Source organism: Dipodomys merriami, unplaced genomic scaffold (assembly GCF_024711535.1).
Source record: "Dipodomys merriami isolate MVZ:Mamm:240054 unplaced genomic scaffold, mDipMer1.0.p SCAF_60, whole genome shotgun sequence".
NCBI lineage: Eukaryota > Metazoa > Chordata > Mammalia > Rodentia > Heteromyidae > Dipodomys > Dipodomys merriami.
In genome coordinates, this window is record NW_027206180.1 from 2532936 (window position 1) to 2783257 (window position 250322).

Sequence of the window (250322 nt, forward strand, 5' to 3'; positions counted from 1 at the left end):
TTGGGAGGCAGCAGCAGGGGCAGAGCTGCTGGGGTGCAGTGGCTGCTGGGAGCCGGCGGCCTGGGGCCAGGTGGGGTCCCTGCTGGTGAGGGCAGCGCAGGGGTGGGGGTACCATTGCGGAGGGCAGCGCCACGGCCCGCGTGAGCTGCCCCCCATGTCACACCAGCCGGAGCGGCTGTGCTCCCGCCGAAGCCTGCCCTGCTGGGAGTGGGCCTCCACATGGCTGGCCTCAGTTTCTCCCGGGCTGTTGTACATCAGTGTGCAGTGCGGCTCGTTGGCTGAGCTGGGGTCCTGCGGCTGGGGAGCAGAGTCCAATCGGCTCCAGCAGAGGTCGGCGAGACCACAGCCAGAGCCACGCCCCTTGACCTTGCTGGGCCAGGCGCCCCTGGCGCCCGCTGGGTGGCCCTGTGGGACCAAAGGCTGTGGGGCCTCTCACCACTCCCAGGACTTTGATCAGGCAGAGGCTCGGGGTAGAGGCTGGCGCCGTGACTCCAACCGGTACTGGGGGCAGGGGGTGGGTAGAAAGGGGGGACGGCTCTCTGCCTGGCATGTCCTTGGATGCTGAGTGGACAGGATGGAACGTGGCGGGGTGGAGAGGAGGGAATTGGGGCCCTTGGGTGCCGCAGGGCACCGGACGTGGCCAGCCTGAGCCGTCGGACCTGCCTGTGGCCTGGCTGGGCGGGAGAGGCAGCGTCTAGACTTGACAGGTTGAGCCAGGCACCAGGGGCTCAGCCGTCATCTTAGCTACTCCGGAGGCTGAGAATGGGAAGATCCTGATTTGAGGCCAGCCTGAGCAGACAGCTTCTCCAGACTCCATCTGAACCCACAGCAGCGGCGCACTCGCCTTCATCCTCACAGTGAGGGAAGTCTGGACCGGCGAGGATGGTCAGGTCGGGGGAGGGCAGCTGCTTGTGAGGCGCAGCAGCAGCCGCCGCCGCCGCCTGCCGGGGCACGCGAGGCCCTGCGCTCACACCCAGTGCCACCAAATTCCCAGTGCTGAGTGTTGTGTCAGCAGCGGAGGGCGGGCGCCAGTTCCCAGCCGGGGAAGCCGGGCGTCGCTGCAGACGGGGCAGGTCGGATGCTCATTAAGCTGGACAGGAAGGGACACGGGTTGGAGGCACCCGCGTAGGGGACTCTGCGCTCACCTGCCTCTGACGTCACGATCTGACGCGTGCGGGTAGGCTGAGGATGTGTCCCCGTCTCCATCTTTTCTTCCTAATGGGGTTATGGGAAGTTGGAGCGCTTTAGGGGTGTGGGTGGCTGGTGGGGGCCCCGGGGTGGAGGTGTGGGACAAGAGGGCGTCTGAGGGGCACGGATGGGGTCAGTCGTGGAGGCTGGGCAGCTCGAGGTGCCCTGGGGACATTTCCCGCTGGGCGGGGGACAGCTGGGCTGGCAGGGAGGAGGTGCCCAGTCTTGGGGTGTCATGGCAGAGGGTGAGGCTGGGATGCCCTGCCACCACAGACGAGGAGGGGGGACGCCAGCCAGGCCGGGCAATGGCAGGGAGCCGGCCCGCCACAGGCCAGCCTGTGAGGAGGGCGGGGCAGAGGCCCCAGGGCGGGCATGCGCCGGCCGCTGCTCTCCGATCCTGTGGATTTCCCACCGCAGTCCCACTGGGTGGTTGGGTTAAAAAGAAGAAAAGTCTTGAGGTTTGAACTCGGGGCCTTGTACTTAGTAGGCAGGTGCTCTACCACTGAGTCATGTAGCCAGCTCCAGCCTTTTTTTGTTTGTTTTTCAGATAGGTGTTGAGTGTGTTTCTTTTTGCTAGGCCAGCCTGGATCACAGTCGGCCTAGATACATCTCCTGTGGAGGTGACCACCACACCTGACATATTGGTTAAGATGAGGTCTCACTTTTTTGTCTGGGCTGGCCTTGAGCCTGACGTATCTCTGCCTCCAGAGTTGCTGGGATTTCAGAAGTCAGCTACCACACCTGACCTTTCTTAACTCCATGAGTACAGACCTGGCATGAAGTTTATTTGGTTTTGTTTTATTCCCTGTAGGGAATTTTGATTCCACACTTCCAAACTAGGCAAATCTGCCTGATAAATATAGCTACAAATGGGACTTTGTCCCATTTCATTCACACAAATTGCTATTAGTCGAACTAAATCCTACCACCCTGGGTATCATGGGAAATAATGAGTGAACCTTCTGGAAGCTTGCCATACCTGGAAAGAACTGAGACAAAGAAACAGACCACGCAGGCCAGTGCTGTATAAAACGTGGTGCTTTATGTCCTCTCTGGGAAGAGGTTAGTCTCAGCCAGACTGTAACAAAATCCCCGCAGCTTATTCCAAAAGAAAGCTTTAATACAAGAGAGTTTAGAAAATTAAATGTATTTGTTAAAAATTCTAGTGTGTAAACCTTAACACGGGGCAGCTGGGTGCCAAGCGCACCGTGGGCGGCAGGCCCGGCGGCCTGGTGCTGCCCGCCTGCTCCCCGCACCCCTCAGCCTTTGTGGGGTCCCTTAGAGATGCCAAAGGCTAGGGAGCCCCATTCTTCTGGGGACCCCACGCTCCAGGACTTAGCAACTCTGGTGGCAACTGTGAGGGGCCGGGTGGCCCCAGTGGAGGGGGGCGGGCCATGGGGTACAAGCAGGACAGAGAGACACAGGACCAGCCAGGCCTGGCATCAGAACTTGGTGGTTCCAGACCCTTCTACAGTGGTGCCACTCAATCTTTTCTAGTGTGCCTTCTACTTCTCACAAAGCCTCTGGGTACCTGGGAGCCCGCTGCAGTCGGGGGTGGGCGGAGGGACCCGAGGGCTGCCGCAGACAGCGGCCTGACTGGGGCGCTGGGCCAGGGTGAAGCAGGGTCTGGTTGCCTCCGGGCCGGAGCCGCCACCGAGGCCTGTGGTGAGGAAGCAGGGACGTGGACTTCGTGGCACGGAACTGGAAGATCAGATACACAGCGCTAGAGCTGTGCAGACTGGCGCGGCGCCCACCCAGCTGCTTCCTGGGGCTGGCGGGGGGCCGGGAGAGGTGTGGAGGCCTTGTTCAGGGGTGGCGCCTGCTCCCCTCTGCCTCCACGCGGAGGCCCGCGCTGCAGGGATGGAGCAGGTCTGGCCCTGGGCGCGGGGCCGCTGTGACTGGGGGACAGTGGCAGGTGCCGGGAGGGGGATGACGTGGCAGAGCTGGCCCCACGGCCGGCGCACAGATCGTGCAGGTAGAGGTGAGCGGCTGCACGGGGCCGGGGCCGCACAGCGGTTCTGTGCCTGCTGTCGGCTCGGAAGGGTTCAGAGACCCACGTGTATGGGCCTGGGAGGGGTGGGGAGGGCGGGGCAGCCAGGTGACCCCAAGCAGACGTCAGGAGCTCTGGGCACTCTCGGCTGGCCTCGGTCTTGGCTGTGCATGCTCGTGTCAGTGAGGGTTCGGCAGGGGAGGCAGCCATGGCCCTCTGCGTGGACCACGGCCAGGGCAGGCACCGCACCACCGCGGTCCAGATGGCTGCACGGCCACCAGTGCCCGCGGGGAGCAGCCATGGCTGTCAGGAGGGCTGTGGTGGTTCTCTGAGGGGGTTCTCTGTTCCCCAACAAGTCTCTAGTCAGTTCTTGTTCTCTGGTCCCCAAAGCAGTTGTACCCCAATTGTGTGCAGTCCTTTTAACAAACTCCTATCTGCTGGGCTCCTGGCGGGGCCCGTGGGGTTGGGGACCCGTGCAGCTCGGGCTGCGTCGCGGGCAGCCTGTCCTGGGGGAGGGGAGGGGTGTGGAGCGTGGCTGCCACGCGGGATCCTCGTCCTGCCCTGAGCAGGGAGCAAGGCTCGGGGGACACAGGGCTCAGGGTGGACAGGACCAATCAAGTCTTGAGGGGCCATCGTGATCTCCACAGGAGCTAGAACCTTCCACAGAGGTCCCCACAGCGCCGACCCTGGGGCATCCTGAAGCCAGCCGGGACGAGGCACGGCTCTCCGGGACCAGCTGAGCAGCGCCGCCGGCTCCGGCAGGGGACGGGGAGGAGCGTGGGGAGGAGCCACCGGCCGCGGTGCAGCCCTGCCTCCACGTGAGAACAAGCGCAGAGGCCCGTGGCCACGCTGGCTCCCATGCGAGTCCCCCTGTGCCAGCAAACCCCGGGGTTGTGCATCTCGCCCACGGACTCCGAGTCCGGCCCAGTGCCCACCCTGCTGCCAGCCTGGCTGGAGAGCAGGCCCCGTGCCCGTGTGCAAGGACGGGCCTGGCAGCCGAGGGACGGTTTAATCAGTGGCACGTGGCGGCGGGGGAGGTGTGCTTGCGGTGCCAAGGCACTGGGCCACGGCCACGGTGCGTGGGATGCAGTGGCCAGGTCTGGATTCCTTGAGGTCAGAGGTCGCCGCTCTGGGGCTCCACGTTGCGCAGCTCCCGGGGGGACCCTCGGGACAGCCGGGAGAAGCGGGAGGCCGCTTTGGGGCGGCTGCTCTTGCTCAGCGGCTCTCCGGGAGGGGCGACGTCCCTGCAAGACAGCGAGAGACGTGGGTGAGGCGGGCGCTCAGCCTTCCCAGACACAGGCAGATGTCTGAGCTGGCTTGGGGGCCACAGGCCAGGGCCCGATTTAAGGCGTTGAAGGCCTTGGGTCTAGACTCAAGTAGGTCCCAAGTTCAAGCCCCAACACAACCACACCAAGAGCATAATGACGGGTGGCACTGGGGCTTGAACTCAGGGCCTCACTTGCTGGGGGGGGGGGGTCTACGCTGCACCAGGCCTCCAGCCACAACCATGGCCTCAGGTCTGTTCCTCCTTGATGCAGAGTCGCACATGCCCGGGCTTCTCACGACATCTGTCCTGGGGTTGCCAGCCTCTGGTGGCCAGGACAGTCCCCGCCCTGGTGGCTGGGGGTGAGGGATGGGGGCCACGTCTACCCCACGGGGCCTGCTCCGCTGACCTGCACGCTTGCTCCGGGAAACCCCGCAGTGCGCAGGGGCAGGCGCTCTCCTCGGTACTGCAGAGGAGGAGCCGTGGTCGCTACAGGGCTTAGCGGCAGAGGGCAGGATGACCAGCCTGACCAGGACTGGGCAGCCAAGCGGCAGAGGCTGTCCAGGAGGCCTGGGGGCAGCAGAGCGGATTCACAGGCCTAGGGAACTTGGAGAGTAGAGTGTTTAGACCAGCGCCTGGCGTGGTGCAGCAGGAGGCTGAGGCAGGAGGAGGACTCTCCCAGCCCCAGAGGGAGGAGTTAGAGCCAAAGCACAAGGTCTCCTGCCTCGATGGCTCCCCGAAGTTTCTTTCCAATTCAGTGGAACAGTGCGGAGCTTCCCAGGCCGTTATGTGAAGATCACTCGGCTAGAAAAGGATCCTTCTAGAACCCAGCCCCAGCTTCCTTAGAAAGGAGATGGTGAGACACCCCTTTCCCCTCCAGCCACTCGAGCTTCTGGAGTAGGGCAGCAAAGGCAAGCGCATGAATCGCGCGTCTGCACAGCCCCCGCCGGCAATGGCGCGGGCGAAGGCGTCTGCTGCCGTGCGGCCGCTGTGCTGTGCGTGCACCCGGCACTCGCTCACTGCGGATGCTAAAGATGGGGCCTTCCTCTCCGAGACTGAAAGCGGGGGGGGGGGGGGGGGGGGAGGGGGGCTGTGTGTAGCTCAGCCCTGGCACCTTGGCACAGGCTGGCACCCTTACAGCGCTGTCTGCGAGCCTCCTCCGCTCTGGGAGGGGCGAGGAGAAGGGGGAGCCGGGGCGCCCGGCCCCCGTGTGGAGCCACTGGGGAGACCCAGTGCCCTGGCAGCGCAGGGCGAGGGCGCCGGGTTCCCACGGGATCCCGCGGACAGAGCCGCCTGCCTGCTGCTCGCGCCAGCACCTGCAGTGGCTCCCGAGGACGAGGCCGGAAGCAGCCCCCAGAGCCCGTGTCCTGTGATCCACCAACGGGTGCAGAAACAAAGGAATCTGTGCGCCTGAGGCACGGGCACCCACGCCAGCTAAACGCAGAGCAAACGGACACCTGACACCAGCCGTGAGAACTGAGTCGCCCACAGAAAACTGAAAAAGGCCCGCGGCCGGCCTGTTACACAGCACAGGGAGTCCCTGCCAGCAGCTGAGCCCCGCGCCCAGTGCGATCATGGACAGCCTGGCTCTCGGTCCGCCCCTGCTTGCCACAGTCCTGCCACTCCCGGGGACGACCCACAGATGACTGTACGCTTTTGTCTGGTGACAGGGTGCCGCCCCTCTGGCACCCGCCTCGTCACCCCCCCCCCGAGAGCGCATATGTTGGCCTTGGACAGGGCCTGCGACGGCTTGTCTCTCCATGCCTGGGTGGGGCAGGGGTCGGGGTGTGGACCCTGCCCCGGAAGGGAGCCTGGCCGTGGCCACCATGCCAAGCATGGGCGGCCCTGGCATCGCGTCCCATCCAGCACCACAGCCCTGTCCACTGCATGGCACTGAGCCGGGGAGAGCCAGCCAGGCCAGCGCCACTACAGCCGCGGCCGCCCTACCCATCGCTGAAGGACGCGGGAAACCCAGAGCCCCGGCACCGGCCAACCCGCGGCGGGAGCGGCGGGGCAGCGCTTTTCGGGGGCAGCGGCGCCGCTTCCTAGGGCTTTATTGGTGTTTTTTTGGTGTGTGTTTTTTAAACTAACCTCAAATGGTGCAGGCTATTGTGCTCAAAATAACCTCATGTTTCCCTGTCTCCAAACTGGATTTTCAGATGCTCCAGCGTTTAAAAATACAAGCCAGGAAGTAGGGCAAGCTGCCGGGGCCGGGCGTGGCTAGAGCAGTGAAATGGGGCTGTGGCCAGCGCAGGTGCCCGTGCCCCCGCCAGGCCAGTGCTGCCACCACCCCATTGCACAGCTGGGCCACGGACTCACTCCAAAAAGAGGGGACCGGGCCCCTTGCCGCTGGCTATGGACCCAGCGAGGCTGGCCCAGGGTGCCAGACACGTGGGACAAGATCAAAGTGGCCTGCCTGCAGGCCGGGGGTGGCCACGCCAGGAGCCACGAGGACGCAGTGTGTCCCGTGGATGCGTGCTGCGGGCGCCTCTCCTGCCGTCTCGCAGCACCGCCCGCAGCCCCGTCAAGCGCCCAACCCAAGGCCACCAAGATGGCACACAGGGTCTCACCTGCACCTGCAGGGGGCTGAGCCCTCCTTCCCCCCTCTCCCCCCCAAACATCCAGGCATCTGAGGACAGGAAGGGGCTGTGGGAAGCTGCGGAGGGGGCAGCAGCCTCCGTCCTCCCAGCCCATTTCCCAGTGCTCGCTGCCTCTGGCCTGGGGAGTGACCCAGCAGGGGGGGACGAGGACCCCCACAGCCACTCACCGCCCCTGACAGCTCCGGCTGGGAGGGGCCGCTGTGTAGACAGTGCGGGGACCGCAACCCGCACTCCGCTGAAAATGCAGAGCTGGGAAATGGTGGCAAGGAGCCTGGCGCCACCTCCAGATGAGAAGGACCAACCTCCGAGGGGTGACGGGACAGGGACAGAGGTGAACAACACGGGGGGCTGGTCAGGGTAAGTGGACCCGTCTGCTGGACCACGCAGCTGGTCTCACATCAGGCACGCGGCCCCGGCCGACAGCTGCAGGACGCCGGGCTGGGGAGGCGCTGCCGGCGTGGGGCGCACCAGTGCGCAGAAGCGGCCCAGATGACACTGGTGGCGTGCTCCCGCCGAAGCAGTGACAGATGCCACCTGCTGCACGGGCGACAGCTGCTGGGGGAGGCCCCACCTCACCTGCCCCTCCACCCATGACACGGATTCCCCGTGTCTCCAGCTCCCGCCCTCCGCTTCCTCGGGGCAGGGCGCCTTCCCCACACGTGATCTGCACACATCTGCGCGGGCACAGGGAGCAAGCGTCCTGAAGGACAGGCCTCGGGATTCCCGGGGCTGCTCGGGGACTACCAGCTTGCTTCGCTCGCTATTCTAGAAACCCCAGAGCACTGTGTCACAGGAAACGCGAGGCTCGGGGGATGTGGAGCAGCGCAGCCTGGTGTGAAGGTCCTCGCCGCGCTGCCGGACGGACAGCAGCGCTCATCGCATTCTCCAGTCTGGCTGAAGCCAGGGGGCCATGGACCCCACGCTCCTCCTGACCCCTGCCCTCCACCCGCACTTCCTGCTGCGTCCTGCACCAGGGACCTGGACCGCTGCCCCTTAGCTTACTCCTTCTGGAAACAAGATCTCACCATAGCCAAGCTGGCTTTCAATTCTTGACCTTCCTGCAGCATCCTCTCAAGTGCTAGGACTACAGGCATGCGCCACTATTCCTAGCGCTTTCTAACTGCTGTGAAATTAAAATGTTTCCCCCACTTTGAGTGCTTTTTCTTGAGGTTTGCGATTGAGAGAACTGTAAGCTTTGAAGAGACAAGCAGACCACAAAGCCCCTGTCCCCACCAGCCCAGAGGCGTGTATGCCTCCCACCCCGGCACCAGGTCCACACAAGTTTCCCGTGTCTCATCCTCACCTCCCCGATCCGTGTCCTGTCCCTCCACCCTCGGACACAGCCCCTCGCCTCGGCTGGTCTTCGTTACCCCCACGGGCTGCCCATTCTCGTCCCCAGGTGGAGACACTGGGGCTGGGGTGCTGCAGTGTCTCAGGGGTCCGTCCAGACACTTCCATGTCAGTGGGCCTCTAAGAGTGAGTTTGTGCTGGGCCCACCACCCACTGGAGAAACCCCTGGCTGAGCGGGAAATTGAGCTTTCCTTTGATCTACTAAAGGAGCCGGGTATGGTGGTGCATGCCTATAATCCCAGGCCTCCTACCTGAGGTCTGGGACTGAAGCTGGCTGGGGCTCCACAGTCTCAAACGTCAAAGAGACAAAATCCAGAGAGATGTCAGGGCTCGGGGCCCGGGGCTGACAGCAGCCCGCGGCCGCAGGCGCCTGGCACGCACAGCGCTGTGGGGGGTGCCGAGGGCTGCGCGGGGCTCCCACACCGCGGTACTCACACGAAGAAGGGCATCAGCTGCACGAGCGTCTCTTTCTTGGGGCTGGCGGCGAACTCGGGCACCATCTGGATGACCTTGTTCATGACACTGCGCAGGTAACTCTGCAGCTGCTTCCGCCGCTCCTCCACGAACTTGGCGTCCTGAGAGCACAGAGACAAGCATGCGCTGGGTTTGTCTCCCTCGCCTGCTCAGGAGCCATGCCCCCCCCCGACCTTGAACGTATGTGTGTGTGTGTGTATATATGCGTGCGTGCGTGTGTGTGTTTGCCTCCCTCTCCTCTCCTGCTCAGGAGTGACCATGTGGGCTCATCTCACTCAGCTCCCCCCAGAGCCCATAACCCATGCGCTGCTCCCCCCCACCTCCTCCGTCTGCATTCCAGGTCTGCTCACAGGACTGTCTATGGAGGGCGCGCGCGCGCGGCCCTGCGGGTCTCCCGCTGTGGCACACAATGCCTGGGGCACGTGCTAGGGACCGCAGTGGGCACAGGGGCCACTTCTGAGGCTCTCGTGGGCTTCACAGGCCAGGACCGGGACAGGTGCACAGGCCTGGTGACCGCCTGGGTGAAGACAGAATTCTCCATTCTGCCTGGACAGTGTTTTGAAATGCAAACCCATTTTCCTTGCTTCTCTTAAACGGCACACACAGGCTCACAGGCTCACAGGCTCACAGGGCGGAGTGGGAGCTCCCCCTGAGGCCCCTCTGGGCGGGGCTGGGAGAGACCCTGCCTGACTTCGGAGCCCCAGCTGCTGGTGCCTCCACCTCCCCCCTGGTGCCCAGAGGAGACTTGCCAGAGGGGCGCAGGGCGCAGGTAACTGTGCCAGCCCTGCGTGGACACTCTGCTGTGCGTGTCTGCTGCTGATGAGCTCCCACTTGACCTGACCCAGAAAAATGTTCCAGGCACAGCGCAGTGAGAGGTTAGAGGGGCGGGGCGGGGCTACGGAGCTCCAGGAAGGTGACCCCACCTCCAGCAGAGGCCAAAGGCTTTCCCCCAGTCTACCTCCCCCCATCCAGTCCCCAGTGACCTCTTGTTGCCCCGGCAACAGCAAGTTGGTGGTCGGGGCCTCACCTGGAGGCATCCCACGTCCTTTCCACACACCCATTTCTCACAAGAGCCGGCCCCGAAGCCCAGGCCTGGGCCTGGTCCAGGAGAATCCTACAGGCAAGCCAGCCGCCGGTGGCCCACGCCTGGAACCCTAGCTGCTCAGAGGCTGAGGGCTGAGCGTCGCAGTTGGAAGCCGGCCTGGGTAGGAAAGTCCGTAAGATTACCTCTGAATAAACAGCCAGCCACTCAGGTCTCCAAGCAGCCGGACAATTCCAGCTGCCCCCAAGACACCCGACAACCTGCAGCCTACACGACAGACCTCCAGGCTTCCTCTCAGCAGCAGAACAGCGGGGTTCAGGCTGCATGACTCCACATGGGCGCGAGCGGAAGCCATCTTCTATGGGACAGAGGCCGGAGGAACTGGCTGACCTCTGACCTTAGCCCCTAGACGGGACCCTTCCAACACTGAGGCTCCGGGGCATGAAGACCACCCATTCTTCTCTGTGACTGGATGTTTTTATTTTGCGGTGTAAAAACTTAAATACATCAAAAGACAGAGCATTCTAATGAGCCCCCCATCCTTTTCTAATAGTTCTAACCTTGCCTGCACTGGTTCATCATTCTGACCATTTTGTTAAGTTGTTTTAAAGTAAATTAGCACCAGCATGACATTTCACTCTTAAATACAACAGTGTGTATTTTTAAGAGATTAGGAACATTTTCTTATTTAACCGAATGCCATTATCACTGCTAACAAAATTTATGCTAATTCCCTGGTGCAACCTAGTAGCTAGTGCGTATTTGTAAATGCATTTTCAAGTGAGTTTCTGCTTCTGGATTTTTTTTTAAGATGGGGCGTCTCTAATAGTCTATACTAGTCTTAAACTGCCCATCTTCCCGCCTTGGCCTTGGAAACGCTGGGATTACAGGAGCCACCACGCCTGTCCACTCTGGCATTTTCAGGGGTGTGGTACACCCCTCAAAGGAATGAGCAGGTCCATTCAACATGGCTCAGAACCGACTCCCCCCGGGGGTTGGAGGGTTCCAGACTGGTAAAGATGGATCCTCGCTTTCACAAGCCCTGTGGGGGTTCATGGACAAAACATGCCCCATGGCTATGTTGTGTACGGACGGAGCCGTGTGTCAAACGATCAAACCCGGAGACCTCTGACAAACACCCGAATCCTGACTTCCCTTGAAAGATGAGCCCGAGCACCCAGACACACCCCCAGCTGAGGCCCTGCCCCTGCCCCAGACAGCTCCCCTTCCCTCCTCCTCCTCCTCCACCACCACCACCACCACCACATGCCGTCCCAGGGCTGCTATCAGCGGCTCTGCGGGCTGGGGCTACCCATGACTGCGTTACCCCTCTATGCTACGCACCAGGTGGCTGGCCCAGGGAGAACTTTCTTGTCTACGCCTGGTAACTGTGGGCCTCTGTCGGTGGTGCCTAGAGACCCAAGCAGGATTCTGGGCTCCAGCGAATTCAGCCCAGAAATAGTTTCCAGGTCCCCAACAGCAGAGACAGGCAGGGCAGTCCATGTGCCCCTGAGGGCTACGGGCCACTCCCCTCCCCTCCCCAGCCCTCCAGGTTGCACAGCCTTGGATCCCAGTGTCAGCCAGGCTGACAGGTGGCGCACACACGCCATCCTGTGCCAGTGTCACCAGGAACAGCGGTGCCCTCACAGCGCCTCGCATCGCTTCACACCGATGCCAGTCACACAGGGTCTAGCTTGAAGATGCTCAGAGGTACTGCTGATAGTGGTGGCATCTTGTGGGACCCTTCTAACTGCCCCCACAGTCCTGTGAACTCCACACTGGGGGGTTACAGGCAAGCAGCACTGCGGGCTGAGCACAGCACCGGCCAGGCACGCTGAGCGCCAAGAACTGCTCGTTGATACTTGTGCATGCCTCCAACCCTCCACACCGCATCCGCGAGGCTCCAAGAAGTTAAGTGTGGGACCAGAACCAAGTCACAGCTGAGGCGTGGAAGAGGACCATCTTCCTTCACTCAGCCTCATGGCCCGGAGGCCGACCCAACGCCACCGCAGGGGCGGGAGGAGCGACCACTGGGCGGCGGAGAGGGCGACAGCTATGTGGGTGAAGGACTGCAATGCTGGACAGGCACCGTGGCGGGGGGCCAGCCCCGCATGCTCTGTCTTTGCTAGGCAGAGCCATTAGCTAAAAATCTCTCGGCTCTCACATCAGTCCACAGCTAATTCAAATGCCTGATCGCATGGCGCAGACCAAACAAAATTTACCGTCAGGCCTTCTAGAAGCAACAGAAGAAATCGAAGGTCATCACAACAGAGCCCTGTAGGCGGGCTCCGCCCTCGCCTCACAGCTCATGCCGCCAGCCAGCCTCGGCAGCCAGCGCCTGCTCCGAAGACCAAGTGCAAATACGCAGACGCAGCCGGGGAAGGCAGGCAGGGCTGCCCAGCTGCCCTCCAGGGCGAGGCTGGGCATGTGCAGGTTCCTTGGACTCCTGGCATGACTGGAAGAGCTGCAGACAACACACACTATACCCACAGGAGCCACCCAGCGGAGCACCGTCAATGGTCAGGGGCCAGTGGCGGGGAGCGCTACTTACAGTCCGGGATGTAACTTGTCTTGTGTCCAGGCTAGAACTGGAATCTAGTGTGAGAAAAACCTTTTCTATCTAAGTAGTTTGCTTCCTTTCTGTTAATCTGGAGACTTTTCTGAAGGGTTCCAGCTTTGACCAGGTGGCCTGGCCCTTGTTCACCACATTTTGGTTGCATACATCCTTTTCCTGAGCACTTTAATCAGGACATCCTGTTAGAAGCTCCTTGACTTTTAATTGCATCATGTTCATTGAGCCACAGCCTTTTGCAGATTGTGAACCTGAGCTCAGCCAATGGGAGCAGAGGGGCGGGGCCTGCTGGGTTAAGGATAAAAGGGGGGCAGCCGGCCTGTTCTGTGCTTGCTTGCCAGATTCGTGGCCGATGGCACCCCTTCTGCAGAAGTAATCTTTGCCTTGCTGAGTTCCCTTTGAGTTGGTGTCCGTATTCCTAGGTGACACCCCAACATTCCGAGCTATTTCTTTTGTTTTTTTGTTTTTTGGGGTTTTTTAATCGGTTGTGGGGCCTGAACTTTGGGCCTGGGCGCTGTCCCTCAGCTCTTCAACTGAGCGTCAGCCCCACTTCCGGCTTTTTCTGCTCATGTGGTGCTGAGGAATTGAACCCAGGGCCTCAGGCATGCAAGGCAAGCGCTTTACCACTGAGCCACCTTCCCAGCCCCCCGAGCTATTTCTAACACAGGGTCTACTCAACTGCCAGGTACAGTTGGTCTACCACCCTATGGGCCCTCTACATGCAGAGAAGCTTACAAAACATACATTCGTTTCTAGAACCTTGGCTAGCCGCCACCACATGCCGGCTGCAGCCTGAGCTGGGACGATGGGAGAGGCTGAGGAAGAAGCCTGACTTCCAGGACATGGAGCTTAACCCAAGCCAAATGGACCTGGCGGAGCAGGGGGGCGAGGGGTTATGTTCAAGTTCTACCTGAGCGTGTCATCTACTCTGGACAGTCACAGGCATGTCCCGGGGAAGGAAGGTAGAAATGAAGTCAGAATCCGGGAAGGACTGGCCCCTGGCTGCCATCGGGGCGTGCCCTGACTTCTTTATGTGTCCAATGAGACGAGAGCTGCCGCCGCCCGCCCATCCATTCACCCACTGAGCAGAGCTGGGCGTGGGACATGGGGGTAAGCGCGGCGGCAGGGGAGAGCTGGGCTCGCCTCCATTTCCCTCTGCCACATGCCTCGAGCCGCTGGAGCAGATCTAGGCTCTGGCGGAGGACCCAGCTCTGGCAGGGAGGGCGGAGAGGCTCGCGGCGGGGGCACAGTGGCCACGGAGGATCTGACTCCCCCTCTCTATTTGCCTCAGTGCCCCTAGCAGGTGCCGCTTCTCCTCCCCTTGGCCTCTACTGTTCTATGGCTGGCTGGACAGGGACTGGTGATCTCCACAGCACAGGCCTGCCTGGCGGCCCGTGATCGCACTGCAGGAGGTAAGATCGCTAACAAGGGCAGGAATGAGACAGAATGGAAGTCCGTCATCTAGGCCAGCACTGGGCTGGCCGGCCGGGCGCTCGTTCACCAGCACATCCGCCTTGCATCCTCCGTCCCACTGCAGAGCAGCACGGGGCTGCGAGTGGGTGAGCCGGGGTGGTTCCCCGGAAGCAGAAGCATGGGGGCCTGACTCCCAGCACCTGCTTCACGTGCAGCCTCAAGCACGTGACTCCCAGGGGCCCCCCAGTCCCTGCCTGCCCAACCTTCTGTCAACACTACCCCGCGCTGACACAGGAACACAGGGGACATCCGTCAGGGCGAGGGCACCGTCCAGTCACTGATGCAGACCCAAAGTCAGAGGGGAAATGGGGAGCGAGGAAGCTGGGTGGCGCTGTCCTCGACGCTAGCCAGTGGCCACAATGTCACCCAAACTGGGCAAGGATCCTGCGGAAGAGCGGGCGGCAGCCCTGAGAATTCAGAAAAGATACCGCCGCCTCCCGCCCCGCTCAGATGCCGCCCTGAGAACACGGAGCGGGGCCCCGACGCCCAACCCGCTAGGAAGGGAACGCTGTTCCGTTTGCTCACTTCCGGAATACAAACCGTCCCCAGAGCAAAGACTGGGGGCGCTGACACCGTCCCACCTCCCACCGGAAACCCCAGACGGCAGGGATCACTGCTCCCCCAGGCTCCCGGCAGAGGCGCCAGCGAGCACAGCTCGTGCTGGGGCTGGGGGACGCGTGGAGGGCCAAGGAGAAGCGAGGCGGGATGCCAGCTCAGCCTTCCAGGGGCCCCGAGGAAGTATGCTCCTGTCCAGCAGGAAGGGCGGGCACTGCCCGCGTGCACAGACTCTGTGCTGGGAGAAGGTCACGGCAGGAAGACAGGCCCTGCCAGCCCGAAGCGCCCGCCGCCCCGTGAGCTGTGCTTCGGGAGGAGCTTTGGAACTCCACTCTAGTGGAAAAAAAAAATGTCGCCAAGCTACCAAATATACAATCAGGTAAGAGGAATTCATCACGGTGTCCCCTGGCCTTGTAGGATAACCATATAGTCTTTAATAGTCTATGACGTCTTTCCAAATAATTGGAAAAGAGAATCTGCAGGTTTCCAGCACATGGAAATGATTCATAATGAAGATATGAAAACACTACTTGCCCTGGTTTGATGATTACGCATTGTCTGCCTGTATCACATTGTCATACTGTGCCACATAAACATGTACAAATATTATGTATCAATTAAAATATTTTTAATTTAAAAAATGTAGCCCAGGAGATTCTATGCTATGTGATTCTAATTCAAACTTCCTCTAAACAGGCAGGGCCCAGGGCAGCATTAATGGGCACACAAGTGGGGAGGGGTACCCAGGAAGATGCCCAGGGAAACACTAACCAAACAGGGACCCTGCAGCCCAGTGTCCGCCCGAGAGGGAGGGAAGACAGGCACTGAGCAGTCATGCGGAGACTATCAGAGAGTTGATGAAGCAGAATGCCAAGAGGCCGAGTGAATAAATCTCAGAAAACCTAATAGTGCAAGGAATACAAGTTTGGAAAGGATGCATAAAGAATGGTACCATTTATAGGCAGCCATAAAAAGAAAACTCTCTCATAACCCTTGTAATAAAAGCACAGAGCCATGACAGGAAGGAAACAGAACAACTTTCCAGGGGGTCCCTCTGGGCTGAGGGACAAGGAGAATTCAGTTTTATTTATGATGCCTAATTTCTAAACAATAACATTTATTAAATCTGATGTGATGGGCGCTTGTTTGCCTCATTTCTCTGTGTAGCACACTGAGAACATTTCCTGTGTTTTTCAGAGTTCAGAGGCAAGTGTGATGCCATGAACAGCTGTGATGGTGGGGCACAGTATCGGCTCTGGTTCTGAGGGACAGCTGGGGGCATTCAGAGCAGGGCCTGCAGAACCAGAACACACACGTGGTGCCCCTTCGGCAACCCTGCCCACAGATCTGCAGAAGTCACGGCTGCGGCTTGCAGCAGACTCATACGAGCATGCTCAAACAGCACAGCCACCCCTGCACCATCCCCTGACATGCAGAGAGTCAACTGTATCCTCACACGGTGGACTATTACACAGCAATGACCAGCAATGGCCTTGCCGCAGCACGGGCAAATCTCCCAACGTAATGTGGATAAATGGAGCCAGGACGCAGGAGCCATGGGATTCCCTTTTGCATAAGGTCTAGAATATGCAGAACTGTTGCATGGTGTCAGGGACAGGACAGGGCCCTGGGGGAGGGACAGGAAGAGGCTCCAGTGCTCTCTGCATGGGTGTGTCAGTTGTATAAGATTCCATGGATCTTGCCTTAAGACTGGAAGAACGCAACATCTCAATTTCAAACATAACAACCCAGCCCACTCCCCAACACATCGCAAGGTGAGAAATGAATAGACACAGGGCCAGGGGAGAAGGGAAGAAACAAGACCCAGGTATGCCCTATCACCAACAAATGGATCAAGAATATGTGGTACAGGCAGACAGTCGAGAACTAACCAGCAACACAGAATGACATCATGTCATTTGCAGGCAAACGGATGATGGAGAACATCAGACTAAGTGAAGTGAGCCAGGCACAGAAGGGCTCCTATGTGGACGCTAGACATAAAACACGAACATAGAAACATACACACGTGGTCGACCTGATTAAAACACACAGTGGGACGAAAGAACATTAGAAAGTTGAAGCGTGTCTGGACGGAGGTACGGGCCCTGGTAGAACAGAGCAGCCAAACTGAGAGGAGGAAGGAGGGTGAATGTGTACAAAGAGAAGGGGGAAACTCCTGAAACCAGCTTGGGGAAGGAGGGGGAGATGGTGGAGGGGTAACTCTGCTCAGGATGCACTGTCTACATGAATGGATGTGTACAAAGTAGTCAATACGAACTTTACAAAGAAAACACACACAAAGCAATCAAACATTTGTAAGTGTGAGTTACCATGAATTACCAAACACTGGAAGCCAAACTGGCGAGGTTGCCCGCAGCCCCATCTTCCATGCCTGGCACACGGAGGCTTGAGACACGGCAGGTGAGTATCACCCAGGCAAGCTGACTTCTCCAGGTCATGCCATCAGGGTGTGCCAGGCCAGCGGGATTGCACAGCCCAAGCTCTTAGCCAGTGGGTCACGTGGCTCAAAAGCTGCCCACGGCTTCTGGGGAAGCTAAAGAGCTCTGAACCCCAGAAAGGTGGGATCGGGGAAATTGCTACAATGCCACACGGGAGACTGAATGTATTTGTTCCAGTGTGCTAAAGATGAATGCGGACGGCAATGTATCGTCCTCGGATGTTAACGGGACACTGGAGGGGAAGGCAGCAATTATTTTTGAATACTCAAGAAAAGAGCAAGAGTTGAGAAGGACCTTCCACACTGCAATTTCCATCAGCTATCCAGAACCGAGCGGAAACGCAGCAGACAGAACACAGGCTAAGCACATTCAAAAGGCGGTGATTGCTGGAGGGGGAGATTAATAATAATGAGATACAAACACCCAGGCAGCCCCAAAGATGTCGTGGGCAACCTTCAGTGCGCGCAGCAGAGACTCAAATGTAATTCATGCCAACAACAAAACCAGAGGGCTCGGCACCGATGTGGGCTCTCAAGCCTAGCTTGACTGAGCCAAATGGAAGAACAGGCAACTGTGCTTGGTTAATTGGGTAAGTTGGGGCCTAGATGCATCAAAGGATTCCTCTCTGTCACCAGGCATGACTGAAGACCCTCTAAGTTCCACCAGGTCTTGGGGGAGAGGACCGGGAGGGTGCGGCGGAAGCAGGGGAGGGAGGCTGCCCAGAGGCGGCGTGAGGCCTCACCCACAGTGGGACCTGTCAAGTCTATGACAGAAAATAAGCAGGGTCTCGTGAGCGCCATGTCATGTGCACAGGTACAAAGCACGGGAACAGAGCGGGGAACAGAGCGGCAATACCTTTCTAGTTGCGTCAGAAATGTCTATGGCTTTCGTCGGATTTTAATTTGAAATTATAGAAATGTCTTCCCCAGAAACCCACTTACTAAATGCATCCACACCCACCCACGCCTCGTCTGCGCTCGTCCCTGTCTCTTCCTGGGGTTTCCTGCGAGACGAGCTGAGCAGACATCTAGAAGATGTCTGTGCGGCTTCCACGGCGTGAACAGGAAGCGCCCTGTGCGGCGGGGGCGAGCAGCTCCCTTTCTTCGTCTTGTGGTACATTAAGCGCCAGGACGCCGGACACAGGGCGTGGCAGCGTGCCAAGCAAAGCCGAGCGTGGGTTTAATGGCTTCACTGATGGCACTCTTCTCCCTTCATTCTCTCTGGACATCTTGCTGCTTGTGGGAGGGGAGTTCTCTGCTTCTAGTCACAGTGCCTCCCTGTTTAGGGGCGCTGTCTCCCCAGGAGGAGGGAGGCCCAGACTGCAAGCGGCTGCCGTTGCATACAAGCCCGCTGTCAGTGACTGAACTTCCGGTTCCCATGTCTGGGGAGCACCGCTGAGTCTTGCCTGCCGCGCGTGCGCAGGCTGTGGCTGTGGCTTTGGCAGAGTTTGACCGATTCCTGGCTGCACATACAAGCTCCCTGGCCTTGGTGGGTGCTTACTACTCTTGAGCCTGGGTTTCCTCACTGGGTAATGTCACCAGAGCTGCATGATGAGATGTGAGCATTAAGCCCCCCCCCCCCCCCCGCCGGCCCTGTGTGCCTGGCAAGCCTGGCATGGGCTGGGAGGGACCTCTGCCCCCTTGTGCCCTGCACGGGCCCAGAGTCCCGGCATCATCAGGGATGAGCACATGCAGGCCTATTTCCCGCCCCGCCCCAGCCCTGCGCGGCAACACTTCCATTAACAAACGCAAAGGCGGCACTTACCATGCGCCGGACACCACGGAAAAGATCTTACAAATGTCACCACAAAAACAACACTACAAATGCCCAAACCACTCCTGCAGCGTAGAGAGGTCAAGTTAGTGCCCAAGGCCACACACAGCAAAGCCATAGGAATCTTTCTCACTCCCCACCCCCATCCCTTTCCTTCTTTCTCTCTTTTCAGCTTCCTTGCTCTCTTCCTTCCTTCCCTCCTTCCTCTTTGGCTCTTAGAGCCTCCTACCTACAGGGCTGGCAAAGTCCTCTGAATGAACACGTGTCTGTCTGTCTTCCCTGCTTGGCATTACTGGGAAGGGTTCTGGAAGTCTAGAGCAAACTCCAAGGACAGCGTGTCTGGCTTCATGAATGGCGCCCAAGCGCACGGGGTGCTGAGCAGGGTGAGGCGCTGCTGCCCCGAGCCCCACAGTACTGCAGCCACAGAGATGTCCCCGCTGAGCAAGGCTGCTCATCCGCGCCTGGTTCCAGAGGTCCAGAGCTGGGCTGGACTTGTAGAGACTGAGGGCTTGGGCCTCAGACTGGCTGCCTGGGCCAGACAACACCTTGACCCTGATGGCCTGACCCCATGCCTGTTTCCCCATTGTCAAGAGGGGCAGTAGGAAGAGCCCTGCCCTGGTTAGGCATGTAGCAGGTCAGAGTGATGCTTCCCCAAAACATGTCGGGGCCCCCCTGCTGGGCACCTAGAGTCTCCTACCCTTGCCTGGTAAAGGGACTCTTGCTAAGGTGATTCAATTAAGGGCCCTAAGAAAAGGGAGGCCACCCTGAGTTAGTTGACCACACGCCCTGCTGCGACCGCAGAGGAAGGCTACAGAGAGGTGGGACCTCATGCCAAAGCACATGGGAGCTGACTCCCAGCCCCCTACCCCGAGCCTGTGGGACAAGCGGGTGCTGCCAGTGCTATGATCTGAGCAGCTGAGCTCCACAGGGAACAAGAGTGAAGGATGCCATTGTGAGCGGCAGGCATGTGGTCATTTGCTTTGGCAGCTGTCGTCATCTGGGGGGAAGGGATTTGCTGCTATGCCCACTTGCCCCTCCCCCCTTGTACCATGCCTTCCGCACCAGTCACCAGGAGCCAAGCCGGGCCTGGCCAGCCCTGAATTCCATGCCTTCCTCTCCTGGGCCTCCTTCGGCTGCCACCTGCTATGCTGCATTTCAAGGCATCTACCTCCCAAGGAGCACAGAGGAACTTTCCACAGCTCAGTGAGCACCAGTTGGTTCCGGCACCACACACGGGTGGATGTGTTTTTAATGAGGATTTTAATGCATAATTTCTCCAACAAGTTGAATTATCTGCAGCTCTGGGAAAGCGATTTGCCTTGCCTTAATGCCAAATGAACTTTCCCAGAGTGAATCTATTATTGCAGGAACGAATGACAGTCTCTCGGTTCTCATTTGCTCACTGAGCAATCATGGAGGCTTTCAGTAACACCATCAAAAATGTGTCTTTACCGAAGCCCTCATGCCTGCAGAGACTTCTTAGACAGGGAGCCTGCAAGTCAGCTCTGCAGACCATCCGAGGTCACCTTTCTGTCACCAGAGCTTGCTTGGGCTCTTGCCCAGCCTGCAAAAGGCCGCCAGAGTAGAGGGAGCGATGCATCCCCAGTCACCAGAAGTCATTCTGCTCAGCATGTTGTGTCCCTCCCAGGAGCTAGGGCAAGGAGCGCGCAGAGCAGGTTCACAGCATTTCCTGCCCCTGATGCTGCTACACAGCAGAGACAAATCACATTGGAAAATACAAAGTCATCATTTCAGCCTAGGCTTTCTGCTGGGAAGAAACGGAAGGAGGAGGTCTGGGCAGGAGGGTCACTGAAGGGACAACAGGGCTCGGGAGAGGACAGAAAGCCGGAGCCAAGTCCTGACACTGGAGGATCTGGGATGCAGATCCAGGCAAGGGAAAGGCAGGCACGCAAGCCCCGCGGTGACACACTGTGGAGGCTGGAGAGCAGCCGCGTGGCTCGGGGAGGGGTTGGGGTAAGGCAAGAGATGAGGTGGTGGGCAGAAATCGAGGACAGTTCACAGGACACCATGCCGTGGGTGTCACCGGAGTAGTCCCCAGAGACACTATCTGGTTGAAGGAGTGCAAGGCCTGCTCTGGTGTCAGCCGCGTGGCCTGCTTTGGAACTGTCATGTGTCACTTCCAGGAGCAGCCTGGGAAGCCATCGTCAGAGGGGCCCTGATTGTCACCACCATGGCAGCACATGGAGACGAAGCATCAGCAGCCTGGTCACCATCGTGACAGGCAGCGCTTCCGTCAGCAACACCCCCCGCCCCCCGCCAAGTGCGGAGATGACCCCGAAGCACATCTTTTTGGCTTTGGTCTCCTGAGACTGGAGCCACTCACTCCCCAGCCCCTCCATGTGTCCTGAGTGACCAAGTCCATGCCTGTGATGCGTCAGCGTCCTTGAGTAACCTTGGCATACCGGGTGTGTACCGGGGTCTGCTCTAGCCTGGACGCGTGTGTGTGTACGTGTGTGTGCGTGTGTGCATGCGTGTGTGTGTGTGTGCGTGCGTGCATAGGGCATGAAGCAGGCTGTGGATGGCCAGCTGCAGCTGGCAGGGCTGAGAATGCGTATGTTCAGCTGGGGGCTGCAGCTCTGTGGCAGAACGCTTGCTTAGCACTCAGAGCTCTGGATGGTGTCCTGTTACCACAGAGCACACACAGATAGAAAGCTGCGTGGCAGTGGCTCACACCTAGAATCCTAGCCACTCAGGAGGCTGAGATTTGGAGGATTTGGATCAACTTTGGGGCAGAAAAGCCCCCAAGATCTCACCTAAAAATTAAAAGCGGCCTGGGGATGTGGCTCCATTGGTAGAGCCTAGCCTCACAAACAGTCCTGAGATCGAACTCCAGGACTGAAAATCAAAACAACAGAGTGTGTGTGCACCAAGCGTCAGGTGAGGTGGAGGCTGCTGCCGGTGGCACATTCAGCCAGCACGGGGCAGTGGGCCTCCTCCACACCGCCCCAACTGCTCCCGTCCCGAGAAAGGTCAGGACTCTGCCTCATCCCACTGGAGGCCCTGCCAACAGGCTGCTTAATGCTCTCAAACTGTTGGTGTGCCTTTCCCCTTCTTGACGCTGAGTTGGGCTCTATAGCTTACGGTGCTCTCGAATCATCTAGAAAGCGCAGAACCTCTCTTTGCACAGGCCTCTCCTCCACAGCCACTAAAGACAAGCAGAGTATGGCTCACTGTTTTTTAAAGCCCCTAGAGTGGTGGGGGGTGGGTGCAGCAGGGGTGGGGGAGTGGGAGGGTGGAGAACTGTTCCACACACAGCCAGGGGTGAAGAATGCCAGCCAACTGAAAGTGCAGACTACTGAATGTGCCCACACCAGGCTTAGAGCTGCATCTGACCCAGCCCCTTCAGCCCTGGCCCAGCCCCTTCAGTCCTGGCCTAGCCCCTTGCAACCAATGCCTGCCAGACCAAAGAATAGTAGCCAACCAGACAGGGTGCGGAACACCAGCACCCTGTTCCTCATTCCTTGGGGTACCTGAATAAACACTGAGGGACATGATATCCACCATGATGTGAGTGGCCCTATGACAGGAGAAAGTTTTCTAAGCAAGTTCTGTGCACAGCTGCGCACACTCACGGAAATCATACGGTGAGAGCTGCACACGAGGGGGCTGGCAGCCAGCTAGTGAGTGCGCCTGCGTCAGGGCCTCCACGCGAGAAGGGCGGGTGCGCTGAGAGGAGTCTGCGGCCCAAACGCTACACCCCTACCCGGGAGAGGCTTGCGGGCCACACACACGAGAGCAGGCGAGGGGCACGGGGGCTGGGTCTCCCACGGCTGCTCTCTATTTCGATCTTTTCTTACGTCCACCCACTTTTCTGAAAAGATCGCAACTCTCTGAGCAAGTGACAGGAAGAAGTGACGAGCTGCGGAGCGGAGTGCGGCGGGGGCGCGGGCTGGGGGCCCGGCGGAGGCCGTACCTTATTCCCGATGGCCTTCTTGGGTGGGAAGGTGTAGGCCCGCACCTGGGGGAACGTGCTCTGCAGCCTGTGGTGCAAGCTCCGGAATTCCGTGTACCGCCGGTAGACATTCCACTCGTCGTCCTTGATCCGAATGTACACCTGCCAGAGAAGGGAGAGGGTAAGATGATGTGAGCTCCTCACGGCCCTCTCCCAAAGGGGCGGGGGGCCGGGTGGGGGGCCTTCCCGTGGAAAGCAGGGCTGCATCTGTCTCATGCTCCATGGAAGGCCATGCCCCTGGCACAGACTCAGTAGAACTGACCGAAAGGTGACCAGACAAGTGACAGGTACTGCCGGCTGGACATCACCAGCTGTCCCAGCAGCAGCAGCAGCAGGGGTGTGTTTTCATGCCCATCTATTTGCTTCCAACATGTACAACAGAGCACCAGCGCCTCCCTCCACGTGTCACAGGCAGAGTTCAGGGGCGTCAGGCAGGCCTGGGGTCACAGACCACTACGCCAATGAGGGGGAGTTCAATCTGGGACAGGAAGGAAGGTGCCAGGTTGAGATCTGTCCTGGGGACAGGATGCCACATCCAGACGGGGGAGGCGCAGTGGGGGCATAAAACATCTTTATTGTAGTCATGCTTTGACTCTCATTTGTATTTTTGAGGGTACAAAATGCAAGAGTAAGTTCACCAGGCTTCCTGTCACCCTGGCACACGGAGCAGTGACATCCCCAGGAAAACTGGGCGTGGGAGAGAGCGAGGACAGCCCAGGGGTGACATCCACAGTGACGCATGGCTGTCACACTTTCTAAGCAGGAGTCATCAACACGCACTTAAAGATCTTCCTAACCACGAAGCCAGATGCCTCTAACGTTCATGCCAAGTTCTGTGAAAACCACCCATTCAGCACACAAGTTTAAGCCCTTACATTCTTACATTGAAAAGGCAAGCTTAACAAAATGCAGGGTGGGGGGGAGGCGGTCACCAAAAAAGCCTGTTTAATCTTAGTACTCATTACAAGGTCTTTGTGGTAACTTCTAGAATAAAGTTGTTGCAAGTGCTGTTTTATTCTGAGCTGACCTGACCAGGAAGCTTACTTTGAATGTCACCTGCTAAAAGATGGGCAGACATGTTCAGAGAGGCCCAGGTTAGCTGGACTCTGCCATAGCCCAGCGGCCATCTGGAGTCTGGTGGACGATGGCAGAGAAGACAAACCAAGCCTTGAGTACTTGACTCCATCTGGAGCAGGGCATGGAGAGCCATGGGGATCAGGACACTGGGCCGCCACAGGCCCTGCTAGGCAGGCACAGGCCTGCTCAATGACAGCAGGTGACAGTCACCCACTTAGTGTCCACATCCTCAGTATTGCTGGGTGACAATGTGCTCACCAAAAACAAAACAAGACAAAAAGTGATTTCTGGGACAGTCTTGCTAGCACAGGAAGTCAAGAAGCTCTATGAAACACAGCAGGGGGAGGAAGGAGCGCCCAGGGCTCACAGAAGTGAACAACAAAATGTCAATTCAAGGGCCAGGGGCTGGTAGCTCACGCCTGTCATCCTAGCTACGAAGTAGGCTGAGATTTGAGGATCACAGTTCAAAGCCAGCCTGGGCAGGAAAGTCTGTGAGACTTTTTTTTTTTTAAGTGGTCATGGTGCTTGAACTCTGGGCCTGGGCACTGTCCATCAGCTCTTCAGCTCCAGGCTAGTTCTCTACTTCTTGAGCCACTGCACTACTTCTGGTTTTCTGGTGATTAATTGGAGAAAAGAGTCTTATGGGACTTTCTTGCCTGGGCTGGCTTTGAACTGCAATCCTCAGATCTCAGCCTCCTGCGTAGCTAGGATTACAGGCGTGAGCCACCGGGCCAGTGAGACTCTTATCTCTAATTAACCACCAGAAAACTGGAAATGTGGCTCTGTGGCTAAAGTGGTAGAATACTTGCCTTGAGCTGAAGAGCTGAGGGACAGCGCCAAGGCCCAGAGTTCAAGCCTCATGACCAAAATAAAACAAAACAACAAAAAAAAAAACCCCAGAAATGTCCTCAACATTTTCAACAGTAGCCACTACTAAAGCGCCTACTATGCACAGCGCATTCAGCCAAGCTCTCCAAGCGCTCTCGTCATCATGGTGACTCTGGCAGCAGGCAGCAGCGAAGGCTCCCAGAGGCCTTGTCCTTTGCTCCACAGGTCATGTGACAGCAGAGCGGCCTGCTTGCTACCAAGCCCCTCAGTTTCATTACCTGGGAACTAATCTTAATGGAGTGCCCTTGAAATCACAGGGCTCAGGACCAGGTGATCCTCAAGCACAAAACTTTCAGCAGCCCACATGGAGAAAACTGCACTGTGGTTTACATCAGCCTGACCACACCACAGATTTATTTCACTGAAGAATTAAAAGGGCTCATGCTTATAACTGCGGGGGTTGTTTGTTTATCTGAAGAACTCCTCCTTCCAAATTATGTTTGATTAGACCCAATTCCCTCCACTTGGGCTATAAAGATAATAATTCCTCAGAGGGATAAAGAGAATCAACCTCTTGGGCACAACTGAGCTCCCTTTTAAATCGAGCAATAAAAAGTGACTTCAAGTCTAATCTTGATTCAGCAGAAGGGAAGTACAATAGGAGAATAGGAGAGTATTATCCTCAAGCAGGGGTCAGATGGAGCCAGCGTTCCTTCTAAGAGGAAGTTCACATCTGGAGATTTCCTTCCTATTGGGAAGAACTGCCTAGTACTGCTGGTAATGACAGGAGGCAGAGAGGGAACGGGAAGGAGGCAAAAACCTCAGTTCAGGGGTCAGGGGTGTGGCTCAGGTGGTAGAATGCCTGCCAAGGAGCATAAAGTGTCAGATAGCCAAGTCCAAATCCTGGCTTCAGACTGGAAAAAAAAAAAAGAAAGCAGTCCGTCAATGAGGGGCCTGGCCTCGCTGGGCCTTGAAGAGAACCCCTGGAGCATTCCCACGGGCGCTCTGCGCCTCCCATCCGCAGGGTTCCTCTGCTGTGCTGCACACACATTTCTCAACTTGATCTAGACACACGTACCACGTAGGTGGAGCCGCTTTTTCTGGCGCCTTCCTCAAAGCTGTGTTTGTGAGGTGTATCTTGTCACCTGTGCCTTGTCGCAGCTGCATGTGCCTGCTCTGCCAGGCAGGACACTGAGGATGGTTCCAAAGCCACACGCGTGGCGTCTGCACTCATTCCTTTTCAGATCACAGACTTAAATGTGGAAGGTACAATCACTAGGCTACCAAGGAGGCAGCGGCAGGGTGTCTTTGTGACTTTGCGGGACGGGGGGGGGGGGGGGGAGTCCTGCCTGGGACCCAGAAGAAAAGGAAGGAACCTTCTGGGTACGAGGATGCCCTGCACCTCCATCTGAGCACGGTCACAGGAGTGTAGACACAAGTAGAGATTAGCTGCACTTAAGAGGCAAGTACCCATGGCAGTTATGCTCGTCCTGAATTTAAAAGTCAATTTCCCTGTCCTCGGGGGTTACAGAGTGAGAGGGAGCTGGGCGGGAGAGGATGAAGACTCACACGCCTGTTTTCAGGTAGGAGGTAAAGGTCTGCAAACACACCATCAGGTTTGTTTTTTTCTTTTTCTTTTTGTCTGTTGTGGGGCTTGAACTCTGGGCCTGGGCACTGTCCCCACGCTCTTCAGCTCAAGGCGAGCACTCTATCACTTGAGCTACAGCACCACTTCCGGTTTTCTAGTGGTTCATTGGAGATAAAAGTTTCACAGACGTTCCTGCCCGAGCTGGCTTTGAACCATGATCCTCAGATCTCAGCCTCCTGAGTAGCTAGGATGACAGGCGTGAGCCACAGGTGCCCGGCAGGTTTGTTTTTCTTTAACCTCGAAGTCATGGGATCCTAAGAACCCAGTGGTAGAGCAACAGGGCAAGGTCTGTGCACTGCTGGCTTGCACCCCGGCTCTCCCCAGTTGTTTGACCCTGGGTCACCCCACCACCACCTTGAGACTACAGAATGAGGGCGGGCCGGTCTCACTGGCCCAGGTCTGGCTCAATAAGCAATGGCAGCTGTTGATACTGCAACCCTATCACCCCCGTCATCCACTGCCTTTGTGTACATGAACCTCCCTATTACAGAATTAGGGCTAATTATAGGATGTGCAATCACGAAATTAAAGCAGGTAATTACCATGCCTAATTAATTGTCAAACGCAAGGCGGGTGAGGGAATGCAAACATGGAGGCAAGTGTGGGGACCGGTGGAATGGGCAGCTCGGCACCCCTCCCCTGGCACAAAACCCAACCCAACCCGAGCAGCACAGTCCGGCTCCCCCCTCTCTCGGGAGGGCTTCTGAGCACAAAGACAGAATATGGAGGGTGTGAGCTGGGTACCCCTCAGTGCCGGCTGAAAGCCACCGGGGCATTTATACAGCCCTGTCACACGAACACCCAGCGTCCTGGACCAGAGAGCTATTTTAGGAGGAATTGGTAGGAGATACTTGATGGCCGCCATAAACCTCTGCTAGGATTAGACCTCACAGAGAGGCTGCCCTCAGACATGGGACTCACAAATAAACACGCATGGCAGGTTTAGAACCAAAACATCAGGATGCCCCAGCAATAGAGCATGCGCCAAGCCCTTCCCCTTCCATTTCCAGCGTCGCGGAGCCCCTCGGAGCTGCACGCCTTGTTCTGCATGCTTTAGTAGTTAGGAGGGAACACAAGTATGGCCATCAATTTCTGGGACTTATGGACAGTGAGATACTAATCTAGTAATGTATTTTGTGTGCTGAGCTTTTACCTAAAATTGTCCCCAAAGCCCTGTAATTTTATAGGCCTTAAAAAAAGAGTCACAGAACTAGAAAGAGACGGTGTGGAAACCAGCGGAGACCCAGAACTGGCCTGCCCAAAGCTCCATTCTTCCCTTCCTCCTCTGCCTCCTCTTCCTCTCCATCCAGTGAAAAACAGCCTTCCAAACTCACCCCCTTGTGAGGACGCTCAGGTTGCACACCCTCTTGTGAGGTCTGCTAAGTGCAAAGAACAAAGATTCTCATAAAAAAATTGCTTCGGGTTCCTGATTCATTTTGCTCCCTTAATAGCCAGAGACTGAAATGATTTGTGTTTTGGTTCGTGGCCTGTGTTAATGTAACCCAGCTAAACTTTTCTTTTAATGAAATGGCTTCATGTGTTATTAACTATAAGTGTCCTCAGAGCTTGAACAAAATGTCCAAGTTACTGCATGCCTGTGCTGATGGAGAGATATTACTGTGGCCAAATCCCAAGAAAAAGATGAACAACTTAGCCAAAGAAAAACGACTTCTTGGTTCACTGGGTTATGTAAAATGAGGCAGAGGAAACACCATTTACTAAGAATTGCCACATAAACCATGGGCCTTTTAAAGAAAGGATGCAGAATAAGAGGCTGGAAGTAGAACAGGGCAGGCAGCAAGACCACACTCAACCGCATGGCAGATGAGCACATGCTTTATCTCAGCAAGAGAACTGCAGCGCACAGCTCTGCCCACTCAGCTCAGGCCAGAGCGCTGTTGGACATTCAATCTCCAGATTCACAAAGCAGCGTAGTCAGTGATCCCCAACCCCAACCCCCAACCACCAGACTGCTCATATTTGGTCATCATGAGAGGCAGACACTAGATTCAGGAACTCCTCCAGACTCAAGTCAGCCCACTCTCCTCTAGCAGAACCAGGTGCTACCTCTTTGGGGTCACCTCTAGTGGCCTCTTCTGAACCAAGCTCAGGCTGGCCCTGGGGAGAGCTTGGAGAACACAACCAAGGGTAGTCCCTTCTCTCCTGGGAGCTCGGTCGGCCAGGAAGACTCTGGGCTAGATGCAAATCACCTCACAATTTCAAATGGAGAAAGGCTCAGAGCACCTCCTCTAGGGGAGGTCTGTGAGGCAGGAGGTTGGCTGAGCACGGATGTTTGATCTGGAATAAAAAGAAAATGAAAGCAAGAAATAGACTGGCATATGCCAGGCTGGGAATGTGTCGTAAGTGGTAGAACACCTGCAAGACCACCGGTTCAAACCCCAGCATCACAAAAATAAATAATAAATACAAAGGCAAGCAATAAGAGAATAGCTGTCATTTAGAACAAAGAGACAATGTCCAAGAGTAAACTAAACAGTGGAATGCTCGCAGGGAGTGGAGCCCGCGCCTGGGCCCTGGAGGTGTGCAGTAACGATTTCATGCCTGCCTGAGCTTTTTCAACTTGTAAAAAAAAAAAAAAAAAAAAAAAGGAACAGAACCCCTCCTGGAAGGTCTGGTGCTGCAAGTCATTTTTAGCTCCTGTGACAGATGGGAGGTGACTGTCCCCTGCAGCCCAGAGCCAACAAAGCCTGGATATAGTTGCTGGGGCACCAGGCGAGTTTCTGAATGCTGCAGAAAGAGACAAGGAGTGGGGGCTGTGGGGAGAGCTCACTGCCTAACTGCCTATCACTGAGGCAGGCAGACAGACAGACAGACAAAAATAAGTCCATTGGAGCTGAGTGTTCAGCTCAAGTGAAGCACAAAGCCAGTGCTGGGAAGGGTGCTGTGAAATGTAGTGGGAGGCCCATGATGAGGGGTTCCAGAGGAGATGACATCTGACACAGGCCTTGAAGGATGAAGAGGAGCTGGCCAGGGGCAGGAGGGGACCTTAGGGCAAGCCAGGCTGGAGCTTCAGGAGTGGCCGCCTCCTGGATTACACTGAGTCCTTTCCAAAGGTTCCACGCAGCATGGCGATAGCAGAATTTGGTGTGTGAGCAAGCAATGCCCTCATCTCCAAAGATGCCAAAGAAACAGCTGCCCCTGGAAACCAGGCTGAGGCCCTGTTAGATCGTGAAGAGCTTTGGTCCCACGGAACTGCAGTGTGGTCCCGGGCCTCCGAGATGTAGGTTGAGTAATGGAGTGTCATACTGCCAAGCACTCTGTGTGAGCCCATGGGCCAGGAAACGGGTTACGGACCACACTCTGCCTCTCACTGCTGCGGCCTGTCCTTCAAGGAATTCTAGCTCCACTCACCATGTAGAATTGGCCACACCAGGCTCTGCTCTGCCTCACCACATCTATCTGGGGATCTGAATCAACAGGGAGCCACAAGCTTCTCTCGGGGACAGAAGCTATCCACCAGCCCAGCACATGGGCTCAGACTCTGACCACCGCCAGGTCCCTGAGGCTCTGGATCACAGGGAAACTTACTCAAGGATTCAAAGGCATCTTAGGACCAAGTTCCGGAAGTGTCGCTGGCCTCTTGAAGGGCTACATAGGAACCAGAGGCCACCTAGAGTCAGGCAGCTCTGCTTCCTTCCCCTGGGCCCGCTCGTTCTCTTTGCTGCAGGCTGGCATTCACCTTTAGAACTCACAGGGCAACACTACACCCCTGCGCCACAGTGCCTGGCTGATTCATGCAGCCACCTGGTCCCCGCTGGCCTGATACCACACAAAGCCACCCGTGGACACAGATTCTGCCCAGCCTCCGTCTCTGCGCATCTGCTGGTCCCACCCCAGCTCTGAACAGAGTTCAAGACCCAGCCAATGGGAGCCAATGTGGGTAATGAGTACAAGATGGAATTGGAGCTGATGAATCATCAGGTAAGGGCCATTCCCAAGCAGTCCAGCTGCAAGATGCCTCTGGCAGCCTGGCGGGAGTCAGGATCAGTCATGCTTCTTGTGTGCAGTCATGCCTGGTCTCTTTGCAGGACCTAGGCATTCCTAACTTGACCCAACAGAGACCTGTCCCCACCAAAGTACACGGGGACGTTTGAGTTAAATAATACAAACCTATTATTTTTAAGTCAGCTTTGGTCCATCTAGGATTGGTGTGCATGCAGAGGGGCTGGTGGTCTCTGAATGTGCCATGGGGAGCCCAGGGCTGGCGGCACACATGGTACCACTTGGCCTGGAGCAAAGCAGATGTACCTTCCTCTCCCACAGCTGTGAGACTGACATCTACTCTTTCATCTTCCTGCGTGAAGAGCACCACTTAAGGATTTTCAGTAATTTTTTCAGAGTAATGAAAAACAAACAGAACAATAGACCCTCAGACACATTGCATTCATCCCCAGCCCTCTCTGATGCATGTTTAAAACAGGTGTATTAGTCACTGCCAAGCTTTCCCTTTCATCTCTCTACACAGCTGAATTTCACCAGTGTGCATGGGACAATCATCAGGACATAGCCCAGGATCAGCTTATACCATGGCATCAGGACACAGCCCAGGCCCAGCACACACCACAGCATCAGGACACAGCCCAGGCCCAGCACACACCACAGCATCAGGACACAGCCCAGGCCCAGCACACACCACAGCAGCAGGACACAGCCCAGGCCCAGCACACACCACAGCAGCAGGACACAGCCCAGGCCCAGCACACACCACAGCATCAGGACACAGCCCAGGCCCAGCACACACCACAGCATCAGGACACAGCCCAGGCCCAGCACACACCACAGCATCAGGACACAGCCCAGGGCCAACACACACCACAGCATCAGGACACAGCCCAGGCCCAGCACACACCACAGCATCAGGACACAGCCCAGGGCCAGGACACACCACAGCATCAGGACACAGCCCAGGCCCAGCACACACCACAGCATCAGGACACAGCCCAGGGCCAGCACACATCAAAGCTTCAGGACATAGCCCAGGGCCAGTGCATACTGGTCCTTGATCAAGATATTCTCTCTCTCTCTCTCTCTCTCTCTCTCTCTCTCTCTCTCTCTCTCTCTCTCTCTGCCTCAGTTTTAACAATGGGGATACAGCTAGCACTGATCTAGTCAGGTGGCTGCAAGGTGACTATAGGAAGGTAAGACCACTTGACAAGGACAAGGCAGTGGGGAAAGGCCTGTGTGATACACAGTCAGTGCCCACAGAGAAGGAGGCACAAGCACAAGGCCTCCAGTGTCACAGCCAACTCTGGCAGCTGGATCCCAGCACACTCACAAGGCTGAGACTCAGGCCACTTGTCCTGTAGACTGCTGGCAGGTGAGGGCCCAGGGCCCACTGGCCTAGGTGATCTTGAGTGGAAACACCAGCTAAAACAATATCTCTAGAGCACCAGTTCTTCCTTCAACTCAAAACTGCAGTAAGCTTGTTATTGACATGCCTGTAATCCCAGCACAGAGGCAAGAGGGTCATGAATTTGAGGCATCTGGACTACCTAGACCTGTGTCAAAAAGTAAAAAAAATAAAATAAAATAATAAGAATGACAATAGAACTAGAGTTCTGAAAACCAAAAGGCTTTGGACTAAAAGCTTTATACAGAGTCATTTGTCAAAAGAACTCGTTGAACTGCAAGGAGGGCGTCAATGAACATGACTCACTTTGCTTGGTGTCAGTGTTCTTGTTTCTCTGAGAGACACTGAAGTGTGACTGTGGGTGGTTGCCCTGCGCTTCTGCATCCCTGCTTGCTCCTTTTTCACACTTAACAAGAAAACAAAAACATCCATCTTGAATAAAGTTGACCTTGAAGGAAGGAGAAACTTTGTTCTTTTCAGCCCAGGGTCACAATTACCTTCCTCCCCCAAAAAATGCCTCTTAAGGATCCTCAAAAGACTAAACATAGAGCTTCCCCATGACCCAGAAACTCCACTCCTGGGAATTTATCCAATTGACCACAAACCAGTCCACACTAAAGCCACCAGCACAACCATGTTCATCACAGCATTATTTATCATAGCCAAGATATGGAATCAATGCAGATGCCCCTCAGTGGACAAATGGATCAAGAACATGTGGTATATACACACAATGGAATTTGATGCTTCCATCAGAAAGAATGATATTATTCCATTCATAAGGAAATTGAAAGGCTTGGAAAAAATTAAATTAAGCGAAGCAAGCCATACCCCCCCAAAAAAATAGGTTGGGTAGGCTCCCTCATTCATAGTAATTAGAATGTACTATACAAGTAAACACAGTGGATGGTAAAAGACAAAAAATTACACTTGAACATGATAAAGCAAACATTCACACAGTGGGACTAAAAGAGGACATTCTTAGGATAGGATCAAAAAGGCTTAATAGCTTTGTGCACATAATCATATCAAATGATGCTATGGAAATGGACTCTAAGAAGTAGAAACGAGGTTTTTTTTGTTATTTAACTTTTTGTGTTTTTCCCCCACTTTGTCACTACTTTTTACTTCTGTACTTTTTGTCTTGCATATAAATTTATCTGTTTGGGGGAGGGTAAAGGGGAGCATAGAAAAGGTTGAAAATGAACTATACCACTTGTGGGGGAGGGGTCTTGAGGGGAAAAACTGGGAGGAAATAAGGGAAGAAGTGACACTGTTAAAAAAGAAATGTGCACATTACCTGGCTTATGTAACTGTAATCCCTCTACACACCACCTTTACAATAATTTTTTAGGGAGAAATACATTAGATCCCTTCTCTGTCCCCCTCTTCCTGTTTCCTTCCCCAGCCTGCTGGAATATTGGATTGCCAGCACAATTGTCATAGACTTGGTAATTCCTTATCAGAGGCAGAGTTTGACTTTAAACTTGGCCACATAACTTGCTTTGACCAACAGGCTACTACTAGTCAGTATCCATTGAGCAGAGGTTTAGAGAGTACTTGTACATGGGGCTGGGAAGGTGGCTCAGTGATAGAGTGCTTGCCTTGCATGCATGAGGCCCTGGGGTCAATTCCTCAGTGCCATATAAGCAGAAAAAGCCAGAAGCGGTGCTGTGGCTCAAGTGATAGAGCACTAGCCTTGAGCTGAAGAGCTCAGGAACAAAGCCAAGGCCCAGAATGCAGGCCCCACAACCAAGAAAAAAAAAAGTACTTGTACCTTAAGAGCTGGTTTGGAGATTCTAGCAGGGCAGCATAGCTACTCGTATATTTGACTCAAGACTGGATCGTGCAGCTTTGGGAGGGACACACATAGAGCAGGGAGGGAAGAAGGGGACAGCTGCCTAGCCAGCCAGATCAGCTAAATCAAACCTGGCAATCAATGGGGTGACAGATGTGGCAGCCAGACTGCCCTTACCTCCAATCATAGTCCTCATAGTCAGCACAGCAATACTCACACAAGACACTGTGATGGAAATGAACTTTACAACTTGCAGGGGAGGAGAGTCGACGGGAAGGAAAGTGGGGGAAAAATGAGGGTGGGGTAGCAATGTTTGTTTGACAAGAAATGACTCATTAACTTATGGAACTGTAACCCCTCTGATAGCACCCTTACAATATTTTTTTTTTTTTAAAGAAAGTACTTGTACCTCTGCTGTCACCTAGAGGACAATCCCTAGTCAGTCTGTTGGTATATGAAGAATAAAGACAGGACTAGACCTCCACTAACTGGCCTGTCACCAACACCTGCACAAGAACAGGCTTAAACCATGAGATTTGGTTGGTGATTGCACCACATTACCATGGCAACAGACTGGTACACTGGCTGGCCTAGGTGAACCTGCATAGCTGCATCTGTGACATGATTCTGTTGCGCGTTTACGATGAGCTCATTGTTTTCACTGTCCCACTGCCCACGCAACCCCACAAGGATTACTGTCTGTCCTGACAAGGGGGTCTTGCAGCAAGCAATGGACGGTGCCTTGCACAGTCAAGACCAAGGTGTACTTATGTAAGCTTCTGTGGGACCGCTCCCCTGGCCTTCTGCACAGATAAAAGACTTTAAAGAATCTAGTAGATGCAGAGAGCCGAATGTGGACAGTCAGAAAAAGGTGATCATGTGTGACAGAGGAGGTGCCCAAATCCAGACCCGAGGGATGAAGGGACAAAGAGCACGGAGAAGACAGAAGACATCATCCTCTGCTAGCTCTGAAACATCCTATAAGAGCAGGTAGATATCTGCTTGGCCTTCCTGCTGTCACCAATATCCAAAGTGTGTGGCCCAAATTTGCTCGATCTGTGCTGTAAGGACCCCATGTGGAAGCTGCCTTGCCCTGCCTAGATCAAACGGTCCCTGGAGTGGCTGGGCGGGTCACAGCCTTGGTGCGGAAGCCTGCAGGGTTGGAGCGAGTGGTAACAGCCTGTGGGGCCAGGACGATGCTGCTGTGTGGTACACCGCAGAGTAAGAACAGGGTCAGCCAAGAGGCCATGATGCTGCCTATAACTGCATCCCTGAGGAAAGGCTCACTGCCACAGCTGCCCCGACCTCTGGAAGGTGGCTGTGTACTGCTTGCCACAGGGAACAGTGTGCAGGTAACAAGTAGGGGCCCTAGGGAGAGGGGATCCCCTCAGGTCATGTCAAAGGCTGCTGTCATACTACCTGGTTAGCAAGAAGCACACCAAGGGCCGGCAGCAGTGAACATATGACAGGCCTGCTCCTACCAAGGGCAGGAGGGAGATTCGGGCACCTGCCATGTGCTGGGTGCTCCTGGCCACTCTCAGGCTGTGACTGGGGCATGGAGAGAGCACTAGGAAAGGCATGGGATCAGCCCAGCTTGGGACTTGATGTCCCTACTGCCAGCCCTGTCCAGTGCCTCACTTGGTCTGTCCAGGCCAGACAGCCAGCCAAGACTCAGCTCAGGTGACAGCTGCTCCCCACAAGGGCCCTCATGCCTGGCACAGGCGCCCCTCTGTACACTCTGCTCCTGCCATACCCAACCCCCCACTTTGCAGTGGCCTACACCCCAGTTCTCTCCCCAAGAGACATAGGTAAGAGTGCGGGGCCGGGGTCATCACCCATCCCAGCCCTGCCTACTGCACAGGCCCCTCGGGGGCTCGCCAGAGACAGTGAGGGCAAAGGAAGAGAAAGGAAAAAGAGCACAAAAGACAAACAGGAACACGAGCAAGGAGAAAGAAAAACGTCACCTGCATTCTGGCTAAGATGAAACAAGAAAGGATTTCAGTAGCATGAGAAAGAGAGGAGAGGAGAGGAAAAAGACAGAGGGAGGGAGGGAGAAAATGAGGGAGAGGGAGGGAGAGAAAGAGATGAGAGAAAGGGGGGTGGGGAGTTTGAGGACCTGCTGCCAGCCCGGCTTGCACTCTGAGCTAGAACACTCAGCGTCTTTCAGGATCTCAGGTCTGACACCTTCCTTTTACATACTCTGAGATGCCAGGCCTGGATTGGGCCACTGAAAGTACTCCAGCTTTAGCCCTCAAGTTCACAGGTAGGGGACACAAGTCCCAGAGGAGGGAAGGGACACAACAAAGGCTGCCTGGCAGGGCCCGGCCGCACCCCTGCAGGTCAGGGCCAAGGACCCTCGAGAGTCCTTCCAAGCATTTGTCATCCTACATCGGGAGCCAGGCAGGCACGTGAGCAGCCAAGACAGCCACTGCCTATCTGAGCAACAGGGGCGACTTCCTGAAATGGCACCTGGCAGGGAGGAAAGCAGCCAGGTGCCTGTGCCCCACTTCATCAGGCAGCCACACACCTTGCATCCGGAAATGTCACACGTCACGCTTATCCCAAGCTGTCACCTTCTCCCTGTACTAAAAATGGTACCTCGTTCCTGCCTCCATTCCTTCCCTTCTCTCTGAATAGAAACAGTCATCTGTGCGCACCTTCACCCACCGCCTCATGGGGCCCCGGGGAGGGGGCAGCCCTCACCCGTACTCTGAGTGACACCTGCATCATCAAGACAAAACTCCCTGGTCCATGAGAAGGCCTGATGGGATGCAACAGAGCCCTGTCTCCTATAAACCCAGCCCCTGAACAAGGTGAGTCTAAGAGCCACCCCACCTCAATGCTGTGGCTTTTGAGCCACAGCACCACTTCCGGCTTTTTCTGTATACGTGGTACTGAGGAATCGAACCCAGGACTCCACGCATGTGAGGCAAGCGCTCTACCTCCAAGCCACATTCCCAGCCCTGAAGGGAAGGGTTTCTATGCAATCAAGTCTGCCTTTGCCCAACTCAGGCAGAAAACTTGCGCTTTACGTAACATGGATGGACCCACCCTTTCTGAAACTTTTTGCCAAAGGTCAACCATGTCTTCCTGAAGAAATGAGTCTAGTTCACTTTTTTTTTTCTTTTATGGGTTCCATCAAAGTTACATTTTTTTTCATTATACCAGGGAGCTGGGAGCATCACCCACACACTGCGAATCAATAACCTCACACAAAACAAAACAAAACAAACCCACCCAGAGGAAATAGCGTGAAGAACTCATCATCTAATGCTGCGCTCTCCTCCCCACGGAGCCCCCAGCCCTGGGAACGGGCGCTGTCCCCAGGACCATGCCTCCACAGCCCCTCTGCGCTGGCTGGCATTGTTCCCGGGGGCCCTCAGCCTCAGTTTCCCTCACTGCCCCTCTAGCCTAGAGCGGGCACCACTACCCCCTGGGAGGTTGGCTAATAGGTGGCCACGTCCACAGACAGGCAAGGCATTCTGCTTCCCCACACTTCCGCACCTCACTTGGCACTGGTGGAAATCACCACGGTCATGGCCACAATGACCGTGTATGGGATCTACGGCAGGCACCACAGAGAATGGTTCACTTTGGTCAGCTCTGGTCCATCCTCAGAACCTCCAGTTCACAGGAGATCAGGTCGAGGCCCAGAAGTGCTGCCTTGCCTGAGGTCGCAGCTCTCAGAGCAGAGATCGGGGTGGCTGGGGAGTGTCTGACTGAGGGAGGGCTGCTGCTGAGCCATCAGGTCCTGTTCCGTACAGCAGAGGCTAAGCCTTTGGAGCCCCATGTCCCCTGATGGAGCCTAGGCCTTCACAATCGCTATCTTAAACTTCGAGTGAGAGACACTGCTCCCACACTGCAGATGGAGAAAGCGGGGTGCATGCAGTTCATTGAATACGGATGGACACAGGGCGAGAGAGCACCAGGGTCAGGATTCAAAGCATCCACTGCAGAGCCTGTGCCCTTTCCAAGATATCACACTGCCACAAATCTATCTACAAAGATACTAAATACTAAAAATATGTAGAAAAATACTAACATACACAGCAGGCCAAAAACAACATGGCTAAAAATTAAGTGGGAGGGAATAGGGAGAATAATCTAAATGCTGGCTACAAAGAACAACCAGCTGGGCACTTAATAGCCACCAGCCTGTAAGCCTCGATACTTGGGAAGTGGAGAGTGGGAGAATCACAGTTCTTTGCTGGAGCAAAGAGATCACACAATTCCAACTCAACCAAAAGCTGGACATGGTGACACACACCTGTCATACCAGCTACCAGGGAGACTGAGAGAGAGAGGACCACAGTTCCAGGCTAGCTTAGGCATTTAAAAATTAAAACAAGGGGCTGGGAAGGTGGCTCAGTGGTAGAGCACGTGCCTTGCATGCATGAGGCCCTGGGTTCGATTCCTCAGCACCACATAAGCAAAAAGAAAAAAGCCAGAAGTGGTGCTGTGGCTCAAGTGGTAGAGCGCTAGCCTTGAGCTGAAGAGCTGAAGGACAGCACCCAGGCCTGGAGTTCAGGCCCCACGACTGGACCCCCCCCAAAAAATAAAAATAATAAATAATAAAAAAATAAAAATTAAAACAACAAAAAAAGCCCCTTCATGAGACCCTATCTCAACCAGAAAAGCTGGGTATGGTGTGGCACACTTGTCATCCAGCTATGACAAGCAGCATAAATAGGAGGATCATACACCCAGCAAAGAGCAAGACTTTATTTCAAAAATAACCAGAGTGATAAAGGGTTCAAAAAGTAGAGCAAACAAACAGCTTGGTTCAAACCCCACTATTGCATAAATGGTAAATAAATCTAAAGAATCTGGACGGAGTCACTATGGTAGAATGCTATACACACACTTCAAGGAGGGTAACCTGTCACAAGTTTATTTTAAAGTAAGGAAAGAACATAAAAGCTCATAGATGGGAGATACTGTCTAGAGAGAAAACGGCAATGGGAAAAACAGTCACCTGCCTGCCTTCTTTCTGAGTTGCCTTTATTTTCCATATTTTTCTGGAAAATTTTCCAGATTTCTGGACCACCTGGTGGTCCGTGCCTGTCATCCCAGCTCTGAGGGAGGAGTGAAGGGAGGACTGTGGACCAGGCCAGGCCAGATGAGACCTTGGCCCCAAAATGACTAAAGAGTTGGAGGCGAGGCTCAAGGGGTAGAGCGTCTGCCTGCTGAGCCTGGGACCCTCAGTTCAGCCCCCAATTATACACACACCACTAATGTCTAATTTCTTTTTAAAATACTATAGAAAGTAAACTGGCTGCTCTCAGCCAGCACTGAGTCTGCCTATTTCCATTCTGGAATGGACCCCTATGCTGAGTTCTGATTAAGGGTGAATTTAAACCTTTCAAATATCCAACTGATTTTTGAGGCAAATAATTGCATTTTATACTAAATTTATTTGCAGCTCAAATGCGCTCCAAACCTTGTTTTGATTACTTGTTTAGGGAAAGAGTAACATTAGAAATGCCTAAGAACTACATTTGCATGATGGATGATGAGATAGGAATTACAGTGGGGGAAAATAAAAAGAAATGCAGAAACCAAACATCTCTGAATATCTAAAGGCACTGCTGAATCTCAAGCCCATTCCCGCACTTACACCCAGTGAGCCCTGCTCCCCATTCCTCGCGCCCCCTCCCCCTCGCCCGCATCCTCACCTGGAGAATGCCCATGTGGCCAGGGAGGGTGCAGCGTGAAGGGGCTGCAGCAACTGAGCAGGCGGGGTCGCACTAGGCACGGCTGCCGGCCTGCAGTCCGCCTGTCTCATCTGATTTTACTGAGCAGCTGGTTTGGAACTTGCCCTCCCAGGGTCCTGTCTCCTGCTGTGTCAGCAGGCTTCTTCCAGGGTCTCCCCAGTAATGGAACCCTCCCTCTTCAAGGACACACACTGGGCCTCTGTGCCAACAGCGGCCAGCATGGAGAAGCCTGGTGTTGAAAATCAGCCAAGACATCCAAGACTACTCCAATCTCTGCCCGCTGTGATTTTTCTCTCCAGGCAGCCTGTCCTGATATTGGGCACTGCTTGGTCCCCTGAAATGGAATCATTCTCTGTAGACATCTACATTTGGTCTAGTCTAGATCTTTCTATTTCCTATGCTAATATATTTAATTATTTTAAGTGGGCCCAAACTATACATTCTCATCAGTTATTATCTGGGTTTCTTTCCACTTCGTTGCACATGCTACACAAGCTGACATACAAGGCCTGCAGTATCCTCTTCAACGGCTGCCTCACTCTTCCCCACCTTTGTGGTTTTTCTGTAGCAGGTGAGCACTGCCTGTGGGGGTACATTCCGGTTCATTCCACCAGGTAGCTCAGATGCTGCCTGCAGGGTCCCTCCGGTGGGCACATCCCCGCTTCCGGCTCCTTACCACCAGGGAGGCTGTGTTTCTCTTGGGGTGATGCTTGCCACCCCATGGCTTCTAAGCAGCTTTCAGTACCACAGCACGGCCTGCTCTGTCCCTCCCCCACAAGCACAGCATGCCCAGCTAACGACAACCTCTTCCTCCCAGAGTCCGGTGAGACCATGTGGAATACAGCCACAGCTAACCCAGGAAGGGGAAATAGACAGGCAATAAACCTATTGTTGTTAAGCTGTGAGGATTGTGTGTTAAGCAACAAACTAGCATTTAAGAGACCCGCCCACACTGCTGCATAGTTATAGATTTCCAGGCTCCTCGCTGTCTGGGACCCCCTCATGCATAAGTGGACGCCAGTGTATCTGTCCTGTTCCCTGTGGACAGGGGTGCATGGCTGCTATTTTGCACTTTTGCTATTTTGTCGCTGATCAATATTAGCGTTCCTTCACTGACTAACTCCATGGAGACAAGAATCTAGCTGCTCTTATGGAGCCATTAACATCATCATCACCATCACCACAACCAATCATCACCATCACTAACCATCATGGCCACCATCATCACCAGCACCAATCATTATGGTCACCCTCATCATCACCAATCCTCACTATCACCAACACAAATCATCATGGCCACCATCATCACCATCACAAATCACCATCACCAGACATCTTGGTCGTCGTCATCATCGTCATCATCGTCATCATCATCGTCATCATCATCATCACCACCACAACCACCAGTCATCATGGTCACCATCATCATCAATCATCACCATCACCACCATCACCAATTATCCTAGTTACCATCATCACCAATCATCACCATCCCTATTGTCATCATCACCATCAGCACCATCACCACCAATCATCATCAGTAATCAAATATTGCCACCAGCATCACTTCCAGTCTCCCTTCATAGGCACCCAGTTAAGAAAGAGGTGACATTTTGCTGGAGGTCTGCAGCTCTGCTCCGCTGTCAAGAGCTGCATTATCTAGGGCAGAGTAATACACCTGTCTTGCCTCGTCTTACCCACCTGTCAACAGAATGAAAAATACTTTCCCTTATGAGGTGCTGGTGAAGAATCCAAGCTGTGTGTCTGAAGACTCAATAAATACCCCAGGCCTATACATCTGTCTCCCTTTATCACAAGGGGATCAATGCAACTGGTGGGGAAGGAAGGGAAGGCAGGCTTGGTGCCAACTTAATGCAACAGTTCACTGTGCAACTTCCTTTAGCTAACGCCCGTGCTTATTTCCCCAAATCCTCCCCAGAAGCCCTGCTCTGCACCTGCCTCCTGTCATCTTGGCCCTGTTAGAGCCCTAGCACCCCAACACTAGAACTGAGGCCTTGTCTCCCATCTCCACATCTTGAGCGCTAACACTCACACTAGTCCCTAGACCCCAATGGGTAATACACCCTTCACTCTCTCAGCCCCTGAAAAGCAGCCTCAACACAGCTGCCAACTCGAGCTGCTTCTTTGAACTCCAGACAGCCGAGCAGTCTGGCAGAATCTCGCTCTGCCGGGAAACCTGGCACAGAGCTGGGATTCACAGCTTCTCGAGACAAGGCTGCCAGCAAAGCAACACGAAGGAGATAACCTTTCAAGGTGGGCTGGAAATGCTTTGCTGTGTGTGGAAGAGGTAGAGAAGGACTTGGAAGCTTAAAGCAACAGCACCACCATGTCTGCCTCATTAGGAGACCCTGGCTCTTCCAAGCCTTGCTCTGAAGACAGGAATCAAAGGGTCCCAGGCTTCCTGGTGTCACGTGGCAGTGGTCCAAAGATCAACCAGAAGAAAATTCAGCTAAGCCAAGGTAGGTATTCAGTCATTCCCCCCGCCTCCCCAAGGCCTGTTTCTTTAAACCCAGAAATAAAATAGTTATTATCCCCAGGCTGCGGCCCTGGGAAAGCATTTGTCATATAAACATAAGCCGCAGGAGCCAACATCTGAGCAGCTACTGCCGGCCTACAAACAGCTCCTGCAGACGGGCTGCCTCCCTCAACCCCGGGTCAGCACAGCGGAGCAGCGGCAGCCCCACCAGCTCAAGTCTTTCAGTTCCAGTGAAACTAACAACAAGGAAGTTAGTGAGTCCCTGCTGCAAGGGACAGGGTCAAATGTGGCCCGCGGTGGGCTTCTAACATCTATGAGAAGGGGTCTCCTTGGTAAGACCACCATGCCTTTGAGACACTATCCACATGCAACCTTCCTTATATAAAGCAGTCAATGACCAAGATTGAGCTCTGTGGTTTCTGACTATCTCCAACCACCAGGGGGCTAGATGGCTGCTTAAACAGAGAGATGAATAGGTCGATAGACAAATGAGTCACCACTTGTTTCATCTACCTTCCACTTACTGGTTTCTATTCTGCCCTGTGGGCCCTGGGACATCAGGTAGGGGAGTAAGAGATGCTGCTGCTTTAGTGCTGTGTGGCCATGAGCAAGTCATTTACTACGCATTCTGAACATCTCTGTGTCCATCTATCCAAAGGAAAGCATGGCTACAGAATCTTGGAGCCCTTGTGATAGAGAAACAAAATAATACACAATACGTAAGCAGGGCAAACACAAGGTTCTTTTCTTCCTAAAATTTTGGAGATCAGGAAGCAAAAGAACACATTTGAAAAACAACTCATAAACCAAGTGAAAAGATCAGTGATGTCTGAAACCTCTAGGACAGAGGGTGAGTATCAGAGGATCCTAGGAGGGATATGGAAGCAAGTGACACAGCAGAACAGAAAAGGATGTTACAGGCAGTTCACAAAATAAAAGTCAAAACAGCAAAGTAAAGCACAGGTATATGCTCAACCTCGGGCACAAGAAGGGAAACGTGCATTCACAAATCAAGGAAATGTATTTTTTTCCCTGTCAAGTCGGTAAGATTTCGATGATTGATTCTAACCCATGTTGGCAAGAATACAAGGATAGACGTGTTCTTTCACTTTGTGGTGTGACTAGAAACTTTGTTCTGCCCTTGGGCCTATGAAATAAAAAAAAAATGGAAATGCTCTTTACCATGGCAAACTCACTTCTGTTTATCCCAGAGAAATACTTACAGTAAGTACAAACAGACCCACACCAGGACAAGTCTGGCAGTTTTGTTTTTAGGAAACGAAGTATCCCATACCCAGGACACTTGCACAAGCAGCAATCCCTCCAAACTAGGAAACAGTAGGCAGACACTAAGGAGAGGACTGTGTTCAGAAGAGGAAGGCAGGTGTCCCGTGATCGGATCCACAAGGATGGAGCAAAACAAAGCCCGAACATCCTTCAGCGGGGCCACATGGAGTAGAGCAATTTTCAACACAGCAGTTTTGCTTTCCCAGGAAGATTCAGTAAAACTCCGGGGCCATCCTGATTTATTGCAATTAGGCACCAGGAGGTACTCTCATTTCCCTGTGTGGATCAATGACTCTGTCCTTCTGTGCTTACCTCCCTTCTCTTCCCTTTTCCTACCCCTCTGTCCTGCACAGCTCTACACACTGCTTACGGAAAAGTACAGAGCCTAGGGTAACGGACCCCTGGAGCCTTCAGAAGCCATCACAGGGAAGAGGATGAAAGAAAAGTTGAGAAGCGCAAAGCCTCAAGTGGAAAACACCTCCTCTTCTATAGCACCTGAAGGCCGCGCCGCCTGTGATCCATTATTGATAGGAAGAATGGATTTCTCTGTTCTCTCTCTCTCTCACACACACACACACATGCTCAGCCAGGCTAAACCTTTAAAATAACTTTTGGGTAGCAGGGTCTCTGTCCCCTTTTGTGGGTGCTCGCTAAGCTAGTCTTCTGGGGAACTACCTTTCCTACCAGCCAGTGGGGGGCAAGAAGCTATTCCACAAGAAAGGCTTGGCTGAAACAAAGAGGACCTCACTCTCTGCAAATGGAAACTGTCCCAGAGACCGTGCCAGATGGCTCAGTCCCACACAGACAGTAACTTCGGCTGCGCTTTCACCACAGGAGGGAAAGAGAGACTTAAGGGCTGATGTACTATTCTATGCCAACTGAGTGGCTGAAATCATTGCTCAAGAAACAGACAGGTGGATTGTTTTAAGGTCTAACTGGATTGGATATCAATACCAAACAAGATCTCAAACTTGGCGGGAAGGTGGGCCATTGGGGAGAGTCAGATCAAACACTTGCAAAGACATAAACTTAACATTTCTTGATTAACATAAATGCCAAACGGTTAGAAAATCCTACTGTGTCCATGAAAAGGCTGGAGAGTGTAAGCAAGACTAGGAGAAGCAGACAGCATTCCCTTTTGTTCCTATCCCATTGGTTGCTGCTTCCTGCTCCTGTGTGGCAAGCTCCTGCTGGCAGCCAAGCATGGTAGCCCAGCAGCTAAGAAGTACTCACAGATGAGAACTTCTCTGGATGCCAGTTATTTCCATTCTGAAAACTGCTGCCACCTCTGACTTGCGGTGGTGGGTGGAGCCTGCCTCAAATTCCTCAGGACACGGGCATGCAAGCCTTTCTGTGTGTGTGTGTATATACGCGCGCGCGCAGGTACTAGGGCTTGATCTCAGAAACTGAGAGTGGACCCTTAGCATTTTCGCCCAAGCCTAGTACTCTACCACTTGAGCCACAGCTCCAGTTCCAATTTTTTTGGAAGTTCATCAATGAAAAAGAGTCTCAGACTTTCCTGCCTGGTCTAGTTTGAACCTCAACCCTCCAATCTCAGCCTCTTGAGTAACTAGGATTACAGGTGTGAGCCACTGGTGCCCAGCAAGCCTTCTTTTTAAGTAGGTTACGTGCAGCCTTGTCAACAGACAGCCTTCTTACTAGAATTCTCTTTGCCTACAGCAATTCAGAGCTCTTCCCACAGCACAAGTGCTGAGAGTTGTGCTGCAGGAGAATCAGCTCCGTTTCTTGGGGCTGGGGAGTATAGTTCCTACGCCATCCTTCAAGGCAGGTTTTCAGGACCACTGACATTGCTCAAACAGTCTCTCCTAAGGGAGTGGCCCTGGAGCCCTCCCAGGGCCTCACCGATGGAAACCAGTGCCTGCTCTCACCATTTCCCAAAGCAAAACCACCTCAGACCTGGCTCTGTGGTTTGGTGGGCTTCACATTAATGTGGTGAGCACTGCAGAGGATCTGCCAGTAAAACAGAAAATGTCAGTCTTGGCTGCAGGTTTGCCTGCCACCTGCCATCCCAGGGGTGTGAGGGGGTGTCCATGCAAGGAAGGAGACCTCTATTAGGAGGACACTGGCCCCAGATGGATGCTACTAGAGAAGCTCAAGCTTATCCCCAGGCAGTAAGCAGGAGGGGTCTCCAAACAAGTTGGAATTGCTCTTTGGGCTGAAGTTGTGACAGAGTACAACATGCGTGCCCTTGTTGCCTCACCTACAAAACTGGGGGGCAGAAGAGAGTCTCCCCTCCCAGCACTGTGCCAGGGCCAATACAGCTCATGTTCACAACACACACGAACCAGCAACCGGACACTGCAGCTTGTTTCTTACCATCACTATTAATTTTTAATCTATCCATCTTTTCCACAGAGCACCACCCTTCCCTCGGAGCCGTTTTCACTAGTATCTCGTGTTTTGCTTCACGCTGACTCATTTGCTTTTTACTTAAAAGAATTCTTTCTGAAGGCAACTGTCTGTCACCACGTAGAATGGAAAAATAGAATTGTGCCGTAAAACTGCAAGGCCAGTGCAGAAATAAACACAACGACGACGACAACGTAAAACCAACCCTGATGAGGGCCCCCTGCATCTCCAAAGAGGAAATATAGGAGCTCAAGAAGCCTCACACATTTTAGTCCTCCAGGCAACACCTCCCAGCTCTCCCACGCTTGAATAAGACCATTGGTGTTGTCACTGTTCTAGGGGTTTGGGATAAAAAGGGAAACCCAGAGAAGAGGCGATGTGGAAATTTGTCACTGCTCATTCTTCTAAGCCACAGCCAAGAGCATCGTGGACATGTGGACTTGCCAGCCACTTGTTAACGCGTTCTGGGTTGAACACATCCATCCACAAAAGGGCCAGACTCCTGCTCCTCTGGCCATTAGGTTTAAGTAACCTTCACAAATGTGCTTCTGTCTGAGGCTGAGCAGAGTGATCGCTGGGGAGGCAGGACATGCACATGGATATCCGCTGAGGGCTATATACGTCTAATCTCCCAACAAGTTTACAAGGATTATCACTTGAATTTTACAGATGTAGGAACTGGGTTTACCTGAGGCCACAGATTTAAACCGTGAGTCCTTTCTCACCACTCTGTTCTCTGGGGAGAAGATCTTGACAGCTGAGGATATTTCTCCATGGAGTCTCTCCCACTAAGGAAAATGCCAACAAACCCTGGCTTTTCACAGAGCCTGGGGGACCCAGGACAAAATCGCATGAAAATTATTGTAATTCAAAAGGACGGGTAAGGTGGCTCATGCCTATAAGCCTAGCCATGAAGGAAGTAGAGAGCGAGAAGACTGCAGTTTAAGGTCAGCCCCAGGTAAAACTAGGTGAGACTCCATTTCAACAAATAAACTAGGTATGGTGGTGTGAATCTGTAATCTTGGCTATGTTGGAGCTACAGGTAAGAGGACCAGGGCCTAAGGCTGGCCAAAATAAAAGTAGGAAACCCTACCTGAAATATAGCATGTGCGTACGCATGCGCATGAGTGTACATACACACACGAAGCAAGAAAGCAGACCAGAGTCTGCTAAAACTAGCAGTTCCAGAATGCATGGGTGCAACAAGCAATCGACCACAGTAAGAAAGAGAAAGACCACAGTAGAAGTAGGCAGCAGGGAAAGAGACAGCAGAAAGTCAAAGAGAAGAAAAGCTGGGCTTCCCCTAGGGGTGTCGACAGCCTCTGCTTGTCAAGCTGCTGTTGCCCCTTCTTTTAACAAGTGGAGCCTGGCTTAGCATGCTGTTACACACCCGAAGTCCCAGCACCAGAGGCAGAAGCAGGAAGATCCCAAGTATTAGGCTAGCCTGAGCTACACGGTGAGACCTTACCTCAAAATTCCCCTGAAAGGAAGCACAGCCTGGATCTCATTTGGGGTACCACCTCCCTCCACTGTCAAGCACGTGGCCCCAATCCCAGCTCCAGTGAGGGTCACATGAGCCAGACAGAGAAGCCCATAGCCCAGCTCTAAGGCTCAGGGAGGGACTTGAGACCCATGAGAGAATAGCCAGCCTGGTCTTCACTGGAGCCATCTCAGCAGGCTGGCTGCTGGGGGACCATCCATCAGCCCACAGATAGGAAGTCAAGAACAAAAACACATGTCAGCCACAGCTTCCGGATCTGACCGGACCTGACTACAGAGCCAGCATGATCCACCCCTGGCTTTTCACTGAAAATCCCCACTTTTGCTCTAGCAGCCCAAGCTGAGCTTCTACAAGGGGCACACAAGGAAGTCCTGCCCGATTCCGCCAGCATAACTGACTGACGGCTACCCACAGCTTCCTCTCCAGTGCTGGACAGCTCCCGCCCCTGAGAGGTAGAGCTCCAGGGCCTAGCAGACAAATAGATGTGCCCAGGCCAGTGAAGACGTGTTCCTGAAGAGTAGGCACTCACCTGATACACGTGGAATGCGTTAGCTGCTTTGCCACGGAGAAATACAGATGGGATCCAGACATTGATCAGCGCCCGGTTAGATCTGCGTGGGAGTAGAGAGCAGGGTTGACTACTTCTACTCACAGGAAAGGACATGGGCAGGACCCAAGTCTGTCCCTAGAGGCATTCTGCCCAGCGATCTAGACAGCACACAGTCAGATAGGGACAAGCTTAAGTCTTACCACTCAGACTCCTGAGCCTACACTGAGGGCCACTTGGATAGCTTCCCCTCTGTTCTATCCAACCAGTGACCTTGGCCTATGACACATGTGCTCAAGGACACGGGAGGCAATACACGGTGACCCCTCAGTTTCTGGAGCAGTCCATGGAGTGCACTGCCCCTCACTGCACTGACCTCACCCCCAGAGTCCTGCTTTCACACTAGGAGAGTGGCAATGGCTTGGGGTGGAGGGACATGTCAGGCACAAATGCCCTCTTTTGACTTTTCCCCAAAAACTATACAAACCAAGAGTTAAATTCAACTATGCAGGTACAGTGGTTGCCGACTATGTGCAAGCCCTGGATTCGATCCCAGTACCACACACAGAGAACGACATTCTGAGTACCTGCAGTATGTGTCCTGGTGCTCTTGCCTGCACTAGCTGATTTGCTCCCCACAGGGCCTGAGTAGGGCACAGTCAAGGGTTTTCATGGTGGTGTTGTCGTATGGGAAGCCTGGAAACCTGTCAAGTCACCAAGCATACACATGCCCTCGCGGGCACATTTCTACCTTCCTAGACCCAAACCACACACAGCCTAAAGACAGTGCTGTACCTCTTGGCTCCTGCCTTTGCCTCTGCCGACCACCCTTTCCCAGGCTCGATGTGCTGCTCAGTAAGGCTCAAGAGCAGTGGGTCTGACCATGGATGGAAACCTATGAAACCAAATAGACCTTTTCTCTAAAGATGATTGCCTGGAATACTGTTACAGTAACAGAAAGCTGACTGACACAGGGTGTATTCTGTGGTTATGGGGTGCAGTGCTTTGTAAATAAATCTGCTGTGCCTGACTGGTTGACAGTCTTGTTTTCCTAGTGATCTTCCATCTAGTTCCTCTACAACCACATGGCCTTGGGCTGATATCATCGTGGCCTCTGCTTCCCACCCCAGGGTCACAGGGCCAGCAACACAGTCCTAGTCCTAAAGAACCCCTCATGAGTACACGCACAGACTTACATTTCAAAATCTGACAAACTCTGGTCTTCGGATGTTTGGCTCAGATCTCCGGGTACCTATCATTGGGAGAGAGAGGAGAGAAAACACTCAGTGGCTGCCATGGTTTGCATAATGACAGAAGATATACGCTTCTCATGACCCCCAAATGGTCCCCATTCAGAAAGAGGTGAACAGCAGTTGCTGGAGAACAATGGGAGACTGGGAGGGGGTGGCTGGAGACTCTGTGGCAGTAAGAAAAAGATGTGCCGTGTGCGATCTCAATTATCCTCCCGGAGAAGGGCTGGTAATCCTATTGAGATAATCATAGCCATAGAAGCTTGTGATTTCAGAGCTCTAAAGAACTAATTGGGATCTCAGATGCAAGATATCAGATGTGGGATGGAAAGAGTATCCATTGTCATCATAATGGGCAACACACACAGACACACCTACTAGTGAGCACAAAAGCCAATGTCTCCCCAAATGACCCCATACACCTCCCCCTCCCGGGGTGTGTGAGGCAGAGCATGTTGCTCCTGATTTAGGAGGGTCATTGGGTAAGAAGCAAAGTAGGGTCACTCTGGTCCCCCTCCAGTGCTGCCTGGGAGTCCTGACCATGCCCCTTGGAGGTTGAGTGTGAAGGCATTGGAAAGCAATGCATGACCTCCAGGAATCCCCATCCCCCAACCTCGGCTCCCCTGAGAGGAGACCAGGGCTGTGAAAGAATTTGCAATCACAATGTAAAATGCCCAGTGCTGGCAGATACCCAATAAAGGGCGATGTGATTCTACCCAGGGAATGAGCTTTCTTTTTGATGTGATCAGATCTGAATTGGAGCTGGGAGACTCATGCCTGTAATCCCAGCTACTCAGCAGGCTGAGATCTGAGAATCCCAGTTGGAAACTAGAGCAGGCAGGGAAGAATGTAAGACTCTTTTATCTCCAATTAACCACCAAAAAGCCAGACGTGGAGCTGAAGAGTAGTAGAACACCAGCCCTGAGGAAAAAAAAAAAAAGCTAAGAGACAGTACCTAAGCCCTGAGTTCAAACCCTAGTTCCAGGGGGGGAAAAATCACTTCTCTATCTCTCTTATCCCAACTACTTACAGAACTAAAAGATTATAAACAACCTAAAGTTCTAACTACAGACAAATGGTTCAAGTAATTGAGACATGTCTCTGTAACACAATCAAGTTAAAATTTTCAGTGGATTTTTTTTTTTTTTTTTTTTTTTGGTCCGGTTGTGGGGCCTGAACTCTGGGCCTGGGCGCTGTCCCTCAGCTCTTTAGCTCAAGGCTAGCGCTCTACCACTTGAGCCACAGCGCCACTTCAGGCTTTTTTCTTTTTGCTTATATGGTGCTGAGGAATCGAACCCAGGGCCTCAGGCTTGCAAGGCAAGCACTCTACCACTGAGCCACCTTCCCAGCCCCAAACTTTTTGAGGATTTTTTTTTTTTTTTTTTGTCGGTCATGGGGCTTGAACTCTGGGCCTGGGCACTGTCCCTCAGCTCTTCAGCTCAAGGCGAGCACTCTACCACTTGAGCTACAGCACCACTTCCAGTGAATATTTTCTTTTTCTTTTTTTTTTTTTTTTTTTGGTCCAGTCGTGGGGCCTGAACTCTGGGCCTGGGCGCTGTCCCTCAGCTCTTCAGCTCAAGGCTAGCGTTCTACCACTTGAGCCACAGCGCCACTTCTGGCTTTTTTCTTTTTGCTTATGTGGTGCTGAGGAATCGAACCCAGGGCCTGAGGCATGCAAGGCAAGCGCTGTACCACTGAGCCACCTTCCCAGCCCAATTTTCAGTGGATTTTACAGGTACGCATGTGTGCGTGCATTTGTACATGTGTGTGTACACATTCTCAAGGGTGTGGGCCTAACACTAATCTTGGAAGGAAATGTAGTTAAGTAGTAAAGGTGGCTATCACAAATAACAGATGGGGAGAGTGGGAAAAGGCGCATTTTCATTTCCTATTTTTCTGTACGATAAAAACATGATCTTCTGAATTGCTTTGAAAACTGCAAAGGTGCTGTTGAAGAGCAAGCTGGCTTTCTCAGTGCTGTTTTGACACAATCTCTCAGACAGATCAGCAGTGTAAGTGCAGGGTGTGTGCTACCGCGCTGCTGGGGTGCCAGCACAGAGAGCTGAGACCCTGTCATGTGTGTTATGCGTCACAAGGCCACAGCGGTGAACCCCAAGGTTTAGATCCAAGAGCCCAGGGGGTGCAGGCCGGCCCTGGACCCTGGCACCCTGCCACGGGGATGAGGCCACCCATTAAAATTTTTTTAAAAAATACTAGATCCCCCAGAGTACGCTGGGTAAAAGGTCTATTTTCTTTAATAAAAATGACTGCAAATGTCCAGTGTGGTCCCTGACAGTAACATACAGCCGCTAGTGTCACGTGGCTAGAATGAACAGAGGAAGAGGACCATGGACTGGTACTCAGAGAAAACTCACAGGAGTTTGACTTAACCCCTTGCACGTCTCTGCACTGAGTAACAACAAACAGATACAACTCTGCGCTGACCTGAGTATGTACCATATTATGAGGTAAAGCAAGTTCTCCTACATCACCTTTCCAACCTGTGCGCCGCCCTAAGACACAGAAACCCAGAGAGACCTTGCTTCAAGCTTACAGAGACACGAAGCGGGAAGAGGATGAGGCTGGGCTCTGGAGCCACGCACACGCCCCAACACCCCACTCTTCCCATGTGTGTGCACACTGAGTCCACAGCACACAGTCAGGACTCAGGCTCCCTCTCACAGGGGAGGAAGGCAGCCCCTCTGCTCCTCTCCTCTGAGTGGAAACTCCACGCCTGGTTTAGAGATGGTTCTCATGGACGCAGTGTGAGGACCAAGGGCCCGGTCAGGGGCTGTCAGGACAGCACGCCACTTCCTCTACGTCAGCCTCCCTCCTGGCAGGAAGTGAAAAGAGCTTTCCCCAGGGAGCTGCCCTCTGAATCTGCTCTGACCTCATGTACCCCAAAGGGCACAGGTGAGAGCAGGGAAGAAGAGTGAAGGAAGACAGGCAGGCTTTATAAGGACAACATCGCCAGGAGCAAACCGCTTCTGCAATGAGCCCCCACTTTCCTGATGGAGAAGCTCCCTTCAGGACTGTGGGGTCACCTGGCTGGTGAATGTAAGTACCTGGGAGCCATTAGGTCCCAGTGGCTCAAAGACGAGAACCAGGCTGGTCATCAGGCCAGCCCACCGCAGCTGTGTGCTGACCTCCGAACTGAGGGTACGATACACAGTAACAGAACACACAAAGGGAGCCTAAGGCCATGTGGTTAGTGAGTAACACAGGCCCAGAGTCCAGAGATGTTCCTTCTCAATGCAGAGTCCTGTGTTCGCCCCGGGGAGGCCCAGACAATGGGGTAACCCAAGCTCATATCTACAATCTTAGGTGGTGGAGCATCTCTGAAGGGGGAGCACTTTCCGGAGGACACTCAACTCTAGGAGGCACCTTCCCTGGCCACGCAGCTAAATAGACCCCCTGCCTGCCGTACCACCCTCCACAGACACGTCCTGGTCTGAAACCATACCACACTGCGTGTCTGTGATGGGCCCCCTATCTGCAGGCCTGGGGAACGGCAGTGCCTCTCCCCATTCACATGGCACTCAGCAGCCGGGTCTAGCACTTGCCACCTTGTAAGTACTGATTAAATGAATGAATCATAATGTAAGCTATCTTTCCACACCGAACTGTCCATCAATTTTTAAACTGCTTTGTAGCAAATTCAAAATCCTCAGGCGTGGCGAGATTAGGTTGGAGATAAAAAGAACCAAAGAAACCCAATCTTTATTTTCTCTCATCTAATTATAGGGCTCCCAGATTCACTGCGCAAAGGAAAAAAAAAAAAGGCAGAAAGGAGACAGGACGGGGGCAGCAAACTTGGTCCCAGTCCTGGCACAGCTCCCAGGCCTGCATTTGCCAGAGTTACTCTCATCCATTTCCAAACAGCCTTCCTCAAGCACTCGGTGTTCACTGCCCAACATGACCACATTCTCCACCTCACTAACGACTCGGCCATTCTGTTCTTCCTCTTTATTTTGACAGTGCTGGGGACTGAACTCAGGCTTTCTAGGCAGGTACTTTCCCATTTGAGCCATGCCCCCAAGTTCCTTTTAGAGTTGCACCATTGCACCACGCCATTCATTGAGACTTCCTGACCTTTTCTGCCTAGGCTGGCCTGGAACCTTCTCGGTCCCCAGATCTCTACCTCTCAAGTGGCTAGGACTACAGATGAGAGCCACTGTGTCCAGCTGCCCTCATTTTTTATTGAGAAGCAAGGTGTGAAGGGACACAGATCTTTCTCCCACCCAGCTGGGATGGCTAAGCAAAAGGAGGGACCGGAGTCCCTGCTGATCTGATCGAGATGTCGGCCTGCACTGTCCTCACCACAGGGGGGCACCAGACAGGGTCTGGACCACATCCAGGGTTCCGTGCTTGTCACTGTTAATTTGTTTGCTTTACAAATATCCAATTAGATGCTCCAGATCCAAGTGGTTTTAAAAACAATCAAGGTCAAGGACTCATTGCTGAGAGTAAACAATTGGCAGATAAGAGCTTTAAAGAGTTCCACGTTACCCAGAGTGCAGCCAAAATCTGGGACAATTATCAGACTTCTGTATTTTCCCCAAAGACTGTGAGGACCTCAGGGGCAGTATTTTCAGAGCACACAACAAGATTAGGCACACCTGATTGCTCAGCAATGCTCCCAGAGGATGGATGGATGAACAGACATCCAAACAAGAGAAATGGATGAATATCCAGGCTAAAGAAAGTAAGGCAAGGGAATGAGGAATGTAAGAAAATGACCTCATTTAGTAAGAATGGATGCTTGCTTTCTTTCCAAGCAATGCAGTTACTTGGATAACATATGTACAAAGAATAATCCACAGGGCCATTTGTTGCAGCACCAGTTTCTGAAGTGCAAGCTAGATACATACAAGTGAGAATAGTTACATAAAACAGGCAGGCAGAGCCAGGCTGTTTGGCCTCTCTGCCCACAGGGAATGTCCAAAGCAAGACAGAAAACAATATGGTAGAGAAGCTAGTGTTTTCAGGAAAAACTCAGGAGACACTTTATGTATGGGTTTAGGCAGAATATATGTGTCCATGTGGATGGACCATTTTTAGAAACTGAGACCAGACAAGGTAAGCAGAAGACCAGGGACTGCTAAACACCCAAGAGCAACTGCCAGTCTCTCTGCCCATCCCCTCTCAGTGGGCATATTTTAAGTCTTACTTATAAGAAAATTACCAGTGAAAGATGGGAGGATTTTTTTAATGCCTGTGTGGACACCAAGATCTGTAATACCACCATAACGAGTACACTGCTATCCTCAGAGAAAGATCTAGAAGGCTAAGCACTAGAGATCCTTGAAGAGATGGGGAATGGAAGGAAGGGTAGGTAAGTGGTGGCCAGAGGCTCCTATTGGGAATGCATTTCTGTATGAATTATATCTTTGACTTGTTTTAATAGCAGCAGCTATGGTGGGGTGAAGTGGATGGCACCCCCCACCAGGGTGTGTCCTCGGAACTTACCAGTGGGACCCTGTGTGGAAAGGCAGATAGCAGCAACCCAGGGGGAAACTGGCCTGATTTTTAACTGCTTTTTATCAGTAAGTAATAAGTGACTAAGTTCTGCTCAATAAAGATGTCAGGCGTCGCTGGGCACAGGTGGCTTCGTGCCTATAACCCTAGGTACTAGGAAATATTTGCAGCTTATGGAGGCGCTGGGGAGAGCGGCTAGCTGGGAACTATGCTCTCTCAGGGCGGGGAGGTCACATCTGCTGAGGACACACACATACACACAGAGGCTGGCAAAGACACTTCTGGTTGCCAGAATTTTTTTAAAAGGCCACTTTACTTAGAATAAAGCTCATCTCAGTTTATCAACATTCCACGTCACTAAATGCTTGGCCGAGTCAGATCTCAAATGCCAGACTGGCAACATCATTTACCTCTTAAACCATGGTCACTTGCCTTGGTGCAGACTTGCTCCCAGCTTTTGAGAATCCTTGGAGAAGACCACCCAAATAATGTTTAACTAAATCACCTCCCACAGAAACCAGGGCAGCAGCTCTGCAGAGCTCATGGGCAAGATGGCTATGGCTCACTAACACTTGAAGGTGGGCAAAGCCAAGATGTCACCTATCTCCAAAGGAACTCGTCAAGACCAACCAAGAGTTTGGCTTTTTACAATTAAGTTAGAGATTCCTTTTCTGAACTCTGGCCTGAACTCTGGGCCTGGGCGCTGTCCCTCAGCTCTTCAGCTCAAGGCTAGCACTCTATCACTTGAGCCACAGAGCCACTTCTGGCTTTTTTCTTTTTGCTTATGTGGTGCTGAGGAATCGAACCCTGGGCCTCATGCATGCAAGGCAAGCGCTCTATCGCTGAGCCACCTTCCCAGCCCCTAGAGATCCCTTTTCTAAGACACGTCTGTGTAAGACATCTAGGCATAATGCCCTTGGCAGTCCAGAGAATCAAACACCATGGAACACACAGCAAAATCTGCACTGGGCTTTGCTAGAAGGTTATGTAAGTTCACTTCAAGGAGATGAGGGAGCCTCCCAGAGTAGGCTGTTAGGAGTCTGGGAAGCTGCTCAAACTGCCACTTTCAGCACAGAAGACCCAGTTTAATGAAGGTTTGGGAGAGAAGGAAATCAAGATAAGCTTTTATTCTTCAGGAAAAAAAAACTCAATAGGAAGTAATCTTTTTCAAAGATGTACAAAGTCAAATACAATTACGGTAGGGAAAGTATGACTAATCAGAAGAGAACTCTATTAACATGGAAAGAAGAAATTCCTTATTAAATTAGAGAATAAGTGAGTATAATATATTTAGTTAGCGAGTTTGTACAAGTCTAATCGTGTAGCTATTATGTGCCCTTGGAATATTGTATGTCATTTGGCAAAAACAGAAAACATTAAAGGAAAAGTGAGATGAACACGTCTCAGCCAGCAGGCAATGCTTGAGAAGAATGGAAGAAGTTAAGGAGACCCCATGTTTTAAGATGAAGAATGGACCAGTCAAGGACACTGCTGTAGTCTGACCACCTTGGAAGGGAGAGCAGCCCAGACTGGATCCAACAGGAGTCCTGAATGCTTGCCCCAGTCACAGGATCCTGATCCACAGCAATGACCCCACACTGAGAAACCAGTCTGCCAATCGTACACCCTAGTCAAAAACAAAGCAACCCAGGGTCTTGTAATCACTGCAGTTGCTAACTGGGGGAGAAGGCACACTACTTACACACCACGCCACACTACTTACATATTTGCTCATCAAATCCTTGGGGTAGCATTCATTACAAGTAAGTTTCATAGATGTGGTATAACAACATGGAGGCGCAGTTCAGGTGGCCCCAAAGTCAGTTGGCAAGGGTGTAGATCTGAGTTCAAGTACAAGTAGCCTGAACCTGAAGCTCAGGCTCTTTTCATGCTACTAGCAACAAGATAAACAATGCACTCCACAAAAGATCCTACTTCTAGGTCTGGAAGCAGTGTCCATGGGAGATAAGGGGTAAAATCTGAGTGCACTTACTAAATCAATGGAAGCAGGACTTACTGGCACCAACACAAGTAAGTGTCATGAGCTCAGGATTCTGAGTAATCCAGTCTGTGCACCTGGGTCAGATGGAGCCTGAAGGACAGACAATGAGCTCATGTGGGACAGGACTTGGGTGATAATAAAAGGAGAATAGGGCCTAGGAGTGCTAAGAGCACCTTGGCTGTGGCTGCCTGCCACTCCTGCTGCAGGAAGGTGATGAGCAGCTAAGAGACAAAATGTAAAATGCAGGTGTCACAGTGGCCTCATGATCCTGGCTCATCTTCCCAAGAATCAAACTGGCCTAGCTTGGTGTGTCTCTACATCAAACCAAAATGCAGTCAAACCTTGGGGGTGGATGGCACATATCCTGGATTCAGACCCTTCTCTCCACTCTCAGGAAAGTCATATGTACCAGAGAGTTTGGAAATTTAATCATCTTGGACTTGGCCCATGCTTCGTACTTGCATCAAGGCAGGACAAGCTTTGAAGCGAAGCTTGCGCACACTGTATTTGCTAAGAAACACAAAATCCTCATCTCAATGGAAATATACTTTTTTTTTAACACTACACATCAGACTCCATCTATCCAAACCTGGTACTAGCCTGTGAGAGGTCCCAGTGGAAGTCAGCTGCCCAAGTTGAGGAGTAAAACTCAGGGGCGGTGGGCGGGGGGGGGGGGGGGAGCGCGCATGAAATCCAGTAATTCCTACATCGCAGAAGCATTAGCTTTGACCTCCAAGATCACATGACCTCTTGGCACTTGCCTATGCTCAGAAAGACATGGCTAGGATTGGGATGGGGCGTTGTGTTGTTCCTGGGCACAGGGAGGTTTCAAGTGGGCTATGCAAGCATCTTTTCAGATGATTTTTGTGTCAAGAACTAATGTTTCTGAGTTAAGCCTCTATGTGAGATATATTTTTAGTAGCCTCTTTTAAATGGCACTTTTCAGAATAATCGGCTTCAAGACGGTAGACGGTTAAAACACGAGTGTCCAAGTGCAGAATGAAAACGGTGTCTTAGAATTTGGAATGCGGTATTCAGAGTGCTGTGGGACTGCAGAGAACTTGGCACTTGATCGTCAGATATCCAGCAAGTGCCACGCAGCTGAAAAATACAATTCTTATTAAGCTCCTCTACTTAAATAGTGCCAGCCCCAAAATGAGATCAGTCCCTCTAAAGACTTCAAAATACCGAGAAAGTCCAAAGAGCATTTTATTTGAAGTGTGCCTTATTATAAAACTTCACAGTGGATTTTCCCTGTCTCCCGCATCCCCAGCTTGAGCCCGGCAGTGGAAAGAAGGCATCCCGTGAAAGGCACGGGCTGCTCACCGCGGGGATTAGCACGTCCCTGCCATCCAGCAGGGCAGGAGGGCATTTTCCTGCACAATCGAACGTCCTGGTGAGTGGAGTGTTGCCATGGACACACAGGTAAGTGACATACTCCAGACTCTAAGAAGAGGGACGGGAAGACACAGTCCCCGCGGCAGGGAAGCTCGCAGTCCCCAGGCAAGCACGGAAAGTGATGAGGCAGAGTGACACACAGATGAAGACTAGCCCACTGCGTGGCAAGGGGCAGGCGAGAGTCCACGAGGGGCTGGGTGGAAGCTGGTTCTGCTGTACCCTACTTCACTAGAACCTCGCGCTGAACACTAGATGGAAAACTGCTTCCATCCTGAAGGTAGATACCACCGGGTTCTTAAAAGGCCCCACCAGAGCACTGTGCTGGGGGCTTGACAAACACTGAATTGTGCTAGAATCACAGCAGGGGAGAGTGTGGGGATAAGGTCAGGGAGCCTGTGTTTGCATTCAGCACTCTTAAGCCTCAGGTGAAGCACAAGTCTTTCTGTACCTCAACTTGCTCCACAGAGAAATGAATCTAATAGGTCCATCATGCAGGACTGTCTAGAGGATGAAGGAGTCACATGCACACCAGACCAAGCCTTCAGCAAAGGGCTGCCAAAGGGTGATGTCCTGAGCACACAGATAGGGGAGGGGACAAGGCAGGGGGTCACCCCAGCAACACCTCAGACCTCAAATCATGCCAAACAGGCTGTCATTCCTGCTTAAGGTGAAGTGACCAAAAATAGGACTTGGGACAGAGAAACAGACCCCACTAAAGAGACAAAAAGAGAAGCCCACCTTGTATCACATATAGTGTAGACACATCTGTACCCAAGGGGAACAGACCTGAGGTTCACCACTTGCCTTGCTGTTGGCTTTCAACGTCATTGCTTTCAGTGCACTGTGAGAGTAACTCACCTCCACCTGCTGCCCTGTGAGTTCTGTTTCCCCGCCTCTATTTATTATTCAAACCAGGTGCTGCTCTCCCAGAGAATAATCAAATCGTGCACAAAGATTTTAAAAAAAAAAAAACAACTCTGCATTCATTCACATCTTATACCAGAGGGAGAAACATAATGAGAAGAGAGCCCTAAAAATACCTGTATTAGAAAAGAAAGAAAAGGGAAAAAATTCAACCCTTAATCCCAAATTCCTTCTCCTTTATAAAATAAGTAACCTAGCTTACAGTATGTAAGCTATTGAGAGAAATCTGTGTGTCTGCTCCCGTCTTACTCCTTTTTTAAATTCCTTTTTGATAAATATTGTTTTATATGATCAGAGGCTTGGCGACATTGCATCTTTGTGTTCCTCCCCTAGGAGTATCCTCCTCTGTCCTATCTGTCCTGTCTTTTTTCTTAATTATCATTTGGTCTATGCAGTCATCCTCTACTCTATAAAAATGAAGTCACCACAAGCAATCACTTATTGAGCCTCTAATACATATACAGAGTTTAGCAAAGACGAACAGAGCTGAAGGCGGCATGGCCCTCACCATGTGCCCAGCCCCAAGAGCCTAGATTCAACGGCACCTCCCACAGGCAGATGCCATATTTATTCCCTCTAGACAGGGAGGGGGCTGAGGTTTCTGGAGAGAGTACACAGTCCTGGCCCCCTCAGTCACTGAAACACTCTCGACAGGCTGGAAGTTCACTTCCGTTTCCTTTGTCTGAAAGTCAGGCCAACTGGAAATGAAGGCAAAAGAGGCCAATGGAAGATGCCTCTGGCTATGAAGAGGAAGAGAAGGCTCCAGAATTCACACTGAGTTAGAAACAGCCTCCTTCCTTCTAACCTTGGCTGTCAGGCCCTGAGATGCCTGGGACCTGAGGCAAAAGTGACAAGGTCAAGAGAGTCCCCTGAGGGCCACCACCCCAAAACTCTAACAGCCTAAAGGTCCTTAATGAGTGTGTTCCCTGTCCTACCCTTCTGCACATCACAACCTGCCAGAAAGAATGCAGGACAAGTGCACCTGCCTAGCAGCAGACATCATGGCCCTGGAGGGCATCGGGGCTGAAGCTGAAGGGGCACAGCACAGGGAGACGGTGCGCTCACGTCATGACCCCAAGGGAAACCCGATGCCACCACAGAGATCCATCCTAGGAGCCAACCCACCTTCATGCTGCATCTATCACGTGAATCACCAGGATTCAAAGGAAGCAGAAAGAAGCAGGGAACTGGTCTGGTAGAATGAGATGGCTGCCAGTGATGACATGATGGAACTTACATCGAGATAGGGAAAGAGAGAGATGTAAAGGAATGTGCTATGTGGAAAGTCTGGCCTTAGGATCAGGAAGGCTTCCTGAGGAAGGGATGAGGAGATTCGGGGTTGGGCTTGGGGTTGGGGCCCTCAGTGGCATTCCATGAGGAAAAAAAAAAAAAAGAAAGAAGCAGGTAGTGCGGCAGCTTTCTCAGTCATCATTCCTTTGGAAAGATCACCCCAAGACCGGCAGCACTTCCTGCCTCTGGATAGGAAAACTAAGGGGCGTTGGGGAGGAGGAGATTTATGATTTATTTTTCACCAACTTCTCACTGAATACCTTTTTTTAACTGCTTGACTCTTCAGCATGAGTGAAATAAGGTTTATCAAGAACCCCTCAAATTTGGTACTTTAAAAAAAAACAGTCTCTGAAGTCAGATCCAGATCCTGTCACTTCTCACTGTGGGATGCTGATTGAGTTGTTTAGTTTCTAAGCCTCAGTTTCCTCTTCTGTACCATGAGGACCACAGTGGTAACTACAGTTAAGGTACATAGGAAGTGCTCGTGCTTGAAGGTACTCTGTCAGCTTGTGGCAGATAGTAGTCACTCATGGAACAGCAGCTATTAGTATCAGCAGTTAGGATGGTATTAGCTGGCTGGCTGCCTTCGTCACAATGAGCAAGAGCAGCCACAGTGAGAGCCAACAGCAACCAGTCAGTCAGCATAAAGGGCACAGGAGGACACCTGCTGGTCCAAGCACCCGAAGCTAGGGAGTGAACTCCTGCTCCACCCCTGCCTGTCACAGCACAGCCCGTGGCGGAGTGGGCTGGCATTCCTTGGGTGGGACAGGGACATGGGAGAGTCTCACGAGGACCCCTCAGCCCCACTGTCCTGTCTCAGCTACACAGCCACAGAAGAAACACTAACCTGTCATGGACCTGGGAAGTGACAATACAAAAAGAGAGACAGCAGACTGTCTGTGACTCCTGATGGCAAACACACCCCAACAACAGTTGGGGTGTCTAAATTAAACCGGAGTCTGGATCCAGATGCAAATGTGAATTTAAGGAACTCTGGGAAAGAGAGGAGCATGCCAAACAGCACTTCAGAGATGCAAATGACCTAGTGTCTTCCATGGGCATGCAAGAGATAAAAATGAGAAGGACACGGGAGAACCCTATGAACAGAAAGAATCCACAGACACAAAAAGCAGAATGGCGGGTGCCCAGGGCTGGGGAGGGAGAGAAAGGGACTAAAGATGGCAGGGGGACAGAGACTCGGTTCAAGAAGGAAAGGTATACTAACACTACTGCCCTGCACCCTCAAAATGGTTAAGATGACACATTTTATCCTCTGTGTATCTATTATCATTTTTTTAAATATAGAAGAAAAAATAACCAAAGAGACATCAACCAATTACAATATGTGAGCCGCACATGGATCGTGAGCGCAACACTGAGCAGCCTGGGCATTTGAACAGTGGTATTTGCTGACATAAAGGAAGTGGTGATAGGGCTAATTACGGTAGAGAATTTACATTTCCACATTTTCACACATCCGTGGCAAGGGGACTATGGATTAAATAATGCCCAGTGTCCAGTTAAGTATCGTGGAGGGCAGAGGGCAGGAGTACTGGCCAGCACTGGCCAGCTGGGCGGTGGCTATGCCTGCCTACGTGGGGCACTGGGTCTTTCACATAGTGAACTAGATTTAAAATGAAGCGCAAGAGGCCTGGTGTGAGCATGCCGACAGCATGTTTATAATGGCAGATACTGGAAAGAACTTAAACACAGATGGACACAACATGGTGTGGCATTTCATCAAATGGAGAAGGGCAGAGTCGGAAAAGGAATGAGCTGGGTCAGAGGTTCACAACCAAGGGAGTTCTGCCTTCGGGGGACAAGTGCTAAAGTCTGCCTCCATCTGTGGTTGTCACCTGGGGGGGGGGGGTGATTACTGGCCTCCAGGGAGGGAAACCAGGGATCTCACAGCACTGAGGGCAGACCGCTCCCCTCTCCTCTCCCCCCCCCACTGAAGAATTAAATGACGCTAAATGTCAACAGTGCTGTGGTTAAAATTCTAATCCCAGAACCACAAGAATAATTTCAAACAAACCAAGTGGCCAGCCAGTATGTGTGTCCATAGAAGAGCACGCAGTGAGGAGCCCAAGTGGAACACGGAGCGAGGCTGTGCTCATGGAGATGAAGCTGTGTGACGTGGAGGAACACGGAGGGAGGGGCTAGGCCAGTTCTGGAGCAGGTGACTGCAAGGGAACTTGCCCCACCCCATGTCCTTTATCCTTGGGCCACAGCAAGCAAAACGCAAGAGAGCTCAACGTGGGCCAGGGCTGGGTGAATTACATGGATGTGCAATCTTTCACTTCCTCCGCTTTTCTACCCTCTTGATGCCCCATGAACAAACTGACAGAGGGGGCTGGCAGTCGGCAGGGCCCAGCCCTGTGGGCAGGGAGCACTCACCGGTCCCCGGAGGTCGATGAGCTCTTGTCTCATCTGGGACACGAGGGCTTCCTTGGCCACCAGGGCCCTGTGCAGACGCTCATTGAACTCGATCAGCTCCCCGTGCATCTCCGCCACCTGGAACAGACAACCACCGAGCTGTCAGGCTCAGAGGCAGGGTGTCCACCCCTGCTCTCCCGCCCTCTCCTTCCTGCCAGGTTTCAGCAAGGCATGGATTGGAGATGGTGGCAGGCTCACCTGCAAGTATGAGAGCCTGCACCGGTGTTCATTTTGGAGCTCAGTTCACAGTTTGGAGCCCACAGTTCAGTCAGACTACAACAGGCTCAGACCACTTCTGGACCACTGGCTCTGGTTCTTAACTAACGCATACTTTGAGCAAACAAAGGCTGTTGTGCCAACCTGAACAGTGGTTGCCAAGAATGCCCCTGTAGTGACGCAATGAGAGAGGCCGCAGCCACTCTGTTCATCAGGTCTTTGATTTTGAAAAGCCAAAGACACAACAGAGCCAGAGCCTTGTCTAGGATGGTGTTGATGATGGCGACAAACTACTGGGCCACCGTGACCTGAGGCCCTGGAGCTACGTGAGTCCCTGCTCACTCTGTCAGGATAAATCCTTCTCATGGCCTCCGCTAGCGCTGGGAGGTAGCTACCATTACCCCCACCTTATGGAAAAAGCCACCGTAGCTGTGGAGCGCAAGCTTTCTCTCAAGGTCACAGCCAGCAGAGGACCGACATGCAGTCATTCTGGCCTGCAGTGAGCCACGGATGCTTTCCAAAACTGAGTGCGTCGAGCTGTTGGCCGATCCAGAGTAAATAGAAATGCAAGTGGATATCACGTAGCCTCCGATCAGTGTGTACACTACTCAACTGTGATTTATGTAAACATTTACAGAACATCAGGCACCGTCCAGCTATGCTGTCCCACAACCCCACACGAAGATCCCTGAAAGCACCTTAGGAGAAACTTTCAGGGTGCAAGGTCAAGAAGACATTCATTCCAGCCCTGCCTTCCCACCCACCTGCCACATCCCAGACTCACCCCACATTCACTGCACCATGTGCGGTATGTAATTTTGTCAGGCCGTTTGTAGCAAGCACTTCACAGGAGCTGCGATAGTGTCAGGATAGGAATGGGGTACAGACAGAAGCTTTGGGGGGAAAGGAGGTCACTAGCCTGGGTCTCATCTCACGGGGATCAAGAGGGAGCCCTCCTTTGGGGGGGGGGGTAGACTTTGTTTTTTATAAGTGGAAAAAGGGCACAGAAGGGGCATTTTTTTCTATTGCTTTTGCTTCTCCTTTTGAATGGAGACTCATTTATCAGTGAGAGAAAGAATGGAGTTCATTCTAGAAGCAAGCGTTTCAGAGAGTTCAAACCCCACACCTGAATCAACCAACATGAAGCTTGCTCAGTGCCTGTCTGTCATCTGCACGCTTCCCACGGCCTGCTCGGACAGCTCCCCTCAATCCGAGGGCACTGCTCTGTCCCTGCGGTGCCCCACCTCTTCCAACTGGCGGGGAGCGCGAAGGCAGATGTCAGCAAAGACTAACTAAGGGAGCTAACAAAGGGAGAAGCAGGCACCTGGCCTCTTCTCCAGCTTTTTCACATTATGCAGAACAAAAATTAATATTCCCACTGCCGTATTGTTTCTTATCCCTTTGGTTCAAAAGCTTACGGTGATCTTCTCTTGGCCTTTCTCTCTCTCTCTCTCTCACACACACACACACACACTCACACTCACTCACTAATAATCCGAGTCCTCCACATGGAAATTCCATAAACCCCATGCCAGCTTCCTCGGGGCAGAGGGGATCCATCTACCTCCCAGCAAGCTGGAGGTACACAGCTGCAGGACTCCCCTAAACACCTGCTAATGCACCCTGAGAAATGCTAACCTTCAATACACAGCACCATCATTTCCAGACTGAGCCAGAGTTTGGGGGTTCTGTTTCTGTTTTGTTTTGCAATGAGAGCCAGAGAGCTACAACAGTTTTCCATAAATACATAAAACATTGGCGTATCCCAGCCTCAAGTGCTGTTTATCATGGGCTGTCAAAACCCTGGTTCTCTTTTGCAGGCAGAACAGGGACTTGACCACATCAGACAAAGCTTGCATTTTCACTGGGGAATGGGGGAGAAAAATCTCACTGAACAGAGGAGACAGAAATTGATGAAATAATTAACCATTAAGCTGCAGTGTTCACTGTTACCAAGCTAGCCCCTGAAACTCAGCATTTTTACAATCATCTGCCTCCGCCCTGCCACTGGTATAAACAGCTTTCATCTTACATAAGCCCAGGAGCTTGATAACGATATCCAAACCCCAGCACAACGAGAAACACATCCAGGACTCTGAGGCCTCAGAAGAGGAATATGAGATCACTAATAGTTCCCCCGGGCCACAAGGCCACAGGCTCTGGAATTTTCTATCTCCTCTGACCACCTTATTCTCAACAACCAGCAGGAAGTGCAGGGCCAGGGTCAGAGTGTGTGGAGCCCTCTGCAGCAGACCTTCCTTCACGCAGGTGCAGTGGTCTGCCTGAAGTCACCTCTCACGCTGGCGCCTGGGTCACACCCCCAGTGTCCCAATGCCCGGAGGTACAACCCAAAGGCAAGCTCTCCCCAGCCCATCTCTCCCTCCAGTGTCTCATACACGTCTCACAGCCCCCAGGCCTCTGCTCCATAGCCAGGCTGAGCTCTGGACGGTCGACCTCCAGACAAAGCGTCCAGTCTTGTGGGCACCTGCAGGGGCAAAGCACCTGAAGCTGCAGTGAGGTAGTTAGAAGGGTTAAGGTCAGGCTTTGACGCAAGGCAGGCCCGAGCCAGGTCAGCTATGCACCTGACGCCCCATCATCTTGCCCTCTCCCAGATCTGCCCCAAACCCAAACTCGCACACTCCATCCCTTCTTTGCTTCACGAGCAAGGACGCATGCAACTTGTTTCAGGACAGTCGAGGGTGGGAAGCAGCACTGGGTTGGTGGGTGCTGGAGCTGAGTAGGACTGAGTATTGGGCACACACTGGGTTGACAGTCTGCTCTACCTATCTACACACAAATCTCTGCATTACCCAGGTCTTTCTTGTTCTTGTCCCTGGACTGGTGTAGTGACGGGGGGGGGGGGGGGGGGAGGAACAGGTGACAGAGGAGGGAAGGGAACATGCCAGGGCAAGTTCTGACAATGTACCCATGCCCTGCCCCCTCCATGTGTACCTCAAGTCCCGTCCACTCTTCGGAGCACCCCCTCTCCTCCCAGCCACACTTCCATCTTCTCCACAAGTCACCCTCGGTGGTAACAGCAACAGTTGCTATCTTTTGTGCAAATAAGAAAGCCATGTACCTTATGAATGGTCTCAACCCTGGGGCTTGGGTTCAAAACCATCAATATTGGGGAGGGGGGAGGCTGGGAAGGGATGTGAAGGGTAAACCAAAGGAGGAGGCTGCAATGCTTGGTAAGAAATGTATGCATTATCCTGCCCATGTAATTGTAACCCCTCTGTACAGTATGTTCACAAATAAAATTAAATTAAAAAAAAAAGACCATCAATATTACCCTAAGCACTAGTGCTGCTCCTACTTGACAAGGGGGAAACTGAGGCCTACAGGGGCTAGAACATTTGGCCAAGGTCACACAGATGGATGCAATCATTCCACGGTGCGCATCCAGCACAGGGCTGCATTCTATATGTTCACAGCCCTGGCATGGCGTGACGAGCCCGCCTGGCTTCACAAGTCTGACCTGGATTGCCACCTATGGCCCCCAAAACTGGGCCAACTGTAGGAGGGTGGGTGGAGGAGAAGCGAGTACAGAGCACATAATGGGTTTACCTGGCATCACACAGTGGCTGTAATTATAACCCATTACAAGCACAAAGCACTGTGTTAGGCTAGGCCTCTATAAATGGGTCAAGAATTACTTGAAAAGGCTTTGCTGGCCTCTGCTTAACAAAGCCCTGCGGTTGCAGGCTTGCTCACAAAGGATAACTATTGATTTCCCAGGACCCCAGGCCCATGGCAGCTCAGTGGGGGCCTCCTCTCCTCCCTGGTACCGAAAGCCTTTTCCAGCCTCCAGGAGCCAGGAGCTAAGGAGGAGGAAGAGGAAAAGTAGAAAGAAGAGGAAATGGTAAAGCCATCAGTAAAACAATCACTCCGATCCAGTGCCACGCAGCGTCCTTGACTCCACTCGGCCACACGCCACCCTTGGGCCCATCTGTGGTAGAGTTCCTCCCTCAGGGAAACTCCAACATCTGAAAAGTCTCAGACACCAGCACTTGTGTACTGAGCCTCTACCACCTGTGTCAAGCACCTGATTTAGGGCCACTCTCATGGGATTCACGCTCTTGATCTGCACACTGACAGGGTATGGGACACAGGCTGCTAGAGGCTGGGTCCAGTCTCAGCTAGTAATGAGGGGACCAACCATAGCCTCCCCTCACAAGCCCCGTCCTTGGGGGGCCCGCTATGCTGTGCTGTCCATTCTGCAGTCATTGATCTATCTGTTATTATTCTGGCATCCATTTGAACATCTTCACTCATCCGATGAGCATTGTGGGCTAGGGATGGTGATGGGGGCTCGGTTCCAGAAGCAACCTGACTTGTGGGAATCTAAATCATCAACAGCACCACAGGAAGCCTGAGGTCCCTGGGAGCCTGGAGGAGCGATGCCCGTCCAGCCTGGACAACACAGTGAGGCTCCAGGGTAGGACAAGGACATCAGCATGAGGCAAGTGACCAGGTCTAACCCGGCCACCTCCCAGCCAGCCCCCACCTGCTCCACCCTGCAGAGCAGGCCTTTAAATCAGGTAGGCGCTGACTGCCGAACCCGCCAGTCTGCAGAGCACAGGGGTTCACCACGGGGCAGCTGATTATAATTCTGGAGGATCAGTTGGCAGACCCTGTAGGTTATATAACACTGCGAATCTAACCCTCGCTCCCCAGCTCAGTGGCTTCTCTGAAAAACACTTCACCCTCAAAGTCTTGTGCTTCCAATCACTTTTCAGGGCACTGGAAAAAGCACAGACTTTCACAAAAGATGTAAATTCTGAAATTGTGTGGCTTTGTCATGCCCTAATGTCTTCTAGAAATCAGGGGAGGCTGGTGTACATCTTTAATCATATTCCTTTGGAAGGAATACACAGAGACCTCCTGAATACTTCAACCACAGCTCGATAAATTATGTCCAAGTTTCAAAAGAAAGACAGCAAATGAAAAACATTAAATTTTATGAGCACCAAAACTGTTCTTCTCCCTTGAGAGCCCTCTTCTCATACCAAACAGCACACATAGCCAAGCAGTCGTGATGTCTCACTCCTGCTTGGAAGGAACCCAGGGTGGCCTATTTGTGCAAGTGGGAACTGGTATGTGGACACCCACACACATGGGCTGGGTACACATGGTGCTAGGTAGACACAAGCAGTGTGGGTCAGCGGTGAATGTGGAGCTGGAGGACACCATGTGCTAGTGACTTGCTGGGCCAGTCACCTTGCATCTTTCAACCTCTCTGAGCCTCAGTTTTAGCATCGATGGTTCCCAGAGAAACACTTGTTATAAGGATTAAAGGGGGCTTAACTAGGGACCCATAAACCACAGCACAATTCTGACCCATTCAGCTTTGATTACTGCAAGGAAATGTGTGCATACACCCCATGAAGTTCACAGGTGGCAGCTGGATTTGAATCTGGGCTCATGCTTGCTCCTCCAGCAATATGCAGTTCTTCTGCCCTCTGCTAGCACCAGCCGTGGGGTGAGAGTAGGAAACCAACATGATTTCTTGTAACCCTGCTTTCTAATAGGGGAACAAATGATTCACCATTTGCCATGCATTTAGAATACACAAAGAAGCACTTATGTCACCAGTTTAAATTCAAACCCAGAAAGCATGGTACTCCAATTCTTTTTTTCCTTGAAATTATTAAGTTTAAGGTATTAAAAGTCCTGACAACACAAGGAGCAGCCAGTGAACCATGCCAGAAGGCCCCTGCCAGCCCAAACCTCTTGGTAATGGATATAGGGCAGTGCCAACAGTTTTACATCACCTGCTTCAAGGTATGTTAAAAAATAAAAATAAAGAAGCCAGATGCTGGTGGCTCATACCTGTAATCCTAGCTACTCAGGATGCTGAGTCCTGAGGATCACAGTTCAAAGCCAGCCTGGGCAGGAAAGTCCATGAGATTCTTATTTCCAATTAACCACCAGAAAACTGGAAGTGGCGCTGGGGCTCAAGCAGTAGAGCGCTTACCTTGAGCTGAAGAGCTCAGGGACAGCGCCCAGGCCCAGAGTTCAAGCCCTGTGACCAACCAAAAATAAATTTAAAAATTAAAAATAAAGAAAACCCACCACATTCCTAACAAAGAAGTGCTCCATAGTCAACTTTATTTCTGGCCACCATTGTCTCTGACTTCGCCCCTGCTTTAATGTTTCCCAAGCCAAAACTTTCTCCCTGAATGCTGGAAAACCCAAACTATGAGGCAACTTCAACCTTCGGATAATGACAACAGTGTCCACTGTCTTCCAGGGCATTCTCGAAGGTTTAATGACTCACGTGTGCACAACCCTGCTCACAGGTATGTAGCCTGCCTGGGAGCTATTCTTTTTTGTTGCTGTTGTTGTTGTTGGTCATGGGGCTTGAACTCTGGGCCTGGGCACTGTCCCTCAGCTCTTCAGTTCAAGGCTAGCGCTCCACCACTTGAGCCAAAGCACTACTTCCGGCTTCTTCTGCTTGAGGAACCGAACCCAGGGCCTCATGCATGCGAGGCAAGCACTCTACCACTGAGCCACCTTCCCAGCCCCCGGGAGCTACTTTTGTCTGCGAACATCAGCCCCTATCAAAGGTGAGGCAGTGAAAGCTCGGGAGGTCATTACTACTCTAGACCACCAGGGGGCCCCATGTGCCGAGCCACCTCTGTGCCAGGCAGCAGGTAGACTTCTTTCATGCCAACCTCCAAAGACCCCGGCAGTAACAAGAGTGACTGACAAGTAGGGGGCAAAATCATGAGTTCTTAAGACAACACCCTGCAACAGATTAGAGGGGCTTCCACCCTGCCCCAAAGGCTGAGCACCCCTCCAAAGCTGGGAAACTCCCAGTTGTCTTGTCAACTAAGGAAGCCTCATGGGGCTGTTAGTTCATCCAGGCTGAACAACAGATTGAGATCCCGAGCCAGAGGGGCTGTTTAGTGGCCTGTGGAGGAGGGAGAGCTTGACTTACAGGACATCAAGGGTCCCAGGATGGGGGACCTTTTTAGCTCCCATAGTCACCTGCCAGTTTTCCTCAAACTAGTCCAGAGTTCCATCAGACAAAATGTCCCCTCTCCATTAATGCAGTAACATGTCTTTGACCTTGGCCCACAGTTAACACACTCAGACACACACTCAGACACACACACACACACACACACACACACACAGTGCTCCAAACAAAGTTAGGTCGTCCATCCCCACACACCACACATACCACATCACCACCCTGCTATCACATGACCACAGGCTACCAGGAGACCATCCTATAGACAACCCTGGGAGGGACCTAAATTCAAACCCAGCCTCCCAAACGTACATCCCATACAGGGGATGGCAAATGACAGCTCGTGGACTAAATCAGTCCTGCCACCTGTTTTGTTGTTGTTGTTGTTGTATTTTTTTTTCCAGTCATGGGGCTTGAACTCTGGGCCTGGGCGCTGTCCCTCTCTCCTCAGCTCAAGATTAGCGCTCTACCACTTGAGCCACAGCACCACTTCTGGTTTTCTGGTGGTTAACTGGAGATGAGTCTCTCATGGACTTTCCTGTCCAGGCTGGCTTTAAACCACAATCCTCAGATCTCAGCTAGGATTACAGGTGTAAGCCACTGGCACCCAGCTTGCTGCCTGGTTTTATAAATAAAGTTTTATTAGAACACACTCATTCATTTAAGTATTGGTCTGTGACTGTGTCTGAACCACAACCACCAGCCAAGCAGTCACCATGGAGCCATGGGCCCATGAAATAAAATGAATTTGTTGTGTGGTCCTTAGGAGATTGTCAGTCTCACTCAACATCCTTGCCCCATACCAGAGTCATCTGGCCCAACCTTTCCAGGGCTCACGCTCACATACATACATACATACATATGTACACACACACACACACACACACACACACACACACACACACACACAAGGCTCATGCACTCATACGCATGCACACACACACCACACATCACCCAGACTGCCCTTCAGACCCAGACAGAAAAGTCATGAAAATTACATTTGGATATAATCCCAGTGATAAAATGAAGAGCAAATCTAATTCCCTGCATATTCTTTTGTTCTCTGAAATTGCCAAGATGTCAACTTCACACAAGATAATAAATAAGAAGAACTGGCAAAGTGCTTCCCAAATATTTAATTAATGTATTTTATCTGCTTCACCACCTGGGAACAATGGGCCACAGGTTGGAAGATCAAGTCTAAATGTTCACGTTGAATTCTTGGTTTTGTACAGTGCTTGTCACAATCTTAATATTACTTAAATGCAGGTTTTTCCTGTTATTATTAATTAGGTGTTCTCTAACAGTCAATATCAAACTTAACCTTCAAAGAAGAGCTGCCAGAATGCATTTAACTAATTTTTGCAAAGCAAACTTTGTCACATCATTTTGCATTGGCTTTCTAATCCTTCCTCTTAGGCAGTTTCCCTGTCAAATAAAAATCTCTTATAATTTCTTGCAAATACTCATTTTGTTTTTGCCAGTCCTGAGGCTTGAACTCAGGGCCTGGGCACTGTCCCTGAGCTTCTTTTGCTCAAGGCTAGTGTTCTACCACTTGAGCCACAGTGCCACTTCTGGCCTTTTTCTGTGATGTGGCTATGTGGTACTGAGGAATCGAACCCAGGGCTTTATGCATGCTAGCACTCTACCACTGAGCCACATTCCCAGCCCACAAATACATGCCTTTTGTCACTGCATCCTAACAATGCTGCTCATTTCTTGATGTGTGTGTTGGGGTTTTTTCCCCCTGACACAACCTGACTCCAAGGGACACTTCTTCCACATTTCCATTTACTCACACAGAAGTTCTTCTCACTCAAGTAAACAGAACCTGTCACAAACAGCCCTTACTCCCACCAGGGCCCAAACCCAAGGCCAAGCCTTGGCCATCTTGTTACTGTCATCGCAAGTCAACCTCCTCTGGGATCCACACTACATCAGCCCTGGCTCAGCAGAAGGAACCCAGTGACAAACAAGCCCTAAATAAATGTATTATGCCAGGAGCAAGATGGGGGCTGGGATGGGCTTTTGTTCACTTAGCTGAAGTATAAACGAATGGCTAGCAGGATCACTTTAAGCATGTAAGGCTTACTATGTGTCAGTTATACATTACTGAAGTTGTTTAGAGGAGGAAAGGAGCTGGGTGCCCAGGGGATCGAGGCATCTTAGCACCATCTTAGCACCGCACAGCAGAGGAGACATCTGAAATCATCTGTTCAAGGTAACTCACTGGGGGCTGGAGGAGGCCCGTGGCCTGTAGGGAAAGTTGGTTCTTTCAAAAAGACATGATAGGTAATGAGATGAGACTCCAGGGAGGCGATAACCTAGTTACAAGTCTGTAGTAAATGTAAGGAAGTAGGGCTTCCCTTGGAAAGAAAGTTCTAAGCCAGAGTGGTTGTTCAGAACCAGGACTGTGGATGCTCAGGGCAGGACCCTGTGCTTGTTTTATGGCTTGGTCATGTCTTTGGGTCTCGACATTCTCCCCCACTCATTCTCCTGGAGAGCAGGACACAGGACTCAGCTCGGGGACAACAGCACTAGAACCACACCCAAAGGAAACAGTCTCCTCCGATCTGTGTGTGCACAGCAATCACAGCAGGCCCTAGACACACACGCGCGCGATGGCACAACAAGCACACTACGCAGGTCACCCTATCCTAGCTCCTGTCCCAGCCAGTCGTGCAGAAAGAGATCTTCCTCCCACCCCTCTCTAGGGCAGGGCTCTGTTAACTGCCCCATTACCTCAGCCAGCCATGACCTGGCTTGCCCTCCTTTCTACCTGTCTTTAACTATTTTGACTTGACAGATGACTTAGTAACCTCACCTACTAGCACCACTCCTAACTGGCGTTCTGGCTGTTTTCACTTACTGGACAAGCAAAGCCTTACATGTTCAAGACTCCCCAGCTGAGAAACCAGGGCCTCACCTTGCATTTGCACCATCTAGAAGCTGTACCTGTGTGCAAGCAGCAGTGTGGCTATTCCACAGCGCTGAAGCAGTGGACACCGGCAGTGGACAGGCTACTTCCTGGCACAGGGACCACCTCTCAGCCCTCTTCAGGACCAGGACAAGAGCATTCTGTGCTACTAAAGCATTGCACACTCTTTAAAGATGTATTTATTTACCTTTTTAAAAAAATTATTTATTTATGTGGTACCGAGGAATCCAACCCAGCGCCTCATGCATGCTAGGAGAGCACTCTACTGTTACGCCACAATCCCATGCCACTGCATGTAACCTCTAAAACAATAATAAAGTAAATTAGAATATATATGTATTTACATTTCTGTTTCATATTCAACCAAAAGACCACACACACACACACACACACACACACACACACAGCCAGTACTCTGGGCATGGTAGTGTTTGGAGAACTGAATTATTTCTACTACAATCAATCTGCCTTTTTTTCTTTTTGTGGTCTGAGACTGGCACTCAAACTTGGTGCTTGAGGCTTTCACTCACTGGCTAGTATACTACCTGAGCCACAACTCCAGTCCCTGCCTCTCACTTTTAACACTCAGCAGCCATGAAGTCATATTTGAGCTATTTATGTGGGGCTCAAAAGACACACACACACACACACACACACACATACACACACACACACACTGCATACACATTGCACACACACATGCTCACACACACACCGAGGCTATACATTCCATTTCCCAAAGATTTCACATAATCAGAAAGCTGACGTAGCCAGACTTTTTATAGTGTCACACTAGATAACTGATGTTCATAATTACGGCCCTGAGGCACGGCAAGTGCCTTAACTGCCTTCTAAATTATCGAAGATCAAATTATGTTCACTTGCATTTTAGCATTAAGTGTATTTTAATTATATTCTCATTCGTGGAAAATTAGTAACTCATACGGCTGAAATAGATGATCTATACAGCTCTGGGAATAAAACATTCTGGATAAAGCTCAGATTTTCAGAATGTCTCACAGAACTATATTCTGATGTCATTCTAAGTAAATGAGAGTTTAAAACTTTATCTTTTTCCAAAAAGAATATGGCCATTTATATAAATAAGTGAATTATAGAGTAAACTTTTTTAGGTAAGAAGAGCTACATGGGGCAAGAACATAAATGAAACGAAAGGGTGGAACCAAAAACACATACTATAGGATTCCAAGAAGCCAAGCGCAGAAGAAAATGTGACTGCCCACAGCATCCCCAAATGCCCAGTTCTCCAGAATCCTTCCTCATACACATCAGCTACCACAGGAACAATTAGCCACAGCCCACAAACAGTCACCCAGAAAACAAAATAATCATTTAGGAGGTACAGGCAGAAGGATCAAAGTTCAGGTCGGCTCAGATTATATACTGAGATCCTATCTCAACACAACCAAGAGCTGGGGATATAGTTCAGTGGAACAGTGTTGCCCAGCATGTTCAACACTGGAGCTCCATTCTTAGCACTGCCAAGAAGAATGGGAATTGGGGAGGGGACAGAGAACAAGTAGTGGGGAGGGAAGGGGAGAGCAGGGAAAAAGGGGGAGAAAAAAGGAAGGGGGAAGAATAACTCCCTATTTGCCAGCAAAACCCACATGGCCTGGCTACCTTATTGCTGCCAGCCTACAGCCTATCAGAGTCTGGCAATGTCCTAGGGAAACATCAAAAAACAAACTTTACAACTTTGGTGGGGTGGGGGGATGAGGGGGTGGGGGAGTGGAGAGGGGAAGGGATGGGAAGGGGAAACAAAGGAGGAGGCAACAATGCTTGATAAGAAATGTACTCACTATCTAGCCCATGTAATTGTAACCCCTCTGTATGGTATTTTCACAATTAAAAAAAAAAAAAAGAATCATTCTACAGGCCACATTTGCTTCTGCCTGGTAGCTGCCCAATTGAAGAACAAGAGGTTCTCTGCCTGTCCTGGTCACCCCAGTCACCCCTGGGCACACTCCTGGACTGGCTACTACCAGGATGTACTGCAATTGCTCTTGCTTTCCAGAGATGTCAATGAGACCAGCGAACAGGAAGCTTGCCCACAGTGGATCACTCAGCAGGCATCATGGATCCAGGACTGGAAGTTGGGCAGACACATCCCAGGGCTCACACCTCCCCTCCAGCTCTACAGACACCCCATGACAAAATCTGTACAATCAGATGTGTGATGTGATGATATGGTGTATATAGGTGCCAAGCAACGATTACCACAATCAAGTTAATTAGCACATCCGTCAACCCCTAGTCACAGCTTTGCATGAGAAAGAGAAAGCCAAATTCACTTAGATCTACTCTCCTGGCATGCCCAGGCCAGCAATACAGTGGTGGTAACCACAGTCACCAAGTTAAGCTTCTTAGAACCAAACATCTCTACCCTTTGGCCAACATCTCCCCACCCACCCCACTCCCAGCCCCTGGCAGCTACCTTCTGCCTTCCTCTGCTCCCAGATATCAGCCCCATCTGAAGGGAGGCTGTTTGCAGGTGCAGATGTGGCTGAGGAGCAGAGGATGAGGAAGCCAGAGGATGAGGAGAGCAGAGAAAGAGCTTATGCTTGGGAGCGAGCCACTATTTCCCTCTGGGAAAGTGAAACAAACATATAAAATCAAATACAAAGACAAAGCACAAAGCCTCTTTCCAGTCTGGATTCTGACACTTAGAAGTGGCACATCCCCCCAAAGAGTGCTTCTCAATGGCTGCAGGGAGGAGAGGTGCAATCTGTCTCGCAGGGCACATTTGGCTATATTTACACTTTTGTTTGTCAGAGCTTGGGAGAAGGTATGACCTGCATCCAGTATGTGGATCCAGGCATGCCAGAAACACCCTACACTGCACAGTATGACCCCCACAACAAAGGACCCTGATATGCAGCAAGTCCCTAGACCAGGAGGGAAGGGGAGAGGAAGAGTGAGAAAAGGTCAGGGAGAAGAAAGGTGAGAAAAGAGGGAAAAAGGGAGTGAAAGAAGGGAAGGGGAAAAAGAGAAAATGAGAGGGAGGGAGGAAGAAGAGAACGACAAAGGGGAGAGAAAAGGGAAGAATATAAGAAGGAAAGGGGAAAAAGAGAACCCAAAAGTGTTCTCTGGCCTAGAAATTATCAAGAAACTGTAAAATGCTATTGAAATGAAAATGGTTATAATTCTGATGTGTCAGAAAAATTATAGGAAATTTACATTTCTTTCTCCCATAAATAAGCGTCTCTAGCACAAAGTTTCAGATGTAAAATGGTATTCTAACTGCTGAAAGCCAATTTTATACACTTGATTTTATCACTTTTCATGGAAATTGACCAGCACTTTGCTATAAATTCAGGCCATCTGAGCAGCTTCAGCCCAGAACACCAGGAGGGCTGATGTTTTTTTTCTTTTTTTTTTCTGGAGAAACAGATAGTCCCTCTCTCCCGCAGTGCCACAGCAGAGGGAAAACCTTCCTATTCCTTAAAACCAGGAACAACTGCCCAGAAGACAAAAAGGTAATATTTTTGCATTTAAATCCAGCTTTCTGTAGAAGGAGAGATTAATTCTGCATATTGCATAGTAGGAACGGGGCCATTTCAACCAAAAATGGACTACATTTAGGAGAGAACTGAGCTCAAAGGCTCATTTTTGAGCTCCTTCCGCTCACGCTCCTGGAGAGGAAAGGACAGGTACATGGAAGTTGATCTTTGTTAAAGTTTTGAAAGTTTTGTAAAGCTGGTCTCTCTCTCTCTTTTCCATCTCTAAAGTGGCTACTTTTTTTTTTTTAATCACCTGAGGGGTGTGGGAGAACCTCAATTCCAATCTGTGCTAAAGAAACAGCATTCTTTGCCCAAAGCTGGGCACAGAGCTGTCTGCATGAGCCACAGAAGCAGGTGGATGGGGCATTTTAATGGTTCCAAGGAAGGGAAAGAAACTTAACAAGCACGTGCCGTGGCAGAAGCACGGCTGACAGTTTGCCCTGGCAAGGCTGAGCTCTCAGTACTGAAAATGGAACCCGTGAGTCATGCCAAGGAGACAGGGTATATTCGGCGCCTGCCTTCACTGGTTCTGGAGGTAAAATTTACCTTTGTCAACGGAAACTGCAGCAAAAGCAGGATGCTGATGGAGAAAAAAAAATTAGCCATAAAGGAAGTTGTGAAAGAGTTGTTTTTTGAGAAACAAAGTTAAGAAAGCTGTGGGCAATTTGGCAAGCTGGAGTTCTTAGGCAGGTGGGAAGGAGAGGAATATTCAGGAACACTGGCGATCTACCTGAAAAATAGAGGCTCACCGAGGGTGCCAATAAAGCAGGAAGTGACCTCACAGTCACGGTCCCCTCTGGGGGCTGGGTCTCCCAAAAAGGAATCAGGAGTCATGATTATGGTGGGGAACCAAGGATTCGGGAGGGAGCACACTCTCTCCCTGGGACTCAGCCGTGGGAGGCCTGGCTCCCAAAGAAGTCCTGAGCAGGGTGATGGAGAGGAGGGCTGTCAGCCAGGCTGGAGACACAGGCAGGCCTAGAAGGGCCCAACTCTATCCTAAGAGGAAACATGCCACAGGACTGTGCCCCGGGTAAGGGCAGGTCTGCAGGAGGACAGACTGGGGAGTTGTTCCTGGCCTTGGGGGAGAAGCAGTGAGTCCTCAGAAAATAGAGAGCTCGCTATCCAGGAAAGCCAATCAGAGACAAGAAGACAAGTCCACGAGAAGAGGAGATAGGGGGCTGTTCTGTGCCTGACAAGGCTCAGGGCTCAAGGTGACCTTGTGTCCCCCAGAAGGTCACAAGAGGGGTCCCCACAGCAGCACATGCCCACCCCAGGAGAAAAAGCAGCAGATGTGGCAGCCATTTTTCATTGGCGCCACATCTAAGTGCTGCATTGCAACGACTGTCCCCAGGCTGAGGACAGCTGAGGCTCTTGGGCCGAGGTGACAGCACTCTGGTGCCCATCCTCACTTTCTGAATAATACGGGGATCGCCCACCTCTCACAATTTGGATTTACAGGTGTTTTTCAGCCGAGTTTCAAGTCTGGAATTTGATCGGCAGTTCTCCCATCAATCCCCATGTAAGGTGAAACACTGGTGAGCTCACCAGGCCTCAGTTTCCCTCCCTGTGAGGGTAGGTGTTAAGACCCCCACAGCAACTGAGGAAGGATGAGATAAACAAGGGTTTAGAAATGAGCCCACACAGTGGATACTGAGATACACATCAGGTGGCTAGCCTGGCAAAGATCTCTGCAGTCTCTCAAGATACTTGCAGCTCCCCAGAACAACACATCAGCTCAGGATTAATAGACAAAAAGGATTTTTGTTTTTATTTTTAATCTCTTCAAACATGCCCCCAAAGTGAATTAAGAAAAAAAAGTTCAATTTGTTCGTTCTACAGAGCTGTTGGATCAAAGCAAGTTATTAGCTGAGCTACATAATTCATTTGATTAATTTGTCCTGTAATGAACTGAGAGATGCTATATTTTTTTAAAAATCCTCAAAGTCACTCCCAGTTCAATTTTGAATCTCTGTTAAGGTTTAAGAAAGCCTTCAGCTGTAATATAGCCACGAAATAACTCAGGAAATGTGTGGCAAGCCTCACCCCTCCCAGTGAACCTCGGTGAACAATGAGGTAACAGAATCAGGGCCACTGGTCAGTGAAACTGGGTCAAAACATTGGCTGGGTGGCCTGAGGTATTCTACTCAACCATCCTGAGCCACAGTGTAGTCAGCCTAAGGCTATTTAAATAGCAGGACAGATGTGACACACCCAGCTTAGTCCCTTACCTGTGGCAACAGTGTGTTAGTGTTGATTATATTTCTTCGTATTAGGTTACAGTTACATGAGTATGGTAATGAGTACATTTCTTGTCGAGCATTGTTACCCTCTCCTTTGAAGTTCCTTCCAGCAGGCCCGGGTGGCTCATGCCCACCTGTAAACCCTAGGAGGCTGAGACTAAGAATCGAGGTTCAAAGTTCAAAGGCAGCCTAGGCAAACAAGTCTCAAGAATCTTATCGCCAATTAACCACAGAAAAGCTGAAAGTGGAGAGGTGGCTCGAGTGGTAGAGCATTAGCTTTGAGCAAAAAAAAGTGAGAGTGCAAGGCTCTGAGTTCAAGTCTCAGACTGGCACATGTACACACGTACACACGCACGTACACACACACGTACACACACACACACACGTACACACACACGTACACACACACACGTACACACACACACACACACGTACACACACACACGTACACACACACACACACACACACACACACACACACACACACACACACACACACACACACACACACACACACACACACACACACACACACACACACACACACACACACACACACACACACACACACACACACACACACACACACACACACCCTTCCATTGTAGGTGAGTGAACACCTGGTAAAAATTCCCAAGTATCCCAGGTTAACATTCCCTGGGTGTGGCTGTGAGCAGCAGCCACATGCAACACGGACAGGTTAGCCCACCCCTGGTCTTTGTGCACCTAACACCAGTGGGCCACTGGGCCTTCCTCGGGCTTGCCTCGTGGCAGAAGAGAACAGAACAGAAGGCTTCAGGCCCTTCCAGTGAAACAAACAAGAGCATGGTGCTATCCAGCCAGATCTAGCATCCCACCACACATCAAGGGCCATTTCCAACGTGACAGGGAACCCTCAGGCAACACATTTTATCAGGCATTTCCCCAGCCAAACAGCCACACACTGTGCAAGCTCCAGCCCTCCAGCCCGGACCCTCAGGATCAAAACAAGATGAACATCTTTAAGAAACATGTCTCAGCACCGCTAGTGTGCCTGACAAAACTCACTCTTCCAAAATGGGTCAGAAACAGCTGGCTGGATTAGGAAGGGGATTTCTATCGAAGGGTGGAGGTGCAGTCCATGCGTGCCTCTGTCAGAGAGCAGCAGGCCCAGAGAAAAGCAAAGCAAAGGGCGAGCTTCCCTACTGTACTACCTGAAGACTTGCTAGCTGAAAGACTAACAGTGCTGGTGATGAGAAACCGAGGGTGCTGGGTGTCTTTGGGCTGTCTACCCATCAGCTGCCTAGAGATACTGCTGACCTTGGCAACTGCTGCTCCTGCAGCCTGGCCTGCCCTTCCCACCTTCCCTTGCTGGCAAAGTCCCTTCTGCAGTCAACACCAAGCTCAGCTCGGTGCTGAGTTCACTAGACATTTCAGGATGTCTCTTCTGCTTCTGGCTCTCAGGCTCTGTCTACAGCTTCTTTCCGTGGCTCAACAGATCACTAGCTGCCACAAATCACTTGCTGATGATGCTCACTCCCCTCACGGGAAGGAGGCCACCAAAGGAGGGACCCCGTGGGAGTGTGTTGCTGTAGCTCCACACCACGAGGGACGGGGCTTCACAGCCTTGGCGCTGCCAGCAGGCTCGGCTCATCCAGTAGGCACACCTGCCTCCACCAGGCACACCCAGCACTACCAGGCCATCTTGTGAGCCCTCCCAGCAAGACCAGAGACTCCTGTTGGGGTGGAGGGGCCAGAAGTACCTTCCAGAAGCCACTTCCCGCCTGAACGAGGAAAGCTAATATAAAATGGGCCCAAAATAGTGTGGGGCTGAAAAGCTGAAAAACAGCCACTATAATTACAAGTATTTTTATCTGTTGCCCAAAAAAGGAGCATTGGATCATTTTCTGAGTGTTTCTGTAGGGGAGTTCGTGTGTTAGTTCTCAAACACTTCATGCTCCCAGATCAGAGGACGGTGCCAGAAACCAGGCTTCAGCAGAAGTGAGAGCACACAAATAAACAGCAGAGCTTTGGCCCTAGCGTCCACTGAGGGCCGCGGTGTCCACTGTGTGCTCCAGCATCTTCTGAGGGCCTCGTAGGAAGCAGGAAATCAAATGCCTGAAGTTCTATCAGAAAAATGGGGTGGGAAGATGACAGTGGCCAGCACTGGGAGCAGGAGCACCACTGGTGATATTCTGGAGATATTGCTAGCTTTCAGGTGGGACAATAATGCCATAGGAACTTTTTTTTCTTGCACTATTAAGTGTGAACCCTGATATTTTATCAGCAGTATAGTGCTAGGGGTGGAACTGATGTGCTTTGGATGAGCAGCTGGGGCCCCAGGCGAGTGGGGTGAAGAGGGACTGGCCCTGAACTGATATCTAGAAGTCAGTGGTGGGGACACAGCCGTCCTGAAGACTCTTCTGGAGACTCTTCCCTATATCCCAGGCATTCACAATAAAAAAAAAATTAAACAAATTACTGGTGGAGTGTTGTGTGTGCAACACACCTGCCTCCTCCACTGCCAGAGACCTGGACACCTAAACGCTGGGGAAAAGCTGTCTACTGTGTGGTCATACCTCCACCTCTCCCAGTCACTCCATTCCCAGGGATCAGCATAGCTGCCTACTGCTATGACTCTGCGAGATGTTAGCTAGATGGATGTGAGAGGCAGGGCCAGCAGAACTGCAGAAATGGCCATCTCACATGCATGACAGGAAGCTGGGGAGGGAACAGTGAGTAAGGGCTCCCTGAACAGGCCCAAAGTTCTCCCTGATATCCAATCTGAGTCACTAGGACCAGCACAGGCCTCTGTGGTGAGACTTTTAGGTATGATAAAGTACTTCAGTTGTTGTGGGACTTTTTGTTTTTATAACTCTCATGTTTCAAACATACATCGCTGTAATACTTAGGAATATATCCATGTGGAATCTAGGTTTACCTTCAGAGTGCTGAGAGAGACTGGGGTGAGACAGGCTAAAGATGAGGAGTGGCCAAGACTTATGAGTAGCTGAAGCCAGCTGATGGGTACAGAGAGGCGCATCTGAAGAGTTCCTCAGAGGTTTGGCTGTGGTAGTCAGTCATTCATACTTTAGAGAAAAACATGACCACCCCAATGGAAAGGAGACCCCCTCACATAGAAGAAGCCGTTCAACACTCAGCTTTGCCCGTGAGCCACCCTTTCCTGCTCGCACAGGGTGAGAAGCTGGTCTCAATCTACTCTGCAACTTATTAAAACAAAAACAAAACAACCTCTCAACACTATGCTTTTCATCTTGAACATCAACTTAATGTGGAGCTCAGCTCTGAGTCTTTCTACAGAGTCCCATATTTTATTTAAAAGCCCACTTCTCTTGTTCGAGAATGACTCCTGGATACATCAAAAGTGTCAGGATGCGTCGATGCCAATTTGTGGAACAAGCACCCAAGGTCCAGCTGCCTTGGGAACTTGTGCGTTTTATCAGAATGATGATCACATCCACAGTTATCTCCAGCATGTGATGATGGATGTGTTTCTTTTTTACCAGCTTGATGCTTAAGCTTACTTTTCCATTAATAGTAACTCTGCCATTATAATGAGAATAAACGTCGCTAATACACCATTTATTTCACCCATGAGCCAAAATTCAGGGACTAACGACACTCATACAGTAAATGATAAGTACCCTGTAATTTGACAAATCAGTCACCAGCTAGCTGAGCCTCGCTGCGGGGAAGGGAGTGGAGTTCTGCTGGCAGCGGGTGGACCGAGGCATACACACAGGGAGCAGGCAGCCAGGTGCCGGCTGCACAGCAGGCTGGGCAGGCAGAGGCAGTGTAACGGAGCTGGGCTCTTGTGGGCAGAGAGCAGAAGTGGAAATGAAAGGAAATAGCAACTACCAATCTTAAATGTACAGACATTTCCTACAAGTCAGGGTATTCAAGCAAGAAAAACAGACTTCTGTGTTAATTTAGGGGTTTATAGGGGGAGCATGGTCTTTGAATCTTTGAGATAGGGTCTCCCTGTGTAACACAGGCAGGCCTCGAACATGAGATTCCCCTGCTTAAACCTTCTGAGTGCTGGGATTACAAGCATTCACCACTACACTCAGCTGAGAAACAGATTCTAACCTCACCTGAAAGAACATTTACTATTAAGAGTTAATGACGTGGAGAAGCTGGCTCAGAAAAGATACTAGAAACAGCACAGCTCTGGCAAGTTCGCCTAGGAGGTAATGGCAGAGTCTCGCAGAGACTCCCAGAGCAATGTTACCAAAGCTCACTGTTGAACTAGTGGGCTCCCACGCATGACACATTCCTGAGTGACTGGGAAATTAAAGCCCAGCCCTTGTGGTGGGTCAAATGCCCAGCCAGGAGTCCACTCTGTCCAAAGGAGACCAAGTGCTTGGGATTATTCCCACCAAAATGGCAGGCAACAGTACAGAAGCACATCCTCCAAAGGAAATCAGACAAGAGGAGAAACAGAGACACAGTGACATTCCATGGGCTCCAGGCTCTGGCCTCTGCTCTCCTGCTTAGTTCCCACAGCAACCCAGTAGTAGATTTTATCAGCTGTATTCCACTGACAGAGACAATGCGGATGAGAGAGGCTATGTGGCCTGCCCGGGGCAACACAGCAGAAACATGGCAAACCTGAAATAAGTTGAAGTGGATCCTACGTACCCTTCCAAGCCATCAGTGGCAGCGAAGAGATACAGGATCAAAGTCCAAATACTGTGGTTATTTTACACTTTTCTTGAAGCCAACTACTAGAATAGAATGGGAAAATCTCTCGAGATGAGGCTAAACCAAAGAAATTATACTTAAAAGAGGCAAAAAAGCAAGTCTTAGATGTATCTTGGATGTGTCCAATATCTTTGATCTTCCAAACCCTTGGAGAGACAAATCCATCTCTTCTGATGTCTCAGATCTTCACGAGGGGTGAAAAGTTTACAGAAGAAATCTGAGCATCATCACTACCACCTTAGTGAAGGAGAAAGAAGCAATCTAAGGAAGCTGTGTTTAGGGGCTGCCCCTAGAAGAACCGCCTTGGAGGCTGCAGCTGCAGGCCTCTGGGCACAGCCTCAGCCCTCTTTCCTGGTTGAGGCCTGCCTCACCCAAGTGGAAGCCAGCTCCTTACAGGCACTCCCTTATTGCTCTGTAACCCAGGCTCAGGCCCAAGGTAGTAGAGGCCTGGCACTGTCCTCGAACAAATCATCAATGAAAGAAAGGAAACTCAAATTAGGGACATCTCCACCTCAGCCTTACATCTTCTTGGCTCATCTCCAAGAACTGACAATGCCATTGCTTTCAGGGCAGGGAAAGCCACAAGACATGGAGAGGCAATCAGAGGACATTGCACATGCTCAGTGAATATCCATCTGCTTGCTGTCCAGTGTCCTCTCCAGATTGTCTAAGCTCTGTTCCCCCTCAAACTGAGCCATAGGAGAAGGCATGCCTCCACAGAGAACCCGAGTCTCCTCCTACTAGATCCCTAATTCATTCTGTAACACTGAGCCGTTTGGGACTGGGGTAGGGGCTAGCCTTCTAACTCACTCCAAACCCAGGGTGGGCTTAGGAGCTGTCCCCCCAGGCAGGCAGGGAAAGGCACTGTCCACATTCCCCTGGCAGCTCTGCCTGCTCCACTCCACAACCCCTCAGAAGCAGGTAACACCAGGTGCAGGCTGGGAATTCCTGTTCCTTCTCTTGGAGGAGGGGTAAGCAAGGCCTTCCTCCTAGCACTGCCTCAAGGCTGACATTGCCATGGGCTCTTTCTTCCTCAGCTGTGCGATTTCCCTTGTCCCTCCATTCATTTTCTCCAACATTATAATGGCTGCTCTCTAGCTTCTGTAACACTAAACTGTTTTATCCTTCCATGAGCTCAGCCTTCTCACCACAAAGGCTTGAGATCTGTGCTCAACTGCTGGGGTGATTTGAACGGAGCTATTCCCCACTGGGCAATTTCCCAAATTTTTCCCAGCAGCATCTGGGAGCTGCAAGAGCAACAGTGTCTTCTTCCTTAAGCAGCTCATCAACTACAGCTCACACATGACCTGCCCACCTGCTGCTAAGACTGCAGATCTTACAGGGCCGCCAAGACACTCATGTTCACCTGCCCACCCACCACAGTTCTCCGTTCCTTCTTGTTTTCCAAAGTTCAAGTTTGTTTGTGGATTGATGGAGTAGAATTCAGGACCTTGCACATGCTGGACAAGCACTCTGCCGCTGGGCCTCATTCCCACCTGGGGACGCAGGCACATGAGCAGAATCCAGCCTAAGGAAGGTGGCAAGGCTTACCTCAATGAGCTTTCTTTCATAGGAGCTCGCCAGCTCTTCGGCCACTTCTCCGGGCTTCTGTTCTGGGACAGGAACTTCTCCATCCACATTCCAAAGATTTGGCACAACTTTAAGAAAAGAGACATTCTATCAGTATTTTAACACTCATCAGAAATTACCCTTTCAAAATTCTTCTGGCTTCTCCAGAAAGAAGATTTTCTTTTTTTTAAATCGCCATAAGGCCTGAACTCTGGGCCTGGGCACTGTTCCTCAGCTCTTCAACTCAAGGCGAGCACTCAACCACTTGCGCCACAGCGCCACTTCCAGCTTTTTCTGCTTATGTGGTGCTGAGGAATCAAACCCAGGGCCTCATGCATACAAGGCAAGCGCTCTACCACTGAGCCACCTTCCCAGCCCAAAGAAGACTCTTTATAAGGTAGCAACTACTTAGTGCAAAGAAAAAAAGACATTAATCATTTAGTGCAACTTCCCCACACTAGTATAATAAGGTGCTGGCGAGCTGTTTTAGATCCAAAAGAGCCACCAGGATATCTACCAGACAATCTATAGGGAATGGGCTGGGGCTCAACTTCTAGATACACACATACACACATACATACACAAAGGTTTACTTCCAATTAAAAACGATAATAAAATATGCATTCTAAGTTACAGAGACTCTAACACAAACACGAGTCAGAGAATTATTCAAAACAGTAGAAACAACCCAAATGACCATTATCTGTGTGGTCTAATCACACAGCTGAAGTATTAGTCATCCACAAAAAGCAATGGAGGTTTTATACAGCCATTAGAGAATCATATTACATCACTGAAGGGAAATGGATGGACCTAGAACAAATCACATTAAGTGAGGTAAGCCAAGCTCAGATAAATAAATGGCACGTTTTCACTCATATGCAAAAGCTACATCTAAAATACATGATAAATTATACAGGATGCTAGGCATTCACACACAGTGAGACCAAAGGAGGATACTCTTAAGAACACAAAGGGGCAATGCGTATATGCATCTGATCATATAAAATAATATTTATCAGAATGGACTCCAAGAAATAGAAACAAGAGGTATTTTCTTTGTTGCTGTTTTTGTTTTCTTTTCTTTTCTTGTATGCTCATTTATATGTCTTTGGGAGTGTAAGGGAAGGCACAGAAATGGAGGGACAAAGGGTGAACAAAGTGAAAACTCACTAGACACTATGTTAAAAATGAACTATACAACTTGTGGGTGGGATTGGGAGGAAAAAACTGGGAAAGAGCAAGGGAAACGATGACATTGTCCAAAAAGAAATGTACTCTTTACCTGAATATGTGTGTGTGTATACACATATGTATATAAAACTGCATATAACTATTACTGTAACTCCTCTGTATAAAACCTTTATAATAACAATTTAAAAAAGGAATGGAGGCTGGTTCATGCTACAACACAGACAAATCTTGAAAGCATGTGGTAGGTAGAAGAGGTTACAGGGGCTGGGAAGGTGGCTCAGTGGTAGAGCGCTTGCCTTGCATGCCTGAGGCCCTGGGTTTGATTCCTCAGCACCACATAAGCAAAAAGAAAAAAGCCGGAAGTGGTGCTATGGCTCAAGTGGTAGAGCGCTAGCCTTGAGCTGAAAAGCTGAGGGACAGTGCCCAGGCCCAGAGTTCAGGCCCCACAACCAGACCCCCCCCCCCAAAAAAAGAGGTTACATACACAAGGACACATGTTGTATGAAATATCTACATACAATGTCCAGTACATTGGGAAAGGAGAGATGAAGAGTGACTTCTAGTGGATATACAGTTTCATCTGGAAGGGTAGTAAGAATGTTCTGGACTTATTGGTGTTATACAGTCTGGTAAGTATATTAAAAGTATATGAAAGGTTAATTGTATAGCATATGAACTGCATCCCAAAACTGAGAACTGGGAAAAGGGGGGCAGGCCTGTAATTCTAGCACTTGAGAGGCTACCAGATAGGAGGATTGTGACTCTAATGCCAGTTTTGGCTATCTAGCTGCTGTTTTGTGAGCTGTCTTATGGCATGAACAGAGGTATCCAGCTCACAGCCTGGAACCTCACCAGCCATGAGCAGCCAGTGGGTCCTTCCCCATGAGCTGAGGATGAGCCCTGAGAGACCTGGATCAAGCCCTGCTGTCAAACCACAGAAACTGAGGTAGTAAATGTTCCTTGGTCTAAGCTACTAAATTCTGGTATGCTTCATTACAAAGCAGTAGACAACTAATACAGCATCTTACACCATCTTACCAGGTGCTTCTGGACAAACTACTTCAAAGCACAGACTTTCAGAGATGGCAGAGGGCTCTGTCCACAAAATAGAGATCACTAAACAGCTGACTTGCCCAGTGTGTCCCTGTGGTACAAGGATTCCTATCCATAGTGGGGAACCAATTTATTAAGTTAGATGCCTCTCTCCTCTCTGCTGCCAATGCCAAGTATGTGGCCAGGCAAGGCTAAGCGTATATAGGTACACTATCGGATCTGTTTATTTTCAAGTCAAGATGACTTTATTGGCTTTGTGAGTACATGAACGTTTTAGTATTCGAAGAAGCTCAAAGCCTGGTGGTGGTGGCTCACACCTATAATCCTAGCTACTCAGGAGGCTGAGATCTGAAGATCGTGGTTCAAAGCCAGCCCAGACAGGAAAGTCCATGAGACTCTTACTTCCAATTAACCACCAGAAAATCAGAAGTGGTGCTGTGGCTCAAGTGGCAGAGCGCTCTCCTTGGGCTGAAGAGCTGAGGGACAGGGCCCAGGTCCAGAGTTCAAGCCCCACAAACAACCAAAGACAAAAAAAAGAAAAAGCTCAAGTCATGGCAAGACATGAGAGGAGCCAAAAAGAACTGCACGTGACACCAATCTGTTCTCCACACATCACCACTAACCGGTCAGCAGGGAGGATCAACTGAACACCAAATCTCAATAGTCAACATGTGTGGCTGATCAAACAAAGCCTTTTTCAGTTGCATCTTTCCTGAAGATGAGAGGCTAGTTTGGAAATAGAGAGAATAGTCATTTTATATCCCAGGAGAAGACCATGCTTCTCTATTTATGTTAATAATAGCTCGAGCTGCACTCAAGAACACGGGCTTTCCAACACTGCATTTCAGAGCCAGGCAACCTGAAACCTAAAATTTACTCATTAACAACTCCATTGCATAATTGGAATGACTTCACCAGTTTCCACAAGTTGCCATTTGGCCCTGGTGAAGGACTGAAAAACAAAGGGAGAGCTGTTAGGATCCAACAGGACAAACAAGACAATCGGCATCTCTGTGACTGCTATCTCCACTTTTCAAAAGAAACTTTCATGGTATTATACAAAGATAAGTCAAGTGCAAAGGTAAATATGGGCTGTATTTAATGTACTTCCTGGAATTAGGAATCTATCTTCATATCCAATGGGTTCTCAGAAAAATAAAAAATACTACTTGTGGGTGGAGATGGGAGGGAATAACTGGGAGAAAATGAGGGGAGGGGTGACATGGTTAAAAAAAGAAATGTACTATCTGACTTATGTAACCGTAACCCCTCTGTATATCACCTTTACAATAACAATTTAAACAAAAGGACAATATTGCTGCATTTCAAAGAATCTGGCACCTCTACAGGACCTGGTGGCCATCTTAATCTTACAATAAATATGCGTACATGATCTGTGTGGCACAGTATGACCCAACCTACCTAGTTAGCGTCCACATTATTCACTAGCCTATCCTCTCATTAGTCAGAAATTTTCTCCTGTATTTCCATGATGGCGTAATTATAAAGTCAGATTACAAATGAAGGGGAGAAAAGTGATGTGGCGAAAGCAGGAAGCCTCCTCTTTTTAAATTCAAATAGTCAGACGCGAACACTGCTGGTAGAAGCACAAAGAGATAGATTTTGGATGAGAAAAGCTGTAGGTTACCTCGCACCATTAGCAGGTCATTCAAACTTGGAGAACATTACAGTTTGCACCCCGCTGCAGCCTGCCGAATCTGTTTGGGGGCATCTGTGATAAGTCATCTGAATTAAATAGACCCTATGCTGGTCTCACTCACAGGCACAGAGAACACATGGGGTTTGTGCCTAAAGTATTTTAAGCAAAACTTGGAATGCCATAGAGAGCAGCCTAGAAGCACTGCACCGAGGTTAGCTTTGCTTTCCTTCTGTCTGAACACACTGATGTGACCCCTGACTCAGCGTGAGAGCTGGTGGTGAGTGGATTAGGAATCATTTTACACAGAGAAGATTTTCAGAACGCACTACCACAGAGGAGGTGCTGGAAGGCCCTCTGTGCTGGGGACACAAAGGAGCCCAGAGGAGAAAGTAGGGCTCTCTTGCGGGAGGGGAATGAGCCGAGGGTATAGGTCCTGTAGTTGATCCAGCCAGGTCAGCAGGGAAGTGACCCTGTGACATCCACGCCATGCCACATGAGATCCACACTCTCCCCTCACACCTCAGTCCACTGAGCGCCCGAAGAGCCCAAAGCTAAGGAGAACGTGGCAAAGCCAGGAAGGTGGGAGCTCATCCTTGCCCCAGGGTCTCAAGACAGACAAGAAGATGCCCAAAGAGGTTACCAGCGTCCTGCTCCGCTCCAGATGCACAACTCCAGTACACAACTGAGCACAAGTGAATATGTGAAGAAAGTGTTTGCACACCTCCACAGAAAGCATGCACACCTGCACACATCACTTCCTTGTGAGCCTTGGTTTCCTCATCTGTCCAACAGCGGAAGGGACCTCTTGTGAGAATTAAAATAGTAGGAACTACTTTATGCTCTTGCTCCAAGCATTACAGAGAGGTTGACTTTTGAAAGATAAATTGCAAAGTTGGAGCCCGGCTTCTTGCTCCATCTGAAGTGTCCACCTCTGGCCAGCCTTTCCTGAGGAGGCTGCCTTCCTGTGTAGACAGGGCATCTCCTCCTGGCATAACAGCTGCTGCCGCGTCCAGCCCTCACCGTCCCATCTTCACAAGCCTGATGGCTCTGACAGAAGTATTGACATGTTTCCCCTGAGTGAAAAGCACTCATACGGCCTGCAGACTGGTGTGCCAGACGAAGCCATTTCTTGCCTTCGTCCAGGCCATGCAAATGTGTCTGCTAGACACAGCTCTGCACCTGGATCATGACTCTAGCTCTTCACTTGGCTGTTTTTGAGAAAAAGTCTTGATTTTTGCTCAAGCTGGCCTGGACTCTGATCCTCCTGTTTACACTTCCCATCATACCTGGCATGACAGGACCATCAACCCAGCTGACCACCCTTAGCTTTTTCCATTGAGATGATATTTCAGAGGCATGGCTCCAACGGTAGAGCTCCTACCTAATAAGCACAAAGCCCTGAGTTCAAACCCCAGTACTGCCACAGGGGGAAGGGGGAAGAGGGAAGAGAGAAGGAGAAGGAAAGAGAAGAGGAAGAGAAATGATTCCTAGGATTTCAAAAGCCCATGAGGAGGATTTCTGGGATTGGAGCATGGCTCAGCCAATGTGCAAAAGTGTCAGATACCAAGTTCAAGTCCTGGTCTCGGATAAATTTAAAAAATAGGATTTCTCTGACTGTTTCAATGCTAGGACTCTATTCCTATCATGGCCAGTTCGATATGGTGTAGCTAAAAGATGACACCTGTTAACAGAATGGGATGAACACAACAGTATAAAAAGCACAGAGACTGGCGCTAGAAAGACCTGGGTTCAAATACCAGGTGGATCACATTCTGCAAGTTGTTTGGCTTCCCTGGGCCCAGCCTCCAGCCTATCGGGCAGGTAATGGTAGAGAACCAAATGGGAAATGGATGAGGTAGCTAACAGAGAGCCTGGTGCAGAGGCCCACTGTGAATGCAGGATGTGGTAGGAATTATTGGATCATCCTACAGTGGTGGCCCGGAACAGTGGACCTTGAACTGAAATCACAAAATTGCCACCATCCAATGAGGTACAAATAAGAGTCTCAACACTTTCTGATTCAATTACTGAGCCTGAGTATATCAACTTAACAAAAAAAAAAAAAAAAAAAAACTGATCAACAGAGACATCAGCCACTCTTTTGTTGTTGTTGGTGGTGGTGGTGGTGGTGGTGGTCATGGGGCTTGAACTCTGGGCTTAAGCACTATCCCTGAGCTCTTCAGCTCAAGGCGAGCGTGCTCTACCGCTTGAGACACAGCACTACTTCTGGTTTTCTAGTGGTTTATTGGAGATAAGAGTCTCACGGACTTTTCTGCCCGGGCTGGCTTTGAACCTGTAATCCTAGCTACTCAGGAGGCTGAGATATGAGGATCACATCTGCCACTCTTATTGGGAGTGCCACCCAACTAAACAAAGTATGTGTCACATGGTATGCTCCTAGGCAACTAGAACCTCCCTACTCTGCCTATATTTCCTTAAATGTTTATTTTCCCAGCTGGACAGGGTAGTGCACACCTGTAACTTGAGCACTTGGGGCTGAGGTGGGTAGATCACAAGTCCAGCTGGTCTCATAAACTAATTTAAGTTTGTTTTCTCCAATTATATTAGTAACATGATTCATGCAGGGGAAAATTCTATTTTTACATTTTTAGAACCTAGCTGTACACTTGTCAGGTGCCAGTAAACATGGGAATAGGTCCAGGTATAAGGCTTAACCTAGCCCACATGATTTTTTTCTTTTTTTGGGTCTGGTCATGGGGCCTGAACTCTGGTCTCTCAGCTCTTCAGCTCAAGGCTAGCGCTCTACCACTTGAGCCACAGCGCCACCTCCGGCTTTTTTCTTTTTGCTTATGTGGTGCTGAGGAATCGAACCCAGGGCCTCAGGCATGCAAGGTGAGCACTCTACCACTGAGCCATCTTCCCAGCCCCGCCCACATGATTTCTATGTCATGGAATCCATTTTCCTAAGGCGCTTACATTCCCTCCATGTGCAGTGTCACTTGTCCTGCAGTTAGGAGGTAGGCAGCTGTGACAAGCAAGGCCTTGGTATTCACAGCATGAGGGGCTACTGGATGCTGGCCCTGTGCAGGCCACTTTCTAAGCACTCAAATGTACTCACACCCGTCACCCTTGCTACCAGTTACCATTCTTGTACTTGCACTAAAGGAGCCAATCCCTGTCTCTGATGACATAAAGAAACTCGAAGTTGTTTGAGTTGCCACAGGCTGGGGGCCTGGAAGGGGTGGGGTGGGGTGGTTGTGAAAGGGTACAGCATCCACCAACATCGCCTGGTGCTATACACTGATGGTGGCTGCAGCTGTGGTGACACTAAACACCAAGCCACTGAACTGTATGCTCTTAGAACACGTGTGAGTCACGTATGCAGTTTACAAACCCAAGCCCTAATATCAGGTGAGCCCGCGTGGGGCCTGCAGGTCACACTTCACCTCAGCTTGGACTCCCAGGTCCCCGCAGCCTCACTAAGTCTCATCACCCGAGCCACGTCTCGGCACATGTAGTTACATGTACAATGCGTTCACATTTGTGTGCTCTGGCTGGTTTTATTGTGACTCATAGGGCACAGAACATTGTGTAGCTGGCTACAGCAGGTACACTGCGGAGTGAGCCAGTCCAGTCTTCCTTGGTCACAATCTACGCCTCCATCTTTCACTGATCTCAGCTCAAACAGTGCCACGATCCCCGGGCTTGTACTTGTCTATGCCCGTGTGTACATATGTCTGTGTGGTCAAAGGGGACACACAGATCAAATCTTGGTAACCTCCAAGTAACCTGCATTCTGTGACCCCAGCCAGCAACCCCACCTCTGAGGCTTCAGCCACCCCCCTTCTGCCAGAAGCCTCTCCAAGTTCATTTCAGTTCACTCTTTAAACAACATCCGAACAGGCACCACAGCAAAGGCTGGAACCTGAGCTCAGAGCACACACTGCTGCCACCCAGGGAGCCCTGCGGAGACAAGCCAGCAGAGGAAAAAGATCCTTAGCAGGCTGAAACATTCAAGGAAACCACAAGACCCCCAAGCTGCCTGGGGACCAGACAGCTGAGGGGTGACCACACAGACACCCCCACCCCTCCGGTGAAAGAAATGCGATGCTGGAAGTGGGACACTGGCACCCACACGGGCTGTGCTTCACAGCACCAGGCTGGCTACACCAGTAAGGACCTTGAGCGGCATGGAAGGAAGCCCGGCGCTCGAGACACAGAGCCAGTGCCAGTCCACACAAGATTAAGAACAAGAAAGATTATTTTTTGTTAAAAGGCAAAAAAAAAAAAAAAAAGTCATGCAATTAACGCTAACAGTTTGAAATGTGTCCCAGTTCAGAGACTTTCAAGAGAACAGAGTCAAGACTGGAACAAGGGTGCCTACGGCACGGGCAGGGAAAAGGAAAATTACCATCCCTGAAGCTCAAGGTCGTGGCAAAGTCTAATATTTCAAGGGGAAAAAAGATAGGCTTAGAAATCATGTTGAAAGCTCACTTCCTTTATGAATTCTCAGGAACGCCGCAGAGTCGGGTCACAGTGGAAAGAGGAAAGGCGTCACAGAGAAACACAAGAAGCCTAGGTGTGGCTGCCGCCTCCAAGGGAACAGAACAGAAGCGCGCGGGAAGATGGCTGACAGCGATGAGCGGAGGCCTGAGCGGCTGTGGTCACATTCACAGGCAGACCAAGCCACAAATGGAGCTGCGGCTCAAAGAGGCAGAGCACCCCCTGTTTTCACTGTATTTGATGTTGTTATAATTTGTGGAGGGGAAGGGAAAAAACAAATTGTTTAAATAGGGATACAGGTAGATCCATTGCAACAATGAAACGTACAAGTCGTTATGTCGAAAATGAACTTTACAACTTTGTGGGGAGGAGGGTTGAATGGGAGGTGTGGGAAGGATGGGATGGGAAGGGGAAACAAAGGAGGAGGCTACAATGCTTGATAAGAAATGTACTCATTATCTTGCCCGTGTAATTGTAACCCCTCTGTACAGTATTTTCACAATTAAAAAAAAAAAGTGGCAGAGCACTAGTCTTGAGCACAAACAGTCCGGGACAGCACCCAGGCCCCGAGTTCTAGCCTTAGCACAAACTTGCACACATACACACAAAATAATAGTAACAACAACTAAAGCAAAAACAGGCAAGGGCATAGTTCAAGTGGCTGAACAAGTTTGAGGCCTTGAGTTTGAACTCCAGTATCATGCTCCCCGCCCCACAAAAAAAAAAAAAAAAAAAAAAAATTGCTGGTAGGAACTTCATAGCAGCCAGTATCACTAGGGCTGGCTCCAGCTGGAGAAAAGCAGAAAGGAGAACTCTGTCCTGGCCAGCAGAGCCAACACTGGCAGACAGATCAGGTGGCCAGCCACAGACACCTGGAAGCTGAGTGCTTTTCCCATGTGTGTGAGAGAGAAAGAGCCCTTGACATATTTAGAACAATATGATAATAAATGACAAACCAGAGGCTATTTTTAAATGCCCACAGAAATGTTCTACAGCCCTGACAATACGCCCCCCTCTGCCCCAATCCTAATTACATGAAGGAAGTCAGAGCGAGGAAGCTCTTGAGGAAGTATAGGTCAGCAGCAAGAAGAGGGGACCCCCAGGGATGGAAATACAGCAGGCCTGAAGGCTGCCCCTGCCTGCCTGTCTGCTGGTGGATACACCAGAGGAGAGAGAATATTCTGGCAAAGGGAATGGGAAGTTCTTCCTCCCCATAGACCTTTGAGGCTCCTTGGCCAGCAGTATGGCTAAAACAGGTCAAGAAGAAGAAATATAAATAGCTAAGAATGAGCCAAGCACCTGTGGCTCACACCTGTTATCCTAACTATTCAGGAGGCTGAGATCTGAGGATTGTGGTTCAAAGCCAGCCCGGTAGGAAAGTCTGTGAGACTCTTATCTCCAATTAACCACAGGAAAACCAGAAGTGGCGCTGTGGCTCAAGTGGTAGAGTGCTTGCCTTGAGCTGAACAGCTGAGGGACAGAACCCAGGCCCAGAGTTCAAGCCCCATGACCAACAAAAAAATAAAAATAAAAACAAATAAATAGCTAAGAAAAACATGAAGAAATGTTCACATCTTTAGCCATAAAGGAAATGCAAGTTAAAACTATACTAAGAGCCAGGCGCTGGTGGCTCATGCCTGTAATCCTAGCTACTCAGGAGGCTGAGATCTGAGGATCATGGTTCAAAGCCAGCCCGGGCAGGACCTGAGACTCTTATCTCGAATAAACCACTAGAAAACAGGAAGTGGCGCTGTGGCTCAAGTGGTAGAGTGCTTGCCTTGAGCTGAAGAGCTGAGGGATAGCGCCCAAGCCGAGTTCAAGCCCCACGACCAACCAAAAAACAAAAATAAAAAACTATACTAAGATTCCATCTCCAGTTAGAATGGCCATCATCAAGAAAACAAACAACAGCTAGCACTGGTGGTTCATGCATGGAATCCTAAATACTCAGGAAGCTGAGATCTAAGGTTCAAAGCCAGGCCAGGCAGGAAAGTCCATGAGACTCTGATCTCCAATAAACTATTCAGAAAAAGCTGGAAGTGATGCTGTGGCTCAAGTGGTAGAGCACTAGCCTTGAGCACAGAAAGGCTCAAGGATAGAACCCAGGCGCTTAGTTCAAGCCATAGAACCCATTAAAAAAGAAAAGAAAAGAAAAGAAAAGAAAAGAAAAGAAAAGAAAACAACAACAAATGTGGGAAAAGGAACTTTCAAACACTGTTAGTGGGAATGGAAACTAGTGCAACCACTATGGAAATCAGTATGGAAGTTCCTTAAAAAACTGAAGACAGACAGACCTATCTTATGATCCAGCCATACCATTCTTAGGCATATATCTGAGAGTAAATCAATATACACAAAATGTCTGCCCGCTCATGATTATTGCAGCCCTGTTCACAACAGCCCAACGGTGGAATGAACCAAGGTGCTCAACAACTAATGAATGTTAAAGAAAATACGATATACAGTGTATAGGTGCGACACAGACACACACACACACATACACACACATACACACACACACACACACACACACAGATAGCACACTGAAACCTCAAAATAAAAATAAAATGGTAGTTGCTTCAACCACTCATTTCCCAAGTGGTCTATAAAAGAGAAACCCTTCATATAAACACTCAGCTATATTAAGAAGCAGCCTGGCACCTTCCAAGTCCTTCCTCGTTCACTGAACACGCCCATCATGACTGTGTGCTCATCTCCGTGCCAGACACTAAGATTTGGCAGTGTGTAAGAGAACATCCACTTCCATCAAGAGCTTGGATTCCAGTGGAGAGCCAGACACATGGACAAGCAAACGCCTTTTTACATGAACTCATGCTGTACACCACAGAGGAAACCACAGCAGTGTCCCAAGCATGGAGGGAAATGCCACCCAGAGGCCTGGGGTGATTTCTGTCTTCAGGGGAGACTCACGGGAGCGTGAGGGCAGCGAGACGGCTGCTGCACCATCCCACACACGAGGCGGCTAGCTGTGGGGAAGCCCGGGACACCTTGTGCCCAGGTATGCACACGTGGCTTCTCGGCCTTCCCCTGGGATGGAATTGGATTTCCCATCACTTTGCACCACTGCAAGGCTTGAAAAAGCAGCACACATGCTGCCACCACACACGGCTGCCATCACAGCTGCTTTTCTTTTTTAAGGTACTCCCAGCACACCTCCTCAGCATGCTGTATAAGGAGCCCAATCTAGAGGACAAACAGGTCTGGAAACCACTTAGACGGGGATTCTGTAAGCCACAGCTGAGGCTGAAAATAAAGGAAACACGATTGTGAGCTCCACGGGGTGCTGTACTACAACTCATGGGCCCACTGTGCGTGTGTAAATGAGCCGGTAGTCCAGTGCCCCCTCCCCACGCAGGAAGGAGAGCCACACCGGTGGTGTCCTCTGGGAGAGAAGCTAGGCAAAGATGGACAGTATTTCTCTTTCCCACTGACTGTTTCATGGGACAGCACCAGCAAACAGACTGTAGGTCACCGGGAAACAGTAAAGGCAGAAAGTCCACAGAATGTACATTGATAAAGAAACGCAAGGCAAAGATGCCCTGTCTTGTCCACTTTATGCCCCATATCCTTTGAACTGTTTTAATTCCCATCCACTCACCTCTCATGCCAGCCACTGTGCTTGGCTAGAAGGACTGTGGTAGTGGCTGGGTGATCTTTCCTCCTGACTCCTCTTTCATGGTGTAGCTTGGGGGCTGTCACCATGGTTCAAGACTCTGCAGAGCTTTGCATGTGTCTGACCATAAAGATCAAACCCTTTCTAGGACCCATGAGCCCTGCGAGTTCTGGGTGTACCCATCCTTAGGCTGAGCTCTGGCCGTACAGGCCTCTCTTCAGCTCCTCCAAGGCCCTGTTTGTGTTCCTTCCCTAGACCTTCTCCACACCAAATGCAAGGCAACACCATTCTCGTTGCCCTAGTCTCAACACCTCCAGCTCAGATGAGCACGCTGGGCCGCACCCCCTGCCAGCCCTGGTCTGAGAAAGACGTGGGAAGCTGCAGACATTGATCTGCCTGCTGTGGGCTTAGGACCTTTTTTTCTCAGAAAACCACAAACCTTTGGTGCCAGACACAGTCATCGAACACCACCAAGCGCTCTGACTTCCAAACCCATCCGTGGAGTGAGAAACCCCACCATGGGCTGCACGGTGCCCCTCACACACACGGGGGGGGGGGGGGGGCGGGGGAGAAAATGAACTGTTAGCTGCCTGCCCTTGCTTTTGCAGCCACCTGGAGTCCTAAGCCAATACTCTGCCCTCGGCATGCCCCGACTGTCATCTCTGTGGCTGTGAACGTCGGGCGTTTTGTCACAGTTACAGGAAGCTTAGAAAATATGACATACAGCATGCTCACGAGAGCATTCTAGCAGCCCCAGGAAGGAGCTGCTCACCACTACAGGATTTACTGTTAAGAATGGCAAATTCCTCCAGCCCGGGCAAGTCCTCACACACCCATGATGGATCCCACAAGAAGAGGAAACTTCCTGATTTTTGTGATTTTTCAATTAAGTTTACTGTTTGGGAAGAAATTCTGTAGGGGGAAAAAAAACCCCTCAATATCCCCATCACTGTAAGAAAAACACAGCCTCTCAAACACACGGGCAAAGCTTGGCTCCTACCTGAGGCCTCAGCCAACAAGCATGATCGTTAGACCCACTAATAAACAGCCACAACAAGTCTGGAAGGAGCAACGTGACTGTGCTTTTGAAACACACAACTGTCATTTCCAATTAAGTAACAGTAACAAATGAGGAGAAATGTGACTCCAGAGTGGCACACATCTGTGTCGAAACGCTACCGGGAAGCGTCCATCCTGTTAACACAGGGCCCCACCCTCCCCTAGGACAGTGCTGGGCAGGTGCAGGGATGTTGGGCAGGTGCAGGAATGCTACACTACACCTTGGGGGAGGCTGGGGGCCACCTCCATCAGGTCATACCAGGGTCCACAGCAGAACTGAAAAGACAAGACACCTTCCATTTTCTGCACATGTGACTTATGTGTGATTACATCAAGGAAAAAAGAGCCAGAGAATCACATACTCCATCCTCAGAACTCCAGCCTCCACCGGGCCACCACTAGCTAAGTGTATCCACGGCCTCACATCATGGTCCTTCAGCCTTACACACTCTTGTTATCCACTCGGCCTAGGGCTCACTAGTGTATCTGTCACAGAGGCAGACCTTCCCAGGGCAAAAGGTGACTTCAGGTAAGGAAGAGGTAGAAAGCAGTAGCAGAGAAGCAGTGTGGGCTGAGTCCAGCGGGGCCCAGCAGGAAGCCTGCCAGTGCTCAGCAAGCAAGCTGCTCAAGGTTAGACCTTGCTCATATGGGTGTATAAAACCCAGGAGTGGGCACACTAGCTAGTGTCAAATGGCACAAGAAGCTTAAATAGAAGGATCGAGGTCTGGACCAGCTGGGGCAAAAAGATCTTGTTCCAAAATTAATAAAATAAGCAAAAATAGCTGGAAGCATGCCTGAAGTGGTAGAGTACCAGCCTAACAAGAGCAAGGCCCCAAGATCAAGTACTATCAAAAAAAAAAAAAAAGTTGACAATAGATTCTTTACTCCAAACCCCAAAAAGAAAAAGTCAATATACTGGGAAATATTCACAGCCTGCAAAAATACAGATTGAAACTTGCAATCAAATTGCTGGAGCTAGAAATACACCAGCTAGGACTGGCAAGGTGCACCGTGGTTGCACATGGGTGCATGGCCATGCCAACGCCCTTCTCTCTGGAGACACGCTGATGATGGTGGCATGAACATAGTCACGGTGGGCAGCCCTAGCCACACCCATCACAGGTGGATGGACGGACGTTGAGGACACACACTGGCCCTCCACAGATCACCCTCTCAGCCCTCTGCCCCGTGTATAGAACAGGCCTTGCATCATGAACCCAACACCACCGCTGGCTTCCCCCTTCCTCCAATCCAACACCCACACGCGTTAACCGTGGGAGCACAGCCAATGCATATTTACTTCCTGAGATTTGTGTCAGGTTGATGTGGAGAGAGCTGAAATAAAAGCAAAGCACACAATCCTGGGAAATAAATATAAAAAAGCAGTCCTGGGGCATCTGTGCAACCAGAGCAACATATATTAAAAAGAAAGAGTGAGATGGTGCTCTGAATCACTCATGGGTCCCCTCTGGGCAAAAGCAAGTCCTACATGAACCGAAAACTGCACTTTTCCAATCACCTAAATTGATATTTATTTCTAAACCCGTGCTTGTTACTATTCAGCCCCCTAAGAGAAGTGTGATTTTCTAAGTCAGAGTCTGTACTCCAAACATGCATGCATCTACCCAGGCCAAACCTATAACCTATGTTTTCTTCTACTCTGTACTGGTTTCGAGGTTCTATTTAAAAACATTGGAGAGTGAGAGTCCTTCCCCAGAGGTCTTTCTGCTGCTTCCCTCTGTTATTTGAAGTCCTGCCACTGGGTGAGAAAGCCCTTTAGAGCACCTGGAGACTGGGGAGGTGGAACCATCAACACAGGAGCGGGGGCCTGGAAGGACGGCAGGGCAGGGGTCTCCATGGTAACGCCCTGACAACCTCCTGCAGTGGTGCCCAGGAAGATCTGTCTGCCCTGCTCCCAGCACAGGCTAAAACTGTGCTTGATGCCAAATGTGAAAACGCAGCTTCCTAACCAAGTTTCGAATTAAGTACTGCAGACTTTGGGGACAGACTGGTACACAGCAAGCAGGGAACTCAGTGCCAGCTAGTCTACTGGGGGGTTTCTGCCAACTCTGGGCCAAGTCAGCGAAGAGGAACTCAACAGTTGGTGACTATCTTTCCTGGACAGTCGGAGAGAAGGAGGGGAGGTCCAGCCCTAACCAGGCCATCACTGAAACAGACGTGCCTTGCAATCCTGCCACTGAGCTCACCAAGCTGTCTTTTCCCAGCACTGCTGGAGGGCGCACAGATGGGTTTCTAATGAGACAACCTGACTGTTTATTTGAAAAATAAAAGCTATTTTTGCAGCAGGTAAATCACTGCTTGACTCTGTGCCTAAACAGAAAGCCATAAATATAAGTGTTTCTCAGGTTTTAAGAACCAGCTCCACAGTCCAAAGACCAGCTTCAAAAGCCACCTTTCAAGTGACTTGGCGAACACATGGGACAAGTGGAAGCTATATAGCTTTTTCAATATCTTTGAGTATTTTTTTAAAGTTAGAATTGTAGAGCAGGAGAATAGAAACTATGGGCCTGAGCCAAGTCTAACTGCAGTTTCTGAGATAACATTTTCCTGGTGCCAACCACCAGAAAAATAAATAACCATAATGGTTATTTGTTTTCATAATGGTCCTTGTAGCAGCAGAGCTGAGTAACTTCAGCAGAGATATGTCTGACCAACCAAGCGAAAAATATTTACAATCTGTCCCTCATAGGCTAAGTTGGCCGAGCCTGCCCTAGAAGGGATGAAGGCAATTCATTTACCTTAGACCTGGGCCAGCCAGACCAGGACGTGAGGGCACAGAGCCACCCCTCTAGATTCAACCAGTCTGTCAGCCCCTCCCCACTTCAAAAGGCTTCGTAAGATGTGGGCGCCGGCAGCTCATGCCTATAATCCTAGCTACTCAGGAAGCTGAGATCTGAGGACCAAGGTTCAAAGCCAGCCCAGGTAGAAAAGCCCAGGAGACTCTTATCTCAAATAAACTACACAAAAAAGCCAGAAGTGGGGCTGTGGCTCAAGTGGTAGAGTGCTAGCCTTGAGCACAAAGAGGCTTAGGAACAGCGCCCAGGCCCTAAGTTCAAGCCCAGGAAGGGCAAAAGAAAAGACATAGTAAATCCCTAAAGATCTCTGAGAAACTGACAAAGACTCTTGGTTGAAGAAAGGTCACACAGCACTTTTCAAAGGAAATGAAGAATATGTATTTGGGGTACTATGTCACCAAAGCACTTGTATATTGGTGCAAACTCATTACCCAAGGAAATCAAGCTCTCTTTCCTTCTGTTTCTCTCTATACACAACATGGACATAGGTTAAATGTGATCTTAGGGTCAAAGCACACCTAGACCTTCGGGCTGTCCTCTCCACTTCCGCCATTCATGTGCGCACACACCCTAACTGCCTTTACTGATCTGAGACCATGAGCAGGCGCTGTTCTGGTGCTCTGGGTGTGGGCACCAGAGACACACACAGGGATCCTGCCACCATGGAGCTCGCAAACCAGAGGGAGACCAGGAATGGGTCAGAGAAGAAATAAAATGAACTGAATTATGGCAAGTGCCACAGAGAACATGACAAGGATGCTGAGAGCTGTTTAATGTGAAGACCAGGAGCAGCCTGTCTGAGGACCCACGGCCTCAGCTCAGCCCCAGCGGTGAGGAGGAGCTCCTGGAATCCTGGGGAGGGGAGAAGTCTAGAGGAGGAAAGGACGTGAAGTCAGAGGAGGAGTGAGAGGCTCCCTCGTGTGGTCCACTGGAGTAGGCAACCCTCACAGTATCTGAGGCTTGGTAATTCTGAACTCCCTCTCTACAAGGCCTCAGGAGGATCAAATCTCTGTGTTCCTGGCTTTCTCCCGTGCACAATGGGAAGGCTGTGGCTGAGGTTTGCCCTAGCACATGGAGGAAGAACCCATACAGCAAGCTCCAGGAGCTGAAAAGAGGCAATACAGATGCAGAAGAAAGGACAAAGGGAGAGGAGAGACACAGACTGCACCAGCAAGGAGCAGGGGGCAGGCAGGTGAGCTGGGAAGAAATTTGGATCCTATTTTAATTATAATTGGAGATCACTAAAGAGTTCTAAACTGCTGGGCATTGGTGGCTCACGCCTGTTATCCTAGCTACTGAAGAGGCTGAGATCTGAGGATCGAGGTTCAAAGCCAGCCCAGGCAGTAAAGTCTGTGAGACTCTTATCTTCAATTAACCACCAGAAAACCAGAAGTGGAGCAGTGGCTCAAAAGTGGTAGACTGCTAGCCTTGAGCAGAAAAGCTCAGGGACAGTGCCCAGACCCTGAATTCCAGCCCCAGAATGGAAGAGACAGGAAGGGATGGAAAGGGGAAGGAAAGGAAAAATGAAATGAGAGGGGGGTGGGGGGTAAGGAGAGGAGAGGAGAAAGGATAGAGTAGAGGAGAGGCCAGACCAGATGGCTGACCATAAAAGACATCAGCCCAAAACATGAGCAGCATCACAAGTGTGTAACAGTGTCATTGTCGTCATCTCCTGGAGCTTTGCTCACTGGAACTGAGTTGAAGATCATTTGGGTGGGGTCTGAAAAAGAGGAAGATGCAAAGGCAAGAAATATGCTTATTTAACAAGACTGACTCCTCCTACTGAAGGATAATAGAAAAAATATATAATAGAAAAATACAAGAAAAAAGAATAAAAAGAGAAAAGCATAAGAAAAAAAAAAAAGAGAAAAGAACTAGCCAGGCAACTGTGGCTTACTCCTGTTATCCTAGCTACTCACAAGACTGAGATCTGAGGATTGTGGTTTGAAGCCCACTCGGGCAGGAAAGTTGGTGAGATTCTTAGCTCCAATTAACCACCCAAAAAGTCCAAGTGGAGCTGTGGCATACCAGCCTTGAATGGAAAAAGCTAAGGGACAGTGCCAGGCCTGAGTTCAAGCCCTAGTACACCAAGAGGGAGGGGGAGAGGAAAAAGAGAGGGAGGGGGAGGGAAGGGAAAGGGGAGGGAAGAGGAGAGGGGGAGGGAGGGAAGGGAAAGGGGAGGGAAGAGGAGAGAGAGGAGGGAGGGAGGGAGGGAGGGAGGGGGAGAGGGGAGAGGGGAGAGGAAGAGAAGGAGGGAGAAAGAAGAAGTGGGAGAGGGAAAGGAGAGGAAGAGGGATACATAAGAGGGAAAGGTGAAGAGGGAGAAAGGAAGCGGGAGAGAGAGAGAAGAGGGGGAGAGAATCTTGAGGATTCTGAGCACCCTCCAGGTTTCTCTCGCAGAGATAGACTGGAACCAGGTTTCTCTCGCAGAGATAGACTGGAACCAGGTCTGATCAGAGGATGGCTGCCAGCCTCTGCCTGCAGATGCAATGGGCTTGCCAGCGGGCTATCAAACAAATGCTGCCAGAACCTACCTATCGGGCCAAGACACACAAGCTCCCTGGAAACCAAAGCTCCCTTTCAAGAAAAACAGAGCCTGCAGCATCAAACCTACCCCAGCCGCAGCCAAATACCCATCACACAGTCCTTGGGGCCTTTCTCTAGCTCTCTCCCATTTAAAATCATAGAATTATGGAAGCCTGAATTTTTAAAGAGTTTACCTGAACACTGCACATTCATTTCCAGAGGGCCATTAAATAATCATGAACACAGTCTCTGCCAGTGCATGCCTCACTTTGGACCCTCTTTGGTTCCAGTACCCCAAACTCACAGACAATTGAAGTGCAATTTCTACTGCACCTTTCTGAGTGGCTGCATATTAATTTTAAACACATACAGTACTTTTCAGGTCTCTAGTATGTTGAACAAGACTGTTCTCTCACTGATGAAAAGTGAGATTAATCATCACCAGGATTGTTAGAAGGTGGGGACAACAGAGAGCTCATTGGTATGCAAAGAATTTGGTACTTGAGATGAGTTCTCTTGCTAGGATGCCCAAGGACGCTGGCTGGCTTCCCAGGACAAAACACTGAGCTCCATTGCTTTGTCTATCTGTTGGGGTTAGTTAAGAGGCAGGAGGGCCCTTCATTAACTTCAGAGAACTGCTGTAAAGTGAACTGCAGTAGGGGGTGGAAAGCCCATGGGTGGGAGGGGAACGGAGGGGAGGGCTGCTGCGGAGAAGGGGATGCTTTCTTTGACAGATGAGGAAGCCTGCTGAGATAGGAAAAGACTTTGTTTAGGCTTTGCTGAGATCTGGTCAGAGCCCTACATCAACTCCTCAAATCATCCATCAATTCAGTAAAGACCTGGACCTTTCTACAACACCCCTACCCTGCCACTGTCTCTTGTACCTGGGCTGACTCTGATGCTCACCAACTTTGTAATACACCCGGAAGCAAGCACCAAAAGATGGCTCTTTTTTTCTTTTTTCTTTTCTTTTTTTTTTTTTTTGGTCAGTTGTGTGGCTTGAACTCAGGGCCTGGGTGTATCACTGAGTTTTTCTGCTCAAGGCTAGCACTCTTAACACTTTGAGCCACAGCTCTACTTCCAATTTTCTGGTGGCTAACTGGAGATGAGTCTCATGGCCCTTCTTGCCCGGGCTGGCTTTGAACCTGGATCCTCAGATCTCAGCTTCCTGAGTAGCTAGGATTACAGGTGTAAGCCACTGGTACCTGGCAAAAGTTTGGCTCAGACTCTAGCCATCTCTCCTCCTTCCCCATTTCCTCCCCTAACCCCTCCTCCAGGTCTCCCACCCCCAAAGGCCAGGAGATTTTTTTTGGGGGGGGATGGAGGGGAGGTCCGGTTGTGGGGCCTGAACTCTGGGTCTGGGTGCTGTCCCTCAGCTCTTCAGCTCAAGACTAGCGCTCTTCCATTTGAGCCAGAGTGCCATTTCTGGCTTTTTTCTTTTTGCTTATGTGGTGCTGAAGAATCAAACCTAGGGCCTCAAGCATACAAGGCAAGCGCTCTACCACTGAGCCACCTTCCCAGCCCCAGGCCAAGAGATTTTTGAACAAAGCAAGTGGTGATCAAGCTCTCAGCTGGCTAGGAATGCTGCCCTGCTGGAACAGGACAGACATGATGACCAGGAGCTAATGGGACCCCAGGAGGCCCTGGCCAGACATAAACCTGCCTCAGGGACAGCAGTGATGTGAACCCAGGGGTGACGTGAGCTTATCCAGTCCTCACACTCCTGGGTCCTTTCACCATTACTACAGAAGCATGTGAAGGACATAGCTTGTCTGGGCAGATTATCTGCTTTTGTGCCTACTTGCTGTCAAAACAAAGAAACCTAACAAATCTCTGACTAGAGAGAGACTGGCGGAAATTCAATGATTCCCCAGCGCATGCACATGGGGCTCTTTGCAACCTTTTAGAAAGTCATAGCTGCCTCCCCTCTCCCTTTCTCTCTCTCCTTTCCTCTCCCTCTTCCTCCCTCTCACTCTCTCTCCTTCTCCCTGTCCCTCAGATTCCCTCATCCTCTCCCTCACTTTCTCTTCTGCCTATCTCTCATCCTCTCCCTTGCTCCCTCCCTCCCCCATCTTCCTCTCTCTCGCTTCCTGGTTGCCAAGAGGTAAGCAGACTCTTCAGACACAGAAACACTGGTGTCCAACTACGGACTGGAACATCCACTCAAGGCCTTGACTCGGTGATGGAAAGCTGACTGTACAGCCTTCCAAGTTCTGCATCTCAGAACTTTACAGAGGATCAAAAGCAGGCAAAAGTGGCGTGAGATGAGTAGGGAACAGATGAGCACGTAAGTGTCCCCGTGGCCCCCATCTCCTCTGGCCTGTCCTCACCAGCCCTGTGACCAGACAAGGCAATGGAGAAAGAGCAATCTGGACCAAAAATCAGATCCAAAAACACAATGGCAAGGTTTTTTTGGAAGGGAGACACCTTATACTTTCATTTAGCTTCATTGCTCATGGCTTGCACTCTACCACTTGAACCATGCTTCCACTGTGGCATTTTGCTGGTTAACTGGAGATAAGGGTCTCATGGACTTTTCTGCCCAGACTGCCTTTGAACCACAATCTTCCAGGTTTCAATCTCCTGAATAGCTAATGAGCCACCAGCACCTGGCCTTCCTGTATTGTTTTTTAATCACCTTCTTCCACCTAATATTTTGCTGAATGGTCCAATTAAAATTCAGAGAGAAAAAGGAGAGGTCATTCTGTGGGCACTGCTGGAGAGGTCTGACTCAGGGACAGGGAAACAAGTCCACCCCCTCTGAGGGCTCCTTACAGTCTCCGAGGAAGGGTGGGAGTAGATGGAACACTATCGATAGAGATGCTGGAGGTGGGAGGGAACAGGCCAGGCAAGAGACAGTTATATGACTTCACCACAAACAGGGCAGATGCTCACTTTCTCACAAAGCCGCCAAGCTCAGGCCAAGCTTGGCACCACACACTTGTAAGCCCAGCACTCAGGAGACTAAGGCAGGAGGATCATGACTTTAAGACCAGCACGAGCTGCAGAGTAAGAATCTATTAAAAGAAAAAGAAAAAAGAAACAAACAAACAGAATCACCAAGATCAAGCTCAAGAAACAGGGTAGCCCCCAGAGGCCAAGGATGTCCATCTGGTCACTCTTTGGCCACGAACAAGATAGGGTTCTGATTTCTCTTGTCCCCTCGTGTCCCCTCCCTGCTCAGCCCTCCTTGTGTCAGCGACAAGCTTGCATTTCTCTTCAGAAGTATCTGTGATACTACAGCACGCCTCCCGGAAAACGCTGAGTAGAATAAAGGAGGAACAAACCCTCCATCCCACGATTCATATATGGGCAAGAGCTACAAACTATTCAGGGCGCGAAAATTAATCTGCTCCCTTGCCAGCGCAGAGCGAGGCTGAGCATCGAGGCCGACTGTAATGAAAACGCACTTAATGTGTACGGCACATATTGATTCTGTTTTAGAAGCTGCAGCCCGCCGCCCCCTTCTCCCATAAAACCTGACCATCCCACTCAGCTGCTATTCTTATCCCTCACTCGTTTGCGTAATTTTCACACTGCAGAATATAGCTAGCCTAAGAATATTTTTTATAATTACACCCATCACAGGAACTGCCAGTGTCTAATGAAGGATAATTTCAGCTATTATAAGAAGCTTAAAAGATCATTTTCATGAATAATTCGTAATATGAATCATTAAATTCAAATTGTCAGAAATTTCAAAAAAAAAAAAAAAAAAGAACAGAACAGAAAAAACATATTTTAGGTGCCTAAAAGTCACCATCCCTTTAAAGGCAGAATTCTGTTTCTGACGTGCACAGAAACAGCACACACGGGCGGCCTGGGAGTCAGCCCACATCACCTCCTCCTTTCCAGCCTTTCACCAACCCCCCACCTGAGGATAACACCACGTGACGCTCCGGCTTCCTCACCATGCACGCACCCTGAACCCCAGACTCCTGTACCAGTGCTCAGGTCATTCTTCCTGCCTCCCTGTAGAAAAGAAAACCTTCCTGGAGACACAGCTACACTAGAGGCAGAACCAATGCTTGCCGTGAAGGACCTTCCTAGTAACTATTTGTGTGCCTAGATCCAGCCATGCCTGCACCCCAGACTTCTCAGCTCTGTGCGACAGTGTATTTCCTTGTTGCCTCTGAATGGTTTCTGCTACCTGTCAAGTGTGGAAGAGAGTTATTACTAACATAAGCTGCAGGCCTCGGCACACACCTCGACAACAGCTTAATCACAGTCATCATGGCTAATCTGGGTGTGCGCTAGGGGGTAGGGGAGGACAGTGACTTCCAAGATGGCTGGACCCTCCTCATACTGAATCCGTTTTAGGAGCTGCCTCCCAGGTGTGACACACTGCAGGGTGGTGGCAGAGCCCCCAAGACCACTCTTTCTGGGTACAACCCACATTTCCAAAGAGAACTGTTCTGGGTCCCACCTTATAATTATCAACATGATGTCTCACAACGCACATGAATTTTCAGTCTGAGGAGCAACACCACCTTGAACAAGGGAGAAGAGCGAAGAGGGGCCGAGACAACACCATCAGACTTCTCAACCAAACTCCACATCTCCTGGAGATTCTTCCAACTTTGGGTTGCACAGCTCCAAGGGGAGCAGCAAAAACTGCCACAATCGGCTCTTGTTAAATGGAACCGAAGAGGAGCTCAGATTCGAGATCATGGAACACACGAAGGAGCATTGTCTCCATCACTACAGACATTGTCTCGCATTGTCTCCATCACTACAGACAGCAGTATGCTCGACAGGCATCTACCTTCAGGCCACCACTGGGGGCTGAGAACCTGGACAGTCAGAGCAGAGGTGATCTCTGCTGACACACAAGCCAGTGGCCTCCAGACACCTCCGCTTTCACCTCTCCCACCTGGGCTTCATGGGGGAGGGAATCACATAATGATTTCACTAAGAACTCTGAAATGACCAAGCTGCCATTGGTGGAGAATCATTTTGAGATTCTGGTTCCAATTCTGGTATGAGAGAGAATGGTGGAGATCTTGAAGTAAGCTCAGGAGGAAAGTTGTATTCTCTCGCACTACTTGTGACTACCACAAGATGAGAGATTGTGGAGTCAGCAGGCCTTTTCCTTAAAGGAAAGCTTTTGGGGTCTCTGCTGGAACCCTTACACTTGTCCACACTGGCAATACCTAATGAACAGATGTGGATGGTTACCAATAAAACTGCCATTAGTATTTAAACAGGTGACACGTCCAAGGGCCCTAGTTCGGCACAGACCGTCACCCCCAGCAGGGGTTGTAGAACAGGAACACATGTTTGGGCGGTACAGTGCTGTGTCCATGTACATACATCAATGAGCCAGTGACCCAGAGAGACAGTAATGAGATTATTAACATCTCTGCACTGCTAGACTTGATACAGTGTATGCGCTAACTCATTTTTTAAAATTCTGATAAAATATTCAATCATAACAATATTCGAAGTACAAGCTATCTAGTGGCTGCTTGCAGGAAATCTCTGTATGTCTCTGTAATGTATGCAACCAGTATTTTTACCATTGCACCTAACAAGCGGATTTTTCCATAATACATATTTAATTGGATGTCAACTGTCATGTAAAGAACTCTCCAGCTAGAAAATGTCCAAAAAAAGATGGCAATAATAACAACTCATGAGAAACCAAGAAAAAAAATTTTTTTCTCCTTTCCCAAGGAAAAGCCAAGTAGCTTCAAACTTCAGTTCCCCGGCTGGGAAACAACATCAGGCCCAATGACAGGACCAGTGAGCAGCACAGCAGGACTTGGGCCTGGGTCTGAGCTCAGTCAAGTTCCCTTGGCACTGAGGAAAAGACCAGTGCCAGCAGTAAATCCAACCCTTCATGCTACTGGGGACTGAAGGCAACTGTCCACCATAGCGCCTAACCACAAAGACTAGGCGGACATCTATTTCACCCAAGTGAGGGGGAGTGAGAGATTGCCAGAGGCTTCACAAGGTTGAGCAGGGAGTCTTTCATACCTCCCGTTGAAAATGACTTGGGGGCTGCTGTCACCAGCCATGCCAGCACCCCCCTCTGGAGCTCCTCAAAAGGAGAGTAGCCACTAACTGCAAGCATGGCAGGAATGGCTATGGTCTTCTAAGAGCCATTCTTTCTTCCTAAACCAGACACCCATCTTGGGCCAGCTGGGCAGAGAAGAGATTCTGTGCTTCTCAGCATCCCTTGCAGTGAGCTGTGGCCACATGACTGTGCAGCAGAAGAAAAGATTAGTGAACTTGAAGACTAACTTCGTAGCAGAACTGAAGAAAGGGGAAGGAAGCAGGTCATGTGTTCAAGCTCATACTGCTAGCAAAGGCGGCACTAGAACTTTCTGGGCTAAAACCTGCACTCTAAACCTACACTGCTAATGCCTCCCAATGTGGGCTGCGTAACGAATGCTGCCCTGTCTTCTCTGGAAAGAAGTGAAGACGGCCAGACAGTGGCAGGAAGTAGCAGAAGACACTTCCTGCCATCTGGGCACACTGGATGACACACAGAAGCACCATGGCCTGATTTTCCGATTGAGATCCCTATCTATTATTTGCTGTTTTATTGTACCATCAGCTTTCTTTTTAGCCATAAGACAAGACAAGAAAAGAAAAGAAAAGAAAGAAAAGAAAAAAACTGGGCACCAGTGGCTCACACCTATAATCCTAGCTACTCAAGAAGCTGACATCTGAGGACCCCGGTTCAAAGCTGGCCCAGGCAGAAAAGTGAGACTCTTAGCTCCAATTAATCACTCAAAAAAACAGAAGTGGAGCTGTGGCTTAATTGGTAGAGTGCTAGTCTTGAGCACAAAGAGGCTCAGGTACAGCACCCAGGCCCTGAATTCAAGCCTCACCACCAACAGCAATAATAACAACAAAAAAGCCTGCCTGTCACAGGCAAAAGGGGAAGGGGTCACCAAACCTTCAAGCAGAGAACTTTCACCCTTAGAGTACCTGTGTGCACAGCAAAGCGCCACAGCTGTCTGGAAGGATGTGGTCCAAAGCAGTAACAAGGTGGGAGGGTTTACAAACAATTCCAGTTCTTTGCCACTTGACTCTCGCTTTTTCTCTTTTCTTTCCTTCTTTCTTTCTCACTGTTTGTCTGCTGCTATTATTTTGAGAAAGGGTCTTGCTATGTAATCCAGGGTTGGCCTCAAACTCCCAATCCTCCTGCCTCAGCCTCTGAAATAGTAGACTTATGGGCAGGAGCCACCTAGCTGCTTTCTTTTTTAACTCTCTCCAATGAATATAGCTCTTTTAAAAAGGAAACTAAGCACAAGTTATTTTTCCAACAGCGCAAGTGAACAATGACTGCAAGGCAGGCAGTGCTGAGCCCGGAGGCGGCCGTGGCATGTAGCTCCAAATCCTTTATTTTACCCAGAAGGCAGCAGGAGCGAGAGGACAGGCCACACAACTGTGGAGGCATGCTGCTCCTGACTGCAGTGGAGGCACAGGCACTCAGCTAATGGCATGCTAATGAGACAAGCCAGATGCAAATGAGGGAGAAAGTAATTAAAGGCAGAGCAGAGCATGGTCTAATTGGTTCCACCTGAAGAAAAGAGGGTGTTTTTGGAGAGATCTGATTCCTTAAAAAAAAAAAAAAAAAAAAAAAGTGAGATGACAAGAGAGCAGGGGAGAGGGGTGAAGGGTAATGAGGAGCTTGGCAGGGCAAGAAAGTGCAGGCACAGTCCCCGCCCCTGCCCCTACCTCACAGCCTGGAATTTGGTAACTTGAGGGGCTGGGTGGGTTGGGGATGGAGTTAGGTTACGAAGGGGTAATGCTGATCAAGATGCATTGTACTCATGAGTTGACATGTTGAACTGAAACCCCTTTGTAAAACTATTTATAAAGCAAATTTAATACATAACCGGCACACAAAAAGGTCTGGAGGCAGGGCTCAGCAGTAGAGTACCTATTCAGCAAGCACAAGATCCTAAGTTCAAAGCCTAGTACTGCTCCCACCCCAAACAACCAAGTCAGTCTCTGCTTGCATGCAGTTTACATCCTGGTACCTATTTCTTGAATATGTTAATAAAGGAAGGAAGAAACTAGAATGTTAAAACAAGGCAGCAATACCAAAGCTCTGGAAGAGACCAAATGGGAGAAAAGGGAAAGCAGGAGCGGCTTCCTGGAGGAGGCAGTAGGAAGTCTTGCCAGAGTGAAGGGAAGGCACACACACAGAAGGAGGAGGGAGATGTCTTCTGAAGTGCAAAGAACGAGAGCAAGACCACCAGGCAGGGAAGCAGCCCAGCCCAGGGGCCAGCTGCATCTCTGTACAGGCTTTCTATTCCCATTCAGGCCAAGGAGAAGAAAACATTTAGACATGCCACTCCTGGCTGAGGTACAAGCCATCATTAACCACTCAAGCAAAGCAAAATGACCAGTTGCCTTAGGAAAGCTGTAATTAGAAACTTAAAACAGAGCACTTTCCAAAACCAAAGTGGCATTTAACAAAACAAGCCACCTGTCAGCTCCCAGGAAGGAGGGGAGCTGGGAACCAGTGGAGAGGCTGATTGACAAACCCCAGGGCGATAATCACAACGCTGAGCCTTTGGGAAGACAAGGATAAATACACGGCTGGGCTCCACCTGGGAGGAGGGAGCTGCTGCCGCACTCCGGATGCTCCCATGCTCCCGTTCTGTTCCTGGGCCTTTGTTTCCCAGCAAACAATAAAAAGGAAATGAACCAAGTGGGGTGAATCGATACTGGGTTATTTGCAGGTGATTGCTTCTGCCAGAGTTTAGGAGAAGGAGTGTCCTGCTGGGGATGGAATTGGGTTGAGCAAACACAACCTTACTCTTCCCAGTGATCACCAGACATGTGGGCCATGTCTCGTCCAGAGCCAGGAACCAGATCCTCCTGTAACCATGACCTTTGGTGATGGCACACAGAGGGGCTTGGGACCGGGGGGGGGGGGGGGGGCCTTCAGCAATGCTTCTCCTTCCCACATGATTTCCACTACCCTTACCACCACCCCTAAAACCAGAGGCAGGGACTGCTGGCCACCAACACCGTATCATACACTGTCCTTCCTTAGATACCGATGACACTTTCCAGGCCTGCTTTGTAATTGGGGCAAGTAGCAATAAGAAGTCATGGGGAAGAAGACTCTGAAAGTCTCCTTCAAGGAAGCTTAGTCCCCTTAAAGAAAGTTTCAAACCCTCAGCTAATTCAGCTGTGGAATGCACTCAGCTCTTCCTACCTCTTGCTACTGGAAATACAGATGTGATGGCAGAGCACTAGCATCACGCAGGTAACGTGAGACAAGCACATGAAGGCTGAAAGACACACAGAGAATAACAGGGCTGAGAGAAGCAGCGTGAGCCCCTAGTGGCCACACGATTCTCATCCAGCCTTGGACTACATTGCCTGTTTCCACAGAAAAGTGTCAAAGAGGCCTCCATTGCTGGGGTTTTCTTTTTGGTATGTGGTACTGGGTTTTGAACTCAGGTCCCTATGGTGGCTAGGCAGGTGCTCAACCCCTTGAGCCCTGTCTCCAAAACCACCTTTTTGAACTGGTTATTTTTGAAACAGGCTCTTCACTTCCTGCTCAGGTACATGCTTAGACCAGAATTTGCCTATTTTAGGTTTCCTGTCATAGCTGGGGTCGCAGGCATGCACCATCAAGTTGTCTTGATGACTTCATTGAGAGAAAGTCTCACAGACTTTTCTGCCCGTCCCTTGAACTACCATCCTCCTGTTCTCAGCTTAAGGGACTGGGACTGCAGGAATACACTCCCCTTCTCAAGCTACTGTACTGTAAAGTGTATCGTTTCTGCCTTGCCTTTTCCATGAGTCTAGGGAAGTTTTGAAAGTGTCTACGCTAAGAACCACTGCTCTGTGGGGAAGGAGATGGTGGGGTTCAGGGAGAACTGGTGGAGAAGAGAGGCTCTCCCTTCACTGGGGTTGTTGGGAACACTAACCCTGCAGTGAGAACACATGGTTGAAAATGAGCTGGCACATGGAGGTGCCAGGGAATCAGGGCATATCCCTCCCTAACTCCACCATGACCTGGTGTTAACTATAAATCTGCCCTAGCAGAAGCGTCTACACCCTGAAATCAGCATACTTGGAGCCTTTCAGCTCAAAGGGCTGATGCTTAAACAACTGCAAGCATGACACTGCCAATGCTGGGGAGAGACAGAGCTGAGGAATGAAAGAAATCAACCCTTGGTAATAATGTTTGAGCTGCTGGATCAAACCGTGCCTGAGTGTACAAACTCCTAGACATCTAACATTCTGCTGCTCACAGCCTGGCTCAATGTGACTCATTACCCACAAGGCTCATCATCATGCCAGCCTCCAGACTAAGAACACAAGCTGATATGATTACTACTGAAAGTCTGGCAAATCCTACACTGTGCTTTCTTTCACTTAGCATGAATCCTGGGCAGCACCAGACTCCTTCATCTGGACAGGTGCTAGTCAGGAGCAGGACTACCCATGATATACTGAGTGTCCACTGCGGCCAGGCCCAGGGCTCAATGGAAATGTTGCCACCCCTCCCCAGCTCTGGCTCCCTCTCACCTTCAGCTGTTTGACCTTCTCTTTTCAGCATCTGGACAGCTCCAACGTATTTCTTCAGCTGGACTTTGAGCACCTCGTTTTCTCTGCAGGTACAAGAATGAAAAGCAGATTTAAAAACTGAGAACTTGAACCCAAAGTAGGGAAGGGAATCTGTGTAAAGAAAAACACAATTTTCATGATAGAAATATTAACATACTCTTGTTTTCAGAGATCATGGGAAAGGCATCACCAAGGGCATGTTTGTAGAATACCTTCAGGAACTATCCTTTCAAGATGGAGGTAAGCTCAACTAGTCCCACAAACCCAGAATGCTGACGCATGCTGTGCTTGGACTGCCTGAATCCACCCCTGTGTCTGCTCCCTCCATTCACAGAAGTACGTACTCAGCATTGTGCTTAATATTCGCCCTGGAAAATACTCACTATTTCACCAATTGCTTTGTGTACTACGCGTCACTTGCCAGGGCTTGTGCCCAGTGTTTATACATCATTGCACTAAACCCTCTCAGGAATTCATACACTCCCATCTTACAGAAGAGGAAACTAAGCAAGCGGGTGGGGAGGTCCATGCCTGTCATCTCAGCGACTTGTGACTTAGACACTCACAGGATTGTGCATTCAAGGTCAGACCTGGCCAACTTAGCAAGACCCTATCCCAAAAGGGTGGAAAGGGTGCCACTAGAAATACAACTCATGAGGTAGAGCACATGCCTAACATATTGGAGACTTTGCGTTCAATCCCCAGAACCATCAAAAGGAAAAGAGGCAGTCGGCCACCTCCATATCTACCTTTCATAGAGCTGCGCAATGGAGCTTCACAGGACCCAGCTGCCTCCTGAGTCCATTCCTCAGGTATACTGGCTGAGGGTCATGCCAGGGGACAAAGGAGCATCCAAGCACCGAGTGGTCACCACACAGCTTAGATGTCTCACGTCACATCGCTGAGGCACATGGGTGCTCATCTGCCCATACCCCCTCCACACAAAGCTTCAGTCATGAGCAATCTTCTCCCCAATGTATGGGGAGGGGATACACAGCCAAGGTCTCTGAGCAGGGTCCCAAGACCAAGGCCACCAGTAAGACAACTGCCAAATCCTAGGTCTTGGCCCCAAGGCCCTCCAGCGCTTTCCTCTGTTTCTTTGGGGATACTGTCTTGGTGTCTCCTCAGCTGTGCTGCAAAGAGGCGTCTCTTCCACACTCCATGTCTAATCCCCCTGCTTCCCACCCAGGGGACCCAGTGTCTTTCGACATGCTATGCAGGTTTTTCTTTGTCTGCAATAAAAAGAGCCTAAAACTACAAAACTATGATTACCAAAAAAAGTAAAATAAAAGGGATCATTGCAAAATACTCAGAATGCGTATAAGGAGGAATGTAAAAATTAATTGAAAGCCATAAACCTTGAAATAAACCCCATTACTGAGGGTGAAACATCTTTCATGCTCCTTTACTATCTTCTGGTTTTGAAGAAAGCCTTTTTCATTTATTGACTGCTCAGCTCCCCTCATTCCTTCCTTCCCTCCTCCTCCCTCTCCCCTCCCCTTTTCCCACCACACACAGTGACCCACAGAAACAGCCAGGTGAGTGCATGCCAGGCTCTCTGCCGTGATCAATGTGCTGGTATGGAGGTCACTGTACATGTGAACTTTCATGATCAGATGATTTTCAGCAACTGTGGTCTCACCAAATAACTCATCCCACGAGGCCACTGACTGTCTTCTCATGTGCTCCAGTGGCAACAACGGCTCTTGGTATGGATAATGCCATTGACTTAGCTGAGAACCTACGTCTCTTGTCTCTCGAGGAGATGATTGTCTCAGATACGGACTATGGAAACAGAATGCTAACTGGTACCTCCTCCTAATCCAAAAGGTTAAAAAAAAGTACAGGTCAGAGTGTCACTAGCCTAAAAAGAAAAAAAGTTTCCAGACTCAGAACAACTAATTTGTGGCCATCTAAGAGGACTTTAATTTAGGCAGATAACCCACATACAATTTGTTGTTCCCATCACTGTGTAGATCTGTTCTGATTATTAAAGACACCTTTCTATTGATGTCTGACAAGTCACTGGAGTTGAGGGGTTCACTAATGAGTCCTAAATAACTCACTGTGTGTGAGAGAGGGGGACAATGGAGAAGCCCCACCCCAACAGGGACCTTGCACCTTAGCACCAGACACATCACCAGTATAGGCTCAATGTTCCTTGTCTGAAATGCTGGGGGTGGGGCTCGATGCTACACGTCAAGTTCATTCACATGCACACACACACTTTCTCCACGGAGCCCAGAGGGGATTTCATACAGTATTCTTAGCAAGCCTGTGATCTGACCATTTCCGATCACAAGGAGTCAGGTGTAGAATTTCCCTCCCCCCAAAAAGTTACCGATTTTAGAGCACTTCAGACTCAGGGAGCCATAAACAAGAATCATTTTAGGATGTCTCATCAAGATGACCCCCGGGGAGCTGGTTTCTCAGTTTAGCCTAAAGAAGCTCGGGGCAGAGAGGACAGAGGGCTCCACATGACTGCTGCAGAAAATACTGAACCCTCAACAAATGCTGCTCTGCCACCTGCCACACGACAAGGTAACACGCTGCTGGACAACCGAAATGGCAGGGCAGAACGTCACAGAGGTGACACTCACAGTTAAGCAGGGATTTCAGATAACAGTGCAGAGGGTACAGGTAAAGCAAGGTCTGGGGTGGAGTTGTTTCACGAAGTGGGGGCTCAGGTGGCTTTTCTGGGAGGTGACAACGGAGGCTGGACCTGAAGAAGGCAATGATGTACCATTTCCATGGGGCCTGGGTGCAACAAACCATCTAAAGGCCTATTAGCATGCAGTTCCTATTTGGAAGCTGCAGAGGTGCTCAGGATGAGGCACCACCAACATCACCCCAGACAGAGGAAAGAGGAGGAAAAGCCAGGGAGGCTGGAGCGGCACTTGAGTCCTGAAGTCCCTGAGCTGGGACTTCTCAGTGCTATTCTCAGTGGGAAGGGAGGCCAAAGAAAGACATTAAGCCAGGGAACACAGAGAGCTGCGTGGTGACAGCAAACAGAATGAGGGAAAGCCAGCAGCCTGGACGTGGCTACTGTGGTCATCTAGGGAAGAAGTGGTGGCTGCCAGGATTGGAGGACTGGTAGTGATGGCTGTGAAGACAAAGGAAGCATGAAGTTATTCACCTGCATGGTTCCAGAAAGCTTCACCAGCTCCCTCCTCCCAGCCCTGCTGCAGCTCCTGGCCACCCTGCCGTTTTCCTTCAAAGCATTGGGGAAGAAAGCAAATCATCGAGTAGGTGGCAAGCACCTCTCACAGTTTCCAATGACTGCAATAATTAATGTTTGTAAGTCAAAGCAATTACATCTGCCCCAATGTCAGAATAAACAACCAGCAACCCCAGACAGCACTCTCAAAGGATAATTACTCCAAACAAAACTATCGAACCTGCTACGTGCATTTGGTAATTCCCAGGCATGAAAACATAGGACACACCCTCCGGGAATTCTGCCTTCCCCAGACATACAAAAACTCGGCTTGAGAGACCTCGGCTCTACTGTCCTGTCAGTACAGAATGCACACTACTTGTGTGAACCACCTGAATTCACACTCAGCCACATCTCCTCTCAGCCACAGTGGCTGAGGGGTCTTTGAGGGGCCAGGTTACCCAAAGGCATGAGGAGGACCATAAAGCAGCCTTCAACAAATCTCAAGAAGGGCCTGTGAGTAGTGCATATGGCCTCTGCTAAGACTTCAAGGTCATTGCAGAGAGAGAGAGAGAGAGAGAGAGAGACTGTGTGACTGGGGTTTGAATTCAAGGCCTTGCATTTGCTAGGCAGTCTACCTCTTGAGCTATGTCCCCCAGCACTTCTTGCTTTTACCACATTTTGAATAGGGTCTTACTTTTTGTCTGGACCGCAATCCTATTTATCCTTTGGTGCATTGCTAGGATGGCAGACATATACCCAGCCTTTTACTTGGTTGCGATGGGGGTCTCAAGGACTTTTTTGTCCAGGCTGGCTTCCCACCACAGTTCTGATCTCACCACCCACGTCACTAGGATTACAGGTGTGAAGCAACACACCTTGTTTACATCCTTCTTAAGCTCACTCTGTCACACAACCTTCACCAGGACAACACACTGCTGCCTTCCCCAGACACACACTTGTAGCTACTACCATTTGTCCAGCATAGACTGCAGGAGGGGAGAGGCCCAGAATGCAATACTTGCAGACTTAAATACCTGGAGAGAAGTTAACTCATTTTCCCAGCAAATCACAGGGCAACAAGTGGCAGAGCTGGGATTCAAATTTGGGCAATGTGGCTCCAGATCCAGAAGGAAAGCAGCCACTGAACTGCCTTTGGAATAATCCTAAGAGGGCTGGGGATAAAACCAAGCCAGCCACACAGCCTCCCTGGCAGAGAGGTCAGGCTGGGTGGCAAGAGAAGGTAGAGAAGGTAAGATAGAGGGGAGGCCTTCCACAGGGCCATACTGCTCCCAAGCTCCCTGACCCCACCACACACAGTTCTCTCCAGACTGGACCTGTCTTGTCCCCCATTAGCAGCTGTCGGGGCTCCCAGCGAGCCCAGATGACCATCAAACTCGGCCCCTGGCCCCCTCAGCAGTTTGGTGCCTTACGGCCCTTCCCTGTCAGGTTTCTCTGACCGCTGAGAGCCCCAACACCCTAGTGAACATCCAGGAATTCTCCAAGCTCCTCCTCAAGGGCCATCTTTCCTCTGGGCTCCACTTCCCACTGAACTGTGTGATTCCTCAGGGGAGACCAGGTCTCATTTGTCTCTCCTTAGCCCTCGTGATCATTGTAATGTGACACCTACCTGCGCACAAGAGTGGCAGCACAGGGTTCTGAGCTCAAAAGCAGGAGTCATACCCCACTGTTACTTCACTCACACAAAACTCACACTAAGTGCCAGGACAAGTGCTCTGGATGTGAATGCTGGATCCACCTCTGCCTGTCCCTGGGCATGGAAGTGACTCAATTTACCACTTGCAGAATAGGACAACAGAAGTAGCTTCTTCAGAAACTAGAGTCATCATATAGCTGTGAACATGTGTGTGTGTGTGCGCGCGCACGTGTAACCACACATTAAGTGGCATATAATAGGTGTTAAATCCTCCCATTTGTCATCGCTGTCCATAAACTGCACAGCAAGGCCCGCGGTTGTTCTATTCCAAACCAAAGAGGTCTGTTTCCCCCTGGGGGTGGGGGCTGGGAAAGGCCAGGCATCCAATACAGAGTCTTCTTCCCCACAGCTAATCCCTCCCTGTGCAGGGCTGACTCAGGCTCATCTCAGACATGCTGCCAGTTTCCCCATACTGGTTCAGGCCACTTGGTCTAAGGAGCCAGCTTTTCCGAGATCAAGTACAAAGAGCACAGGGGCCTGTCACCGAGCTGGGGGCCTGTTCTTGATACTCTAAGGCACCCACATGACAACTTCCCTCTGGTAGGCATGAAGACACACAGTGCCACTGCTGCAAACAGAGAACAGGTAACCTAAAGGACTGAAGCAGGCTGAGACAGGCACAGCGGGAACCCTATCCTGGGGGTGGTGTGGAAGGAAAGTGCATCTAAGGCAGCGTCCATAGCTCTACATATGCCCTGCAGCACCAAACCTCCAGCCTCTCAGGAGCAGCTACGAGTCTGCACTTCTCTGTGAGGTGCTGAGATCTTTAAGCACAGAGTCACCATTTAATATCTCATGTGCCCAACACAACATACTTGTGAGCCAGGGGCTCACTGCCTGCCAGAGGCCCTGAATGGCTACCTCTGCTCGTGACTTTGATCTCTTGGCACCACGTTTTGGCATCTGTGAGACCAGAAGACTCTTATTTGGCCAAGGGGAGATGGATTAAAGGCCCTTGAGATCCTGTCAAAAACACATAAACCTGGATATACGAGGAAACAGCTGGAAAACCCAAATTGAAGGATGTTCTCCCTAGCAACCAGCCAGAAGGAGAACACACACACACACACACACACACACACATACACACACACACACACACACACACACACACACACACACACACACACACGTCAAGGTCATGAGAGACAGAAAAGCTATAGGAGCATTCTGGATCAAGGGAGATAAAGCTGCACGCACATGGCAGTGCAATGTCAGGCCATGGACCCCATCCTCCATCAGGCAGAGGGAAGGACCAGCCTTATAAAAGGCTTACTTGACCTGATTGGTGAAGAATGAATATCGACTATTATGGTTTGGACAGGAAGTATCCACCACACAGGTTCATGAGCTAAAAGCTTGGGTGCCAGTTGATGGCATGCTGGGAAGTGACTGGATCCGGAGGATTAGTCACCAGTGGATTGGTCCTTGATGGACTCCAAAAAGAATGTTACTACTGGGAGGGGGCCTGGTTGGAGGAAGGAGGTGGCCTTGTCCCCATCCCCTACCCATCTCTCCCCTGGCCACAGTGAGCAGCTCTGTCTGTGCCACTCTGCCACTATATTCTGCCTACCATGACCTCCAACCAAGATGTAATAAATCATAAACTGACATGTGGAATTAAAACCCCTTTGTACAATGGCTTAGTGACAATTTTCAAAAATTTTTAAATAAATAAGTCTTTCTTCCCTTTAAGTTGTTTATGTGAGATATTTGTCAGAGACAAAGAGCTAGCTAACACATTATATTACATAATAATGTCGCATTTTATTACATAACACATTACATAATAAAGTTCCTGCACTTTGTAATCACACCACAGCCGTGTTAAAAAGTTCTTAGAGGAAAATAGATGCATGATAATTTAGAGGTAAATGACTTTCATACTAACTCCTAAATGGACTAGGAAAAACATTTAAGGGAGCAAATAGATATGCAGATAGACAAAGTCTATCTCAAATATGGTGCAATGCTAACAATTAGTAAATGCGAATAAAGGATATATGGAAGTTATCATTACCCTCGTAACTCTTCAGCAAATCTAAAATTATTTCAAAATATAAAGTTAAAAAAGAAATTCCTGCAGAGAACAGCCCTAAAAAGCCAAGAAAAATTGCTTGGTTAATATAAATACAGCATAATAAATGTTAAGGTAGTATTTGGGAAAAAACAAAGCCAGCTGCTATCATTACATTTAACAATGCAGTGGTTTATGGGGGTACAGCTCTGGCATCTCCTGTGTGACAATGCCATAGGACCACAGAGACAGAACCTAGAAAACGCATCTCATGATATGGTGTGAGGGAATGAGGAAGTAAAATCACTATTATCATCTGACCGTATACCCATGAGGGGGGTCCAGAATGGTTCCTTGCCTACAAGGAAGAGCCAGGGACTCTAGAGTCTCCCTGGGCCCAAATGTTCACTGGTACTGCATCTGCATCTGCATAGTAAATTGAAAACTCAATCTCACTGTGGAACGAGTCATAATAGACTCATTGGATCTTGGCCTCAGGAGACAGCTGGCACAAGATGTGGACTACAAATGAGATGAGGCTAAAAAGATAACAGCGAAATACAAGGCAGAGGCCAAGAGGCACAGAGAGAGAGAGAGATACAGACAGACAGACAGACAGACAGACAGACAGACACAGACAGACAGAGAGGGAAGGAGGGAGGAAAGGAGGGAGGGACTACTAAGGAACAACAGTTGTTACCACAATCAGAGCTGGGGAATGGCAGCTTGTGTGGCCCCTGTGGCTTATAGACTTGCTTTGTTGACCCCCAGAGGGAGAGGAGTAGTGAGAGAGATAGTTTTTAATTAGGTGCAGATAATTAAAAATCAGGACATTTCCCTTAAAGATCTAGGCTTCTCTTGAAAAAGTTGGGAACTGGAGGAGGAACCTGAGTGGCCTCAAGGTGACCCTGGACTGGTGCTGAGCAGATGCTGCTCCTCTAGATGGGGAAAGTAAGTGCTGCAGGTCCCCCAAAGACCCATACATACATACATACATACATACATGCATGCATGCATGCATACACACACACACACACACACACACACACACACACACACACACACGTGTTGCCAGTTTCCCTTGCAATTCTCCCTGCCACACAGGTACTCCCATCTGAGGCCAGTACGGTACAAGAACTCCGGAGTCTAACAAACTCCACAGACAGCTATGGGCTGGGAATTTCAGAGCTAAAGTCAGGAGATGGTATAAAACTAGGTCACTACAAGAGTTTGGGTTCATATGAACAGCCTTCCCTATGGCCGCTTCTGGTTCAGTGAGCACAGCAAATCTGTTGCCTGCTTGAATATGCACGTTTCCATTGCTGTAAAGTCAGTCCCAAAGGAGCCAGCCACGCGCTCACTCCGGGCCAGAGGTAACCATTATTTTCCCCTGGCAGCTAATGACTGCAAGGGCTGACCAAGCAAAGAGAAAACAAGGCTCTTTCAGCTGTCTGTCACTATTGCTCGTCTACACAGGACTAGAACCTGCTGCTGTGTGCTCCTCCACCCCACAACTTCAGGACCAGTTAATGAAAACCTGTGAGATACTTCTTTTCCAGAGTCACAGCTTAAACTTGGGATTTGTACTCACTCAGCTTTCTTGCACACAGCTACCCTTTGAGCCAGGCCTCCAGCCTAGCTTTTGGCTAGCTAATTGAAGATGGATTCTCTCAGACTTCTCTGCTAGGATTAGAAGCATGAGCCACAGGAGCCAGGCAGTTAAATACTTCTGAGTAGAAAACTCTTGCTGTCTGTCCTCCAGGCTCTGAGCACCATGTGTCTAGTGTTGTCACAGGTGGCACTCTACATGCCAGTAGGGTTCTAGTGGGCTCCAGGAAGCCGAGCTAGGAAGGGATGGTGCCCAGCACAACCCAGGCAGGCCTGACAGCACCCAGGCAGAGGCGGTGAGGGGGCACATGAGCCTTGCTCACACACTATGTAGGCAGGAGAGAGCTATACAACGTGTGAGGAACAGTGAGTGTGAACGAGACATGAGACTTAATGCAATTATTGTCCCTGTCACAGCAGTGATGCTGGGGAAGCAGAGGAAAATGTCCTGCTCCTAGAAGGTAAATGCAGAGACTCAGGGGAAACGCTAGATGTAGGGAATGACTTTCAAACATTTCTATGTCTGTGTATGGGTGGCTTCTGCCTGTGTTTACTTATTTAGGAGAAGGGATTGTTTAGGAAATATAATTATTTAGGAACGCCAAGACAAGCCTGTGCAATGGTCCCCAGTAGAGAACGTGAGCCAGGGCACAGGACCAGGTCCATTGGATTGGCCTTGTTCTTACTGGCAGGAACAGCAACTTCTCAACATCTGCCTCTCCCTGATGGGGAGGAACAGCAACTTCTCAACATCTGCCTCTCCCTGATGGGGAGCCAAGGAGATAACTTAGACTGGCAGTGACTTCTGGGGTACCAGCAAGCACTTTGCTGGGCCCTGGGTGGCAGGAGCCACTCCCTCAGCCCTCCAGAAGCCTGTGCAGCCCTGGCTGAGCTGGGCTCAGAATGAACAGGCTGGTACAGTAAGCACTTCTGTGGAGCACAATGGGCCCTAATCCATTGTCATCAACTGGCCTGGGACCCGCTGCCTGCTGGCCTTCCATTTCACCCTCGCCAGCAGCTTCCTATCTTTAGGTTTGTCCGGTGGGATTACTACTAAGGGGGATTTATTAGGACTCATTTAAAACACCTATTTAGAAAGGGATTCTGGAAAGATGTCAGTGACGGCAACGTCATTTCTTAATCTTGCTAAATCCTCCGATGAAAAAGAGAAAAACAACAAGACAGCAAAACTGAAAGCCATAGCCAGCACTGCTGGCCAAGCTAGGGACAAGGCACCCCTGGGGCCCCAGACACAAGCAGGTGAGGACAAGCCAGCAGCCACACACCCTGAGATCTAACCGCCGGAGCCACCAGCCAATGACCCCATCTCCAGGGCCAACGGCTGAAACCCCAGGTGGCCTGTTCTGGAGCCAGCCTCTGTCCCCCACCACAGGGAACCTGAGTGTGGCTAAAAACCAATGGAGACCAGCACTTGAGAATGGGACTCAGATGCTCAACCCCCTCGTGGCCTGCATAAAACACACAGAGGAACCTCACATAGCTTGTAGGACACATACACTCTATATTGTACAGGACACAGGTATGAAGGTTATCAGCCTGACCAAAGACCCAAACCAGGGAGCAGAAGAACCAAGACCTGGACCTGCACCTGTTAAAACACTGGGCGAACACCAACAGTATTTAAGTCTGCTCCTAGCACTGTAAGGAAACATCACAGTCAGGGTCCCAGAAACAATTGTGGAGGCAGAAGATCAGCACCGAGTTGCTGCTGGCTTGCTGTCTCTTCTACTGCCAGACATCTGCCTCTCACTTGTGGCCTTGTATGACCTCTGTGAGTCTGGTGTTTCTCTCCTCACAAGAACTCTAGTCCACCTGGCTCAGGACCCACCTTTATGACCTTCATTAAGTTTAATTACCTTTTATAGGCCTATCTCCAAATATAGTCACATGGGAAGCTGGACATGAATTGGGGCAAGGGGAGCTATCATACTTCAGGGCACAATAGTGACCCACTTTTTTTTGGGGGGGGGGGTGTTGGCCATGGGGCTTAAACTCAGAGCCTGGGGGCTGTCCCTAAGCTTTTTCACTCAAGGCTAGCACTCTACCACTTTGAGCCAAGGTGTCACTTCTGGTTTTCTGGAGGTTAGAGATAAGAGTTTCATGGACTTTCCTGCCCCGGCTGGCTTTGAACTGCAATCCTCAGATCTCAGCCTCCTAAGTAGCTAGGATTACAGGTGTGAGCCACCTGTCTTAGTGACCCACTTCTGACAGGGGCCAGCCGCCTGCTACAAGTCTTGAACAGGGGAGGTAAGTAAAATGCAGCTAACTAATAGATGAGTCAGAATGTAACTAATCCTTGAATACCAACCCTAAAAACGGAATCATTCCATTTACTCCCAGAATCATTCCAAAATAATTACTCTCCTTTCAGAAGTTACCTAAGCAATAAGTGAAACATAATTAAAATTTCTTGTTAGATCTCTCAGGAGAGGACACTAAGCTATTTACCACAGGGCCAAGAGAACTGAGTTCTTAAAAATACAAGCCGGGCACTGGTGATTCATGATTGTAATCCTAGCTGCACAGGAGGCTGAGATCGGAGGATCACAACTTGAAGCCAACCCACACAGCAAAGTGTGAGACTCATCTCCAAAATTCCACTCAGAAAAAGCCAGAAGTGGCTCTATGGCTCAAGTGGTAGAGTGTTAATTTTGAGCAAAGAAGCTCAGGGATAGTACCCAGACCCTGAGTTCAAGCCCCAGGAACAGTACTTTAAAAAAAAAAAAAAAGGAAAGAAAGAAAAAAAATACTAACAATATTTTCAGTATATAGAACCATTTTCCTCCCTTCGAAACCTCCAAAGAGCAAAGTCTCCAGACACAAGGTCCCCTTGGGCACACTGTCTACTGCAAGGAAAGAAGAGCAAGCCGCACAACCCGGATTCCATTTGCAGGTCGCTTCCTAACCTTTTCATCTTTTTATTACACATTATTCATACAGCGTCCACAGTGTTACCAAGTGGAAAATGAACCATTCCTTGCGTTTTTAAATGAGCTCTGAGCCATCTCTCTGCCACTTTGAGCTTCGACAGTTGGTGAATGGCCGCACAAGGCAGTTTTTTGTCCATCCACATTAATTCCTCTCCCAGCCCGGTCTGGGTCAGCCAGGAGCTGAAGCTGCTGCCGCCGAGCTGGCAGGAATCCACGGCCATCAGCCTCCTGATCCTCACCTGTCGGAGCCCACAACAACCGGATTCTTCCTCCCCTGCCTCTGGCCACAAATCAGGATAAAAATCCCCTGGGCCTTATCTGGCCAGAACAAGACCTTCTTGCCCGCACCTTCTATAGTCCAGCTGCTCACAGGGCAGCACCACGTGCTCTCCTGCTAGGTTTCATGCTGCTGCCAATGTCAGCCCCTAATTCCAGCAGCTGGGGAGCAGAGACACACCCTGCTGGCTCCTAAGAGGGGGCAGTGGAGCAAACCTGAATCACCAAGAGCACACCTTTACAGCCCGAGGTAGAACAGACAGGTCTGCCCTTTTCCACAAGGACTTGAAGAATTTAGGTTGGATTCGTAGAATGCCTGGCAAGCAGCAGAGGGGTGGCAAGACAAACTTCCTCCCAGACTTACCTCTTTCCACCTCCCAGCCCACCCCCCACTTTTTTTTTGGGGGGGGGTCAGTCGTGGGGCTTGAACTCTGGGCCTGGGCACTGTCCCTCAGCTCTTCAGCTCAAGGCAAGCACTCTACTACTTGAGCCACAGCGCCACTTCCAGTTTTCTATTGGTTAATTGGAGATAAGAGTCTCACGGACTTTCTTGCCCAGGCTGGCTTTGAACTGTGATCCTCTGATCTCAGCCTCCTGAGTAGCTAGGATTACAGGTGTGAGCCACCCCCCACTTTTAACTGCCTTGTTTTATTAAGAAACGTATCCTAGCTATCAGGAGACTGAAATCTGAGGGTTGAGATTTGAAGCCAGCCCAGGTAGACAAATTCTAGAGACTCTTATCTACAGTTAACCAGTAAAAAGTAGGAAGTGGAGGTGTAGCCCAAGAGGCAGAGCTAAAGCTGCCGTGTGAGGCCCTGAGTTCAAGGCTAGAATAAGAGGAGAGTGAGGCCTCATCTGGGCTCAGGGACACAGGCCAGCCTGTCTCATTGTGGAAACCTAATGCCAACAGACAGGGGGCACACGTGAGGTGGCGGCAACTCAGAGCAGCAATGTGCCAGAAACATAGTAGGTACTCAATAAACTCAATCTGGCACAATCAGAAAGGCCACAACTAATGGTGGGTGGTGCCCCTCCCAACTCTGAATCATTAGCAAGTGCGGGAGGTCTGATGCCAATGGTAGTAGTGGTAGGAATAGTGACAGAATTGACTCTGCCAAGAAGAAAGGCAGCCAGGTGAGCCAGAAGAGTACTGAGAATCCACTGGGCCCACAGAGACTCTATGATATGACACCTAGACAGTCTGAAAGGCCAGACAGGTGGCCTTCTGGTCACCTCTCTGTGACTGACCCATCTGTCTCTGAGAGAGTTCAGACAAGGACCATGGAGTCCTTCCCACTATGGGCCAGACAAGCAGCTGGAGGAGTCACAGGCCACTGGAGTCAGACTTCTCAGGAGACAGGAAGACAAGGAAAAACCACATAGCATTTCCATTTCCAAATGGGGACACTGACCTCACTAGCTGCAAGCTGGCCAGGGAGGCAGTGTTTCTCATCAGTCAGCAAAGCTGAGACTTCACCAGACCTCCCCCATCAAGTGAAAAATCTATTTACGAGAGAGACACAGCAAGCTAATGAGCCATACGGGGAGTTGTAACAAGGCCCCTGGCCCACCCCGTCCTTTAACCACTAGCCAAGTGCACAGACAACCCAAAGCAAGGACGGAAGTGACTGTGGCTTCAGAGTCAAGCTTGAGACATGTTTTGCAAAATAAGCATACACATAACAGTCCAACAGTGACAGTGATTAAACTCACAGTATTATGTTGGAGAGTGGATTTTCTAGAATTTCCCTATTTTAAAGGAATCCGTGCATACCCAAGTCTCTGCCCACAGCTACTGATAACAGTAACCACACAAATATATACAGAACCTCCCAGGCAGAAAAGGCACAACGGATTCTCACGACTTCCAGGAACTGTGTTTATCTAACAATTTGTCCTCATCCTGGTCCCCCCCATGGAGAGTTGCCACCTGGGAAGTGGGTGGAGAGAGGCTGGGATGAAGTGAATCAGAGTGCTGCCACCTCCTCCCTGGGCTGCAAACCGTGGCTATGCACCCTGAGACTCTGTGCCTCCAGCTTCGCCCCCCTCGGCGCCTTCAGCTGGAAAGGTTCCTCGTCCCCACTTTCACCAGGCTCTGGCTCCAGCTAAGGCTCAGCACAAAAGACCCCACCTGAGCTCATCCTGACCTGCCACCCCATGCCCATCTCAGCTCCCCAGCCACTCCTCCTAATGGGCTACCTGCTCTCAACAAAAAGCGCCCAGCCTGCATCACATCTGCATCACAAGCACTCTGCTCCATGCTCAGCACACAGAAGGTGCTCAATAAACATTTGTTTCATTAATCATTAAGGTGACTCTCTAACCACTTTTGAACCAGACATATGTCCGTAATAATGCGGCCATTATTGCTAAAAATGGATACAATTGTCCCTTGGCATCCACTGGGGCTGGTCCCAAGAACCCAGCTCAATCGTGTCTGTATTGTTTATAATACCCATTTCAGGGCACTGCCTAGTGTCATACTGTGTAGCTTAGGGAATAACAAAGTTAAAAAAAAGAGAGAGAGAGATACAATTATTTTCCTCCAACATTTTCAATCAACAGTTGGCTCAATCATGGATATGGTACCCACAGAGAGAGGGCAGACTATAGTGATATTAACAGCTGCTACGGGCCAAACATTTGTCATGTGCTGAGCATTACAATGAACACCCTTATCCAGTTCTCCTAGCAACCCTCTAGCCCTATGAATATTAATGTCAGTGTTGCCCTATGAGATGGGGCAGAGGCAGGTTGAGCAGACATGAGGTTAGCAGGTGTGAGGCCAGGAGCCAGGGCCGCCCAGCAGTGTGGGGCAGAGCTCATCACCTCTAGCTGATCTGGCTTTAAGACCCAACTCTTCCCAGTTACTGTCTGAGCTCTTTCCGTGTGTCACCTGTGCTCTCAGTCCCTTAACCTACCACACTTTGTCACCTGACCTGGTCCTGAGCAGTTAAATTTTACACTTGATGGCTCATATTCTATTTCTGAAAATACAGTTTAAAAAGAAAAAAAAAAAAAAACTATGAGCGGGCAGAGTTGGTACAGGCCTGTAAGCCCCACATACGGGTATTCAAAGCTCGCCTGGGTTACGTAGTGAGACCTCACCCCAAGAATCAAACAACTTTTTTTTTTTTTTTAATTTTCAACTACAGGGCTGGGGTGTGTGGCTCAGTGTTAGAGCCCTGGTTCAACATACAATAAGTTCTGAGTTCCATACCCACCACAGAAAAGGAATGACTTGTTTTCTTCTTTAACTGGATATGTTCATCTGTTTAGCAAGAGGAACTCCCCTATTTCCAAAAGGTGGGAACAGACCCAGCAACCACAGCAGCCCCTGGGGTTGTGTCTCGAGCACCCCACCTGGCTACCATGTGCATAGCCTAAGCTGAGGGGGTCTTCTGCGTTGTAGATTGGGAGATACCTGTGGAATCCAGTCTACAGCAGAGGCTGTGGTACTGTGGAGGCCGAGATACAGTGGAGGCTGTGCTAGGCTTGGGAGGAGGGACACACAGACACACAGATGACTGGAGCAGCTATAACTGGTGGCTCATGCCTTTCATCCTAGCTACTCAGGAGTCTGAGATCTGAAGAGCATGGTTCAAAGCCAGACTGGGCAGAAAAGTCCATGAGACTCTTATCTCCAATAAGCTATCCAGAAGTGGAGCTGTGGCTCAAGTGGTAGAGTGCTAGCCTTGAGCAAAAGAAGTTCAGGGACAGTGCTCAGGCCCTGAGTTCAAGCCCCAGGACTGGCACAAAAAATAAAAATTAAATAAATAAAAAGAACATATCTCTAACATCATGTGAGCTAACCACCCACCACCCTGCAGAGATGGGCCTCTGTTATGGTTTGAATGTGAATGGAAATGTCCTCCAGGTTCAAGTGCTTACAGCTAGCTCCCAGGCTAGAGGCATTGTTTGGGGAGGTTCTAGAAACTTAGGAACCTTCAGAGGTGGGGCCCAGTCAGAGCCAGGAGGTCACTAAAGGGTGAGTCCTTCGGGACTCTACCTTGGTCCCTAACCCCTTCCTGTTTTCTCCTTGGCAGATTCTCCACCACACCAGGACTCTGTCACTCAGCCACTCTATGCTGCAGGGTGACTGGTTTGTGAGAGACTGAGCCCTAGCAACCCTCGCGGCGCCATGAAGCATCTCTTTTCCACCTCACAAGAAGTTACCGCATCGCCGGAGTTCTGCCGCGTGTTCCGGGCCTGCTTCTCGGAGGCTGAAGCTGACAAGCTCTTGACTCACTCGTGGTGGCAGTGTGACTCGGGAACAGTGTGGGAGGCCGGAGTGCGAAAAGCATGAATAAGTACTCTCGTATGAATTTCACCGCCCAAAATGAGAAAATCCTACAAGCAAAAACCCAGCCAAGTGCTCGGGCTGCCTGTGCAGCTTTCGAATGCAAGCCCTTTCCAAGAGAGAACTTAAAAAATATATACGTTATCAACCAAAAAAAGAACATACTTGTAAACAGCACGAAGTTGTCTCAAAGTTGTAACACTAGGCTAGAAGGAAAATGTAGTGGCTAAAACCTTAAAGATAACTCAATCAAAGACTGCTGGGTCCACTTCATATCCTTATTACAAACCAGTTCATTACTGCATGGCCTTTTTTTTTTTTTTGCCAATCCTAAGGCTTGAACTCTGGGCCTGGGCGCTGTTCCTGAGCTGCTCTTTTGCTCAAGGCTAGAGCTCTCCACCTGAGCCACAGCACCACTTCTGGCTTTTTCTGAGTAGTTAATTTGAGATAAGTCTTGTGGACTTTCTTGCCTGGACTGGCTTCAAACCATGATCCTCAGATCTCAGCCTCCAGAGTAGCTTCACAGGCGTGAGCCACCAATGTCTGGCTTGCACAGGTTTTCTTAAACTGTCCTAATAGTCCTTAGCTTCCTATTAATCCAAAGTCTTGGCCAGCTGGAAATTCTACTTTCTAAATTCCTGGAGGTATCAATAGCCTATTTCATACCTCCTTTCCCTACACACACTTACCTCAAGCCATATTCCTTTCTATCTCAGGGCTTTTACATATGCCCTACATATGCATCCTTGATTTTATTATACTGATTTGTTAACTCACATATACTCAACTCCAGTAAAATAAGGCCAACAAATTGGGAAATGGGAAGAGCACTGAACTGGGAATCAGACCTACTGTATTCTAATTTCAGCTCCACTACTACCAAGGCAGGCTACTTTAGACAAGTGCCTCAGTCCCTCCATCAAACCCAATCTTGAGAGCTGGCTCCTTTTAGCTTTCTAATCTTCACCTCTTTCCATCCCCACCCCCAAAATGCTTCCCCGAGGAGGAGAGATGTCTTCCCCAACAGACACTGTCTACTGGTCGCTATGGCCACCATTTATTACCATCTTCTCGATCGTTAGGACATGTGGGGCCTGGCCAATTCTTCTCTCTCCTCTCTCCCACCCACCAGAATGTCTGGAGATCCTCTCCTCCTCACACCTGACCATCCTCGGCATCAGCACATACACCACACCAGTGAGCTAGACACACAGGCTGCCACAGGGAGCCAGAGACGGTCCAGGCTGGGGACCAATCGTGGGCCTGGCTGAAGAAAGATTCAGCCGTAACACACATCGTTGCCAGACCCCCAGATCAAGACCACTCTGGAGCAAGAAGACAGTGAATGGTCCCCCTGCCTCCTGCAGCTCAGGGCCTCCAGCCCGGTCCCCACACTGCTCTCAAGGAAGACCCTCTGTGACCAAGGGGTGTTTCAGTTCCACACCCTTAGTGAGGTGGCGCTGTCTGTGGGACGACTAAACCAGAAGGTGTCTCAATAGTCGGGGTCCTCCCCTCCTGTCACTGCACCGCAGAGCCTGGCCCCTCAGACACACCACGCTACTCTGTGCTCCTCCAGACGCCTCCTCCCTGACACCTCACCTCACCCACTTACCAAGTAACCAGAGATCTCACAGAGTCACCCCTGACCTTCCTTCTCCATGATGCTGGTCATCACAACCACAACTACCACCACTGGTTTATCTGCACTGGGAGGCCGAGACTTGGATGTCAGCAGTGGGACCATACAGGGCAAACGTCTACGTGTCCACAGTCACATCTCACCACGTGGCGGGCCCCACGCAAAGCACTGGGCCCACAGCAAACAAGGCAAGGAGACCCCAGCGCTCATGGGCATCTAGACTGGTCCAGACATGGCAGACTATGGCTCTCCAGCCAAATCCAGCCTGCTGTGTTTTCAGGCTGCTTGTCTTGGTTGTTTGGGTTTTTGTTTTTTGTTTTTGTCTTTTTTTTTTTTTTTTGGTCGGTCGTGGGGCCTGAACTCTGGGCCTGGGCGCTGACCCTCAGCTCTTCAGCTCAAGGCTAGTGCTCTACCACTTGAGCCACAGCATCACTTCCGTTTTTTTTTTTTTCTGCTTATGTGGTGCTGAGGAATTGAACCCAGGACCTCGTGCATGCAAGGCAAGCGCTCTACCACTGAGCCACCTTCCTGGCCTTGACTGGTTGTTTTTTGACTGGGGTTTGAACTCAAGGCTTCAAGCTTGCTAGGCAGTTGCACTACCACTTAAATCACACCTCCACAGCCCTTTCGGCTCCAGTTATTTTTGAGATAGGGTCTCACTTCCTGCCTGGGCCAATCTGGACATCAATCCACGTATTTATGCTTCCTTTAGTATCTGGAATGATGAGTGTGTGCCATCATGCACAGCTCTTGTTCAGGATGAAGTCTCATAAACTTTTTGTCTAAACTGGCCCTGAACCTTGATTCTCCCCATCTCAGGCTTCCATGCATGAGTCACTGTTCCTAGCTTCATTTCTGTTTTGAATGATTAAGCTGATCTATTTATATACCTGCCACAAGTTTCCCCCAGCTTGGTTCTGTGAAGGCATTGTAGTTCATTGATGTGTGCTTCGTGGCTGTTTTCTAACTACAACAGCAGACTTCAATAGTTGTGATAGGAACCATATGGTCTACAAAACCCAAAGTATTCACCCTCTGAACTCTTAACAGAAAGTGCTTGTCTCTGGCCTGCTCAGGAGGATGGAAGTTACCTGACTGAGCTCAGGCAACCAAGCAAGTAAACAATCATTTCAGAAGGTTGAAGAGCTGTAAAGAAAATAGGCACAGCACCAAGACAAGGCAGAAGGCTATACCAGCCAAGCCCTCCAAGCCAGCAGGCACCTGTGCCCAGACCGGGCATCCTGACAAGGAGCCAGCTCTGCTAAGGTCTGGGGGAGGAGCGCTCAGGAAAGGAATGACCACGTGCAAGACCAGACACTGGAGCGAGCCAGTGTTCAGAAAACAGATGGCACCAAGGGGCTGGCTGGTGCTGGCTTTAATGAAGTAACTACTTATGCAGGGACAAGGTGAAGAGAAACAGAGTGGCTGGCAATATAGAAAGGATGGCCCCATGCTCTACCAGCGCTGCAAGGACCAGGGAATAGCAGGTATTGGAGCCACATGACAGGAGCTGGGACATGCAGTATAGGAACTGGAGCTCTAGCTGAGAGGAAGATGGAGGGGCAGAACCACATCCTGAATTTCCTCTTGCTGGGCCTGCCATGGGCCAATGGACCAAAACCCACCAGGGAAGCCACCAGTGGAGCCCATCCAAGCCCTGCTGGCATCAATACCACACCCACCAATCATCAGATTCGGGCTGTGGTGTTTTAAGCCAGACCAGAGCTCACCATTGCTTGGCCTCCGAATCATTTGTTGGCAATTCTGGACTGGCCTTTCCCTTCTGGAAAGGGACTTGCTGACTAAAGTGGCTGCCTAACTATTGGGCATTCAAAGAGTGACATTATTAATAATGCCATGGCACTGATAAAGGAGCAACAAGCGACTCTGCCATTTCCACCCTTCCCTAGAAGGTCGTGAGGGGCACTAAGCGCAGTCCCCACACATTCTGCCTGATCTAGGTGACACTGAAAACAGCCAAGAGTTTAAAGTGGCGTGGCCCATAGGACCCAGAGTCCTACCAACTTGTGATGAGACTTCAGCTTCACCCTCTAGAGAGAAACGTTTAATCCCAGACACCTAATGTCAAATCTAGCAAATGAAATGGAGAGAATCCTCCAATCCTGTGTCTGTTCAATCTGCAGAGAAGAGGCCAATCACAATGCACTAAGCCATCCTCTGAAAGAAAGCAGGTGGGGACCGAGGCCAGCTCCCCACAGTGCCCAGCAGGCTGCGCAGAGAACCTGGGATTAGGCAGAGGGATTAGCTTGGCAGGGAGTCCAAGTACCAGCAGAGGTGCCAGCTATTGCTGGGAGCCAAGAAGCTCTTTGTCAGACTGCTGTCCTCAGCAGGGGTCACTCGGAACCTTCGTTCAGACTAATTGCTCAGCTTATCCACAAGAGGTGCTTTCTAGCAACACCTATACCATATTAACTCAAGAGCTTTCTGACAGAAGGACTGTCTACACCAAGAGGCAGGTGTGAGGTGGGCCTCTCTCTTCCCCCATTACCTGTGGTGAGAGGAGAACACAAACCCCCCAGCAAAGGCGATTTGCCTGGAGTCAGGAGCACGTTGACAATCATTTCCTGGGCAGAGGGAATGGGGGGCGGGGGGGATCAGAAGACACAACTTCACAGCCCAGCACTGAGCTGACACCATTTTGTTTCCTCCCCACGTCCCCATGTGGATCTTACAGACAAGGAAACAGATGTAAAGATGCTCAGGGTCACACAGCACATGGGGAGGAAACCCAAGGGACTCAAGTCACGTTGCACGAGGCTTCTGCCATGCTGGCTGCCCTCCCAGCACACAGCTAGAGAACTAAGCAATGATGCACCCGAGTACCTGCGCACTGGGGAACCAGACCTCACAGGCACTGCCTGGTGTCCGCATCCATGACATGAGTATGAAGGGCTCTAACCAGTACTCCCCCCATCCACTGGGATTGCTGAAGCTGCCTCAGCTGAGAACTTGTAACGAACACAGTGGGACGCTGCACTGCAGTAGGAACCATAGTGCCAGCCAGGGATGCTGGGAACACAACAAAGATGAAGCACCAGGGCAATCCTGGAGACCTCCCCCGAGGAGGTGACTTCACAGCTGGCTCACTAAGGATGCATACAAGCCTAGTTTGGACATAAGCAAGAAAAGACAAAGGCCTGCAGGGCTTGGGGAACAGCTGTGTGTCTCCACATCTTCACACAGAATGCCCTCACGCAAGGAATGTGGGGTCAGAGGCAGGCCTTCAGCCCCTGGATTCTTCACTTCCCACCTCACATGTACTTCAGTGAGACGAGAGACCTTAAATCTCTTGTTTTTCATCTAGCAAATGCAGAAAACAAAGGCTGCTGCTTACTATGTTTCAAGAGCCCAGTGAAGTTGTGTCGGTGCAAAAAAGGATGGAGAGCCTGCACACAGTAGGTGACACCAGGTGACACCAAGCAGCCAAAGGCAGCCTGAGGCCATGGGAGAACGCAGGCCCAAGAACTGGCAGCCCCCCCTCTCCCCCCCCCCCCGGCCGGCAGGGACGGCCTGCTTGCAGACAAGGCCACAGGGCTAGGGAGAGACCAGTGGGAACTCATGGCCCCATCCCCCACGCTGATCCACGCTGACTATACACAGCTACCACTCACCCCAAACCATCATGCAATGAGAGTGCAATTCACAGACTGAGAAGGGGACCAGCCCCTTGGGCAGTCTGGAAGCACCTCAAGCCACAAGCATGAGCTGAGGGGTAAAGTCGGTGAGAACTGCTCAAATGTAAGCGGCGGCTGCAGCTACCACCATCTCAAGAAGACCCCTGTTTCCCCACCCCACCTCTCACCTCACTGCAGCTTCCTAAGTTCAGCTCCCAAGTCAATCCCTGAAGCCAGCCTTGCCTGGCCCTCTCCCTGGAGAGCCAGGCCACCAGGGGCTACTTGGCAAGACAACCCACAGAACGTAAGAAGCCACCTCTGCTTCTGGCCATGCATCTGCACTCAGCCCTGGGACATGGGGGCCACGGGGCTCCCACAGTTTCATGCTCCTGGGGCTTTATAGAAATAGCCTGAGCCAGACACCGGTGGCTGACATCTGTAATCCTAGCTACTCAGGAGGCTGAGATCTGAGGATCACAGTTCAAAGCCAGCCTGTGCAGGAATGTCCATGAGACTCTTACCTCCAATAAACCACCAATAGTGCTGTGGCTCAAGTGGCAGAGCTCTAGCCTTGAGCTGAAGAACTCAGGGACAGCGCCCAGGCCCAGAGTTCAAGACCCACGAACAAAATAAAAAAATAAAAGAAACAGCCTGAGCCTTAAGGAGCCCTGTTTGCAGAGAAGACCACAGGATAGAGACCGCTAGTCAGTGTGGAAGGCAGTAGTGACTCCTGCATACCTGTCCCCAGCAGTCATTGGAAACTGAGGCTATCATGAGCCAAAGCCTCTGGCAATCCAGGTCCTTCTTAAAGGCTCCATCTCCCAGCATACCTCGGGCTCCAGCAATGCCACCAGAACAGGGGAGGCCCAGGGCTTGTGATCACCTAGGCCACTCCAGCAGGATGAACTAGAGAAAGCTCTGGACCAAGATGCTCTAGGAGACGAGGCTCAACTGTCCCTTCCCTTTCTTTTCTACCTAAACACCTATACCTAAACCAACCTTCACTTGTGTTTCTCCACCTCCTCAGGCCCCTGTCCACCCAGAAGCTGGGAAGGCCACCTTCCTCACACTTCATCTTTCAGCTACAGTGAGGGCTTGGTTTGTCTGCAGCTTAATCTAATGATCTCACTGCTGTGAGAAGGGGACCTGGGTGTCCAGAGGGCACTGAGTTCATCACCACTCTCAGGGCCTCTCCCCTACTTGCTAATGGCAGTGTCCTGTGCTCACCTCACCCCAGTGCTCTGGAAAGATACACATTCTCTCGATCTTAATGGGCACTGTTCCTCCCAGTGGCTGGCCAGATTATACACAGTCTTCTGACTTCACTGGCTTAACACACTATTTTTCTAGCTGCACAATGCACAGCCCATTTCCATGTACACACAGCCATGTAATTGCACTATTACACATTTCCTCCTGAGATGGCATTTTCTCTCCTCACTGCATGGGGCAATGAGCACCCATCGCCTGGGGCAGGAAAGAAGTAGCCAGATGTGCAGCAACCAGAATGACACAAGTGACAAGTCCTGAACAGGGCTTCAGCCGAGGGAGCCATGGGTGGCAAAGCTGGGGGTGGGTATCGGGAAATAAGGGGCAAGTCTCGTTCAAGCTCGCTCCTCTCTCTTCCTTCACAGGTCTGAAGAAGTCGTCATGGAGTCAGGGAACTGGCCATATCTCCACACTTGCACAGAGATGTCATCATAAGCCACAGTGCACGCTACGAAGAATAGACTGCCAGAAACCACAAAAGAACAGCCTGGTCCATCTTGGGACTCTGGGTGGGAGCTAAGCATGTAAGCAGAGGTGGGAAAGGCAACTCACCCTAGCTAACCTCCTCCAAAAGCCAAGGTCACACACTTGGGGAAAAAAAACACAGGTCCTGTGCAGCCTGCCATCCTTGTGCCTCCATCTGTTAAATGACAATACCTCCTGCCTAGGTGAGCAATCTCCACTCCAAACCAAAACAAATTAGCCTTGATGCGCACAAATGAACCCAAATCACAGGCTGGGCCCCCACTGGTGACTCAGGACATCCTCCTCCTGAGAGTGGTAATTACACAGGGGTGTGTGACTCTTACATACTCTTACAAGAGATGTTCATTGGGTAAGGGCAAGCTCATCAGCAGGCACAGGGTTCTGGAATCTGAACTGCGTTATGGCTCGCTATCCCCAAGTCCTGCTACATATGTTCTCTGACAAAGGGCATGGTTCAGAAGGGAGGTTGGCATCCTAAGGAAAATACTGGTGCCCAGGAGGACCTGCCTGGGACCTGGTCCTCTACTTCCAGGTGCTCTATAAATGGCTCGTTTACATCAGGTTTACTTACCCTTTATCCCAAACAACAGTGTGTACAAGGAAGACATACTCCAATCCAAGAACCAAACTACTAGAGCCAAGGTTATGGCTTACTCTGCCCTTCACCCTGCTTTAGAGCTGAGCCTCATCTCTTATTGAATCTCTTATTGAACCAGCCTGACTCACTGCCTACCTTGGCCACCTCCTCTCCACTTCTGTAATGTCCAAAGGGAGAACTTTCCACAGTGTAGATCTGCTCCACTCTTCTCCTCCTTAGAGGCCTTCACTAACTCCATACTCTCTTGGCATTATTTTTATTTTAGCATTCTAGTTTCGCAGTGGTAGAAATGAAGCCCAGGGCCTCACACGTGCTAAACAAGTGCTCTCCCACTGAACTACACTCCCAGCCTACTGTCATTGTTGGGGGCAGAGGAGGGGTGGGGGAGATATAGGCCTGTACATGCATGCACCAATCTTGGGGCTTGAATCAAGGCCTAGATGCTATCCCTCAGCTTCTTTTGCTCAAGGCTAGTGCTCTACCACTTGAGCCACAGCACCACTTCTGGCTTTTTCTGAGTGGTTTATTGAAGATAAGTGGACTTTCCTGCCAGAGCTGGCTTTGAACTATGTTCCTCAGATCTCAGCTGAGTAGCCAGGATTACAGGCGTGAGCCACCAGCACCTGGCTCTGTGGTTGTCATTCTTAAATGGCCACATAGTCATGATCTCAATGGAGAGCTCTCGAATTCAGCCTCATAGCTCAACTTGTCATATCTGGAGGTTCCAACCAAAAATGTATTGAAGGAGTTTCTTGTGGTGAGAAATAACGTTCCTATGATGGCTGTGTGGTGGCAAGAGTCGGGTCTCACACATCTCTGCCTTGACAAACCTGCTGAACTTTTGTTTGCACATGGAATAAATCAGCTCTGCAAACTCCCAGTCTCTAGACTTGACAGTTGTCTCTCTGCACCTCGCTGCTGCCATCGCTACTGCCAAGAATATCTCTGCTCTGCAGACCTTCCTGATGTCCCCTCCCCTCTCCAAAATAACAGGAGGTTGCCTGACAGAGATGTCACATTACTAGTGTCGCCACCTGCAGGGCGTTCACATCCTGGCTATATTTAAGACCCAAGCTTCATGTTCAGTGACATGGAAATTGCCACCTTGTGGATTGGTACAGGAAAGGCAAGATTTGAAATTTTATTTTCTATGAATAACTAGGTTGCAAATTTTGTCTCCTTCCAAGACAAAGGAAAAAAGCCAGGCTGGCTGTCAGTGGCTCATGTCTGTAATCTTAGCTATTCAGCAGACTGAGACCTGCGGAGTGTGGTTCAAAGCCAGCCCAGGTAGACAAAAACCAAGAGATTCTTCTCCCCAATTAACCACCAAAAAGCCAGAGTGGAGCTGTGATTCAAGTGCTAGAGTAGCAGCCTTGAGCAAAAATGCTCAGGTACAGCACCCAGGCCCTAAGTTCAAGCCCTAGTGCACGCATGCACGGGGGGGGGGGGGGGGGGGGGAGAGAGAGAGAGAAAGAGAGAGAGAGAGAGAGAGAGGAATAGCCAGGATGTTAAAACGAGCAATGGATCAGATGGGCCAGCTGCTGCATTCCAATCATTGCTTCCAAGTCCCACAAGGCCTCCATCACCTCGGAGGCATGGCTCGCCTTTTCTGGGATGCGTGTGTCACCCCTCCAAGCCACTCCTTTCTTCTTACTCCCCTAGACTTCTCTACTGACTGCTCAGTAGAAAAGTCACCAAATGGAACATGAATGAACGGCAGACGTAGATCCCTCCCCAGTAGATAAACGTCATAACCTTGTCACACAAGTTCCATCACATTCATCCTGCTTCCATGCCTCGGAGGGGAAGTAATGGACTACAGTGGTTTTTTTCATGCACCTCCTCCCTCTTCTCCCTTACCAGCTGCATTTTTCCCCCTTCTTCATGAAACCGTCTGGTCTGTGTTTGGTGCAGATTTTATGAGAACATCTGGCAACGGGTACGGACTGCTCTGATGCTTAACCATTCAACGTGGGCACGTGCTTCTAAATGAAGATGTTCATGCAAATATACCTAGCTACCCATTTGCCCAAAATTCTAGTGCATCAACAAAACCTGAGTCTTTAATAAGATTCTACAAGCAGCAGAGGAAATAAAGTAGCACACAGCTTCCACCCTTGTGTGTGTGTGACCGCTTAACAGCTCTGATCCTGAGTCCATGTGGTCTCCCCGCACTTGTGATGTTTCAGAAGGGACTTCCGCTGGGATGTCCACCCACCTACCTGAAGGGGCACAGAAGACCCTCAACTTCCACCATTACAAAATCAGAAGTTGCAAGATGACAGGTGAACGCCAGCTCTAGTGACTGGGTCCTCTGACCCTGCGCTGGAGCCAAGAACAATGAGTAAGTTGTGCCATTACAATGCTTGTCTGTGGTCCCACTCCCAGGAGTACGTTCTGAGACAAGAAATCAAGAGAGGGAGCTATGATACAAGGATATTCACCTCAGCCTTCACCTGCCACCTCAGCACAGACCCAACTCAGTATGACAACTGACAATGGGCCGGACCCACTCAGCCTGCTGGAGGCACCAGAGAGCTCTCTATTTATTATTGAGAAGGACGTTGGTTACAATGTTACGATCAACTAGGTTACAATCAACTCTGCCTGACTGTAAGCTTACCCAGAGCAGCAGACCTTTTATTTTCCCCCAGTACTAGGATGTGAACTCAGTGCCTTGTACTTGCTCAGCTGTCACTCTATCATTCAAGCCACAACAGCTCATCTGGTTTCTGTTATTTGTTGTTGTTGTTTTGTCAGATGTGGGGCTTGAACTCTGGGCTTGGGCATTCTCCCTGAGCTCTTTAGGTCAAGGCGAGTGCTCTACCACTTGAGTCACAGCACCATTTCTCGTATTCTGGTGGTTCACTGGAGATAAGAGTCTCTAGGACTTTCCTGCCTGGGCTGGCTGTGAATCATGATCCTCAGATCTCAGTCTCCTGAGTAGCTAGGATGACAGGCATGAGCCACCAGCACCCTTCTGTTGTTGGTTATTTTGAAGAAAGAATTTCACAGACTTTTCTACCCAAGACAGCTCTGAAGCATGATCCTCTGGATCTCAGCCTCCTGAATAGCAGGGATTACAGGTGTAAGCCACTGTATCCAGCCAGGAATTGCAGACCTTTGAGAAGGGAATGAACCCATGAACAAGAGTCCTTGACTATCTACTCAGTGAACTGCAGGCACACAGCTCCTCCTGGGCCGACCAGCCTCTGCCCCAGTCCTCACTGTGTCCCACAGACCTGCCCACGGCACGCAGATCTCAGGTAGAAGCTGTTAATGACCTGCTACTGGAAGCATGTCAGAGAGGGACATGGGGGAGAACTGTCAATAGAACATTCAACATCCTGAACAGACCTTCATAAACAGCCTTGAGAAAGAACACGGGGAAGCGTGGCCCGAAGCACGGGTGTCCGTAAGTTCCACGAGGCCCTGCAGGTACAGGGACACCGGTCCGCACGGCCAGCATGTAGAGGGGCTGCAGGACAGCAGCTCTCCTGAAAAGTCAGCCTTGGTTATAATCGGAGCCCAAAATCAATTACACTGACTCTGGATGTACCCAGCTTTCCTCTGGGGTCCACCCTCGGCTTTTTCATTTCCTGTATTTCTTATAAAGATCGGCTTCTGATCCTCTTACCTCCTGCAAGCCCAAACTCATGCATTATAAGCAGGGCACGCACCTCACTGTTCATCTCTAACAGAGCCGTGTCCAGAGCCAACGTGTGTGAAATCTGTTTTGTATTAATATAAATTACCTCCCTCTGATTTCCCTTTCATGTTACCCAGGGAATATCAGCTTGGAATTTCACTTCCGGAAAGTAGAGCATCCCCAAGTATGTCAGTAAACAAGGAAACTGGCCGCTAATGGCGCCGTCCAAGGATGACAAATCAGCTGGATTAGGAGTTGCCAACAAGGGCAAGTTAGGTATTTGGTGATGGTAAACAAGTACCCAGGGAAGAAAGCCACAAGAGAGGAAAGTAGAGAGCTGGACAAAAGACTCAGGGCATGGGCATAACAGTGTAGTACCTTCACTCTGGACAGACAGAAGCTCTGTGTACCAGAGGCCTGGCCCTGGGGGGGGGGGGGAGGGGACAGTAACTCCTGCCCGTTAGAGGTCCGCCTCTACTGCTGCCTGTCACCCCCAGGAACTGCCTCCTTCCTTCCCGGCTCTGCTCCTGAGGTTCTGGTGAGGTGAAACTGCCACCTTCTGGCTCCAGGCAGCATTTCCTTGTGACACTCATTGGCCCCATGGTGCTTTCCTGCCCTCCTAATCACAGCCAAGGGCACTACTTGCCAGGCAATACCAAGGGCAGGCAGATAGCTTACCATCTAATGGGGAAGATGTGGGTAACGACACACCCTGCAACTTCCAACAATAATCATTCCTGCTCAGGTCGGCACAGGGATCCTGACCTAGGCCTAGTTACATGGTGGGCAAAAGCTTCTACATCAGTAAGTGTTATCAATGTATCAAGGAACAGCCCAACTCAAATTGGCCAAGGGGATTTACTGGTCCACACGACTCAAAGGTCCAGTGGAGCCTTCAGGGGTAAGTTGAGCCAGCAGCCCAGTGATATCACACATGATACAGCTCTCTCACCCTTCCTCTCCATTTCAAGCTGCTGCATTGTCTCACCCTAATGGTCTGTCCCCCCATGGTAACAAAAAGGCCAACATGGCTCCAGCCCTTACCCCAAGCTTCAGCCTTTACATCCTCACAGCATATGTTCCGGAAGGGAGCCATCCAATGAGCAGGGAAAACTCTTTCTACAGAGTACCAACAAACCGCCATGTCTCCATGACCAGAATTAGACCATTACCCATTTCCCAAACCAGGTCCAATCACCATGCCCAGTTGGGTCAAGCCATCACTACTGTGCCAATCACTTTGGAGAGGATATAAAGTAACCTGGACCAAATCAGACAAGTCCAGGCTGAACTGGAGCTACCACCAACCAATGAAGACAATAGCCATGCTGAAGCCCCTGGTGGAAGGAGTGGGCGAGGGGTGCAATACAACGTCCACTACATCAATGCTTCTTCAAGAGGAAGAGCAGCCCCCCCCACCAATGCAGGCTTCCTATGTCAGACCACAGAGCAAATATAAGTTCTCTCGATGCATAGCAAAACCAAGCCCTATTTCTGACCTAAGGCTGAGAAAGTTGTATGCTGTTGCATTGTGGGTTAAGCTGTTTCTCCAGAGCGTGTTCCTTTTAACAAACAGAACTGAATGATGGAGGGCTTAGTAAGAGAATGACAAAGTCTCTCTCTTTTGAGGCTTCATGTACAATGTTGCCATGTTGGCCTGAGGACAGCATCTCCAGTACTTTCCACCACTCCACCAGTGTCAGCGTAGGTATGGCATGTTCCTGGGTATGTTTCCCACCACTCTCTCCCATGCCCTGGCAGACATTACTAATCAATAGCAAGGCTCTTTCCTGCTGAACCCAGATGCCACCCCAGAATCCTTCTCAACCAGAATCCTAGGCAGCCACTGCCAGAGTTAGCAGCAACATGAAACCCACTGATTTTACCAGGTAAAATGGCAATGGAACCTTGGGTTCCAAAGGCCAGGCCTAAGCCTCAGGCAGAATCAGAATTCAGGCCAGTATCCTCCATGTTTAGCATTCTCAGCTCTGACTACTTGCCTCCTAATAAAGACAGAATCAATGCCTTGGGATAAACACTGAAGAAATGTCCTTCTTCACAAAAAGCAAAGTCCTTGTATTTCTCCAACAAACTGACAACAGAAAAAGGCTCAAGCACATTCATTCTCACACTGCCACCTGAACGCAGGTGGGCCAGCCCGTGCCACCTCGCAGCCCCACTTTGCCTCCAGCAGCCTAAGCCCTCTCTGCCCCAAAAGACAAGTGCCTAAGCAAGCCGACTGTGTGCCATCACAAACAGCTGGTCCTTCTGTGGCCAGAAGCCAGAAGAAACTTCAACAGCTGGCGGAGGTGAACTCTGGCAGAGAGGTGTCAGCAAATGAACTCAGAGCTCAGTCACCTTCGTCTGCTCTCTCCTTGTGGACAAGCATCTGTTTATACATGCCCTACCTGCAAACTGCCAACTGTCAGATAACTGAAGCTCTTAGCTACCCATTGTTCAAGTGGGGAAATTTCAGATTAGAAAACTGTCTAGTTGTTGACCCACTGTAACAATGAGATGTACAAGACACTGTTAAACAACAAACTCTACAATTCAGGTGGGGATGGGGGCAGGGAGTATAATTTTGGAGGTGGGAGGGAAGGGATGGTAGGGGAAAAACAAAGGAGGAGGCAACAATGCTTGATAAGAAATGTACATTACCTTGCTCATGTAACTGTAACCCCTCTGAACAGTATTTTCACAATAAAAAACTTATTTTAAAAACTGCCTAGGGGCTGGGAAGGTGGCTCAGTGGTAGAGCGCTTGCCTTGCATGCATGAGGCCCTGGGTTCGATTCCTCAGCACCACATAAGCTAAAAGAAAAAACCTGGAAGTGGTGCTGTGGCTCAAGTGGTAGAGCACTAGCCTTGGGATGAAGAGCTAAGGGACAATTCCCAGGCCCAGAGTTCAGGCCCTACGACCGGACCCCCCCCCCAAAAAAAAAAAAAAAACTGCCTAGTTAAGAAATTGGTTTCCCTACCACATTTATGGGATAAGAATTTTCCCTAGAATTACCATATGCTAAAATACACCTCCTGGAGCCCCAGATGCACTCTACGCATCCTTCATCCTCATTCGGTCCACATGGGCAGAAGAGCATCATCCTCTCTACTTCATGCATGAGGACCACACACTTGCGGCAGGAGAGCACTTCACTCCAAATCACAACTGCAAGTAATGGAGGGTATAGCTGAGGCAAAGCCCTGGAAACGGCGGGGAAGAGAATCCTGTTTGTTGCTGGTAGTTTGGACCCAGTGTCCCTAAAGACCTCAGTCTTTACTGCACATCAAATGCAATATATGCCACAGAATCCCAGGGCAGTTAGGTGATATGGAGCAGTAGTGGAGAAAGGGTCCAGTAGGCACCAATTACTCTACTTCAGACCATCACTTAGGTAGCTGCAATACTCTCGTGACACCCTGTTGGGAAATGTGGAACTTGGATGTGAGCTCATGCTGCAGTGTGGTGTCAATTATACAGATGTAGGGCAACAGTGGTCAGGACTGCCTGAGCATGTGCCAGCCCTGGTGCCTGGCACAGCCACAGGACAAACTACCAAGAAACTGCCTAGCTCACCAAAAATGGGGAAAACACTGTGAACAACCCAGAAGTTAAAGTGACTGTATTAACTGGTTAATTGAATATGGTGCATTCACTCAGTAAAATACCATAACTAGGTATATAGAAATGGTCAACATCGCTGGACGCTGGTAGTTCATGCCTGTCATCCTAGCTACTCAGGAGGCTGAGATCTGAGGACCACGGTTCAAAGCCAGCCTGGGTAGCAAAGTCGTGAGACTCATCTCCAATGAACCACCAGAAAACTGGAAGTGGCGTTGTGATTCAAGTGGTAGAGCACTCGCTTTGAGCTGAAGAGCTGAGGGACAGCGCTCAGGCCCAGAGTTCAAGCCCCATGACAGACCAAAAAAAAAAGGTCAACATCAAAACTGGTTTTGTCACAGTAAAGACAAAAAAAAGACAGCCTGCAGACAGCCTGTGGATCACCTGTAGTGAAACGCATAAAGGTACGTTCACACAGAAACAAATGGTTAAGGGCTGGGAAGGTGGCTCAGTGGTAGAACTCTTGCCTTGCACGCATGAGGCCACATAAGCAAAAAGAAAAAAGCCGAAAGTGGCGCTTTGGCTCAAGTGGTAGAGCGCTAGCCTTGAGCTGAAGAGCTGAGGGACAGCACCCAGGCCCAGAGTTCAGGCCCCATGACTGGACCCCTCCCCCCCAAAAAAAGAAACAAATGGTTAAAAAAAAAAAAAGACCAACCTGTATTATGGGAACAGGAGTTTTGTGCATTATGATTTTCTTTAATTAAATATAAACAATATGACTAAAAACAAAGGCTCTTAGACAAAAGTAACAGCTACTCATAATTAGAGAAATGCAAATGAACAGTTCTTTGCCAGGCTCCTTTTTCTTCCATGATGTTGTGAGACCCAAACTCTGGACCCTATCCTGTGAGCAAAGCTGGGAGGAACTCAGCCTTGTGCATACCTACATACCTGGCTTAGCATCTGGGGTTGGGGGGGAGGCCAAGTGCATGACCTCTGACTTACAAATGCATTACAACTTGCACGGCAAGTCTACCTCTTGGAATGCTTCCAACAAAGAAACTCAACTCAGGCACAAACGACCCTCCCAGATAATGGGATGTGGCATTATTAGCTACTGGTGAACTGGTTAGACAAATTCTGGTGTGCTCAGACAATGGCATGGAGGGGCTGGTAAAAAGGAGTGGTGTAAGGAAGGGTGTGTACACACATTCACAGTGTGGACAAGAAGTAGCCCTGAGATGGTGATGTTGATCGCCTCTAGGGAGCAAACTGGGTGGCGGGGCAAAAGTGTGCACTGAACCTTCTGTATTTTCAGCCAGGTGCGACTATATGACTTGTTCAACGAAGTTAAATTAAAATGCATAAATCTCAGCCAGGCACCAGTGGCTCACGCTTGTAATCCTAACTACTCAGAAGGCTGAGATCTGAGAATCGCCATTCACAGCCAGCCTGGGCAGAAAAGTCCGTGAGACTTTCTATCTCCAATTAATCACCCAGAAAACCGGAGGTGGGTGCTCGGGCTCAGAGTGGTAGAATGCTAGCCTTTAGGAGAAAAGCTCAGGGACAGCGCTCAGGCTCTCAGATCAAGTGCCTCACCTGCCATACATACATACATATATTCATACATGCACACTGCATAAATCTCATTCCTTTTGGTCACAGTCTTTCATTAAAGAGTATAGGTGAAGGTAAGCTTGCCGTCCTTCACCCATCCCTACCTTGCCAGCGCCTGGACCTTGACAGTGTGCCGCTCCTCCTGCTCAGCCACCTTTCTTTTTAGCGTGTCCACCTCTTGCCGGAGCACAGCCGAGTGTTCCATCTCGCCATCAAGCAGGTTCCGCAGTGACCTGGGAAGAGAGGTCCCAACCGTTCCAGTGTGGTTGACAAGAATCCATCCAGTCCAGAACATAGAACTCGGCCTACCTACATCAAGTCTTAGTTCATTCACTGCATATTCGTCTCTGTGCACTGGATAATTCAAGTCCACCTCAGGTAAACTGACTTCACCACACAGCCAACACTCCGAGTGCTCAGTACAACAGCCCAGCCCTTGGTCTGCAGCTGGGCTATGGGCCCTTGCTTCCCTGTGAGCAGGCTGGCCATCTGACAGCTTAAGATCAAGGGAAGATGAGGAGTGAGCAAATCCCAGTCAACTCCCTTCCCAGACAGCCCACTCAAAGGTGTAGCATGTTAAACTGAGACATTCTGTCACAGCCACATCAGGGAAGAGACTTAGCAAAGGAAAGGATGTCAGAAGAAGCTGAAAGAATAATCTGCAGCGTAAAAATAGAACGCCTGTTCAGATTACATGACAGCTGTCTAGTCTTGCTTCCACTGTTCCTCATAAAACACACTTTGAGCCTGTTTTGTTGCCGTCTTCAAGCTAAACACGCATGGATAGCTCCATGGTTAGATGGAGCACAGTCGAGTCTGTAACGTGCTCCCTACTTGCACATCCATCATTCCCAGTCTTCAAAGGGAAGCGAGGAACAGATCTTCTAGAGGGCTTTACAAGATCCAGGTGCAGTATTCACTGTTATCCTTACTACTCAAGAGTGAGTTCTGAGGATCAAGCCAGCATGGGCAGGAAAGTCTGTGAGACTCTTACCTCCAATTGACAAAATAAATAGAAAGTGGAAGTGTGGCTCCAGTGGTAGAACACTAGCCGTGATCGATAAAGCTAAGAAACAGCACCTAGGTACTGAGTTCAAGCCCCAAAACTGGCACACACACACACACACACACACAAAAAAAAAAAAAAAAAAAAAAAAACGCGTGAGGAAGAACAAGAAGAAAAAACTTTTATAAGAATGAGGCTTGGGCTGGGAAGGTGGCTCAGTAGTAGAGCGCTTGCCTTGCATGCATGAGGCCCTGGGTTCAATTCCTCAGCACCACATAAGCAAAAAGAAAAAAGCCGGAAGTGGGGCTGTGGCTCAAGTGGTAGAGCGCTAGCCTTGAGCTGAAGAGCTGAGGGACAGCGCCCAGGCCCAGAGTTCAGGTCCCACGACCGGACCCAAAAAAAAAAAAAAAAAAAGAAAGAAAGAAAGAAAGAAATTAGGATAAAGCCATAGACATAGTTCTGCTGCACATTTACTTTACTGTGCCTTCATGGCAAGTTCTGGAAAACTGACTGTGGTATGTCATCATACTAAATCACACACTTGCCCTACAATAATGTAACTGAAAGTACCTACCCCTACCCTATTCCTGAACTATCCAAGCCCCTCATTTCCTGGGAACATCCCCCACTGGGGCCTGGGACCCCCAACACACATACTCTATGCCTTTTCCTTCCCTGGAAAATAGAAGGAAGCAAGACAGTGACTCATTCTCCACATAACAGGACAAACCATGTGGTTTCTTCCAAGACGACAGCCCCGCTGTAGCCAGGAAAGAGTGCTGCCATGGTACAAGTGCTTTGTGCAAAGTTTATTTTAGCTGGAAAACGGTGCTGTCTAGAGATCCCTTTAAAAACATCCTCTTTTGTTTTAGAAATTATGCTCATTTTGCTTTTATAAGTTTCCATAAAGGATAAGGAAGAAAGCTGTCAAGCAGGGCCCAAAATAAGATCTAAAAGAGAATTGTAATTGGATGTCATCATGGACTGCGATGTAAGCTCAAAGCAGGGAATGAGGTGGTTGACAGGAATGCGCACATGCGCACCCAGATGGACCCACTCCACAGATAGCAGCCCTGTGGCGTCCACTGGTGCTTAGTAAAGAACCATCATGGGCCAGCCTGCCATGACCAGCCAGACCAACTGCCATGGTCACAAGGGAGCAGCACAGCCAGTGCAGTGCTGGGTAGTGGCTAGCGCTGGTTTCAATAAGGAAGAAAAGATTGACAAAACCTTTTTCCCTCACAGTGTCTTCTGACTTCGCTTTAGGTCAAGTTAAAAGAATCTATGTATCCTCTTGCCCCAGTTCCCTTGGGCAAACTCTAAGGCAGATATCTTAGTGCTGGAAACATGGCCGACAGGCCCTCAATTACAGGTCACTCAAAGGACTTCAGGGACAGGGCCAAGAGAATGTTGTTTCCTCTTGAAGTGATAACCTATATGATGCGGTGATGGTCGCGTGGGTCTGTGGATACATTAAAACCGAGAATCCTACACTTGAACTGCGTGAGCTGTGAGGTATGGGAATGTAGGAACAGCCCGTATTGCTCTTGCAATATCCCGAGCCTCTCTGAAGGAGATGCCAAGGCTGTGAGGTCCTGGGTCCCTGCTTATCTGTAAGCCGCATCAAATCTACAAGTGACACTCCCAGACAGAAAATAAGAAACTGTCTATCCGTGATCTGCCAAAACTAGCAAAATGTGCTGCAGCAGTTCTATTCTTGCTGCCCCTGAGGTGGGACGTCAGAGAAAAGGAGCATCCCCCAGTCCCGAAGCCCCCGATCTACCTGTTCTCTTCTTCCAGCTCATCCTTCCTATTCATCATGGCCACGATGGCTTGGCGCAGTTCACCTGAAGGGAGAAAGCAAAGTCAACGTCAGTCAGCAGGTCTTACCTGTCATACTGTTTCCTCATCTGTGGACCGTGCGTCCGAAAGGATTGCTTCTCTAGACAAGTTTCCTATTCCTGTGCAGCCTGAGATCCAATGGACCTGGCCATCCCCTTTCATCCGCCGCAACACAGAAAGGCATGCGGCAAAAAAAATTATGGGATTCCATCTCAGGCAGTCCAGTCTCCCCTCACTCTGAAACTACCATTTCCCTCCGTAACTCCAGCATCCTTCAGGCTTCTGCGTAGGCTGACCTTCCTTGGACACCTCTGTTCACTGGCTGTGGATGTGACAGTCGTGTACCTGCCCCACCTTACTCCTGTCTCAACTCATACTCTGTTCCCACATGCATCCTGTCCCCACCCAGTCTACCCATGGCCAACAAAACTAGGACGGTAACTGGCTCCAATCAGGCCGACTACATAGGGTCTTCCAGAAGCTATGGGTGGGCTGATGTCCAACTGGAGAGACAGAAAAAGGTGGAAACACATGCGCCTGGCCCCAGAACGCTTGTTCCAAGTCCCTCCCTTAGGGTCTATTGCAGAAGGCCAAACCCACCACAACCACCACCATAATAAACGCTCCCTTAGCAGGCCCCAGACACTTGTCTATGGCTCTTTTCCTACCAGGCACAGAGGCCTGGTCACGGATAAAGGCAAATGCTGGCACAGACAAAAGCCTACCAACTCAAGACACCAAAAAAAAAAAAAAAAAGCCCCCAAAAGGGTGAGACTTGGCAAAGCAGCAGGTGTCTCAGACACCACCCTTGGGCCACGAGCCACGCCCTGCCATCTCACACTGGGCAGAACCACAGAAAAAACAAGCTCTGCAGAGACCCTGCACCGGTTCCTTGGAATGTTGCCGGCTACCCAAAGGAGCCAAGATGGCTGAGCGAGCTGAGGCACCAGGATTTCGAAAGGAGGCGAGTTTCCCTCCACACACCCTGTGGTCTCAAAACAAAGCATCAGCACAAAAAGCCCCTTGCCTCCCATGCCTCGGCAACCCAATGGATCCTTCTCCCTTGCATTCTGCATCCTCGTAGCTGAACAACCCCGGGTGTCCCTGAAGTCCCCCTGCCTGTATCTGTGTGTTTATGAAAGCATGATGTTCCTTGAGCCACCGAAGTCTGTGGATCCCTGGAGAGCAGGGGCACCAAAGCCAGGCACAGCACCTTACTGCGGTGTACCCTCCACACCTATGGAATGACTCAAGGGTTGGAAGAGCAAGTGAGTAAAGGAGGAGTAAAGGAGTAAGTGATGGACTGTCACCCACTGCTAAAACCCGCACCTCAGCTCCATTTGGGAACCACACAAGGAATGAATGGGCTGGGCGGAAATGCTGATTGCCTTTAATGATAAGTTCAAGGCCTCCCCAGGGAATGCTAACCACCGGGTTCATGGCTGTAATTTCCTGACCCACTGACAGGACTAGGGCCTGAACTGTGTTTTTGAGATGCATATAGGGAGTTAGCAGGAAGGGTGACAAATTCCCACACGTCATCACCGTGACCTAACACTAGGAGGCCTGTGAACCCAGGCCCCCTCCTCCCTCCCAGGGAAGGATCCTTGTTTTCAAAAGAGATCAGAAGAGGCCAGGAACTGATAGTTCATGCCTGTAACCCATTATTCAAGAGGCTGAAATCTGAGGGTTGCAGTTTGAAGCCAGCTCAGGCAGCAAAGTTCATGAGACTTTTATCTGCTGTTAAGCACCAAAAAACCAGGAAGTGGCACTGTGGCTCAAGCCATGGAGTGCTAGCCTTGAGCAAAAAAGCTATGGGACAGCACCAAAGGCCCTGAGTTCAAGCCCCAGGACCAGCCCCAAGAAATAAAAAAGTAAAAAAGATCAACAGAGCACAAACCACCTCTCAACCCCCAATGATCCAGAGAAGAACACAGGCCTACGAGCAAGGAGGCTAGCTACTAATCTAAATGATTACAGGCCTCAGACGTCACTATATAAAGTACTGAAACTGTGATATGAGGAGGGTGAGAGGCACCCCGGCCTCAGCCATCACAGCGGGGAATTGCCCTGAGCCTCATTATATTCCCCTTAATTAAAAAGGGGACCCAGCGCTACAATGACTAGACCTGGCACATCTGGATGCATGGACACGTATGGGTATGAGCACACCCACCTAATACGCAGATCTGTGTGATAATTATTGGGCTTCATGCAGCATCCGAAGACCTCAAAGCGCCTTTCCACACACTCCCCTGGGGCCCATATGTGGTTATATTTAAAGAGACAGCTCACAGGGCTCTCACGTACAGAAATAAAAGATGTTCTCCTATGAGTATATACTTAACCTACATCATCAGTTTTCAAACTTAACATCCTGCTTTTTATATCTTTGTCTGCCTACCCACTCCCTTCCCTTTTATCTCCAAGACAAAGGATAAACTACGCCGAACTTTGAAATAGAACTTTCTAAGTCTCTCTCAGGCCCATTCTAGCTTTTTGTTCCGTTCTCCTTGCTTGCCTCCTTCCCCCCTCACCCTACCCATGGATTCTACTTTTTGACTTGTGTTGACAGGCAATAAAACCTGCCCCCAAGTACCTCCCTGTGCTTCCTGCACCACGATGCAAAAGGCACCTAGCATAGGCAGTCTCATTCTCCTGAGAGGCAACACAAGTAACATGAATGAGAAATCAAGAAGCCAGAAGGGCAACCTTGCCCCAGGTCAGAACCTGTGTACAGGAAGTGGTAGAGCAAGGACCGCCTCCTGCCTGCCCCCTGCCCCCAGCGGGGCTTCAGGACACAGCCACTAAACAGCAAGGTGCTTTGGGCGTTTGCCCCTACTTGAGCCTCAAAGAGCCCATCTATGCACAAGAAGACTGGAGTGGCTGACCTCCACAGCTCAGAGGTGAGACTCCTCCCCAGGAGGAGGCAAGTGCCCTGCCCCACCCCTGCGAGCAGATGAGCAGAGGTGGCGCTGTCTGCTCCCATCCCCTCCATCTGCTCCTGGACAGCAAGCCAAGTGCGGCCAGCAGCCGTGCCTGCCTCCTCCCTCCTCTGCTAGGACTGAAGCCGCAGTGTACCGAGACTCCTGAAGCTGCAAGAGCAGTGACGGGCATCTGTTGTGACGGGCCTCGTGCGGCGGTGTGGTGAGGTTAACCGATGGCAGAAGGACTAATTGCTTGTGAAATTCTCATAAATAATTAGGACATAGAGCTGCTCTGCTGGCTTCCACCCTCAGGCTGTGGTATCACACGTATGGGTAATTCTCAAATGGACTCACACATTATCTGCTATTAATTGGAAACACAGCTACGGAGAGTGCACGGGCAGAGTCCACACCCAGGTGCCTGCTCCACACCTTGACACTCTCACAAATAACCAGAACAGCCTGTGATGGGCCACAAGCCCGTGTGGTCAAGACGCAATGGACCAGGCAAATGGGACCCCCAAGTCGAGACTACAAATGATACCAGAGTAGTGGTGAGCAGAAACAAGGGAAGCCATTGACTCTCCTGACACAGAGGCCACCACACTGTCCTGCTCCGCCAGTGCTGCAGAATGCCATCAAGGACGCCATCCAGCTGCTCTGATGCCTGGGCACAAAGGCAAAGCCTCACATGGCTCCTCCCCGAGCAGCACCCTGGAGCTGAGCTAGGACCGCATGGTGGAGCAGGACTGTACTCAGACGCTGAACATGGACATGGAGCTGTGACTCCACAGGTAGAGACCAGAGCTGAACAAAAAGCTGAGGAGCTATGCCCAGGCCTTGTGTTCCAGCCCTAGTATCAGCACACACACAAAAAAGGAAGAGGAGAAAGAGGAGGAGGAAAAGCAGCCAAACGAGGCGAAGCTGAGCAGCCGGTGGCTTTCGACACTCAAAGAGTTCAGTGTTTTCATTCCTAGTTCACCTTCCTTCCAGGCTGCTGTAACTGAAAAGCCAAACTTTACTTCTTACAGGTACACAGGAGACAGGAGGTCTGCTGCCTTTTGAAGGCCACCTCCCCATAGATGTCGCCTTCTTAATGTGTCCCCCTTCGCTCAAGGCAATCACCCCAAGTAGCCTCACAACCCTTCAGGGCTCTTTGACCCCCACACACACTTCCCTCAGACCTCTGCCACCAGGAGCGCCTCTCCCATCCCAAGGAGAGCCTGGCCCTTGGGTGCCAGTCCCCTCTGCCACTAGAGCCCGCGGGGGCGCCATGACCCCTGGAGACGGAAATCTGCAACGCATACATCCACTAGAAAATCTCCACGGCTCAGCGCTGACTTTTCCTTTTGTCCTTGTTTTTCTAGCAACTCTTAATACATTCCCAAGACTCATTCCAGGGCTGTCCATCAATCATTGCCCTTAAAAAAATTATATATATATATATATATATATATATATATATATATATATATATATATAAGTTCATGGCAAATTCATTTCATAGCTTCCTCAGTACCAATCTCCCCCACCCCCCCCTCTTTCTCTCTCTCTCTCTCTCTCTCTCTCTCTCTCTCTCTCTCTCTCTCTCTCTCTCTCTCTCTCTCTCTCTCTCTCTCTCTCTCTCTCTCTCTCTGTCAGTCATGGGGTTTGAACTCTGGGCCTGGGCACTGTCCCTCAGCTCTTCAGCTCAAGGTGAGTGCTCTACCACTTGAGCCACAGCGCCACTTCCGGTTTTCTAGTGGTTAATTTGAGATAAGAGTCTCATGGACTTTCCTGCCCAGGCTGGTTTTGAACCTTGATCCTCAGATCTCAGCTTCCTGCATCATTCTCCTGATTAGAACACACACACACACACACACTTTCTCTCTCTCTCTCTCTCTCTCTCTCTCTCTCTCTCTCTCTCTCTCTCTCTCTCACACACACACACACACACACACACACACACCCTCTTCAGAGATGCTGGAGAGGACTTGGCTCCAGCACCAGCAGACCAGTGGCACAGGCAGGCTGTCACTGTGATCTCATCAGTTCAGTTCTCTGCTCACTTGATCAACAGTTTCCAACCACTCACAAGGGCCAGGCACTGGGCAAGGTGCAGACAACACAGACAGTCCCTGACTTGCAATGGTACAAAAGTAGCACCCAGCCAGCAATTTGATCCTTCCAGGGCCTGAGTTTCAGGGTCTAGAGTCTCTCTTGTGATGCTGGGCAGCAAAGGTAAGCTGCAGTGCAGCTCTGAGACATCTCAAGAGAACTATCCAGTTCTTCCCAGGAAGGGAAGGGGGAGAAGAAGGAAGGAAGGGAGGGAGGAAGGGAGGGAGGGAGGGAGGGAGGGAGAAAGGGAGGGGGGAAGGGAGGGAGGAAAGGAAGGAGGGAGGGAGGGACAGAGGGAGGTCTCAAGGGAAAATACTTGCAGAGTCTCCAAAGATGAATGCCTGGCCCATTGAAGCTGAGCGTGCGGCCGGCAGGCAGAGAGCAGCCCAGCCACTAGGACCAGAGTACCCGCAACAGGGCCCACCTGCCACCGTGCCCACTGTGTGCCAGAACTGCCTGGCATGTAGAAGCATGCAGTAGTTACCAAATCTGATTTTCCACTGGACTCACATGGTGTTCATTTAAAAAAATATGAAGAGTTCTCAATTGTTAAGTATCGACAACTATTTCAAACAAATAAATTTTCAATACTTTACACTTGAAAGAAAACTCCTACATGACCCTGGTGTGGCAGTTCACATCTATAATCCCAGCGCTCATGAGACAGAAGCATGAGAGTAAATTGTTCAAGACCAGCTTGGGCTACAAGTGATATTTTATCCCCCCACAAAAGCAAAAAAAAAAAAAAAAAAAAAAACCAGCTGGGTGACGGTAGCTCACACCTGTAATCCTAGCTGCTCAGGAGGCTGAGATCTGAGGATCACGGCTCAAAGCCAGCCCGGGGCAGAAAAGTCTGTGACACTCTTCTCTCCAATAAACCATCAGAAAACAGGAAGTGGTGCTGTGGTTACAGTGATAGAGTGCTAGAGCTGAAGAGCTGAGGGACAGCGCCCAGGCCCAGAGCTCAAGCCCCACAACTGACAAACAAACAAATAAATACAAAAGAAAAAAAGTCTGTGAAGAAATTTAAAGGAAGAAACATAACTAAATCCAAGGGGACTGGGTCCCCAATGGAAACCCTAGCTCATGTGCACAGAATCACTTGCAGGGGTCAAGGCCAACTGTGTGGATTGAGCTCCAGGGTTCAAACAACAGCCGACCTGATATGCCATCAGGCAAGTGAGCAAAGCAACCCAGGCCCAGGGAAGGTGGCTTTCTACCCCACTCCTGCCCACACAGGCCAGGGAGTAGCAAAAGGAATTTACAGACTGAATATCGTGAGTCCCCAGTGAAAGCATCTCCGCTTATAAGATGTGACAACCTGGCTGCGGAACCTCCCTTCTCCCCGCGCTATTTAGATGGAAGCATCTGCTGCGTCCCTCCAGAGGGACCCAGGGTTAGTGAAGACGGATGACGGAGAGAAAAGCAATCCCTCTTCATCAACCCCGATGCCAGGCCACACGACGCCCACCACTGAGCTCTCTATTCAATAAGGCTGGGGTCCCTCGCTCCTGACTCCTCAACTCAATCATCTCAACTTAATGCGGACAACAAAGAGAACTCTGAGCAGCTCGCCTCCGAGGGCAATGTCTCCACTGTCAGCAATGTGGCTCTCATTGTGGTGACAGCCATACTGATGAGCCCGGAGGCTTCTGGGAAAAGGGGAGACCTGTGTTCCTTGGGAACACACACCACACCACCTCAATTTCTTGTGTGTTCTATCCAAAAAGCCACCATCAGTGCTACTTTGGAGAGAAGAAAATCTAATTGAGAGTGAGGGTCAAACTTCAAAAGGATTTGTCAGGAAGGGAGGGAGGTCTTTTCTCCAAAATGCACTCTGAAAATCAGATTCTTAGGATGACCTGCTTCCTACTTGGGTTCACTGGCCCTCACACATGCCCTCTCACATGCTGAAGACTGAGTGGACTTCCTTTAACTCCCAAAGCAAGCCTCAGCCTCCTTCCTGCGTGGTAAAAGCGGGGGCAGCAACAAGAAGCCTTCATAAACTGCACGCCAGGCCCCACAAGTCCAAGGGTGGCAGGAGAAGCAGGTCTTTTCCTCAGAACCATCTGTCTTTGGAGGGCATCTCTGAAGGCAAGGGATGCTCTGAATACTATACAGCAATGGAGATCTCTAGCACATGATGTGCATGAAGAACAAGAATACGGATTTCCGGTGTCCGTTGATGTCCACACGACTACTTCCTGTGGAAAAGAACATCCCAACGTAGAAGATGCAGAGCAGAGGCAAGGCAGCACCAAGCTGCCCTGACCAACACCACCAGGCAGCTCGATGGTGAGGGAAAGCAGCCTTGGAGAGCTGTGTGTCTGGTTTGCCAGGAGCGGAACTTCCTGTGCTAAGCAGACCACAGGCGCTGACTCTCAGATGAGGCACTTCCAGTCTCCACAAAGGCTTCCTTAGTCCCCTGCCCCCTGCCTTAGGCCCCCTCTGCACCTCAGATACCCCATCCTGTGACATTTGTCCCCGACACCCAGCAGCTCCTCCCTCCCGTTCCAGCCACTGATGAGGAACCAAACAGCCATGCTGGCTAGCACGGTGCTGGTCACCCATGCTGGCCACAGTCAGCATCCGGCAGGGTTAGTGGCTCTGCAGTTGCCAGTAGGGAGCTGGGCGCTGGAAGCAGGTTTGGATCTCCTGCTCCAGGGACTCATCTCCGGACATACCCCACGGTGGATGGGTGCGGAGGGCCCGTCAGTGCACAGGTAACAGAAACCATGTTGCTCATCTGTGGCTGCACAGCCTTCCTGCCTGACCCTCTCATTGTCCCTCACTCCTTTATATAGCCTGCCAACACAGTCGTTTCCACTGGATCTTGAACTGTGGGCATAGAGTCCCCCTAACAAGGGTTGGCATCTTTGGAGTATGAAGCGCAATATTATGAGCACCTTCTACCGAATGTGTCTAGTCCTTACTACATCTCTGCAGCTCCTAGAACATAGCTCACGTGAGGCAGCTGCTTGATACCTGTTGAGGAAGAAGTAGGGTATATCTAACTCCCATCAGGAACTTCCCAATCCTATGGCAGGCACTAGAGGCCCAGAAGTAGTGTGGAGGGAAGGAGAGGTGCTGGCAGGAGGGGTCTGCTTGGTCCAGACTGGCTGTGGGCTACAGGGGTTGGAGGGCCATTCACTTCATAGCTGCTGCTCCACTAGCTCTTCTTGAAAGTCTGTGCTCAAGCCCTGGGCAAGTACCGGCCGGCTGCAGGGCCCTGCCATGGCACTCTAAGCCATCCCATGGCCTTCAGCTCCGTTTCTCAAGCTGCCAAATGTTTGGAATCATGTTGCCAAGGCGACAAGCCAGATGGCCCTGCTGGTATTGAGAATCCCTTCCAATAATAGCCAAGAGAAGAAAATGAGGCTCAGCAAGTTGGCCCAATGACTACTTGCCCTCTCTGCCGTGGCTGAGATCAAAGGTGATGATAAACAAGAAGCGGTTTTTCTTTTTTTTTTTTTTGCTTGTTTTGTTTTCTTTCCTTTTTGTCCTGTTGGTTCGTTTACAGGTCTTTGGGGGTATAAGGGGAGGCACAGAAATGGACAGAGGAGTGAACTAACTTAGCAGTGGTACTCACTGGACACTATGTTGCAAATGAACTGTACAACCTGTAGGTGGGGGTGGGAGGGACAAACTAGGAGAGAACAAGGGAAGGAACGACTCTGTCCAGAAAGAAATGTACTCATTACCTGACTCACGTATCTACAACCCCTCTGTACATTTTTGTTTGGTTGGTTGGTTGTAGGGCTTGAACTCGGCCTGGGCGCTGTCTCTGAGCTCTTCAGCTCAAGGCGAGCACTCGATCCTTTGAGCCACAGCACCACTCTCAGTTTTTGGGGGTGAACTGGAGATAAGAGTCCCACAGACCTTCCTGCCCAGGCTGACTTTGAACCACAATCCTCAGATCTCAGCCTCCTGAGTAGCTAGAATTACAGGCGTGAGCCACTGGCACCAGGCTGTATATCACTTTTATAAAAAACAATTTTTAAAAAATTTTAAAGTGATGATAAACCCAAAAGAAATGATCAAGCTGAGTACCTGGGCCCCTTTTGTCCACTTCCTGATACTGTGTCTTTGAAGGCCTGACACACACCATAGATAATCAATTACTTCTCATATAAAGCAGTGGCAAAAGAGAAATATTTCCCAATTAGCTGTCTATTCCCTTCTAAAATAGGCCAGCTCCAAACCTTCCCAGGTGCTGACTGTGACTGCCTATGATGCTGAGAACAACAGGATGCTCTGTGCTTGCTGGAGCTTTCTGCTCAGAAGGACCACTGCTCCCATCACCATCCCCATAAATAAACACTAACAACAGGACCTCAAAATTGAGACACAACAGTCGCAGAAGGAAAAATGCAGCAGGGCCCGAGCGCCCTCTGGTGGCCACGGTGCTGCTCTCCATCCATCAGCTTACAGAGGCTGGGCTTTCTGACAGCTCTCTGCTCCCTCATACATACATATTCCAATACAGAAGTAGATTCAAAATTAGAGAAACTCGGCTGTTACAAATGTGAAGGAAGCTAGGCCACTGGTGGCTTACACCTACTCAGGAGGCCAAGCTCTGAAGATTGTGGTTCAAAGCCAGCCTGGGTAGAAATCTATAAGACTCTTTTCTCCAATAAACCACAAGAACAACCAGAAGTGGAGCTATGGTTCAAAGTAGAGCACTAGACTTGAGCAGAAAAGCTCAGGGACAGTGCCCAGGCCCTGAGTTCAGGTCCCACAACTGACCAAAAAAAACTATTAAGGAGGGGCTGGGAAAGTGGCTCAGTGGTAGAGCGCTTGCCTTGCATGCATGAGACCCTGGGTTCGATTCCCCAGCACCACATAAGCAAAATGAAAAAACACCGGAAATGGCGCTGTGGCTCAAGTGGTAGAGCGCTAGCCTTGAGCTGAAGAGCTGAGAGACAGCACACAGGCCCAGAGTTCAGGCCCCATGATCAGACCCGAAAAGAAAAGAAAAACTATTAAGGAAAAGATGTAGCTCAGCGGCAAAGTGCTTGCCTAGCAAGTGTGTTGGGTTCAGTCCTCAATACAGAAAAAGAAAAGACAAAAAAAGTTTTTTAAAATGTGGAGGGGCTAGGGAGGTGGCTCAATAGTAGAGTACTTGGCTAGCATACATGAAGTGCTGGGTTCGATTCCTTAGTACCACATATACAGAAAAAGCCAGTAATGGTGTTGTGGCTCAAGTGGTAGAGTGCTAGCCTTGAGCAAAAAAAGAAGCTCAGGGGCAGTGCCCAGGCCCTGAGTTCAAGCCCCAGGACTGGCAAAAAAAAAAAAATGTAGGAAGACAAATTCTACACAAATGCCATAAATAGCTACTGAGTAAATCTTCAGTAAGTTAACATTGTGATAAAATAATAAGTACATAGCACCCATGAGCCTCGTGTGCTGTGTCCCTCCCTGAAGCTGCAGGGTCAGAATCATCTGTATAGAGACATTCCACAGGTGCCTCCTACACACACACAGCCCCATGCGGCATTTTCACAGAGCTGAACAGCACAGGCGCGCGAACACACACACACACACACACACACACACACACACACACACACACACACACACACACACACACACACACACACACACACACACACACACACACACACACACACACACACACACACACACACACACACACACACACACACACACACACACACACACACACACACACACAGAGAGAGAGAGAGAGAGAGAGAGAGAGAGAGAGAGAGAGAGAGAGAGAGAGAGAGAGAGAGAGAGAGAGGCAAACCCTTCCTGGGACCTATCATCTCAATCACCATTTGTTTTCCTCCTGTTTTGTTTCATCCTGGGTCTACAGGAGGCAAGTGGTCAAAAAAACAGGTTTAGCCGGATGCTAGTGGCTCATGCCTCTGTAATCCTAGCTAATGAGGAGGCTGAGAATGCAAGGATAGCAATTTAAGACCAGCCTCAGCAGAAAAGTTCATGAGACCCTCTCTCAACCGGAAGCTGGAAGGAGTGTCACATACCTGTCACTCTAAACTGTGAGAAAGACTGAGACTGGGAGGATCACAGTTCTAGGCCTGCTCAGGCAGCAAAGTCCTCAATAATCCATCTCAACAGAAGATGGGGCAATGGTACACAAATGGCATGCCAACTATTACAGGGAAGCTGGAAGTCTCCAGGAAAGAGAAAGAGAAAGCCACCAGGAAGCGCCAGTGCTGGGCGTGAAGCGAGGTGCTAACCCAGCGAGTCTGGGCAGCACTGAGCAGTCTCTGAATCGTGGGTGCTAGGGCTCAGTCCTGAGGACTGCCAGCCGCTTGAGGGGATGTGGATATCCACATGGTTGAGGACGACCCCTGAAAGGCACCAGGCCCTGGAGGCCCTGCTGGGTGAGGAGGACCACAGGGAGGACCGAGGAATGGCTGGGGAACACACAGCTGGCTGAGTCACTGGTAGCTCCACCTGTCATACCAGCCGCTCAGGAGGCTCAGAGCTGAAGGGTCACGGTTTCAGATCAGCCCACACAGAGAAACATGTGAGATTCCATCTCCAATTAACCAGCAAAATGTTGGGCTCACAGTAATGGCTCCAGTGGTAGAATACCAGGCCGAGCAAGCAAGATAAGAAAGCACAAGGTTCTGGGTTGAAACCTCAGCACCATCAAATAAAACAACAGTAACAACCACAAAAACACCCACCAGCTGGCCTCTGCGGGAAGAATAGAACCTGATCCCACAGCTCCCCGGCTCCTCTCCACACCCCACCTCACCCCTGCCCAGCACGCTTCTGCCATCACCACCTGCCACACTTTGGTGGCACATGATCATCCTGCCACATGAGCCCTCTGACAGCCCCCACCCCCAGCAGCGACCCCGCACATGGCCTTCCAGCTCTGTCCATTCTGCACACTCCTGAACCCCTACATAGGGGCCCACAGGATTTGTTTAAGACAAAACTCTGTAGAAATATTGTTGTCACAGGGTTAAAATAATGCCAATTTAGGAGAAACTGAAAGGTTGGAAATAAAATTTTCATGATTCAGCTGAACAAAAGTTTAGCTTAAACAGCAATTTTAATATGCTAGGGCATTATAGCTTCACAACACAGATTATGTTTTTCACTCCAAAAATAGCACTTTCTTTTGAATTAGTTCCAAAATATCATTCAACTATTTTTCTATTTTACCCAGTAAACTTAAGGTCATATTTTGTTCCCATTAAAAAAAAAAAAAAAAAGAGGAAAAGGCAGGGCACCGATGGTTCACGCCTATAATCCTAGCTATTCAGAAGGCTGAGATCTGAGGATTGCGGTTCAAAGCCAGCCTGAGCAAGAAAGTCCATGAGACTCTTATCTCCCATTAACCATCAGAAAACCGTAAGTGGCGCTGTGGCTCAAAGTGATAGAGCACTCACCTTGAGCTCAGGTATACAGCCCAGGTCCCACTATCGACCAAAAATACAAACAAACAGAAAAAAATGAATTTAAAGAATTTTAGTAAATATTAACCCTCCGTATTTTGCATTGATAAAATGACAGCCAGGTATAACCTAAGTAAACCATACATAACGTCAAAAGTGGCCAACATGTTCTCTGTGGGAGGTTTTACAGGTAGTTCCTGGACCATCCACCAGGGGGCAACCCTTGAGGACAGCTTGGTGGTTCCCCTGGGCATCTTTGGGGTTAGTGAAAGGGAGCAGAGAAGCAGCAACATGCAGAGTGTACCAGCGGTTGCAAATTTGCACACAACCGAAAAAAAGCCAAAATTCTCCCTACAGTATTTAGGATTGCTGAGTTAAAGATACTGAAAACAAAGCAAGCCTAGGCCTCTCCCTGTTTGAAAGATGGCAGGACAGCCACACAGAGTCAAAAGTTCTTCTACCTCCTCCTGCCCTTCCAGCCTAAAGCCAGATGCAAATTCTGTCTGTTCCGGGCCAGCCTGAGAGCCACCTTCCCACAGTGTCCCCACCTGTGGGGGCCTTACCATCCCCCCTGAATCAACAGCTCTCTGTTGATTCTCAGATACCATTTCAGCAAGGCTCAGGCTGTGCCATCTCTCCCGCAAGAGGTACGCTGACATGTGAGCAGACCGCTGTGTTTTCTCATATTGATCTGTCCCAGATTTCCAAGACTGAGAATAGAGCATTGCATGATTTCCCCCTCCGGCTCCACGAGTCCTCAGGGCTCAGGACTACTTCTAAACATGGTCAGACAGGCTGGTATATGCATCCCGAACACCAACCGCCCTCAGTTGGGAATTCGTTGCTTTATTAAAAATAATGAGTTTGGCCATCATAATAACAATTTGCCCTGTGAAGGTTAGAATGTGTTTTTGACTTTAAGTGTCACTATCCCACAATACTGTGAAATTTATGTAATCACTTAATCTCAATAAAAAATTATTTAAAAATAATGAGTTTGAGGCTGGTTCACACATACACTGCTGTCTCCCTCCTTAGGGAATCTAGAATTGTGAGCAGCACCGGCTAGAGAGAACCTGGGTTCAATCACCAGAGTCACCCCTTACCACTCCCCAGAAACCATGTCTGTGCATAGTAGCTGCCCAAGTAGTACTGCTGGAGCGACACACCCATGGTGAGGTGCTGGAAAGTGTCCTAAACCTTGCTAAGCCTCTATGCTCTTCTACAAAAGGAGAGAATAGCCGGGTGCCAGTGGCTCACGCCTATAATCCCAGCTACTGAGGAGGCTGAGATCTAAGGACTCAGTTCAAAGCCAGCCCAGGCAGGAAAGTCCATGAGACTTTTTTTGTTTTTAGTCCGGTCATGGGCCTGAACTCTGGGCCTGGGCACTGTCCCTCAGCTCTTCAGCGCCACTTCTGGCTTTTTGTTTTTTTCTGCTTATGTGGTGCTGAGGAATGGAACCCAGGGCCTCATGCATGCAAGGCAAGCACTCTACCACTGAGCCACCTTCCCAGCCCTGCATGAGACTCCTATCTCCAATAAACCACTCAGAAAACTGGAAGTGGAACTGTGGCTCAAGTGGTAGAGCACTAACCTGGAGCTGAAGAGCTGAGGGACAGCGCCCAGGTCCACAGTTCAAGCCCCACAACCAACAAAAAAAAAAAAAGGAGAGAAAGGCAGGGCATGGTGGTATACACCTGTAATCCCAGCACTTGGGAGGCTAAGGCAGGAGGATTCAGAATTCAAGACCAATCTAGGCTGTAGATGGCAAGGGAGGGTGAGGACATAGGGGCGTCGTTCTGGCACACAAGCCATCTGCCACACTCACTGTCACACTGAGTGACAGGTCTCACTAGAGTGATGGGGGGTAACGACCCTAATATTCACTCTCCTGCTGTTCCTCCACAAACCTGGGGTGTCCAGAAGCTGAGGAAGAGGGAGGAGTCAGCCACAGGGAGTGAGATGGGCATGGTGGGAACAGAGGACTCAGGGGCCTCGGGATTCTAGAAACAACAGCAGAGGACACGGAGCACATAACACTGATGCAAAGAACAGGAAAGGCCAGTGGCATCCCCCAAAGAGGCAGGGCTGTCCTCCCTCCCCTACCCTCTCCATGAGTCGCAGAGGTCCTGTCACCCACCCTCCCACTCAGGCAGCGCAGCCACACAGCTAGCTCTTCTACGAGGCAAGCAGGCGGAGCCCTGGCCTCTGAGGACTATGGAGCCTGTACCAGCCCCAGCCTGCCCGCCTAGAACACAGAGTTTCCAACTTGGTAAGCCACAGTGGTTTATACTTTGTTACACAAAGCCATTCAAACTTATTCTTATTTGCTTGTATTTCCTGGGTGGTAAAGCTGGAAATGGCTTGCACCTAATCCTAGCAACATTGTACCAGCGTGGAAAGATGGCTTCCCTTACTCTAAAAAAAAAGACTCTTTGAGAGTTACAAAGAAAATCAAGCCAGGTCAGGCACCGGTGGCCTGTAATACTAGCTACTCAGGAGGCTGAGATCTGAGGATCACAGTTCAAAGTCAGCCCAGGCAGGAAAATCCATGAGACTCTTTTCTCCAATACTCAGGAAAAGCCAGAAGTGGTGCTGTGGCTCAAGTGGTAGAGCACTACTAGCCTTGAGCACAAAGAGGCTCAGGGACAGTGCCCAGACCCAGAATTCAAGGCTCAGGACCGGCAAAAAAAAAAAAAAAAAAAAGCAAAGAAAAAAGAAAGAAAATCAAGCCAGATACTTTGTTCTTCCCCCTATATCCCAACGGAGGCAAACCTGGTAAACTGAGCCACACGATTCCCTTTTAATAAGCATGATTCCCTTTTAATAAGCGAGATGTGATATGCACACTGGCTACATGGGAGGCAGTAATAGGAACCTGTGGTTCAGGCTAGTCCTGAGCAAAATGGCAAGATCCTAGCTGAAAAATAATTAAGGCAAAAAAGGCTAGGGGAGTGACTCAAGTGGAAAAGCACCTGCCTAGCAAATCTGAGGCCCTGAATTCAAACCCTAGTACCTCCAGTGCCACTCAGCGCCATTTACCACAGTTCTGGGGTCCACAAGCAAGACACACCCACCCTGACAGCCCCATGTTTTGCAAAGTCCACAGGCACACAGCACAAGCCCAAGGGCACTGCCGGGACTCCAGCCCCCCACCATCCGGGCCTGGCAGAGCTGGCGCAGAGATACTTACTGACTGTCATGGACTCCGGCACCGAGGCAGAGGGGAGCAGGCTGCCCAGAGGACTTCCCTGGCTTGGAGACCTGGCTTCCACGCTGGAAAAGTAGACAGAAGGACGTTACACTCAGCCTGTGGCCCTACCTCGCTGTTCAGCGCATTATCCAACCCTCATTCTCTGCAGGGTTTACATATGCAGGTTGTACACACACTGAAAGCATCGGTGACCCACACCAGAGGCTGCACAGCAGAGAGTCATTCCTGAGCACAGGCTGGGGCCACCCGTGGGTGTGCTCAGGGCTGAGCAGGAGGCCGCGCAGACTCCGGGCACTTTCTATAAACCAGCGTCCCTCCGTGGCCACTTAGTCCCTCGTTTCTCATATCCCTGGGTCTTTGCTGGTGATTTTGCTATTTCAAATGTCCCTGGACACTGGCCCTGGGTGCTGTCACTGCTCCCAACCTGAGATGAGCCTTTCCTATGCCTTATGGAAAAATGTGTTAGAAAAGCTTCGCCCAGGCCTGAGTTTACAGTGTTCTTCGCCGAGTCCAACATTTAATGAGCCAACCATCAAGATGAAATGAAGTGCCTCTACAAGGGACACACAGCAAACCAGACATACGGACTGACTGATAAAACATGGTGCCAGCAGCCTGACCCAGCGTGCGCCCTGTGAGCACCGGACTGAAGTTCCCCCAACTGTTCATAGCGAAGCTGCTGCAGACTTTGAGAACAAACTGCATTGATAATGGGCTCCAACCTGAAAACCAGACCCAGCATCCTTTGTGGAAACAGCAAGGCCATCATCTACCACCCACACATACACACACAGGCATACACGTGCACACAAGGAGGAAAAGCAGAACATCAACACTGTCACAGAACTGGGGTTAAGAGTGACATTTTTAAGAAGGGCATGTAGCCCACACCTGCAACCCCAGCTACTCAGGAGGTGAAGGCCAGCTTGGGCCAAGTTAGCTAGACCCTATCTCAAAACTAAATAAAAACCAAGTGCTGACAGTGTGGCTCTGTGGTACAGTGCTTGCTTAGTGTGCACAAGGCCCTGAGTTCAATCCCTAGAACTGAAAGAAAAAAGGTAGGACTTTTCATTCATTGCAAAAGTACTAAAATGGAAACAAATAAGGATCCAGGTCTTAGAAGAGGGCGGTGACCTTTCTGACACGGAGCCAGGTGGCCAAACTCCCTCTGAGACATGTCATTTTCAGAACTCTGTCTATTCTGGGTCCGATCTGGGCAGCAAGCAACGTTTGGGGCAGAGAAAACCTCTACCCTCAAGGAAAGGCTTAAAATGCTGATGGATGTATACCTGGGCATTTAATTAAAGCCATGAGGACAGAGAGAGAATGGAACAGTGAGACCAGGCCCCAGTGGCCCAGATACTCAATCCTAACTATGCAGGAGCTGGTTAGTGGGACAATCAAAATTCTAGGCCAGCCTGGGCAAAAAACAATCAGAGTAAAAGAGGCTGGAGAGGGGCCCAAATGAAAAAGTGCATGCCTAACAAGTGCAAAGTCCTGAGTTTAATCCCCTGTATGGGAAAAAAAAAAAAAAAAGACCAGTAAAGGCCACCAGAATAGTGCTGACATTAAGAATATACACGAGGGGCTGGGAAGGTGGCTCAGTGGTAGAGTGCTTGCCTTGCATGCATGAGGCCCTGAGTTTGATTCCTCAGCACTAATAAGCAAAAAGAAAAAACCCGGAAGTGGTGCTGTGGCTCAAGTGGTAGAGCACTAGCCTTGAGCTGAAGAGCTGAAGGACAGTGCCCAGGCCCAGAGTTCAGGCCCCACGACCAGACCAAAAAAAAAAAAAAAAAAGAATCTACACAAGGAGGGAAAAAGCTGGAAGAAAAACAAGGGAAGAGGAAGAGGAAGAGGGGACACTGTTCAAGAAGAAATATACTCATTACTTGATTTATGTAACTGTAACCCCTCTGTACATCACCTTTACAATAATAATTTTTAAATAAAAAAATTTTAAATACTCTACACCAAAATCAGTTTCTCCTTCAGAATTTTTTTGTGTGCCAATACTAGGACTTGAACTCAGAGATTTGCATTCTCCTTTAGCTTTTTCACTCAATGTTAACACTCTATCACTTGAACCACAGCTCCACTTCCAGTTTTCTGGTGGTTCATTGGAGATAAGAGTCTCCAGACTTTCCTGCCTGGGCTGGCTTTGAACCGCAATCCTCAGATCTCAGCTTTCTGAGAAGCTAGAATTACAGGCATGAGCCACTGCTACCCGGACAGATTTTTTTACTTAGGGGGAGGGAAGAGGAACTTTGTATGGTTAGAATATGCTAGACAACAGACTAAATGCTTCAGAAATATTGCAGAATAACAGCTAAGTGTCCTAAAGACTATAGAACATGGTTACTATTAAATACTAACAAACGTTTAAAGTAAGAAAATAACAGAGGAGGGCACACTTAGCTATGGCCCCAAAAGTTCAGAAGGGGACAGGCGACACACACCCATATGCCCCTGGCAGTGTCTGAGCCAGGGTAATTCTGAGGTAAAGATAAAGTCTGAATAGGAATGTGACCTAAGCCTGCCCCGCATCCCAGCAGGACCACTCCTGTCTCCAAAACACAATCCAGTGCGCAGCCAGCCGTGAACATCACCTCCATTAGGCAGCAACGTGTCTCAGAACACTGACCCGAACCGCAGTCCAGTCTCTGGCACAGCATGAGCCTCCGGTCCTGTCCCATTCTCCAGGCTTCCCACGGGGGCATCTGTGCAGAGAGGATAATCACAAGACAGGAGGTCAGGGTCTGATTTCCATTCTATTTCACCCTGACATTTGTCCAACTGCTAGATGGGTTGACTTAGAATGGCTACCTGTTGCTTCCATTAGACACATTGTTGACACGTTGACACGTTGTTACAAACTGACATCAGTGTCTAATGGAAGGCCCTATGCCTGCCTTACCTGTGACCTTTTGATGTGGAGGCTAGAGGAGACTATGCACAAAGTCTTTAGCCAACAGCTTGTTGTGAAACACAGTTCATGTCAGTAGTGGCAGAAGTTGGACACTAGAGGGCAGCATAGTCTAACCATGGCTCCAAGTCTGCTGCTTTCCACAAAAGCCACTTAACCCCACATTCAAGATGTTAATGACTGTAAATGCATTAGCTGTGGCTCAAGTCTCCTTCCAGGAAAAAGGACCTGGGGCAAGATGCTGACTTTAAGATCCTATCCCCCAAGTGCTGACCAGGAAACCAGCTCTGAGTCAGGAAGAGGAATCTCAGAAATGGGGTGAATGGGCGCATCCTCCTCTGTAGTTCTGCCTTGGTCTCTGCCTAGCTCATACACCTCAGATGCCCCGGCTCTGAATCTACAGCAGCCTTCAGAGGAGGAAAAAATGCTTCCAACCTCATCTCTACGTCACATGCCACTCATCCCAAATGCTTTCCAGACTGCTCAGAGCCACCCACATTATTGCCACTCTTCTCACAAGGCATTTCTACTTCAAGGGTTCAATACCTCCTAAGGGCTCTTCTGCGGCAGGCAGTTCACTTGGATTGTGTCATTCTCACTAATCTAACTCAGACCAGACATCCTGAGGCCTCCAACACCATGGAAGGGAGCCCATGGCTGGAGGAGAGGCTGAGGTCTTGCACTTGGCATTGAGACTCGACTCTGACTGCCCCTTCATAAATGTGGCTGCGACAGGCGCACACTCAGTGGGCCTCACGCACTGGGGCCCTCAAAGCTTTAACAGATGAGCGAACAAACCCCGAGGACGTTAAGCGTCTTGTCAAGGCGACAGAGCTAACACGCACAGGCTGTGAACCGTGTCCCTCCCGCTGCAGCGTGCAGCCCTCCTCCAGCTGCAGACCCAGCACCAGCTGACGTGAGGGGGAGTCACGCTGGACAGCAGCCTGGGTCCTGCCTCGTGGACCTCACAGACGAGTGGTCCAGTAGTTCAGAGAATGCACCACTGCAAGTTGTCAGAGAGATGGAGAAGCGTGGGGTTAAGGGCAGGCAGCGGGGAACCTGAGCTTCCGCTCAAGGAAGGGAGCCTGGGGGAGAGCAGCCTTCCTGCATGAAAAGCCACTGGGCACGAGGGCCTGCGGAGGGGAAGGACAGGCAGCAGGCGGCCGGGGCAGCGGGTGGAGGGGGCTATGGTGGAGCTACTCACTGAGCTCACTGGGGGCTGGGGAGCACCAGGTATCACTGCAACCATCACCCATCAGCTTCCCAGGGAGGACCCCAAGACTGACAACCAGGAAGCACCAACCATGAGCCCTCACTATTTGCACTAACACGGGGTACATGACCTGCTCCCTGAGAGCCAAAGCTGAGCGGGGCCTGGCCTACACTGCACTGCCACCCAGGGACGGCCCTGTCACCTCTGCACCCCTGTCATGGCCCTGGGCCTCTGTCCCCTGTCAAGTGACAAGGATGGCCTACCATCCAGCTGAAATTACAATGGCCTCCTGACACAGCTGCAGGGGCCAAGCTGCAATGCCGACGCCCCATTTGTGCTGACTGCACGGTGACACCTCTTCCCCCACGGGCAAGCCAAGCTCCTCCCCCTTCCTTGGCCCGTTCGTTCCACAGAAAGACAATGAGAACCCACAGGAGCTGTCCAATCTCATGGAGAGCTAGGCCAACGCCTCCCCAGCCCAAGCTCCTCGCTAACGCCACCCCTTCTCTGCCTAGGGAGCTGGGGCCTCTATACACAGGGCACAACTACGTTCCGCCACCTGAAGGGCAAAGTAACTGTCGCTTATGGGTAGCCATGGTCCACATACCACCAATGAAGGGGGGCCTCCAGGAATTCGTGAGCCAGTTCACACTACTCCAATGGCCAAGAGCACCTGTAAGGCCTCCCACTAGCAGGGACAGCCCTCACTTCTGGGTTCTCACAGATGCTGTCTGCCCTAAGCCCAGACCTCCTGACTCCCATTTTTACCTGTACAGGTAACTCAAGAGAGAGGCTGCCCCATGCACCCACCTGCTGCACCATACGAGCCCACTTGGCTGACGCTGACGGGGAACAGGACATCCGCATCGCCGTGCAGCACCTGCAGCGGAGCCCAGCTGTGCACCTGCGAGAGGCAGCTGCTCCCGTCCAGCGGCCTAAGGTGAGAGGACATAGCTGTGAGACTCCCTGAAGAAGGAGGGGCTTTGAGGGACAGGCTGAAGCAAGTACCAGGAACTGAGTCAAGAGAGGACAGAGGGAGGGAAAGCGGGTCTGGAGGGGGGGGGGGGCACAGCAGGGGTGCAGTGCAGAGGAAGCACAGTGTGAAACAGGAACAGCCACGTGACTGGGCCCTGTCCCTTCACCCTGCTGGTCCTTAGACCCTTGTGGGCAAAGCACATGCTCAGAGCAGGTCATGCCCAGCTCCCTCCAGCTCAAGTATTAACTAACTCATGTAAGCATGCTCATCTTAACCTACAAGGCACAAAGGTACTTTGTGCAACCTCTGTAACCCCAGGTGGCTTCTACCGTGCCTGCTTGAGAGCATTTGCCAACAGCTCTGGCCGCAAAGCAACTAGGCAACAATAAGAAATCTCAGCATTTATGGGGTTTTTGTTTTTGTTTTAAGATGTAGCCCAGATGGGTCTTGAACTGGTGATTCTCCTGCTTTAGCCTAAGTTCTGGGATGACACATGTGTGCTACTATACCCTTGTAATTGCTAAAGTTCATAAAGTCACTCTGTAACTTGGGGTATCTTTCATTACTAACTAGAGATACCTTAGTTAGTAAAGAAAGGTAAAGAAGGGAGGGGAAAGGGAGGGCCAGAAGGGATAAGAAGAAGAAAGGGAGGAGGATAAGATCTATCCCAGGTCGTCAGGTATGCATCTCAGAACTTAGGCTGAGCATCTTCCAAACGCAGTCCCATGAGTCTCTGGCCGCCTGCCCACCCTGTGTCCATACGTGTAGTTTTACCGTATTTTGTATTAAAAGCCTTTGGGGTGTTCTCTTCTGTGTTGGTATTTCTTTACGACGCTTTAAAAGTATAACACCAAGGAGGAGTCCTGCCTGCCTGCCTAACTAACAACTCCATTGCAGGCGCCTCCCATGTGGCGTCTCCCCTCAGCCTTCCAGCTGCGCGTCAGACCAGACCCTGGAGGTGGACGGGAAGCTTAGAGGACATAATCCTAACTGAATTTCACAAAACGTATCATTAAATCCCACAGGTAACATGTAAGGCTCTCAGCAGATAGGGACAGAAGAGCTTCTTTCTCCCCCAACCCCGCCCTCACGTGTCTATGTCCTAGTCACTGACCCGATGGGTCAGGTGTGAGGCAGACATGGCTGTGCTCTTCCTTCCCAGGGCTCTGACTCCCAAAGGGGTCCGGGGGCTGCTGTAGGAGAAGGCAGCAACACCGGACGGTCCTTCCTCCAGCCCACCAGCAGCTCTGGGCAGCTGGAAATGTCTACTGGTTTCCAAGACCATTCTTGCCACTTCCTAGTAACTGGTATGAGGGAGAAACGGGGTGACTCGAAACCTAAGTCAAGTGGCCCCCAAGGAGCTCAGAAACTGGCACAAGGGCCAATAATGAGTGTTACTTTTCATTACAAAATGACACTCCTTTCCAAACCTAGACCACGTCAGAAAGGAAAGGGAAACAGGGCTGGGCTGGCCACTGCCTCTGGACAGCTCCTCCCCTCTGCAGTACAACAACGGGTCAGTTTTCTCTTGTTTTGCCGATTTGATATAAATTCCTAAGCCCATCTTCCTGTGCTCAGGTACTTTTCAATTATCAGCTGTGGCACTCACAGGCTGGGGAACAGCCCAGTGGTACGGTACTTGTCTGGCATGAATGAGGCCTAGTCCACAGGACCATTTTTAAAAAAAAATGTTTTTAAAGCAAAAATCAAGATCCTACTATTCAGATGTTAAAGCTTGGCTCTGAAATGCTAACGCAGCTGTGTCTGGGTGGTCACACACTGAAGTCAACTCTGGTGTTCTGCTTCTCTGACCAAGAACTTTGGTACAGCGGAGCCACACACCCCCGGGGCATCCCTGGGGCAGATTCCCCGCAGTAGGGGTGCTAAATCAAGTAGGTACAAGTCCAAGTACTCTTGACATTCCATCCCACTGTTTTCCTACCAACAGCCCTGGTGACAGCCTGTCCTTCCTCGCTGTGCAGGTGTAAATGGTATACCCGCTTTGTGCCCAGAACCGAGGGTGCAGAGCCAGCCTGCCCCTCACAGCAGGTGCTAAGCCAAGGCTTGCCTTTTATCAGCTCTCATTGGAAATCCTGCAAACATGATGAGAGAGAGAGGGTATCTGGTTTCACTTTGCATTTGCTTAATTGCTAAAGAGATGCAACCTTTATTCCTGTGCATTATTCTTCTCACTGCTTTCCTTTACTTCCTTCCCAGTGTGGGAGAGTTATTGCAACCCCTTCCTAGGATAAAACTACTCCCTCTTTTGTAGAAAAAGCAAAAAGCAAAGCCAATGCTTATGGAAGACACTGGGGGAGGAAGGCTATGCATTTCCCTAGGCCACAGAAGTGGCTTAATTACCAGTAAGCAGAGAATGCCCAGGTCATCCTACAGATAGGTGCCGCTAACATTGCCAGAGGCCATGAAGACCCACACAGGGCTGTGTGGCTGGACCCCACTCCCTCACAAGCCTGCTCTGCTCCACCCTCCAGCCCTTTCCTAAGAACACTAGCTCAAAGTCAGAATCAAAGCCACCTCATTATTCCTCGGCTCCTCCCAGGCTGCTCTGAAGATGATGATCAGTGGAAACTCCTCTTTTTGCCAAGGAAAAGCTACCCATGATCCTAGCAGGCCAGGCCCTCAGGAGGACAGTCACCCAGTATTGCTTTGTGCCCTCTACACATCACAATGACAGCAGCTACCTTGGCATGCAAGCTGGCTCCACTTAGTAACACTGCAAGAGGCAACCTGAAGATGTTTTTGCCGGGCCCTGTGAATTAATTAAAAGTTCCCTCACTTTGTCCCTGTGGCCTTTGACCTGAGTTAATTTCTGCTGCAGTCCCTTTGCAATCAGCGGGGGCTCCAGGAAAAAGAAGATTCACTGGCAAGGCATCTTGCGAGGAAGGCAAACTGCTCACACAGGCCTAACCTTATCATCTTCAAAGAAACAGCTAAAATCTCAGGAGATAACATGTCAGATAACTCCTTCCAGTTTGGTTGCAGATTTTTTTTTTTTTAAGTCATAACAATTCTTTGGAACTCCTCCAAGGACAAAGACTGAGATAAAGGTCACTCAGGCCTCACCTGTGTCCTGGGACTGTTTTGAACTCTGCATACCTTTCTCACCCTCTGTCCCCTTTCTTCCTATTGAACCCGAAGTCAAGGTCTGTGAAGAGGTACCGAAGTGCTGTCTTCCCATGGCTGCTATGTAATGAATCTCCTTTCTCTGCCCTTCACCACATCCATTTGGAATACGGGAATGAGTGGCCGGAGATAGCACAGGACTCCTGGACTTGGGGGCTGGTGTCTAAACATCCAGCTTCAACATCAGAGAGAGGAAGAGGAAAGACCACCGAAGCCACAAGGAACCAAGTCAGATGCACACCACTGAGCTACATACAGAACATGGCATGACCTAAAAGGTCCAGAGTCAAAAAGAAAAGCAGTTGTAAAAAAGGTAGACATCCACCAAACTGGGCCACATTACCCAGGTGTTCAGTGGAACATTATTCTAGATGCTTCGCTGGCAGTGTTTTTTTGATAAACATTTAAATCTGCAGAGAAATAGAACCCATGGATGGAGAGGGACACACACCATAAACACAGTCTTATAGTGAAGAATTGGTTCATGTGACTCTGGAGCCTGAGAAGTATGGAGATCTATAATCTGCAAGCTGGAGACACAGAAAAGCTGATGGAGTAATTCAGTCAGAGAATCAGAGGGTGTAAATCCCAAAGTCTTAGTTCAACCTGGCAGATGGGAGAGAAAGAGCCGCTCCCTTCGTTGGATTTTCATCCAGTGAGGTCCTCCCAGGACTGGATGGTGCCCACCAGTGTGGGAGAACAACCTCCCTCACCTACTCCACCACTTGTGTGGTCCAACACTCGCGTCTGTAGAACATCCGCCGAGATTCCAGACATAATGCCTTCATCTGGGCACCCCACGGCCCAATCAACTTGACCATCAAGCAACTACCCCATCAGCCAGTTCATAAAATAACTACATGGGAACATGGGAAGTATTTGCAATATAAATCCTAGGGCAGAGCATATCCAAACTTAAATCTCAGCTCTCAAATCTCAACTCTCCTTGGAGCCCTGTATTTCGTGAGTAAAAGCATTCTGAAACCCCTAACCTCACAGTGGCTATACTCTTACAGTTAAGGAACATGAAGCCCTAAGCATCACAGACAGCCAGTATCCATGTGAATGAGGATGAGCAAAGACAACAAAACTAGGGTCCATCTCATGACAAAGAGGAAAGGAAGTACTAAAACAACATACAAATCAAAGCTTCCATGGGATCTGAACTCTGGACCTGGGCTCTGTCCCTCAGCTCTTCAGCTCAAGGACAGCGCTCTACCACTTGAGCCACAGTGCCACTTCTGGCTTTTTCTGCTTATGTGGTGCTGAGGAATCGAAGCCAGGGCCTCATGCATGCAAGGCAAGCGCTCTACCACTGAGCCACCTTCCCAGCCCCAACACTATATTTTAATCATATCAAAGATGCCTTTCTGTAAATTCATTTTATACTTAAACAGGCCAGACTGTGAAGTCAGCCGTGATTAGAACAGCACTGTGAACTGTAGCGCCTAAGTGATGAGGGGCTAGGCCGCGATGAAGGACCCCACATGCAGTGTCTCTGGACTCAATGCACCTGCAGAGGCTCTGGGAGATGAAAGGCCTCATCCCACTGAGCCTAGGAGAAGCCACACAGCCAGTCAGAGAGCTTCAGGTTGCCCTGCTTTGCTTCAGACCCCTCCTGTATCCAGCCTCTCCCAGGGTTCACATCTGCAGCAGTTATGCTTTACACTCCTAAAGACCAACACAGACTTCTTTCTTTTGTTTTTTTGTCAGTTGTGGGGCCTGAACTCTGGGCCTGGGTGCTGTCCTTCAGCTCTTCAGCTCAAGGCTAGTGCTCTACCACTTGAGCCACAGCTCCACTTCCTGCTTTTTCTGTTTATGTGGTGCTGAGGAATCAAACTCAGGGTCTCATGCACACAAGGCAAGTAAGTACTCTACCACTGAGCCACCTTCCCAGCCCAACCATGACTTCTTTAGATATACCCTGCCTTCCTTCAGAGCTTGCCCTGCCAGTGGCAAGTTAGAGATGTGAGGAAAACCCAGTCTGTAACATTGAAAATCAGAGGGACATAGCACACACTTCAAGGCATACATTCAGACATTTACTCTGTGCAAAGTACCTTCAAATACTCTCCCTCCCCTCTTAATTCTCAGAAGAAAGGCAAGCCAACACTCTCCCCTCCTAAATAATGACCTAAAAAAAATGAATCAACAAATAAATACAGAATTTGTGTTCTAATTCCACCCACCACTGTTGAAGGGAAAAGCGGTTGATGTCAACTCTCCTTGAGAGTTCAAGGGACTTACTTGTCTGGGGACTCTGAGCAGACCGGGTGCTTCCTTCCTGCTGAGTTCCTGTACCCTTCATCCTCATTTTCATCCACATCCTCATCGTCGATGCTTTTCACATCGAGCTTCTGGTACCCAGACTCCCCGTTCAATGACATAGAATCAATTTTCCATGAGTTACTGCTCTGGCTGCCATTGGAATTTGGCCCAAAGGGGCTTTCAAAGGCCGACATGATATTGACTGAGGAGCGGTCAGAGTTCTCCTCTGAGCTCTCCCCTGCCCCGGGTATCTTTTTGAAAATATCCCCAGAGTTCTGCTCATCTTCTTCATCATCAAATGAGATAATGTTGGTCACCTTCTTTTTCTTCTTCCGTTCCTTTTTACATCTGGCATCTGGCAAAAAGAAAAGGTAGGGATAGAGAAAAGTAGACAAGACAGATGAGAATGGAGCCAATGTCAGTAAAACCACTGACAAGTAAGCAGTCACCCCATTTCCTTCTTAAGCCCTGAAGAACACCTGTCCTCAGAAGGTAGGGCATCATGGTGTAATAGATGCAGTCTCTCCTGACTTCACAGATGCACCACAGCAAATACCAGCACTACTCCCTTCCAGCAACCACTCTGACCCCACAGACTGACACTATGGCATGGTTTCCACTGGTGCATGTGGCAACCACGCCTGAGGCTGGAAGATGAGGCCAGTAAAGCCTGTTTGGGGCCGCAGTCAGCTGTTTCAGTCTTGATGACTTGTGCTCCTGTGTGATGTCCTGGCAGAGACCATGCTGCTCCTCCGTAGGGAGGGCAGGGTCATGGTCCCTATGCCCCTTGAATCTGTGCTGGCGCAGAGCTCTGCTTTTACCAATGGAACATAGCAGACACAACACCAAGTACTAAAGCCCAGACATCAAAAGAGCTCATGCGCAGCCTTGGTCTCTTGGTTGGCCACCTTTATAACGGTACCCACAGAAGCTGGTCTCACTGGAGCATGAGAGTATGCAGAATGACAAATAGAACAACTGCAGACACAGGAACAGGACCATCTGTAGGGGCTCCACCACACCAATCCACAGATCATAACAAACAGAGGTGTATATGCAAACCCTAAAGTAAGCAGACATCCTCAGGGACCAGAGCTAAGATGATCCTACTTGTCCACCCATCTTAGTCATCAAGCCTGGCTAGAACACGTGATGCCAACCCACACCAATAAGCAGTGCCTGGCAATAACTCCCCGATGTGGCCCAAATGTGAGGTAATTTCAAAAGCTCAGAGTCCAACAATTGCCAGGACTGGTGGTATTAGAGTAACAAATCTCAGCGTTGGTCACACTAACCCTCAGATGTCCTGTTCCCAAGGCTTTCCTGGGGGGTTTCTGTACCACGGGCCATGGGGCACCGGGCTCTCACTGGTCACTTCAGAGATGGGTATAATCACTGCTGTAGGGAGGCGACATCAAGGGACTGGCGCGTGACCCCAAGGTTTCTGCTTTTAGTAACCCCAAATGTCCCAGGGGTGCTCTAAACTGCATGCAGGATTCATCTTTTTTTTTTTTTTTTTTTTTTGGCAGTGGTGCCTGAACTCTGGGCCTGGGCACTGTCCCTCAGCTCTTCAGCTCAAGGCTAGTACTCTACCACTTGAACCACAGCCCCACCTTTTTTCTGTTTATGTGGTGCTGAGGAATCGAAGCCAGGGCCTCATGCATGCAAGGCAAACACTCAACCGCTGAGCCACCTTCCCAGCCCCGAGGATTCATCTTAACCCAATTCTTCATCACCCCACAGCCAAAGCTGAGGAACTGCTCTCCTCACTCAGACTCTACTTCAATGTCCCTCTCCTGACAGAGCAGGCCAGGCATATTCGCATTCTTGGACTTCACCCAGTCCCCAGTCCTGTGTGTCACAAGAACAATAAGTTATTTGTATAATTTGTCTTTAAACTTCTCCCCTCCTCTATCCCCAGGGAGGCTGCGAGCTGTGAGCTGGCAATCTGTCTCATTTGTTAGCTCACTGTCCAGGACAAAGCATGCCATAAATAATGAATGAGGAACACACGACTGAAGACCCACCCATCTGGCTTCCTGTGCCTACCACACCCCCACTTCCAGTGTGTTGTGACCAGCCTGCTGGATTCTCTACCCCCTCACCTTCACATGTGCACACACGTGTACACCGCCACGTGTGGGTATGTCAGGGTCTTTCCCAATGAATGAGGGTAGAAAAAAAAATAAACACAAACTGTACATGCCAGGGAATCACATTTCACTCCACCTGAGAGGACTCAGGTAGTGTAGGTGCCACTCCTACCCTCATTCCTTCCCCCCTCCCCCTCAACTGGTGCATGCAACCCCAGGGCCTGTTCACACTCACCGCCACTGACACTCCTGGACACAACGGGCAGCGGGTCACTCTCCTGCTCGGGTCTGATGAGGATGGAGACAGCAGAGGAGGCCGTGATCTCCCTGAGAAGGCTGCTCACTCCCTGCGTGGACTCCTTCAGCAAGGACGTCACATTCTGTGTGGACTCCTTCAGGAGGTCTGACACGGTGGGAGCGAACTTACTCTGCCCGTTTAAATCCTTGTTGTCGATGTTAATGGCAAAGAGTATGGAGTTGAGACCTGCCCGGAAAAGGGGCGAGCCCAGGTGACTGCCATCAGGCAGACTCACCTCCTACAGAGCACACACATCTCGTTTGTTCAGAAACCTCTACAAAGCTGACCTAGAAGCATAGGATCGCCTAAGTCCTGGGGTCAAGCTGCCAGAGGGAGAGCCCTGGCACCACTTACTATGCACTTGACTTTGGTCAAGCAACTTACAATGTCCCCAGCTTCATTAAGGTTCTTCCCTATAAGATAAGGATATCACTATCTCCCTCATAGGATTTAAGGAAATATTAAATACAATTGTTTAATAAACAATCAATAATATATATAAATAGCAGCATTATAATTACTCCTAGGCAAAAAAAAAAAAACAAAAAACTTACTGTGTCCTCTTGGCTACTAAGGAAATCATGGCCAAATCCTGACTCTTTCTCATCACTTGACAAGACTAACATAGCTCTCAATATGAAGCCTTGGCTAGGCGCCAATGGCTCAAGCCTGTAATCCTAGTTACTCAGGAGGCTGAGATCTGAGGATCAATTGTTGAAAGCCAGCCCAGACAGAAAAGCCCATGAGACTCTAATCTTCAATAAACCACTAGAAAACCGGAAGTGGTGCTGTGGCTCAAGAAGTAGAACACTTGCCTTGAGCTGAAGAGGGCAGGGACAGTACCCAGGCCCCAGAGTTCAAGCCCTATGACCAAGAAAAAAGAAAAGAGAGAGAGAGAGAGAGAGAGAGAGAGAGAGAGAGAGAGAGAGAGAGAGAGAGAGAGAGAGAGAGAGAGAGAGTGTGTGTGTGTGTGTGTGTGTGTGTGTGTGTGTGTGTGTGTGTGTGTGTGTGTGTGTATGCAATCTTGGTAGAAACTTTTAAAAGAAAAAAAAAAACTTTTCAAAGGAACAATGCCTTGTGTCTGTGATCTCAGCTACTCGGAAGGACTGAAATTCAAAGCAATCCAAGGAAAAAATTTAACAAGAGCTCCATCTCAACCAATAATCTGAATGTAACAGCACATACTACTCAGGAGGATTGCAATCTGAGGCCAGATCCAGACACCCCCCCCCCCAAAAAAAAGACTACCTGAAAAATTACTGAAGCAAAAAGAACTAGAGGCATCACTCAACTGGTAGATACCTCCTACCAGGCACAAGGTTCTGAGTTCAAACCCCAATACCATCGTAAAAGAGAGGGGAGAGCAAAATAGAATCTGGAAGAAACACAAGTCTCCACATTTTGTCTGGTTAATTCTATCATTCACTCTCGGAGTGAGAGTCAAATGCCAGTCCACCAGACAACAAGAAGCTAGGGCCTTCCTTCATGTGGGCAACCCAGGCACACCACCCTTTATCTTCTATAACTGCCACAAAGCCCTAAAAAAGTGGCTAGACAGCTGTCCAGATTCCTGCCTCTCAGAGGAGGAAAGCACAGTTAACAGAGCTAGGGTTTGAGGTAGGATTCCCTTCTCAGTTCCCTGGCTCTTTATATTACACCTGCCAAGCCAGTAACAACACCTCCTAACCCCGTGCATTTTTTTTTGCCAGGATAGACAATTCCTGAAGAATGGGCCTGGCTTAAAGGAAGGACCACAGTGAGACTGGTGAGGTCAGTGAGGAGTAGGGAAATCAGTGTACCCCTTCGGCTGGAAGTCCAACCTCAGGCAGTCCTCTCTACTCCCCCAAGCTTCCTGGAACCCACCGTCCCTGGCTGGGCCAGGCTTACCAGCTGCCATGGTGGGAAGCATGCTAGACCTCTCTTCATCCATCACAAAAGACCAATCTTCATAAAACGTGCTGCAAGGGAAAAGAAAAGGAAATGTTTGTAATAGTGCTTCTAAACGTCTATCCGCCACACAATTCCATGAAGATGACTCCCTGGGAAATCTGTGTGTAGCCACCACCCCACAGAGGAAATGGTGTGTCTGAGCTCTGTTGGTTTGAACCTGCTCTAATAAACAAAGGTCTGAGTACGTAGCTCCAGCAACTTCCTCCCTAGTCCCCTGAAACAGACATATGGAAATATATTTATAGAGCAGTTAGGCAGAAGAGAACAGACGGGTGACTTCCACTCATGCAAGGTCCCCAAGAGACAGGAAATCCAAGCTGGGCAACAGGGCCTACCTGATTTGACTAACACTAACACCAGAAGACAGTTTCAGGAAGAAAGAATAGAACTATATGCCTCCACAAACCAGGCATTCACTTACAATACCTGCCTGGGCTATGAACTCAGGAACCCACGTTATCCTTAGAAAGGACTGGGAGAGTACAAAGGTCCTGAATATAAACAGGAGCTGGGGAAAGGAGGGAGAGAAGCTCACAGGGCCTACCCAAGGTGATCCCGCCAATAAACGGTATAGCCAGGACTCAAAACTCATTTCCCCAGTACCAGTTCCAGGCTGTTTATGTGACTCCACATTAAGCAACAACCACCAAATAATCTCGGTGCCCTGACTGCCCCACCGGGCTCTGGAATTCTAAATAAACAGACTCAAAGCTCTATTTCACTTTAGTCCACTCAGTGCTGAGTGGCCTATAGTGCAGTGATGTGACTGGATATGTTCAGAAAGAGAAGACACCCGTTGCTCACACGCTTGCCTTGTCTGTGAGTGAAGCTCAGACACAAGGCCAAGCTGGCATTTACACCGTGGCCCTTTCACATACAATTCCAGGTTCCCTGCATAGATGAAGAAGTTGCTGGTGTTTCTGTCAGTACCTGCCATCCAGTTTCCCTAGCCTCTCACGGTTGTGGAGCTTGAACTCAGGGCCGGGGCATTGTCCTTGAGCTCTTCTGCTTAAGGCTAGCACTCTACCACTTTGAGCCACAGCACCACTACAGGTTTTTTGAGTAGTTAATTGCAGGTAAGTGTCTCACTGGACTTTTCTGCCCTGGCTGGCCTCAAACTGCAATCCTCAGATCTCAGCCTCCAGAGTATCTAGGATTACAGACATGAACCACCAGCACGTTGTATGTGTGTGTGTGTGTGTGTGTGCGCGCGCGCGCACGCGCGCGCATGCGTGCGTGCGTGTGTTGTCAGTCCTGGAGCTTGAACTTAGGTGCCTGGGCACTGTCCCTGAGCTTTTGCTCAAGGTTAGCACTCTACCACTTGAGCCACAGCGCCACTTCTGGCCTTTTCTGTTATGTGGTATTGAGGAACTAAACCCAGGGTTTCATGCATGCTAGGCAAGCACTCTACCACTAAGCAACATTCCCAGCCCTCCAGGGCTGTTTTTAAGACAATTCTAGCCTACCCACAGAGTTGTTGGAAGTAGTACTGGTAGAAGCCAGACACTGGTGGCTCATGCCTATAATCCTAGCAATTTAGGAAACTGAGATCTAAGGATTATGGTCAAAGCCAGCCCAGGCAGGAAAGTGCATGAGACTCTATCTCCAAGTAACCAGCAAAAAAGCCAGAAGTGGAGTTATGGCTCAAATAGTAGAGTACTAGCCTTGAGAAAAAAAAAAGAAAAAAACTAAGGGACAGTGTCCAGGCCCCTGAGTTCAATCCCCAGGCTTGGCATTATAAAAAAGGAAAAGAACATTTTACTAAACACACGACTTCTTTCTTTTTTTTTTTTAATTTTATTTGTGAACATACTGTACAGAGGGGTTACAATTACATGGGCAAGATAATGCATACATTTCTTACCAAGCATTGCAGCCTCTTCCTTTGTTTACCCTTCACCTCCCTTCCCAGCCTCCCCCCTCACCCCCCACCCAATCCTTCCCCCCCCCACATTGTAAAGCTCCTTTTTGACATGACAATTTGTACTTCTCATTGTTGCAACAGGTCCACCTGAATCCTTAAATGACTTGTTTTTCCCCATCTCCTCCATAAGTTATACTGACATCAAATATATTGAAAGCGGGGGTTATACTGTGGGGGAGGGACATACAAAGCAACAAAGAAATAAACTTATAAATGTCACGACTTCTTTCTATAACTTAAAACTTCTATGTTTCAGTCAGTTTGGAACTGGGTGATTAAAAGAATCCCACAGTAGAATTTCAAGAAGAGCAACCTGTGTCCTAACATGCCGGTGTCTCTGTGCCCCCAGCCTGGGTGGTAACAAGCATGGTAAGGAGCATGGTGGCTGCCGCCATCTGCAGCTGCCACAGACCCCACCCCCCACCCCCAGCATCCAGGGAGCCCACCATGCGTTGGGCGGGGAAGAGAAGGGACTCAAATCCAGAGGTCAGTTCCGGCCATCCTCCCACCTGGGCCAGCGCCTCCCCACAGACGCATACCTCAGCCTGCCGCGGTCAGCCAGGAGCATGTGCAGGTACCGCTCCAGCGAGTGCTCATTGAGGGCACAGCGCAGCCAGGCGCGGCCACGGCCCACATCCGAGGCGATGTGGCGCAGCGAGGAGAAGCGCTGCAGCTCGTGCTTGTTGAGGACTTCCTTCACATAGAACCAGAACACGGGCTCTGTGGGGGGAAAGGGGCGGGTCACTTGGGCTGAGTGACACTTCCTTAGCACAGACAGGTGGGAGACACAGGAGTGACCAGAGATTTAAAATGACCCCGACAATCACAAGCCACTGACCACAATTGTCAGGTGACATTTTCAACAACTTCCTACCAGTCTTTTTTCTTGTACCTTTCTTTATCGCACAGGATTAACACTTGTGGCAGGCTAAATTATGACCCCAACAATAGGCATGCCTTAGTCAGTAACTGTGATTAAATTAGGGATGGAGAAAAAGGGGGAGCAGCTGGGCGTCGGTGGCTCATCCCTGTAATCCTAGCTACTGAGGAGGCTGAGATCTGAGGATTACGGTTCAAAGCCAGCCCAGGCAGAAAAGTCCGTAGGACTCTTATCTCCAATGAACCACTAGAAAACTGGAAGTGGTGCTGTGGCTCAAGCGGTAGAGCACTTGCCTTGAGCTGAAGAGTACAGGATAGCACCTAGGCTCAGGGTTCAAGCCCCACGACCAACAGAAAGAAAAGAAGGAAGGAAGGAGGGAGGGAAAGAAAGAAAGAAAGAAAGAAAGAAAGAAAGAAAGAAAGAAAGAAAGAAAGAAAGAAAGAAAGAAAGAAAGAAAGAAAGAAAGAAAGAAAGAAAGGAAAGAAGGAAAGAAGGAAAGAAGGAAAGAAGGAAAGAAGGAAAGAGGGGGACTAGATAATCTTTTTAGGCCAATATAGTAACAGGTATCTTTACTAAAACAGAAGTTAGAGAGACTTCTAGACCAAACCTGGTGGCAGGTGCTTGCTTTCCAAGACAATCAGGAGACTGAGGCAAGAGCACTTGACTCCAGGAATTCAAAGGCAGTTGAGCAACATAAGAAAATTTTGTCTCTTAAAAAAAGGTGGGGGTGGAGGGAGCTGGGAATGAGGCTTCGTGGTAGAGTGCTTGCCTAGCATGCATGAAGCCCTGGGTTTGATTCCTCAGTACCACAGAAACAGATAAAAGCCGGAAGTGGTGCTGTGGCTCAAGTGGTAGAGGGCTCGCCGTCAGCAAAAAGAAGCTCAGGGATAGCACCCAAGCCCCAGGACTGGCAAAAAAAAAAAAAAGCCTCTAGTTACAGCAGTCATATAAAAGCTGGACATGCATCTTAGTTTCCATATGCAGACATGCATCTACATATATATAATGATTTTGGATTTTGTATCTTGTTTCAGTGTTTTATCTAGATCATGAACATCTTCCTACTACAACTAGAAGTCTTCAAAATGATTTTTTATGGCTAGTCAGTAAAATTCTGTATTTACTAGAACTATAACACATTGTCAATTTTCCCCCTACACAACGAAGACCCTTTTTGTTCATTAATAATTAAATGTCCTCATTTCTGGTTATTCCACCTGCAAAATTACTACGTGTGGAGATAGAGAAAGATTTAAAGCTTTAAGGAGAAGCAAAGAAAAGTTTGTTTATATCCATCAAATAGCATTCTACACCCACTGGGATCTCCTGGAAACCACCTCTCTAATCCACATGCACAGATTTTTCAGTCCTAATTCAAGTGTCTACCTAGCTTTGCAATGGATGTTCTTCACTTATTGCTCGTTCTTCAACCCTTTCTCCTGCTGTCAATACTATGTTTTAGCACTGTGCATTGGCAACTGCACCAAGCACTTTATATCCAACCTCACAACAACCAAGGGCATCTCCAAATCAAAGACAACTTCAGGCCAAAGATCTGGACAAGGACAGAAGTTGCCTGGTGATGAACATCAGTAAAGTTAGTGGGCCAAATGGCCAATGGGAGCTCTGAGCTTACATAAACCCCTTGAGCAATGAGGGCAGTGATGAGAGGAGACTCTACGTCTTCACCATGAGCATGATCCCAATATTCCAAGGGGAAAAGCAGAGTCTGCTGCCAGACCCAGCTTCCAATCTAGCGGCTAACCAGGCTCATAGAACCTTCTAAGAATGTGAGAGCCTTGGAGACTTCCTTCTAGAAGGACCTAGAAACCAGAAGCCAGAGTAATAAGTTTGATTTCACACTAATGCTTCATTTCAATGCAGCTAGGTCTATGGCATTCTTGCTGTGGGCCATGAACTGGCCTAGCCCTTGGGCTTTGGGATAGAGGCAAGGACGCAGCCCCACAAGGCTTCCAGTCCACCAAGCAGGGCACACTAGTGACAGGATCACTCAGCCAAATGACCGCAGGCAGGTCAATGAACTTTGCTAAGCCTCTGATTCCTGTCAACACAAAGTTCAGAAACCCTCAGAGTTGTGTGGTGCTGGAGAACAGGAGGGTGGCGTAGTTCACTGAGCACAATGCCCAGCCATAATGACCACCACCACATGCCCAATGACCACCTAGAAGAGGGCATTTGTGTGCCTTCCACTCTTCCCTTCTCTGCTAAGGGCATCTGCATTTGTGGATCAAGACACCCTTTAGATCTTTTAGAATAAACTTCCTCACAAAACCACCAATAGAGCAGTTCATGCAGGCCTGTCCCTACATGTCACACTAATCCCCTCCCTCATCCTATCAGACCAGACCACATGACTATACAAAACAGCTTTGTTTCCTCTCTGTGTCCCTCTCAGACATCAGGACCGGGAGCTGGGGGAGAGCAATGCCTGAAGCCAGCAGCCAATAATGCGTCTGGAACCCCTCCGACAGCACAGTTATTTCCATCACGTTTCACATCAAGTGACTCTCACCTGCGCCCGGTCTCTCTCGAAAAACCCAGTCACCTCCCTCTGACCTTGAATGCACATGAACGCTTTATGGTCTGTTTTCACCTTTCAATTCTGCAAAGTGCTTACTGCTCCAGAATCCTTTTAAAGCTTGTCAGAGCGATGGTGAGGATGATAAGAATTATCCCAGCAGAGTTCCACTTTCACCGCCAGAATTAATGCGGTCTATTTAAAGTGTGGCTCACCTGCCATTTAAAGCATGAGGTGTCCATAATTTAATTGGGGAATATATTCTGCTCTGCTTTGAAACGTGGGATAAATTGCAAAAGTGTGCAAGGGCTTCTGCTTCTCAGAATACCTGTAAGCCTAGCTACTTGGGAGGCTGATATGGGGAGAATGTGGTTAAAGGCCGACTCAGACAGATATACCCTTCTCAAAGAGTAACTGCATAGCTGCATACACCTATCATCTCAGCTGCTTGGGGGGGCTGAGATTGGAAGGACTGTGGTTCCATACCAGCCAGAGCAGAACTATTTTCAAGACTCCATCTCAATGGGAAGAAACTGAACAAAGTAATATGCATCTGTGGTCCCAGCTATGATGTGAAGCCTAGAACACACCCATCACGATCCAGACACATCCCAGGGCAAGAAGCAAAAGCTTACCTCAAAAAGAGCCTGTGCCAAAGTGGGCTGGAGGCATGGCTCAGCAATAGAGCACCTGCCTAGCAAATGTGAGGCAACTTAGTTCAAATCCCAATACTCCCAAAAACCAAGAACAAGAACCAGGGCCAGGGAAGGGGTGTGGAGGAGGCCAGAGAGGAGACAAGGGGAAATGTTTGTTCTGGTAAAGTTTCCAGCAGGCCTCATCCTTCGTTGACAATACCGAAGATTCATACTTTAGGGACTGCAAGAAGATGAAACCTTTGCTAAAACTCTGCAACACTGTGATGTTATGTGACTGAGTTAGTCCCGATTTTCCCCATTTGTACAATGAGGGTCAAGTATTTCCCTGTAAGGTTTGCTCTGAGGGAAAATGAGAGCCTAATATGCATCCAACAATGCAACTGGCAAGTGTAAACCACAATTTACATATCTGGCGTGCAACTGTTGTACAATGAAAAAACAGCTATTAATACTACCTCACTTGAAGCCAAAGCCCAGGTACACAGGAACATCCCTTCCCTGTTCTCCAGGCATTCCATTTTCCTGTGGGCAACGTGTTCCATTTCGTCCATGGGAAGTTGCCTTGAGCACTGAGCTGTCAAGTTGCTCCTTGGAGACAGCAGAAACCCAGGCTGGGCAATGACGAGGCCACCACACTGTTCCCTACTCATGGCCCTATTTGAGACTTGGATCACTGTGGGGTTTTTTCATTACCTTTTCTATTTTATAATACTGTGTGAAACTATGAATATCCCTTAAGTTTGGTAGCCTCACTGGGTCTCACTTGGCGCTGGTGGCTCACGCCTGTAATCCTCACTCTTATCTTCTTTTTTCTTTTTTTTGGTCGGTCATGGGGCTTGAACTCTAGGCCTGAGTGCTGTCCCTCAGCTCTTCAGCTCAAGGCTAGCGCTCTACCACTTGAACTACAGTGTCATTTCCGGTTTTCTGGTGGTTTATTGGAGATAAGAGTTTCACAGACTTTCCTGCCTGGGCTGGCTTTGAACCATGATCCTCAAATCTCAGCCTCCTGAGTAGCTATGATTACAGGTGTGAGCCACAGGTGCCCGGCTTTACTCTTACCTTTTTAAGCTGAAATCTGAGGATCACAGTTAAAAGCCAGTCCATCAGAAAAAAATCCCAAAGACTCTAATCTCCAGTTAACCATCAAAAAGGTGAAGTGGAACTTGTGGTTCAAGTAGTAGATCACTAGCCTTGAGCAGAAAAGCTAAGGGATAGTACCCAACACACACACACACACACACACACACACACAGCTACACCACATCTATACACACACACACACACACACACACAGCTACACCACATACACACACACAGAGCTACACCACATCCATGCTGAAGCTATTTTCCCTCAGAGAGGTACAAGGGAAAGGACCTGTGAGACTTACAATCCAGGTGTCTAAACACTGACAACTGATGCCAAAGCCGAGTTTTCATTGAAGAGACATGGAGATATGTGTGGAGCAGCACACAAGGCATTAGTCCAGCCACACCAGAGCTTAATGCACTGGACAGTATTCATGCCCCTATGTAGCCACAGCCCAAGCCTGCACTATCCCTAATGTCAAGGATCCTCCCTGGAACCCCATGGAGGCCTCATAATCTAGAGGCCCACTGTCTGACATGAAGTTCATCAAGAATGGCATCCTGGTCTCTGGCTTTCCCCCTAAAGCTTTCTCCCAGCTGTTAGACTAGACGCTGCTCAGTATTTTCTCCACCCCATGGCAGAAGGCTTGCATGCTCTCTTTGACCAGAAGTAAACCTGAACATTGCTGAGGACAGCGGAGAAGCACCAGGGGGGAACTGAAAGCATTTCAGGGAGGGCAGGGTGTAGGGCAGACTTCCCCTCACCACCACAGGACAGGACAGGCCTCTAACGGCACATGCAGCTTCCTCACAACTCATTTTCTTCAGAAAAGCTGCTGCCCAAGGTGACTCAATGAAGCAAAACATAAACTCTGCTTTGAGTCAAGTGTAGTCAACCGTTCTCAGAAATCCCCACTGAGGACCAATGCAGCGGTTTCTCTATCCTTACCATTGCGGTGTATTAATATACTCGCTTCCAACGCACTGTGAAATGTGCACAAAAAGCAGAGGGCAGGAGTTGGATCACTAGGAAAATGAGCACCATCGCCTGAAGTCTTGGGTGTTTCACTGTTTAACAGTACCGGATTTGAACTCCGGGCCTTGAGCTCACTAGCCACTGGAGCCTTTTTCACATTAAGTTATTTTTTATATATAGGGTCTTAAGTCTTTTCCTAGGTAAGCTTTGGAAAGTGATTTTCCTACGTCCACCTCACAGGTAGCTGAGGTTACAGGCATGCTACAATGCCCGAATTTAGATAGGTCTTCATAATTTCTTGCCTGTGCTAGTCTTAAACCAAGATCCTCCCCAACTATGCTTCTAAAGTTTCTGGGATTACAAGTGTGAGCCACCACACCCAACCTCTGAAGTCTATATTTGAATGGAGCCTCTACTATGTAGACAGCCAAGCAAAACACTGAATACAGGAATGAACCTCAGAAACAGCTGACAGAACAGAGCAGTGTCTACCCAGTCTGGTAAGAAAAACCCTGGGGATGGGGCTGGGAAGATGGCTCAGTGGTAGAGTGCTTGCCTTGCATACCTGAGACCCTGGGTTCGATTCCTCAGCACCACATAAGCCGAAAGAAAAAAGCCGGAAGTGGCGCTGTGGCTCAAGTGGTAGAGCACTAGCCTTGAGCTGAAGAGCTGAGGGACAGCGCCCAGGCCCAGAGTTCAGGCCCCATGACTGGACCCAAAAAAAAAAGAAAGAAAAGGGGGCTGGGAAGGTGGCTCAGTGGTAGAGCGCTTGCCTTGCATGCATGAGGCCCTGGGTTCGATTCCTCAGCACCACATAAGCAAAAAGAAAAAAGCCGGAAGTGGCGCTGTGGCTCAAGTGGTAGAGCACTAGACTTGAGCTGAAGAGCTGAGGGCAGTGCCCAGGCCCAGAGTTCAGGCCCACAACCGGACCCCAAAAAAAAAAAAAAAAAAAAAAAAAGAAAGAAAGAAAGAAAGAAAGAAAGAAGGAAAGAAAGAAGGAAAGAAAGAAGGAAAGAAAGAAGGAAAGAAAGAAGGAAAGAAAGAAAGAAAGAAAGAAAGAAAGAAAGAAAGAAAGAAAGAAAGAAAGAAAGAAAGAAAGAAAGAAAGAAAGAAAGAAAAGAAAAACCCTGGGGACTGGTGAGAAAAACACTAGGGACTGCAGGAGATGGCAACAGTGCAGGTGAACTGCACAGGAAGCTTATGGGTTAACAGTCACAGAAATCTGAAACTCCAAGCAAGAATAAATTAAAATCACAGTGAGATCCCACTTCATATCCATGAGGATGTGATTATTAAAAAAAAAAAAAAGGCAGGTGCTCATGGCTCATGCCTATAATCCTCCTCTTAGGAGGCTGAGATCTGAGGAATTTTGTTCAAAGTCTGTGAGACTCATATCCAATAAACCACCAAAAAGCAAAAGTGGAGGGATGGCTCAGATGGTAGAGCATCAGCCTTGAGTGAAAGAGCTAAGGGACAGTACCCAGGTCCTGAGTTCAAGCTCCAGAATGGCATAGAAAAAATAAAGTAAAAGTAAAAAACAAAAAGTCAAGTGTGGAGGTGGAGAAACTTTTATACTATACTGCTAATGAGAGTATAAAATGCAACAGGCAATGGAAAACAAGTTGGTGGTTCCTAAAGAAGTGAAGCCTAGGATGACCAGATGCAATAAAATAAGTATGTGTACTCCTAACTTCACACCAAGTGCCCGTCATAGTATCTACATGCACAAAGAATCTCAGGTTCAGTTGGGCACCAGTGGCTCACATCTGTAATCCTACCTACTCAGGAGGCTGAGATCTGTGGATTACGGTTCAAAGCCAGACCCGGCAAGAAAAGTCCATGCGACTCTTGAATCTCCAATAAACCACCAGGAAACCAGAAGTGGCGCTGTGGCTCAAATGATAGAGAGCTAACCTTGAGCAAAAGAGCTCAGGGACAGTGTCCAGGCCCTGAGTTCAGGCCCCATGACCAACCAAAAAGAAAAAATAATCTCCAGCTCTAGTTTCCTCAGTGAATTATTCCACTTGAGGAAGAAAAATGGCAATTGTATCCAAACTCATGTACAAATAGAAAAAAAGGAAACACTTTCTAACTTGTATGATGAGCCTGAATAACCATGATCCCAAGTTATGGAAAAAAAGAATATTACAAAATAACAAGCCAATCTATCCAAGGCATAGAAGCAAAAATCAGAGTCAAAGCCAGTGACCCATGAAAAGCACAGTCATTACCTCACCAGGTTTTAGGCTAGGAATGCAGGAGTGGTTAACAGGCGGAAGTCAAGCTCACCATGAAATAGGACACACCCTCAGGACAGTATTAGGTGTGAGCAGGCCTGAGGAGCCACCATGCTGACTGAACTGACCATAGTCTACTCTGGAGCCCAGGGCATAGGAACCCCAAGACTTGGTAACCTTGCTTCTAGACCCAAAAGAACGCACATACAAACTCAATCCTGGTGCCATTGCCTGCATCACCCAAACCAGAAAGGACTCAAATGCTATCCGGAGCAGAGACGTGTGTAACGCTGACCCTGGGGAAGGCTGAGGAGCCCCACCAGCACAGCAGAGCCACAGAGCAACGCTGACTGGAGCCGACCAGACCCACACTGCATTCCAATGCAGACCAGACAAACCCAGTGGGAGCAGTCAAAGCCGTGGCTACCTGTGGGGAAGAGGTAGGCAGAGTAACTAGCAGAGACTCTGGGGCACTTTTTTCTAGATAGGAGAGGAGTTGTGGCAATGATAGACACATGGTTGCATATGTGGCCGGGGGAGGGTGTTGCTTGTTTGCCTGGGTGCCCTCAGTCAGCACCACAGAGACTGCAACAATGGACTCAGTGAATTGTCTTAAATATAACCCATCCAAAATTATGTCCTTTATCCCAGAGCATAATCCCAGAGTGAGTATCAAGAAGTGTGAACAAGAAGTACTTTCCTCCCATACCAACAGTGTGGAAAAAGGACTGTGCCACACAAGCTGGGGCACTGCACTCCATTTAAGTTCTAAGAGCAATAGGGAGCTATGGAGACTGTGGAGAACGAGAAGAACGTGTTTCCCCATCTATACAACTCAGTAGTGCTCAGTTTCAGCCAAAGATACTAGTGGGAATGTGTGTCCAGAACCACAGGCTGCCGTGTGGGGCAAGCTTGCTGAGTGTGGTGACATGCTGGCACCTCCAAGGCCACCCTAGGCTATGTAGCGAGACTCTGTCTTGAATGAATGAATGGAAAAAGGCTGCAAACCTGTATTTTAACATGAAATTGCACAATTTTGTTCTAATACTGGCAACCAAAGTTTTCAAGCTATGAGCACACAGAACAGGGGCACCAGCTCCTGAACTCAAGTCTTGCATCTAGCTTTCCCCTAGAGGACGCAGTGCAGCTATGACCCGGGCAAGCTCACCATTAGCTACAACATTGTGATTTTCAACAGTATCCTTTCCTTCGGTCATTACTTTGAGGCTCAGCTTTTCTCTTCTCTCACCTGTAATGGAGCTAATACTATAGCTTCAGGGGGTAGCTTGGCATTGATTCTTGTCAGCCAAGCCACACTAGTCTGGGCCACTGAGGAGCACAGGCTTGCTGGCAGAGGAGGGAAATGCTAGGAAGAGCCAGGAATTCAAAGCCAATCAGACTTGATTGAAATCCTCAGCTCTGCCTCCACCAGCTGTGGGAGCTTGGGTATGTTATTAAATAATTTGAGCCAAAGGTGTTATCATCCAAAACAGAAAAAGGACATCATTAGCCACCCTGGAAGACCACTGCCATGTTGCCATTTCTGAGCCTGGAATTTGCAAGAACTTTCTCTTTGAGTTCCTGTCGGCCCCATGAGGCAGGTCCCGTGAATTCCTTCTCTGACACCGGAGAGACAAAAGCAAGAAGGAAATGTCCCAGAGAGCTTGCCTGACATTCTCTGAGTGGACAAAGTCTTAATACCTATGGCAGCACATAACGTGCCTGCCTGTCCCAGCATGGGGGAACAAACCAGGAACTCTCTGATTCCAGTCTTTCTGTCCTAGGACACCACAAGGGATGGGACCAAGGGCTGAAGAAGCAATGATCGCATGATTCCCAGCTCACAGCTGCTGAAAGGCCTCGGGCTCTCCTCTAGCATTCACTGCAGCAAAGGAGGTCTTAATCAGCCAGGGCTGTCCAGTGACAAATAAATGGTTAATTAGCCCTGCCCACCGTGATGGCGGTGATGCCCTTAGTGGCCACCCAAGGCGAAGCTAGTTTGCTGCGCTCCTGCTTCTAACTGCCACCAGCAACCAGAGGCAGCCCAGAAAACAGGCAAAGCCTCTTCCCACCCTCAGGTCGTCCCTTCATGGTACAGGTAGAGACCTCTGGCTAAGCCAGATAGGCACTGAGCACACACCGGGTAGTGATGCCCACAGCCACCGAGGCCCCTGATGCTGGCTGCCCTCTGAGCTCTGCCTCTTCCCTGGTTCTTTAAGAAAAGGATCCAGGAACCTTGAAAACCCAGCAGTGATTGGAAACCCCTCAAAGCTTCCTCTTAATCCCAACAGAACCATATTGATTTTTAAAAATTAGCAACTGGTGAGAGAAACAGAGGAAAAGGAAAAAAGATTAGTCAAAGGGCTGAAAGAAAGGAAACACCGCAATCTGTGAATCAAGTAGATTTTCAGAGCTGGTCCAGCAAGCCAGCACCAAGACTCAGCCGTGAAGGAAGAGCGGTGGCAGCAGTAACACGTTAGCACATGGACAAGGACTGAGGGGCGGGGGTGGCAGAAAAACCTCCCTTGGATCAGTGGGGAGGAGGAGACCACAGCCAGCTCAACACAATATGATTCACTTCAAGGTTATGACCGGCAGTTGTGGTCATGAACAGCTGTTTCCTCCATCTCCCCTGGAGGTCAGTAACGAAGATCCCTGCCACTTCTGAGAGCACAGAGGGCGCTTATAGCAGCAACTAACACAGGGCCAGGCTCACACATTGAATGTTACATCACGCACCAACACACACAGGCCCAGGCCCACGTTAACGCCAAATGTTACATCATAAACCAACACACAAAGCCAAGTTCAGTCTAGCTCCGAATGTTACATCATACACCAACACAAAGAGCCAGGCCCACACCAGTGCTGACTGTTAAATGGTTGTCATTGCTACTAGCATTTTCCCTTCTTCCGGGACATATTTTTACAACATTCAAATGGATAGGAGAGGGCTGGGAGTGTGGCTTAGTGATGGAGTGCTTGCCTAGCATGCATGAAGCCCTGGATTTGATTTCTCAGTATCACATACACAGAAAAATCCAGAAATGGCACTGTGGCTCAAGTGGTGGAGCACTAGCCTTGAGCATAGACAGGCTCAGGGACAGTGCTCAGGCCCTGAGTTCAAGCCCAAGGCCTGTTCCCCCCCCAAAAAAAATAAAAATAAAAATGGATAACAGAATCTAAACTCAGAGATGCGCAAGGTTTCTGTGACTGTGGAAGACATTTAATTATGAAATGCCATGCTGGCCCCATGCATAAAGTGAGCACAGGTGGTAAATTTTCAAGCCACCACCTCGATAAGCTAAATCTCCCGCCCCAGCCCAGAGGCATCGGCTCAGAGAACTTCAACTTAGACACCAAATACCACCAGTAGGTCTTGTTAGCTTTTTTTTTTAATTGCAAATAAGACATCAATTCCTTCACACACACGCATTATACACAGACCAGGCCCCACACAATGACTATCTTACTTGGTATTAAAGAGAAAATAAAAAGGGAACACACCAGAGAGAAGATAGGCCCCTCCAAGCCCCAGTGGGCAGTGCAGTACCTGTCTCGGTCTTGCTGGCGAAGCCCGCTGCCTGTTTGATGGCAGCTGCCGTGAGCGCTAGCCCTCGACTCCTCTTCAAGCCATGCTGTAGGACAGCTTCAAACTGGGCACACAGACAGGTTACCCTGCAGGGGAGAGAACCAGGGACTGGTCAGTCCACCAGACAGGATATGTCGGGATGGAATGGGAGGAGCATCTCCAAGGAGGGCCAGCGAGTCACAGGTGTAAACTCAGGAGACACCTGGATTTACAGGCAGGGCTGGATGACTGACCTGAACTGCTACACACACCCCATTTATGTTCCCTTCACCTAACTCAGGGACACCCTGCAGTCTCCCCATACTCACCAGACACCTGAAGACCCAGTAAATGGGGCTGGAGGAACAGGAAGGAAGAAGGAAGCAAGCAAGGAAAAGGGAATGGTACCAGCCAGCAGGGAGGGAACGCCAATGTATAAACAAATCAGTTCTTATGGGCAGGGGCTGAGTTGGTAACTGTATCCAATTCACAAATTCAACTCTAATTCCTATCACTTGTGGATGAAGGAACAAGATTACATTTTCAGACTGAATTCATTAGCCTGCCAAATTGGAAACATTGTGTAATTTCATGGCCTGTTACTTACACTAAAATAAATACGGATTCTGATTTCTTGTTCATTTCCTTATTAAGAGATGACATCATGAACTGAGATCCAAAGTTGATGGAATTTTCAATTAAGTTACTGCACATTTAATTGAATTTATTTCTCAGTAACCAAAGAAATGAGAGATTCGGAAACATGTAGAGGAGGAGGTCACACAGGTACCCCCAATTTTCAGCATCCTCTTGAGGCTCCTGGACCCTGCTCAGTTGGATCTTCAGACTCAGAGCCCTTCCACTGTGTTGAGCAGCCAGCCCGTGCTAAATGAGCAGACATCTCCACGTACCAGACATCGGACTGGGCTTTGAGGCAGCGAAGATGTGACTGAGAGAGACAGGTCTCATCTTGCTTTCACGTTCAGCACAGGGAGGGAACAGGCAAAAAGGAAAGTTAAGTGGTCTATTTCAATTCATGAAAACTCTGAAGAAAATAAAACAGCCCATGTGGTAGGGGGCAGACTTAAAAGTTTGTGTGGCCAAACTGAGGATAGCCTTGAATATGACAAGAGACAGCAGATTTGACAGAGGGCCTAGTGCAAAGATCCTGAGGCCACCAACAACAACTCTGCCTAACTACAAAGATGTCCGGCTCCCACTCACCACACCATGCCTATGGTAACAATACTACAGCTGTACATCATTCTGTGGCTGGTAAAAACATCCCTGCCCATTATTTCACTAGCTCCTCCCACCTACTTAGAATACATTTTAGACTCGACAAAACTAAGGTTTAAAGGTACTGAAGTGACTGCCTGCAGACAGTTAACAAGAAGAAGTAGTACCCCACACACCCCACAGTGATCCAATATACCCCATTCCACCAAGACAAACCACCTGGCTGAAGCTGGCTTGTCAAACACACAAGATCAAATACTCCCCCCTCTCTCTCTCCTCTCTCCCTCTCCCTCTCCCTCTCCCTCTCTCCCTAGCTCCCTCTCTCCCCTCATCCTCCTCCCCCCATCCCTGTCTTTTATGTACACACTTTGGAGTCTTTTTTTTTTTTTGTCGGTCGTGGGGCTTGAACTCTGGGCCTGGGCGTTGTCCCTCAGCTCTTCAGCTCAAGGCGAGCGCTCTACCACTTGAGCTACAGCGCCACTTCCGGTTTTCTGGTGGTTTATTGGAGATAGGAGTCTCACGGTCTCTCCTGCCCGGGCTGGCTTTGAACCGCGATCCTCAGATCTCAGCCTCCTGAGTAGCTAGGATTACAGGCGTGAGCCACCAGCGCCTGGCTTTTTATGTACACACTTTGGATTTGGTGTATGAACAGAATATTATACCCCTTACCAGCCCCCAAACCTACAACAGCTCCAGTTTCACCAACGCTCTCCCTAATTCCAGTCTTCACCACACCTCCACCATTCTGGCACATCTGACAATGTGTATTACTATGCATTATTGTTTATTTGTCTTAAACTTGATTCATTTTGTTCCCTTACATAAGCCTGGTTTTCCATCTTTTTTCTGGCTTTATTGTTGTATTGGCACCAAAGGCTGAACTTGGCTTCAAGCTTGCTAAGCAAATACTCTATTACCTGAGCCATGCCCCCAGTTCTTTTGCTTTCAGTTTGTCTTTCAAATGGAAGCTCATCCTTTGGCCTGGTCTTGGATTATGAACCTCCTATTTTTTGCCCCCACCCCTCAATAGTTGGTATTATAGGCATGTATTACCACAGCCAGCCCCAAGCCATTTTTGTCAATCATGGGGCTTGAATTCAAGGTCTGGATGCCATCCTTGAGCTTCTTTGCTCTAGGTTAGCATTCTGAGATACAACTCCACTTCTGGGTTTTTGCTGGTTAATTGGTGGTGAGTCTCATGACTTTCTTGCCCAGGCTGGCTTCAAATCACGATCTTCAGATCTCAGCTTCTTAAGTAGCTAGGATTACAAGCCACCTGGTGTGCCTGGCCAAATACACATTTTTTGTTTTGGTTTTGGGTGTTTTTTTTGCCAGTCCTGGGGCTTGAACTCAGGGCCTAGGGACTGTCCCTGAGCACCTTTTTGCTCAAAGCTAGCACTCTACCACTTGAACCATGGCACCACTTCCAGCTTTTTCTGAGGAATAGAACCCAGGACTTCATGCATGTTAGGCATGTTACCACTAAGCCACATTCCCAGCCCCAAATATGCCTATTTTTAAAAAAGAAAAACCTCTACTGCTATTGTTGCCAGCACTGGGTGACAAAACAGAGTAGCCCTATAAGGAAATTAAAGTATTAAATTCTGACTTCACTATGGCCAGAGACTGAACTCAGTTCAGTCTGACCTGCCCACAGTTTTAAAAAGAAGATAGAAGTTGTAATATATTATTTTGAACTATTTTGAATAAGCTGACATTTTCATAGGCCAAAAACAATCAAATATCTGCAATTTCATTTAGTTCAACTTAATCCCAAACCAAGTGTTTCACCTGGTATCACTAAACTTGCCAAAGGCCTGAAAGAAACCTAATGCTGTGACATTTAACAGTGAAAATGATGTTAAGTCTCTCACTTGGGTGAAGTGTGGCCCATGCTGTGAGCCAGGTGTCAGGGCCACACTCAGCAGATCACACCACTTACAAACCACAGGGCAGGACTCACCAAGAGTCTCCACACATCAAATGAGCTCTGGGAGATGCGTGCACAGCGATTTAATTTTTTTTTTTTTTTTTTTTTTTTTTTTTTTTGGTCTCTTCGTGGGGCCTGAACTCTGGGCCTGGGCGCTGTCCCTCAGCTCTTCAGCTCAAGGCTAGCGCTCTACCACTTGAGCCAAGCGCCACTTCCAGCTTTTTTCTTTTTGCTTATGTGGTGCTGAGGAATCAAACCCAGGGCCTCAGGCATGCAAGGCAAGCACTCTACCACTGAGCTACCTTCCCAGCTCCAGCGATTTAAATTTTTGACATTCCTTTTGTTCTGTTTCCTTGTCATTTTTGACTGTGTATGTAACATTCTTTCATAAGACAGGCTTGCCATACACAACACTGTACAACAGAGAGACCAGACTGCCATTCCAATATAGTGGTGGCAGTCAGCAACCACTGGACTTTTGGCCACCTTGTGTCCATGTCACCTTCATAAAGCACCCAGACTTCAGTGATCTCTCTCCCCTACTAGTTATAATCTTGATGGACCGTGTGCCCAAGTCAACCTTTTTGCTACAAAAGCCTACAGGGCTCCAGAAAGCTCCCTCAGGACCACTTGTCAGCAGTGAGGAACAGATTCAATCTGTTGATTAAATCACCTCTGCAGACCTCCCACCAGCTATTCCAATGCTGGGCCACTTTCCCTCTCAGGGAAAAGGCAGTAATGCTGCCTTTTCTACTGCCTGTGGCCGAATACATTTCAAAGAGAAGATCAAGACTTGGCAACTGAAAAGGAACTCCCTTAGAGGGAAGAAACAGCCTTTTTGAAAACCCAGCCTCAAAACCGATACAACCACTAGGTAAGAGAAATAATGCCATATTGCCATTTCAGTGTTTAAGGGGGACTGCTTCCAGACCCTCAGTGATACCAAAATCTGAGTGCTTCAGCCTCTTATGTAAATTGACATAGAACTATACACAACTTCTCTTATATTTTAAACCATCTCCAGAGCCCTTATAATACCTAATACAATTTTTAAAATGCTAGGTAAATAACAAACTACATTGTCTAAGGATGCGTGTCCCCCAACATATGTTTATACGTATTCAATAAGATGCTTTGTTGTTGTTTTGGTTTCTGGGGGCAGAATCCAAAGTCTTGTACATGCCAAGCATACACTTTGCCTTGGATCCCTAAAAAGAGCTAGGATCCATTATTTAATATTTTTGCTGAACAGTGAGTTGAATTCTCAAAAGCAGAATCCACAGATTCAGAGGTCACCTGTACACCAGAGAGCTGAAGAGTATGCTAACACGTCCAAGGTGTGTAACTGTCCCCAGAAAGACTTAGTTCCCAATTCAACAATGTTCAGAGACGGGGCTCTGTGGAAGTCATTGAATAAAAAGACATTATTAGCTAGATTATGGAAATGATAGGGGTCACTGAGGTGTGCCTCTTGAAGGCTGCCCCATCCCTTCATCTCAGTCCCTCTCTCTATGTCCCAGACACATGAGGTAAGCTGTTCAGCTCCACTGGCCCTTCTGCCATGAAGTTCTGCCTCACCTCAGGCTCAGAAACAAGGCAGCGAGCTGACCACACGCACTGTAACCTCTGAAGGCACGAGGCAAAATGAGTCTGCCCTCCTTTTCAATCGTTTGTCTCAAGAACATACCTAGCTACTCATCAGGCTGAGATCTGAGGATCCTGGAAAGATAATTCTGAGAGACTCTTATCTCCAATTAACAAGCAAAAAACCTGAAGTAGAGCTGTGGCTCAAGTGGCAGAGCACCAGCCTTCAGCAAAAAGCTAAGGGACACCACCCAGGTCCTGAGTTCAAGCCCCAGTAACTGCACCAAAAAAATAAAAATAAAAATAAAAGAGCTGGGTACCAGTGGCTCATGCCTGTAATCAGAGCTACTCTGGAGGCTGAGATCTGAGGTAACAGTTCAAAGCCAGCTCAGGCAGGAAGCGCCGTGAAACTCTTATCTCCAATAAACCAACACAAGTGGTGCTGTTGCTCAAGTGGTAGAACACTAGCCTGAAGCTGAAGAGCTGAGGGACAGTGCTCAGACCCACAGTTCAAGCTCCATGACTGACAAAAAAAAAAAAAAAAGAACAAACCAACTTAGGCTGCATGGTTTTGCCTCTCGGGGTCTGCTTCCTCATCAGTAAGGCAAGGAAACACTACTGCTCCTCCTGAGGGTGTCTTGAAAACTGAGCATCAACATAAACAACAACAAAAGCAATAACAGTAACTATTATCATTAATATGAAATAGTATACTGCTTCTAGCCATAAGCAATAGTGATTGCAGAGGAATTAACATGTTCAACTTCTACTATTTTACAAAATAGAAGTTAATAGCATTAACCTCACATTCAGAGTACAACTGCCTCTCTAAGGAAATAGACAACTCAATTATGGAATAATAGAAGAAAAGTGACACAGAAGTCACACACACTCTTGCCACATGTACACACAGATGAATCAACCTGGCCAGGGAAGGAGGAGCCCTTAGTTAGCTCTGCATCCTAGCACCTGGAACACTGACCAGACCAGAAGCCTTGGTGTCAACTGCAATCATCCAAGGAGCTCATCAAAAACACAAATTGCCAAGCAAACACTCCCACACCTATTCAGGCACACCTACACACCCTGACTCAGTGGATGGAGGATGGACTACAACATCCGCATCATTAGTTTATGAGCCTCCCGGTGATTCTGATGCACATGAGGTTCATGGGAGGCCCTCGGGAAGAACTGAATCAATGATTCTATCTACTATGCCAATGTCATCAACATACACTGAAACTCTAATGTGTGGTAGGCACAGAATGTCTGTGAAAAACCCTGTGAACTGGGAGAGAGAGAGAGAGAGAGAGAGAGAGAGAGAGAGAGAGAGAGAGAGAGAGAGAGAGAGAGAGAGAGAGAGAGAGAGAGAGAAAGAAAGAGCAACAGCAGCAACTCTGTTCGCAAAGGTCACAAAGCTCACAGACCTGTGGTACTGACAAGTAAGCAGGTGTGTACCTGGCTACATGACAAGGAGCACACATGCATCTAATGACACTGAGTACCTTTCAGATGCAGAAAGGCACTGGAGAGCTATCAACAAAACAAACATCCTATCTGTACAGATCTGGTGCTTGTTGCCAGGAGAGAGGGAAGAGACAAAACTAAACAGCATCATGTTGAGTTTGTTAGGTGATGTATGTTATGGAGAAGAACTAAGCAGAGAAGGAAGGGGTCATTTCTAATCTGCACCTCTGTCAAAGAATTTCCAGAGCTCTGGTAAATATGTTTCTACAAGCTTTGCTTGCAGCCGTTAAAGTTTCACAGGAGAATAAGAGGATGAGGGTCAAGCAGACCAGGCAGTGCCTGGCTCTGTTGGGTGGCTGGAGCCAGCAGTGAGGGCATAGACGCTGTGTAGCTGAGATGAATGCTGAGCAGGCATGTTCCCTCGGCTTCTCCACAGGCCACAGAGCAGGAATCAGCTCTTCTGACATCACAGGGAATTTCCAGCAAGGGCTGGACGCCTGTATGTCTCTCACCCCATCAAAATCTATGTGTCCAGCCAATGTCATAAGCTTAGGCAACCAAGTCAGCCATTCCTGGGTTGTGAATGCTTATCGTGAGTTCTGAGGCTTCCTTTTAAACCAAAAAGAACACATGACCACAGGAAATAACAGGAAAAATACCAAAGATATAAAGATTTCCAATGTTTCTACCTCTATTCATGTTGTGGACTCCTTTTTGCCAGATTTCTTTGACATAACCAGACAATGTGCACTTATATAATTTAGAATTCTGCTTTATGTTTATTACATATTTGATTTTTTTTTAAGTGCTACCTGAATTTTTCTGCTTAAAAACAAATTCTAACTAGGCACCAATGGCTCATGCCTATAATCTTAGCTACTCAGGAGGCTAAGATCTGCAGATCACAGTTCAAAGCTATCCCAGGTCAGAAAGTCCATGAGACTCTTACAAAACTAAAAAAAGAAAAAAAAAAGAAAAAAGAAAAAGAAAAGAAAAGCCAGAAGTATAGCTGTGACTCAAGTAGTAGAGCTCTGGCCTTGAGCAAAATAAGTTCAGGGACAGCACCCAGGCTACAAGTTCAAGCCCAAGGACTGACAAAAAAAATTCTGTATGAATATCATTTTTAATGGCTGTATAACATGCTATCCCATTGATGGATTTCACTTGATTGACCATTTCCCAATAAGTGGGTTTTTAGGTTTCTGAATCTGCAAAATTAAAAACTGTCTTGAAAATAACTTCATACAAAAAGGCATGTAAAGTAGATCCTTCAGAACAGATTCCTCAATGGAGAAAATGGGCAAGCAGGATAGTGTTCACAGTAGTCACCGCACGAAAAGTCATAGTGGACCCACTCCATGCACTGTGCATCTGGCCACAGAAGCAGAACACAGCTGCCAGCCATCTCTTACTAACTCTTGGGTCATGAGGGTAAGTGGACTGAGAAGCCATAGACTTACCTGCTGTCAGAATCGGAGGCAATTTCCTTTCTTCCTCCGAAGCGGATCTGACACTGCACAGAAAAACAAACTGCTGAGGTAAGCTGTTGGGATGAGACACTCAAAACCTCACAAAACAGCCCACAGGGGCTGACCCCTGTGGAAGGGGACAAAGGGCCAGAAACCTCAGGAGCTGAGTCAGGGCATCTCAAGGCCCTGGATGTCCGTGCAGGAGGTAAGAAGGCAAACATTTCATCCTCCCAGCTGCCACTTGAAGGAAGCCTTTGTCCCCAACTTGTGTGAAGGTGAGCCCCCAAGGGAAGTAAAATGAACAGGGAAACACAGCACACAGGTCCTTCTACAAAGCACCCAGAAACTGCTCCTGTGTGTCAGCAGCTGACCTGTAAGGCAGAACTCACAGGCAATAACTAGAACTTCCACAAAGCAGAGGGATAATGCCTTTTTGACAGGGCCTCCCAAAATTATGAGTACATAAATCAAGCTTCCCACAAGTCAGTTGTACTAAATGACAATTTATCCAGGGTAGGCTAAAAAGAAAGGTAACTATTCTTTATTCTTATTTGTAACAAAATAGAAAATAACAAGGTGCTGGTGACTCACAGCTGTCATCCTAGCTACTCAGGAGGCTGAGATCTGAGGATCACAGTTCAAAGCCAGCTCAGGCAGAAAAGTTCATGAGACTCTTATCTCCAATTAGACACCAGAAAACTGGAAGTGGAGCTGAATCTGAAAGTGGTAAAGCACTAACCTTGAGCAAAAGAGCTCAGGAACAGCATTCAGGCCCTGACAAGCCCCATGACAGACCAAAAAAAAAAGAAGAAGAAGAAGAAGAAGAAGAAGAAGAAGAAGAAGAAGAAGAAGGAGAAGGAGAAGGAGAAGGAGAAGGAGGAGAAGGAGAAGGAGAAGGAGAAGGAGAAGGAGAAGGAGAAGGAGAAGGAGAAGGAGAAGGAGAAGGAGAAGGAGAAGAAGAAGAAGAAGAAGAAGAAGAAGAAGAAGAAGAAGAAGAAGAAGAAGAAGAAGAAGAAGAAGAAAGAAAGAACTATAAACCTCAACTCAACATTATGTTATGTGCTTATCACCACTATCAACTACTCTGTGTGTCTGTCTGTGTGCATGTGTACGTGCACGCACGTATACACATGCACAGGTGAACTTGAACTCAGGGCCTGGGCACTGTCCCTGAGCTTTTATGCTCAAAGCTAGTGTACTATCACTTCAGCCACAGCTCCACTTCTAGCTTTTTGGGTGGTTAACTGGAAATAAGAGACTCATGGACTTTTCTGCCTAGGCTGGCAGATTTCAACCTCCTGAATAGGTAGGATTACAGGCATGAGCCACTAACTCAGATAGCTAGTCCTGACTATCTACAACTGACTCTCTCTCTCTTCTCCTCTCTCTCTCTCTCTCTCTCTCTCTCTCTCTCTCTCTCTCTCTCTCTCTCTCTCTCTCTCTCTCTCTCTCTCTCTCTCTCTCTCTCGGCCAGATCTGGGGCTTAAACTCAGGACCTGGACATTGTCCCTGAGTTTATGCTCAAGGTTAGCACTCTACCACTTGAGCCACAGCAGCACTTCCAGTCTTTTCTGGGTTTTGTTTTGCTTTGTTTTTGTATGTTTTTATTGTAAAAATGCTGTACAGAGACCTTTTCTGTTTATGTGGTACTGAGGAATTGAACCAAGGGCTTCATGCATGCTAGGCAAGCACTCTACCACTAAAACACATTCCCAGTCCCTCTTAAAGGGACAGAATCTTTGCTATGGATAGCACGTTTGCAAGATGTCTAAACTTACAATAAAAATGCATACAATTTGCCAGACACCAGTGGCTCAAGCCTGAAGTACTAGCTATTCAGGAGGCTGAAACCTGAAAATCTCAGACTATCTTTTTTTTTTTTTTGGTCAGTCATGGGGCCTGAATTCTGGGCCTGGGTGCTGTCCCTCAGCTCTTCAGCTCAAGGTTAGTGTCTACCACTTGAGCCACAGTGCCACTGCTGGCTTTTTCTGCTTATGTGGTGCTGAAGGAATAGAACCCAGGGCCTCACGCATGCAAGGCAAGCTCTCTACCACTGAGCCACCTTCCCAGTCTCTCTTTTTAAGGTTTCACATATTTATTACTTTGCCCATTCTTAGAGTAAACAAAGAAAAATCAGTTTAACAAAATGCCCGACTGTCAGTCCAAGCAACATTGACGTTTCAGCTTGCCTAGTTCATGATAGAGCATAAACGTGGGCATCTGGTGCAATTCCTTACAGACCCAGCTTGTTTCTCCTCCAGTGTCTTCTCTTGGAGTTGTACCTGATTTTGTTACCAGTTTTCATCCGATCCACTGGGGAATGGGACGATTTTGCTTTTGTTTCTTGGCCAGAAATCACTTGATTCTGAAAATCTTGTGAGAAGACATGGTGAAAAGCCCAGGAAGGTACAGTCTGTGAAACTCTTATTTCCAATTAATCACAAAAAAAAACAGAAATGGAGCTGTGGCTCAAGTGGTAGAGCACCAGCCTTGAGCAAAAAAAAAAAAAAAACTCAGAGACAGAGTACAGACCCTGAGTTCAAGCCCCAGGACCAGCTGAAAAAAAAAAAGAAAAGAAAAGAAAAAGAAATGTGCATCTGTGTGTACAAAGGAGAAGAACTGACTTTTATATTAAGTCTTGAACACGCTTATACAATGTAAAAATCACGCATGCTCTTCTTACCTGCTTCACGGCATCCAGCAATCGCTCCAGCAGAAATTGTCTTTTGTCATTGGTCTGTGGTCCTGAAATGTGATGATGCTTCATTAGTTCTGTCTGACACTCAGCCTGTCATTAAGACTGTCCAACACTACAGCATCCGGCAGTCCCCTACTAGGATAAGTGCTCTCCTGATCTTCAACAAAAGAGGTACTAATCTACATTACAGCAACAACGTTTGCCTGTTTGCCCATCACTGCATCTCAGGAAACCAATTTCCCCAAATTGGAAGGATGTGTCTAAGAGTGCCTCAACGTTGAAACTACTACCATTGTGAGATGTTTAGCAGTTTCCCTTGCCTCTACCACTAATACCACTGGCACATATGTACCTGACCAGTGACAACCAAAATGTCTTCACACTAGATGTCCCCCTGGAGAGCAAAAGTACCTCTAGTGGACAACCAAGAATCTAACATAAAATACTAGCTTCCCAGGATGGCAGACCCTGCCATTTCTCACTTATCATCATTTCCAGCATCCCTTTACCGAGCTACTTTCAGCAATTCATACCAGAAAACCTGATTATACCCCTTTTCTCAGTAGCTAAGACTGGCCTTAGGACATATGACAATTAGAAGTAAGCAGAGTAAAATCAGGAACAAGGCAAGGATGCCCATTCTCTCCACTCCTCTTCACCATAGTTCAGGAATTCTTAGCCAGAGCAGTAAGGCAAGAAAAGGACATTAAAGGGATCCACATATGAAAAGAAGAAATTAAACTATCCCTGTTTGCAGATGACATGATCTTATATTCCCAAGGACCCAAAAAATTCTACTCCCAAACTCCTGGAACTAATCAACCACTTTGGCAAAGTAGCAGGATACAACATTAACCCACAAAAATCAGTAGCCTTTCTGTGTGCCAACAATGTACAAGCAGAAAGGGAAATCATGAAAACAACCCTATTTGAAATAGCCTCAAAAAAAAATCTAGCAAAGACGTAAAATATCTATTTAGTGAAAACTACAAAAATCTAAAGAAAGAAAAAACAAATCGTTTAAATAGGGATACAGGTGGATTCATTGCAACAATGAGATGTACAAGTCGTTATGCGGAAAAACGAACTTTATAACTTTGGTGGGGGGGAGGAGGATTGGGTGGGGGCGGGGGGAGGATGGGAAGGGATGGGAAGGGGAAACAATGGAGGAGGCTACAATGCTTGATAAGAAATGTAACTCATTATCTTGCCTATGTAATTGTAACCCCTCTGTATAGTATTTTCACAATAAAAAAAAAATCTAAAGAAAGAAATCAAAGGGGACACCAGGAAGTGGAAAGACCTTCCATGTTCATGGATAGGTAAATTCAATATTCTGAAAATGGCCATACTGCCAAAAATGGTATACAAATTCAATGCAATCCCCATCAAAATCCCAATGATGTTCTTTACTGAAACAGCAAAAACAATCCAAAAATTATCATATGAAGAACAAAAGACCTAGAATAGCCAAAGCAATTCTAAGCAAAAGAAGCAACACAGGTAGTATCACAAAACCAGATTTCAAGCTCTACTATCGAGTCATAATAACAAAAACAGTTTTGTATTGGCACAAAAATAGACCTGAAGATCAATGGAATAGATTAGAAGAACCAGAAATAAAACCACACACTTACAGTCATCTGATATTTGACAAAGGAGCCAAAAACATACAGTGGAAAAAATACAGCCTCTTCAACGATTATTGGGAAACTGGGTAGCCACATGCAGAAAACTAAAAGTGGATCCCTGCTTGTCACCATGCACTAACATCAACTCAAAATGGATTAAAGACCTCAACATCAGACCCCAAAACTCTGAAACTACTGCATGACAGAGTAGGAGAGGCATTAAAACTTATAGGCACAGGCAGAAACTTCCTCAACAGAGTCCAGGGGCACAATAGATAGGAGAGAGACTCAACAAATAGGACTACATTAAAATAAAAAGTTTCGCCGGGCGCTGGTGGCTCTCGCCTGTAATCCTAGCTACTCAGGAAGCTGAGATCTGAGGATCGCGGTTCAAAGCCAGCCCGGGCAGGAGAGACCGTGAGACTCCTATCTCCAATAAACCACCAGAAAACCGGAAGTGGCGCTGTAGCTCAAGTGGTAGAGTACTCGCCTTGAGCTGAAGAGCTGAAGGACAGCGCCCAGGCCCAGAGTTCAAGCCCCACGACCGACAAAAAAAAAAAAAAAACAAAAATAAAATAAAAAGTTTCTGCACAGCTAAAGACATAACTAGTATACTATACTAAAAAGACAGCCAACCAATCAGAAAAAGATCTTTACCACTAATACATCAGACAAAGGCCAGATATCCGATATATACAGGGAACTCAAGAAACTAACCCCTCCCAATCCTAATAAACCAATCACTTAAATGGGCAAGGAAGCTAAGGAGAGACTTCTCAGAAGAAGAGGTAAGAATGGCAAGGAAACATATGAGGAAATGTTCAACATCCCTGGTGGTAAAGGAAATGCAAATCCAAACAACCCTGAGATACCATCTTACCCCAGTTACACTGGCTAATATTCTGAATCCAGACCACAACAAATGCTGGTGGGGATGTGGAGAAAGAGGAACCCTACTGCACTGTTGGTGGGAATGTAAACTAATACAACCACTCTGGAAAGCAGCCTGGAAGCTCCTCCAAAAATTAAACATAGACCTTCCCTACAACCCAGCCATACCAGTAGGCATCTACTCTGAGCATCGTGAGCCAGGATATGACAAGGACACCTGCACATTCATGTTCATTGCTGTACTATTCACAATAGCCAAGACATGGAAACAACCCAGATGCCCCACCATAGATGGATGGATCCAAAAAGTGTGGTACCTATATTAAAATGGAATTTCACACACCCATTGGAAAGGATAAAATAATGTCAGGGAAATGGACGGAACTAGAACAAATCATGTTGAGTGAGGTAAGCCAAGATCAGAGACAAATGACACATGATATGTGGAAGTTAAACGTAAAATGCAACAGGATATGATGGATTATACAGGATTCTAGACACCCATATGCAGTGAGACTACAAGAGGACAGCCTTAAGAGAAAATCACCAAGTTGAGGCAGGCACTGGTGGCTCACACCTGTAATCCTAGCTAGCTACTCAGAAAGCTGAGATCTGAGGATTGAGGTTCAAAGCCAGCCCAGGCAGGAAAATCCATGACACTCTTATCTCCAATTAACCACCAGAAAACCGGAAGTGGCGCTGTGGCTCAAGTAGTAGGGCACTAGCCTTGAGCTGAAAAGGGACAGTGTTCAAGCCCCAGGACCAACAAAATAAAAAACTAAAAAATAAATTAAGAAAACCACCAAGTTGGGCCTGGGAATGTGGCTCAGTGGTAGAGCGCTTGCCTTGCATGCCTGAGGCCCTGGGTTCAATTCCTCAGCACCACATAAGCAAAAAGAAAAAAGCCGGAAGTGACGCTGTGGCTCAAGAGGTAGAGCACTAGCCTTGAGCTGAAGAGCTGAGGGACAGCGCCCAGGCCCAGAGTTCAGGCCTCATGACTGGACCCAAAAAAAAAAAAAAAAAGAAAAGAAAAGAAAAAGAAAACCACCAAGTTGTAAAACCACCAAGCGTTTTTTTATGTGTATATAAAATAATATACACACTGAAATGAACTCCAAAGATAAGGAAACAAAGGACCTTTTCTTAATTTCTTTCAGATGATTCTGTATTCATTACCTCATATACAATGTATACATGTATACATCTGAGGAAAATGGGTGAAAAAGTGCAGCAGCAGAACCCACTGGCTGCACTGGACATAGATGAAAGTGAACCATGCAACTTGTGGACAGAGATGGGAGGAAGTGAATGGGAGAGAATGATGGAACAGATGATACTATGCAAAAGGAAGGACATGTACTTATTACCTGATGTATGCAAAGGTAAGCCTGCTGTATATCACCTCTAAAATAATAATGAAGTAATTTTAAAAAAGAAAAAAGAAGTAAGCAGAGGCGCACTGGGAGCATCATGCCTTTTGATAAGAGGAGAAAAAAAATGTGACATCCATTATTCCTTCCTCCATCTTCTGGCCTTGTTCATAAACAAGAGTGGAGCCAGAGCATCATCCTAGGAAAGCCCAAGAGAAGCAAAGACACCTGCCCAGATATCACTGAGTTGCTTAGCCAACCTTAGAAACAACCTGCAGCCAAAAGCATTCCCAAATAAGACACAGAATCAATGAATTTCCAATAACAAGGTCCAGGGCAAGAGTATTTCAAAGTATCGGGCAGACTATTGTCAAATGGATGCTCTCCAGAGACCCTGAGAGTGCCAATCTGCAGATAGGGAAGTGGATCATAATACACCAGCCCAGAGCAATTGTTTCAAAGGACACTCAAACCTAAAGGTATTCCACACCACAGGTACTGACTTGCTGGCAAGCTGCTTCTGTCCTGGGCAACTCTAGGAGCACAGCACTGTGGAGAAACAGCAGGGGACTGGCTCTCACAGAGCCAATGCTTCCTGCAAGTCAAACCAGGGCCAGGCAGTCAAGAATGACCACCACATGCTGCACAGTTCCTGTATACCTAATTTGGACTCTAGGGATGGAAAGCCTGGAGTAGGAACTCCTGACCAAGGTGCCTGCCTTACCCCAGGACACAGAGCAAAACTGATGACTCCACAAATGTTGTCATCATGGCTTCTTCTAGAAGAGAGTATGAGAAAGGAAAGCCTACACACCATACCCACCAGACAAGAGGTCTTCCTAAGTGGAAGTAAAATGTGGGTATAGACCGCCCCTGCCCACAGCCTCCAACATCTCTTGACACATTCCCAATTTCTGTCTACCACAAGGTCTAGTTTCTACTCTTCCCTTAGGCACACCAGAATAGAGAAGTAGGGCTTGCTTACTTCCTTTTTCCAAGCACTACGCCCAAAAACTCTCTTTGCCCTTAGGCAATGCCAACTGAAAAGCTGACAGACTGTTGTCCTTACAAATGCCTTTGCTATTTCCTCTCATAACAACAGAAATTTATGTGAAAAATACAAGGAGAAAAGATCAGGAAAGAATGTATAAGAAAAGTAATCATCATCTCATTACTGACAATCTTTTTTTTTCTGCCAGTCCTGGGACTTGAACTCGAGGCCTAGGCTTTGTCCCTGAGCCTCTCTGTGCTCAAGGCTAGCACTCTGCCACTTGAGCCACAGCACCACTTCTGGCTTGGTCTGTTTATGTGGTATAAGGAATCGAACCCAGGGCTTCATGCATGCTAAGCAGGTATTCTACCACTGAGCCACATTCCCAGCCCATTACTGACAATCTTAATGCCATGCTTCTCTACCTTTAACATGTGCACAGGTCTCCTGGAGATGACGTTGAAAGGTAGACAGAAAGTGGCAGATGGGGCTGGATATTCCCCATGCCGCCAGGCTCCAAGGTGAGGCTGCATTGATGGTTCCTCACCCACACTTGAACAGTGGCTACCCTTCCTATAGGAATTCCTGTCATCTTTTTTTTTTTTTTTGTCATGGGGCTTGAACTCTGGGCCTGGGCACAGTCCCTCAGCTCTTCAGCTCAAGGTTAGCCCTCTACCACTTGAGCCACAGCACTACTTCTGGTTTTCTGGTGGTTTATTGGAGATGAGAGTCTCATGAACTTTCCTGCCCGGGCTGGCTTTGAACCATGATCCTCAGATCTCAGCCTCCTGAATAGCTGGGATTACAGGCGTGAGCCACCAGAGCCCAGCAGTTCCTGCCATCTTTTGCTCTACTGCTTGTTCTAGAAGATTCGTCAGCAGCACCCTGTGTCTTGCCTTGCAAAGCCTCTGCAGTGGAAAGCCTGTGCTCTGCAGAGACCCAAGCTGAGGCTGCGTAGGTCTCAGCGCTGTGGCCCACCTCACTGTGGTCTATGATCTCTCTCTCTGCAGGCAGGCAAGCCCCACTCTAGGGGGGACCATGGTAAGCTCAGAGCAGGTGCCGGAAGCACCTGAGCCTATGAGAAGGGGTCTTACAGGGTACAGGCTGCACAGGCCCGCTCAGCAGTGGCAGGAGGTCTAGAGAGGTCACTGCACACTGAATAGGAAGTCACAAGGCTTGAGTTCTCATCCTGGCCAGACCACTGCTGACCATGTGACAGGGACGATGGCTTCCCTTCTCTGGACATTTGTTTCCAAGTGAGATCATGCCCTCCTGCCCTGCACTCTGCAAGCACAGGGACTCTAAGGAGACAGACAGGAAGAGAGATCGACCTTCTCCTTCTTACCTTGTCTGGCCACAAAGCAAAGAGTACAGCACCCCAACCCCACCAGGCCCAGAAGATCCAGCTTCCAGCTTTGCAGTAGCCCAAGAAAAGCAGGGGGCTGATGTTCACCCACCAAGCCGCTACAATGGAGCAAGTCAGTAAACGGCTGGCCTATTTCACAAAGACTGAGAGAAGTGAGGCTGCAGAAGGAAAAGCCCTTTGCCCAGGCTCTGCTCACTCTGCAGCCCTCTGCAGTCCAATTTAAATGGCCAAACCCCAGCCTCTTGACTCCTGCCTCCTGCCTGCTCAAGCGCAGTGCTAGCCAACACGAGCAACCAGAGACACACAACAGGCTTAATTTCTTGTTTGAGCACTTTAATTTCTTGTTCAAGCACTGTCAAAATGAAAAGACAAATGGACAGGCACCTAGGGAATACCTGCAAGGCTTCCTTTAAGTCCCTGTCTCAAAAGTCACCCATTCATGTGACAATACACAGCTAAACAGCTTGCAGTACACAGAGAAGCTACCAACCAAGAACTGTCAGCCCAAAACATCAGAAGTAGAGAGTTGACAAGTTCCAATCCCAAATAAGCTCATTCATCCCATTTTACAGATGAGCACACTGAGGCTCTGAGAGGCTAAGTTCAGCCTCCTCTGTGTTCTGAGTCCCATCTCCCCTCACCTACTCAAGAACAAGCTACAGCAAGCACCCCTCTACCAGCACAACCCCGACAGCATGAGAGGATGTTGGAGTATCTCCCTAATAAAAACATGCTTTAGTCGGAAGTGGCACTGTGGCTCAAGTGGTAGAGCACCTGCCTTGAGCTGAAGAGCTGAGTGACAGCGCCCAGACACACAACCAAAAAATACAATAAAAATAAAAATAAATGAAAACATGCTTTGACCTGGGCATGTGGCTCACAGCTGTAATCCTAGCTTAGAGAAGTCCAGATCAGAAGGATTATGCAGTTCAGAAGAGACAGCCCAGGCAAAAAAGTCTACAAGATCCCATCTCAATGACAGTGCTCACATGTTACGACAGCTACATGAGAAGTGTCAATACAAGTGCAGTCAGGTTGGCCTTGCATAAACAGTAAGAACCTACTCAAAATATAATGAAAGCAAAAAGGGCTGGGATTTTGGAACACGTAGTAGAACATCTGTCTAGCAAGCCCAGATCCCCAAGATTAAACCCCAGAAAGACACACACAAAAAAAAACATGCTTTGCTGGGCTGGGAAGGTGGCTCAGTGGCAGAGCGCTTGCCTTGCATGCATGAGGCCCTGGGTTCGATTCCTCAGTACCACATAAGAAAAAAGAAAAAAGCCGGAAGTAGTGCTGTGGCTCAAGTGGTAGAGCGCTAGCCTTGAGCTGAAGAACTGAGGGACAGCGCCCAGGCCCAGAGTTCAGACCCCACCACTGACCAAAAACAAAAACCATGCTTTGCTTCCACCTGCCCTTTCAACTGTGATCACCTTTGTCTAGACCCTTGATGGCCACTAGGTCTGCCCCTGAGTACAGATCTCCTTTACCCTGAACAGAATGATCTACACAGTGGCAAGTCACAATAAGTGACTTACTGATACAACCGGGCACACAATGATACTATGCGGCTCATTCAGCGTGCCCTGAGAAGCTGACAGTAGCTGGCATTTCCACTAAGCCCTTCCTGGGCATCTGTCAGGGGTTCTCAACTATCTGAGTTTCTGATTTTCACGGACGAAGGTGCAGGCTTAGTCTGTTTAGTATACTTTGAATGGAGATCAGTGAAGTATTTCGGGAGAAAGCTGGCCAATGTTTTAGGTTCTGCAGCCCACAGAACTGACTGCCTTTGCAACCACCACTGTGGTGTGGAAGCAGCCACAGACAATGTGTGCATGAGGAGGCTTGGAATAGACCACTGTCCTAGCAGAAGTAATGACAGAGGACAGGAGCTTAGAAAATGAAACAGCACTGTCTGTTCCAAGACTTAACGGTTTGACAGCTAGGCAGTAGACCGGCCACAATCACCCTCCTCCTTCACCCTCTGACCATGACCATGACCCCCACACAGTACCCTCCACCCAGCGGGTCCCACTGGAAGAATGTTCCTCAAATAGCACAGGCATTACTACTTTCCAACAGTGAGTTCGTTCAGTGCTGTTCTTAATTCCCACCCAGCCCCCAAAACATGCCACCATTCCAAAAAAGCAATGGTGAGAAAGCTCAAGTGAAGTAGGGGACAGAAAGAGCTGCCAACATACTCGGGGGCATGTACAAGCCTTACATTAGCACCTCTGAAGCCCCTAGGGCCTGCTAGAGAATGGAGATGGATGGGTGAACGGGGAGGATGGAAAGCAGGCAGGCTTTCACTGGTGGCAGCAGCCATTCAGCTCCAGCTGAGGGCACTTCATGGCAGTCCTGGGCACTGCCCTGTTTATCAGGAGAGCCTAAAAACAGTACCTCCCATGTCCTTTTGCTGACACTTTTTTCGGTCAGTCGTGGGGCTTGAACTTTGGGCCTGGGCGCTGTCTCTCAGCTCTTCAGCTCAAGGCAAGTGCTCTACCACTTGAGCCACAGCACCACTTCTGGCTTTCTGGTGGTTCAATGGAGGTAAGAGTCTCACAGACTTTCCTGCCCAGGCTGGCTTTGAACCGCAATCCTCAGATCTCAGCCTCCTGAGTAGCTAGGATTACAGGCGTAAGCCACCAGTACCCAGCTTGCTGACACTTTTTAGAGCAATGTGAACCAAACACAACTCAGCCACCAAGTTGCCATTCTTAGTTATCCATGTTCCCTTCCTATCTACCTACATACAAGATAGGCTTTGGTGGCCTTACTGTGGCAGACCAGGAAACTGGGGTTTAGAGGCCTTTGCCCAAAGACCAGTTCCAGAGATGACAAAGCCAACATTCTATCCCAAAACTCAGGCCTTCCAACCTCCATAAGGCCGGGCTAGCCCCTTGGATGTCCACCTCCAAATCACAAGGAGGCAGGTTCTGCCTGCAGACGGCCACTCAGGCCACCCAGAGGGGCTGGTGATGGCTCATATCAAGGACCAAATCACAGCAGATCTGTAAATGCGTGAATAATAGGTCCCATCAAAGCATTTTCCTTAGGAGCAAAACAAGGCCATTGGGTTTCTCACACAATCATTCAACTTTTCTCCTGTAGCATAAGAACAGTCAGAGATAATAGTAAATGAGCTAGTGTGGCTGTGTGGCAATAAAACTTTATTTACAAACAGATGGCCAGCCCCACTTGCCAATCTGTGGAAAAAATACCAAAGTGACAAAAGGCAAATATTTTGTATTTTCCCTCATAGTTACAGAGACACTAATACCTTCCATGAGACACCATTATATAAGTAACCAAGAAACATTCAAGATGAAATTCCCTAGTGCGGCAAGTATGGAAAATTAGGCAGACCTACTGGTATAATATTCTGGCAAACATACCTGAAAAGCAAAGTGTCAGCACATGCTAAAAGCAAAAACAAAAAAAAAAAGATATCGAACTACCTTGTTGGTGCCTTAGAAATAAAACTAAGCAGGAAAGGAGGAAAGAGAAAATAGGTAAACAGCCACTTCGCTAGTCCCCCTTTACTATACATCTACTACTCCCTTCAATTTCCATTTTCTGGCGAGGAAACTGAGTCAGAAGTTCATTGATTTGCCCAAGTTTTTTTCAACAGTGGGTTAAATCCAGGATGCCCACATCCAAAGCTTTTTCCCCCTCAGTGATGCCTGAAGATGGCACCTCAGGCACAGAGCCTTTTACTTCAGTGTCCTAGGAGATGGATCGGTGTGCATCCCTCAGCGTAAATACAGCCACTGTGCCATGGTAAATAAAGTTTTATTGAAATGCAGCCATGTTCTTCCACTGCCTGTGGCTACTCTCACCAGTACATCAGCAGAGATGAGTACTTGGTTAGAGCGGAGGCCATCTGGTCCCTTGTAGACTGCCAATGCGGACCTAGAGCATCACAAACGCAAGGTGCCATCTTGTGCTACTGGGGCAGAAAGTCTACATAACTATAGCACACCAATTTGTCAGGATGTTATGCTGCCTTTTTTAAAATAATTGTGGAGAACAGAAGGAATGGGGATGAATGCTATAATGAAGGTAGAAACATCAATTCAAATGCAGACTCCATGCAGTCATGCAGACTGCATCCACAAGCTTGGAACAAAGACAGAAGTACAATAGCTAACCATATAAATATTTGATGTGCTAGGGAGGAATATTTATAGATATGCTCTGTGTTTTTGCAATTGTCTTTAATGTTATTTTGGTTTGAGCTTTTTTTTTTTTAACTTAGAGGAAGAAAGAGAAGATTCTAAGATCCACATATAGGTAAAGAAAGGGAGCCAGGTGCTGACTACTATAATCTTACTCGGGAGGCTGATATCTAAAGATCACAGTTCAAAGCCAGCCAAGGCAGGAAAGGTTATGAGACTCTTATCTCCAATTAACTACCTAAAACCAGATGTGGAGCTGTGGCTCAGAGGGGTAGAGCAGTAGCCTTGAGCAAAAAAAAAGCTCAGGGACAGCATCTAGGCCCTGAGTTCAAGCCCCATGACCGGTGAACAGGGTGCCCTTCACAGAGGAAGCAGGTGCCCGCCTCCAGCAAGGCACTGCTCAGGTGCGCAGAGGAAACATCTTGCCAGGCCTCTTTGGGGTTCCTGAAGCAGCAAGAAGTCACCCCACTATGGGCTCCAGCCCCACCCTAACTGGCTTCCCCACAGCCTTTCCTACCTAAGTAAAAGACACTTAGCCTTTTAGCTGCACAGGAGCAAACCCTAGGGGTCCAAACTTTCCCATTAATTCACTGTATAGTCCCATGATGATCTAATCAGTTTAATCAGATTCTGCTATGCTCAACTGAAAAGAGCGTTGGCTCAATTTGCCCCTGTATAGCCCTAAGCTAAATGAGAGGATAAAACCGAACTGAATGGTGAGCCCTGAATTTTGCCAGTCTCTTCTGTCTCTGGAGCCCTCGCCTTTACTAGTATTTGAAACTAGTACAACTGCTTTGGGAGAAGAAGGGAGAGAAGGGGAGGGGAGGAGAGGAGAAGAAGGAGAGGAAAGGGGAGGGAGAAGAGAAGGAAGAGAAAGGGAAGGAAGACAAGCAATAATCCTTACCACCTCTGGGAAATCACCCCAAAGACACAACCCAAAGGAAAGAAGAGCAACTTGCACAAACATGTTCACAGGAAGGAAGGAGGAGGGAGGAAGAACAGGGGGAAAAAAGAGGAAGGAAAGGCTGGGTGAAGGAGGAATGAGGGAGGAAGTAAGGAAGATAGGCAGATCTCTCCAAGTCAGTCCAAAATTGTGCTGCAAGTGGAATGGACTCACAGGGACTGTGAAGCCTACGGTATGATCAATGTGGAGGGCATGGGAAAGTATGGTCGAGCAGTATCCTGAGACAACAGAAGAAAAGGTAAGATGCAGCTTCTATGATGATAAAAACTACTTTAGCCCAGCCGGGCGCTGGTGGCTCACGCCTGTAATCCTAGCTACTCAGGAGGCTGAGATCTGAGGATCGTGGTTCAAAGCCAGCCCGGGCAGGAGAGACCGTGAAACTCCTATCTCCAATAAACCACCAGAAAACCGGAAGTGGCGTTGTAGCTCAAGTGGTAGAGTGCTCGCCTTGAGCTGAAGAGCTGAGGGACAGCGCCCAGGCCCAGAGTTCAAGCCCCACGACCGACAAAAAAAAAAAAAAAAAAAAAAAAAAAACTACTTTAGCCCTGATGGGAATCCACTTTGTTCTCCTAACTCAGTATTGTTCCCATGGCTTGGCTCTTCTTCCAGGGGATTTTCCTGAACTTCTCCAGCCCAGTCTCCAGTCCAGACTCAAGCTACCTATGAAAGCCACTCCCCCACTCCATCCCCAGGTGACAGGCACCTGAGCTCCTTGCAAACAGCGCAGGAGAATTGCTCAAATATTAGATTCCTGGACCTGCCAGATCTGTGCCTTAACAGTCAGGAGACTCTGAACTTACCAAACTCTTTGAACTCTCAGCTCCCTAATCTTTACCCTACTTAAGCCCCTCTACTCCTGCTGCCATTATACCATGCCTCAGGTCACCTGACTCTCCTCAGATCACCATGGCATACCTCTTCAACTCTCCATTAAAGTTGATCTGGTCTGTTGAGATTGTTTTCTGTTCTTTGTTTACTTTAGTACCCTCGTGACTCAGTTTCCTAACAAACTCTGTCCTGCTTTTCAGACTCTCTTCCTATATTCCTGATTAGAAGCCTTCCTAGTTGATTTTCTCCTGATTCTCCACCTGCAATTTTAGTTCCAGACTTAATGTACATGTGCATCTGTGCTTTTTTGCATAAGAGCAAATCACTATCTCCCTTGAGAATCAATTTCTGGCCCCTTTGGGATGCTAGCACCCCCACCGTGACAGCCTGTCCTATATTTAGACAAGATGATGGCAAGATTTCAGGTACTCACCTATAATTACTGGCACACTGCCATCACGCAGAATAAAATCTGGGATTCTACTTCCAAACTTTCAGAGTACTGAGTCTGACTTCCTGGTGTCAGCTGGACAGAGCACAGCAATACAGCAGCTGGGGTAGTCAGGAGGAATCAGGCCTTACTTACTGGTAGCATGGGATGTTTACACAGACCAACCTTCCCCTTTCCCCTTTCTCCAGGAAAAGCATTAACAGCATGGCATTTCTGCTTTGAATAAAGACCACATTCTTTTTCCATCCATCTGTTTCAGCTGATTTTTTTTTGGGGGGGGGGGTCGTGGGGCTTAAACTCTGGGCTTGGCCACTGTCCCTATGCGCTTCAGCTCAAACAAGTGCTCTACCACTTGAGCCACAGTGCCACTTCTGATTTTCTAGTGGTTTATTGGAGATAAGAGTCTCAGGGACTTTTCTTCCCCAGGCTGGCTTTGAACCTTGATCCTCAAATCTCAGCCTCCTGAGTAGCTAGGATTACAGGCGTGAGCCACCAGTGCCCGGCTTTCAGCTGATTTTTTTTGCCAGTCATGGGGCCTGAACTCTGGGCCCTGGGCACTGTCCCTCAGCTCTTCAGTTCAAGGCTAGTGCTCTACCACTTGAGCCACAGCGCCACTTCTGGCTTTTTCTGCTTATGGGGGGCTGAGGAATTGAACCTAGGGCCTCATGCATGCAAGGCAAGCACTCTACCACTGAGCTACCTTCCTAGCCCTCAGCTGATTTTTTTTAAGTCAGTCATGGGGCTTGAACTCAGGACCTGAGTGCTGTCCCTGAGCTTTTTTGCTCAAAGCTAACACTTTGAGCCACAGCACCACTTCTGGTTTTCTGGTGGTTAATTGGAGCTAAGAGTCTCACAGACTTTAATGCCAGGGCTGGCTTCCAACCATGATCCTCAGATCACAGTCTCCTGAATAGACAGGATTACAGGCGTGAGCCACCAGTGCCTGGCTCTCAACTGATTCTTTATTCTAAGTACAAGTCACTGCTGAAGAGAGACCAGTCAATGCTAAAGAGAAAACTGGGTCCTCCACAGCCCAAAAAAGTTTATAAAAAAAAAAAAGATGTTAAGATGTACATAAATATGAGGCAAGGAACAGCTGTCTATTAGCCACTAAGCCCAAAACTCTGATCTATCTATCTATCTATCTGATCTATCTATCTATCTAGACTTTGGAGTTTGTTCTACCTATTAGCTAGCCTCTTGCCCTTTTTCTACCTTTAGCCAGGTGTGTTCCATGACTTCTAGGTCAGAAGAGCTCGGGAAAGAGAAATGGTTGATGGAAAAGCATTCGGTGCCTTCCAGTACAGTCTGACTATAGAACAGAAGTGACTTTCTGGCCTTTTTCATTCTGCCCTCCCAGTAAAAGGAAGATCATTATCTGGAAATCAAAATTCCTCAACCTGAAGAGCCTGGTTATCAAGCGCTGCTACCTCAAGAATTCTTTAAAGAAAACCAAGTTTGACCATGACCTCCCTAAGAAAACCACCCTAGTCTAGCAGGTATTTTTCTCCCCTACAACTTATTTACCTATATATGTATAATTGAATCTGTGCATCTGCTTTAACTTGCATCAAGGTGTATATTTTTTTGTCTTTTGGGGAGGTTTTTTGGTCACTTCTGGGCTTGAACTCTGGGCCTGGACACTGTCCCTATTTCTTCAGCTCAAGGCTAGTACGGCTCTACCACTTAAGCCACAGCACCACTTCCAGTTTTCTGGTAGTTAATTGGGAGATAAGAGTCTCATGGATGTTCCTGCCCAGCCTGGCTTTATACCACAATTCTCAGATCTCAAACTCCTGAGTAGATAGGATTATGTGAGCCACTGGCTCCTGGCTCAAGATGTATCTTTTTTTTTTTTTTTTTTCCACTCCTACAACTTTGAACTCAGGGGCTGGGCACTGTCCTTAAGCTTCTTTTGCTCAAAGCTAGCACTTGTCACCACGTCACTTCCACCTTTTTCTGTTTATGTGATATTAAAGAATCGAACCCCGGGCTTCATGCATGCTAGGCAAGCACTCAACCACTAAGCCATACTCCCAGACGTTCAAGGTATATCTTTAATTTCTGATTCTACACCCTGCTATTTTTCACAGAATATTAAGATACAATCACAGCGATGTATACAAATCCACTCAGTTCTTTTTAACATCTTTGTGGTTTTTCTATCATGTGACCATAGCACACTAGGCTTTCTACTCCCCAATTAATGGTTCTCTGGTGATTTTTGACCTCATGATACCCATTTATCTTGTGGATGCATTACCTAGGGTCATTCCACTTCCTGGAAATTTGCACTTCATCTACTCAGTCTTGAACCTATCTGACCTCTACTCCTCTTAAACATTTTTAATTCAAGAATACAGCAGAGGGGCTGGGAAGGTAGCTCAGTGGTAGAGTGCTTGTCTTGCATGCCTGAAGCCCTGGGTTCGATTCCTCAGCACCACATAAGCAAAAAGAAAAAAGCCGGAAGTGGCGCTGTGGCTCAAGTGGTAGAGCGCTAGCCTTGAGCTGAAGAGCTGAGGGACAACGCCCGGGCCCAGAGTTCAAGCCCCACAACTGGACCCAAAAAAAAAAAAAAAAAAAAAGAATATTGCAGATTCCAACTGCCAATCTATAAAACATATCTGTAAGGAACTGAAAAGCACTAAAGTCACACCAAAAGCAGGCAATCAGCAAAATTCCTCAAAGGATATACAGATGATTATTTCCTTCATGAAAAATTGCAAAGGGGTGGGGAGTAGTGAAAAGGGAATTTACTTGCAGTTAAAAAAAAATTAAACCAAGTGCTAGGAGCTCATGCCTGTAATCCTAGCTACTCAGGAGGTTGAGATCTGAGGATCCCAGGTCAAAACCAGCCCAGGCAGGCAAGTCCGTGGGACTCTTATCTCCAATTAACCACCAGAAAGCTGGAAGTGACCCTGTGGATCAAGTGGTAGAGCTCTTGCCTTGAACTAAAGAGCTCAGGGACAGCGCCCAGGACTAGAGCCCCACGACCGACAAAAAAAAAAAAAAAAAAAAAAGCATGATGACACATGCATGCAATCCCAGTTACCCAGGAGGCACAGATAAGAGGATCATGACTCAAGGCCAGCCCAAGTAAAACTTCAGGAAAAAAAAAAAGTAACCTTAAAATATGGCTTAATAGTAGAGTGCTAGCCTAGCATGCATGAAGCCATGGGTTTGATTCCTCAGTATCACATACACAGAAAAAGCCAGAAGGGGCGCTGTGGCTCAAGTGGTAGAGTGCTAGCCTTTAGCAAAAGAAGCTCAGGGACAATGTCCAAGCCCAAAGTCAAAGCCCCAGGACTGGCAAAAAAAAAAAAAAAAAGTACTAAAGGTGTGGCTCAAGAAATAGGGTGCTCATTTAGCAAGCCTGAGCCCCCATGTTCAAATACCAGCACAAAAAGAAAAAGAACACAAACACTTTTAAAAGATTACATCAAGAGGCTGGGAAGGTGGCTCAGTGTTAGAGTACTTGCCTGGCATGCATGAGGCCATAGGTTCGATTCTTCAGCACCACATAAATGGAAAAAGCCAGAAGTGGAGCTATGGTTCAAGTGATAGAATGCTAACCTTGAGCTGAAGAGCTGAGGGGCAGTGCCCAGGCCCAGAGTTCAAGCCCCATGACCAAAAAAAAAAAAAAAAATTACATCAAGAAAGTAGGAAGAAAACAGACACAGCAACTACTCAGGAGGCAGAGGCAAGAAGATTTTGAGTTCCAGGCCAAGCCAAAGTATTTGCCTAACATACACAAGGCCCACAGTTCAATCTCGAGCATCTTTAAGCAGAAGGGGCAGTGAAGAGAAACAATTAGCAGAATAGGAGACAAACTTTATAAATACACAAATAAAGGACCTGTGTCCAGAAATTATATAGAATTGGTACAGCTCAAGAATAAAAAGACAGCCAGGTGCCGGTGACTCACACCTATAATCCTAGCTACTCAAGAGGCTGAGATCTTAGTATCCCAGTTCAAAGCCAGCCTGGACAGGAAAATCTGTGAAACTCTTATCTCCAATAAATTACCAGAAAACTGGAAGTGGCTCTGTAGCTCAAGTGGTAGAGCACTAGCCTTGAGCTGAAGAGCTGAGGGACAGTACCCAGGCCCAGAGTTCAAGCCCCATGGCTGACAAAAATAAATAAATAAATAAGAATAAAAAGATCAGCAATCCAACTAAAACCTGGACAAAAATCTAATAAGACATTTCTCCAAAGAAGATGTACAACCGGTCAACAGAAACAAAAAAATAACACTTAATATCACTAGTCATTAAGAAAATGCAAATCAAAAAAACCCACAAAGAGATGTCACTTCACACCCGACTGAATGTCTATTACCAAAGACAGTCGGAATTAGAAGGCACTCCAACCCCACACACTGCCATGGGGCTGGAAAATGCTTCAGCTACTTTGAAAACAGTCTGACACGATTCCTCAAATGTCTAAATAAAGTTACCACACAGCCCAGCAATTCCTCTCTTAGCTATGTTAAGGAAGAGAAATGAAAACAGATGCCCACACAAAGGCTTGTGTGTGAACCTTCACAGCATTATTCCTTAGAGCCAAATAATCCAAAAGGCAGTCAGCTGATGCTCAGATAAACAAGACAGGCAACATCCATTCAACAGAGGATCCACTCAAGTCACAAAAAGGAACGATAAGCTCTGGGTGGATAGCTTACACCTTCAATCCAAGCAACCAGGGAGCTGAGATAGGAGACTGCTATACAAGGCCAGCCTAGGCTAAAAAGTTCACAAGACCCCTCCTCAATCAATCACTGGACTTGGTGGTGCATGCCTTATTGACTTATTGACTCTTCCTTTGTGGGAAGAGTCAATAAGTGGAATATGGTCCAGATACCTGGGAAGAAAGCAAAATCCCCTTAAAAATAACCAGTGCAGGGGGCTGGTAAAGGGGCTCAGGTGATAGCCTGACTAGCAGGCATGAGGCCCTGAGTTCAAACTGCAATAGGAAGGAAGGAAGGAAGGAAGGAAGGAAGGAAGGAAGGAAGGAAGGAAGGAAGGAAGGAAGTGAGGGAGGGAGGGAAGGGAAGGAGAGGGAAGGGAAAGGGAGGGAAGGGAAAGGGAAGGGAGGGAGAGAGGGAATGAAGGAGGGAAAAGGAAGGAAGTAAACTTTGACCATTATACTTAGTGAAGAAAGCCAACTACAAAAGTTACACACTGTACAATTTTGTTTATATGAAATACCCACAAGAGGCAAATTGACAGAGACAGAAAGTAGATTAGTAGCTGACAGGCTGAGGGGAGGGGGAAATAAGAAATGGCTGCTAAGGAGTCCAAGTGGTGTTTTGGTTTTGGTTTTGTCAGTGGTGGATCTTGAACTCTGGACCTGGGCACTGTCCCTCAGTTCTTCTGCTCAAGGCCAGCACTCATTTAAGCCACAGCACCACTTCTAGTTTTCTGGTGGTTAATTGGAGATAAGAGTCTCACAGACTTTCCTGCCTGGGCTGGCTTTGAATCCTGATCCTCAGATCTCAGCCTCCAGAGTAGCTAGGATTACAGGCGTGAGCCACCAGCTCAGGGCAATTAAGTTTTTTGTTAAAAAAAAAATCTCTTCTAAAGACATCTAAAGATTTAAAAGGCAAACCAACTTGCACTATGTAAATTTAAAGCAGTTGAATTCTGAAAATACACTATAAAATTATAAGGCAATCATGGAAATTTGAACATTTACTGGCTAGTTGATACCACCTAGGAATTATTAGTTATTTCCTAGAGGTACAATAATATTAGAAAATGAGTTACATTTTTAAAGTGTTCTTTTATCTTACATGTGCTAACTTCATGTATGTTATATATTATGTAGATATAGATATCTGCCTACAGATATCTACCTATTGATAGCTAGATGTCTATATATACATACGTTAAAACATTTCTATGTGAAATAATGATACCTAAAATTGCTTCAAAATAACCTGGGGGGATGGAGGTGTTACACAGCACGGAGCAGAGCCAGGTCATTATAAATAGGAGCTCCTTATATCATTCCTTCTATTTTTGTGATAATGTTTTTTGCTATTCAAAAAAAAAGGGGGACAAAAGAAAGAGAGGACTGTTTCCCTGACATGTTATTTTACTGTATTCTGATGATCAATCAATCCCACTTTGAACTGGGGAGAGTATATCCTTGGGCTGGGAGAATCACAGTACCTAGTACCAAAGCACTGTCTAGCATGTACACAGTCCTGTGTTTGAGCCTTGGCATTGATGGAAAAAATAAAAAAGTTCTTTTTTCCCTCCAGGTTACTCAGGGACCATTTCTGCCTCAAAGGCAATCTTTCCAAAAGCAAGTGTTCACCCTAAATGCTTTTTCCTAAAATGTAATTAGTTTGCCATCTTTTATCATTTGTTTAGCTTTAAAACTAATAGGTTTTTTAATTGCAATTTAAAACTTTTTGATACTAAGTGGCTCCTTGAAAGATCAACTGATCAATTTCCTTTGGCTTCTCTACATCATTCCCTCCTCTGATGAAGGCAGAAGTTGTTTCTGGTCCAGAGATTAGATCGGCAGAGCTGGTGACAGGGACACCCTGGCCACATGAAAAGGAGAGGCTAAAGCCCGGTGCTGGTGGTTCACACCTATAATTCTGGCTACTCAGGAGGCTGGGATCTGAAGATCACGTTTGAAGCCAACCAGGGTAGAAAAGTGCCCTGTGAGACTCATCTCCAGTTAACTGCACAAAAACTGGAAGTGGAACTGTGGCTCAAAATGTTAGAGCACTAGCCTTGAGCAAAAAAGCTCAGGAACAGAACCAGACCCTGAATTCAAGCAGACAACTGAGGGGGGAGGAGAGGCTGGGACTGAAGGTGATGCTCAGAGGTGGAACACAGTGGAACTGAGACCCTGGATATACCACAAGCACCACAATGATTTTCAGGTTTTAACAAAGGGCCTAGTTGTATGCCCTGTGTCAAAACTCCGCCAAAGAACAACCCCAAGCCCATTCCCAACCCCAGTGGTCTTGATGGAAAGAGCTCTAAGTTCCAGTCAATGAACCATGGGAGATGCACAACAGCCATCAGAATCGCCTAGGAGACAAACACTGTTGTGCATACTACTTTCAGCATGGTCAAGTAATTTAACTAAAACACATAACTTTAAGTATCAGGGTCAGGATTTGAACCCAGGATGCTTAACTCTAGGATCTGCATTTATGCCAAGTTATATCACCTGATAGACACCACTCATACCTTTGCTGTGTTGTCACCAATACTCAATGACCCAGAAACCTTCATGAAAGGCCAATCAATTGCTTTGGTACCAAAAGGTATGCTATCTTCCAGGAAACACCCTTCCATCAGGCATTTCATTGAGACCCAATAATTTCACAAACCTTGCTCTTAAATAGCAAAATATATGAACCAGGTACCTCTCTGGCTTACATCCATAATCCTACCAACTCAGGAGACTGAGATTTGAAGAGCCTGGTACAAAGCCAGCTCAGGCAGAAAAGTCTATGAGACCCTTATCTCCAATTAACTACCCAAAGGGTCAGAAGTGGTGCTGTGTCTCAAGTGGTAGAGCACCAGCCTTGAGCTGAAAAGGCTCAGGACAGTGCTTAGGCCCTGAGTTCAAGCCCCAGTAGTGGGACACATGTGTGTATGCACACACACACACACACACACACACACACACACACACACACACACACACACAAAAGACAAAAAGCATACAGTTTAGGGCTGGGAATGTGGCTCCGTGGTAGAGTGCCTAGCATGCACAAAGCCCTGGTTTCTATTATAGATAAACAGAAAAAGCCAGAAGTACAGCTGTGACTCAAGTAGTAGAGTGCTAGCCTTGAGCAAAAGAAGCTCAGTGCCCAGGCCCTGAGTTCAAGCCCCAGGACTGGCACAAAAAAAAAAAAAGCATATAATTTATTTTTAAAATATCTACAGAAATTATGTACAAGTTAAAAATGCAAAGGAATAGATTCCTTTGCCTTGCCACTGCGTCCAAAACTGCCTGGATGGGAGGGGTTGAAGACCTTTGGGTTGGAAGGGGGCTGGAAGGGAAGACTGCAAAGAAGCAATTGCACAGGGAGAGAAAAACAGGCTCCAGGAGGGTAGGCGGAGTGTTCCTAAGTGGATCCAGATCCCAGAGTGGCGGGGGGGGGGGGGGGGGGGGGGGGGGGGAGTCAGGGGCCAGCAAGGAGACCGCCTGAGTCACACCCATCCCCACACCCAACACCCAGGGATGACTGAGCATCCAAACACCCCCCAGGACTCTTCAGAGGGAGGCAAGGAGGGCTGGAGGGAAAGGACTAAACTTAAGAAACACTGAGGACAGGCTGTGCACACACCCGCCCCTCTCACTCTGGGCCAAGCCCACCCCCTGGCTGGCAGGACTGGCAAGGGCAAAGTGACAGTCCCGGTGCAGGACGGCCTCGGCATGGGGCAAGAAGGGCAGAGCTGCAGGACAGTCCAGAAAGATCTCCGAGGAGATCTCGCAGGAGACACGGAAGGGGCTGGAGCCGATTAAAAGGAGCGAGGGGGACGGGACGCCGCCAGGGTTGTGGGAAGAACCGGCCGGTGCTCGGCCCAGCACTGGGCACGGGGTGGAGCAAATGAGAGGGACCCCCAAGCCTGGGCGGCTGGGGAGGCGAGAAGGCATCTAGGGACCAGGGCTGCAGCTGCTCGGGTTCGCTGACAAAGGTCCTGGGGTCAGCAAACTCAGCGCGGCCGGGGCGCGCCCGGGCTGGGGGCAGGCGGGAGGCTGCGGGGCGAGGGCCGGGCGCGGACGGCGGGGTGGGGCCGGGAGGGTCTGGGATGAGGAGGGCGAGACCTCGCGGCCCTCAGAACTGGGGCGGGCGGGCCGGGGGTCGCGGGCTGAGGGGCGGAGGCGGCGTGGGGGAGCTGCAGGGAGCGCCAGGGACCCGGGAGAACACAGACTGGACCCTGGCGGATGGATGGGTGCTCGAGGTCAGGGGTCAGAGGGCGAAGGGGCAGGGGTCTGCGGGCCCGGCCGGACGCTCGGGAGACCCCGAGCGTGCAAGTGCAGCGGCCGGAGCCGGGACGGCCGCGGCGGGTGACAGCGGCGGGGCCGCCACTCACCGCTCATGATGCCGCCCCCGGAGCCGGCGCCCGCGCCGTGGTGATGCCCGCGTCGCGGTGGTGCCCGCGCCGTGCCGCCGTCGCCGCCGCCGCCGCCTCCTCAGCGTCTGCCGCCGCGGAGCTGCACCCAGGCCGGGAGACCGCGCTCCCGCCCCGCCCCGCCCGCCGGGCCCGCCCCGGAAGTGAACGCCGCCAGTCCCCGCCCCCTGACCCGGAACGTAAACGTCTCCCTCGCCGGCCGGCCTCGCCCCGACCGCGTGTGGTGGCGCGAGGCTACCCGCCGAGGCCGCGGGGCGCGCGGCGCGGCGTTCGACCTCAGTCCGGGCCGGAGGATGGTTCCGCGCGAGCCCTCCGTGCCCCCACGCGCCCGGCCTCCCGCTTGCCGTCACACAGCGAACGGGGTCGCGAGGGGAGCGGCAGCCGCGGGCTGGAGACGAGTGCGGGCCGGGCGGGACGGGAGGAAGCAGGCGTGGGGCCGGGCGCGGGGCCTCCGCTGGGACCTCAGCGCCGGAGCCGAGGCGGCAGGCCTGCAGGGCCAGAGCACCCGACACCCTCGCCTAAGCGAAAGCTGAAGAAAATCACAAAGGCACTGCTGACCCGCGCCCCTCATCCGAGGTACTCTGGAGGCTGTGCGTGCCCCGGGGATCGCAGTTCGAAGCCAACCCAGGCAGGAAGCCCTGGAGACTCGGGACAACCCCCGGCACCGTAGGACGCTAATGTGAATGTTAGGATTTTTTTTTTTTTTTTTTTTTTGCTCGTCCTGGGACTTGAATTCAGGACCTGGGCACGGCCCCTGAGCTGCTTTTGCTCAAAGCTATAGCGCTCTACCACTTGAGCCACAGAGCCATTTCTGGCTTTTCTGTTTATGTGGTACAAAGGAATCGAACCCAGGGCTTCATGCATGCTAGGCAAGCACTCTACCACTAAGCCACCTTCCCAGAAACCCCCTCCCCCCCCCCCCAATGTTATGCTTCTTAATGGCACTCCCCTGTTTGGGCTGAACAGTACCTCCTGCACCTTCATCATGATTTGCAATTAACAGGAGGACACTGATGCCACCATGAATCCAGACGCCCACAAGGCCTAAAGACGGCCACATATTGCACACTGAGTCAGCCTGGTTCACCAAAATACACAGGATAACCTTGCTTTCCTTTAGCAATCAAGGAAAACCCAGGACCAGGCGTGGTATAGCATGTCTGTAATCCCAGCTACTCAGAAGGTAGAAGTTACATATTTGTGGTCTGAGGCCACCCCTGGGCAAAAGCACTAAACCCTAACTGACTCAAGAAATAAAAGTGCTTGCCTAGCAAGTACAAAGCCCTAAGTTCAAGCCCCAATATTGGAAAGCCCAACACCAAAAGAAAAGGTCAAGCAATGGTGGCTCACACCTGTAATTCTACCAACTCAAGAGGCTAAGATCTGAGGATCACAGTTTGAAGCCATCTGAGCAGAAGTCTATGAGACTTAATCTCCAATTAGTCACAGAAAAAAACAAGACCTGAAGCTGTGGCACAAGTTATGGAGCACTATCCTTGAGCAAAAGAAGCTCAGGGATAGAGCCCACATCCTGAGTTCAAGCCCAGGACCAGCACATACACACACACAAAAAAACTGAATCTGTCCTGAAGTGTACAGGTGTGTGCACAGGACCGAAGTTATGTACCCATAGAAATGGGAGAACTCGAGGCCCAACAGTTTCAGTGGTGTTTTGCTTTCTTTTTTTTTCAGAGTCAAGAATTTAATCATGAAAATGAGATAGAGGATACTAACACCATTCTGAGCATTGCACTGAGAAAGAACAATAGAAAACTAAACATTCATAACTAGGACAGACTTCGTTTTGATCCCAAAAACAAATCAGAATTTTCAACAGAAACAAAATAATCATGAAACCAAGGAACTTTCCACAACTAAGATCTGGACAATATAACCAAGATACACACCTAACATACAGTGTCCACAGTTTAAGGACAAAGGCTCTCTTGGCAGTTGATAAACCTGGTCATCGTAAAGGGAAGTGAGGTGTCCTATGGACGGTAATGAAGTTCGCTTATCTCGCAGACACTTGTTTCTCCATCACTGCAATGCCTGGAGTAGATGACAGACTCCTGCAGTCACCGTCGGTCTTTGTGGTGACCAGAGCCGTTGCACCTTCCTCCGTGGCTGGGAGCGGAAAGATGTGGTCAGAGTCTGCTTTGGCTTTGTTCCTGGTGCATTCTTCACAAGTACATTCTTCCACTGTATAGCCCAGGCTTCTTGGAAGAATGGCATCATCCCCAGGCCTGCTGTCCAGGTCAGCGTCAGCCATGTCCAGCAACACTGAGCCTGATCATACAAAAGAAAAAACCTGAAGCCAGGCACCAGTGGCTCACTCCTGTAATCCTAGCTACTCAGGAAGCTGAGATCTGAGGATCTCAGTTCAAAGCCAGCCCGGGCAGGAATTAACCACCAGAAGACTGGAAATAGCACTGTGGCTCAAGTGGTAGAGCACTTGTCTTGAACTGAAGGGATCAGGACAGTACCCAGGCCTATGACTGACAAAAAAAAAAAAAAGAAAGAAAGAAAGACTAAAACTTGAACTTCAAGGTGGGGAAGGGAGAGGCATGGTCCTGGCAGCTTCTGCAGACACATGAGGGCGCAAAGCACAGCAAGATGGAGAAGGAGCTAGTCCTACACTGGAGTCATGGGCTAACATTCCCCAGGCCCTCAGGGCTCTAAGACATGGCTGCTTTGGAGGTGCACAATGTTAAGTATTTGTTTGAAGCTGACTTCATTTAAAAATCAAGAGACACCAGGTGTTGATGGCTTATACCTGTAATCCTAGCTACTCAGAGGCTGAGATCTGAGGATCGAGGTTCAAAGCCAGCCCGAGCAGGAAAAGTCCATGAGACTCTTATCTCCAATTAACCACCAGAAAACTGGCAGTGGTGCTATGGCTCAAGTATTAGAACACTCACCTTGTGCTGAAGAGCTGAGGGACAGCACCTAGACCCAGAGTTCAAGCCCCACAACTGACCAAAAAAAAAAGAAAAACCTTTGGGATACTTACCTTCAATTAATCAGCAAAAAACTGGAAGTGGAAGTATAACTCAGATGGAATAGCACTAGTCTTGAGCCAAAAAGCCAGGCCCCAGTAATAACATACATACACACACATATACATATATGCATATGTATGTACATATCAAAAGACCACATAGGAATCTAGACAACTGAACTCTAAAAGGACAACACAAGTGGCCACATAGAAGGGACTTGGGAACAAGTGGCTACGGTTGAGAACAGTTGTCACCTGCAGGGCCAGGCTCCCTTGTTGGCAAGCCATCTCCTGGCCTGGCACAGGCCTTTGCCACCCTTCATGGCCTTTTCAAGCACTGAGATTTTTACTTAATGTAAAGACCGTGAGATAACAGCTCCCTAAAGTCACCTGTGGAGATATTTTGACTCCATGAGTCGAGGTGCTTCTCTACAGTTGGTTGTTTGATGGTAAAGAAGGGCCCTCCATAATTTTTCCTCAATGCCCCTGGGAAGGGACATGTTTCTGTTTGCCAACATTGTACATACATGCGAAGAGTCTCACTTAGAGCTTCTCCAGAAATTAACCAGACCCAGGAAAGAAACCTGTAAGACCTCACTTACATGTAGTATCCAAAGAAGCTGGACACCTAGAAACAGAGTAGAAAGGTTGGAAGGGGAAGAGGATGGGAAACAGAACTGAAGGTAGCAGGATACAGTGTGGCAGAGATGGGATGAAGAAATGTGGAGATCTACTGCAAACTGGACAGGTGTAGATTTCAAGGGCCCTCACCACCAAACTCAAAGGGAAATGTGTGTGTGCGTGTTTATATAGGAAGATACGTTGATTTGCTTGACTGTGTAACCATTTCACCATGTACACATAATCAAAGCATCATGTTGGGCTGCGAATGTGGCTTAGTGGTAGAGTGCTTGCATAGCATGCATGAAGCCCTAGGTTCTATTCCTCAGTACTACATAATAGAAAAAGCCAGAAGTGGCGCTGTGACTCAAGGGGTAAAGCACTAGCCTTGAGCAAAAGAAACTCAGGGCCGGGCGCTGGTGGCTCACGCCTGTAATCCTAGCTACTCAGGAGGCTGAGATCTGAGGATCTCGGTTCAAAGCCAGCCCGGGCAGGAAAGACCGTGAGACCCCCTATCTCCAATAAACCACCAGAAAACCGGAAGTGGCACTGTAGCTCAAGTGGTAGAGTGCTCGCCTTGAGCTGAAGAGCTGTGGGACAGCGCCCAGGCCCAGAGTTCAAGGCCCACGACCGAAAAAAAAAAAAAAAAAAAGAAACTCAGGGACAGAGCCCAGGGCCTGAGTTCAAGCCCCAGGACTGGAAAAAAAAAATCATGTTGCCTGGTGCTGGCAGCTCACACCTGTAATCCTAGCTACTCACAAGGCTGAGATCCTGAGGATCTCGGTTCGAAGCCAGCCTAGGGAAGAAAAGGTAGTGAGACTCTTATCTCCAATTAAGCAGCAAAACAAAACAGCCAGAAAAGCACTAGCCTTGAACAAAAAAGCTCAGGGATGGAGCCCAGAACCAGCACATACACACATACATACCACATACACAGATGTCTTACTCTCAGTGATCCACAGACACCCTCGAAAGTGTTGTAACCCAACAAGAAAGACAATGTTAAAAAAAGAAAAGGAACTGAAATTCTCAATCGCTACCTCTCAGAAATAGATTTTGAAGCTTCATCATCAGACTGACCGACCGACCTGTGTTTTTAAATTCCTCCTTCAGTGCTTTTGAGTTCATCTTCTTTAACAAGATCATTAACATGAAAACTGCCAAAGAAACTATCAAGAAGAAGCCCAGACAGGTCCAGAGAACTGCATTGCTGGATTTTGCTGAGCTGGTCATACCTTTAGTAAAAGAATGTCAAAGAGATAATAAGCCATTAGTATAATAGCCACATCAGGTAGAAATGACAAGTTATCCAGTTTCCCTAATTCATCACCAGCAATTTTTGAATTCAAAATGCCACTTTTGTTAGAAGAGCTAATAAAAACTTCTGTCTCCAGCAGTGCTGAAAAAAACTGAGTTCCATTCTGAATATTTTGTTCCTGAAGACATTTAAATAAATACATTGAGCCGGGCACCAGTGGTGCACACCTATAATCCTAGCTACTCAGGAAGCTAAGAGCTAAGGATCCCAATTCTAAGCTAGACCAGGCAAGAAAGTCCATGAGACTTTTATCTCCAATCAACCATAAAAAAACAGGAAGTGGAGGTATGGCTCAAATGGTAGAGTACCAGCCTTGAGTGAAAAATCCTAAGGGACAGTCCCCAAGCCCTGTATTTCAGCTCTAGTACACTCAAATTAATACTTTATTTCTCCTTTCACTTCAGGAAAGCCTCACCACCTCCCCTGCTCCTTATCCTGTGAATACCCCTTCAGAATACTAAGGATGTTCACGCCAGGCTGTCTTACATACTTGCGTTGCAGAACTGCTGACACGTCGCAGGAGGGGCCTTGGAACATCGAAGGTGACAAGGTTTGCAAACGTACAGCAAGTTGTCAAAATACTCACTTTGGAGGCACTGCTGAGCCATCTGGAGCTGGATGGCAAGAAAGAAAAAAGATAAGAAAAGAAAACACAGCAAGGAAGAACAAGGAAATTCTTAGCAAAAATTCTCCCAACCTGTGTGGTTGCAGCCGCTAGGAAGTGGAGGCAAAAGGAAGAACTTGACATCTCAGGCTGCGTTGGTTCTTAGTGGGCATCCTCACTGTGGCTAAGGATTTGAATAACACCTAATCCACATTGTTAAGTTGGAAGCTTGGGTGGGGTATGTATGTCAGGCAAACCAGACCTGAAACAGAAACTTCTTATTTATAGATGAAATTTCTCAACCAGGTGACAATTTTAAGGCAGAGAGGGAGAGCATCAAGAAGAAAGGCCAGTAGCCATTTTGGGGTCATCTATTTATATCTCTACTACATGATAGGAAAGAGAGAAGGCTATTAGGTCTGTGCCCTTTAAGAACTTAAAAATCTGGGGCTGGGGAGGTGGCTTAGGGGTAGAGCGCTTGCCTTGCATGCATGAGGCCCTGGGTTCGATTCCTCAGCACCATATAAGCAACAAAAGAAAAATCACCAGGCTGTGGTGGCTCATGCCTGTAATCCTAGTACTCAGGAGGCTGAGATCTGAGGATCACAGTTCAAAGCCAGCCCGGGCAGGGAAGTCTGGGAGATTCATATCTCCAATAAACCACTCAGAAAACCGGAAGTGACACTATGGCTCAAGTGGCAGAGCGCTCACCTCGAGCTGAAGAGCTGAGGGACAGTGCCCAGGCCCAAAGTTCAAGACCCACAACCAACAAAAAAGAAAAAAGAAATTAAAATCCTGGGAAAGAGCAAAGGAAGAGAAGACATTATCCAAAAAGAAATGTACTCATGGGCTGGGAAGGTGGCTCAGTGGTAGAGTGCTTGCCTTGCATGCATAAGGCCCTGGGTTTGATTCCTCAGCACCACATAAGCAGAAAAAGCCAGAAGTGGCACTGTGGCTCAAGCGGTAGAGCACTAGCCTTGAGCTGAAGAGCTGAGGGACAGCACCCAGAGTTCAAACCCCACGACTGACAAAAAACAAAAAATCCAAATGATCATTGCCCATAATCCTAATCAGGAGGCTGAGATCTGAGGATCATGGTTTGAAGCCAGCTCAGGCAGAAAATCCTATAAGACTCATCTCCAATTAACCAGCAAAAAGTCAGAAGTGGAACTGTAGTTCATGTGAAAGAACAATAGCTTTAAGCAAAAGAAGCTCAAGGACAGTGCCTAGTTCTTGAGTTCAAGCCCGACTGGCACAAAAGAGAGAGAACACAACTCAAGGCTGAAACCTGGAAGATCATGGTTCGAAGCCAGCCTGAGCAGAAAGGTCAGAGAGACTACATCTCCAAAAAAAAAAAAAAAAAGCATGGCTGAAGGGGTAGAGCACCAACAGAGCAACTGTGAGGGTCTGAGTTCAAAACCTTGATACCAGCCGGGTGCTGGTGGCTCACGCCTGTAATCCTAGCTACTCAGGAGGCTGAGATCTGAGGATCGCGGTTCAAAGCCAGCCCGGGCAGGAGAGACCGTGAGACTCCTATCTCCAATAAAAACCACCAGAAAACCGGAAGTGGCTCTGTAGCTCAAGTGGTAGAGCGCTCGCCTTGAGCTGAAGAGCTGAGGGACAGCGCCCAGGCCCAGAGTTCAAGCCCCACGACCGACAAAAAAAAAAAAAAAAAAAAAACAAAAAACAAAAAAAAACCTTGATACCAGAAAAAAAAAAGAAGAACACAACATCTCTGCTGTCATATAAAAGATGTAAGTGAGCGAACAATACAAGGTACTGCGCAGCATGTATAGCAGGCCCTGTTCTGTTTACAGAAGACAAAGTCTGTTCACAGCCAACCAACCTGGGCTCCATCTGGACTCAGACGGCAGGAGATAGAGAGCTGCTTCTGCCTCTAGAAAGAGAAAGGAAATCTAGGTAGGAAAATTATCTCCAGAGTAGGTCTGTCGACTCTGGTTCCCTCCTTCCCCTGGGCTGTGGTTTAGATACAGTTTGCACCCAAGCTAGCTTCAAGCTTTAGCTGTTAATCTGAGGAAAACAAGCCATGCAAAGCTACCAGTCTCCAGAACCATCAGTAGTCTCTACCAGGGTAACAGAGAATCCCCCAAGAATGAAGGTATTGGAGGGGGGAGGCTGGGAAGGGAGGTGAAGGGTAAACAAAGGAGGAGGCTGCAATGCTTGGTAAGAAATGTATGCATTATCCTGCCCATGTAATTGTAACCCCTCTGTAGTATGTTCACAAAAAAAAAAAAGAATGAAGGTATTGATTTGCCAACAGGTGACAGGGTGAACTGTGAATCCAAAGAGGGTGAGTCTCAGGAAAGATTACTTTTAACCTAAATTAAGGAAGATTACATAAGATATTTTAGAACAATAATCCTTGACCCAAAATACTAATAATAACTGAGTGTGGTAGCACATGCCTATAATGCCAGCACTGGGAAGACTGAAGCAGAAGGTTCAAGTTCCAGGCTAGCTTGGACTATTACTAAATGATGGGCAACTTTTTCCATGAGAACTTTTTTTGTTATCCCAACCGAAAGGCTACTGTTTCCTGTTAGGAGTTTAATAGACACCTTCAGTTGGATGGAATATCTAAGACTCACTTGATCAGGAAGTCTCTAGGCTGGAGGAGTCCTTTCTTGCTGTCAGAAGGTTCAGCCTTTTTGTTCTTTTCATGCCTTCCACTGATTGGCTGTGGCCCACCGCATTGAGGAGAGTGTCTGTCCTACTCAGTCTACCAGTGGGGACTCTAATGCAATGAGGGTCTTCTGTTCTGTTCTCAGACAGAGCAGGTGAGGGGCTCCTGTCCTCCATGGAGAAGCAGAGACACTTCCAGAAATAGTCCCAGCTTCTGCCTTTCTGACTTCTAGGAATCATTTGGGGGTGGACAGGTGGAGACAGGAAGGGGGAGAAGTCAGACATTTCTGAAGCTTCTCCTGAGGGCCTGAACCCCATTAACTCAGAGTCCTCAGCAGGCCAAAGCACCATATTTTGAAGTGCTGGCTTCTGAGCTCCAGCACCTGCAATCAAGGATGCTACGAACCTTGGTTTTTCTTTCCCAAGCATTGCATGAGGTCCTGGGCCCATCTCCTTGGAATGTCTATGACTACACCTGACCTTCTGTGGCCTGCACACTGAAATGTTAAAGGTATTTGAGACTCATAGAATGCTTCTCAGCCTATGATTCTCGAACTCAAGGCCTAGGTGCTGTCTCTGAGCTTTTCTGCTAAGGCTGGCACTCTACTTCTTGAGCCAAGGCTCTACTTCTGGGGAGTTTTTTGTAGTTAGAGATAAGAGCCTCATGGACTTGCCTGCCCAAGCTGGCTTTGGCCCCTGATCCTCATCTCAGCCTCCTGGGTAGCTAGGATGACAGGCATGAACCATCATTGAGAAGATGACTCACACCTTTAAGGAATCTCAGCCTATGGAGGAAGAAGAAAGATTCATAGAGATATTAATTCATCTGAACTCTTGGTGGCAGTAGTGGCCAAGGTTACTAGCTGTGGGGCTTCATATACATAAATAAATTCTTCCTTCTCTGCATAATGGTGTTTTCTGCTTCATATATACAGTCTGGACAAAAGCTTAAGATTAGACTAGCTCAACAAAATACTTTGAAAACAACATAATGGCAAAAAGACCTGGAGATGTGGCTCAAAGTAGAAGAGCACTGAGTTCAATCCTGAGCACTGCCAAAAGAAAAAGAAAAAAAAATTAATTCCCACAAACCTAGGCTTTCCAATCAAGAAAAACTGTCAAATTTACTAACTGGAAGTGCTTTTGTAAGAGAGCTCAGGGTAATTACAATATTTCAATATCTTTTATTTATGAGCCTCTTTTATCAGCTAATAGACATTCCTTTTACCCTGCATATGATTTCACAAATCCAATGTGTTACAATAAAATTATGAGTGCATGAATAATTTGCACACATTCAAATATGGATGTGCCCTGAGATGTGTTACCATCTTCAATGCTATTTTGAATTTTCCTGATCAAGAGGATTTTTCAGAAAAAGAGAGCAGCTATACTGAGCCATGATTAAAACAAATTCCTATATGTCTATATTTAAAGTCTCATCTCTGGTATAGACATGATTTTCATATAAAGGCAAGCCTACCACTTAATGTATTTCCTTCATGGGTATGATGATCTACAAACTTCAGCAGGCCAAAACTTAAGGCAAAACTGGCATTGTCATCATTTTCACAGCTGTTGACTGAGCCAATCTAGAATATGCGAATTTTCTAGTGTTTATCTCCAACTTCCCAGGACTACTCTCCTGTAGTTTTAATACTAGCTGGGGGGCTGGGAAGGTGGTTCAGTGGTTGAGTGCTTGCCTTGGATACAGGAGGCCCTGGGTTTGATTCCTCAGCACCACATGAGCAGAAAAAGTCAGAAGTGGTGCTGTGGCTCAAGTGGTAGAGCGCTAGCCTTGAGCTAAAGAACTGAGGGACAGCGCCAAGGCCCAGGGTTCAGCCCCCAGGACCGACAAAAAAAGAAAAAAAAATCCTATATGGGTTTAAGCCAGCCAGCTGTGGTGGTGCACACCTGTAATCTCAGCACTCAGGAGGCAGAGGTAAGGAGGATCTCGAGTTTGAGACCAGTTTGGGCTTGTGAGAACCTGTCTCAAAAACAAAATGGGAATAAAACAAACTCTAACAAACAAAATAATCACCAAATGCTAGTTTTCTAGGTAGCAAATGAACACAACGTTGTGGCCTAAAAATCACAGATATTAGTTCTTTTACAGGTCTGGGGGTCAGAAGTGTAGAAGCAAAGTGTCAGCAGGGTTGCTGCCTCCCAGAGGCTCTGGGGACAATCCATCTGGCTCCTACCCAAGCAGTGCATCACTTTAAATCTGAATTCTCTTCATATATGTTTGTTATTTGTGTGTGTGTGTGTGTGTGTGTATATACATATATACATACATATATGTGTGTGTGTGTATATATATGTATATATATATATATGGTTTTGTGACAGGGTCTTGCCATGTAGCACAGGCTGACCTTGAACTCTCCATTTTCCTGCCTCCACCTCCCAAGTGCTGGGATTATAGGCATAGGCCACCAGGCACAAAGTTAATTCATTCCCTTGGCACAAAACAAAGGATGTGAACAGAGTTACTTTCTGCAACATTGTTTAAAATACTGGAAATACCATCAAGTCTGGAAACAGGGGAGAGGTTAAATAAACCACAAAGGAATAAACACAAGAACCAGCAGCTCTTTAGTGTGCCAGTGATTCCCAACCCTAACCCGATGCTAAAACACCACAGGGAATAAACTTGATAGTATTTGGGCCCATGTAAACAAGGGAAACTGATTTTTATGTTCCTAAGTGGGAAGGTATGCTGTGAAGCATGGGGAATGTGACCTCATTTCTGTCTCAGGTTTAAATATCATATAGGCATGTTAGTATTTTCATAGAAGAAAACTGGGACAGTAGACAGCACGCCATGTAGGCACTTATTAGGTACCGATGATCTGCTAGATATTTAGAACATGCAGATTAAAAGAAAAAGGGGGGCACTGAGGTGTGGCTCAATGGGTAGAACTCCTGCCTCGAAAGCCTGAGGTCCCCGGTTCAATTCTCACTACTGCCGAAACACAAACATGAAAAGTAGCTTGGCTCATTTGTTTGGGAAGGTGGCTTAGTGGTACAGTGCTTGCCTAGCATGCATGAAGCTCTGGGTTCAATTCCTCAGTAGCATATACACAGAAAAAGAGGAAAGTGGTGCTGTGACTCAAGTGGTAGAGTGCTAGCCTAGAGCAAAAGAGCTCAGGGAGAGTGCCCAGGCCCTGAGTTCAAGCTCCAGTATACTCTCTCTCTCTCTCTCTCTCTCTCACACACACACACACACACACACACACACACACACACACACCCCTCCATAAGTATTTATGACATAGAAAAGAGGGAAAGAGGGAGGGAGAGAGGATAGGAGAGAATAAGCCGCGCCCTGAAATTGCTCCCCCCTTGGTGTGGACCTAGATGTGTGGGTAGAGGACAGGGAATTCTGGGAGAAAGGACTCCAAGGTCGGGACTTTGCATAATAAACTCATCTTCCTTCTGCAGAGGAGAGGTCATGTTCAAAGTCACTGCTTTGGAGCCCCTCTTCAAAGCTGAGACTTACGGAGCTTCAGGGAGCCCTATTCTCTAGGGCAGGTGAGAGCCAGAGTTCTCAGGCTAAGCTGGGGATGTGCTAGGTCTCAGACAGCTGCAAAGGGGAAGGATGCAGGCTGTTGACTCTGGGAAAACTCCCCAGACAACTCAAAGGTGACCCCCAATGTCACTCCAGGGAACTACATAGAAATCCTACACTACCCATCCTTCCATCTTTTCCAGATGAGTCCAACAAGGTGCTCTGAGAGCCAGGCTAACAGACTTTATTTAAAGACCCTAGGTCTCAAAAGCAAGCCCAAAGCAGGCGGAGCTGTGTTTTCTGTGAAGTCACTGAATCTTTTTTTTTTTTTCCTGCCTGAATAAGCTGCTGATGAATTCATTATCTGGGTTCATCTCCGATGTCCTCTCCAATAGCTCACTTAATTATGCTTGCATTTGCATAGCAGAAACACAGAGGGGAGACAGATGTGGGCTGAAAACCAGAGGAGGTTAGCATTTGAGAAAGACCGTGGAGTCAAACAGGTCTGGTTAGGAGCAGGCTCTGCTTCCAGCCAGTTTCATGCTTTGGACCACGCTTGCCTCCCTGAGCCTCCCTGCAGCATGGAGATAAAATGCCTATTTTGCAAGGTCAGTAGATTCAACAAGACAAGACCACTGATGTGACCATAGTAAAACAGAAAAATACAACCAAGCTGGCGTTCAAAGGCAGCCAATTTGTCTCCAGAGTGCCCGCTGTGAATTGTTCTTGAATAGTAGCTTCCATGCGCTGTTGTGAAGGAGATCATTCAAGGGTTTTTTTTTTCTTTTTTTCAAAATTGAGATTAGGTGATTACATAAATTTCACATATTTCACAGTATTGTAGAATAGTGATACTTAGTTAAAGTAGTCACAAACACCTTTTAACCTTCATAAGGCAAATTGTCATTATCATAGTCAAGGTTTATTTTTTTTTAATAGGCAATAGGGCTGGGAATGTGGCTCAGTGGTAGAGTGCTAGCCTTAAGCAAAAAAGTTCAGGGACCGTGCCCAGGCCCTGAGTTCAAGCCCCAGGACTGGCACTGGCAAACATACCCACACACCCACACACCCACACACATACACACACACAAATTAATAATAGGCAGTAGCTGAGCACCAGTGGCTCAAGCCTGTAATCCTATTTAAGAGGCTGATTCAAAGGCAGGGCAGAAAAGTTCTACAAGACTCTTATCTCCAATTCACCACTAAAAAATCTGGAAATGGAGCTGTAGCTCAAATGGTAGAGCATTAGCCCTGAGAACAAAAGCTCAGACAGCATTCAGGCTCTGAGTTCAAGTTCCAGGACAGGCATTTATTAAAAAAGAAAAAAAAAAAAGCAAAGGATCCAGTAAGATGCAACTCTTATAGAGTTGCTCTGTATCATTAGCTATCAGGGAGAGGCAAATCTCTGAAACAGAATGAGCAACTACTACAGATCCATTAGGATGACTATTTAAAAAAATAGGAGTCAGGCACCATTGGCCACACTTATAATCCTAGCTACTTGGGAGACTGAAATTGAAAGGACCACTGTTCAAGGCCAGCCTGGGCAGAAAAGTTCATGAACCCTTTTCTCAACCTAGAGCTGGGTACCATGGTGTACACCCATCATCCTAGCTACCTCAGGGAGTAAAATTTAGGATTTTGGCTCAGGTGCACAACCAGCTGATGGCCAACACAAAGAAAGGCCTGGAGTTTAGGCTCGGAGGTAGGAATACCTACCTGGCAACTGTGAGGCCCTGAGTTCAAACCCAAGTTACACACACACACACACACACACACACACACACACACACACACACACACACACACACACCCCTTGTGCACAATGTTTATAACAGCATTACGGTCTATACTGTCTTCAGATTCAAAATGTGGGAATAATCCAAATGCCCATCAATAAATTCATGTACTGTGGGCTCCAAATTAACCAGCAAAAAGTGGGCATTGTGGCTCAAGTGGTAGAGCACCAGCCTTGAGAGGAAAAAAGCTAAGGGAAGCCACGTACCAGTTGCTCACACCTGTAATCCTAGCTACTCAGGAGGCTGAGATCGGAGGATTGCAGGTTGAAGCCAGCAAGGGCAAGAAAGCCTTGTGAGACTCTTACTCAAATTAACCACCAAAAAGTCAGAAGTGGAGCTGTAGATTCAGAATAGAGTGCTAGCCTTGACCCTAAAAAACTACAGGACAGTACTTCCACACTGAATTCAAGCCATATGACTGTCCCAAACATAATACTAATAACTGGAACTCAAAGGGCTTGGAGGTATGGCTCAAGTGGTATAGCACCTGCCTAGCAAACATGAAGCCCTGAGTTTGTCTCAGTATCACCAAATAACATAAAAAGAACCAAGCACTGAGTAATAAGAGTGTACATATTTGTCTAGAAAGTGCCACCCAAACTACTATCTTCCAAAACCATGCTTAATTAGAAATTGAATTCAGGGACTATTCAATTTATTTTGAACAAACAAAAATTTCAGTGAATATTATTTGTCTGCTTTGCTAATTGGAAATCAGCTGGTCTCTGCCAGGCAATTATCACTAGACTCTAATTGCCTGGCTGGGAAGGAAGCCGGTCCTGCCCCCAGTCCCGTCTGCTGCTGTTATTAGCTTAGTAACATTAGCAGTGTTTACTAACAGCCTAGAGGATTAGCACGCACCCAACAGGCTAATCTGACAAAGGCAATTTCAACCCAAAAGAAGCAGAATGCAATTAAATTATAGGGTAAGACATCAAATGTGTTTTGGAGCGCTAATCTAATATGCCACCCCTCTCTCTTGAGGGCACCAGCAGCAGTGTAAGTGGTATTCCTGCTCCAAGGGGCACTAGGCATTGTGATGCAAGATTTGATACCAGGGACTGCACCAAATTAAAAAGCTTATGAACAGCCAAAGAGACAATCATGAGAACTAAGAGACAGCCCGGAGAGTGGGGAAAAATCTTCACTAGTGTTCAATTAATAAAGGATTAAAATCCAGAGCAAATAAAGAGCTCAAAATGTAAATACTCCAATTAACAAATGGGCAAGCAAACTGAACAGATAGTCCTCAGAAGAAGAAATACAAATGTCTAGCAGATACATGAGGAGATGGTCAACATCTTCAGCTGTAAAGGAAATACAAATCGAAACTAGAGTAAGAAGCCAGGTACCACTGGCTCACACCTATAATCTTAGCTACTCAGGAGGCTGAGTTCTGAGGATTGTAGTTTGAAGCCAACGCTGTTAGAGAAGTCCTTATCTCCAATTGACCACCAAAAATCCGGAAGCTGAGTTGTTGCTCAAGTGCTAGACTACTAGCCTTGAGAAAAAAGCTCAAAACATCACCCAGGCTTTGAGTTCAAGCCCTAGTACTGGAAATAACAACCATAAAAGGGGCTGGGAAGGTGGCTCAGTGGTAGAGTGCTTGCCTTGCATGCATGAGGCCCTGGGTTCGATTCCTCAGAACCACATGAGCAGAAAAAGCTGTGGCTCAAGTGGTAGAGCACTAGCCTTGAGCCACAGCACCACTTGAACCATGGTGGAGCCTCTTTGTTTTCTTCTGTTATTTTGTTTGGTTTAGTTGTTCAGGGGGAAGTGTGGGGGCAGTCCCTCACACCATAGATTATACAGTGGCTTGTCCCACATTTGGGGTGAGCACATTAGAGGTGCAATAAATATGCCTTGTCCTGACAAATCCATCTTTTGTGAACATGGCACCTCGCCTGCCAGGTAAACATATGTGTTGGTTTGTTTTGTGCCCAGGGCCTGGGTGCTGTCCCTTAGCTTTTTCACTCAAGGTTAGTGCTCTACCATAGCTCCACTGCTGGCTTTCAGTGGTTAACTAGAGATTAGTCTCACAGACTTTCCTGCATGGGCTGTTTGTTGTTGTTGTTTTTGCTGGTCATGAGGCTTGAACTCTGTCTGGGCCTGGGCGCTGTCCCTCAGCTCTTCAGCTCAAGGCAAGCACTCTACCACTTAAGCCACAATGCCTCTTGCGGTTTTCTGAGTGGTTTACTGGAGATAAGCGTCTCACGGATTTTCCTGCCAGGGCTGGCTTTCAACTGTGATCCTCAGACCTCAGCCTCCTGAGTAGCTAGGATTACAGATGTGAGCCATGGGCGCATGCCATGGACTGGTTTTGAACCATGATCCTCAGCTCCTGAGTAAATAAGCTTATATGAGTGAGTCACCAGTACCTGATGCAGTCTTTCTCTCCTCTCCCTCTCTCTCTCTCTCTCTCTTCCCTTTTCCTCCTTCCCTCTCTCTCTCCCCTTTTCTTTCTTCCCCTCTCTTCCTCCACCCCCAATAGAGTCTCAAGGATTTTGCCTGAGCTGACCTCAAACTTCAGATCCTTCTGCCTCTACCTCCTCAAAAATTGGAGAGTGGCATGGGACCAAGTGAAGGTTGTTGTCTTAATAACATAGCTCAAAAATTCAGCTTATTTGAAGAGCTGAATAATAATGATGTATTAAAGAGATTTGACAAAGTGATTATTTGTTATTGTGAGCTGAACCTCAAGATTTGCATGTTTGATTTATGTAAGAAATGATCTATAGTTTTTGTTTCCTCCATGACTCACTCCCAAGATTTTTTTCTTAAGGATCAGTGTGAGAACTATTGGGCTAGTCTTAAAATATTCTTTCTTAAAAAGTATATTGTAACAAAATATGTGTAGCATAAAATTTTAACTATTGTTTTCTTTCTTTCTCTTTTTTTGTGGTACCAGATCTTGAACTAAGGGTCTCCAGATTCATTGATAGGTATTCTACCACTTGAGCCACACCTCCAGCCCAACTTTTTTACTGATGTTTTGGAGATGGAGTCTTGCAGACTTTTCTGCCAAGGCTGTGCTTTACCTTCAACCCTCCAGATCTCAGACTTCTGCATAGTTAGGATTACAGACATTAGCCACCATACTTGGCCCAGCAGTCAATATTTGTATAAAGACATTGGTTCTATCAGCTTGCATAGAAATAACCAAAAAGGGGGCTGGGAAGGTGGCTCAGTGGTAGAGCGCTTGCCTTGCATGCATGAGACCCTGGGTTCGATTCCTCAGCACCACATAAGCAAAAAGAAAAAAGCTGGAAGTGGTGCTGTGGCTCAAGTGGTAGAGCGCTAGCCTTGAGCTGAAGAGCTGAGGGACAGCGCCCAGGCCCAGAATTCAGGCCCCATGACGGGACCCTAAAAAAAAAAGAAAAGAAAAGAAATGGTGGCTCAATGGTGGAGTGCTTGCCTAACATGCATGAAGCCCTGGGTTCGATTCCTCAGTACCATAAACACAGAAAAAGCCAGAAGTGGCGCTGTGGCTCAAGTGGTAGAGCTCTAGCCTTGAGCAGAAACAGCTCAGGGATAGTGCCCAGACCCTGAGTTCAAGCCCCAGGATTGGCAAGAATAGAAAGAAAAAGAAAAGTGAGAAATAACTGAAAACCCACATATCACCAAGAAATACCCCAAAAACCCCACCTCCCACCAAAAGCAGTTGGTTGGTTGGTTGGTTGGTGGTGTTGCTCGGCCTGGAAATCAAACCGAGATTGATTATATTGGATTTAACTTCTGGGGCTGGAATTTTTACACTGGGCTGACTTCAAGTTACTTTCCTTTCTTTGTAAGGGTAGGAGAGAACTTCCTTGTCTGGCTAAAATTGGCCTGTTTGGAGACTTGGCTCTTATCTCTCTCTCTGTTTCTCTCATGGGAGGTCATGCAAACAACTTAGTTTTTGTACTGTGAATTTTCTTCAGCATGAATGACTTCATTTGGGTTTTATCTATTGGGGTGGAATTTAGGAGCTCGGCACAAATCAGAGATCTGTTATAAATGTTTTTTAATAGTGGCTTCTGATAACATAGTATGCATGTGTAGGCTGGAATCCCTAGGGTTCATTTAGAGACTTTAAACCCCAATTTAGAATCAAACACCATCTAAATTGAGCATGCTACCACATGACTGTAATCTCAACACTCAAGAGGCTGAGGCAGGAAGATTGCAAGTTTTTGGTCAGCCTGGGCTATCTAACAAGACCCTATAGTAAAGAAGGAAGAAGAAGAAAGGAAGGGAAGGAAGGAAACAAGGAAGGAAGGAGGGAGAGAGAGATGCAAAGAAGAAGACAGAACTTCCAAGAAACATCCCAGGCTGCCCTTAGTGACCCCCACCCTCTTTGTCCCCTTCTGCTCCACTGGTTGTAATACATTTGAGTGAGGAAACTCACGGTATCCCAGAGCCTGTGCTACGTGCCTGTGTAAAATAGTCACTATAGGTTTCTCCGATTTACTGGTGAGAGAACTGAGGTGAAACTAGAGCCACTGGCAAAACTAGAAAGGAGCAGGAGAACCAAATTCAGGCCAAATTCTGTTTTGCCCAGGCCCTGTCCTAAGTACTTGCTTGCATCTCTCCATGATGGCCACCAGCCCACGAGAGCAGGGACTGGGTCTTACCATAGGCTGTCCAGTGCCCAGCCCCAAGACTGATGTCTCACAATATTGATATTGAATATTGATAGCCATTCCTCCCTTCTCCAGTCTATGACTAAGGGTGACACCTGCAGGAGAGGGAAAAGGGGCAAGATGGCCAGGCCTGCCTTCCCTTCTCTCTCCCAAGTGGCTTAGCTGGCTTTTCCTTCAACCTCCTGAGCTCTGCATCACCGTCACCACCGTGAGATGACACTTGATTTCAACCTCAGATATGCCTTGGGTCTCTTACACCAAGTGCATCTGATGTTCCCAGATCACTTTTCATGCTCAGGCTCTGTAACTTAAGGACTGTCTCACTTCCCCCAGCTAGACACCTCGTGTGTGTGTGTGTGTGTGTGTGTGTGTGCCCATGTGCACGTGCTGTATATGGTACTGAGGTTTGAACTCAGGGCCTGGGAGCTTGTCCCTTAGCTTTTCTGCTCAAGGCTACCATTCTACTACTTGAGCCACAGCCCTGCTTCTGGCTTTTTTGCTGGTTAATTGGAGATAAGAGTCTCATGGGCCAGGTGCTGGTGGCTCTGTAATCTTAGCTACTCAGGAGATGGAGGTCTGAGGATTGCAGTTCAAAGCCACCCAGGCAGCAAGTCCATGAGACATTTATCTCCAATTATCCACCAGAACACCAAAGATGGAGCTGTGGTTCAAAGTGAGAGAGCACTAGCCTTGAACAAAAGAGCTCAGGGACAGTGCCCAGGTCTTGAGTTCAAGCCCTAAGATTAACAACAATAAAAAAAAAAAATGCCTCATGGACTTTCCTACCTGGGCTGGCTTGGAGACATGATCCTCAGATCTCAGCTTCCTGAGTAGTTAGGGTTAGAGGCATAAACCACTGTGGCTTGGCTGTGTGTTGGTTTTCCTTGTGAGATAAGGTCTTAATATGTAGCACAGGCTGCCTTTGCATTTGGGATCCTCCTAGCTCTGCTTGCCCAGTGCTGGGATTGCAGGGATGTACAAGCACACTCAACATTGCTTGTTTCTTTACCCTGAGGTTTGTTTTTCACTTCCTTTTCTGAATCCCTTCACTTATTTTCCAAAGGGTCTGCAGCCTGACAGTCGGGGTAGGACACAGCTACTATGATGTGTGCTGACTTTTCTCACCAACTTAATTCTCTTCCTGAGCTCCCTGCACTACCAGATCTGAACTGTGCTCTCAGGATAAGTTTTCATTCCCCTGGATGACCTTTATCAGCGTTTTCACCCCTCCCCGCCTTGTCTCCCTCCTTCCATTCTCAAAGTGCTAGGGCCAGTGCCTGGCTCGATAAACTAGCGCTCTACCATTGAGCTGGCTACACACCAGGCCCCAACCTTATAAGTTAACATCTATCCCTAGAAAGAGCACCTGCCTGCTGCCCTGGACCCTGGCCGATTCCTTGTGAGTCGATCCTGTGTCAGCTCAAGGGATTGTGTTTCTGGCTCCTTAAATTCCCTGCTGCAACTTTCTGCCACACAAGCTTTCATAGCCTTCTACTTAAAGTAGCCACTCTGAAGTGAAATCCAGCAGAGTGTCAGGCCATGGAGGCCTGGTAGTGTTCCGGAAGCCTTGGAGTAGGGATTTCCCAGGCCACTGCTGGAGGGGCAGGCGCAGCTGATATGTGGTATAGGCTCCGGTGTTAAATAGCACTGAATCAAAATCCTGACACAATGGTTTTGCCACTATCTTCTGAGCCTCCCCATTAGTCTAATAGATGGACTGAAGTGAATTCTACAGTATCTTTAACTCATCTCCCAAACTTACTAATTTCCATTTTCTTTTGTTGTTGTTGGTGGTGGTGGTCGAGGGCCTGAACTCTGGGCCTGGGAACTGTCCCTCAGCTCTTCAGCTCAAGGCAAGTGCTCTACCACTTGAGCCACAGCGCCACTTCTGTTTTTTTCTGCTTATGTGGTGCTGAGGACTTGAACCCAGGGCTTCATGCATGCAAGGCAAGCACTCTACCACTGAGCCACCTTCCCAGCTTCCTAATTTCCATTTTGAACAAAGGCAGTGGGCCTTTCTTGAGTAATAGTGCCTGGCTAGCATGTAACAATTTCTCACTTCCTTTGTATATATTTTCAAAATTACCTTCTTTTCATAGGAAAGGATACTTGCTTCTATTTCTTGTAGTAATCCATTTGAGGCCAAAAAGTACCAATTTAAAGAAATAGCATTAAGTTGGGCAAGCAAGGTAGGTCATGCCTATAATCTCAGCCTCTAAGGTGGCAGAGCTGGGGAAGACATGGCTTGAGGCTGCCCCTGGGCCACAGATAGAGATTCTATCTATTTCTTTCTTTTTTTTTTTTTGTCAGTCATGGGGCTTGAACTCTGGGCTTGGGTGCTATCCCTGGGCTCTTCAGCTCAAGGCAAGCGCTCTATCACTTGAGCCACAGCACCACTTCTGGTTTTCTAGTGGTTTATTGGAGATAAGAGTCTCCCAGACTTTCCTGCTTGGGCTGGCTTTGAACTGTGATCCTCAGATCTCAGCTTCCTGAGTAGCTAGGATGACAGGTGTGAGCCACCAGCACCCGGCAGAAGATTCTATCTAAAAAAAAATTGAAAGCCTAAAAAAGAATGGGGCGTGGCTCAAAAGAGTGTGTCTCCCTAGCTACATTTGTCACAATAGTCAAAAGATAGAATCAGCCAGACAGTTGTGTCTCACACCTGGAATCCTAGCTACTCAGGAGGCTGAGATCTGAGGATCATAGTTTGAAGTCAGTCCTGGTGGAGACTCTTATCTCCAATTAACCATCAAAAACTTGGAAATGGAGCTATAGCTCAAGTGGTAGGATGCTAATCTTGAGCAGAACAACCTAAGGGACAGCACCTAGGTCCTGAGTTCAAGCCCCAAGTACTGGCACAAACAAAACAAAATTTCAAATAATCACTGGGTGCCGGTGGCTCACTCCTGTGCTAGTACTCAGGAAACTGAGATCTAAGGATCAAGGTTCAAAGCCAGCCTGGGCAGGAAAGTCTGTGAGATTCTTATCTCCAATTAACTACCAGAAAACTGGAAGTGGTGCAAGTGGTAGAGCACTGGCCTTGAGATAAAGAGCCCAGGGACAGTGCCCAGGACCAGAGTTTCAAGCCCCATGACCGACCAAAAAAAAACAAGCAAAAAAATGTCAAATAATCTGTAAATAGCTCTCAGAAGTAATTGGCCGCTGGCTTCTATGGCAGGAATCCACTTCTCCGGAGAGTTAGGCTGCTTTAGCAGCTAGACAGCTGTTTCCAGGTAGTGCCATCTGGTGACTGCTGTTTGGACACCTTGTAAGGGCTGAGCTCTGACAATACAGCAGCAGAGGTCCTGGGAGCCCCTCTCTGTATCACAGCAAGAAGCCCTGAGGGGGTGGGGCGGGGGAGAGAACCAGGGTTCTACCACCTGGAAGCTTCCACAGTTCCATTCTTTGTCATGCTTCCTTTAACTAGCTGAGCTGAAGAACAAACCTGCAAAAGGGGGAGGGGGGGAAGTGGGAGGGTGGGATATACTCTGACTGCCTGGAAAACCAGAACAACTGGTTTTCATAGCAGTTCTTTGAGAACGTGGTTCACCCACAGCATTGGGGAAGCCGGTCTCACCCAGCCCCAGCTCAAGGTCACTGTGATTTGACTTGCCTCTGAGAGCAGAGGCAACATGCTTGCTAGTCAGCCAGTCTGTCCTTACCTGTTGTGTTTTTTACCTGGCACAATACAGTCTTCTCTGTATTTTGTCCATTTTGTGATTCATCAAGATTCCTTTAAAGCTGGACACTGTTTGGTCATGCTTGTAATGCTAGCTACTATGGAGAAAGAGGTGGGAGGTTTCAAGGTTAGCTAAGTGGGGGACAGAAAAGTTCTAGACACCCTCTCTCAATGGAGAGTTGGACAAGGTGGTACACACTTATTATTGTAACTACCAGGAAGCTTGACATAGGTCACACACACAGGCAGGAGCCACTGGCACCCAGCTTTGATTGTTTTTAAGACAGAGTCTTAGCCACCACCAGGCTGTGGTAGTTTGCACCTGTAATCCTAGCTACTCAGGAAAGTCCGTGAGATTCTTATCTCCAATAAACCACTCAAAAACAGGAAGTGGCCCTGTGGCTCAAGCGGTAGAGGCTTGCCTTGAGCTGAAGAGCACAGGGACAGTGCCCAAGCCCAGAGTTCAGACCCCACAACTGGATCCCCCCCCCCCCCCCCCCCCCCCCCCCCCCCGCCAAAAAAAGAAAAACACAGAGTCTTCCTGTGTAGTCAAGGCTGGCCTGGAACTGGAGGACTGGGATGACAGTTGTGTACTACTACACCTAGCTGAGTTATATACTTTCAACAGAGAATTGTATGGCTTGAAGTTGTTGAAAACAAACAAACCAGCTGAGGGTGATGGCTCCAGCCTGTAATCCTAGATACTTGGGAAGCAGAGATCAGTGGATCAGGGTTAGAGGCTGGCTAGGTACAAAAAAAATTTAAGAAGTCCCACCTCAATCAATGGTTTCCTATTAATCTTAGCTACAGGGGAAGCACAGTAGGATGATCACAGTCCACAGTGGGCTGTGCAGAAATCAAGACCCTACCTGAAAAAATAACTAAGACAAAAAAGGATTGGAGGCTTGGCTCAGAGGTGGAATGTCTGTTAGCAAGCGTCAAGTCCTGAGTTCAATCCCCAATACCACCAAAACAAAATCCATAAAAGCAGAAAGTAAAACCAGAATACAAAACGGATCTGTTTACCACAGTATTTGCTGATTCTAACCAAATGTTTTCTGAGTTAGAAAAAAATCAAGCAGAAAAAAAATTCTTTGTCCATTGTAGTTATCTGGGTGAATATTATTCAGGTTCCAGATTTCGAGGAATAGCTCAGTGCTGACTATGCACAGCAAGAACAAAAGCCCAACTGAAGACTCAATATCTCCATTCTGAGAAATGTTGAATATGCTAGTGCATTCTCCAATATCTACTGCTCTGCTCTGGACAGATCATTTGTTCTAGCCAGTTGTAGAATTATTTGCTTATATGTGCACAGCTCTGGGTTCTCCCAGCATATTTTTTGGGTGTGTGTGTGTGGGGAACACTACTTTTTAGCAAGGTGCAATAGGGGAGGGGAAGATCAAAATACATTGTGCGCATGTCATAAATATCACTATGAAACTCCTTTATAGGATTAATGTGTGCTATTAAAGAGAGTCAATAGAAAGGATGACATTAATCAAGACACATTGTACTTCTAAACTGATTTGTGGGATCATGTAAAGGAGGTTTGTAGAGGGGCATCGCAGGAAGACTCCAAGAGGACTTCTAGGGAAAGTATCCTCATTCCTAAGGAAAAAAAAAAAAAGAACAGGGGCTAGGAATGTGGCTTAGTGGTACAGTGCTTGCCTACATGCATGAAGCCCTGGGTACTGAGGAGTACCACATAAAGAGAAAAGGCTGGAAGTGGTGCCATGGCTCAATTGGTAGAGCATTAGCCTTGAGCACAAAGAAGCCCAGAGACAGCACCCAGACCCAGAGTTCATGTGCCAGGACTGGCAAAAAAAAAAAAAAAAAAAAAAAGAAAAGAAAAAAAGCTGGAAATGGTGCTATGGCTCAAGTGGTAAAGTACTAGTCTTGAGCACAAAGAAGCTCAAGGACAGCACCCAGGCCCTGAGTTCAAACCCTATAACCAACCAAAAAAAAAAATCCCATTTGTGTGTGTGTGTGTGGTTGCGTGCGTGTGCGTGTGTGTGTGTATGTGTGTGTGTGTTCTGAATTTGGTTTGTGCTTATCTGTGATGGATAACATGACGATATATGACCTAGGCCCTTTAGGAACCCATGGCTGCTGCTTTGGTGGCCAGACTCCACAGAGGTCACCTCTGCCATGTTGGATCTGGCTTCCAGATGATTTCATTTTGATATTCTATTAGATCCCACAGGTATCTCCAAGGACCATTGCAGAATCCTCTGCCAGAATAACAAATGTATAAGCAGTATATCTGCATGACCCTACTCAACTCCAAGCAGTTACAGGATGATGAGAAGTTTGTCTTTCCAGAAGCAGGATTGGCTTCATTGTTCTGCCAGGGGACAATATGGAGGAGGCCCTCTCTCCACTTAAGAAGACAATGAACAGCACCAGCAGTTCTGAGCTCCTCTGCCTTGCTGCCCACTGTTTCCCTTGTGCTGGGGTCCTGATAAAGCTTTGCTTCTTTTTAGTCTCCTGTCTGGCACAATTCTTTATCACACATGCCCCTCATTCATATGTGTGTGTGTGTGTGTGTGTGTGTGTGTGTATCTCACTTTTTGCTCATGGCTGGCACTCTACCATTGATTGGATTCTAGTCTAATCAAGCTTTATTGCTGGTTAATTGGAGAGTCTTTCAGACTTTTCTGTCCTGGCTGGTTTTGAACAGAAAGCCTCAGATTTCAGGGATCTGGTGTGTGTATGTGTGGGGGGTAGTCAGGAAGACCTGAGATTGGAAGAAGACAGGATTCTTTGCCATGATATTGTTCAGACCTTTGAATAATTGGAGTTTTGCCAAGTAAAGCTGCTGTTAAACCCTGTGAATTCACATTTCAGTGAATAGCAATGAGGCCTTGGAAAAACTGTCTTTTATTAGTTATTAGCCCTTTGTTTCCAGAGCCCTCCAATGAGTAGAAAAGGGCAGTGTGTTCCATTAAACATTTATTAGGCACCTTTTACATGTCTGACATGTAAAGGAGGCCAAGAAAAGACCCTGTCCTCAAGTTGCTCACACAGTAATTAACACCTTCCTGCTGGCAATAAGCCAATTGGCCCAACGCTTTTGAAAACCAATGTAATAGAGTCCTCCCTGAATACCTATAATCTTCCTGTTGGGAGATGAGGCAGTTAATGACATCACCTGCTTTTCTAAGGAGCAGTCTTTGCACTTTTGCTTCTACAAAAAACACCAGGCAGGAAGAAATGCTGCTAATTCAGTATGATGTGTAGAAGTAACCCACAGTGTGATACCCAGCACCCAGGTATAGTGGTGCATGCCTGTTATCCCTGCACTGGGGAGGCTGCGGCAAGAGGATCAACAGTGTGCCACCAGCCAGGACTACACAACAAAGACAAAGAAGCAAGCAAACAAAAAGCTCAAG

At 49.1% G+C, this 250322-nt stretch overlaps 2 protein-coding genes and 1 pseudogene across 4 annotated transcripts; all 3 read right to left on the minus strand.

The window, feature by feature from the left end:
- Window positions 1-2211: 2211 nt before the first annotated feature.
- Snx29 (sorting nexin 29) lies at window positions 2212-225191 on the minus strand. 2 transcript variants are annotated; one of them, XM_070003461.1, is made up of 21 exons: window positions 225088-225191; window positions 203329-203390; window positions 200637-200689; window positions 192939-193063; window positions 181551-181731; window positions 179025-179095; window positions 177075-177323; window positions 174726-175101; window positions 169169-169293; window positions 166864-166939; window positions 164202-164284; window positions 148526-148589; window positions 145841-145969; window positions 113218-113300; window positions 84282-84388; window positions 62094-62210; window positions 48551-48606; window positions 47337-47418; window positions 22678-22818; window positions 8828-8967; window positions 2212-4422 (listed from the first exon to the last, which is right to left on the minus strand). In XM_070003461.1, the coding sequence occupies exons 1-21, from the start codon at window positions 225092-225094 to the stop codon at window positions 4293-4295; spliced, it is 2457 nt and encodes an 818-aa protein (XP_069859562.1). In that variant the 5' UTR covers window positions 225095-225191; the 3' UTR covers window positions 2212-4292. The 2 variants fall into 2 exon arrangements, with proteins under 2 accessions (XP_069859562.1, XP_069859564.1); XM_070003463.1 differs by lacking the exons at window positions 181551-181731; window positions 200637-200689; window positions 203329-203390; window positions 225088-225191 and having other exon boundaries at window positions 192939-192990.
- LOC138814464 (large ribosomal subunit protein eL39-like) lies at window positions 201665-203033 on the minus strand (annotated as a pseudogene).
- A 1605-nt stretch (window positions 225192-226796) lies between the features above and the next one.
- On the minus strand, window positions 226797-230932 carry Tnfrsf17 (TNF receptor superfamily member 17). Of its 2 annotated transcripts, none has more exons than XM_070003464.1 (4): window positions 230764-230932; window positions 230557-230680; window positions 229837-229983; window positions 226797-227415 (listed from the first exon to the last, which is right to left on the minus strand). In XM_070003464.1, the coding sequence occupies exons 1-4, from the start codon at window positions 230812-230814 to the stop codon at window positions 227141-227143; spliced, it is 597 nt and encodes a 198-aa protein (XP_069859565.1). In that variant the 5' UTR covers window positions 230815-230932; the 3' UTR covers window positions 226797-227140. The 2 variants fall into 2 exon arrangements, with proteins under 2 accessions (XP_069859565.1, XP_069859566.1); XM_070003465.1 differs by having other exon boundaries at window positions 230653-230680; window positions 230764-230931.
- Between the last annotated feature and the right edge of the window lie 19390 nt (window positions 230933-250322).

Coding starts and splice junctions, on each gene's coding strand:
- Tnfrsf17 (XM_070003464.1), bottom strand. CDS start 230,814: ATGTCAAGTTCTTCCTTTTGCCTCCACTTCCTAGCGGCTGCAACCACA. Junction 230,681..230,763: donor TAGCGGCTGCAACCACACAG/GTTGGGAGAATT, acceptor CTTGCCATCCAG/CTCCAGATGGCTCAGCAGTG. Junction 229,984..230,556: donor TCAGCAGTTCTGCAACGCAA/GTATGTAAGACA, acceptor CTTTTACTAAAG/GTATGACCAGCTCAGCAAAA.
- Snx29 (XM_070003461.1), bottom strand. Junction 148,590..164,201: donor GCCGGAGTCCATGACAGTCA/GTAAGTATCTCT, acceptor TTCTCCCTTCAG/GTGAACTGCGCCAAGCCATC. Junction 113,301..145,840: donor AAGGTCCAGGCGCTGGCAAG/GTAGGGATGGGT, acceptor TTGTACCTGCAG/AGAAAACGAGGTGCTCAAAG.